The 288,358-nt window shown below is 36.8% G+C and overlaps 1 protein-coding gene across 1 annotated transcript; it reads right to left on the bottom strand.

Annotated features, from left to right (window-relative positions):
- Window positions 1–30,150: 30,150 nt before the first annotated feature.
- LOC112048665 (uncharacterized) lies at window positions 30,151–232,120 on the bottom strand. Its single transcript, XM_052888672.1, has 4 exons — window positions 232,081–232,120; window positions 147,317–147,355; window positions 37,750–39,258; window positions 30,151–31,425 (listed from the first exon to the last, which is right to left on the bottom strand). Exons 3-4 carry the CDS (start codon window positions 39,182–39,184, stop codon window positions 30,617–30,619), a joined length of 2,244 nt encoding a protein of 747 aa, XP_052744632.1. The 5' UTR covers window positions 39,185–39,258; window positions 147,317–147,355; window positions 232,081–232,120; the 3' UTR covers window positions 30,151–30,616.
- Window positions 232,121–288,358: the final 56,238 nt, after the last annotated feature.

A 288,358-nucleotide genomic window follows, 5' to 3' on the forward strand; every position in this document is an offset into this window, starting at 1 on the left:
TGATTACCATATGATGTGCAAGCCAAGCAAGTGACAGCTCGCCACGAAATCGAGAAATTTACACACAAGCACACAAGAGGGCAGTATCGTTATCAACAAATATTTTAAAACGCTAAATGTATCTTCTAGCCGTTGTGATTATAGATGTTTGATACAGTACTAGTACAGTAATGAGCAAAAATAGGTAAACTCAGTGGAAATTTTATAACTTTTAAAGTAAAGTTTTATAAACCTATTATTACTGTTATTATAATCTATTGCTATTTATCATAATGGAGGAAGTTTTAATTGCACTCCGTAAGATCCAAAAAGACCTCGATGAACAAAAAAAGGAAATAACTAAGAATGGGGAAAAAGTAACCGAACAAGTAACTGAAAATATAATTAAAATATTGGATGACAAGTTCAAATCATGGGAAGAAAATCAGGCAGATCTTAAAAGAAAAATGGAAAACCAAGAACAAAGATTACAATTACTCGAAAAACAAGCTAGGCAAAGAAATGTGGTTTTCTTTGGCATAGAGGAAAATGAAAAATCATACTCAAATTTGGTTAACATTGTTATAAATTTTATTGATAAATATTGGTCAATAAATTTGAATTACAATGATATTCAATCAGCAAGAAGAATAGGTAAAAAAACAGACAAACCAAGACCATTAATAATTACATTTACGACACTAGGTTTGAAAATTGATATCATAAAACAGAAGCGAATGTTAAAAGATACATCTTATTATATAAAGGAAGACTACCCTCAATATGTCATAGAAAAACGAAAAGAACTCCAAGAACAAGTAAAAATAGAGTACGAAAAAGGAAATAAAGCCATTATTAAGTACGATAAACTAGTAATATTTAAAAATAACGCAGATATAGAAAAACCACCTGAAAAAAGAAAAAGGAACACCTCTATATCACCACCAAGTAGTTCAAGCTTACATAATATGCCACGCAACAATCAACCACCAAAGAAAAACAAGTATTTACCTACACATGCCACCCCATTAAGGTCGTCTAGTTTTTCTGAAGGTGCAGTAAAGCCGGGCATACTCAACTTTCTAGTAAACAAAAATGGCAAAAACCAGGTAGATGAGAACAATAAAAACAAAATTCAGATCTAGCAATCAACAGTACCTCTCTCAGAAAATAATTACAAAAATCAGACAAAAAACACATCACATCATCTTCCAAGCCGGCTGGTCACCGAGGAAGAGTACGACTACAACCCTCCAAAGATACTATCATCAGATCAACTTAAAATATTTGAAAGAGAAAATAATCAGCTCTACATATTAACCTACAATGTTAGAACTCTTTCGTCTTATGATAAAATATTAGAAATGGAAAATGCATTAGCGCACATAAAATACGATATAATAGGCTTATCAGAAGTTCGGCGCGTCGGAAATGCCATAGAAGAATACCCAAAATTTATTCTTTGCTATACTGGTAAAACACAAGGGAAATTCGGAGTTGGATTTATAATACAAAAGCATCTTAAACAATACATGGAAAGCTATGTAGGTATGTCTGAACGGGTTGCTATGTTAAATTTAAAAATATCAGAAAAAAAGTTTACAATCATACAAGTATACGCCCCAACAGAAGCAGCAGACGAAGAAGAGATAAACACTTTCTATGAAACCGTGTATGAAGCAATTGACAAGGCATACAAAGATTTAATTTTGATGGGGGACTTCAATGCTAAAATTGGTATGCCACAAAAAGATGAACTCTTAGTAATGAAACAGTACGGGTACGGAACAAGAAACGAAAGAGGACAAAGACTCGTTGATTTCGCCATCCAAAATAAGCTAGCTATTGTTAATACTTTTTACAAGAAAAAAGCAAAAAGGAGGTGGACTTGGCGATCCCCAAACGGAAAACATAAAAATGAAATAGACTTCATACTATCAAATTTCCCTGACTTATTTCAAGACATAGAGACTCTAAGTGTAAATTTTGCATCAGACCATAGACCGCTTAGAGCCAAAAAATCTCTCGCTAAGCAAATAAAAAGAAGAACTAGATTTGTTAATAAGAAAAAAAGTGCACTTAAAAACGAAGTAGAAATAGAAATATATAAAGAAAATTTAAAAACCCAATTATCTCAACTCAACATAGAGCCAGTAGAGTCTGTACAAGAATATCACGACAAACTTATAAATTATATTACAAATAGTCTACAAATTGCAGGAACTTCCAACTCGACAAAGACTCGTCGTGCACTCACAGATAATACTGTAAGACTTCTAAAACGACGACAAGAACTACAAAGAACCAAAAACAAAACACGATCAATGAAAAATGAACTCAAAGCACTATACAAATTAATAAGTAAATATATAAAAAGAGACTACAAGCTCTATAGATTTAATACAATTCAAAAATATCTAGAACAACAAGGAAGTCTGAAAAAGAGCTATAAATAACTTTTAACAAGTAAGACATGGATCAATAGTTTGAAAGACTCCGGGGAAATGGCTTACAGTCGAAAAGACATTATAAACATAGCAACTAGTTTTTACAAAAAAATATATAGTGATCTAACTAACGAAACTAGAGACACTAACCGTCTGAGAATTGCTACGGAGGTTGAGAAACTCTACATAAAACCAATAGAGTCCTCGGAACTTATAGAGACAATAAAGAGACTGAAAACAGACAAAAGCCCAGGAACAGATAATATCACGAATGAGGCCATAAAAACAGCTTGCTTTATACTAGCTGAACCATTAACAACCCTATTTAATTTGATATTCGAAACTGGTGTCACACCTTCTCAATGGTCGGAATCGGACATTATATTATTATACAAGAAAGGAGACCCAAATGACATCAGCAACTACCGGCCTATAAGTCTTTTGCCATGTATATATAAACTTTTCTCTACAATAATAAACCAAAGAATAAATCCAACGCTAGAACGAAATCAACCAATTGAACAAGCTGGTTTTAGAAAGAGTTTTTCAACTATCGATCACATACATACATTAGAGCTGATAATTGAAAAATACCAGGAACAACAGAGGCCGCTCTACATTACATTTATTGACTACCAAAAAGCCTTTGATACAGTTTCACACGAAAGTATATGGGAGACTCTAAGAAGCCAAAAAGTAGAACCAAAATACATAGAAATTTGAGTATTTCTATACATATATATAGAAATAGCTCAAGTAGAGTCAAACTAGAAACTGTAGGCCCGAGCTTTCCAGTCAAGAGAGGACTGAGACAAGGCGACCCCTTATCCCCAAAAATTTTTATTGCAATATTAGAATCTGTCATAAGTAAATTAGACTGGAAAAATCGTGGTTTATACATCCAGGGCAATTATCTAAGCCACTTGAGATTTGCAGACGACCTGGTATTGTTGTCCGAAACATACACGCAACTACAATATATGTTAGACACTTTACACACGGCAAGTAGACAAGTGGGCTTAGAGATGAATATTAACAAAACCAAGGTTATGACTAACTACACTAAGTCAAATATAACAATTGAGAATAATCCATTAGAATATGTAGACCAATATATATACTTGGGTAAACAAATTGGTTTCAACAGAGATAGCAATGAACAAGAGGTAGAGCGAAGAGTCAAAAGCACTTGGAAAAAATACTGGGGTTACAAGGAGGTTTTTAAAAGCGAAATGCCCATTAAATTAAAGAAAAAGGTATTGGATTCATGCCTTATACCCAGCTTAACATATGCGTGCCAAACATGGAAGTTTACAAATAAAATAAAAAATAAACTAACTACATGTCAACGTGGAATGGAACGCAGTATGCTTAACATTAAAAAAATACAAAAAATAAATCACACTAAATTAAGATCTGCGATCAAATCTATAGATGCTGTAACACACAGCCAAAAATTAAAATGGAAATGGGCTGGGCATGTAGCCAGACTCAAAGACAAAAGATGGACCAAAACCGTGACATCATGGAAAGGTCCAGCGGGCAAACGCTACAGAGGTAGACCATACTCTAGATGGGACGATGATATTAAAAAAATTGCAGGCCCACAATGGCTTCAAATCGCTATAGACCGGGAAAAATGGAAATCTTTGGAGGAGGCCTTTACCTGAGGGGGGTTCCAGCAAAATATAGTTTTTTTAAATAAATACCATAGATTAGTTACATATTAATTTTTAAAAGTAGGTAATTCTCACAAAATTGTATATGTATGTTTGTACTGGAAATAAAAGGCTTTTTTATTTTTTTTATTTTATTTTATTTTATAGAGGCACATTTCTTCTCTCACTTGAGCCTTGTTACTGATTCAATAACGTTTAATACGACGTACGAATAATATTACGTTTAAATGACAAAATTATTATTGTTATGTGTTTCCGATTATTAAATTATGTTTAAATGTTGCACTTCGGTGTAATAACTTCCATTAATGTAACATTATAAGCTCGGGTTAACTTGTAAATCGATTAACAACATTTTCTCATTGAGAGCCTCGTTGCTGTTTGACGCATCGATCGTAAATCCTTAGATGGGCCCCAAAATGTCGCGGAATTGTCATTGGTTCCGCACATTGAGTACGTCATCACTCGTAACACACTTCTCTATACTCATGTTGTGGCTTGTATTTTTACACTTCCAAAATGAACACGAAGGCATAATTCAGAGATTAAAATAAGATATAACAGTAAAAAAAATTTAATTCTACGTCCGCTCACAGCATGCGCTTGTTACGTACTAAGATAAGATGTGCGTGCACGTCTTTTGGTAATGGCTTAAAATTGAGCGTTCTCTAGCAAGGAGGGGCCCATCTAACGATTTATATCATTGGTTTGGCGCACAGATCAAATACCGGATTAATGAAAGTTCAAGAACTAAATTAACTGTAGAGTAACACGTTTCTTGCGGAAGTTCTTGAAGTAATCATTGCCTATTTTAAAGACTCACTTATCACCATAGGAGCATTTTTGATGTTAAGTTATAAAGATTTTCGTTTGTTTAATGAACTTCTTGTGTAATAATTATTTAATTAAATAAAGTGGATGTAACATCACTAACCTTACCATAAAGCTAACCATTGGACAGCAGTCGGTACCTGACTGGAGACAGTATATTATTGCTTGGCAAGTTCGTATGCGGGCGACGGGGGGAAGGACTGCGCGGGTATGAAGTCGTGCGTCCGGGGCTACCCTCCTCCCGTCCCGCGCGAACCATCGGAAGGGTTACGAACGAATTTGTCAAACTATATACTATCACTTATATTCACAAACACAATCTACGAGTACAGTCAAGCAAATATTACATTCAAATTGAATATTGAGTAACAAATGAAAATACAGAAACGACGTATTGAAACAAGCGAGATCATAATAAATCACTCAGATTTATCATTGCGCGGAAAATGACAAAATAAAGATATTATTTTTATCGACGAAATATGCACCGTATGTATGCATTTTATCCCGTAAGAATACGGGGACAAAATGTCGCATATGACATTCACAAATAACGTGGTTTTCTAGAATTTTCATAAACAGTTCAGTAGATCCAGAGATTACCCCTAAGACACCACAATTTTTACCCTAAAGTATATTAGTATAGATCATCAGTATTAGTCTGAACGGCTGTTAAAACAGGCTAATACTGATAAAGAAGAAGAAAGAAAGAAATATCTTTATTTTTAGGTATTGCCACACATTACAATATTAAATTCTAAATAGCTTATAGCTAGAGCAAAAAAAGAGAAAGCCCTGCAATATGTGGCATAACCTAGAAAAAGGCCCCAACTCAGCATTTTGCTACATACTTCCTATACAAAAAAAAGTATGCAGCACTGATTTTCAGTTAGGACCCAGTTCAGGTGCCGCCACGTACAACGTTCAACATACTATGTAAACCAACTGATCAGTTCAGTAGATCTCTAGATTAAGTAGTAAGCTACTTAAATACTTAGCCAAGTCATAATCCTTCGGTGACGCTGCTGAGGTCCTAGTAAGGAGCCTAAGGCACTTACACAATCAGAAAAAAATCGGCCAAGCCGTGTTTATAGGAGCAGCAAGATGAGCTCTGAGATGAGATCAAGCTATATATCTCATGTATATTTTTTATTTTAGAAGCGTTCTAATAGCGATTGCAGAGATAACCCGATATCTAGCCATGTTAAACATGAGATTAACATTTTTTTTTAGCTTTTGACTACAATCTCACCTGATGGTAAGTGATGATGCAGTCTAAGATGGAAGCGGGCTAACTTGTTAGGAGGAGGATGAAAATCCCTTTCGATTTCTACACGGCATCGTACCGGAACGCTAAATCGCTGGGCGGTACGTCTTTGCCGGTAGGGTGGTAACTAGCCACGGCCCCACCAGCCAGAACTGCACTAATTAAGAAAATCTCAAACTGCCCAGCCGGGGATAGAACTCAGGACCTCCGTTTTGTAAATCCACCGCGCATACCCCTGCGCCACATGGCTAGAGTGACTGGTGATAAGCGTCGATAGTTGTACTAATTGGCAAACAAAAGTCGAAATTAAAACGAAAATGTTGAAGAGCCCTGTTTCATCTCCCAGTGGATGGGGTGGGAGTACAATACAAAGCGCAACATAAAACCCGAGCCCCTGAGGACCTCGTTACATTGGATACAGATGGGCTTCGGCCGATGGATTGTTGCTACAAAAAGAATTATTGAGATGTACGAAACGCGAAATAGCTTCACTACCTTATTTTAGAGAAATAGTTAAAGGTCATATTTAACAGCCCATTTAAACGGCCAACATTCCTTACTCTTTATAGAAGAGAGGATATTGTAACGTTTGTAATGGTAAATAAAATTACGGATGCTTGACGATTATATTATTTAATAGGATAGGTACGTGTACAGACTTTAGGACATGACAGTAGACAATAGACAAGACAATTTGACAGACAGGTAACATAACATTGACATTGACAATTACACAGACTATAAATATTATTAATGTACGTAACAGATATGAAGCTTAGTTCCACCACACTGCTTCAATTTGTAGTGGCGGGCTTAGGGTGATATGTTTCTATCTACTATCAATATATATATATATATATATATATATATATATATATTTTTTTTTTTTTTTTTTTTTTTTTTTTTTTTTTTTTTTTTTTCATCATTTACAAGATAGCCCTTGACTACAATCTCGTCTGATGGCAGGGTAGGATGAAAATCAATACCTTTCTGTTTCTACACGTCATCGTATCGGAACGCTAAATCGCTTGGTAGCCACGGGCGAAGCAAACTAGCCAGACCTGGACCGATTAAGAAAAACTCAAACAGTCCAGCTAGGGATCGAACCCACGGCACGTCACGAACGCCACGGAGGCCGTCAAATAATGATAATAACCGGGCAGCGTAGACACCGTCACGCTGCCTGTCCCGTTAGTGATTTTGTGCAATAATGTTTTGTGTTGTAATTGTTGTTTTCATAAATTGTTTGGTGTGGGCATGGAGAACACGTCGGATTTTATAGGGATTCCTTAAACCTACCTCAAGTGTTTCCTCTTCCACAAAATAATGGTACAATCACTGCCGCTATTACCCGTCACGTAACACACGTCAAACAAAAAAAACAAGATTACCTACCTTATTACGTCGGTCATCAAAAATGTATCTTGAAACGCGAATCTAACAGCTCACTCAAATCAGGAGTAGGCCGTATAGTATCAAAAAGAATTTTTAAAATCGCTCTATAAATGGCGGAATTATCGCTGGACATACATAAAAAAAAAAACATACATACAGCCGAACGTAGAACCTCCTCCTTTTAGGAAGTCGGTTAAAAATACCGCCTTGTCCCAATAGGCCTCATTACACAGTACCGGTCTATTTCGGGATCTCGAAAACGAGTAAGATAAATTTATCCAGTCGTTAGAAAATTTTGCTACGCGACAGAAATAAATCGGATGTATTTACGAGTATATGGAGATGTTAGTAAATTTTTGTTAAAGTAAATATACGTCTTTAGACGGCCATGAGTTATTAATTATCATCATTATCAGCCGATGGAACTCAACAAGACAGGCCTCTTGTAATGGATCCCATACAAAAAAGTCTCGAGCCGCCAGCATCCAGCGTCATTGTCATTGGTCCACCTAGTGTAAGCCAACTAACAAATTGTTTTCCGGTGCAGTGTTGCCATACCAGTACCATCTATTGGCTGTTTGACAACAACGCTCGTTCCATTGTCCGCTGTGTGACTCTGAGCCTTCTTATGAGGCCCATAGTTAGCGACCAAGTCTCGAAACCATAGGTCATCACTGGCAACACGCACTATTCGAAGACGTTCGTCTTCAGGCACTGAGGAATATCGGACGAAAAGATGTCGCGAAGTTTCCCGAACGCAGCCCAGGCAAGTTGGTTTCGGCGGTTCACCTCTTTCTCGAAATTGGACCTACCTAACTGGATCATATGTCCCAGGTATATGTATTCGTCTACAATTTCGTGTGCAGCGTTCTCAATTATAACTGGGTGGAGCGAAACACTTCAGCTATAATTGTATACAATGCAATGTCCGACAATGACACTGAGCTATTTCAGTGACTGGTTCTTCTGCGAATGTCCTAACTTTGGTTCAATCACGCAGAGATACTTCAAGCTACATCGCCTATTGGATACCTCTGAGATGTTCTAAGAGGCCCATAGTTAGCGACCAAGTCCCGGATCCGTAGGTCATCACTGACAACACGCAAGACTTTCGTCTTCAGACACTGACAAATTATGTACGAAATATGTCACGGAGTTCCCGCATGCTGCTAAGGCGAATTAGATTCGGCGGTTTACCTTTTTCTCGAAATTAGTCCAATCTGACTGGACCATTTGTATCATATTATGTTATCGAAAAAATAGTAACAAAAACAAATAGTATAATACTGAGACATTCTCATGTTCAATGAGAAGCGGAACATCCGAATCTCACCTTGTTATATTTTATTCACTGTATAGTGGAAGCGGATTTACGGCGATACTCACTAAAAGCTCCAGGAAGTCGAGACAAAAAGAGGATTTTGTGTGAAAAACTAATAAAAATTTATCAACTGCCTGAAAAAAGTATTGTTCAGCATAAACCAAAGGCTGTGCTTGTCGCGATAAACTCATAAACGGCTGAGTTCAATTTCATGCAGTTTTCACCAACAGATAGAGTTATTTATCAGGAAAGTTTAGGTATGTAATTTTGCCAAGATTTCGTGTCAATCGTTTGAAATATCACACTAATATTATAAAGGCGAAAGTTTATGTGTAAGTGTGAAAGTGTGTAAGTATGATTGTTCCTCTTTTACGCTGCGGCTACTGAAGCAATTTGGCTGAAATTTGAAATGGAAATAGATTTTACTTTAGATTAACACATAGGCTACTTTTCATCCCGGAAAAATCCATGGTTCCACGAGATTTGTGAAAAACTGAATTCCACGCCGACGAAGTCGCGGGCGTCCGCTAGTAATTGATAAAAGTGTTACAAAATGTTAAGATGTCTGGGAGTTTCACAAACCCTTGATACAACATAATACTGAACATTTTGAAACACCCCCAATTTGATTGTCATGAAATTATTAATTACACTCTCGATCAAGTCATCAATATTATATATTATATATATATAATATATATATATAATATATATATATAATATATAACATCAAGATATCAGTATATCAATATTCTCTTTCAGTGCGCTTTCATTTGAGACCCCACTCCGGTATATTTGCAGACATTCGGTTATTCTTCCCCACTTTCACCCCCACAACTTTTAAACTTGTTAACAACAACGCATCACACATGCCGAAACAGGGTTAAGAGCGAATATTGTATTTATAGACTAAAGGACGCCCTCGACTTCGGCCGCGTGGAATTCAAGTTTCCACAAATTCCACTGGAACCATGGATTTTTCCGGGATGAAAAGTAGCCTATATATTAATCCAGAGTAAAATCTATTTCCATTCCAAATTTCAGCCAAATCACTTCAGTAGCCACAGCGTAAAAGAGAAACAAACATACTTACACACTTTCACACTTACACACAAACTTTCGCCTTTATTATATTAGTGTGATAGTGTGATGTGATGCTACTATGCTACACAAATAAAAAAAAAACATTTTCTTTGTAAGCATAAGTGGAAATTTTGGAGAGAGGTGCGGAGTGTCAAAATATTAGTGGATCGTATTTCCTCCCATGTTTTTCTCGCGATTCGTGGAATTTTCTACGGAAGGAGGAAAATCCGCCGCTCACATAGTAATATTTTATTTACTGCTAAGGAATTAGGGTAACATTTATGGCGGTCGTGAAGGGAAAACTCTTAAAAGAAAGGTAACCCACAAAGAAGGTTTATAGTGCTTAAACTTTTTTTTTAATCAAACCAGATCTTATGTTAGTAGGATCGGCATAAGCCAAAAACATATTTTATCACTATTATATTAAAACGTAGTCACCCACCAAGTATTTTATATTTAACTATATTTAACCCACGACTTCGTCCGCGCTTAGACCTCCTTAATCCGGCCCTCACGCAAAATCCGTTCTTAGTGGATGTCTACTACCTATGAACTACCTCCCTGCCAAATTTTATGAATGACCTTTCGCATTTATATATTAAGATATCCGTTCATCTCACTCTGATAAACCCAAACGAATTTTATTAAGATATAGATTGGCTCATCATCTCTACGGATGGACGTCCACTGCAGGACAAAGGCCTTTAGTAGGGACTTCCAATCATCACGATCCTGAGCCGCCTGCATCCAGCGAATCCCTACGACTCGCTTGATGTCGTCAGTCCTCATGGTGGGGGGTCGACCAGCACCTTCAATCCAGCACCTAGGGACCCCAACGTCTATCGGCTCTTCGAACTATATGGCCCACCCATTGCCGCTTCAGCTTCGTGTTTCGTTTAGTTAAGTTTGATGATTTTGGTCCCTCTGCGGATCTCCTCATTTTTGAATCGATCACGCAGAGATACTCCGAGCATAGCTCGTTCCATCAGACTGGTTTATGTCAATAAAATTTAGACTTTATTTGGGTATTAAAGTATGGTTTAAGACAAAAATGCGTTAGACGATAGATACAATTTTGTATTTGCTCTGTAAACAAACGAGGGTTCTTTCTTTATAAAACACGATATAAAGTAAAACGGGTTTTTATACCCATCAATACTTGTAACTCTTTCTCATAAATCATAGAGGTATTACAACGTGAAGGTAGAAAAATGTTTAGGTTTTTAATATGGGTTCTAACATCGATATAAATCGTTAGATGGGCCCCTACATATTAAAGAACGCACAATGTTATGTCATTACTCAAAGACGTGCACGCACATCTTATTTTAGTACGCAACGAGCGCATGCTTAGTGGACGTGGACTTAAAAAAATATTTTACTGTTTTTTCTTGTTTAACCCCTTAATTATGCCTTCGTGTTCATTCTGAAAATATAAAAACACAAGCCGCAACACGAATAAAGAGGAAAGGTGCTACTTTCCATGGGTAAGTATTTGAGAAATAAATAACAATTTCGCGACGCTTTGGGGCCCATCTAACGGTCTACGATCGATGGGTTCTAAGTGGTTTCAAAAAACTATATTTATTTGGTACTTTAGAACGCTTTTTTCATTAAATTACAAGTTGAAGACCTCATTTAATGTTAAGTGACGATAATATCTAAGATTGTAGCATGCTAACTTTTTTTTTTAAAGAATATTTGCCATATCTTTTTAAATATGAGGAATATTCCCATTCCCCTCCAACTAGTCGGGAACGACTATATTAGGAGTGGGTACGACAATATACCAACGAGGCGGGGATCGAACCACCACCCCTCCGTGATAAGTTCGACCGCTCTTACCGTTGAGCTATTAAGGCTATACACTTGGAAGAGGTTTATTCTACCCGTACTCCTGATGGTTACTACGCGGTATCGTACCGGAACGCTAAATCATTTGGTGATAGTAGGTCTTTGTTGGAAGGGTCTAGTACTAGATCAGACATGTGCCAATTTAGAAAATATACGATGCTAAAATAACCCTTCCTGGATTGAGGTATTCCCAGCTCTGGTCAAAAACGTGTAACTATACAGGCTGATGGGGAGTATATCCCATAACTCTGGGATTATATTCTTTACCGAAAATGAATTGAAAATGTTCAAGACACATGTGTTGTAAAATTAATGTTTTTGGAGTAAATAATATTACTCTAAAAAGATCTTAAAATGTGTCCCTTAAAGACATCCTTATAATTATAACGTAGCCAAGTTTTACGTATTTTAAAATGCAAGGATAGATAAAGGCGTGTGTTACATGGATAATCGGAATTATTTGAATTACTTTGTATGAAAACGTAATATTTTTTAATTTTTTATTTAAAAAATTTTAGATATGCAGTTCGGCTCCTATAGGTGGACTTGTCAACACCTTGAAGTAATGGGAAATACTCCTGAGCATCCTGTATATTTATATAAATATATTTAATGTCATGCACCTTTCCGCTCTTTCTTCGCAAGTCCTCTTATCAGGGGTTGCCTGGTAGAGATTACTTATAGTAATAAGGCCGCCTTTGCATGCTATATTTAAATTATTATTTTTTTGTGTGCATTTCTTCATTGTGTGTGTTAAATATTGTGTATTATTTCTTCTTCTCTGGTCAAAAACGTGTAACTATAGACAAAGAAATGTAATTAATAAAATAAATGGTATATTTTATTTTTATATTAGAACTCCATTAGCTTCTTATAACGAGCATTCATTAACAACCCATCAAGCATGTGATGCGATTGCAAATGGCGTCAGTGTGCATAGAACATGATGGATATGCCCCATCACTCATTACGTGTATGTTTACACACTCACACTCTTTTTTTTCACCCCCATAGCTTCGCACCCCATAAAGTAATAAAGTACATTAATTAACTCCCAGTGATAACTGCGAGCCGTGATAGCCCAGTGGATATGACCTCTGCCTCCGATTCCGGAGAACGTAGGTTCGAATCTGATGCGGGGCATGCACTTCCAACTTTTTAGTTAAGTGCATTTTGAGAAATTAAATATCACATACAGACGGTGAAGGAGAAACATAGTAAGGAAACCTACATATCTAATAACCACATAAGTCCGAAACCACATAGACTAACCACTAGACCAATCAGTCAGGCAGTACATCATCATCATTATTATCAACCCATATTGCTCATTGCTGAGCACGAGTCTCCTTTTAGAATGAGAGAGGTTAAGCCACTGGCCCAATGCGGATTGGCAGATTTCACACACGTGGAGAATTAAGAAAATTCTCTGGTATGCAGGTTTTCCCACGATGTTTTTCTTCACCGTTTGAGACACGTGATATTTAATTTCTTAAAATGCACACAACTGAAAAGTTAAAGGTGCATGCTCCGGACCGAATCCGTAACCACACCCTCCGGAATAGTAGGCAGAGGTCATATCCACTATCCACTACAGATTAAATTTGTTACATAAAACAACACAATAATGGTAAATCATCAAATCAAATCATGTTAAGCTAATTGCACATTGTTCTTTTATTTTTTTTACGTTGAATGAAGGATGGATGGATGTCCCAATTTTGTAATAATGTAAAAATACTATCGACCTGCTTATAAATTATAAATAATAAAGTCCTTTGAAAAGCAATCCAGAATAATTATGTTTCTACAAATACCATAAAAAATCTTTTTACGTATTTACCTAAACCGTCAGTCTAGTTTTTATAAGCTCCGAACACGTAGTGAAGCTAGAATAAGTCTATCTAGATAATTTAAGAAGTTGTATAAGATTCCGGGAGGCAATCTTTATGAATGATGGACCCATTCATCAAACTCAACCGTCTCTGCGCCCGGGACGATGTATCATTTATCTTTATACCTCCCAAAGCCAAAATAATAACACCTCTTTATTTAATATTATCTCAGGTGCTGACGAAAACTGATAGTATCCCTATTTATATCCAGGTATGTCTCAGTTATTTTTAGCTGATACGTAAATACATTGAAAATTCGTTTATTCCAAGTAGGTTTCGTTTACAAGTACTTTTGAATGTTACTTTTGTAGGTTATGTTTTTCCGGTGAAGGTATTAAGTACATTATTACAAGTGCAGTAAGTTGAAAATTACAGAACAGGCGATATTGTAGCTCGAGCCAAAGGCGAGAGCTATAGTAAGGAAGCAGAGGCTATAATTATCAAAGCGCACGTATGTCATACGACGTTTCATAATACATTTGCGAGGAAACACACTTTGAACACACTTTCTGAAAATGAATGACCTTTGCCTGTTTTCAATAATATGACATTTTGATACGCTTGCACGCACAGATAGCGAAGTGCGTGTGTTTTTTTTGGCAAATGCAACAAAACCAGCCAGAAATACTATAGTATGCGCATTATCATCTCCGTCGTCCGGTCATAAAAGTCAAAAAAGATAGGAATGTGCAGCGCGCCTACGGCTACCTGCGCACGTGCTAATGATGAGTCAATAATGATTTGGACGATTCTGATTGGTCGGTTTCTAATGTAATTGCATTGCGTATTTTTTTTGCTATAAATGTGTTTACTGCAATTAAATAAATACATTCATGTGTTACTCGTTGCGCACTATGGATACTAATATATAATAAATTTGGCAGAAGACGAAGATTCTGATGATGAAGACTCAGATGAAGATTAATTTTATTTAGTTAATAATTATATAATATGAAATATGTATTATATTAAATCAAATATTGTTAATTTTTTTAATTTTGTGAACAAGATACGATAATAAACTTTACTTATCGATAATATGTCTTTCATTGTTACACCCTTCACTAGACGGCTCCATAAGACCCATAAGTGCAAGCGAGATAGATATAGAGAAATGATTTATGGCCCTAAGACTCAGTTGTTAATGCTATTAGTATAATAAAGTAAATGTGACGTCACCAACATACTTGATGTACTAAACGTCAAACGTTTGTAAGGGATTTGTTATAGTGACATCATGAAACAATATATAGACCATCATGGCCGACTGACGTTTTGGCTCATAATGTAAAAACATAATATTTAAAAACTAAAATATTCATGTAGGTAATCACGTCCCAAAAAAATATGAAAAAGTTTTTTTTATACCTAGTAGAACGATGAACTATTTAAGAACCTTTAAAAAAGTGTCAACTAGCTTATTGTTGAATATGGAGGAGCATTAACACTTAATGTTTCCCGCAAGTCTAGATATATCTGCTCCGAACAGAAATTTTTCATGCACACGCGCGGACGTCAGTTTCCTCCATTTTCGCAAACACGTTCCAAATCGAAGCAAACAAATGACTACATCCTGAAAAGAAACAGAAGAGAATCGAAAACTTTTTGCACTTTTTGCTATTAGATATCTGAACTTTCGTACCAAGAAGTATTTCTTACTACTTCATAAACACCCCTCGTATCAGAGTATAGACTCATCTGTTTAAGGGAATAAAATATTCAAATCTCCTAGATAGACAGGTTTCATCTTGTATATCCCATATTCGTCGTTATCAACCTATATTCGGCTCACTACTGAGCTCGAGTCTCCTCTCAGAATGAGAGGGGTTAGGGCAATAGTCCACCACGCTGGCCCAATGCGGATTGGCAGACTTCACACACAATTAAGAAATTCTCTGGTATGCAGGTTTCCTCAAGATGTTTTCCTTCACCGATTGAGACACGTGATATTTAATTTCTTAAAATGCACACAACCGAAAAGTTAGAGGTGTATGCCTCGGGTCGTTTTCGAACCTACATCTTCCGGAAACGGAGGCAGAGGTCATATCCACTGGGCTATCACGGACTCATATCCCATATCCCATATTCGAAAATCTCTAAAAATATTAAATACGCAGGCAAAGTCGCCGGTAGTCGAAATATAATAACATTTAAATTCAATATTGTTTAACTATAAACGAAACAAATTGATACATTCGTAATTAAACCCATATTTGTTAACTCCGAATGCAATTTACTCGTCTAATATTTATTTCGAATTAATAGTTATTTACTCGTTTACCGATATAACGATGTGTGTATAGGTGTTCATAATAAAGTCACTTATACATTTACTAGAATTAGAGCATTTCAAAAACATGTTTTACTACTCAATATAAAACATCAATCCTTATCACAAAACTATTCATTTCTACAGGTCGTTCGGTAATGTTCATTACCATATGGGTATGTAATGAAATGACATTTCATCATTTTAAATTTGCCGCGCTTCGCGCGTCTATGAATTGTCCGTGGATGTCGATCGAGGTGACGCGTAATGTAATGGCGGAGAATATAACATTGTTTTGTGCATTTTTAAAGTTAAAAACCTTATAGAAAGAATATTATTGAGGATTCGATATTAGTGTACTTTTAAATGTCGTTTCTTTGGTATTTCAGGTGAGTTATAGGCCATGATTGTTGTAATAGTGTACCTAAATTATTGTATTTGACCTGAATAAAACTAAACTTTGGTATTTCAGAGAAACAATTTTTGGTTCATTTTGAATATCCTCATCAATCCACCTTATTATAGGTACAATGGTTTATTTTTTAATTTTTAAATAGTTCCATGTTATTGGCTACAAAATACAGGCAGACAAATCTAGGAGGCCATACAAAAATCGAGGATGACCTCCCCGATTTTTGTATTGACCTAACTCCAATTAGATATTTATTTACCAAATAAAAAAATGTATTGTATGCCACTGCACGTAATTAGCGATTGTAGCACTCTATGTGCTAGGCCCCGTAACATAACAGTGGCATAAATAACTATTCTAATATCATTGTCAGCCTTTAGTTTGATAATCAACTAAAGAATAAGACCTCATCCGTTTAAGAGAGGTGGTTGGAGCTTAGACCCACTAAGCTGCTTTAATACGAGTTGGCAGAGTTGGTTGGAGTGCACTACATAGATGCAAAAATGCTCTGCATACCCTGAGGACTCATTACGAATCTATACTGGAGAAATAATTTAGATAGAACAGAGATTTAAGTTTCCTCATGATGTTTTTCCATCACAGTTTGAGACACGTGATGATTTAATTTCTAATTCATATAAATATAATTAAAATTATACCTTAATTAAAATTCTTGTGAACTCCACTGGTGCTAGGTGGAAACATAAGTTTGTCAAAATAAAAAAAAATATATAATCTAAGATCCGTATTAGAAACGACCTTCACCCATCGGTTTATTGGATGAAAAGTATTTTATATCAAATTTAGTACGTTAAAATATATTGCGAGTCCCGGATCGGATTCGAACCTACGCCCTCTGAAACGATGACAGGGGTCATATCCACTGGGCTATCACGGCTCACGTGAAATTAATTATTGTCAAATACACCTTCGGTTAACGCCTATTCTATTAGGTAATTAATTTGAGTACCGAAATTACACATACCTATAGCAATTGGCTATTTTGTTGATGACATATTTGTTAATGGATTATTTATAGAACAATAATCTAATTACTGGTCCGTTGGTACAACAGATTTTTGATAACATGGTCCTGGGTTCGAATCTGAGCTTTTATTTAAAAGAATTTATTTTAGAAATATGGAACTTTTTTTCCCAAAAAAGGAGAATGGCGAGATTGCATGTACTTTGGGACTAGCTGATAGAAGTAGCGTACATAATGTAAACTTATTAATAGTTGTTTATCATGATTAAATTAAGAAAAAAATAATTGGTAAGCAGTCTCGATAAGCAGGGAGAAAAAAGATATACCTTAAATTAGTAGGCACCCTTTCTACTCATAAATTTTAAAAACACCGCCGCTACATACAACTTCGTGGTTGCTTCATAAATACGACAAGGCAGACTTTTTTTTGTTATTAAAATTCACATTTTTCCTTTCTCAATATTTTTTTTACAGACATCTCATACAATAATAGTTTTAATTAATATAAATGTATGAGTGTACGAGACTTCAGAGTGTGACTCCCACTTTGGCCAACCTCCTTTCAGTAAAAGTTATCAATATAAGTGGGAAATTTGTAGTCTTACACACCCGTGATCCGTCATGCTGTTTGTCATGTCATGTGTTTGGTGTCACAGACAGTCATATAATATATTTGATAGGATGTACTGTTTGTGACACTAAACATATTTTCTTCCTTTCTTAATATATAATTCTTAAAAATACTCTATAATAAAAGGTATTGTAAAAAATGGGGGTATTTTGACAACAATCGGTGTAAAAGCTATCACGCCGGAGGCCCACAGGGCTCCCGCTCCATATTTTGCATAATTTCCGAGAGTCAAGTTTCCCCACATTTAAAATTCAAATATTAATAACTCAGCGCCAAATGTGACGGGTCGCGGCTTCGAATCCAATTAACGAGGAATGCCTTCCAAGAGTTTAATATCTGTTGTAAATTGATTTAACGCAACTTGGGAACCACGGTCTTAATGTCGCCCGGATTGAATAATTTCGAAAGATTACGAAAATGGAAATTTATACCATCCGCGCCTCGATTGTTTGTAAAGAAGGTATCATGTATAAGCCTTGGGCCCCGAAACACATTGATAAGACTGATAAGACATTTAGATACTCCGTTAGGTGTTTCACTTTACTAAAAACTTGCAGACGCCCCGCAGTTTTACCCGCCTAGAACCAGTTTTCATTGAAATACAGGGACTATAATAGCCTAAGTCACTCACAAATAATGTGGCTTTCTAGTGGTAAAATAATTTTTTAAATCGATTAAGTAGATCCAGATATGACCCCTCACTAACTTTAGATCTTTATCATATTACAGACTATCACCAGTCAACATAAAAACATTTTATAATTTGGAATTTGAGGTACGTGATAGCCCAGTGGATATGACCTCTGCCTCCGATTCCGGAGGGTGGTGGGTTTGAATCCGGTCCGGGGCATGCACCTCCAACTGTTCAGTTGCGTGCATTTAAAAAAAAAAAAATATCACGTGTCTCAAACGGTGAAGGAAAACATCGTAAGAAGATTCTCTGGTATGTAGGTTTACCAGAGAATCTTCTTAGTTCTCTGCGTGTCTCTGCGAAGTCTGCCAATGGACCAGCGTGGTGGACTATTGCCTCAACCCCTCTCATTCTGAGAGGAGACTCGAGCTCAGCAGTGAGCCGAATATGGGTTGATAACGATAATTTGGAAAAGAAAGTGTATAGTCGGAGGATTAATTCCAGTCAGTAAAATGATAAGTGAAACTGTCACTGAAATGTTATTTTACTAGTTAATGACATTTCAGTGACAGTTGCACTTATCATTTTATTGACTGGAATTAATAATCGTACCGTATCGTGGGTTCGAAACCGGTCCGCGGCATGCACCTCCAACTTTTCAGTTGTGTGCGTTTTAAGAAATTAAATATCACGTGTCTCAAACGGTGAAGGAAAAACATCGTGAGGAAACCTGCACACCAGAGATTTTTCTTAATTCTCTGCGTGTGTGAAGTCTGCCAATCCGCATTGGGCCAGCGTGGTGGACTAATGGCCTAATCCCTCTCATTCTCAGAGGAGACTCGAGTGCAGCAGTGAGCCGAATATGGGTTGATAATGATGAATAATCGTACTATAGACAATTTTTATTTTAAACTTGGCTCACGTTTTGCCTGCAGTTTGGTACATCCAAATTAATTAACTAAAATCACTTCGCGAGAACCCCGCTTTGAAAGAGTCAGTAATACAGAAAATACGAAGGTAAACTCAAAGTCTGATTGCAAAAAGTTTTGTGTAAAATTTTCATTTAGAAAACGTAATATTTCTCATAACTACCCACTTCGAATATTTCTTTAAACAAATCCTCAAAATCGCAAACTTTTTGCGCAGACAGCCGTAAAAACTTAGCGAGGGAAGAAATTTTCAGAGATTTATTTACTTTTCGAACCGTTAAGGTTAATATCTCTCTGGAGACTTTTTGTTTTGAAACTTTTTGTCGTGTGCCTTCGGGCATGTAACTAAGTACTGTGAATTTACGACTACCTCTGACAAACTAAACCGCGCCTCATTGGTTAGCGGTTAACTTTACAGTTTTAACTGGTGGGAAACTTACTACCTTACCGACAAATACGTACCGCCAAGCGATTTAGCGTTCTGGTACTATGTCGTGTAGAAACCGAAAGGGATGTGGATTTTCATCCTCCTCCTAACAAGTTGGCCCGCTTCCATCTTAGATTGCATCATCACTTACAAAGTGAGATTGCAGTCAAGGGCTCATCATCATCATCATCATCATCATATCAGCCGATGGACGTCCACTGCAGGACATAGGCCTTTTGTAGAGACTTCCAAACATCACGATACTGAGCCACCTGCATCCAGCGAATCCCTGCGACTCGCTTGATGTCGTCAGTCCACCTGGAGGTTTCCACCGAATTGAAGGCTTTCTCATAGTCCACAAACGCTAAGCATAGTGGCTGATTATACTCGTGAGTCTTCTCTTCTGTTTGAGTTCTGTATAACCTGCCCAAGGGGGTCATGCCAAGTCAAGGGCTAACTTATAAAAAAAAATGTGCAGTTTTAACTGTACAATTTTTTTTAAAGTTCATTAATTCAAATATACAGTTCTAGTAGGCTAGTAGGTATAGTATAAAAAGTATTTTTAGGACGCACCGAAGTTCTTCATCACAAAAGTTAGAAACTTTGTATGTAAAAGCTTTTATGCTCAGAAATTAATTTTGTAAAACGTTCAAATTATATTTTAATGACTGTTGTACACTTTCGGTGACCCGGCACTTTCAAAGTTCTAGTAATTACCTTGCATGATCCGTTCGCTTGGAAACTTCCCATTGCGTTCGTCACCTAAGTTTTCTGAAATCACTTTTACCTTTTTTACCGACTTCCTTCTTAACCACTTTAAAAAAAAATGTAAATTTTCTGCATTTTACTGTAGAACATTTTATAAAGAAAAGCTTACCTGGTCGTTATTTTTAGGTACCTATTCGTATTTGAGGCAAACCGAAAATTAGTCCTCTTCTGTAACTTAATACAAAACTGGAGACTTGGCCGGGTAGTAGTGGAGCTAAAGCAATCCTTTATGTACAAAGTAAGGATTTTTTTACCTTTAAATTGAATATTTAAAGGGTAAAAATATAAATAAACCAGTGAATCCCACATAGGTACCCGGACGCACTGGACGTATGATACTGCGCTGTTCTGAACGATGGAAAACGGTATAGTCCAGTGCAAATCTATCGCTATAACTGGATTCCCTCATTTTGCATTTATAATGCCTAATTTCACCGGATTTGTAACTAACATTGACATGACAAATTCTAGATAATTTTGTAATTTCTAAACAATCACGGCATAAACTCACGTAAAACAGGTTTACCACCATCTTTATTAGTATTACTCCTGTAATTAGCGCTATGGAATTACATGTAACTATGGGACCTTGTAATTTTAGTTGCGTGACTTTTTTTTAAATTAGTAGGTAATACTTACTCAATTTGATCGGAATATTTTTTGTAGTCATCTACTATATAAAAATAAGTCGGGTTTTCCTTCCTGGCGCTATAACTCCAGAAAGCACGAACCGATTTCCACGGTTTTGCATTCGTTGGAAAGGTCTCAGGCTCCGTGAGGTTTATAGCAAAGAAAATTCAGGAAAATTTTCAACGTAAGGTAGAGGTAGGGTAGGGTACGGGTAGGGTACGGGTAGGGTACGGGTAGGGTACGGGTAGGGTAGGGGTAGGGGTAGGGTAGGGTAGGGGTAGGGTAGAGGTAGGGTAGGGGTAGGTTAGGGGTAGGGTAGGGGTAGGGTAGGGGTAGGATAGGGTAGGGTAGGGGTATGGTAGGGGTAGGGTAGGGGTAGAGTAGGGGTAGGGTAGGGGTAGTTGAAAGTTTACATCGAGTTTCACGCGGACGAAGTCGCGGGCGTCCGCTAGTACTGTATATGTCATTGACTATTTGATCACTATAATTATACCTACTCGAAATTATATTAAATAAGTCTAGTAGTTATAGATTTTTAGGTACGTAGTTTTAATATTATTATAAAACTTTATAAAATTGAATGAATTAAAGGTTCTGAGTCTAGTAGTTAGTTCTTCAGACCCCAACAACTGCTCACCCCCAGGTCAGAATTTGTATGTAAGCTAGGATGATTCAGCAAAATATCATTAACAACCCATTTACGACTCACTGTTGAGCACAAGTCTCCTGTCAGAGTGAGTCAGAGTGGCTCAATGCGGATTGGCAAACTTCACACACGTAGAGAATTGAGAAAATTCTCAGGTATGCAGGTATCCTCACGATGTTTTTCCTTCACTATTGACACGTGATATTTAATTTCTTAAAATGCATATAACTGGAAAGTTGGAGTTGCATGCCCCGGACCGGATTCGAACCTACGCCTGTTAAATCGACGGCAGAGGTCACCAAAATATCAGCTCGATGCATAAGACTCGATAGAGCCATGCTAGAAGGATATCATTGATCATGAAGATAGACAAAATTGAAGGCTTTGCAATACCGTCCCAATTGCTTGTCTGTCGGTCTCTTACCGGATATACCTACTTTACTGAGTGTGCGCAGGAACTTCACCATCTTGTTCCTTGCCCTTTAGGTATACCACAGAACACCAAGACGCCGCGAACGGTGGCATCATTACCAACTTCCTTTTTCCTTCCCGAACGGCCCTCTAAGCCGAGGTCCGAGTGCTGTTAATTTTATGGAAGCCCAATGTTTTATAAAATTAAACGAGGTATAGATTAACCATCTAACTTATAAGTAGGTATTATTTCAATAAAAAAACGCTGTAATATATTTCAAATGGTATTTTTATTAATATTACAATATTACATCGGTAATTAATCATTTCACTCCATACTATTGGTCCATCCAACAAAACACACACCACCATCCATTATAATGTACAATTACAAATTAAATATTGTTGATTATTAATATAAAGCTGGGTGTCCACAATGTTCACGAATCATCAATCGAACGCAAGGAACAGTGAAAGTATTAGTATTTTAAAGCGCCATTTTGAAAAATATCATTGTACAGTTTTTGTTGTGTAAATTTGGTGTTTTAATGCACGCCATTGACGATCAATTATTCTCACGTTTCTGCAGCACCCACGACTATAACCGATCGTGTATTGTTCGCTGCATAACGGCTCGACTTATGAAACGTCTTCGCTGCCGTTTGCGTTGCAGAAACGTGAGAATAATTGACCGTCAATAGCTGACATAAAAGTGATACAATTACTGGCTACGCACTAAAGGACAAAAATGATAATATTATTTTTTTTTTTTATCTATTATTCCGTTCGTTAGCGTGTTACGTTACCACAGACAAACAAATTTACAGAATACATGGTAAACTAAAAGCATTTTTATTTGCTTCTGAGGTTAAACAGATATTGCTATCAAAATAACAGAACTAAAGCAGCAAAATGCTCGTATGAAGCGATCTATATGAATATTTTAACAAAACATATTCCAAAACTTCTTTTCATAACTTACAGATGCACGAATTCGAATACAGTGGACATTCAGCTTAACATCATAAAATTACAATTAAAATATTTGTGAGGTCAACCAACCATCCTAAGGCTTAGTGCACATAGGTGTAAAAAAAAATAAAAAAAATGTTATATTTACTAAAACCAATTTCAATGATGATTCAACATGTCATAATTTAATCAATATGAAAAAAATCAAGAGTTCTTCTGTTTCCCCGCTAGAATTCATACAACTCATATACAGTAATTTATTTAAAAATACTATTTTTTTTAATAATTAAACATTAATTGACCTCACAGTGCAGTAAAATATAAATATACAATAATAATGATTTTAATTAATTAATTTTATTTAAGATTTTATTTACATTTGTACAATTAACAACACAAGTAATATTTATTTGTAGTCGATATAAGCGATTACTTTAAACGGTTCAACAACGTTGACATTGATGCTTTTATAATTGCGTTCTTACTGTTAAAAAAGCGCTATAAAACAAAGCTTAATGGGGTAGTACTCCAGCCGGGGTTATTTCACCCACATCAAAGGAATAAAAAAATTAACAGGCGGAAAGTTCATTTTAGAACTCAAAAATAACGTTCAAGTTTCATTCATCAAATCATAAACTATGACTGCTAAGTAAGTAGTCATTGTTTAAAACAACCAGTAAAGTGGTTATTGTTTAAAACAATAATTAATAATTTAGGTTACGTTACCACATAAGCTAATATGAACCGTAAAATGTGTCTAAAAACACTCATAAGCGGCATTATATTTTTCGTAAACAGCATACGTTGAAAACGTACTTTTGTAAATGCCAGGATGTTTCAATAAAGGCGTAAGTTTTTAACGCAACCGTTAATCCATAATGTGCTCAAGGCTTAAGGATAACTTCGCAACGGTTATTTCTGGATCCGATTCGAATTCGAGAATTCTCGATGTGAAGTAGCCATGGTGATAATTGTATAAAGTGCTCTAGATCTGAATTTTGTTTTCCGAATCCGAAAATACCCCCAACTTGAAGCGTTACTCACGGACCGAAATATCAACAATATTACTCAGACCTTTCTATTTAGATTCATACGTTCAAAGCTAACGCCGTAGACGTAGAAGTCTATAGACAAGATGATTGGCGTGCCGTAATCAAATAATTACTAGTAAGCGCAGTGTTGGCCGACCCCCCACCAGGTGGACTGACGACATCAAGCGAGTCGCAGGGATTCGCTGGATGCAGGCGGCTCAGTATCGTGATGTTTGGAAGTCCCTACAAAAGGCCTATGTCCTGGAGTGGACGTCCATCGGCTGATATGATGATGATGATGATGATGAATCAAATAATTTATACAATTTCGAAATCCCAAAATACGACACGGACTTTGATCATGAAGTATATATATAACCTATAGTTCAAAATCAAAATTAATAAGCTAAGTTTATAAGCACTTCTGAAGGGTCAAATTTGATTATTTCATATTTGTACAGGGTGGTGTACACATGTGTATGTAACACAGGCTCTAACATTTTTTACATTAACTTTTCAGGATTTTAAAGTTAGCTTAAAATATATGTTGAATTTTACATATTAAGTTGGTTAAAATTTGCAACAAATTGAAGATTATCTTTTTTTTACAGAGATTGCGATAGATGCAATCTGTCTGTCTATATACTTCTCTGTCCACGGCTTGCGCACTGCATTCGATCTGTATCTAGTGTAACGAGTGGTGACAGCCAGCCATAAGTAATACAAGCAGTGAATCATTTATTTACTTTGCTGTTCTCTGCCAAAAAAAACTGCTGAATCGGCCAAGCAGCAACGCTACTTAGATTTGACAACAAATTTTCTATTTACGAGTACACTTCTCTCTGCAAACGGAAAGTAAAATAAATAAGTAAGTAGTAAGTAAAGTATCGTATAGAAAATCATAATACGTAGAGAGTATGCAGTAGTAGAGATACGTTGTGGTGGTTGTTGTTTCTATGACCGTTTTTCCTCTAAAAGTATTAAAAAATTCACTCGAAAAAGCCTCATTCGTCGGTTGTTTGGGGAGAATAACAAAATAAATAAATTTTTCATTATTTAAAACGAACGTTTGCAAAATAACGGTGTCTTTTATTCAATTATACATCTATTATTTTTAATACTTTTACGGGACTAAAATGTCATCATAGTAGGTATTATTATGTTTTCTCTATACATTAGATGTTCTATAAGATGATAATATAAATAAATAAATGTATGTCTAATATTTTCACTTTAGACTTCAAATATATTTAAAGTCTGTAATCATAATATATTTATTTTACTAATAAAATTATTTTTCATTATTATTTTGCTTGAAACATTGATAATATTATATTTTTTTAATTTATTCAACTGTAAATAAATAATAATCATTAATGGATCAACGAATTAATTACGAGTACTTGAAATATTTCCAAATAATTTTTAGATAAATCAGTGAATGACTTTTGGTACTACTGACTTAAAATTTTCTCTATTTGTATATGTTTAGTCACCTTACTTAATGAGTTAATAATAAAACAAAAAAAAAATATATAAAATCAAAAAATTTTAGTCCGAGTGTTTGTCTTTTTGTGAAAACTAATGTCGCTCTCTGTTTTGATGCTTTGCGACAAGAGATAGATAGCGTAATAAATTTTTTAATCGAGGCAAAATGCCGTATTTGTCGAAAAAATGTTTTTTTACCTTCACGTGATCGTCCGACTGCTAGTTAGACTAGAATAGCTAGTTTATTTATTTAAAGCACACCAACAATACACATATCAAACATTAAAAAACAAAACAATATGCTAGTAAACACAACAAACATTTTCCGCCGTGATAATTGCAATTTAAATTAAAAAAAAATAATGATTGATCTATTCCGCTAGATGTGCCTTTTTATATGAAACCTTTCAATTTATTGACGGCAATGGGATTAATCAAGGCCTGTATTGTTACATTAATAATGCAATTCATTATTATTTAAGCACCAACATTGGAGTCATAATAATCATTATGGCTTTATTAATTCCAATAATTTAATTAATTAAGTCTTTTATACAATATACAATCTAACAACTGGAATGATTGCTATAAGGCAGAGACTACACTATTGTAATACTGATGTAGGAAAATTGCTAAACTAACGTGTGTCGGTCAGTCGGCAAATCTTACTAATTTAGTTTACTATGCCAAGTATATGATTAAGAACCCCGCGTGGATTTGAAAATGGTAGAGCATATTAGAGCAATAATCAAATAAGATTAGCCATTTTTCGTTTTAGTATTACGGAAAACGATGATAGCTTTGTTTCTAAAAACACACACACCCATTCGGTTAATAATTTAAATAATATTCTTGGATTCTAAGTTCATAACTAAAGCTATATAGTGTAGTCCCACCTTTATAATACCTCTTTTTAGTATAGTTATAGATAATGAAATATTTTTGATATAGTAGAAAAAATGTTGCTTTATTTTTGCTATATTACAATTATTTAAAATATTGTCATAATATCAATATAACATAAAATTAGATTTAAGTTTAGCTAGTATTATTACATTAGTATAATGATCATCATCATCATCATCATCATATCAGCCGATGGACGTCCACTGCAGGACATAGGCCTTTTGTAGGGACTTCCAAACATCACGATACTGAGCCGCCTGCATCCAGCGAATCCCTGCGACTCGCTTGATGTCGTCAGTCCACCTGGTGGGGGGTCGGCCAACACTGCGCTTACTAGTGCGGGGTCGCCATTCCAGCACTTTGGGACCCCAACGTCCATCGGCTCTTCGAACTATGTGCCCCGCCCATTGCCACTTCAGCTTCGCAACTCGTTGAGCTATGTCGGTGACTTTGGTTCTTCTGCGGATCTCCTCATTTCTGATTCGATCACGCAGAGATACTCCTAACATAGCTCGTTCCATCGCCCTCTGTGTGACTCTAAGCCTTCTTATGAGGCCCATAGTTAGCGACCAAGTCTCGGAACCATAGGTCATCACTGGCAACACGCACTGTTCGAAGACTTTTGTCTTCAGGCACTGAGGAATTTCGGACGAAAAGATGTCGCGAAGCTTCCCGAATGCAGCCCAGCCGAGTTGGATTCGACGGTTCACCTCTTTCTCGAAATTGGACCTACCTAACTGGATCATATGTCCTAGGTATATGTATTCGTCTACAATTTCGAGTGCAGCGTTCTCAACTATAACTGGGTGGAGCGATACATGAGCATTACACATTATTTTTGTTTTGCCCATGTTCATTTTCAGGCCCACCTGTTGAGAAACGCTGCTGAGGTCATTGAGCATGGTACTAAGGTCATCCAGAGTCTGTGCCATGATGACTACATCATCCGCGAACCGCAGTTGAGTGATGTACTCGCCATTGATGTTGATGCCAAGTCCGCTCCAGTCCAGAAGGGGTGTAAGGGGGAGGCTAGTACCAGTCAGTCTCCCCAACTGCCAACCTCACCTGCTCGTGGTGCACCCTGCAGATGGACCGACGAGGCTCTGGCGACCGACGAATGGCGGTATATCCATTCCCACAGGCTAGATTACGAAATGCCTCAGGCCGGTGTCGGGCAGCAGCGACACCGGCGCGAGTAATCTAGCACTGCGCTGACCAACCCGCATGCCCAGCGTGGTCAGTACTGGGCAAAACTTTGTATGGACGGCAAAAACAAAACACAGCCCCTAGTCCCCGGCAGCCCCGCTATTCCTGGCTCTGGCAGCGGTTATGGTAACGGCGGGGCAAGGGGTGTTAAGAATCTCCGGCAGAGATTCCGCTGCCAACCCCGACGACTAGACCTGGCAACATACAACGCACGCACTTTGAGGTCCGACGAAAAGGTCATCGAGCTGGAAGAAGTTATGAGCAAGTTGCACTGGGATATCATAGGATTGTCTGAAGTCCGAAGAGAGGGGGAGGGCTCGATAATCCTTGAATCCGGCAACATGCTCTACTACCGGGAGGGCGACCAACAGTCCCAGGGTGGTGTCGGATTTATCGTTCACAAGTCCCTCGTGAACAATGTTGTAAAAGTCGAGAGTGTGTCGAGCAGGGTAGCGTTCCTGGTCCTCCGAATTACCAAACGGTATTCGTTGAAGGTTATACAGGTTTACGCACCGACCTCGACACATCCCGACGAGGAGGTAGAGGTATTGTATGAGGATATTTCTAAAGCCATACATGCCTCAAACTCTTATTACAATGTTGTGATGGGGGATTTTAACGCAAAGCTGGGCGAACGTAGCGGTTCAGAGTTGAAAGTGGGACGATTTGGATATGGGCAACGGAACGATAGGGGCCAAATGTTGGCTGACTTCATGGAGAAGGAGGGCCTCTTTATGATGAACTCCTTCTTCAAGAAGCCACCACACAGGAAATGGACCTGGATGAGCCCCGATGGTTCCACGAAAAACGAGATCGACTTCATCTTGTCTACCAGACGGCAAATATTCAACGATGTTTCTGTGATCCATAGGGTGAAAACCGGTAGCGATCACCGAATGGTTAGAGGCACGTTGAATATCAACATTCAGCTGGAACGGTATCGACTGGTGAAGTCTACGCTCCGACCTACTCGTGCCCATATTCAAAACCCCGAGTCCTTTCAACTAGAACTGCAGAACCGCTTTGATTGCCTAGCAAATTGCGAAACTGTGGACGATCTGAACAACAGGTTCGTGGAAACTGTCCATTCCGTTGGGTCTAAGTTCTATAAGACCCACCGTGCGAAAAGAACCAAAAAGTTCTCGGACCAAACACTTAAACTCATGGAAGAGAGGCAAGAAATGAGATTACAGTCTTCAGCAGATGCGTCAAAATACCGACAAATCAGTAGACAGATCTCTAAGTCGCAAACCAGCGACTTGCGAAATTTCAATACCGAGCGTATTAAAAATGCGATTGAAAATAATCGAGGCTCGAAAGTTTTCGCCAGAGATCTGTCTATTGGACAGAGGCAGCTGACGCGTTTGAAGACCGAACACGGTAATCTAATTTCTTCCAAGCCCGAGTTATTAAGTGAGGTCGAGAAGTTCTATGGACAGCTATACACGACTACTCAGCAGCCTGTTGCCAATTTGGCTAAAGACCCCAGAGCCAAGTTGACCCGACACTATACCGAAGATATCCCGGACGTCAGCCTATACGAGATTAGTGTGGCTCTCAAACACCTGAAGAACAATAAGGCGCCAGGTGAGGACGGAATCACAGCAGAACTCCTGAAAGCGGGTGGAAAACCGATACTTAAAGTCCTTCAGCGATTGTTCAATTCCGTCATTCACGAGGGCACGACGCCTGAGGCGTGGCATAGGAGCGTGGTGGTTCTGTTCTTCAAAAAAGGTGACAACACCTTGCTGAAGAATTACAGACCCATCTCGCTGCTAAGCCATGTTTACAAATTGTTCTCGAGAGTCATTACGAATCGTCTCGCTAATAGGTTTGACGACTTCCAGCCTCCCGAACAAGCCGGTTTCCGAAAAGGCTTTAGTACCATAGACCACATCCATACGCTGCGGCAGGTTATACAGAAGACTCACGAGTATAACCAGCCACTTTGCTTAGCGTTTGTGGACTATGAGAAAGCCTTCGATTCGGTGGAAACCTGGGCTGTGCTAAGGTCATTGCAGAGATGCCGAATTGATTACAGGTATATCCAAGCGTTGAAGTATAATGATAGTCTGATGTAAATAAATCAAGTTAACTATTTTTTTAATTTCTATGGACAACTCATAAAGCTGATTGCACATTATTAAACAAACTGCATGTCCCCGCAATTAAAAAGATATCTAAATTAATAACATAAATATATCTAGTGCTGCGCTTAAATCTAATATAAATAATTAAAATCATATTTTATGTCATAAAATTAATTTTTACTATGCATAATAAAATATATTAGAACAGGAAAAATATCGTAATGGATAAAGTTTCGGACGCAAGCCCTTCTAGTGCTATAATAATATTTCTTTACAGTAATAAATTTCAGCGTCAATAAATTAAAAAGGCTGATGCGGTTCGCGTAGTTTAGTTCAGTTGTAATATGCAATCAGCATTATATATTTGTTAAACGTCACCAATATAAATATTGTAATATTATTATTACATTAAATATTATTTATAATAAAATTTTTACACTTGAGTTGCGTTCTCAATAGTATTCATAAAAGGTTCCTTTATGGGGATGTCCCCAGAATTCCGCTTCCTCGGTTTGGGAACAGGGTTAGTAATCCGGGGCTTAGTAACACTGTACCCAACTTTCAAATCCCTCGAACTCAAAAGACTTTCGTTCTCAGTCAGCGTTACTTTCAAAGGTCGATGTTCGGAAGACTTTTTATGACCGTTCGACATCGCTTGCAGCATTAGAAGCTGGTTGTGTATGTTTGGGGAACTTAAGCTGTTTCTTGGTATCGTTGCGTGGGGGGTCCCCGGCGCTGGCGATGGGGCTGGTTCAATATCATCAGAGTTATCTAAACACCCCAACTTATTAACTGGACCCAAATCCATTTCGCTTTTATTGAGACTGTAATAGTTATTGTGACCAAAAAGCTTCATATTGAAGTTGTCGTAATAAGGTATTACTCCGTTAAGGGTTGAAAACACTTGGGGTTTTAGACTATTTTCCGTGTAACTCAACCTCGGTCTCCTTGGTAAGGTTACGTAACCTTTTGTGGTTAATTGGATTTCTTGGTAATTCTGTAGTCTATTGTATAAGGATGTGTTTATGGATGCGATGCCATAAGTTGGTGATTTTGGACTGTCTAGTTTGTGGGATGCTTGGGGCATGTCCACTGCTGGTGACACTTGGGTAGTTGCTCTAAGCGGGAAAGACAATAAGTCTGGTGGATACGCTTGAGAATCTTGCGAGAGGCGATCTAGAAGTAACTCTTTTGACATCTTTGGTTGTTCCTTCTCTGGACGGCTGTGGTCTTCATTTGATGCTGTAACAAAAAAAAACCTTGTTTTATCCACAAAATAAAGTAAATTATTATTTTTAAGGGACTCCTACTAATTATGAATATAATGTATGTGAAATTTTATGTGTTCATATTGTGTCTAAATTTAAATTCACGCGCGGCTAAATCAATTTGGATGAATCGTTTTTTTATAAATTGTTATAAGTGTTTTTTACGCTAATGACCAGATATTATGCAGTATTCTTAATTAGTACATCTAAATTTAACTTAACTAATAATAACGTAACTTATTTTGTAACGGGTTTGTTAAATTAAATAGAAAGGAATTTACGCGCCTAAGGCACAGACGTCTGGTAGTAGTAAATAATTTTAAAAAAGCAGACAGCATTAAAATTCTTTTTAATTTTAGTTATTAATTAACTGTGTGTTCTAACATAGTTATAAGTAAAAATAAAAATGTAGCACAAAACCCAAGGCTACATAAAATTAATACTGGCCTTCAAGGCCATGAAACCTTATTTTATGACGGCTGAAAGTTTATCAGATTTAGACAATTAGCAAGGTCATAGAAACATCCATCCAGAGCCGTGATAGCCCAGTGGATATGACCTCTGCCTCCGATTCCGGAGGGTGGGTTCAAATCCTGTCCGGAGCATGCACCTCCAACTTTTCAGTTGTGTGCATTTTAGGAAATTAAATATCACGTGTCTCAGACATTGAAGGAAAACATCATGAGGAAACCTGCATTCCAGAGAATTTTGTTAATTATCTGCGTGTGTGAAGTCTGCCAATCCGCATTGGGCCAGCGTGGTGGACTATTGGCCGAACCCCTCTCATTCTGAGAGGAGATTCGAGCTCAGCAGTGAGCCGAATATGGGTTGATAATGATAGAAACATCCATAATGTTATCTGTAAAAATGAATGACTTATTTGATATTTCTAATATTATCAAACCCAGTAACACGTGTTACAGAGTTATAGAATATTTCCTAAGTATTATAATAAAAAAACATCGGATGTATAACAGATGTAAACAATTTCAATTTAGAGAATAGCTCCGCCGCAACCACGAAATTTTGGTAGATCGTTTTACATTTAATACTCTTGATGTTAATAATTATCGCAGAGATGTTTATTTTCATTTAGACCTCCTCCAAACCCCAATTTGGGTTTCATCAAAGTTATTCTTAAATGAACTCCTAAAGTACCTCAAAACAAGGCGCAGAAGTAACAAATTACGTTCAAAACAAAGTGACTGAAAACAATTTCAGGAACCTTAAATTCTTCAAGCGTAGATTGAACAAAAATTTTCAGTGTTCCAATGAGCAACACAATTTGAGAGAAGTCTTGTCTTTGACATGCGGTAAAACACTAGCTAAAATGTAATTGGATATTACTAGCTTTGCCCTGGGACTTATTCTGCGTAGATCCGACTCCGAATATTAAAATAAAAAATATTCAATAGGAGATATAATGTGATACTTCGGACTATATTATTATTTTATCTCTGTGCTCTTGCAATTCATTTGCATGAAATTTGGTTAATTTAAAGCGACAAATCACTACGTCCGGGTTCAATGAAGTAAAGCTTACAGTGTCCCAAGCTAAGTTTATTCTATTATAAATCACACTTCAGAGATTAACGTAAATTCTATGAAATAACACCTAAGGAAAAATAATAACTTACATTAATTGTGATTAAATTAAAATAGTCTTAGATTTGAGAAAAAAATATTTCCAAAGAAAATTAAATTTAGAGATAGCGTTTCAGCCATTTTTCTATTTCACTATTAGGAGATTTTGGCTTATGTTATGTCATGTTCGTATCAGACCCAATGGTCACATGCTTTGTTCGAAGATGACAAAGAGTAAAGCAGCTCTCTAGGGAGGGGAGACACCTCCGCGATCCGTCGCAGACAAAACTAATTTCCAACTCTTTGATATTTTGCAAAATTTGGCACAGTTCTCGCCGTAACTCCAATCGAGCCTTGGCACAAAGGAGCGGAGACTCGTTAATTTTTTATGGTCCAAGGCACGGCAACTACAAAAGAATGTTTGCATGAAAATAGTCGCCTGTCTGCCGAAGTAATTTATGAGGAGGGATGTCGTGTTGCAGGTGAGGTAACTTTACTTTGAGGAGACTAAAGGAATACTACGAGTTTACCCGTGTTTTAATTCTCCTCATCAGAATGTGCCTTCTGAACCCCAATATAAAAAGGCCATCTCAAAAATTCTGCAAAATAATAAATATCCGAGTAGTAATAGTCCTAATCTTTAATTTATTTTTTTGTTTACATATTGTATTTTATTTAATTTAGTATTATTATAATTTTTTTTCTCATAATTGTGTTTTGTTGTGTTTTAATTATTATTGTTATTATTTTCTGTAATTTTGTTTGATTTTGTTTGTGTATTTTGTGATGCCAATATTTTTGTATGTGTATTAGTGAATAGTATTGTTGTTTACATGTTTAAACTATTTAAAGGTTTATTTTAGATTTAAGAAATATTATGTAAATGTTATCTATCCCTGAGAAATAAAATAAGATTTTATATTCCCTAACTTTTCGAATCAGAAATGAGGAGATCCGCAGAAGAACCATAATCACCAACATAGCTCAACTAGCCACGAAGTTGAAGTGGTAATGGGCGGAGTATATCGAAGAGCCGATGGACGTTGGGGTCACAAGGTATTGGAATGGCGACCCCGCACAGAAAGCCCAGTGTTGATCGACCTCTCACCAGGTGGACTGACGACATCAAGCGAGTCGCAGGTATTCGCTGGATGCAGGCGGCTCAGTATCGTGATGTTTTAAAGTCCCTACAAAAGGCCTATGTCTTGCAGTGGACGTCCATCGGTTGACATGATATCCGCTAACTATTGTAATTTAGGAATTGACGTTTTCTAAATTGGATCATATTTTAAAATAGGCTCTTACTAACTAAATACTTTATGAAGCCACAGGTGGAGGCAAACAATACTTTCGTACCTACCGGACAAAGAACGATCTACCAAAACTATATTTGTTACCGCAACATACAGTATTTAGTTAGAATTTAATATAGATATTGTGATGAAGCAGTCAGGTTTTTGTTTTTAAAATATTTTTTTTTATAGTATATATATGTATATATATATTATAGTCTAGTATATATTATAGTATAAAGTATATATATACTATCTTTAAGTATACCAAATAGAGTGTCTATTTGGTATACATATAGGCGAGTCAAAGAATACATAAAACAAGCATATGCAGGAAGTCCTCAGAAACAGGTCCGATTTTGATGTTTTTAAAGTCTTGTTTTTTATGTTATTTAAAATTTTGTATAATAAATAATTGAACAAAAAAAAATCATCTAAATCGGAACTGTTTCTGAGAAGGTCGAGGAAATATGCTCTATTGATTCCATTAATAGTGACATTATGATTTTGAACTTCGTGAGACCCGTTCGCATTTTTGCAAAAATATTTTATGTTTTATTGTATGAATAGAATTATATTTACAGAACTTAATTAAATTAAATTTAGAACAGATATTTATCTGAGTCAGAGAGGTTCGACATTACAAATTGCGTTATGTAGAACAGTGAATTGTAAAATTAAATATCAAAAGTTGTTTAATTTATTTACAGAATGTCTCTGAGCCGGTGCCAGGCAATTACCCGCACAACCCCCCCCCCCCCCCCCTACAACTTTGTAATCAAATCAAACTAACTTTGCGAGACTATTACAAGTATTTGTAACTTGAAAACGTTGTTAAATTTTGTTTTGAAAAAATACTGACAAAGGGGAGGAAAAGTTTCTGTTATTTGTTCGTTAACGATGATGGATTTAATTAGCAACTTTTTATTTATAGTCGCTTAAGTTTTATTACAAGTACAGCTTATGTTACAATTACTGACTTGGGGAGAGAAGAAAAAGCATATTTCTTTTTTATCTAACGAATTGAAGAAATTGACGAGTAGATTAAAAACTTATTGTTTGTAATTATACTTTAGGAAACTTAATTTAAAGAGACTTTATTTACAAATATATATGTACCTAAATGTAAATGAATTCAGGTTCCTAATTAACAATTTTCATATTTTAATTTTTTCGTTTTTAGTTTTATTTTGGGACTAGCTGCGCGGGTTCACCCGCTTGGTTACCGTTATACGGGGATAATATATAGCCCATAGCCTTCCTCGATAAATAGGCTATCTAACACTGAAAGATATTTTTAAATCGGACCAGTAGTTCCTGAGATTAGCGCGTTCAATTAAACAAACAAACTCTTCAGCTTTATAATATCAGATTTTTCAAACGTTCTAAATGTTACTTTTTAGATGAGCATGAGTCTCCTCTCAGAATGAGAGGGGTTAGGCTAAATGTGCACCATGCTGGACCAATGAGGTTTGTCAGACTTCATACACGTAGAAAATTAAAAAACTCTCAGGTATGCAGGTTTCCTCACTCCTTCACCGTTTGAGACACGTTGTATTAAATTTCTAAAAATGCATACAACTGAGAAGTTGGAGGTGCATGCCCCGGACTGGATTCGAACCCACACCTTCCGCTATCGGAGGCAGGGTTCATATCCACTGGGCTAGCTTTCTGGAGTATCTTAACGATTAAAAATCTCCCACTTCACAAACACAGAAGAACATTGTAATCATGCAAGTAGAAGGCAATTCCTGCATAAAACAGAAAGTAAGGAATAAGGAATCGAAGGCCATTAAAGCTAACTAGTTCCGCGCGGAAAACTAACTGAAGTTATTACCTTACTTAGATTACATTGCGACTGAGTATTCGCTTGCAGTTGCTTGCCGTATTATGTTTTTTTTGTTTTTATTGCTTTGGTGGTTAGGCGGCTTAGCTATCAAATGAGACTAAGATTGGAGTCCCGGATCTGGGAAGCGAGAAAGCAAGCCAGTCACTATCATTTACCGTCAATACTTCAATCATACTTCAGCCACCCAGAATTCACCCAGATCCCTAAGCAGGCTATAGAGTTTGAGTTTGTCTTTTGTGTTTTTTTTTGTGTTTTTGTGTATCTATATATATATAGGTACACATAATATTAAATTTACATATGTATGACATATAAATAAATACTTCAAAAAATATAATTTTAAATCAACGACAAATAATGTTGTTTCAAACGAAACTTAAAAAAGGCAAGTGAACTACTGACCCGGACCAAAGACGGCAAACTATTCCACATTTTTGACCATTTTGTTCCAAGATTGTATGTGAAGAAAAAGTTTATTCGTTCAAGACACTGAATCCCACACAAACGAAGCCGCGGGCGTCGGCAAGCTTAAACAAACTTAGTTAAAAAAAAATATTTCGCACAAATAACCATTTGACCAAGATTCCATTTCAAAGACTCTGATATTCTATTAGCTACCCGTTTTAGGCGATGAAAAATAAGATTTACGGCTGAGAGAAATGTTTAACTCGAAGCTTTCAGCAAACTTGTATACCTACTTTTTAATTTCACTGAGCAACAAAAATGTTTATGGCTATATTCCAACTTTTATCTTATATTTTAATATGAATAGTTCTTTACTAATAATATAAAAAGGAAATATATGTTTGTTTTTTGTTTGAATTGGATAGGCTCTGAGACTACTGAACTGATTTGAAAAAATTCTTTCACTGTTGGGAAGATACACTGTCCCTGAGTGCTATAAGCTATATTTTATCCTCATATTCATACGGTAACAAGGACCACGCGAGTGAAACTGCGCGGCGTTTCCGTGCCGTATATGGGCTTAATAGCATAATTATTTAAAACTAGCAGAACCTCGTGGTTTCACTTCCGTAGTTCCCTTTCCTGTGGGAATACGGAGATAAAATATAGCCTATGTTACCCCCTGATAATGTAGCTTTCTATTAGTGAAAGAAATTTTTAAATCGGTCTATTAGTTTTTGAGTTTATTGGTTACATACAAAACAACAATCGACAGAACAAAAAAATGCTTATTGTTAATATCGAATGCACGTATTCGCTATAGCTTGGTCAATTCGTTGATGACACTCCTATTATATGCAGGTGACGGGGAGGGAAGGACTGCGTGGGTGTGAAGTCGTACGCGAGGAGGAAGAGGCTGGAAGTGGGATGCATCGGTTGTGGGCTTATGTATCATCGCTACCCGCTTCGCAACCCCCGCGGATCACCGGGAGTGTTAAGAACAAATTTGCCAAGCTATAGCAATCATACCCTACACATTAATCTATGAAGAGGTTATTACCTACTTTTCTCATGGGATTAGAAAAATACCTACGTGGAGTAAGTCGAAAGGGACCTAGCTTTGTGGGCTATCAATTTTACTTAACAACAAAAACGTGTAACAACTCACCTAAAACGGAGTCATTATCCAGTAAAGTCTTGTTAAGCTCCGACATTTCTGTACCAGCGGAAAGGGCCGGCGCTTCGTACTTCCTAGGAGGCTTAGTTACGGGATTAACATCCATCTTGCAGCCTTTTTCGGGTTCAGAAGCTACTGAGCCTTCTATTAACGCTTCCCCGTTAGATGAGCGAGTGTCCGTCTTGATCAGTCTTTTCAATTCCGTATTCTGAGTCGTGAAGTAGCAAACGGCAAACACCGCTCCAATTATAATTACAATCGAGGTCAAACATCCCACTAAAATGGCAAAGGAATCAGCATCCATACCAGCTATAGTGCCAGATCCTCCGTATTTAGATAGAACGAGTGTTAAAGTTTTCTCATCTCTACCTCCAGGGTTCTCAGCAACACAAGTATAGTTCCCTCTATCGCTATACCTAGTGTGGAGAACTGTCAAGTTTACATACCTAATCAAATCCATAGTATTCTCAGTAACTGTATACCGTATTTCACCGAACGACCTCGGCTCGATTGTTTTCCCGTTAAACCTCCAAACAACTTCTGGTGTCGGATTTCCGACTACTTTACAAATTAGAGTCACGTTTTCCTCATAACTTTTGATAGTTGAGTCTGGAAGGGGTTCCAATATAGTAGGCCGGCAAGCGAAGTTTGAAGAGTCTAATTCGTTCCAAAGTTTGGAGCGTACCGAGGCTGGTTCGGCGCACGAGGTGGGTGGCGTATACAAGTTATGGCTGATCACCCAATCCCGGAACGTTTGTAAGTTGCAATCGCATCTCCACGGATTGTTGTGCAGATCCAATCCCGACAAGTTTCTGAGCGCCATCAAAGTTTCCGGTTTCATGTGACTCAAATTGTTTCCGTCTATTCTCAATATCTTTAACTGGGGTAAGTTTACAAACGATTTTGTCGCTATTCTCACGATTCGGTTATTGCTCAGTTCGACTTTCTGGAGGTATTTCAAGTTGCGGAATAAGCCGTCCTCTAGCTTATCGACTAAATTGTTGCTCAAGTTGATCAATCTCAATTTCTCCGTTCCCTTGAACGTTTCTGGATGGAGATGTCTTATTTTGTTTTTGGATAGGTCCAGTTCTATCATGATGGCTAGAGTTATGAATGCCGCTTTGTGAATAACTTCAATATTACACTCTCTGAGGAAGAGTTTCTTGAGGTTGCTTAAGCCGACTCGTTTGAAAGCTTCCTGGTGTAATTGTTGGAGGTTATTGTTTGATAGGTCGAGTATTTGGATGTCGCTGCTGAGGTTACCTGGTATGACCCTCAGACTGGAGTTGGCACAGATTGCAGCTTTGTTCCCGGATTGCCACCTGCAGTCACAAGGGCGTTGGCATTCCGTGGTGAAGTCAGCTGCAATTGTGGTCACGAATATGAGTAAGACATTCAGCCATGTCTGCCAACATTTGTGAGCCATTTTGCTATAATGTTGGTCATTTCTTCGTCTTGTTGCATTCCTGACTGGTGATCTTCACTGGACGCATAAGTGTTCTGAAACAAACAGAAAAATATGTGAACAAATTGATAGAGTAGATAGAATAGAGTAGTTGACTCATATCAAATTTAATAAAAACAATATTAATTTCGCATAGTACATGGAATAAGGGTCCGATATATATCGATATTAATTAATAAAAGGTAAGGATTTCAAAACTAAAAATCATGTATTTTTCCAAATTTTCCAAACGCGCTGTCATCCATTTAGTGACGTCACAATGTAACTTGATGTACTAAGCGTCAAACGCTGCTTTTGTGAGGGATTTGTTATAGTGACGCCATGAAATAGTTGACAATCGATTAACTCTCCCCTCCTCCGCTCGTGTTGTTCTCCCTGCCTAGCCAAATTTGGAAAAATCCTATTAGAGCAGCTTTGGATACCCGTTCTAATATAGACCTTGCTGCAGTTCTAGAAAGGCTAAGGTCTTTAAACAAGTTATAGAGAGATTATGCTGGTAATCCTCTCGCACCTAACTAAAATGTTCATGTGATCACGTCTCAAAAAAATGTGATTTTATTTTCAACCAAGTAATAAATGAATCATTTAAAATAGTGTCAACTATCCTATTGATGTAGTCTTTAAGTCTTTGATTTTTCCAATTTTGTCTAAAATCAAATGAAAATAGAAAATACGAAGCACAATAAATGGAATGGAAAATACGAACATTCTTCTCTATACTTTTTCCAATAAACATTCAACAATTTTGTTACAATATCAAATTCAGTAAAATAATTTACGAGAAAATATTTCGAAGAAAATAAACTTCATATTTTTAAGTTACGACGATACATTAACTTAAAAGATGCTGCATCATAGGTAAGATAAGATATTGAATTTCTATTTGAGTTGAGGAATTCTCCGAGGAACTGGAAAATATATTACAACAGTATGCAGTTTAAATATCATACTCTTAAGTTATTAAACTTTTTAAAAATTAAGACTTTGTGTTAAATAAAATAATAATTAAAATACGTTATATTATTTGCAAACGATCTTTTAATAACTTTTTCGTATTCAATATAATTCGTTTAATAATGAAATATGAATTTTTATAATGAAATATTAAAAAGGATGGACGTGGGTTAGTTGTAAATTGCATTGTATGGGGACAGTTAAGTTAGTTAACACTGTTTCAGAGATTACAATGAACAGACTGACGTATATATAAGCACTTATCAACACATATTATTATATATAAAAATGTGTCTGTCTGTGATTTCAAAATATCTGTGTTATTTTATTATATTAAAGGCTGTTTGATATTTATACAATATAATAATCCGGAATATAATAATCTTTGGAACGGCTGAATGGATTTTAATGGGACTTTCAACTAAACATGTATGAGGATATCGTGCAACATATAGGCTGAAGGCTCCTTTTTATCCCGTAAAAATCCATGGTTTCCACGGTATTTGTGAAAAACTGAACCTCACACGCACGAAGTCGCGGGCGTCCGCTAGTATACAATATAATGTTGTAATATACTTTCACATTTATAATATAAAACCCCCAAAAAGCACTCGTATCTAACATTTAAGACGATAAAAAAGTCTTCATCCGGTATGATAGCTTCTTTTGAGTCCAAATGCTCGCTCATTCGGGATAAGCGCTTAAGGAAATTTACTTTTGTAAGCGATCGCTCAACTAAGCGCCCCGAGCGAACTTTGAAGCGAATTTTTAGTAATATCTTCTTGAAACTTTGTAAAGTAAAACATTTTCATTCGAAATTGGCGCCCCAATGATACGGATTCTTGGAAAAGTTTCAAGGATCTATAGAATGGACGCCGTGGAATGATCCCGAAAGATTCTGCCTTTTATTTTATATCCTAAGGCCATGCCCTTGAATACTTGACGGCCTCCGTGGTGCAGTGGTATGCGCGGTGGATTTACAAGACGGAAATCCTGGGTTCGATCCCCGGCTGGGCCGATTGAGGTTTTCTTAATTGGTCCAAGTCTGGCTGGTGGGAGGCTTCGGCCGTGGCTAGTTACCACCCTACCGACAAAGATGTACCGCCAAGCGATTTAGCGTTCCGCTACGATGTCGTGTAGAAACCAAAAGGGGTGTGGATTTTCATCTTCCTCCTAACAAGTTAGCCCACTTCCATCTTAGACTGAATCATCACTTACCATCAGGTGAGATTGTAGTCAAGGGCTAACTTGTAAAGAATAAAAGAAAAAAAAACAAAAAACTTTAAAAAACAATACCGTTCTCAGACATCTGCGGATACATAAGTCTAATTTACAATTGAATTATTTAAATTAAAAAAGTACTTCTAGCGTACTACTGTACATTTGCGTTTAAGTAAATTTTTTCATTCACATGTGACAGTAAAAATAGAAATAAGCTTCGTGGTTATCAACCCATATTCGGCTTACTGCTGAGCTCGAGTCTCTTCTCAGAATGTAGGTTTAGGTGGTAAGTCGTTACCAACCGTTAAGCAAAGCCAAAATTAGACTAATACTGAAACAATTCAGAAAATATTAAATTTTACATTAACTTTAATTGGGAATCGTAGCCAGACCTTTTGTGGTAAACCGTAAAACTGCACAAGAGAGGCTCTTCACTACAGAACAAGATGTTTCCTTTTCAATGATCAGTAGAAAAGATACAAAAACATCAAAAGAACCCTTTTTTTGGATGTGAAAGTAATCCATTCGTAAAAAGAGCTTTCAATGTGATGACAAATCAGTAGGGCTGAGATAAAAACCACATTGCCCTTCGCGCAGTCATCTCTTCACTGGCGGCGTAGGGTGGCCATGAGTTATGGGATTGGAAAATTTTATAATAATTATGTCATCTTTAGAGTCAATATTTTGGCTATGAATAATTTTTTTTTTCACTAACCGACTACAAAAAAGGAGGAGGTTTCTTAATTCGACGCGCATGTTTTTTTTTAATATTTGTAACCTCTATCGTAGTTTATTAACCAATTTTGAAAATTCTCTTTTTTTGGTTGAAACAGTATACTTCCAGATTGGTTCTATTTAATTTTCATGAAAATCATTTTAATTTTCTGTTCAAATCAAAATTACTGAAATAAACGTAAAAAATGGCCATACTGTGGCACTGTCGGTCACTATTATGCTAGGACACACTAATCGGTTTGAAGGCGGTACCAAAAATGAACTTTACAATCCTATTTGGTGCGAACTTATTTTCACTTTTTAGATTACCATATCTTTGAAGTCGGTTTAATTTTTTTATTAAAAATATTCTTTTTAATAACAATCTCTGCTTGTGACTGCGATAGCACCTAATATTTAGTGACAATGCAGTCTAAGTATTTCTCGAAAGGGGTATTTCCCGAAGAGTGGAAAATAGCATTGGTAAGCCCAATATATAAAGCTGGCCCCAAAGACAAGCCTGAAAACTATCGACCCATATCATTGCTTGGAACCTTCTCCAAATTGATGGAAAAAATAGTTAACAAGAGACTTAGAGTCTCATAACATACTATCAGGGAGGCAATTTGGGTTTAGGCATAATAAATCTGCGGAGGATGCTGTCCGTCTTCTAACATCTACTGTATCTGCCCATCTCGACCAGCAAAAAGGTTGCATAGGTTTATTCCTGGACTTGGCAAAGGCCTTTGATACTGTGTCCATCCCGGTTTTACTAAGAAAACTCGAATGCAACAGTATAAGAGGCATACCACTTGAGTGGTTTAAAAGTTACTTAACCAACAGAAAGCAGTGTACAAAAATATCTAATTTAAAAAGTGACGTGCAAAGTATCAATTTTGGTGTACCTCAAGGTAGCATAATCGGACCGACGCTATTTATATTATATATTAACGATATACACAGTATACCACTCAAGAACGCTGACATCATCTGTTACGCCGATGATACTGCCTTACTATTCCATGGTATAACTTGGGAAGAAACTTATCGAAATGCACAGTCGGGAATATCTGCTTTATCGAATTGGCTTAGCCACAATTTACTGACGCTGAATATAGACAAAACAAAATGCCTGTGGTTTCATAAAACTGCAGCTTCCGCTCCCAAAAAACGAAACAATGGCCTTAAGATCCACAGTTGTGGCGTAACAAATGCAAAACGCCACATAACGGCTCAGTGTGCTTGTGATGAAATTGGTCAGGTCGACGTCATTAAATATCTTGGGATCCAGATCGATAATAAGCTCTCCTTCAGACCACACATTGCTTTCCTTTCTAAACGAGTCAGAAAAATCATCGGTATAATGAAAAAAATACGCGATATAGCGAACGCGTCAACCCTAACATTAGTATACACTTCATTATGCCAGTCGCTTCTTAACTATTGCATTCTATCTTGGGGAAGTGCAGCAAAGACAATTTTAATAGATCTAGAGAGAGCTCAACGATCAGTATTAAAAGTAATGCTAAAAAAACCATACAAATATTCAACCGCACTACTACATAAAGATAGTGGGGTGCTTACAGTTCGTCAACTCTTTATATTAAAAGCAGCTTTGTCAAAACATAGACAATTGCTACAATCCCCAAATGTAAAAAAGGTATTTGGAAAAAGAATAGTCAAGGTCAATCTCCCAATTGTGAAAACTGAGTTCGCTCGACGATTCACACCATATGTCGATGCAAAAGTCTACAACTTTGTTGCAAGGTCCTGTGATCTTTGCAACCTCTCAGTAAATCAGGCAAGTCTAACAATAACTAATTGGTTAAAAAGTTTAACTTATACAGACACTGAAGAATTACTCAATGCAAATATGAAATAAGCTAAAATAATTGTGTACACCATCTAATGTTTCTGCTTACTGTTTTACTTTACTTTTCTTTTTTGTAATGTTTTTCTTTTTGTAATGTAGTCCTATTTATTGTAATTTTTGTAATTAGTCCTAGTCCAACGGAAAGCATTAGAAAATCCTACCTGGTCTCCACGATACAGATCAATCTAGTGTGGAGACCACAGGCAATGTTATGGTTTTTTGTATATTTTTTTTTGGTGAATAAAGATTTTATTTATTTATTTATTTATTTAAGTTTTCTATCTAGTGGGCTTACTTGGAAGAGCAAGATACAAGATTTATTCTACTTATACCTCTGATGGTTTCTACATGGCATCATGCCGGAACACTAAATAGCTTAAATACCTACATCTGTGCCCATGGGCTGGTTAAATAGCCAAATTCATAAATTAATCCGAGCTAGGAATCGAACCCAGGACCTTTTTTTTAAAACTACAGTATTACCAACTACGCCAGAGAGGTTGTCGGCTAGTGACATCTGACATTGACCAAAATTATCTTGGATATTAAGTCAAAATAATGAGTGTTTTCGAAATTAAGTAGATGTTCAAATCCGGTAAATACTTGGATTATTATCGATTGAAATTCAGCAAAAGAAATTATCGAATAAACTGGGCGCTTCATAAACTTTGTATTTTTGAAAAAATATATTAATATTTATTTTAAAAATATAATAAAACATCGTAATATTATAATCGAATTGATAGAATTATCTTTATTGAACAGGTTGTTCACTCAAAAACACTCAACTCAAGGCCTAAGACCAAGTTGCCCTAATCAAATTCATGAATCGAAATCATTGAGGCGTGTTCAGGGAACAGATAAAGTAGATTAATCCTTGTAGCGTAGGAGGGTGTGGGCAAATTTGAGGGGGGTCTACGCAAAGCTGATAAAATACTCATATTGTGTTTAATATACTATGTAATAGCACATGGGCTATATTTTAATCTGGTATTCTCACGAAAATAAAATCTACGCAAGTAAAATCGCGGGGAACAGTTAGTTCTATCTGATTGTATTGTTTCTCAAAAGAACTGTTTAGGATATTTAAAAATAGACAAACAAATACCGTTCCATTTTTTTTCAAGATAACCTTATTATTCACGGGCATTATTATATAAAGTGTGCGCTTTCTCCTGGTACTTACTCTCTCGGCTCCATATATACTAATATTATAAAGCTGAAGAGTTAGTTTGTTTGATTGAACGCGCTAATCTCAGGAACTAGTGGTCCGATTTGAAAAATTCTTACTGTGTTAGATAGCCTATTTATCGAGGAAGGCGATATATTATCCCCGTATTACTACGGGAACGGAAACCACGCGGATATAACCGCGCGGCGTCAGATAGTAATAATATATTATCCATACATTAACTTTACTTCTGTAAAATTGTTGTCTAGATCCGTTTAGTAGTTGTTGAATGAAAGGGTAACTAACATCCATTTTCAAACTTTTTAATATTCGTAGCATGGCTGTAGCAGCGAGCATAAAATGCATACAATGATGTAAAAACTTGTGTCCGTTTAACAATCACCCCTTTAAAAAATCCACTCCCTCTCGTAACATTAAGGTCATAGCGTGAGGGGGGTTCGAAATTTACAAAATACAGCATAATTTATCATGGGTCTTTAGCAAACAATTGGTTTGATTTTCGGCAAATTGTCTACGATGAATCATCAATCACGCCCGCAAACAGACGCTGCGTAGATTGCCTGCGACGCACAAGGAATATTGAACTTAATATTATAATACATACTTTATATTAAAATAAATTTCGGATGAAATTCCTCATCAGTGCCTGAAGACAAAAGTCTTCGAACAGTGCGTGTTGCCAGTGATGACCTATGGTTCCGAGACTTGGTCGCTAACTATGGGCCTCATAAGAAGACTCAGAGTCACACAGCGGGCGATGGAACGAGCTATGTTAGGAGTATCTCTGCGTGATCGAATCAGAAATTAGGAGATCCTCAGAATATTTATACTTTCGAAATTGTTTCAGGTCTGCTTTGGTAGAAACCATCAGAGATGGTACGAGTAGAATAAAATATCTTCCAAGTGTCTACTAGGGAAATATGCAATTTCAATGAACAGAGTTGTGATCACTGAGGACTAAATAATCATTCAATAAAAAAGCTATATTAATTTATTATGAAACACGCCTACAACTCACGACAGTGTTCTAAAAAAGCTAAAGTTATAATCTATATTAATCATCATCAAGTGTCATCATCATCATCATCGTCATCTTCATCGTAAACTATCGTTGGTTATAGCATATTACAGTGACTTATAATATAATTTCCCCAACACAACATATTTTGTGGTCACCCTACAAAATCGTCTGTTATGGAGGAACGTGTCCCTTGAAAAAATCATTTCGGTGTACGCAGCGTGTAATGTCTCCCTACGTTCCGTAGAAGTGTTTGCGAGTTACCGTCATAATTTTATTTTCAATATTCCACACGAGGCTGTGGGCTTTCGTGGGTGAAGCTTCACAAGGGACTACTTTCTTTGCGAACGGAAAAATACACGGCTTGTGTTACATAAAGGTATGGGAGTTGTATAACTGACACGATTTATTTTTAGCTGTGTTTTCAGTTTGTAGTCGTTACGTAATAAGTATACATTGCTGATTCATCTCAATACGAGGTATCGTTGGTCTAATGGTTTTTTTTAAATGCAAATAGGCTCGCATAAAGTGTAGATACAGTCTAAGATGGGTCACGCTTGCCTAGAAGGTGCCTATTCAATCTTGTTTTGAAGATACCCAAGTTATAAGATTCAGGAAACACAGACTTGGTAACTTGTTCGTTACGTTACTGCTAAAAAGGGTTCAAATCATTGTCAAGAATGATAAACTTAATAATTGTGTATAGTCCGGGGCCCGTAAAACATTTTTTTACAACTGATTACTATCAAGTTAATTTTTCGTGAGTAGAAGAAGAAGAAGAAGAAATATACTTTATTGAACATTAAAAGAAAAATAAACAATAACTTATAATAACACTTACAAACTAATGTACAAATGGCGGTCTTATCGCTAAAGAGCGATCTCTTCCAGATAACCACTGTGGAAGAAAAAAAAAAACGTAAGCACCGATTCGGGTATACACACACAAAAAATAATACAAAGTTAAGTAATTTAAATACATAAATAATATGCATATGAGTAGCTTCATCTCCAACCTTTTTATTTACGAAAATTCTTGATACTGGTAGCTAACTAAGTTTCCAGGAAATAAAAATTTCTGAGCGTCGGAACAAGATAATGTACCACACAATTTGTAGGACATTGTGGCTGTTATGTTGTATAACTATTAATTAAGCAACAGTTAAAAAAACTTGTTAACAAGCTGGGAGGAGGGTAGTTTACCAAAAGTTGTTACTAACCAGATGTTTTTTACTGTTTATTTAGAAAATAAGTACATAAAGTATAAAATTAAAAAAAATAAATAATATAATTCAAGAAGTTTTAAAAATTCTACTCCTATAGAGTTAAAAATAGTTGAAAAGTTGTCTTATAATGTAAAAAAAGTTTGCAAGTTAGGTTTTGAAAAGTGGATCAATAAAATAATCGATTTTGATAATTTCACTCCATTCATGGGTTGAAACTTTTTCATGTTTCTGTCATTATTCAAGTAATAATCACGGTAGGTTTGTAAGTACGTAAGTATTTTAATGATAACCAATATCATTTAAATGTAAAATTTAAAAAATATAAAAGCGTAAACTTATTTTTTTCGCCGACAAAGTTCCGCTAACAAATTATAAGGCTTTAAGCATTGACAAACAAAATCTTAGCAATAACATCGAACTGAAGCTTTCATTAAGCAAACGAACGGAGCGGGTTAGGTATCGCCGTTATCGGTAAATAAGCGTAATTCCGCCGTCGGCGTCACGTACCGCAGCGGGCGATAAAACGGAGGCAATTTCGCAAAACACCGCGCTAATCCATTCATTGCGGTAAAAGACGATATGAGGAGCGATGGGGCGGACACTGACATAAGCGGAAGCGGATTTAATTATAATATTATCTTCTCTGTAAGCCTAGGATACGAAATTTTTTTAGAGAAGATTTGGCTGGGAGGCTTCGGTCGTGGCTAGTTACCACCCTACCGACAAAGAAGTACCGCCAAGCGATTTAGCGTTCCGGTACGATGTATATCGTGGTGAGATTTATAACGTGGTGCGGGGCCTATACAGATCAAATTTCAGTTTTCATCTGCATTTTCATATCTGAACTCCTATAGTGGCTATGCTTTTGTGGCACTTTCAGTCGCTTTGTTGTTTCAACATTTAAGCGCAATACAATCAATGCAATCAATTGACGGCCTCCGTGGCGCAGTGGTATGCGCGGTGGATTTACAAGACAGAGGTCCTGGGTTCGATCCCCGGCTGGGCAGATTAAGATTTTCTTAATTTGTCCAGGTCTGGCTGGTGGGAGTCTTCGGCTGTGGCTAGTTACCACCCTACCGGCAAAGACGTACCGCCAAGCGATTTAGCGTTCCGGTACGATGCCGTGTAGAAACCGAAAGGGGTGTGGATTTTCATCCTCCTCCTAACAAGTTAGCCCGCTTCCATCTTAGACTGCATCATCACTTACCATCAGGTGAGATTGTAGTCAAGGGAATGTCATGTAAAGAATAACAAAAAAATATATCGCTTTGAGCCACATTGTCCACCGCAAGGATATGAAACTAAACTTCATTATTGTCCCATGGTTACTTAGTTTGGCTAAGCATAATTCTCGGGTCAGATCACCAAAAAATAAGTTACTTGAAGTAGGGTAGCGTCTCGTAAAGCACGTAGAGACAGTAATGTGTGCTTAAAACACTGAATGTAAAACTTTAACTTTTAAGCTTAAACTCTGTTGGATCGTGTCTGTGTCTAAAAGAAAGATGGAACAGAGATTGCATCAATGGATTTCTCACACGTTTATGCACTATAATATCAATACTATAATCTTGTGTTTGTGTTATTTTTAGATTGTATTTGTGTAAATGCTGCAACAGTCACTGGTGGACCAAATAAATAAATAAATAAATACGACGGTTAATCTCAAGTAGGAAAGATAAAAAGATCTTTATTTTTTAGTTATACCACATATCACATTATTAAAATCTAAATTATATTATGGGTTAACTGTCCACTCAAAGTGTGGAGCACCAAGAGAACAGTTCTTGTCAGAAATTCTGTTCGGAGAACTACTATTACTAGTTAAAAGTAAATTGAAAAAAATATAAATTCCGCTAACGCTCCCGCTCCCGCGATCACTGTGATCCCAATAACCTAATAGCGCTTAATTTATTGAAGTAAGCCACGAATATACCGCCTTTTTTCTTGCTTGTTAATCTATGATATGGGATCTGAAATATATCTGGCTTATACACGCGGTAAATGGTTCCATTTTATTATTTTATTGTTTGATGTAATATAAGCTTTTATTTATGACGCAATGCATTTGAATATATTCATTTCAAGTATGTGTGGCCAGAGAGAGTGGATATGACCTCTGTTTTCTATTCGGAGGGCGTCGATTCGAATCCGCATTCGGCATGCACCTCCAACTTTTCATTATATGTGCATTTTAACCGCTCTGATTCTGAGAGGACACTCGTGCTTAACAGTAAGCCGAATATGGGTTGTTGTAAATGATAATGATGTGTGACTTGTATCTTAGAACTTGGCTTCTGATTATGAGATCTTGCGTTTGAACCCTAGGCCGTGCTATGAAACATGACAAGTAACCTAACTAGGCAGTTTAAAATAAGTAAATATTCAAACATGTACTTTAATTTACAATTAAATATTTATAATATAATTTAAAAGATTAGCTTAATAAAACATTTTGGTATGAAACCGTGAATAGGTAAAATTCAAATTTTATCTATTCACGTTACTTACATCCTTATTTGGGTCACAAGAATTGATTTGAGTACCAAATTTCAATTGGATTGGTCCGGTAAGTTCGGAAAAAACAGACAGACATTAAAATGTGCGCGAGTGATATTATAAGGGTTTCGTTTTTTTAACCGACTTCAAAAAGGAGGAGGTTCTCAATTCGGTCGGTATTTTTTTTTTTTTTTTATGTATGTACACCGATTACTCAAAGACGCTTAGACCGATTTCAAAAATTCTTTTTTTTTACTACGTACGTTTGGAACCGTAAAAAAGTATGAAAAAAATTTCCATGAAGAATATTTTTTTTTTACTAAAAGAAGAGGATTTGGTTTTTATTTGCGATATTTTAGTAAAGTATTACTAAAATATCGCAAATAAAAACCAAATCCTCACCGAAATAGATCTAGTTCAGATAAATAAGTTTTTATAACTATATTATTTATTGTAACTAAAAAGCGAAAAATAACATTATAATATTTTCTACCTTCTGTTCAGTTTCCAAGCCGGTGATGTATTAACCAAGGCGTATCATAAATATTACAGTTACTCAGACATTATTTTATTTTAAGCATTAGAATCTGTGATCAATAAATCACCCCTATTTTCCTACCCTTAGGGTAGAATTTTTTTTCTTCTTAAGAAAACTTCGAGATACCCTTTCCAATAAAAAGAAATATTAAAATCGCTGAGAAGTTATGCGTGGTCATACATTAAAAATACAATATATAATAAACAGGTCCGCAAAGATATTTTTTACCTCCTCCGTTTTTTCGTCGATTGAGACTAATACAGATACACACAAATTAATACGTCAAATTTTGCGCGATTCTCTAAAGAAATTTGAAAAGAAAAAGCTACATAACCTTATAGTACCTACGTACAACGGCCAACCCTAGTGACCAAGTGCGGAAAAGGAAAAAAGAACCTTATAGTTATTGTTATGGAAAATTTATAAACATATTACATGGTCGTTACCAATTTATTATTATTATCTTACAAAAACATTGCCTTATTATCTTTCCTAATTAAGGACGACCGCAAAAAATATACAAAAGAACTTTCAATGGAAGAAAAATCAAAATATTAATAATGAAAATTACATTCTATGTAGTACCGGGAAAATCTTTTCACCCTAATTATAAAAAGTGACGTAAAGATTGACTTAAATTGAATAAGGTCGGTGTAATTCACTTTTTAATATAATGCAAATACATTTTATTTGTTATTTTTTTAATGATCTAGGGAATTTCAAAATATCATCTAAAATTGATACGATTACAATAGAATGTAAATCTATAATAGCTAAATCTTCCTCATTTTATAAGAAAAACTGTAAGTTTGTTAGCCCATGCCAAGGGTAATACCCATGCCTTCGGTAATATCCATACCTTTTTTTATTCCTTACAAGTTAGCCCTTGACTACAATCTCACCTGATGGTGCAATCTAACCTAACCGATCCCAAGACCTCCATCTTGTTAATCCACCGCGCATACTGCGCCATGGAGGCCTTAGGTAATACCCATGCCTTAAGTAATACCCATACTATAGGTAAGAATGATAATTGACTATGAAGTTTAGACCGTGGAAATTTTTGCAGGTAATAATTAAGTATATTTATCACTAGCAGACGCCCGCAAGTTCGTCCGCATGGAATTCAGTTTTTCACAAATCCCGCGGGAACCATGGATTTTTCCGGGATGAAAAGTAGCCCGTATGTTAATCCAGAGTAAAATCTATTTCCATTCCAAATTTCAGCCAAATTGCTTCAGTAGTAGCGGCGTTAAATAGTAACAAACATCCAAACATACGTCCATACAAACTTTCGCGTTTATAATATTAGTAGGAGTAGGATAAGCGGATAAACATACGTTTTCATACGTGTACATTTTACACGTAACACGTAATGTGTTATGAAAAACGGAAATTTATCGTTACTCTTAAACAAAAGCGGCCATTAAAACTCCATTACGTTATTTAAAACGCAGGCTCCTACATGAGGAAACATATTTCTTTGCGCCCGACACCCCAAGTGATATATTGGCTTTTACCGGCGGGCGTTTTTTATATGAAAAGCGAAAGAAACTACATACGCGGCCGCACTTTATTATTTCTTGACAGGAAAAACACCAAGAATACGCAATTTAGATATAATCGCTTTTTATAAAGCTGTTGTAATGCTTACTCTGCAGAACACTTAGGATGGGAGTTTCGTTTTAGGATTCCGTATCTCAGAACAAAAAACGGAATAAAAAACATCTTATTTTTGTCACTGATATTTACAAAATTAGAAATAGCTTGAACAGAATCGAAGAGATTGTAAAACATAGCGGTTTTTCATCACGATAAAGCCAAAAATCGATAGTCATTCAGCAAATTTAAAGATAACTTGGTTGGGGAGTATTGAAGCATTCACCATGTACCTAGCCCTGACTTTAAACTCTCGTTAAGTTGTACATCAAAAACGTTTGATATTGGACTTATGAATGCTTACATATTTTGTAGAAAACAAACAAAATGGCAGGTTTAAATAATATTTTCAAATGTACCTAAATACCTAATAAAATTTTATATGAAAAAACCCATGCTTTCCCGAGATTTGCGAAAACTGATGATTTTGATGATATGAATATTTGTTACCATTTCACGCCTCGACTACTTAACCGAATTAGCTGAAATTTGGTATTAAGATATATTATAGCCTAGATTAACACATAGGCTACTTTTTATCCCGGAAAAATCCATGGTTCCTGAGGGATTTGTTAAAAACTAAATTCCATGGGCGTCCGCTAGTAATTTCATAAAGGTACACTTTCCTTTCAGTTCATGAATTCAGAATTCTACTGTGCGACACCTCAAAGTACGGATGGGACAAAAACATGACCCGATTTTCATTGGATTTCCCGTCAGTGGTTTTTGGGAAGTTCGCAACCCGAACGCTCCATAAATCACCTCGAGTCGAACATCGTAAATACGTCACCTGACAATTACTTGACTCGCTAAAACAAATCCTTTCCGTTCCGAGGTGGTTTTTGGAGGATTTATGGAGCGCCTGGGGAATTCTTGCATACGTTGCGTCGTTTCCGGGAAGAGAGGCGTTTTTTTATTACGCTTATTGCTTCACTTGTAACGATGTAAGTAAGAAATTCCAAAAAAAATTGTCACGTGACTTAAATTCAATATGGCGGACGTCCAAGATAGCGGACATGCTATTTAAAATGCACCCCCATGATATAGGTATCTAATGAATGCGTTTGCTGTCAGGAATACAAAAAAAAACTCCATTTGTGATTTTTGGTCTGTGATTTTTAGTTTTTTAAACAATTATATTTTTTGTGAGAAAGTTTGTCTTGGAAAGTACCGCTTATCATGTTTATTATTTAAACTAATGTAGTTGATTTTATGCTTACAGTAAAATTTATGATTTTTATATAGCAATAACCTATAATTATGATAGAAAATATTACCTATACGTAATAAGTAATAGAATAAAAATTGCAAGTAATTTTATACGAATTAACGCATAATATCGAATTAGAGTACAAATTAGCTGACAGCAACACGAGTCGCTGTAATTATAGCTAGACGTAGCCTACCACTTACAAAAACAATTTTCTTTTAGAGTTTCTCTTATAAAAGGATTTTTTTTCTATATTTTTTACAAGTTAAAAGTAAATCTTTAGAAAAATCGTCGAGTCTTCAATTTAGCTAGAACAACGACTTTTGCTCAAAACAATATTGTTTATCAAAAGGAGAGAACGTTAATTACAAGAAAACCTTCTGTCACAAAAACTAGATTTTTACTATTGAATGAGTTTTCATTACAACAAAATAAAAAAAAAAAACAATTAAAAAAACACGTCCAAATCGCAAAACTTTATTGTAAACTATATTGGACTAAGAGTCTGCGATAGCCTGTCACACCTCATTTAAAGATAGCTGAAAGTTTTGAGAGCCGTGATAGCCCATGATAGCCCAGTGGATATGACCTCTGCCTCCGATTCCGGAAGGTGTGGGTCCGAATCCGGTCCGGGGCATGCACCTCCAACTTTTCACTTGTGTCCATTTTAAGAAATTAAATATCACGTGTCTCAAAAAACATCGTGAGGAAACCTGCATATCGACAAAAGTAATAGACCTTTTGCCGTATGCGTGAGAAAAAGGGAAGCCAGTGGCGTCGTAACACGTTACGTTACGCGGTGCGCGGTTACGTTAAGAAGTTGTCACTTCATATTTAAAGAGATAACTACTTAATGGAGGGTACTATAAGTTGTCTGTGCTTCAAAACAACTATGTTTTCTCTAGAGCTTATAATTATTTACAAGATACTAAAACACAATCAAGCTTTTTAAAATTTTTGTATGTCTGTTTGCCCGGGCTTATCTCTGGCACGATTTTAATAGTGTTTCACTGGTAGTTAGGGGAGATTATTAAACAATTTTATCCCAAAAATTCATGTTTCTGTCATGGATTTGTAAAAACGGGTAGTTTATCATAATATATTCACAATATTCGAATGTGCGGAACCTTAGAAGCACGTAAGCTCAGTACCTACTCTATAACTAAAAAAAAACAATGTAATGCGGTTTTCTAGTAATACTTGATATATTTACGGTCCGGTCCAACTCCGGGTCGGGTCTGGGCGAACCCTGATTTATGAACCCAACGGTTCCGCGGTGCGCCCATACAATGAATTGTTAATGGATGCTTTTAGTAAGGGAAATAAAAACTATTGGAAATAGACAATGTCAAGTCATAAAAAGTAGGCTTTTTTAACGTTACTTGCAAAATATGTAAGAAACTTTTTACGTCGGGTGACGCGGTGGTTTTGACATAGGTATGTCAATGAGGATAATCTATTGATTGGATCATCATCATCATCATTATCAACCCATATACGGCTCACTGCTGAGCTCGAGTCTCTTCTAAGAATGAGAGGGGTTAGGCCAATAGTCCACCACGCTGGCCCAATGCGGATTGGCAGACTTCACACACGCAGAGAATTATGAAAATTCTCTGGTATGCAGGTTTCCTCACGATGTTGTTCCTTCACCGTTTTGAGACACGTGATATTTAATTTCTTAAAATGCACATAACTGAAAAAGTTGGAGGTGCATGCCCCGGACCGGATTCGAACCCACACTCTCCGGGATCGGAGGCAGAGGTCATCCAGTGGGCTATTGATGGGATGGTTTGAATATATTGATTTTTATGATACATTCGAGTAAATAAGATCAATGTTAACTAATTTATACATAAAAAGCAAATATTGTCTGGATATTTGCAAAATAAATAAGATTATAAATTTTCAAAATATATTAAAAATCTATTATCGTAATTTGATCATACAGTTTTAGCTTCCTTACTTTAAATGTGATATTTTAATTATATGAACTATAAACATAAACGCACAAATAAAAAAGATATTAGTAATTTTGCTTGAACCCGCATTAAAATCTAACGGTCATAATGTATCTACGACGTCATTAATTCGTACCATTTTGTATGGGGCGTTTTGCAGGAATCCGTAGCAGCGTCGCAAATCTGACCCTTTAAATCCCTGTAGCTCCGGAAGTAATGATCGCAGATACCCTGTTACTTTACAAAATTGCTTTACTATTAGCATACTCTTAATATACCTACTTACATTTTAAAAAACTGTCATTATCCCTATTTATTACTGTATTTGTTCTAGTTACACATTAATCAAATAAGCATCTTTAAAGAAGAGCGACAAATAAAGTATAGAACTTTAACCCACATATAAATAGTAAGTTTGGAGCATGTATTATCATCATTATATTGCTGTACTTTAGTAGGTTAAAAACACTTTTAATACCTCTATAGAACTTTATGGATTTACATTAATTCAACTCTAAAATGTAGCCTTCTCGGCCCTATTGTTGTTAAAGTAATTCTTTATGGGTTCAGATTTCCTTTTCCTGTGGAATCCTCAAATAAGTATGTATCCTCAAAGTAGACATAATATTTATGTCGGTGTGTAACTCAAAATGTTTTTGTTAAATCAACACATTCTTTTTGAATCGTCAATGTAGGTATAGGTATTACAGTCTAAATCTGAATGAAAAAGAAATTACGTACTCCCTGCGTGGGTAAAATAAATACAATTACACGTAACATGTAATTTGTATTGTGCCCTTTGATGTCGCAATATTACAGACGTGATCCAATTGATAGGATCCCTTTTATTTGAGTTTTGCAATTTGTTTAATATTATATTTGTATGAGATAAAAGCCAATTTCGTCTTTGACAGTTCAACATAGTATTGTATGTAAAACCCTTTCTAATATTTCAAGGGATCAGTGCTGACCACGTACATATTATAACGTAACTTATTAGAACTCAGAAAACTTCAGTAGTTGATAAAGAGATGGTGGTTCGATCCCCCGCTGGACTACGGGTAGTATTACCATTCATTAATTTTTGTTATTGTGGAGGGGAGGTATCAGCGTTGGTATAAATAGGAGGGTATTTGATGACTTGACCTCAGTTGTTTGTTAGGCAGCATGGACACCGTCACGCTGCCAGTCGCGTTGGTGATTTTGTTCAGTAATGTTTTGTTTAAATTATTAATAATGTTTTGTGTTGTAGTTATTGATCATAAATTGTTTAGTTTAGGCAAAGAGAACATCTCGTGTAGGGAAGGTAATCGTTTATGTATTCTAAAGGGATCCCATAACCCTACTCCCTTGACCTGCTCAGGGTGTTTCCTCTACCCGTAACATCACAGTAGCGTCTTAACACAGGCTTCTCCTACTAGTTGTAGAGGAACAGGAATAATTGTCATATTTAAAAATATGGCTAACTTTTTTTTTAAAAATGTTGTCAAGTTTTAAGTTTTTAGTTTATGAGGATAGCTAATTTTGTACCTAAAAACAACTGTACAACTTTTGGGCTTTTTGCTTGGTCCGTCAATTAGTGTTATAAAAATCTCGGATAACTAGAGTTTCGGACCTAAATACATCCTAACTTTACGCGGACGAAGTTGCCGGCATCAATAAGTATTAAGTATACTTTAACAGACATATGGTAGAACGGACATATGATCCAGTTAGGTAGGTCCAATTTCGAGACAGAGGTGAACCGCCGAATTCGGCTGGCCTGCATTCGGGAAACATCGCGACATCTTTTCGTCCTCCTTCCTCAGTGCCTGATGACAAAGTCTTCGAACAGTGCCTTTTGCCAGTGATGATCTATGATTCCGAGACTTGGTCGCTAACTATGGGCCTCATAAGAAGGCTCAGAATCACACAGCGGGAGTGGAGCGAGCTACGTAAGGAGTTTCTGCGTGATCAGAAATGAGGATATTCGCAGAAGAACCAAAGTCACCGACATAGCTCAACCAACGAGTTGCGAAGCTGAAGTGGCAATGGGCGGGGAACATAGTTCGCCGAATGAACCGATGGACGTTGGGTTCCCAAGGTGCTGGAATGGCGACATCAAGCGAGTCGCAGGTATTCGCTGGATGCAGGTGGCTCAGTATCGTAATGTTTGGAAGTCCCTACAAAAGGCCTATGTCCTGCAGTGGACGTCCATCGGCTGATATGATGATGATGATACATTAACAGATTACAAAATTAATTCAGTACATAACAATAGTTGTCGATGTTATAGAATGGTAGCAATGCGGCTAGTTATACTCATTTCGTAATTAATAATGTACGCGACATTACCAGCTCACAGCGCGTGGATTAACATGGTAAATTAATGTAATAGATTTTAATATAATAGATACTCATGTACTAAATTGTTACATATTATTTAACAAACCCGCCGATCGTAATAGCCCTGTGGATATTCAAATTCAATTCAATTTAAAATTCACTTATTTCAGTTACTTTACAAGCACTTTAGAAAGGTCAATTTATGTTGTGATTTAATGGTGGTAATTTAAAGTCGAAAATTTAAAATGAAAGTTACGAGGGTTCCAAATGCGCCTCGGTCCGAGAAGAGCCTAAAACAAACGCGGCCCAGGTTTATTTTTTTTTGTTTATCGATTTGGATGGCGTAAGTTGGAATCCGGGACATTCACCTCCAAATTTCAGTTATGTGCATTTTAAGAAATTAAATATTAAGAGTCTCAAACGGTAAAGAAAAACACCCTGTATAGATATAGTTAGTTTAACCTCTCATACATATTATCCATTACAGAATACATCAAATTACATATAATTAATAATGGATATCTCCGCTATCAGCACATTAGTTTCCGCAGCGTAATAGATGTTGACAATCGAATTGATGCCCAATGGCGTTAAAGGCTCCAGCTGATTGCTTAACAGTTATTAATTATACGCAATAACACGATTAATTGTTAAATATTGCTCTGATTTGAACTGTTAGAATGGAATGTTAATTTACTTTTATCAACATCATCATCATTTCAATGGACGTCCACTGCAGGACATAGACCTTTTGTAGGGACTTCCAAACATCACGATCTTGAGCCACCTGCATCCAGCGAATCCCTGGGACTCGCTCGCTGGGACTTGATTTCGTCAGTCCACCTGGTCAGGGGACGACCAACACTGCGCTTTCTATTGAGGGGTCGCCATTCCAGTACTTGTGGACTCGGTTCAACTTTAACCTCGTCATTGCTTTCCACCAGGCATAGCAAATAGTGGTATTTACGTTGTTTATAAAACCAGGAATTTAATTATTTTTAGATATGCCTATTTATTGCACAACAGACTATAATGTAACAAATGTTAAATGTTACCCAGCTAGCTCATTATTAAAACAAATAACATACAATAAAGAAAGAAAGAAAAACATTTAGAATAAACTTAGTGTTAAATAAAGGGTGTCTCATTACATTCAAACATCCGTTCCAAATGTAGTCACAGTAAATTCAAAATGCATTCAACAAAGCTGATTGCATTCACCTGACACTTCTCGGGCGGAATTCAAAATTATTGTCTTCTGAATTACACGGCGAAACGTGTGACGTTTTAGGGTCTATACACACTTATCCGTATAATTCGTTAGAGTAAAGTTTGTACGTTTTACGTATTAGCATAATACTTACTCATCTTAAGAAGTAAGAGCGTTAATAACGCAAATTGACAGACATTGTCCGACTGTTTAACGTAAATGATGAACATAAAAACAAAAATTTTATTGTTACTAACAGTGATTTAGATTTTAATATTTGGATTAAACTAAAATTTTCAGAAATTATTTCTGTGCTCATTTTGTACATTAGTTTTATTTGGTACTAGTCCTACTATACTACTAATATTATAAACGCGAAAGTTTGTATGGATGTTTGGATGTTTGTTATTTTAAAACACCGCTACTGCTGAAGCGATTTAGCTGAAGTTTGGAATGGAAATGGATTTTACTTTGAATTAACACATAGGCTTTTTATCCCGAATTTATCCATGGTTTCCCGAGATTTGTGAAAACTTATGATTTTAATGATATGAATGTTTGTTACTCTTTCACGCCTAAACTACTGAACCGAATTAGCTGAAATTTGGTAATAAGATATATTATAGCCTGGATTAACACATAGACTACTTTTTATTCCGGAAAAATTCATGGGAATTCATTTCAAAAATCCCAAGGGATTTGTGAAAAACTAAATTACACGCGGACGAAGTCGCGGGCGTCCGCTAGTTCATTATAGTTCATAGGATTAGAACAGAGATTGTAAGTACAGAACCTATTGCTTTAAGTTTTATTTTTCTATTAGCAATGTTAATTTTGTTTAACACGGCAACAACTTTTAAACTTCCTCATTAAAATTTTATCTAGCCGACCTCATCGCCGAAAGGTCTTGATTCAATTTCTGCCTGCTTATCTATTAACGTACTCAGTCCCGTATCCCGTACTCAGTTCCAGCAAAATAGTGCCACGCATTTTTTTTTTAAATAAATAAATATACTTAAACAATACACATAGTGCGAACAAGTGTGATATATCCCTCTGACCCATCACACTGTCGCGTTAGAGGCCGTCAACGTCACTTTCAGTCACTAAATCTCGCTGCATACAGTTTGGCTGCGCGGTGCAACAACATTATGTCCCCGTCAACTTTGTGAATTATGTTTCACGGTTCCTGCAGGTGACAGACCATCGGATGCGCATTTGTTATTCTTGCAATTGGAATATGAGTGGTTCTGGGGTGATTGTGAGTATATTCGGAAGTACGAATATGTAGCAATGACTTTAAGGTATTATTTTCATACGTCGTCATCAACCCATATTCGGCTCACTGCTGAGCTCGAGTCTCCTCTCAGAATGAGGGGTAAGGCCATTAGAGCAGTAATAGCCCAGTGGATATGACCTCTGCTTCCGATTCATTTTAAGAAATGAAATTTCACGTGTCTCAAACGGTGAAGGAAAAACATCTTGAAGAAACCTGCATACCAGAGAATTTTCTTTATTCTCTGCGTGTGTGAAGTCTGCCAATCCGCAATGGACTAGCTATCGGCCTAACCCCTCTCATTCTGAGAGGAGACTCGGAGCTCAGCAGTGAGCCAAATATGGGTTACAAAATAAACTAAATTGAAATCGCTTTATCCGTTTGGTGACAGACTGACAGACAGACAGACATATCAAACTTATAACTACCCTCTTATTACTTTAGGGGTTATAAAAAGAATTTCACGCGTAAGAAGTAACGGGCGTTCACTAGTGTTTAAATAATATCTTTTATGCTCATTGTCTTATAACAATATTCATTTCACCCTTAAGCGAAATGAATATAAAACGTAAAATTCAAAACAAAAGCTGTCAATGTCTCTTCCAGCCGGTTTAACTCTAAGCGTCACAACTCTGCCCAGAGACGTATAAAAGTACAAAGTACAAAACAATCTATTGTTCAAATTTTTCACCACGTCGCGTTGTACCAGTTTCAGAAAGTTTCAAGAAAATTTCTTTTTAAAAAGCGCAAAAACTTTGCCTTTTTTACGAAGATTTTTAAGCTTGCTAACTTGTAACCAGTTGTTTTAAATATTATTTGCTAGTTTTTGCTACACTCTACATTAGTGGAGGACACTAGATTTTTAATTAGGGTAGGTACTGTATGTATTTGTAATGAGTCCTTAAGGTAGACAGTGCAGTCTTGCATGTATAAAGTGCACCAATATTCCAAGTGTTGTTAAAGTAAAGTAAAGCGATTTTTTCTAGCAACAACTTCAAATAATGATCTAAGATGCCATGTAAGCTGGTCTTTAAATTTTAATACTCGATTAGTGCCAGGTCAGGACTATAATGCGATGGATGCAATCAGAACTTCCCAACCGGAGCTTCTAGTCTTTGCCATACCATATTTTTGGAATATTAAACCATCAACCTTTTTTTTATTACAAAACTAGCGGACGCCCGCGACTTCGTACGCGTGAAATTTGAACCATGGATTTTTCTGGGATGCAAAGTAGCCTATGTGTTAATCTAGAGTAAAATCTATTCCCATTCTAAATTTCAGCCAAATCAGTTCAGTAGTTGCAGCATTAAAAACACTTTGAAGACGAACAACACAGTCTTGCGGAGAGAGAAATCATAAGAACTTTTCGATTTAATTATATTTTCGTTGTGTACGTATTATAGAACTTTGATGTGTGATAAAAACAATTGACAAATGATTTCACGCTATTTTTTTTTATTACTAAGAAGGTTGCAACGTTTCAAAAAATATAACTTTTAAAGTTCCGATTAGCTAGAAGTGCAAATCTTTTAGTGTGCCTCATGGATAGTATAAAGTATTAATACAATCTTTATCGTGTAAGCCGATGGTTGAAGGTTGATCTTATCTGAGATCCTCTACTAATCTTTGTTCAAAACTCAGTGGTCTGAAAAAATCTGGTGAAAAACTTACCACTTAATGTTTCAAATAAACCGACCCTCAAAATGTTTGTAAGCGAAACCAAAACAACATTTTTCACTTAAAACACAAAAGGTATCATGAATAAGAGTAAATCTATTTAACAAATACCTATTTGTCTCTACGCTCCGCTTTGACCCTAAAGTACGAACTTTCCCGAACCGCAATCAAAGTTTCGTCGAAAAGTGCTTCCGGTCTAAACTATTTGTGCGAGTGACCGCCTCAAACGAGACCACTATAACTTACTCGCAACTTCGGGATAACAGCCAAATATGGGCTCTAGGCCATTGTGTTATGTTCAACACGAACTTTTAGAATGTTTTATTTTTTCTAGAAGTTAGAACATGGTTGTTTATCTCGTCTATTATTAAATCTCCAGTTGTGACTCTATAACTTACTCGCAATTTCGGTATAACAGCCAAATATGGGCTCTAGGCCATTGTGTTATGTTCAACACAAACTTTTAGAATGTTTTATTTTTTCTAAAAGTTAGAACTTGGTTGTTTATCTCATTTATTATAAAGTGAAAGCTTTAGTTGGGGGTACTATAACTTACTCGCAACTTCGGGATAAGAGCCAAATATGGGCTTTAGGCCATTGTGTTATGTTCAACACGAACTTTTAGAATATTTAATTTTTTCTAGAAGTTAGAACTTGATTGTATATCTCATCTATTATTTGTTACGTGAAAGTTTCAGTTGTCGCTACAATTTACAACTTACTAGAAACGTCGGGATTCGTGTCGACTCGTGATTTCAACCTCAATTGGGGCTACTATAACTTAGGGATCAGCTTAATATGAACTCTCCAATGTGTCACGTTCAACGCGTACTTAAAATGTTTAAGGTATTTTTTTCTAGAAGTTAGATCTTTGTTGTGATCTCAGCCTTAATTGGGGCTACTATAACTTACACTTAACTTCGGGATAGCAGGTAAATATGGGCTCTAAAGCATTGTTTTATTTTCAAGTAAACATAGTAAGTAGTTTTGTAAAGCGCTATTTTTTTCAAATAGTTAAAACTTGACTGCAATTTCATTGCTTGTTAAGTTATGTAACACACTAAATGGCATTGATTGACTTAAGTTTAGTAAAAGTTGGCAAAACAACTACCTGTTTATCTACCTGATGGCAGTTAATATAATTGTGGACAGTTAATGACATCAACATTTCAACAACATCTCAAATCAGGTACTTATGTCTTTTTGTGTTAAGTAAGTCTTAGGTACCATTTCCCAAACACAACAACAGCATGATTAATTTGAAAACAATTAAATATAATCCTACAAAGTTCATGACTTATAGCGTTATATAACAAACTAGCGGACGCCCGCGACTTCGTCTGCGTAAAATTCGATGTCAATTTTACTACTACCCCCTAACCTAACCTAACCTACCCTACCCCTACCATACCCCTACCCTATCACTACCCCAACCCTACCACTGCCCCGACCCTACCCCTACCCTACCCCTACCTTACCTATACCCTACCCCAATCCTACCCGTACCCTCCCCGTACCCTATCCCTTTCCTACCACTATACCACCCGTACCCCTATCTCACGCCTATCCTACCCCTACCCTGCCACTTCCCTATCCTACCCGTACCTCTACCCTACCACTACCCTACCTCTACCCCGACCCTACCACTACCCTAAACCCGGCCCTAAACCTACCCTACCCCTATACTACCCCTACGCTTCCCTACCCGTACCCTAACCTACCCTGTAACTTCTCTATCTTACTCCTACCCTTAGCAAAATTGGTCCAGTCCTTCGAGAGTGGTGGTATGACCAAGAGAAATAGAGACTTCTATGCTAATAATATAAAGAGGTAAAGTTCGTGTGGTTGTAGGAGGTAATCTCTGGATCTACTGGACCGATTTGGAAAATTGTTTTACCAATAGAAAGCTACGTTATTTGCGAGTGTCCAAGGCTATGTTTGATCCCCATATTCACACGGGAACGGGAACTACGTAAATGAAAGCGCCGGGCGTCATATAGTGGAATTTCTGCATCTTTTAGAAATTTTGTATTATCTCCGAAACTATTTAAGTAATTAACATACTGTAAAGGGCAAATCTTATCTCCATAATACCCTTGTGATTATTAAATAATTTATTTTAATAAGGATTAAAATTTAGTTGTATAAATAATGACGTAAACCTAAGTATATAAAATTAATAATTTTTAAAACACAAAAGGCCTTTTTTCTTCTATATATCAGCTAATACATAGAAGATAGATATATGGTGTCGCGGACTTTTTTGTAGAACTTTTAAAGATACATAAAGTCTCCATATATTAATTTCAATTTTACACAATAGTTAAGGCAGCGCATGCGAATAAGTCTGTATAAGAGGATTTTCAGTCCGACCTGTATGACAAAAACTGTGATAACTCGGCTAATATATATGATACCAATATAAAATATAACCTATAGCACTCCCCGATAATGTAGCATTCTACTGGTGAAAGAATTTTTAAAATCGGACCAGTAGTTCCGAAGATTACCCCATTTAAAAAATGTGACAAACTTACAAACTTTACCTCTTTATAATATTAGTATAGACTACGTATGTATATCTTTTACAAAATTAAGTTAACACAAAACACTATAATTACACTTACTAAGTTTTAATTAATTTATATACACAACAATCGAAATAATACCATTAAACGAAATAATAACTAATTACACGAAATACGTATGACGAAAGTCGAAAGTCGAAACGAAACGAATAAAATAAAATTACAAATTATTTATTTGAATTTGAATTTTGAAGTTTAAACCTGCTTACCTGAACCTGGTCCTGAACCTAAACAAAGAAAGTACGACGTATCTAAACTATAAATATAAATTAAAACTTAAAGTATGTCTCTAATCTCTATTTCTAAATCTAAAAAGCAAATACGTAAATAGACAGACTACAGAGTCAGAGAAACAGTACCTAGCTAACTTTAACTGTACCTACGTGGTACGTGCCTAGAAGTAGAACATAATCACTAACAATTAACATCGACTTGCCAAAATCTAAGTAAATTTTTCACCACAAACACCAATGTATGAACAATCAATTTCGATCATCATGTAGTCGGCATAAATCTCCCTAGCGCCGTACAAAAATATGGTGTTTTTGCTCAACGCCATCTATTGGTAAATGGATAAAACGCCTACATAGAGTTTAGTAACCAAAAATGCTGATCCCTATAAAATACGTAGAAACCTATAGAGGAAGGTTCAACTTAATTTGGCGGTTGGCGCTTAAACATAAGCGGCATTCCGCCTTTTAGAAATTTTGTATTATCTCCGAAACTATTTAACTAATTAACATACTATAAAGGGCAAATCTTATCTCCATAACATCCTTGTGATTATTAAATAATTTATTTTGATAAGGATTTAAGTTAAGTTGTATAAATAATGATGCAAACCTAAGTATATAAAATTAATAATTTTTAAAACACAAAAGGTACTATATCTGCTAATGTATAGAAGATAGGTATATGGTGTCGCGGACTTTTTTGTAGAACTTTTAAAGATACATAAAGTCTCCATACATTAATTTCAATTTTACATAATGGTTAAGGCAGCGCATGCGAATAAGTCTGCCTAAGAGGATTTTCGGTCCGACCTGTATGACAAAAACTGTGATAACTCGGCTAATATATATGATACCAATATAAAATATAGCCTATAGCACTCCCCGATAATGTAGCATTCTACTGGTGAAAGAATTTTTAAAATCGGACCAGTAGTTCCGAAGATTACCCCATTTAAAAAATGTGACAAACTTACAAACTTACAAACTTTACCTCTTTATAATATTAGTATAGATTTAGTTTGTCAAGACGCAAGTGCGCATTTAAGGTCGACCGGTAAAGGCTTTATAGATAGAAAACTTCTTAAAAATGCGTTCCAAATGTTATCCCGGCCTTGTTTCAAGGACCGGGTGTCAAATGAGGGCACTATTATTTAACTGGGATCTAGGATACGGGTCGCCTGGACCAGGGGATTTGTCTGTGAATCTGGGTAACAAATGATGATTGTGTCATCGTACATTACCATAAGCATCCGCTGCGGCATAATAACAATAATAATAATAATTGCCTTTATTCAGATCAAAAACTTAGCCTAATAACAATGTTTTAAAATAAACTTAATATTTATAACTTATTCATACGTAAAATAATAATTAGCTTATTCTAGTATTTGTAATTTGTTTAATTTTTGATGATCTGTTTGCCAATTGGCACAGGCCTCCTTCAACCTTTTCCATTCACACCTGTCGTGAGCTACCCTGTTCCACATCACTCCAGCCACTTGTCTGATGTCGTCATCCCATCTTTTCTGCGGTCTGCCTCTTTTTCTTTTACAATCTCTGGGATATCACCTTGACACTTTCTTACTCCATTTGTCATGGCCTTACATCATGTGCCCTGCCCATTTGCATTTCAGTCTTCTAATTTTTAGTGTTACACCTATTATTTTAGTTTTATTTCTTATGAAACTGATTAGATCCGCTGCCCGAAACCGAAACTAATAACTGATCGACGCAAGAACTAGACGAAATATGTCTTAGTACTACTAAACAAATGTGTTAAGACTTATGTGCCAGTAGTTTTATCAGTAGCTTTTTACCGGAGCCACAGAAAACATATGTACAAGTACAGAAGATTCACTCCGCAACGTCATTAAAATAAATAGCGACTCTCGCTACGACACAATACGGTGCAATTCAGTTCGAACTAAATAATTAGCCTTCTGTTTTATTTACCTACCTTATCTTTATTACATCTATTCAAACAACGTTAGGGTTGTTTTCAAGTACAAAATACTAATACTAGATTTAACACGCGGCTATGTTCGCGTACTTTGTTGATAAAATAAAAAAGTAGTGCGTGTGTGATAGATTGGACTAACATTACGTAATGCAGTAAAAATCAAATAGGAATTTTATAATGTTTGGCCTACTCTACGAAGATATGCCTTCAACATACGTTACTGTGTATTTTGTTTAAGAAACTAAACTTAGTTAATAATGATTAGTACAAGTAGTATGTAGTACATGGGAATGATATATGGAATCTGATACGACGCGAACTAAAAAATTGTCTAGGAGCAGCCACATAAAATCACAATGTCGTATAACGCAGACTATCTTTAGTATTATTTAGAAATATGTAAACCAAATTTCATCCAAATCGCTTCAGTAGTTATGCCGCAAAAATGTAAGAGACAAACAGAAATACTTACTTTTGCATTTTAAATATTATGTATGGAGGGAAGCTGTTTATACTTCATTAAAATAGTCTTACAAACGGATTGTTTAGGAAATTAAAATTAAAAAAATTATCATGTCGGGTAGGCTTGGTTTACAACGTTTCAAAACGAGAAATCGATCTGTTTGCTATAACTTTACTACCAGTTCGTAAGACAGATACCAGAAAAACCACAATATGTGATAAGTATTATCGTTCACAATATTTTTACTTTAGCCGTGATTCATAAAAGTGAAATTAAAATAAAATTCGGTATACACTTATAAATTGTATTTGAAGGAAGCTTATTATAAATTTATATGAATAATAGTTTAAACTATTTGAATAGGACAGTTGACTCATATCAAAAAAAATTAAAAAATTATATACTTCTCTGCGGTTAAAATGTTTCTTCAAATTTATCGCATGCGGTGTGTGTAGCAATGTGCGATTATCTCTGGAGCGTGTATAAATCACCTCCAGGACTTTTGTGACCGGTAATTTGTTAGGTAAAAGCAATACGTTTAGCTCGAGGTGAACACATGAGAGAGGTGAAACCTCCGAGGAATGCTTTTCTTTGTTTTAGTTAACAATGGTTGTTTTATCTTCGGTTTATCCCAATAAACAAATATGTGCTTAAATGATTGCAATTGAAAAAAAGCGTCTATTAAGTTAAAAAAGTTTCGTTTTGTGTACTTCTTATTATTTCAAAATAATTTGTATGTAAGAACGACGAGGAATAAAAACATTTACCATCAGAGAAAAGAGAGAAATTCTGGTTTTTGTATGAACCATCTATACTAATATTATATTATTAACTTTATCTATTTAAATAATAAATAATAAATAATAACTAATTATTTCAAAAGAAATCTATACTAATAAAAAGCTGAAGAGTTTGTTTGTTTGGTTGAACGCGCTAATCTCAGGAAATACTGGTCCGATTTGAAAAACTCTTACAGTGTTAAATAGCCCATTTATCGAGGAAGGCTATAAGCTATATGTATATTATTCCCATATTCTTACGAGAACGGGAAACACGCGGGTGTTACCGCGCGAAAATAATCATCATTATCAGCCAATTTAACAGCATACTACAGGGCCAGGCCTTTCTCCTTAGGAAGAGAAGTTATGAATCTTACAGTGGAATTCATAGACGTTGCAGGGGCACACCCAGGGGACCATTTATTCGCTGAATGTCGAATTCTCATACACATAGAGTTTAAATTCGACACTCAGCGGGGCGCCCCCCCACAACGTCTATTCATTTACACTTTCGCTCCGGCACTGATTGTTCTGTACTTTCCTCTAGTGCAGTACGAGGTCCATCGACCTCGTAACGCTTGCACGCGCTAGATGTACGAGGTCAATTGACCTCGTACCGCAGCGAACGTGTTATCAGCCACTATCAGATGCAACACCATCTTCCCAACTCCGGGCTGATAATTTCAACTCAATAATTTTTAGAAAAAAAGGAAATCTCAGTATTTATAATTCAGACCCAGGATTCAAACCGAAGACCACATAGGCAAACTAGTTCTTGATTTAAAGTTACTAATTAAGTGCTAGAGTCCCACATCTTCGCTAATAACGATGCGAACCGTTATGTGTTACGGAAGTAGGTACAGCAAGGGCGCGTTTGTAAACAAAAGTATCGTGTAACAAGAATCGATTTCCACGGAAGCCTGATACTAACCTTGGCGTCTATTATATCCAGTTACTGATATCTGTTTGTTTGTTTTGTTATTAGCTTTAACCTGCGAGGTCGTGATAGCCCTGTGGACATGTCCTCAGCCTCCGATTCCGGAGGGTGTGGGTTCGAATACGGAATGGAATGCACCTCTAACTTTTCAGTTGTTTGCATTTTAAGAAATTAAATATCACGTGTCTCAACGGTGAAGGAAAAACATCGTGAGTGAACCTGCATACTAGATAATTTTCACAATTTTATGCGTGTGTGAAGTCTGCCAATCCGCATTGGGCCAGCGTGGTGGACTATTGGCCTAACCCCTCTGAGAGGAGACACGAGCAGTGAGCCGAATATGGGTTGATAATGATGATGATGATGATGATAACCTGCGACTTCATTTAAACTTTATTTACTTGTATGACTAGCTGGTGCCGCGCGGTTTCACTCGTGTAGTTCCCGTTCCCGTAGGAATACGGGATAATATAGGTAAAGCCTATAGCCTTCTTTGATAAATGGGCTATTAATTTAAATTTATTTTTTTTAAATCGAATTAGTAGTTCCTGAGATTAGCGCGTTCAAACAAACAAACTTTTCAGCTTTATAATATAGGTCAGGGCGACTAAGCTGCGGTTTTTGATTTTTTTTTTATTTTATATTTTTAGAAAACCTGTTAAAGTATTTTTGATCACACGCCTCCGAATGGACTTGACCGATTTTAATGATTTTTTTTGGCTATTTGGTAGGTTTCAGAATAGGTTGTAGGTACCTAAGGTATTTTACCTGTATGGTAGGAACACATTTGCTAGGGTTAAATAAAACAAGTAGACGAGGATAAATATAGTCAAATGTTACTCGGTGAGGATACAGCTTTCTAATTGTTAAAGAGTTTTAATATATCTTATAAGTAGTTATAAACCAACCAAAAACATTTTTTTTACATCTTACTCGTACTTTCTATTGCTCTAGTGTCCATTTGTAATAACACCGGTTCGAAAGTATATCACAAAGCATCTCAGCATTCCTTTGTTGCATTTAATCCGTATTCGGTTCCACTTTCAAAGGCTTTGGCTGAACAAAATGGCGCTTAAAAACATGCATACGCTCTGAAAGAGAATGAATGGTACTCTCGCAGGCAATTTATCCATCGAGAGAGAGTTGATATTATATAAAATGTTCATTTGTATCAAAATACTGGACCAATTGGTCAAATTAATATGCAATATCCAATAAGGCTGTATCTATTAATGCGTCGTTTAATTTTCTATGCTTATCTTTTATTGCATTTTTGTAATTATTATGCCAAAAGTTAACTAATCATGAAGATAAAACTTTAATGGTATTGAGCATAGGTCGTGAGGTGCCTCAATACTAAGTAGGTATATGGTGACTACGAAAATGTTTTCTCGTACTATCCCGAAGATAATTCAAAGTTATAACAAACCCGTTGTCTATCGTTGTCTATCGTACTTACTTATAATAGACGCGTGTGCTGAAAAAAATCATTTATTCTATAACAATTTGCGGATCCAGCAGATGGCTCATCTGATGGTGTCTAATAATTATACCTAGGCCTATAAATAGCGTAACATTTGGCAAAGTATGCGAGAAATATGACCAAGAAGTGCTGCTCAGCTTTGTATAAAATCACATTGTATAAAATGGCATCGCTTATTCGATGGTTTAGGTCAGATAACACTATGTCATCTCTCTACCGTGTCGTTCAATGCGCACTCGTCACTCAAAAATCTTTTATGCAAACTTCGTTTCGGCCGAAATTCTGTATGCTCAAGCTTTAACTGTAGCATCCCGTGAAATATGCCGGATGAGTTGACTTTTCGCCATCAACGGAACGTACTGCCTAATGGAAACATACGGTATGTATAGGCATACGTACGTGCTATACGTAAATGGTATAAAACCCATATGAAAACAGTAGCGTGTAGTAAATTTTACGCTATTTCAATTTGGTATCATCGTCATCATTATCAGCCTATTTTAATAGGCCAAGGCCTCTTTTAAAATACAAGGTTATGTAGAGCGAAGAGCCGTGGATATGACCTCTGCCTTCAATTCGGAGGACATAGTTTTGAATCCGGTCCGGAACATGCACCTCCTGCTTATCAGTTATGTGCATTTTAATAATCAAATGCACTAAAAATCTCTATAATAAATAAATCTATAATAACTCTATAAAAAATCTGATAGAAGAATCATGGTCAACAGTGAGCCGAATATGGGTTGTTAATGATGTCAATGATGAGGTAGATGAGGAAACTTAGACGCTTAAAGTAGTATAACTTGGCAAAATCGTTGATGACATTTCCATGATATGCGGGCGACGGGGGAAGGACTGCACGGGTATGAAGTCGTTTGTTACGAACGAATTTGCCAATCTATAGTACAAGTTTTTGTGATAGGTCGTCCGGAGAAGTATGTGTAGTAAGCCGTGCTTATATTCTGCCGCCAAATAACATTGCTATTATAATAATAATTTATATAACAAAATAGTGCTAGTCGATCGGTCAATGCACCGTGCAATAATTGTTGATATCACTTCTCCACATGACGAGAATCTGGTTAAAGCTGGAAAGAAAAAGTATCAAAATACTTGGACCTTGCTCACGAGCACTTGCACAAAAGCGAGAGGCCGCCCAGCTGCTAGATGGGCAGGTGAAATAGAAACGTCCACGGGATTGAAATGATAAGCTGCGATAAAAGATAAGCATAGATGGGATAACGTTGGCAGAGGCTTTTACCCTTAGGGAGTCCATATAAAAACTTAAATTTAAAAAAAAAAGTATTTAATAAGAAAACAAATTTATTTTAGAAATCTATACAAATATTTTATTGCTGAAGAGTTTGTTTGATTGAACGCGCTAATCTCAGGAACTACTGGTCCGATTTGAAAAATTCTTTCAGTGTTAGATAGCCCATTTATCGAGGAAGACTATAGGCTATATATTATCTCCGTATTCTTACGTAACAGGAACCACGTGGGTATAAGATTGTGTTAGTTTCAATTGGTTTATTATGGAAATTAAATAAAGTTTTATTATTATTCAGTTATTCCTTCCGAATTGTAATGTACTATGCAACTATAGGACACAACGTGCAAACATAAATTTCGAGTCGCAAAAGTAAGTACTAGATGAAGTGCAAATTCAACGATTGGGACGGATTCAAAGTTTCAAGCTCGACTTGAAAACGTCTCTCGCGGAGAGTTCGGAGAGAACTGGTCTTTGTTACTACATAAATGGTTTAACTTCTTACACTTTTGGTAGTTTGGACCAAGTGTTATCTGTTGCTGGCGGTTTAGAGGGAGTTACAGCAACTACAAAAGTACTTTTGAAGTTAGCGTAGAAGACGTATGTAACCGCTACAAAGTTTGGTAGTTTGAAGAATTGTGGAATGATTTTTCTTAAATAATGGTCAAATTTTGAGATTGTAGTCAATGATAATTTTATATTATAGATCGGTTATCGCCGCAAAAAGTGATCCGACATTGAGTTGACTATAAATTTCCTCATTTGAGAGCCTCATTTTTCACGAGCTAGTAACACATCTAACGTATATAATATAATTGATTGTAGTAAATAAATAATTTTCTTTATGATAACATGCTAGTAATTAAACATCAACCATTAAATGGTTGATCGTGACCTCACCAAATCTTAGATGATATTCTTACCTATGGTCTCAGATATAGGCACCTTCTATGCTTATTGAATATTATTTTAAAAAATTAGCTATATATCCAAGTCATGAGCTATGCTCGGAGTTTCTCTGCGTGATCGAATCAGAAATGAGGAGATCTGCAGAAGAACCAAAGTCGCCGACATAGCTCAAAGAGTCGCGAAGCTGAAGTGGCAATGGACGGGACACATAGCTCGAAGAGCCGGTGGACATTGATGTCCCAAGGTGTTGGAATGGTCCCGCACTGCAAAACGCAGTCTTGATCGACTCTCCACCAGGTGGACTGACATCAAGTGAGTCGTAGGGATTCGCTGGATGTAGGTGGCTCAGGATTGTGATGATTGGAAGGCCTATATCCTGCAGTGGACGTCCATCGGCTGATATGATGATGATAAGAATCAGAAAACACTGAATTGAGAAGGGTATTTAAGAACCAAGCCGTGCGTATAAGAAAAGAATCAGCAAAGCGTTTTGTGCGAGTCCTAGGGTCCTCCATCAATAAAAATGTCTTGCAGGCTATTAGAACTTTACAAGGTCAAGTCCTACGCATAAGGTCATATTATATGAGTAAATAAAATGTGAGAAAGATCGTCAGAACAAACCAAATTCACATAAAAAACCGTTGCTACATATATCCGTTTAGTGTCGTAATCGTAAAAAGGCGTATTTAATCCTGATTGAAGCTTCAAAAACGAATAAAAAGCCTCCCGTTTTTATAACTATAATCAGTGTTTTATGATGAAAATTTTTACGATCCAGCTAAGATTTCGCTCTCGAGATTTGAAGGGAATGATTTAATTGGATTCCTTTCAGAAATTGAATTACAGTTATGATACTGGGGTATTCCGAATTTAATAATATTTAGGAAGTGTTGAATACGTTATAGCCAATACATTCCGTGGAATGCGTTTGAGTTTTTATTGTCTGGAAAAATCAATGATATTAGAGATACTAGAGACGGAGCACTAGCTCAACAAAACTGTGTGAATACAGACAAATGTAGAAATATGACTCAATTTCATTTAGTCGCTTATTAAACAACGAACGGTATTTAAACAAATAACACCTAAATATTGTCTACAATGTCGAGTTGTGTGTTAAGGAAGTATAAAAACTTTACTACGGGGGACAGACTACATTCCACTTCTGATAACGGAGAAGCCGTAGCCTCAGAGCAGGTTCTAAGCTTTACGTGTCAAGGATGCCAGATACACAAAGTAACACTATCAATCATCACCGAATCGATCATTTAACTTACTAATACAGTTTTACCCTCTAACTACAATATTGATCAAGTACAGCGCTAATACTATCAGATGTAAACAAAGATTAACTATAACTATCATAGGGCAGGTAGTCAAGCACGAGCGGATCTCAGACTAGCTACTGATGGTAGTTGGGTTAAAGGGCCCCTTTACGACTCGTCAATGCTCCCCATCTCCGCTCGCTTTGGCTCCCAGCTAAGTAACTAACAATGCAATACTAACCGGACTGGACAATAACTCACTCACTATATTCACTGACTCACTACTTCTACATCTCTATCACTATTTCACTATGCTTAACAAATGGAAGACGACTATCCATCTCAAAGACGCGATTACAACTCAAATGCTCAACTAGCAGACTACAGTGGGGGCAGGGTACCTCTGTATTTGTCAAACGTACCGGCCACGCGCCAAATTGGACGCAATGCTGAATGGATGAGAGTCACGTTATCAACCTTTTATAGTCTTCTAATTTAAACAGTAAATAATTAAATCCCAATTACATGAAAACCTGATTCTATCATCACATTTATTAGATTAGATTTTGCTAACCGATCTAATAACTCACTCTTTTTCTTATTTTTTCTTATTTGACTGAGGTAGCATATAACTTTTGAATATATGTGAGAGAACGGTTTTACTATAAAGAAATCACAGTAGGTACGTAGGTATTTCTAGTCCCCCAGTTATTATTATAACACGCACGGCCTCTTGACCCGCCGTCTACGCCGACCTGGAAAGCGTACTCTAAGTTCGCCTCCACTCGAGATTTCTACTGTAAACTTTTTTAATTAACTCCCAGTATTTATTACTTAGCCTTAAAGAATGACAAAAACTGGAGTAGTACGAGATCCGATTTATTTAGATTTAATCTCATCAAGTTTCTTAGTTAAATAAATCATATAAAGAATCAAATTATTTCACCGCCTTTAGTTGCCTCGACTGGTGAAAGAAGGGCTGGCTCATTTTTTGCGCAAAGGATCAACCTGGCTATCCAGCGCGGAAATGCAGCCAGTATTCTTGCCACCTTTCCACGTGGGCATGATTTGTATAGTTATTAGGATAATTTAGCTCAAGTTCCTTATTTCTTTGTCAATAAAAAAATATATCAAATTCTTTTATTACAAGTAGATTTCTTTCAAGCGAATGAAATGGTAACATTTCTATCTCTAACAGGGAAATCGGATTCTACTTAAAATAGCAGGTAAGAAGCTGCTACCTACGAAGGTAGATAATTAGAAAAATTTAAATAAAAAAAATGAGGAGGTAATTTGGCATTGAAATAGCCATTTCAGCAATTTCACGTTGTAAGAAACCAAACCAGCACTTCTGAAAATCTGTCATATTTTTTTAACATTTATATGTTTACCTCTTAGATTATAAAACGACTAGCTGACGCAGCGCGGTTTCACCCGCGTGTTTTCCGGTCCCGTATGAATACGGGGAATACTTATAAATTATTGCCTTCTTTGAGAAATGGGCTATCTAACACTGAAAGAATTTTTCAAATCGGACCAGTAGTTCCTGAGATTAAAGCGTTCAATCAAATAAACAAACTCTTCAGCTTTATAATATTAGTATAGATTAGACATCTCTCTTTCGCCGTGATGGGTCATATGTAAAATAAAGACAATTATCTTGCAACACGCCAAGGCCTACAGAAAACAGTTTATTTTGATTTCAGTCCAACACAAAGGGCTTCAGTTATGTACTGAAAATTCCTAGGAAGAAAGAAGCTCCCAACACAGTACTAGAAACTAGGATATAGATCCGTAACCACCTATGCTCAACTCATATCACTTGATCAACAAGTCGCTGCCTTGTTGATCAACTGTGTTTGTGTCAATGAGTTGTTGTTTAGTAGTTTTTGAGATCATCGCGAATATACAAACATACCTGGATGTTTACAAAACTACTTTTTTGAAGTTAATTAAAAATCGAACTGACGATCTAATCTGTGGCAGGCAAACAGTTTATTTTGATTTCAGTATATTTTTAACATTCCATTTCCGTTACCTCTGTCTAGACTGTTCCGAATAAGGGCGGAATTATATTTGTCTGACGTGTCGTGTCGTGACGCTCATCAGTATCATACATTTTGCAAGGCAACGTTTACACTTATGTGTTGTGACATGTCGTGATAGCTTCTGATGTGTCGCATATAAAATGTATGATACCGATTCTGTTCTGATGCGTCTCGACAGGACTCGTCAGACAAATATAATGGGGATGATGACTAGGTTTGAATATATTTATTTTTATGATTTATTCGGGTAAATTACGTTAATTTTAACTTATTTATACATAAAATCAAAGATTGTCTGGATATTTGAAAAATAAATAAGATTATAAAATTACTATTAGCATACTCTTAATTTATATACAACTAGCGGACACCCGCGACTTTGTCCGCGTGGAATTTAGTTTTTCACAAATCCCTCGGGAACCATGGATTTTTCCGGGATAAAAAGGAGCCTATGTGTTAATCCAGGCTATAATATATCTTTATACCAAAATTCTGTTAATTTGGTTCAGTAGTCGAGGCGTGAAAGAGTAACAAACATTCATATCATCAAAATCATCAGTTTTCGCAAATCTCGGGAAACCATCGATTTTTTCGGGATAAAAAGTAGCCTATGTGTCAATCCAGAGTAAAATCTATTTCTATTCCAAGTTTCAGCCAAATCGCTTCAGTAGTAGCGGCGTTAAAGATTAACAAACATCCAAACATCCAAACGTATACATCCAAACATCCATACAGACTTTCGCGTTTATAATATTAGTAGGAAGGATAGGATTTAAAAAACTGTCATAATCCCTATTCCGCCTTAATTGAACAGTTAATTCATAAAATGCCTAACAGTTAACACAAATAGTTTCAAATGTGTTTATATACTCACACAACTACACAGCCGCTGGCATTCGTTTGTGCTGCCGTGTACCCGTCAATCAAGGAATATTGCCGGTTCTGTGTTTTGTACAGTTAGTTTGCGTGTGGTTTTATTGAATTAGGTGCGTGTATTTTTACAATATTTCTTTCTTTCGTGTGAGTTGGTCTTTGCATGGATTATATTTACAGAAGTAAAATTCAGTTTTTCAAAAATCTCGCAGGTGTAATGGATTTTCCACTTTTTTTCCGGTTAAAAAGTAGCCTATGTATTGCTCAATAACCGCTTTATCTTCCATAAAATCGGTTCAGCTGTTCCAGAAATTCAATCGTAAGATACGAGAACAAACATACAGATAGACAAAAAAAAATCCTTTGTGTTTATTTTACGAATAAAAAAACTCTAAACACTTCAAACACACAGTTACTTTGAAGTCACAGACATACACTTCAATTTTATTAAATCTTTGTATGGATTCGGATTTCTATCATCAGACCACCATTATAATGTCAAGATAATGATGATCCTACTATTATTATAAACGCGAAGGTTTGTATGGATGTCTGTTTGGATGTTTGTTATTCTTTAACGCTGCTACTACTGAACCGATTTGGCTGAAATTTGAAATGGAAATAGATCATACTCTGGATTTCTAGATCATTCTCTTCCCGAGGGATTTTCGAAAACTAAATTTCGGAAGAAGTCGCGGGCGTCCGCTAGTAATAAGAACATAATTATGTAAGTAAATTAAAAGAATTACCATAACCTGACGTATTAAAAGTGCTTGTAAAACTAAGTCTTATTTAAATAAAGGAACTTTTACCGATTCAATGCTAATATTTCACTTCTTCGCGTACTTTGTGTTTCTATGAAAAAACGGAAATAAAATATAATCAATTGTTACTCGATGATAATACAGCTTTCCATTTGTAAAAGAATTTTTAAAATCAGTTTCGTTGTTTAGGTGTAAAAGCGTATCAAAATCATATTCGCATATCCCAATTAAATCATGATGTTATAAATAACATTAGTTGGGATTATGTTTAACCCTCAGGATAGTTTAACTCAATAATATCCTTTTAATCTATCTAGTTAACAGTTTTAGTTGAAACCGCACAAAATTTCTGCATTAATTGGCATTAATTCGTCTTAATTAAACGTCTGGAGGTTAATTCCAGACCGCAGCGAAGTTATAATTACGGAAGATTTTCCAAAATTCACTCTCTCGGCGTAAGAGGCGAGGAAACTTGAAGATCTCGACATTAAGATATCTAACTTCACACGAATGCTCGTAAGATTATTTAATAAACTCTTTGTAACGATGTGGTAATCAACAGAGATGTTCTGGGTTCGATTCCCATTAGTCAATCAGTCTCAACATCCTCATTATCATCCGATGGACGTCCACTGCTGGACAAATGACATAGGCCCCTTACATGGACGTCCGAGCACAACGGTCTCGAGCCGCCAGCATCCAGCGGCTCCCTGCAACCCGCATGATGTCCTTGGAAGTAGGGGGTCGATGCGGGGTCGCCATTCCAGCGCCTTCAACCCTGCTCATTGTCACTTCAACTTCGCGACTCGCTGAGATTCGTCAGTGCCTTTGTTCGTCTGCGGATCTTTTTATTCGTCAGTCTAGGATTTCATAATTTCTAAATTGGCTTAAGTCTGGTCTGGAAATAGGCATCGGCCATGGCTATTTAGTCCCTTATAGGCAAAGACGTACCGCCAGCGATTAAACGTTCCGGTACGATGTCGCGTAGAGACCGTTAGAGATAAGGGTATAGAATAAACTTGTACCTCTTCCAAGTAAGCCCGCTTTCATCTTATGGTAGGCGTCCATTGAATCACATTGTACGTATCGGATGCATCGCATCAATAGGATTTACGGTTATAATACGTTTGACGCGATCCGTACGATGCACAGTGAACGCACTTATATGACTTTCTATACAAAGAATACTAAAATCCGTTCATCTGTAGAGTGTGAAGGGTAATACCTAGATGGCATCACCAAAATAAACATATGAAGACGCCCAATCCTTCAAGGTCATTGATATTATCAGCCTTAACGCTAAACGTAAAAACATGTTAGCGGAGAACATTTTATTTCCCGTTCCGAGAGTCGTCTTAAATTCATTGTCCACAGAGATGCCAGTATCACGTCGAGAGATGCCTGTCAGAGGCAATGTTTTCTTCCTTTTCTTGCTGTTCCAGATGACTTTTAACCCACATTTTAGCAATTGCTTTGAATTTTTTTACATCAGAAAAGGGTGTGTAACTTAACTACTTACCGACGCGGTTTCAACCGCTTAGTTCCTGTTCCCGCGAGAACATGGGGATACATAGATAGTCGGAATTGTTTGAATTACTTTTCGGTTCGGTTCCTAAGAGTTCCTAAGAGTAAGATAAGTGGTCTCGCCTACACCTTGAATGTATGGAATATACTGCGGAGCATCCTGTATAGATCCTGTTTTACTGATTCTGTTTAACGTACGCGTGGTTCCCGTTCCCGTAGGAATACGGGGATAATATATAGTCTATAGATTTCCTCAATAAATGGGCTATCTAACACTGATAAAATTTTTCAAATCGGTCCAGTAGTTCCTGAGATTAGCGCGTTCAATCAAACAAACAAACTCATCAGCTTTATAATAGTAGTATAGATGCTTTAAAATCACATTTTTACTCCATAAAATAGACGATTCCACACTAGTTTTGTGATACAAAAAAGATTTTCCGAGGTGAAAAATATTATATTTTAATATTCTGTACATTGGTAGTCGGTTTTAATTAAGCAGATAACTTTGGTTCATCTGGTTTATGATAAAATTAAAACTATGTAATGTGAGTTTCACGTGGCCTTGTATTAAAACGTTCTCAATTTTATTTCACATTTTCTCTACTTGTCGGCCATTTTGCTTTGACATTCGTTAGTAGAAATTAAAATTTTAATTTTCTGCAGCAGACATATTTTTTATAAATATAAAAATTGAAAATATTAACAGTAATTATCATTTGATAATTTAGTATTATAACAGTAGTGATTTTTATACTTGGAAAGTGATTTTTTTTTTAATTTTTGTGGCTAAAACATATTGACGTTTTTAAATGAAAATTTAATTAGTTTTCGTTAGATTAGATAATTTTATTTTTAATTAACCTCAGTGATTTGATTTGTATATTTTTTCAGTGTTTTACTACTTTTGATTTTTTTTTATTTTTGTATTATTGTACGCTTAAACGAAAACTAAACAATACTAACCATAATAACCAAGTTTTATTTTCACAAACAGTCGCCATATCAAAAAGGTTCCGTTACACTCTCCGACGGTTCCTGAATGTCATCTTGATTGGACCCGGCTAAACCGATTTTATTGGGACTTTCACTGGTAGATAGAGGAGGTTTTGGAGCAACATAAAGGTCACTTTTTATCCCGAATAAATACATAGTTCCCGCGGGACTTGTGTAAAACAGTATTTCATACGCACCGTCGCAGGCGACCGCTAGTCCTTAAGACTTTATATTCACAAGGTAATCTTTTTAACCGACTTCAAAAAGGAGGATCTCAAGTAGACCGGTAGGTAATTTTTCATTATGTATGTAAAATAAATTAATACAATACCGGCTTAGAACCGTCTTCAAACTGATCAGCAGGTAGAACAATATTATGATGTTATTTTTCGCTTTTTAGTTTAGTGGGTTCGTTTTTAGGTATGAAGCCGGTTGTATGTTTTTTATTAAAATTTTATGTATAAGTACCTACTCATCATTATTCAAAGAGCTGTGATAGCCCAGTGGATATGACATCTGCCTCCGATCCCGGAAGGTGTGGGTTCGAATCCAGTCAGGGGCATGCACCTCCAACTTTTTCAGTTGTGTGCATTTTAAGAAATTAAATATCACGTGTCTCAAAACGATGAAGGAAAAACATCGTGAGGAAACCTGCATACCAGAGAATTTTATAATTCTCTGCGTGTGTGAAGTCTGCCAATCCGCATTGGGCAAGCGTGGTGGAATATTGGCCTAACCCCTCTCATTCTGAGAAGAGAGCAATGAGAGCGAGCTCAGCAGTGAGCCCAATATGGGTTGATAATGATGATGATTATTATTTACAAATCATTTGTATATCATTAACGAAATTTATAAAGGGGATTTGTATTTATTATGTCGCGACTAGTAATGCGATTTTTCACCGAAAACCCCGGCATTATCTCGTAAATCCGGCACAAAGTATTATTATGCCATAAACAAGCGGGACTTTCGACTAAGCTGTTTTTAATGAAATTTTACTTTACACGGCCACGTTGGAAGATAATATTTGTGCGGTTTCGTGGAAAAAGGTTTTATAGACCTTTCAAACGGGAGTAAATGTTATGGTGTTGTAATTTATTTGTTTGAGTAGAGCTACAAAAATGTTTGGACCGTTTTTAGAGTTCCCTGCCTCAAAAAATACCATGCATCAATTGACTTTTCGTCTTTGTTTATTTTTTGCGAGCGGGTTTTGTCACAAAGAACTATGTGTATGTACTACTCGTGCGGTATAACTTGACACCTGAGTGCCTAGTGGGAGTTTTCAATATTTTCATACTGTTACTATCACGTTGACGTAAAACGCAATTTATATGGAATTGAAACAGTTGTGCAGTAGTGCCACTAGATGGCGCTGTTTCAATTCCTTAGAAATTCGCGTTTACGTTACGTGACAGTAACAGTATCAAACTGCCTCTGGTTGTTTAGTAGTGTTTGGTCAGGTGTCACGTTCACGCGCACGAGTCATACTATGACTATTGGAATGTCTGTCTGTCAATAATATTTTTTCTAGGAACGCGTTGGGGACATCCAGAGAGCCCCGTGATGCTGGCATCTCAAACCGTGGTATTTAGAAGACCATGAAAGAATACCCATGTCCAGCAGTGGACGTCTATCGGCTGGTGATACTGAAAACTGAATCATCATTATCATCATGATAATGAAAACTGTGAAAGGTGCGCAACCGAGGAGCAGCAGGCCGCGGCTTACGCGACCGGCCCCTGTTGGCGGCAGCGCATGGTGAAAGGTACGCAGAATAGGTTGTGCACAAAAACGTAACGCTGTCATTCGTTCATCGAATTTAACTGCTCATATTTTGATCATACCAGGGGCTATATATGATAGCCGTGATTCATAATCACGTATAAAATCTTCTAATATATAAAATTCTCGTGTCACAGTTTTCGTTGCCATATTCCTCCGAAACGGCTTGACCGATTTTGATGACATTTTTTGTGCATATTCAGTAGGTCTGAGAATCGGCCAACATCTATTTTTCAAACCCCTAAATCCTAGGGTAGGGTAGTGGTAGGGTAGGGGTATGGTATAGGGATAGGGTAGGGGTAGGGTATTGGTAGGGTAGGGGTAGGGTAAGGGTAGGGGTAGGAGTAGGGTAGTGTAAGGTAGGGATAGGGAAGAAGTGCAAATAAATAAATTAATAAGTCAAAGCGAAGCTTGAGCGGGTCCGCTAGTAACAAATAATATGTGATAGATACTTCTTTTATTTTTATTTAAGTTAATATCTTAAGAACTCTTTAGAATTTGAAACTGCATAAGCTCTTTAGAGCAACACAATTCCACACTTTAAAATTAGCGCTAATGTAAGCAAAACAGAGTTTCCTCAGACGCTGAGAATTTACCTTCGCGCCAAGGAGTTTCGTTCTCAACTTTATTATGATCGACAGTACGGGGAAATTGGTTTAAGGCGTTTCATATATACGTGAGGGAAGTTTGCTCAACTACGTAAATTCGCGGTAAAAGTGCTTAGGGTGCATCCACACTTTGACTTCGTAGCGCAGTGGTATGCGTGGTGGATTTACAAGACGGAGGTCCTGTGTTAGATACCCGGCTGGGCCGTTTGAGATTTTTTTATTGGTCCAGGTCTGTTTGGTGGGTGGCTTCGGCCGTGGCTAGTTACCACCCTACCGGGAAAGACGTACTGTCAAGCGATTTAGCGAGGTCGTGGAGAATTGTAGTCAAGGGATAACCTTTTTTTATTATTCTTAACAAGTTAGCCCTTGACTACAATCTCACCTAATGCTAAGTGATGATGCAATCTAAGATGGAAGCGGGCTAACTTGTTAGGATGAACCTTTCGGTTCGGTTCGGCGGTACGTCTTTGTCGGTAGGGTGGTAACTAGCCACGGCCAAAGCCCCACCAGCCAGACCTGGGCCAATTAAGAAAAACTCAATCAGTACAACCGGGAAACGAACCCAGGACCTCCGTCTTGTATTTCCACTGCGCATACCACTGCGCCACGGAGGCCGTCAAAATCTATACAAAGAAGATAAAAGTAGAATTTAATTCTATTGATAGGTAATAAGTACTTACTAACGAAGTACCTATTCTGAAAGCCATCAAAAAGATCAGGCTTGAATCTTGGATTATTTTTTTTATTCTATCTCCTAAATTATTGAGCATCAAAAATTCAATTATATATTATAAAACCTCAAACTATTTAATCTCCTTAACCGAAAATAGCTACAACAAAGATGCCGTCAGACAATATGAAACAGTGACCTCCTTTCGCAGAAAAAAACACCCAACTCTTTTATTACGTGAAAGGATAAGCCAATTATTTTTTATTAAATTGTCACGCCGTCTCCATCCACAGAGAACCTCAGGCCGTGAGACAGGAATACCTAACTTGATCCCTGCACAATACTTTATTGTACCTACCCTATTGTAATGTGGGGCGACCTACCCGTATATTTGATCCTTACATATTATGTTGAGCTATAAGAAAGGAGTCTTATTTTTAATCTACTTTTAGCAGACTCGGAAAAGGTTTACAAACAATAAGAAAACTAATGTCGAACTAAGGTGACTCACAATATTTAGAAAGACAACTTAATCAACAAATCAAACAGTAGCCAAGATAAGACCCTAGAATGGCAGAGAATGACCTTGAGTGGAGTCACGCACTAGTGAACGTTGTGTGTAGGGTTAAGGGCACCCTTGACAGTTAACCAATACCACTTCTCCACTCAAGCCACTTCGCCTATCCCAAGTAACCCATAAAGAATTTGGACGGCTCGAACGCTACGAGTATACTGAAGCTGACCGCACGACGAGCGCCTTATATCGCAAGTAATTCACGCCAACCGATCGGAACCCCTCTCTAACTCCACACTCTTTACGGAAACAAGTCGTGCCACCTGACGTCATATTCGAACTACTATTTCCTACACTACACTAATATTATAAAGAGGTAAAGTTTGTGTCGTTATTTGGGGACAATATCTGGATCTATTGAACCGATTTTGAAAATTTTTTTACTAATAAAAAATCCACGTTATTTGTGAGTGTTTATATTTTATGCCGATATTCTCATGTGAAACCGGATCTACGATTGTTTAACCGCAGGGCGTCTGCTAGTAATATGATTTTTCGTTTTTTTTTTATATAGTAATATGATAAACAGGAAATATTTGTATTTTAGTATGTAACAAATAAACTCAAAACTAATGGACCGATTTAAAAAATCTTGTACAAAGTTACGTTATCAGGGAATAACATAGGCTATATTTTATATACGTATTCCCACGGTAATGAAAATTAGTAATTTGGCCCTGAAAACTTTATAAACAAATAAAGTTACTGTCGCATTGATATATGTATAGATACATATAATTATGATTTCCACTTTTTTACCCGCTTTTTGCATGGCCCCACATCTGTGTTCTATATTCAAACGAGTTGCTCCAATGAACAATTTCCAGCAACGAGTACGCTAGCTTCTAAATTGTAATCTAAAAGATCCTAAGTGTTATAACCGTTTGCTTTTACTTTTTTTTATCAGATATCTAGTTACAAAATAAATTACATATAATTAGTAAAACTTGGAACTAATGCCTAATTCGAACCGTTTATTTAGGTTAAAAGATAAAAATATAAATAAATTGTATCATTGGATTACTAACATAATAAAAGCCTTATGAAAAAATAAATCTGAATGATTGTTATTCTAGTAAAATCAAAAAGTTAACTTAGTTAAAAATATCAGTTAAGTTAATATTTTTTTAATTACATCTTTTTTAGACGTGATTAAAAAAATATTTTTTCATATTTATTTGACAATACGAGCCAAAACGCTGTCGGATGGTCGACATTTCAACTGTTTTATGACGTCACATTAACTAGTTTGACAAAATATTAATTAGTAATTAGTATGTATTACAAATACAAAAGTGTATACAAGTAACATTGTGACGTCACAAAATGGACGACAGAGTTTTTCACGTCTGGAAAATTTAAAAATACATGATTTATAAGTTTTATAAGAAATTTATCTTACATTAATAACAGGATTTTAAATATATTTTTTTTATTGAGACGAATACAATAAGGAACTTAAGCTAACTTATCCTAATAACTATACAAATCATGCCCACGAGGAATGTTGGCAAGATAACATTAAGATCGATATATTTCGAACCCTTATTCCATGACCTTCCATGTTCCATAACTCACTACACGAAATTAGTATTACTAAACATAGATAGATAGTAGATACATAACCTCTGGTTGCATGGCCACAGTTCGCCATAGAAAATGTGGACAACAATTTCTCGTTTCATGGCCCCTTTCAATCGGTTTTCTATTTCCAAGCCAGTAGCGAGGCTGTAGTGGGACTGCAGTCGGACGCTAAGAGTGCAATTGCCGCCTCCCATTATTTGATATCGACTTGATATGTCCGCGTCGTGTGCTTTTATTTGCTGTCCTTTGTAGAGGACAAGCAGACGTCTGTGAATTTGCACGCTTGGAATTTGGGCTTTTATTAGGATACCTATGTTTTTCTTTAATCAGTCTTTGTGAGGGGTTTTAAGAAATCTATATTAATATTATAAAGCTGAAGAGTTTGTTTGATTAAACGCGCTATTCTCAGGAACTACTGGTCCGATTTCAAAAATTCTTTCAGTGTTAGATAGCCCATTTATTGTGGAAGACTATAGGCTATATTTTATTCGTATGCCTACGGGAACGGGAATCACGCGGGAGAAACCGCGCAGCGTCTACTAGTAATTAGATATAATACGAGACATGGCATAAGAAAAATATACCCATATTACGTGTTATTTATTTGGGATATGCTAAATTATAGAACACATTCACATTGTCATATTGCACATAGGTTGCCTAGTTAAATTGCGGCCGAATAGTACTAAATTATTATTTTTAATTTACTACGATTTGACCTCAAAAAAAAAAAGAAGGTGGTTCGAAATTGCCTGTGGCGTTATCGGTCAATATTCTAGAGCAGAGTAAAACAGAAAAATAAAAAAAAATCAACAAAAAAAATTAACAGACTTTAAAGATGCATTACTAAGTATATGTCATTTTTATTGATTGGTTTAAAGGTGGAGCCTAAAAAACAAAATGAACTTAAATAGCCTATTTGGCATAGCACTAAACACTAACATATCAATATTTAAACGGTCTCTATCAAAGGGTTCCCACGAAACTAAAGGATCTTATCCGGTTTCATGCACTTCATACATGCAAAAAAGCATTGTTTACGATGAGAAATTATATCAGAACTATATTATAGTAAGAATTTTCTACAGTGGAAAATTCTCATTCAATGCAGCTCCGCAATAATACCTACCCCAGCTGAAAACATTATGCATGCTCAACTGCTCATTACCCAAACTAGGTCTCAAACCCACAACTTTGTGATAAAAAGCCACATAATAACCACAAGGTTAACGAGGCAATTGAAATAATCTGATAATGATAAATTAACTATTAAGTTATAATCCACTCTGTATAGATCGTTCTGTAATATCCCACTAACCCAATAACACAGGCGGCATACATTATAACAATTGCATATTGTATGAGCTGATAATACCCCCGTATGACATAGTTTCACGGCTCAATAGAGACGACTGCTATCGACAAGTGCTCCGTATCGTAATATCGTAAATACATCGAATCACATTAAAGGGTAAGCTTTAAAAAGTAGGTATAATGTTTTATCAATACAACTAGCGGACGCCCGTGACTTCGTCTTCGTCTGTTAGTTTTTCACAAATCTCTCAAGAACCATGGATTTTTCCGGGATAAAAAGTAGTATGTGTTAATCCATGCTATAATATATCTTAATACCAAATTTCAGCTAATTCGGTTCAGTAGTCGAGGCGTGAAAGAGTAAAAAACATTCTTATCATCAAAATCATTAGTTTTCGCAAATCTCGGGAAACTATGGATTTTTTCGGGATAAAATAGCCTATGTGTTAATCCAGAGTAAAATCTATTTCCATTCCAAATTTCAGCCAAATCGCTTCAGTAGTAGCAGCGTTATAGAGTAACAAACATCCAAACAAACATACATCCAAACATCTATACAAACTTTCACGTTTATAACATTAGTACGATACTAATAAAAATCTACTCACGAAATGATCAGGATATTTATATTACCTATTCCCCTCCAACTAGTCGGAAAAGACTGTCAGGAGTGGGTACGACAATAGACCCACGTAGCGGGGATCGAACCAGCACCGGTGATGAGTCGGGCTCCTTTACCGCTGAGCTCTCGAGGTTATCTTTACATACTGAATCGATTTGAAAATTATTTTACCACTAGAAAGCCACGTCATTTGTTAGTGTCACAAACTATGTTTTATCCCCGTATTCCCACGGGAACGGGAACTACTCGGGTGAAACCGCGTGGCGTCTGCTAACTTAATAATTCTTACAGGAGCACAAAAATACCCTTATTCTATTTAAAAAGAACTTTTATTAAAATCAGCTTCCGAATAAATGTTTATGAAGGTTTTTGATTAATATTATTCAAACAAATTAAATTATTCGCCGCTTGAAGCAGACGACCTTGATATTAATTTGTAGGTCGATTTCCCTCCGTTTGGTCGTTACATAATTCCTCGACATTACTAATCTTACAAACAACCTTAGCAAGGACGAAGGGTTATTTTTTGTAGTGTTCAAAGAGAAATGCGTTCATGAATACAGTAGCTCTTACGTACCTACGTACGTTTCGTAAAAGTGCCGCGAATACAAAAACTGGGAATATGGAATGGTAATATAGGATTATTGGGAATACGTTCGTTCGCATCGAAATCGGACTTGTAGTGTTGATTATGTACAGACGAATTTTTACTGCAGCGCCCCCTGGTGAGTTGTCATCATAACACATATTTAAGGACATGCATTTCACAAGAACATGCACCAATCAAACCTAAGCCTGTCACTCAATGCTAATAACAGCAACACAGTGTCACACCGTGTGACAGGCTGTGATTGCCCAGTGGCAGGCTGTGATAGCCCATGGATATGACCTCTGCCTCTGTCTCCGGAAGTTTTGGGATTGAATCCAGTCCGGGGCATGCATCTCCAACTTTTCAGTTGTGTGTATTTTAAGAAATTAAATAATACCTACGTGTCTCAAATGAAAGAATGAAAGAAAAACATCGTGAGGAAACCTGCATATCAGAGAATTTTGTTAATTCACTGCGTGTGAGAAGTCTGCCAATTCGCATTGGGCCAGCGTTGGGAACTATTGGCGTAACCCCTCTCATTCTGAGAGAAGACTCGAGCTCATATGGGCTGATAATGAATGAATCTACCAAAATAGGTTCTAGAGCAAGTACAAATTTAACATCACGGGCTCCAATATTTACTAATCTATACTAATATTATAAAGCTGAAGAGTTTTTTTGTTGTGGTTTTGCTTACATGGCGTGCGCTGCAAAAAATGTTGATGTTAGAATATAATATTGTACTACAACTTTGCAGAACATATCATTTTCTACAAGAAATATTGGAACAGCATATATCTATCTTCTATATTTTAGCTGATAGAGTACCTTTTGTACTTTAATAAATTATTTAAATCATATACTAAGGTATACGTCATTATTTACACAACTAAACTTTAATCCTTATCAAAATAAATTACTTAATAATCAGGAGGATATTATAGAGATAAGATTTGCCTTATTATACTTTAATAAACTTGCAAAAATATAAATTGAAGGGTGTGAAATAGGAGTTGAAATTTAAATTTTCACGCGGACGAAGTCGCGGGAGTCTGCTAGTACCATAAAAGTTTAGATGATCATTCGCGCATAATATAGTCGTATATGCATAGCTATGAAGTTACAATGGACGGAATGATTTTGACTGTCGTTCAATGCATAAATCTGTTACATCTGAATTTATTGACCAACTGTCAGCCCTCTGGATATTCTATTCCTATTCAGATTAACATGTCAGGGCTTGATTGATATGTTTGATTGTAGACTGTGATTTTGAATATATCATCAACGTCATTAAAGACAAGGTCTTTATATGGTCTTTGTCGATAAAGCATTAGCTCTTAGCAATGTCTGAACAGCTATTCTCTTAGCGATGTTTTGTATAACTCGCAAATGCGAGTTTCGTATTCACCGCTATCTTTCTCATTTTATAGTATCGTGTTAAAAAGAGAGGTGAATTTGAAACTCATATTTGCGAGTTATAAAAATATCGTTACTGAATATCCTAGCTGTTCTGTGGTCGATACAGAGGACTTAAACAAAATAATGGGAAAGCTCAGTGGAACAGCCGAAAAATCGATTATTTCAAAATCAAAAAAATCAAAATCAAAAATCATTTATTTCAAGTAGGCTCAGTTTACAAGCACTTTTGACACGTCAGTTTTCATTTTATTTATTTATTAAAAAAAAATTGCTATATCTTTTAAATATGACCGATATTCCAATTCCCCTCCAACTAGACGGAAAACACTGTATTAGGAGTGGGTACGACAATAGTCTAAAGAACGGGGATCGAACCACCACCCCTCGGTGATGAGTCCGACCGCTCTTACCGTTGAGCTAACGGGTCGGCTATTTAATGAATAAAAGAAGTTATTACAAGTTAATATAATTTGCAACTAAGACCGTTTTTGTTTTTTGGGATATTTGCCAAATTTCTTTAACCAAAATTCCCATTCCTCTCCAACTAGTCGGAAAAGACTGTTAGGAATATAAAACTGGAGTAACATCTCGGAGTTGTAGAGTCAACATCTCTTGAGGATGCTCCGCTTTCGGGGTGAAACGTACGCAGAGAGTATTTTGTCGGACCTGGGTGACGTTGTCGCATGGATTCGTCGGTTTTTCGCGGATAATAGCATAATAAATAAATTATTATATATTTATGATGAACTTCCGCAAAGTAACGCCTGCTTCTATCCAACACTGTGTTTGAACGAAAATCGGTGGATGGGGATCGAACCACGACCTCTCGGTGATGAGTCCGGCTCTTTTACCACTGAGCTATTGAGGCTATATCTCTGGATGTACTGAAGCTATTTTCAAACTACATTGTGGTCAAAATGCCGCAACCGTTTGCTAGTGAAACCTTTGTGCTGTTTTATGAAGTGTTTTAGACAGGTAAATTGTTGAACTACTGAAAGTAGCTTAGCCCAAATTGGTTTTTAGTCTTTTAACGAATTTTCCAACCAATATTTTATTAACCAATTTTTTAATAAAGAGGGTACAAAACACTATTAAAAATTTATAAAAAAAAAACCATATACCATATAAAAAAAAAACAACATAATCATAGGCCGACCCAAACCTCGAACCCCAGATCTCGTAATCACTGGACCATCGAGGCTATCAACTGACAAGTCACCTTTACTTCAAGGTTCCTTTATTTCATGCTAGATACGGATCTCTAAAAAGCTCTACATTCTACTACTTTTGTCAAAATTCACGAAATAAATCGCAAAGCGCCGGGCAATTTCTAACAAGTGAGATAATTAAGAGAAGTTTTAATCTGTTATACTTACTTACTTTAAAAATTTCAGTATTTCAACTTGCAACGAAATTTTGCAGTGGCTTGGCGAATAATTTATTACTACTAAGCAGAAACTATTTTAAATTTCTACACTGACTTTTATTTTTTAACACAAAAACGAGGGGTGTTACAAGTTTGCTCGGTATGTGCTTGTCTTTCTGTGTGTTTGTCTGCGGTGAATCAATAGGGATGCGGTTTTTTTATTTACATACTTGTTTTTAGGGGTGTTCTTATGGTTCAGCATTTAAAGACGGGTTTAATTGATGGAATAATAGTTATTATTTTTATGTTAAATATTCGATTTTGTTTTACATTTCTATGAAAGTTTTTGTTAATGTCGTCATCAACCCATATTCGGCTCACTGCTGAGCTCGAGTCTCCTCTCAGAATGAGAGGGGTTAGGCCAATAGTCCACCACGCTGGCCCAATGCGGATTGGCAGACTTCACACACGCAGAAAATTAAGATAATTCTCTGGTATGCAGGTTTCCTCACGATGTTTTCCTTCACCGATTGAGACACGTGATATTTATTTTCTTAAAATGCACACAACTGAAAAGTTGGAGGTGCATGCCCCGGACCGGATTCGAACCCACACCCTCCGGAATCGGAGGCATAGGTCATATTCACTGGGCTATCACAGCACTTTACAGTTGTTAATGAATGCGTTGAAAAGATTGAGTATCTTTTATCAGTATTGACCGATTACCACATTAGATCTAATGTTTTAAAAGAATATTTGTCGTTCCTTTAAAATATTACGTTGTTTTGCATCAATAACGGGTATGAAAAATATATGTTGGTCGATTTTCAGACCTACCCGCTATGCACACAAAATTTCATAAAAATCGGTCCAGCCGTTTTGGAGGAGTTTGATAGCAAACTATGACGTGACGGGTAGCAGCGACAATGATTGTACCATCATTTTGTCGCAGAGGAAACACCTCGAGCAGGTCTCAGGACTTGTGACCTTGGGGATCCCTTTTAACATGCCTACCCGATATGTTCTCCATGCCCACACTAAACAAATTATAATTAATTATAACAACATAAAACATTATCAATAATAACAACACAAAACAATATTGCACAAAACGACTAACGCGACTAGCAGCGTGACGGTGTTCACGCTGCATAACAATGAACTGTGCTCAAGTCATCATCAAATACCCTCTTATGTATACTGTTGCAACAACTTCATACAAATATTCTTTTTATAACAATATAAATAATTAATATCAATACCAATACGAAACTCCTAGTCGTAACAAAACACCGAAACACGAGATTTTTTTTATATTAGATGGATATAAAATCCATTCTTAATCATCGCAGCGTCGACATGGATTATATAATATCATGAATATTTTGCAAAATACCTAAATATTCCGCAAAGGAGGATAAAAAATCTCAAAATAACGGAAGCGCTTACATTTTATATGAAAACAAGGACGCGATAACGACCGGAATGAGAACAATATTTAGCCGCTTATAAAGTTATAAAAGAAATAACACGAAAATGGCGGTGTCACTTAGATAATGCAAAGCTTTTACGATCTTTGTTTTGAATAAATTATCATTTTTCCGGAAATTCTAATGTTGGTACTTTTGACAGAATCAAGCTCGATGGTTAATCCCATTTTTACTAAAACCAGCTACGCAAGAGAGTCAAAATATTTTTGTAGCAGTTTACGAGCCTTATTCGCCGACCTTGAAAACTTTTATTGGGTGGCCAAAAAAAATTGCTGTTTAGAAAAAAAGAACAGAACTTTTGGAACCAGCATTAATTAGATAAATATATTTTTTTTTGTTTCGCTCCCTTGTCAACAAATTATTTAAAGACAATACAGTAAAAGTATTCAAAACAACCATTATTGGAAATAATGGAATTAAATTATTATCTGATGTAGCTGTCAATTTCATATAAATATATTGTCATATTGTCAATATGACACAAGTTAAAAAGAAACATTAAATCGTAGACAGAGAAGCATGAAACAAAACAATTCCTTAAATTGCCTTAAAAATTGTTTGGCCAGAAGTTTTTGAGGCAACCTACTAGCAATATCAGTGGGGACGACATGATAGCCTCTGCCTTCTAATACGGTGGGCGTAGGTTCGAATCCGGTCCGGGGCATGCACCTCCAACATTTCAGTTTTGTGCGTTTTAAAAACTTAAATATCACGTGCCTCAAACGGCAATGGAAAAACATAGTGAGAAAACCTGCATATCTGAGAATTTTCTTCTCTACGTCTGTGAAGTCTGCGTATTTGGCCAGCGTGGTGGACTAAGGCCTAACCCCTCTCGTACTGAGATGAGACTCGTGCGCAACAGTGAGCCAAATATGTTAATGATGACGACTCGCAATATATTTTTGAACGTACTAAATTATTTATAAAATACTTTTCATCCATTAAACAGGTGGGTGAAGTTCGTTACTAATACGAATCTTAGACCACTAATTAGAAGCGATTACAAAAGATCGAAATCTTTTAAGTGATGCTGCAAGCTAAGATGGTACGTTCCAGTGGCGAAGGATGGCATTTAGATGAAGGTAAGCCGTCCCAAAGAAAAGGAAATTCATCTATCGTGATACAAACTCCGATTTCTCAAATATCTAGATACTGTACAACAATGCATAAGACGAAATTTTATAAACATTCTTTCGTTGTGCAAGCCGTTAAGTTATGGAATGCTCTCCCTTTAAACATACGGCAATCAAAGACACTGGACATTTTTAAAAATGCCGTAAAGTCTCATTATCTGGTGCAGTAAAGACGATCTGTATTATTTCTTTTCAATATAAGGTATTTATTAGTATATTTTGATATGTATTTTACTCATTATTGTAGGTAATATTTGTGTAATATTGTTTATGTATTAGGATGTAAATTATTTGTATGTATGTGTATTACTAATACTATGGTTATTTTTGTTTTACGCCACCTGCTGATGTCCTTAAGTTTTCCTAAACCGAAGGTTGCCTGGAAGAAATCGCTACTTAGCGATAAGGCCGCCTTTTGTATGCTGATCTCTTCCTAATTTGTTTTTTATTTCACTTGTTTTTGTCTTTGTGGTGTGCAAATAAAGTATATTTATTTATTTAACAATAAATATGCATGGATTTTTAAAGGTAATCCGGTGGGAATCAGCTTGCGTGAACTCTTCTCCGCTGGTACGTTCTCAGATTGCATCATCACATATGAGATCACGATAAAACGCTTACTCGGCATAAAAAACATATAACTGTATAAAGCTTCTTTGAATAAAACTGTATAAAATATAAAAGTACCCTTAAAACATTATGACTTATTACTTTTGTAAATTTGAGAAGATAAATTCTACGCAGGCTTTCAACGGTTGGGGGACATAATATTTTTCGCAAAATATTTTCACGTTATATGAAACTTGTTAAGCGTGGCATCTTTATTTTGTGGCTGGAAAACGCTGAAAAAGAAATATGGGTGCTCGTTGAATATATTTTATACTGAAAATATCATGAAATAATCTCAGATTCTTTACACAGTTTAGCTTTTTTTTATTTTCCATGAAAACGTTGGAACGGTGTTATTTAAAAATAAATATCAGACTTTTCATATAAAATCCTTATAAAATGTATTGAATATTAAAAAAATATTGAACAAGCCTTTTAGTCAGTACAAGACTAGGCGCTGTGAGGTAGAGAGTTTACATAAACTGAGGACTGCATTAACAGTCCATTGATCTATTATTTTGTTATACTCTACCCCTTTTGGTGTCGAGTATGTATGTACATATCAAATGCTTTGCATCCAATGATGTTAGAAGAAAAAGAGGTAGGTAGGTTTCACAAAAATTATTTCAGCGGCGTAGTCATGTGCGGCGACTGAGCCGACTGAGGTTTGCTAATTAGCATAGTTTTATCGTGCGGTCCACGTATAAGCTATCTACCTCTTTCTTCTTCTTACATCCTTGTTTGCATCAGTTTTATTAAGTTTTAAATTGCTTGTTTTATTATGAACATCCAATTTTTTATCTTAACGTCACACTAATAGCTAATATATTTAAAATAATACTAGAAAATTAAAAACAAGCGTTTTTAAAACATGTATCACTCTGAAACTACCGGATGATTTCAATTGAAACTTGACACGATTTGAATTTATACTACGAAGAAGAACTGTCAAATTGTTAACAAAATGCGGGCCTTGGTTTATGTAAAATCACTACCTCACAGCCAAAGTCAAGTCAAAGTCAAAATTCATTTATTTCAATTAGGCTTAGTTTACAAGCACTTTTGAAAGGTCAAGATTATGTCATAATTTAATTTAATTTAATGCTGGTAATAGCGTCCTGTCTATACGGACTTAACTACAATTCGTGCACTATAGCATGGTGCAGGTGACAATTTATTTCACTCTTGAAAGTTTGTCGCGATTCACCGTATTGGTACGTATTATAACGTCATAAGGCAACATACACATAGATTAGACATTAATATTAAAAATGTAATCAGGGTCATGAAAATTGTCCCAGTGCCATCTCTATCGTCTCACACGCAATGAGTTAGCCATATTTCCGGTTGTGCTGCAATTGGTTGATATTTGTCGTTAAGAGAATTATCTCTCCATGAGACATGTCGCTGGTTGCATGATAAGCCTACATATCCAAAACACGTGTTCGGTAAGCTCCGCTAAGCGTTAATTAAATTGTTTATAAACTAACTCCTCCAACTAGCGATGCATAATCTCATGCACCCGTCCCAGCTAGATAGATAAAGATGCCGGGCTTAAGTTTCGTATTCCTTGCGAATATTTCGTGGAAACTGCATAACTTATGCAACCGCCGTGTTATTATTATTTAAAATTAATATTCGACCAACAGCTAAGAAGCTTTCGCCTGACTGTTGTATCAAAGGCATCAAGTTACGCATAAATTCTCTTTCTACAATCGCTATCGCTTTGAAAACAGCAAATGTATGAGAATGACGTATTTGATCGATAAGTTGAATACGTGACTTATCGATAACGACTGCATTTATTAGTTTTTGAAGCGTCAGCGTTTTTAGGAAGAGAATTTGTAATATGGCTAGAGGCTTGATGGACGTTGGGGTCTCAAGGTGGTGGATTGGCGGCCCGCACCAGAAAGTGCAGTGTTGGTTGGCCCACCAAATGGACTGACGATTTCAAGCAAATCGCAGGGATTCACTGGATGCAGTGGACGTCCATCGGCTGACATGATGATGATGATGATGATGGCTAGAGGCTTAAGTCAGTAGCTAATTCTTGAGTTGGCACTTATTGTGAGCAGGTTCCTCTCTCTATAGCCCTGACCACCAGTTGCTTGGGCGCTCAAAAGCCTCGGAACTAAGGGGATGAATGTACTAACCGCGCGCGACTTCGTCCACGTGGAATTCAGTTTTTTACAATTCTGCAAGAAACGTGGATTTTTCCGGGATAAAATGTATTGCTATGGTTTAATCCAGAGTAATATCTATTTGCTTTCTACGAACTTAGAACGAATTTGAACAAATTTATACGGTAATCGAACTGATTTTATACGGTAGATAAAATCAGTTTGATGCGATGCGTCCGATACGTACGATTCGGATCAGTGGACGCCTGCCATTAGACACTATCGTCACTTAGGAAAACAAATACGGGAAACGTGTGTATGCGGCCAGCCCAAGATGATCTCGGCTTGCGACTTGTCAGTGAATAGTTATAAAACATTGTATCCACTGACCAAAGTTTTAAAGTTTCAAATATGCAACGAAATTTTACGTCTACGGCAAAAAATAACTCGGAAAACGGTCGAATCTCAAAATCGAGAACAAATCAAATTCCGCGAGACAAAACCGGCGAGTCCTTTGATGTCGCCGCGGCAAGATACTCGGAAATCAATTTGGGTGGAAAATGGGTGGAAATCGAAAATTTAGAGCGACAACATCGCAAACGAGTTTTCGCAACTCGAGACTTTTGTGCGGCGACTTTCCATCTTCGGTTTTTGTGATTTTTTTTTGTATCTGTGAAGGTGCGGTCATACCATCTAGGTCACAGAGGGTTTTTTGACGTGATAACGTCTTATATAATTCGATGAAGCCGGCTGCACATTCAAAAAAGATGACGTCATGCGTCGTTCCCTCGCTCTAGGGTTGCCAGCTTTTTTTATATGAAATAAAGTAAAATCTGGTCTATGAAGATTATTAAACAGTATTTTAGAAAAACGAACATTTTCTTTTGAAAAATGCAACATTTCCATCAGTATTTTCTTATATTCACGTTCAACTATCGTGAGTAAACCGATTTTACAGATAACCGATTTTTTTAACCAACTTTAAGAGTAAACTACCTTTTAGTTCAGTGGTTATTGTGTGGGCTTGGATCACAAGGTCCTGGGGTTGAGTTCTGGGTCGGGCTTTGAAATACAACTTTTCTTTCTTCTAAAAAAATCAGGATAAACTCTCAGTCCAAAGTTGGAAAAACAGTGGTGTTATACCCCAGTGCCTCGGAGAGTACTATAGGCTTTCGGTCCTGGTTGTAATCATCTCATAGTGATCGTTAAACAGTCAATCATTATTAACCAATAATCATTATTTTGACGGCCTCTTGTGGCGCTGTGGTATGCGCGATGTGTGGTAAGCGATTTAGAGTTCCAGTACGATGTCATGTAGAAACCGAAAGGGGTGTGGATTTTCATCCTCCTCCTAACAAGTTAGCCCGCTTCCATCTTATACTGCATCATCACTTACCATCAGGTGAGATTGTAGTCAAAGGCTAACTTGTAAATAATAAAATAATAAAAAAAACCCTGAATTCACCAACCCTCACTGAAGCAGCATGGTGGATCTAAACTGTATAATTTTAAATGCACTATTTTAAGGTAGGTTTGTAGTGGACTATTAAAATAGGGTAAAAATTATCAGCAAACTTAACCTCAAGTGTGAACGCTCTCTTACTTTGGACAAATTTATGTTTACTTATATATTCCAAGTTAAATATTTGGAGGCAAATGTTTTATATTTGTTGTAGAAGGCTTTAGATACACGGGAGAAGTTCCCCTTACACACATATTATCACTTGAAGTATCAAGGATGAAGCCTTTTGAAGCTATCTTTTTTTTATTTGATCTAACATTTGACTGCAATCAAATTTCTTCTTTAAGTTTAGAAGCATTTTGGAAACTACTGAAGCAGATATATAACTATATCTATAACTAAATAAATAAATACCTATGGTTCATAAGGTGTAGTTCATTTTACTGTTTGTCAGCTCATGCTCCTACCATAGGTACTGTAGTCAATTATGGAGTTTGGACCGTGCTGGCTTTGGCAGGTAGCAGGTTTTAAGGATCCAGACCCTCAACCGTCTAAGTATAAAGTATAGTTTTTTTTTTTATTTTTATCACCATAATATGAGTGAGGTAGCTTTGAAAATTACGCAACACAAGAAAGCTATCGACGACAAACTGAGTTTGTACTCGCTTATATATTAATACATACAAGAAAATCTTTAAAGTACATTTTTCTGTTACATCTACTAAATAAATATAGTTAAATACACAAGTAAATTACTCTACTAAATATAGAACTACCCTTAAGCATAAGAAACATGTTTAAGAAGTAATAAATTGCACGAGTGGATTTTAACATTCAAGGCTTAAAGCGGCCCGAGCCTCGCAAGGTGGCTGGATGATAGAAAATTTATAAAGCAACAAACAAGATTTCCCTCCGAACTCGAACTAGTACATCTTCCTGAGAGATTCTGTAAGAGGATTGTTTTAAAGTTTTGTATTTTATGATTTCCTTACTGAATGTTGTTTTGCTTAAAAGAGGAGTTGATTTTCCTTAAAACTCTCAGTAGCAAATGAAAGGACTGGATAGCGTATTATAGTAAGGGAGCCCGGTGTGCTATATTTGCAGTTACTAAAGCATCTTGAGGACCGGTTAGATTTGGTAGGTAAAATAATAGGAAGAATAAATGTTTATATACCTTTTTCGTTTACAGCGGTGGGGGAAAACTACAGACTTAAAAGACAAATTTTATTACTTCGGCTATTACTGAAATCGCCAGAAAATATTAGCGATTAATTGGGGGATTATTTCCTTCGAAATAGAAAAAAAATAACTGCGCTCGTGGTTTGAGAACCGAAATACAAGGGTATTATTTTGAAACTTTGGAACTTTTCCATTCCCCAACGTTACACTCAAATCGATAGATTTTCGAAATGCACATCTTTTAGCTATTAACTAACCCACTTTATTCTTATCTGACATGCTAGTTGAGTATTTCTGAAGTTAGTTTTTTTTTGTTGCCCTAATCTTACTCACCAATGTGAAGGGCTTATACTTGGTGGTAGTACCGAACAACGTGCAAGGTATACTCTCTTATGTTCATCTACCGCACTCGTGTAACTCCATAAATCCCCTCTTCAGCTCTCCTACTATTAAGTTGTAGACAGGGACATTGTCATTATATTCTTTCTGCTAAGTAAAACATAAATTCATGACCACAATGCTCAAAAATTGTGAATGATAAGTATATGGTCGGATGAGGAATACTTTGTTAAATAAAAACAAAAACACAAGCTAAAAGCCGATTATTAGATAATAGATTTCAGACATCTAAAAATCAAGTGATAAACTTGTAATTAAAAAAAATGCACACATTATTCGTGAGTGCCTTAGGATATGTTTTATCTCTTCGTTTGAGTTTAGAAACTATGCAGGGGGTCGGCTAGTTTGAACTAAACAAATTTGTATTGATTTGATTTTTACTACAGAAACCTAGAGCTAGGAGCAGTGGCAGAAGGCTTCGAACAATGATGAACAGAAGAGAGGAAAGGAAGGAGACAGAACAAAAGAGAGAGAGAGAGTAAAAGAAAACAGACAGAACAAAAGAGAGTGAAAAAAAGTAACAGGAAGGTCAGCGCGCTGATCACGGAGTACACGGGAGTTTATTTTTAGTCCGTACAAGCCGGACATGCCCTGGCGACTAGCCGGCAGAAGTCTGGAGGGATTTCTTTTCCTCCCCGACAAAAAAAAAAGAAAAAAGGTAGGTACCGAATTTGTAAAAAAAAATTAACCGTATAGAATAGAAGTGCTGATGCTTAAGAGCAAATCACTTGATCAAACTGTTACCGAGATCTCGTTGGGCTTAGCCTTACGAAAGCTGTCACTAAAAGCACTTGAGAGGTGATTAAACCGGACGCATTCAATCAGAGAAATCCGTATCAATCGGCCAAAAATAGTCGCCCACTAAAAGCCCTACTGCCGATTAGAGTGTCGATTAAGTTCCTTTTGTCCAACGTAGGGTTGTGCCAAATCAATAAATCAATATCGAGTTATTTTTGTCAACTTATTTTGACTGCCAACCACATACACCTATAACAGTGAGAATATGGAGCTTATACCCATCAATCCAATGTGGGCTAGCAGGCTTATTATAAAATTACTCTTGTAATGATTACTATCAGATGCTTATGATATAAACGGGACCGAAGGCTTAACGTGCTTTTCGTCGTTCTTCTAACTAAAAGTTTCATGAAAGGAAGAAAAACCCAGTTTTTCACAGCTCGACTCGGGACTCTAACCCAGGTTTTTGATCTGGAGCCACATACGCTAACAAGTGGACCAATGAGCAGAGACCAAATTATATTATATTATCATTAGATCTCTCGCTTTTTTTCTCTCTCTTTTTGGGGCGTATGGGCGTACTTTTGCCACTCTTCATCGTTTGACAGCATGCCAGTGATAAGGTTGCCTATAATATTCCATAATATGAATAAGCAACGCATAAGCAAAATTTCTGTTTGATTGACAACAGAAATTAAACCAATGTAAAACTGTTATAATTATTTAATAAATGACACTAATTTGGACTTCGTAAACGGTTCATTAATTAAATCTGCGGCCAGCAATGTATGAAAAATGGTTGGTATTATTTTCACAACATTGACAACCCTACACAAAGTACAACGGGACGCACAAATTGTTTCAGCAGCAATTCTTTTTGACTATTTCCTTAGAATCCATTTAACATTAGCGCTCTCGTGAAACTCGGAAAGTCCACTTTTTATTCAAAAACATTTACTTAAATAAACTTCCTCCAGAGGTAAATTAAATGTCGTCAAATATTTGTACATGTTCACAGCGGAAATTCGTAGCAGGTTCGTGAGGGAGCGTATATTTGGGCAAATATTTGTTGCATATTTCTCTGGGTGGATTCAAATTTGTTGTAGTGTCTTGCGCAAATAATTTTGTATACGTATGAGTACTTTATACTCGTACTTCATACAAGTCTACTCTACTAGTATTAAGTAAGTCTAGTCATAGTCTGTTGACGGAAGTAGTAGTAAGGGAGCCTAAAACGGGATTTTTGGATTTATTTGAGCACGGCAGATGAACATATAGGACTTTGCCGTTGTCAAGTACCTCCACAAAGAATGAACCCTCGATATAAATACGTTTAGGGCGTCTAAATAAACTACACAAATACATCAATAAGGCTAAGGTGGGTTTGTTATTAGCTAAAAATTAAGAATATTCTCTTTTTTAAATCAGTTAATTTTAGTCGAGTTTTGGATTTACAAACTGTGTCTATAGATTTATAAATTGACCACATATAAACGGGCTTTGAAGTTTAAAAAGTTACGATCTAAGTGTTCGCAATATACTGGTACCGCCAATACAATATCCAGCGCATGTTATTGGTACATCGATACCGGTTAGATTCCCTCGGGAAATTCCTATATAGACCGGGATACAGGATCGTTGTTCAGCCGGTTTACTGATCCGACTAGGCATCTAGCGCTGCAATAAAACAGCCAATATCCAGTACCTTAAAGGTTTTATTAACTTGCTCTGAATGACAATTTTAAGCTTTTTTTTGATTTGTAAGGGGTGTTTCGAAATAGTAGAAGAGCCGATGAGGGGATTTAGGATGTACTCAAGCGCGGTAGCATAAGTGATATCATGTATGTTGTTAAGTACTTCCAAGTATAGGTCCTTAATATTAGTGGGTATTTGGGGCTATATTTACCTACATTTAAAATTTCTCAGTGTTTAAAGACGAAAGTTTTTGAACGATAGCAATGTCCGTTTCCCGTAGATACGTCGCCTAACTCTACCAATATTATAAAGATGGAATGTTTGTGGTTATTATAGGGGTAACCTCTGGATCTACTGAACCGATTAACGAAAAACATTTTTTACCACTAGAAAGCCGCGTTATTTGAAACGGTAACTACCGCGGGAGAAAACGCCGCAGCTTTCTCACTGCGAAATTGCAACGTAGCAACGCACTAATAGGGTATCGATATAAGAAACATTTAAGCGAAATCTTGCTAAATAGCCGTTTCAATAGCGATATAATTCCTGCGTAGACATATGGAAATTGATGGAGCATTAATACGTCAGTAATTTGGAGCCCCATCTATTATTGTTCGGTCGCTGACACCTCCCAAGTGTGGAATGATTCATGGCTTCGCGACCGCTGACTTACACCATTGATTGATTGGCGCGCTGTTACAGTTCGCCGGTGTTAGATGACGTCACCTTGACATATGTCCAACCTCATTATCAGTAACTTTAATGAGACTATAGACCTAAGAATCCTATCAAGAAATAATAAGATTACTTTGCGTACATATCTTACAAATGCTTGTAGGACATAGGCCTTTTGTAGGGATATCCAAACATCACGATACTGAGCCATCTGCATGGTCGCTAACTATAGGCCTCATAAGAAAACTCAGAGTCACACAACGGGCGACGGAACGAGCTATGCTAGGAGTATCTCTGCGTGATCGAATCAGATCAGACATGAGGAGATTCGCAGAAGAACTAAAGTCACCGACATAGCTCAACGTGTTACGAAGCTGAAGTGGCAATGAGCGGAGCACATAGTTTGAAGAGCCGATGGCCGTTGGTGTCCCAAGGTGCTGGAATGGTGACCCCGCACTAGTGTTGGTTGACCCCTCCAGGTGGACTGACGACATCAAGCGATTCTCTGGATGCTTTACTAATATTATTTAGATAATGGTGATAATTCCCACAGTCGTAGAAATTCGCTGGATGCAGGCGGCTCAGGATCGTGATGTTTGGAAGTCCCTACAAAAGGCCTGTCTTGCAGTGGACGTGGTGGATATGATGATGATGATGATGATGAATGAAGATAATAAAATATATAAACAACTGGCAAAAGATAAAAGCTTTCTGGGCAAGTTGGTGGTATCACTATACAGTACACTTTTCTGAAGAACGAGGTTGAACATACCGCTCGAGGCACTCCTACCAAAGCACGATAGCCCGCCAAAGAGAATATTGTATACATTTTATGAATCTGGAGCGACATATTCTTCCAAATTTAAAACTTCCGTAACTCCAAGGTTAAATGTCCGGACATACATCCGAGAGAATCAGGGTTCAATTCCCGTCTGAGGGACTATTTTGGTACTCATACTTAACAACAGTTGACAGTGGGTCATATTAATTGATGACCTAGACTCGAACCCACATAATATTTAACGATGTTAACTACTACTCGACCATTGAGGAACAATTATATAAAACTAGCGGACGCCCGCGACTTCGTCCGCAGTGAAAAACTAAAAAACTGTAACTCTAAAAATGATGGAATTTCAATACAAATTTTCAACACCTTCTATTTATGCTTTGCTCCAAGTCCCATTTACCATTAAAAGAAAAATTCATCTTGAACGGTTTAGCCGTTTAGCCGTGTAAAGGTAACAGACAAATAGACAAACTTACTCGCATTTATAATATTAATTAATAATTATTATTTATAATTTATAGATTTATCGATTGTAAAGTCAAAGTCTAAGTTAAAAATAATTTATTTCAATTAAGCTTAGTCTACACCCACTTTCGAAAAGTCAGGTAACAAAATTATTAGACAATGGTAATGATAATAATCGAAAACTTAAAATTAAAGTTCGAGAAGAGCCCGCAACAAACTCAGCAGGGAAAATATAGTAAGTAGCATATTAAAAACTAAACACATTAAAACTAAACTGAATAAACCACAATATCAAGTTTCAAGTTCGAGAACAGTTCAATAGTTCCTAAAATTAGTTTCTGTTTCAAACAACCAATGTAAAACAATGTCCGCTTCCTACTAGTAAATATAACGATATATAACATACACGTATATTAATAAACACCAACCAATTCTCGCTACGTTCATGATTTTTTTTTGTAAAAAAAGTATTTTATTAAATAATTTGTTGTGTTTCCTGAGAAAGGACACTCGTATAAGTTTTAACGCGAGAAATATCTCCAGCAAAAGTTATTTGTGTATTTTAAAATAGGCAATGTTTTACGGAATCAAAATATCTCAGCTGAACTTAGAACGTTTAGCCTCAAATACCTGTAACTAACCCTTCTAACGAAGGTTATAAGCATGGTAAGAACTACCCCAGACTAGCTAATAAAGACACATCTACCGAAAGTAATATAGAATATTAGGCTACATAACGACCATTATCGAAATTCTTTTGACAAAGTTACAACATTAAGTTAAGCTAGCGTGTTCTGGGCGCGCGTCGCAAGCAGATATTGGAGCATAAATTCCGCCTGAATACATTATTACACGCGTTCTACGTACTCCGCCGCGTTCTATCATTGGAATGTACTTTGGGTTAGTTTGAATATGTTTTATATTAGTTAGCTTTTGTTTCTTTTTTACTAGTTTTTTGGTATTATTTGACTACTCCTGTTCGTATTTATAATACACGTATCTTTGTGTCAGTAAGATTATAACCTCCTCTCCTAATCGGACAGTGTTGGCAAGTCATTCTTTCCATTAAGGTGTTATTTATTGTTTTTTAGTCACACAATAAATAAATAATTAAAGAAAACTTACATATAACTTAGTCTACAAAAATGGACATTAAAAGGCTACATAACAACCATCATCGCAATTCTTTTGACAAAGTTACAACATTAAGTTAAGCTAGCATGTTCTGGGCGCGCGTCGCAAGCAGATATTGGAGCATAAACTCCGCCTGAATACATTATTACACGCGTTCTACGTACTCCGCCGCGTTCTATCATTGGAATGTACTTTGGGTTAGTTTGAATATGTTTTATATAGGTTAGCTTTTGTTTCTTTTTTACTAGTTTTTCATGTTATTTGACTACCCCTGTTCGTATTTATGATACACATACCATGGGTAAGATTCCTCTTGAACGCTAAATTTCAACCTCTTCTTTTGCTCATCAGACTGTTTGGCAAGTCATGTTATTTTTTAATGAAACAATAAGATAGTGAAAGAAAAGTGTCACTAAGGCTACAGGCTGGTTAAGCGTGAGCCCAAAAGTTGGAAACACGTCATTGTTATATTTATTTTAAGCAACCCTTCAGCCCCCCCACTTTCCCCCAACTAATTGTGATCATTTTGGAGGGGGCGGGGGTTAAATGAAGGCCCATTAAGGCACACATGCCCAAAGAGGCAATTAAAAATCTTCACCACTATTCATTTATGACAAAACTCGACCAAGGATATCGCATCAGGCCAACGAAGCAGATCATTATAATTATAATGAACAAGACTCATTTTATTAGGCTCTCCATTCAATCAATCAACAGGGCAGATAATATTGACGCGTATCTATAAATCATGTCAGCGTGGAATATGTCGGCGCCGTAATAAAATGAATGGCCCCGCAGTAATCAGTGACGCGGCTTTATCTTAAATGGACTGAGGGAATGATGATGGCTTCCCTTTCAACGGATGAGCCCGTGTATAGAATAACTTCCTATATACAGCAAGATTGCAGATGAAGTAAGTTGGTATATTAGGCAAGATTGTAGATGAAATAAAATGGTATATAAGCTAAGATTCAGAATGAAAGAAGGTTTTATATCTTATAGTAGTAGGTACATAGGATTTGTATTATTATAGACGTGATAGCCTAGTGGATGTAACCTCTACCTTCGATTCGGAGGGCGTAGGTTCGAATCCGATCCTGAGCATATCGGCTACTTTTCAGTCATGTTATTAATTTTTAGAAATTAAATACCACGTGTTTCAAACGGTGAAGGAAAAACATCGTCGTGAGGGACAAAAGTGTGAGAGACAAAAACACCGCAAAATTATTAAGCGTTCCGGTACGATGTCGTGTAGAAACCAGAAGGAGTGTGGAGTTTCATCCTCCTCCTAACAAGTTAGCCCGCTTCCATCTTAAACTGCATCATCACTTACCATCAGGTGAGATTGTAGTCAAGGGCTAACATGTAAAGAATGAAAAAAAAAATAGTGTACCTTTATTTGTAACTCCCTTGCATCGCAACTACAGAACATATTTAGCTAAAATTTGTATTGAAATGACGAATAATAGATTACTTTTTATCCCAACGAAATACAAGATTTGTGAAAATTAAATTTTATGCGAACAAAGACGCGGGCTTTGGCTTGTAATTAATAAAATACACTAGGCATAGTGTTGTTTTAATTAAATTGATGTTTCCGTGAAACGTAGGCCGCCGTCGCATTTATGAGCTGCCATTTTTTCTGCAAAGTAACACTACGTAAATGAAAAGTGGGTAATTACCAAATGGCTTCTCTGTTCTATGTACAGGATTGTATGAGTTCTATGTACAACTTGCTGTTGCCTTGGTGTATATGCCGCGATATGTAACTGAATCTATGTCGAATAAGTAATAACTTTTCGTCGTCCTCCTAACAAGTTAGCCCGCTTCCATCTTTGATTGCATCATCACTTACCATCAGATGATATTGTAGTCAGGGGCTAACTTGTAAAGAATAAAAAAAATAGTAATAGTCGCCGCATCTGTTTATTTATTCATAATAACCTCAAGGACTACTAAATGGATTTTGATGCGGTTTTCGCCAATAGATAGTGATTTGTGAAAATTTATTTTCGTATATTTATCGCAAAATGACGATACTTGTCTGAATCTGTCTTGTTTAATTGAGTTTTTTGTGGGCACTTCCCGGATCTAGGCACATTTGGAACCATCGTTTAATTTTAAGTTTTCGACTAATTGTCACCATATAATACCATTACCTGACGATTCAAAAGTGCATGTAAACTAAGCCTAAATTGAAATAAATGAATTTTAAATTTGCTTAATATGAGGTATAACAAAACAATCTACGATTGGATATTCGTCTGTCGTCAATAAAATCCCTCTTTGCCAACAGATAAAACCATATCAAAACAAAAACACGGTATTAAAACTCGCTCCCATTTTGTTTGTTAGTTAAAAAATTATCTTACAAAATATTAAAGTATAAAAACATTAGTCTTCACAAACTTAAAAGCAATGCATAATCCGTCCCGAGCAGCGAAACCAACAGAGATTCCAAGATTACCAAGTTTCGTAATATCTCGCTCAGCTATTTTGCAAAGTTGTTACAAAGTGCAAAATATAGATACTTGTAGTGCAAAGTTTGAGCATTATTTAAAAATTGGAACTAATTTTGATGGCTAATTAATGTTACATTACAAAATGGCAGGAAGAAATACATAGAAAAAGAGTGTGAGAAAATTAAAACACTAACCTTATTTTTAATTAGGACTAAAACGGGGAGGTTTTGATCTGACTGGTGGGAGGCTTTGGCCGTGATTAGTTACCACCCTACCAGCAAAGACGAACCGCCAAACGATTTTGCCTTCCGGTACGATGGTGCGTAGAACCCATCGGAGTATGGGTGGAATAAACTTGTGCCTCTTCCAAATGAGCCTACTTCCATCTTGAGCTCACATTCGATCACTTGAGATCACTTAACTTCAGGCGTGATCGCAGTCAGAATCTAACTTGTCAAAGAATAAAAAAGAGAACGAGAAAGGGCAGAAAGTTATGTTGACAACGTTAGTTATCTCTTGGCTTCTTAGGACTATGATTATGGTTTTTATAATGTAAAATAATCACATAACTTGATGTGATATCAAGCATGCTAACATATAGCGATTGGCATTTCCCCTGAGAGTACTTTGTTTGCGTGATTACGACGAAGTGAGTTTGCTTTCAATCTACAACACAATCGGTTCAATAAAACAAATAAATGTACCCAGAGGTTTACGAGCATGATTAATTCGCTTCCTGTTATGAAATAAATTTTTATTGGAAAAAACGTCTTTGAGGACTGTATTTAAAGTACTGTTACACATGCTGTAAAATGTAACTTAGTGATGCATTAACTCAAGCCGATTAAATCATAAACTTTTAGGATTTTCAGACAGTTCTTTCCCGTGGTTCTTTCAGAAACGGCTTTAATTAATGCCTTCGTACCGCCTTCAAAGTTTTTTTTTTTATTCTTTACAAGTTAGCCCTTAACTACAATCTCATCTGATGATAAGTGATGATGCAGTCTAAGATGGAAGCGGGCTAACTTGTTAGGCGGAGGATGAAAATCCACACCTCTTTTCGGTTTCTACACGACATCATACCGGAACGCTAAATCGCTTGGCGGTACGTCTTTGTCGGTAGGGTGGTATCTAGCCACGGCCGAAGCCTCCCACCGGCTAGACCTGGACCAATTAAGAAAATCTCAATCGACCCAGCCGGGGATCGAACCCAGGACCTCCGTTTTGTAAATCCACCGCGCATACCACTGCGCCACGGAGGCCGTCAAAGTGATCGAAGGTAGCAGATACGATGTTATTTTTCACTTTTTAGTTTATTTTTGTGATTTTGAAGTCGGTTGAATTTTTTTGTTAAAAATATTTTATTTATATTTCTACTGGCTATCATTCAATCAGATGCCAGTCATTTAACTTCGCGGTAACTTTTTGAAGAACACGGTTATAAGAATATAAGAATATAAACTCTGACATCACGCAATTTTATTCAACATTTAATAATAGTACATTGTTTCATTACTAATAATGAAATGCTATGCACAAACAGACTTTTAATTATAGTTAAAACATTCTACACAAAAATCAAATAAATAGAAAAACTTCAAGCAAATAATACAACTTTAGTCTGTCCAACCTCAATCGTATTCCACCGATAAAAAACAATTAAATTCCGTTCGACAGACGGACGGACGTCAATCCAAATCAGTGAGTAAGTACTCAAAGTCGTAGTGGGCTTGAAACATTTTTTATTTATTAATTGATCAATTATTCAGAACAATAGACTTGGCTGCTTTCAGTGCTATCTGAAATCAATAGCCTCCATTTAGCTTATGATTTCCTAGTACTAATAATACTGTCTTCTCAACTAAATTTTACTCACAGTAGAAGAGTGAGTTAGAAGAAATGGCCAAGTGCAAGTCGCATTTGGGCAACAAGGGTTCCGTACAGTTACTTAATTACGTATTCTAAATAAAATGGCTGGTGGGAGGCTTCGACCGTGGCTAGTTACCATCCTACCGGCAAAGACGCACCGCTAAGCGATTAAGCGTTCCGATGTCGTGTAGAAACCGAAAGGGGTGTGGATTTTCATCCTACTCCTAACAAATTTGCCCGCTTCGATCTTAGATTCAATCATTACCATCCAGTTACCATCAGGTGAGATTGTAGTCAAGGTACAAGTTAGCAATTGTAAAGAATAAAAAGACCATCTTTTCATGATTCTAATACGAATGTATAATTAAATTATAAGGTTGTTATTAGACTCATTTACTTGCCTACTTTAATATGTCAGAACGTACGAACGAAAGTATGTTTTTCAATAAATTTCGAAATATACATTTTTTGGCGGCACGTATATTTTTATACGTTAACTTACAATTTCATTTTTTTCACAGCTTCAAGGCAATGTAGAATTGTAGGTCTAATGAGTACTTGGTTTAAATTTCACACTTGACACCTCCATGCGTTTCCGAGGTAAAGTCTCTCGACATACAGACGTACAGACAGGCAGAAAGCGTTTGAGAGTTTGAGATACGGAACCCCAAAAAAATAAAACCTAAGCGTGTAAGTAACACGCTTAGGTTTTATTTTTTTAATAGCAGTTGTTGCAGCTAAATACTCGCCTGTCCTAAAAAAAAGTAGTTAGTCCATTCGTTTTGAAAATTGGCTATTAACAAAAAAATGTACACAAAACGGTACAATAACTCAATATGTCACAACTCGTGTCGACACCTCAATTATTTTTAATGGATGTTTTATGAAAAAAATGTGTGTTCTTCGAAATATTACAATTCAATTTATTATGATAAGCCGCTTACATCCCACGCGCTTTGGGGAAATATTGTGTCGCTTTATTTCTTATAAACTCGATGAGCCGACATGATCTTTTGAAAGAAAATTCTTATTTGATTTTAATACTGCAAATAAATCTGAAAATAAATTAAAAAGCTTTCATTGGAATATGACTAAAGCCTTTGTCATCAAACCTTGGAGGTTTTATAAAAGACTAGCCAACGCCCCGCGGTTTTACACGCTTCTGTGAGAATTTGGGCATAAAATAATGGCCTAACCCCTCTCGTTCTGAGAGGAGACTCGAGCTCAGCAGTGAGCCGAATATGGGTTGATAATGGCGATGATGATACTTTGTGTTTTTCTTTAATTTCTTCTATGCTATTCATAAGCTTGTACCTGAATGACAACTTATACTACCGATCTTATTTGGATTTTTTGTTTTTTTTACCCTTGATTATAATCTCACCTGATGGTAAATGATGATGCAATCTAAGATGGAAGCGGGTTAACTTTTTAGGAGGAGGATGCAAATCCACACCTCTTTCGGTTTCTACACGACATCGTACCGGAACGCAAAATCGCTTGTCGGTACGTTTTTGTCGGTAGTGTGGTAACTAGCCACGGCCAAAGCCCACCAGCCAGACCTGGACCAATTAAGAAAACTTCAATCGGCCCAGCCGGGGAGCAAACCCAGGACCTCCGTCTAGTAAGTCTTCCGCGCATGCCACTGCGCCACCGAGACGGTCAAGCTTGATAACCTGCATTGAAGAAGCGTGGTGGGTTTAAGCTCCATATATCTTCTATAGAAAGGCAGACAATTCTGGGCCTGTAGCCATATGACACGTCGATTCTCTTTCTACGAACGCTGACGCTTCGAAAAGTAATAAAATGTATGGGAATGAACGTGCGTATTAGAGAGACAATCGACTCTTTGGTTCTTTGGTGGGTCTGATAATAATGTCAGATAATTTCAGAAATAATATATCTAATATTATAAAGATTTGTTTGTTTGTTTGTTAGTTTGCATTGTATAGGCTCCGAAACTACTGAACCGATTTGAAAAAAAAATATGTTTTCCTGTTAAGAAGCTACACATTCTCCGGATGCTATAGGCTTTATTTTATTCCCGTATTTCTACGGGAACGGGAACTACGCGGGTGAAACCGCGTTACGTCTGCTAGTATCTAATAAAATATCTCTATTCCTGTTAGTCAAAATATTTTATTCAATAATTATTTCCAAAGGCTATCTGATATAAATTTATTTTAAATCTGGAATATTCCAGTAGTTATTACGTTAATGCTAGCATTCAATAAACAAAATGGTTTGGTCTGGATAAATAATTATATGAATCGAATCAAGTGTCACAATTCGTTTCGACTGCCATGTTTCTGTCAATCAAGTAAAATTACGAATATTTGATCTGCCAAGTGGAAATTAATTAAAATAAACGTTTTACTAAATAAATTAGAATTAAAATAAACCATATTAAAAAAATTCTATTGTTACTTTAATAGTCCACTCATCATCATCATCATATCAGCCGATGGACGTCCACTGCAGGACATAGGCCTTTTGTAGGGACTTCCAAACATCACGATACTGAGCCGCCTGCATCCAGCGAATCCCTGCGACTCGCTTGATGTCGTCAGTCCACCTGGTGGGGGGTGGGCCAACGTTTAGTCTACTACGATACCCGAATCAGGATTGGCAGACTTCACACACGTAGAGAATTAATAAAATGCAGGTTTCCTCGCAAATTCCTTCACCGTTTGAGACACGTGATATTTAATTTCTTAAAATGCACACAACTGAAAACATGGAGGTGCATTTGACCGGACTTGGTGGCCCGAGACCGGATTCGAGACTATATCAGTTTTACTAGATTTGCTAAACTAATCTTTCTTTTTGTTTTTACCAATTCCATTTTATTTTTTGTATTATATAGTATATTCAAATAGTAGTTGTAGAATGTTTCCTTTTCTTGTTACTGTAAAATGTATTTTTTTTCTTATGTAAACTGATTTAATGTAATCGTTAATTTATTTTAATATTACGGAAATGTGCATGCCGTGTCTACCTTCATTTGATTGTGCAGAGCCTTGTGTTTGTTTTTTTTTTAGATTGTATTTGTGTAAATGCTCCAACAGAAACTGGTGGACCAAATAAATAAATCATTGGGCTATCACAGCTTGTATATTTATAAGACTAGTTGACGTTGCGTGGTTTTACCCGAGCGGTTCCCGTTCCCGTAGGAAACTAGGATAATATATAGCCTTTAACGATAAATGGGCTATCTAACACTGAAATAATTTTTCAAATCGGACCGGTAGTTCCTGAGATTAGCGCGTTCAATTAAACAAACAAACTTTAGCTTTATAATATTAGTATAGATATTCAAAATAAAAAAAAAATCTAATACCAAATTTTGTGAAATATTTTAGGCAGTGTATCTCACAAATGCTCTAGATATACGTACAAACAATCACACATACATAAAAACATTTATTTTCGGGAAAATTCGGTTTAATAGATAAAAAGAAAACACGTTTCAATAATTATATTTGTCATGTGAAACTGAATTTCATCTGAATACGTTGGCGTAGCGGAACGTAGCACTTCTTATGATTACCGTAGCAACTGCGCTACGCTGCAATTATATGCTACGGAAATTGTGTTTCTGTACAATGGTAATAATAATAATTGCTACGGAAATGACTTTGACTGTACAGTTAAATATTATAACTGTACTTAATATTGTATTATAAAGCTGAAGGGTATGTTTAGTAGCACACTCTAATATCAGGAAGTATTAGTTCGAACTGAAAAAAATTGTTGAAAAGTATAAAGTAATTCCCGTAAGAATACGGGGATAATATATAGCCTATAGACTTCATCGATAAATGGGCTGCCTAGCACTCAAGCAATTCTTAAAATCATACCAGTAGTTTTGAGATTAGCGCTTTCAAACAAACAAACTATTTAGCTTTATAATATTAGTATAGATTAAAATATACTTGCATACAGAAGAGACAGACTTATAAAAACTATTTTTTTTATTATTAAAAAAATAATGAATTGTTTCTTTTTATTCAGCGACTAGTTAGCCTTTTTACCTGAAGATAAGTGACAATGCAGTCTCAAATGTAAAAGACAATGCAGTCTCAAATGGAAGCAAGCTAATTTCGACCAGCTAAAAATTTATTCCACCCATGCCTGTGACGGTTTCTGCACGGTATCGAACAGGAGCGCTAAATCGCGTGGCGGTACGTCTTTGCCGGTAGGGTAGTAACTAGACATGGCCGAAGTCTACCACCAGACCAGACCTGAGCTAATTTAGAAAATATAAAAAAATCCTAAACTGAACCAAGCTTGGAATCGAACCCAAAGCCTAAGAAGATTGTTGAGAACCACAGTGTTACCAACTACGTTTAAACGCCATCAAATTAATACATAAAATGCTAAATAAAAAAAAATTATTAGTGAACTAAATAACAACTACATAACATACTTTGGTTAAATGTTATTAAAATACATCAAAGAAAACGTGTGAGAAAATGTGTTCGACATTTTAAAAAGGTATTTTTTATTCAAACCGTTCCACGTAACACGGCATATAATGGAGCGAGAGTCAGAGACAGTCAGACCTACCTCATTTTAGGAAGACTGAACATTTCTTATGCTATGCTCCTACCATAGGTACGCTAGCTAATTATGGAACACTAGCGGACGCCCGCGATTTTGTCCGCGTGGAATTCAGTTTTTCACAAATCCTGAAGGAATCATGTAAATGATCCGAGATGAATCCGAGATGAAAAGTAGCCTACGAGTATGAGTTAATTCAGAGTAAAATCTATTTAAATTATAAACTTCAGCCGAATCGGTTCAGTTGTGCGGTTTTATGCACTAATTTAATGTTACGCTGGTTATATGTGTGATGAGTGGACTGTATTTATTTGTATTTTGTATGTATGTATGTATGTTTGCTGATTTCTGCCAAAACCAAACAAGTAATTTGTGATCCACACCAACCTTGCATCACTCGCCCCCAATGGCAGCACGGCAAGACCAAGGAGAGCCCGCGATTTGGAGTAGTTCTTTCTTGAGGAGGTAGGCACCCACAAACACACAAATTGTTCTTGCAAGAAAAACGTTTTCTTATAGTTAACGCGCGCACACGGTGCGAATTTGTTTTTTTAGGCACGGCCGAATGAAAGAAACACGCGTACAGGTACGACATGCACACAGCACGGCTGGATGATGCAATATAAGTGGCGAAGTAGTCCAAGATGGCGTCTTCCAGAGATGACGCTTGCATCAGTTGTCAAACCGACATCTGACATTGATTGACGATTGACACAATTCTGATGTGGTTTTTCTCAAACTACCTGCATGGTAATGGCAAGATCGAACATACCCCCCACCGAAATCAGCATGATGATTTCCCATAAATAAATGTAGGTAAGTATGTTGTATGAGAAAAATAAATAAAATGAAAATTATAAATGAGTAATAGTTTACGAAACTATATTGTTAGTGTAATTGTATAGTGTAAAATTAATCTTAATAACTACGAGTTACTGTTAAAAATTAAATTTAATATTAATTTGCATAAGGCAAAGGACAAATTTTATTTACCGGTCTTTTATAGACCCCGTTTTGTGTTCGAACGGTAACTACGCGAACTATTTTATCAACACCTGGATGCACTTCTTCTATTCTACCTAAAGGCCATTGCAATGGTTTACAAAGATTCGATTTAAGAAGAACTAGGTCACCTACGTTAACGTTAGGTTTTGAAGTGAACCATTTCTCTCTCTGTTGAAGAGTGTGGAGGTAGTCATCCGACCAACGCTTCCAGAAAGATTGCGTAATTTTTTGAATTGCTTGCCACCGAGACAGTCTGTTCAAAGGAACGTCCTCAACATCATATTCGGGGACAGCAAGAAGACTTTGACCTATTAGGAAATGTCCTGCGGTAAGTACGTCAAACTCATTCGGATTGTTGGACAACGAACACAATGGTCTAGAATTCATTATCGCTTCGATTTTACAAAATATTGTGGTAAGTTCTTCAAATGTAAGGATTCGGTTGCCAATTGTTCGATACAAATGATGTTTGGCTGATTTAATGCCAGCTTCCCAGAGACCTCCCATAGAAGCTGCGTTTGGCGGATTTAGACGCCATTCAATACTGCGCGACGCTAGTCCGTCAAAGATTTTACTATGGTTATTTTTATCTCGAAAGAAATTACCGATTTCCTTTAAATGCTTACCAGCTGCTAAAAAGTTACTTCCGCAATCAGTTTGCAAAGTCCGGCAAAGACCTTTGCGTGCCGTTAGGCGATCTAAGGCTGCCAAAAAGGTATCACATGACAGGTCTGTTATTACTTCCAGATGCACGGCTTTGGTAGTAAAACACACAAAAAGACAAAGGTAAGCCTTATAACCTTTAGCATTACGGCGCGGGCTTTCTTTTACCAAAAAGGGACCTCCTATATCGCAACCAATATGGTCAAATACTTTGCCAGGTTTTAACCGAGAAGCGGGTAACGTAGCCATTGAGGGCTGAATTATATTTGGATTAAATTTAAAACACTGAGCGCATTTTGATAACACTGAGCGAATAATGCTACGAGCATTTATTATCCAATAGGTTTTACATAAAATTCCTTGCAACGTGCGAGGACCTGAGTGTAAATACACTTTGTGAAAATATTCAATCAGTGAAGTTGTAGTTTTACATTTTTTAGGAAGCAGCAATGGATGTTTCGTACTGTATGGAAGGTCGGCTTGCGAAATCCTACCCCCCACCCTGAGAAAACCATTAGGATCAACGAAGGGTGAAAGTTTACGTAGTGAAGCTACGTATCCCTTTTTATTCAAGGTATCAATTTCGGTACTAAAATGATTACTTTGAATAACACGCACGATCGTGTCACGGCTTTGTTGTAGTTCATTAGAATTTAAATTACCGGAAATTCGATTTGAACTAGACTTTAGGTTATGTATGAACCGGTGGCACCAAGCTAGAACGCGTTGCAGTTTGTTAAATGAAGAAAATTTATCGAAGGTTTCCTCAAGATCGTTAAGTAAAACTTTATTTTCACTTGATACTAATGTGAATGTATCTACGTTGGACTTTAACTCAGGAATAGATTTTACATTTTTTACAAAAAATGTACTGGTGGGCCAGTCATTGGGATCGTTATACAACCACTCCTGTCCATGAAACCACGTATTCTGTACAATGAGAAGTTGGCTAGGCAGCGCGCCACGTGAGCACAGGTCTGCGGCATTATTTTCACTGCTTATGTGATACCAGCGGTTCGGTGGAATTACATCAATAATCTCACTGACCCTATTAGAGACAAAAGTCTTTAATTGATAAGGTGGCGTTTGTAGCCATGACAAAACGACACTTGAGTCGCTGAGAGCGACAATTGTATATTTAAAATCAGTTAGGTTTTTTATTATAAATTTCAAAACCTTGGCTAGCAGCACGGCTGCCATTAATTCAAGTCTTGGAATTGACAGTACAGGTTTTAGAGGAGCAACCTTTGATTTGCTGGTCAGTAATCGAACCTTAACCTCTCCGTCCGCTGTTAAACTGCGCAAGTAAACACAGGCGGCATATCCTTGTAATGAAGCATCACAAAAACCGATCAGTTGAACGTTAGAAAAGTTAGATATTAACAAATGACGCTCGATCCTTAAGTCCGCTAGGGTTGACAACTCGTTAATAAATCTATTCCATTTATCGTAAGTTTGTTGTGGAATTGTATCGTCCCAACCGAGCCCTAGTTTCCACAAATCTTGCATTATACATTTTGCAAGAAATGTACAGGGTGATATAAATCCGACTGGGTCATATACGCTCGCGAGTAATGTCAATACTGAACGTTTAGTAGACTTAATATCCGTTAAGTTGTAATTGAACGAAAAACAGTCAGCAGAAGGCAACCAAGTCAATCCTAAAACTTTTAATGAATTGGATAGTGAATCCTCTTCAAAATTAATTTTTGAAACTATTTCTAAATCTAGTTTCGATAGAAAATCTGGTCTATTACTAGTCCACTTTCTGAGATCAAAACCTCCACTCTTAAGAAGAGACATGAGCTCATCCTGTAACGTACAGGCTTCGGTGATTGTTTGGCACGACCATAACAAATCATCAACGTAAAATCCTTGCTTAAGCACAGCAGATGCGCGAGATTGCGGGTTGTCTGACGCGAGTTGATTCAAGGTGCGGACCGCGATGTACGGTGCGCTACGGAGTCCGTAGGTATTTGTTTTCAATTCGTACGTACGCACCGGATCCGACGGGTTTTCGCGCCAAAGAATATGCTGATATTTACGCTCTGTTGGGTCAATAAGAATTGCTCGATACATTTTAGATACGTCTGCAGTGAAGCATACGTCATAAAGTCTAAAATTCATAATTATTTTCAAAATATCTGCAAGTAATTTACGACCCGTTAAAAGGATATCATTTAAGCTAACTCGACTAGTAGTCGGAGCTGAGCCATTGAAGACAACCCTAAGAGGGGTTGTGCTGCTTGAAGGACGCAATACGCTATGATGAGATATAATATATTTGGAGGGTTCCGTACCCGTGTACAGTTCCATATGTCCTAATGATTCGTATTCACGCATAAAATCAACGTACGCACTTCTTAAATCAGGCGAACGCACGAATCGACGCTCCATTTGTTTAAGTCGGTTAAATGCTAAATCATATGAATCACCTAAAGGTTCATGTATAGGGTTGATCAAAAGAGGTGAAATATAGCGGCCCGTTTCATCGCGATAATGTTTTTCTACATATAGTTTTTCGGCAATTTCCTCAAGCGGACTCATGGGTGTCACGCACGGCGCTGACTCCACTTCCCAGAACGTCTTGAGAGTGTCATTGAGGAGATCATCCTGACTCGTGTACGACACGAGTGACGTTGTAGATTTAACATTATCCGAAGATGGAATCGTTAACTTTCCGGAGATAACGTATCCAAACACGCTGCTCAATGCGGCGGGTAAATCATTATTAATAATAATTTTATTTCCGTCATAAACGTAAGGAAAAATATCACCTGCTATAATTAAGTCTATTTGTGACCTTTTATAAAACTGAGGATCAGCTAAAATTAAATTATTATAATTATTTACTATATTTTGCGGGATTTCAAACGTAGGTAAATCAGAAGTAATTTTTGTTAACACTACGGCATCGATATTAAAACTGGGTGTATCAATATGACGCGGCTTTATAATAAATGACGTCATTCCTTGATTTTTTACATGTTCACCAGAGAGACCGAAAATATTTAAAGGACATTTACGTTGTGACAACCCTAAGCGCTGCACGCAACGTGTAGTTATAAAGTTTGTTTGAGCGCCCGAGTCAATCAGAACGCGGCACGGCTGAAACTCACCAAATCGGTCTTGTATACGGACAACCGCTGTTCCTAACACGACACTACGGTGTTCAGTCGCGCCTGCGTGGCAGCACGGCTGCACGTTCGACGCGGTGCTAGACGCTAGCGTAGTAGTGGGTTCGAGTCCCGACGGGTGCAATAAAAAATGATGAAGCTCAGAGCAAACTATACACCGGAATGAACTTGTACATTCATTTTCATTTGAATGCGTATTTTTTAAACAATTTTTACATAATTTTAATGCTATGGCACGCTTGATACGCTCAGCACTGGTCAGTTTACGAAACTGACTGCATCTGTATATCATGTGGTTTTCCCCGCAGTGTAAACAATTAATTTGTTTCGACGAAGACACATGAGAGAAATTTTTAAAAGAACTTTTATCAGATTTTACCTGTTTGACATTTTTCGGTTGAGATTTATTTTGAACAGGGGTTGTACTTGACCTTGAAACTGATTCACAATTATCCAACACTTTAATGTGATTATGGATAAACGACATCAAATTTTCAAAACTAGGAATCGAACCCTGATCCGTATGTTCTTCAAACGATTTTCGTGTATGTGGATCAAGAGCCTTTAATGCGATGTGAAACAAAATGAAACTACCTAAATTATCAATTTTTAATGCTTGAATAGCCTTATACGAATGATCAAAATGTTCTATAAATGTATTTAAATGTACGGAGGATTCTTTAGTTAACTGCGAAAAACTAAGCATTTTGTCCAGATATCTACTTACTATCAACCGAGGATTTTGGTACTTGCAAAGTAAACTATTCCAAACTACGTCATAATTCTGACCGGTAATCGGAACACTTTTAACGATATTTAACGCAGGACCCGTCGTACACGATAATAAATAATGAAATTTATCTATATTAGGTATATTCGCCTTATTATGAACCATTGAACAGAATGTTTCGTAAAAGGTAGCAAAATTTTCTATATCACCGTCAAAGCAAAATAGTTTTATTTCTGGAAGTTTCGTTCGAGACTCTGATAAAGAATTCTCGACCTTATTTTTATTGACATAAGGTTCACATGATGCAGCAACTAATTTTGATTTATAGTATAATTCGTCGAAGTTTTTTAAATCTGAATTACTTAAACGCGACGATTGATCGTTTTTCAGTTCTTGTTCGTAAATTTCAAATACAATATGTTCAAAGTTTGACCTTAAGTGGTCAATTTCTTTTACTCGTAATAAGAATAAATCTTTCATTTCATTGTCACTGATTGTTTTTGATAGATCGTACACCGCTTGCATTTGTTCAAAGCACCGTTCTTTCCGTTTTATTAGGACGGATAATGCAATCGGTGTATCAACCTGTTCCAGATCTTTTTTAGGTGGCATGATGAATGATTAATAAAAATTATGAAGTAAGATATAAAGTACCTACAACCGGGTCGAAGGCCAAAAAATTGTGCGGTTTTATGCACTAATTTAATGTTACGCTGGTTATATGTGTGATGAGTGGACTGTATTTATTTGTATTTTGTATGTATGTATGTATGTTTGCTGATTTCTGCCAAAACCAAACAAGTAATTTGTGATCCACACCAACCTTGCATCACTCGCCCCCAATGGCAGCACGGCAAGACCAAGGAGAGCCCGCGATTTGGAGTAGTTCTTTCTTGAGGAGGTAGGCACCCACAAACACACAAATTGTTCTTGCAAGAAAAACGTTTTCTTATAGTTAACGCGCGCACACGGTGCGAATTTGTTTTTTTTAGGCACGGCCGAATGAAAGAAACACGCGTACAGGTACGACATGCACACAGCACGGCTGGATGATGCAATATAAGTGGCGAAGTAGTCCAAGATGGCGTCTTCCAGAGATGACGCTTGCATCAGTTGTCAAACCGACATCTGACATTGATTGACGATTGACACAATTCTGATGTGGTTTTTCTCAAACTACCTGCATGGTAATGGCAAGATCGAACATCAGTAGTTGCGGCGTTAAAGAGTAACAAACATACAAATTTTCACGTTTATAAAATCAATACGGTAGCTAATTATGGAGTGGGATGGTTTCAAAAGAAAATATGTGTTAAGGGTCCAGACCCTCAAAACTACAAGAACAGCGTTTTTTTAATATTTTTCTCGGTATTTCATTATGAGAATTCTAGATACCAGCTCCCCTAGCAAAGTGGCACGTCGATTTTCTTTCTACATTCATTTTTCTAGTTTTCGAAACTTTTGCGATCGTAGAAAGAGAATCGACTTGCCACTTGGCTAGGGGGCAGTCACCAGTAGTTGAACATTCTCAGCATCTCTTCGAAAAGCACTTCCAAATTTTTTTTGTAAACTTAAAAGATTACTAGGAAAGAGTTGGTAACGTTCTAGACATGATTTCTCAAAATAATTGTAGAATATATAAAAAAAGACATCTTATACTTGCGATTGAGAATTCTTGAAACTTGCTACCTTTCAAAGCCTTCACGGCCCAAACTCCGTAACTGGCTATACTTACCTATAGTAGGAACATAGGCTGACGAACTATCGTCCTTCCTAAAATCAGGTATGTCCTCAGATCAATTAGAGAAAAGCTAGTCATCATCCCTATTGGTCTGAGGGTAAGTCTGACTGTCACAGGCTTTCAGTTTTTGGTATGCGGTACATTTCTGAAAATATATTTGGTGTAAATGAAGTAACTTATACTTTTGTAGAAAAAGAACATTTTCACTGCAGTGGAATATCTGAAGAGCATAAATTAAAGTAACAGAGTCAAATTGTCAGGAATTTTACACGGAAAAATAAACTTTATCATGTAGTATTATGATTTATTTTTGCTTAAAGCTATTAATGATATTACATATGTGTGCGTTTTTTTAAATGTAATCCAATCAGCAGGAAAGTTGCGAGTAAAATTGTTGACTGCATTGCACCTACTTACAAAACACTTTTTATTCTTTACAAGTTAGCCCTTGACTTCAATATCACCTGATGGTAAGTGATTATGTAGTCTTAGATGGAAGCGGGCTAACTTGTTAGGAGGAGGATGGAATCCACACCCCTTTCGGTTTCTACACGGCATCGTACCGGAATGCTAAATCGCTTGGCGGTACGTCTTTGCCGGTAGGGTGGTAACTAGCCACGGCCGAAACCTCCCACCAGCCAGACCTGGACCAATTAAAAAAATCTCAATCTGCCCAGCCGGGGATCGAACCCAGGACCTCCGATTTGTAAATCTACCGCGCATACCACTGCGCCACGGAGGCCGATGTGCTATTAGCAAAAGGTTTAGAACTCATCTATAATTTGTTGTTATATTTGTTAATATAATTTTAACTTTCACTTCTAACGTCGTTTTAAAGATAGGCGTACTTGCGTATTGCGTTGTTCGTAGAACTTCTACGAAGTTAGTAGCAATTCTACGAACTTCGTAGCATACAATATGCTACGATGCAATCATTAAATATTTTAGATGACATCACTACATACATACTATTATGTATTTAGCGATGTCATATATTTTTATAAATTTCGGAAAAATTAAAACGCTTTTATTAAAACGAGGCATTTAATTCGACTTTCATTTCAAACTAATAATTAAGATTGTAAGTTATGATGAACGTCGGAAAAAACCATTCGGAAATCATCAATTTTCCAAATTACTCCATCAACATTTTTAATTTATATAGCCTCAATAGCTTAACGGGAAGAGCGGTCGGACTTATCACCGAGGGGTGGTGGTTCGATCCCCGCCCCGTTGGTCTATTGCCGTAGCAACTCCTAAGACGGTCTTTCCCGACTAATTGGAGGAGAATAGGAATATTAGTCTTATTAAAAAAAATATGGCAAATAATCAAAACCTTACCGGTAATATTGAAATTGGACGATAATTATTAGGGTCGGTCTTAGTGCCCGCTTTATGGATAAGTGTCACTCTGGCTATTTTTAATAAGAAAAAGTCCTTCGGCGAAGTAACTATTAATACAGTCTGTCAATACATTTGCCATTAGTTTAAAAATACATTTGATGGCCTTTGTGGATATGCTATCAATTCCTGTGCTACTATTTGGGTCTAGGTTGCCAACAATTTTATGAATTTCTTCAACTTCACAGGGCATGAATGAAGTGAGTCTAGTATTAGTAGAGTCAAGAGTCGAACTAATGATAGAAAAGATTTTTTTTTTCAAATTTAATTTTCATCGGATATAGGACCTAGTGTAGTCATAAGATTAGGAGCAGAAGGTTTTGATTTAAAAAAAAATATGTTCTCCTTTGCTTTGGTTGTGTTTTAAATTAGAAGATTATCACATGTTGATAACATTATTTTTTGGTATCTATAAGCTCGAACGAAATACAAAACAATCGATTTACGCTTATCAGATTCAACTGAATTTGAGATTTAATGGAATTACTTGTTGATTGACGGAGACACGGCAGCTAAACAAATTATACCGCGCTTTGATATACGGCGCGTTTAAACCATTTTGTATATTGGGTGAGAATATTAATATATTAAATGCTTAAATATTCATGAAAATCTCGAATATTTTTAATGTATTTATTCACTTCAGCATAATTCTATAGCGAGCTGTAGAGCTGGTTTTCAGATGGAAAATGAATTGGAAGTAGGTATATCCGATGAAAAATCTTCTGACAACACTAAATGAAGCAAATATACAGTGTTTAGGAGCCGAACTGCATAACTATTTTTTTTTTAACTTTTCCTTTTTATGTTTTCATACAAAGTAAATTCAAATAATTCCGACTATCCATGTAACACACCTTTATTTATCCTTGCATTTTAAAATACGTAACGGTAGTGGTAAGACTGTCGATATTGACGAGATATTGCTACTGGCACTCCACCTAGTAAGCTACTTCATGATATTTTTAATGAATAAGTTCGGCTAGGTCATAATACAAGTTCATAAATATGGAACACAATTTAGGATCTTTTTACAAAAGAAATATAATTTTCTCCGAAAATATTAATTTTAGAACACATGTTCCTTAAACATTTTTAATAAATTTTCCTCGAAGGTTGTAGTCCTAGAGTTATGGAAAATACTCCCGAGTACCCTGTAGATTAACATAGAATTCAAAAAGTAATACATTTTGACTTTCCTTACATTATCTATTACCTATAATCTACATTACATAATTAAACATTAACTAAAGATTAATTTTCCATACAATTCCCCTATGATTGATAGGGGCGTACCAGTTCAAACAAATTGAAATCCATTCATTGTTGCGTTAACAGCTATTTACGAATTAACCGTCCAATTATTCAGGATGGAGCCGAATCGGCAAACCATAATGGGAACAGTGGGAAGTTAAAAATACCGCTTTGCGAAATCAATTGTAACAAATTGATTTATTCAACCTAAATCTAATATTTATTTTGTTTAGTTTTTTTGTTTTTTTTTATTTGTTGAGAAAGAATACAATAAGGAACTTAAGCTAACTTATCCTAATAGCTATACAAATCATGCCCACGTGGAATGGTGGTAAGAGCAAATAATCTACTTTTAAATGCCAAGAAAACTTAATGTATTGAGTTTTCATTGCCAAATGTAATAAAATTAGATAAGTCTATAATGATCGATGGTGAAACACTGGAAATGGAAAGTTCCACAGTTTTCCTGGGAGTGACCTTGGATTGTAAACTTCAGTGGGGTGCTCATATAATAATAATAATAATAATAATAATAATAATAATAATTTATTTATTCATCAGAAAGCAGGTTTACAAAGATTACTTAAATATAATAAGACCCTGATACTCTCTACCATAATAATTTGGTGTATGAAAAATTTAAATAGACTATGTATAATCCTAATTTAAAAGCAAACAAAAAAAAAGAAAACATATGTAATAGCTTATACAATTTAACATTTTAAGATTCAATGATTATGACAAATGTAACTCAAAACTACTGTGACAGATAAAATAAAATAATAGTCATAATATATACTGTCAAAATTATTAAACCTTGTTAAATTTAGTGCAAAGTCAAGTAATTATTACCAGTGAAATGTTAAAATGTCAATTAAAATTATGTCAAACACACATGTCAATTAAAATTGTGTCAAAATATTTATCATACGTCAAAAAAAAAAAAAAGAATATCATTAAAATTTGTAATTTAAATACTCATTTAAGTTATAGAAACATTTATCCATAAGCATTTTAGAAACCTTACTCTTGAAACTATTTACATTGTCAATCTTATAGATATCTGGTAGTTTGTTATATATTGAAATTGCACTACAATGTACACTCTTAGCGAACATGTCAAGCCTTTTTGGTGGCATTATTAGCTTATCTTTTCTTCTTCGCCTGACATCACTTAACTCATTGTAACTTTTAAAATATTTAGGATATCTTTTAACTAGTAATAATATTTCTAATATATACAAACAAGGCAGAGGGAGAACATTGAACCTTTTAAACAAAGGTCTACATGAGTCAAGCGTGTGCAAGCCACATAAGGCCCTCAAACAAGCCTTTTGCTTAACGAACACAGTGTTTATAAGTACGGAGTTTCCCCATAAGATTATTCCATACCTTAGCAGTGAAGAAACATATCCATTATATGCCAACAAAGCTGTTTTGTAACTGTTGGTTTGATATAATCTTCTAAGAACAAATACAAATCTATCCAACTTGGCGCATAATTGTTCGATGTGGGATTTCCAATTGCAATATTTATCAGTTATTATCCCCAAGAAAGTTGTAGTTTCTACTTCATTTATAGACGACCCTTTATAACTAATTTTGAAATTTGAGGATATGTTGTTATATGGCATATATTGAATAAATTTTGTTTTCTGCATGATGACTGACAAATTATTTCTGTCTAACCATTGGATAACTTTTGATAAAGCATCGTTACATTCAAACTCAATAGTTGATCTATCCTTGCCAGTAACGACAATATGCTGATGATACAATCATCAGCATATATAATGCATTTGTGTTTGATGACATTCGGGAGGTCATTTATATACAAAATAAATAATAAAGGACCTAGGATACTGCCTTGAGGAACACCATATGGATTTTGAATTTTAAAATTTGATCGGTATGTATTACATCGAAAATTATTTGTATTTAAAATTTCAACACATTGCATTCTATTGCTAAGGTAACTTTCCAACCACTGTAAACATTTTCCTCTAATACCATACTTTTCCAATTTATCTAGAAGCGTTTTATGACAAACTAGATCAAATGCTCTGGTCATATCTAGAAAGATACATACAACCGACTCCTTCGCATTAAGGTTCTCTGTGATAACTTTGTTAAGATTATAGCAGGCTAGTGTAGTACTGCAATTCTTTCTAAAGCCATATTGCTCATCTTTTAGTATGCTGCAGTGTGATATAAAACTAAATAGTTTATTGTGCATAATTTTTTCTAAAACTTTTGAGAGTACAGGTATTAGAGTTATAGGACGGTAGTTTTTTATATCACTTTTATCGTCTTTTTTGTATACTGGCTTTACAATTGACAACTTGAGTTTTTCTGGAAACACACCTTCCACAAAAGATAGATTTATAATATGCATAAGTGGCGGTGCCAAATAAGCAGCACAGCGTTTTAGAAGTCTAGTATTTAAGTTGTCATATCCCGTTGAGTTCGTCATATTTAGTCCTAAAATTGTTTTATATACATCGTCTATGTTTGTTGGCGTCAGATACAGTGTTTTATGATTACTATTTATGTCACAAGTCAAATTTTGTTTATAATCAACATCATTAGATTTATTGCTAATGTCCAGAAAGAAGTTATTAAATACTTCTGTAATTATACTTGGGGTGGAATAAGTAATGCCCTGATATTTAACATTACTTATTTCTCTATTCGATATTTTAGATTGAAAACTGTTATTAATTATATCCCAAAACGCTTTGGACTTATTCTTAGATCTCGCTATAAACTTTTTATTAGTAATTGCTTGTGATTTTTCAATACAACTTTTAAGTAGTCGCGAATATTTCATATACTTTGTTTGATTTATATGTTTATTGTCAGGTGATTGTAAAAATTTCAAATATAGACGACGCTTATTTATACAGCACCTTTTTATACCCTTAGATAGCCATCTGTTTTTAATTTCTTTGTTTACAATTTTAACATTAATTTCAGGAAAGCACAGTGCATGAAAAAGAGTCAAAAGTCCGTGTAGTTGGCTAAAAGCTTTGTTTGTCTCATCCTGCTCGTACACCTCCTGAAATGATAACGCTGATATGCATTGCACAAATTTATTAATATTATCTTTTGAAAAATCTCGTTTAGTCTCAAACCAAGTCATTTTGTTACGAGGAGGATGAGAAGTTTCCTTACTACATTTTAAAGTTATTGACTGTGCCGTTTCATAGTCTGACAATGCAAGATAATGAATACCTGACTTTATATCCACAATGTTAGATACTATCAGATCAATACAGGACAGTTTTCTAGTGGGCTTTAGAATGTGGTTAGTGAGATTATGGCTAGTCAATATTGATTGTAACCTATCAGAACACTTGTTTTTGACCAACATATTTATATTCCAGTCACCACAAAGGACAAGTGGTTTCTTTGAGTTTGGATTTAGTCTATGTAACAATAGTTCCAATTTTTCATAAAATAAGTTAATATCGGATGTAGGTGTCCTGTATATGCAGACAACAGTGAGATTTATTGATATAATTTTAACAGCACAGTATTCAAAATGAATTTCTATCGGTTTTATAATTTTGTATAGGTCAGAGAGAGTTTTATATTCTAAATGTTTTTTTAACAATATACATGTCCCACCTCGTTTCTGTGTAGATCTAGTAAAATGTGAAGCAACAACATAGTTATTTATTTTCAAGTTTGACTCGGAACCTCGTTTGATAAAAGTTTCGGTTAGGCATATAATGTCAATGCTATTGAGAATTTTGTTCGTGATGAGATATTCTAACGTTATATCAAATAACGTTATATAGAAAAACTGTCTGGTAAACTTAGCTCAGCGGCATTTGCAGTGAGAAAAATAAGACAGTTCACTGATGTTGATACAGCTAGGCTTGTTTATTTTGCGTACTTTCACAGCGTAATGTCTTACGGTATTTTATTGTGGGGCAAGGCTGCTGATATACAATCTATATTTGTACTTCAAAAAAGAGCAATTCGAGCAATATATCAATTAAAATCACGCGAGTCCCTTCGTCAAAAGTTTAAAGAAATAGGTATACTAACAGTAGCCTGTCAATATATATATAACAGTATAGTCTATGTAAGACAAAATATTAATTTGTACAAACGAAAAGGAGATTTAAACCCACGTCTTACTAGACACGGGCATAAGTTAGTTATTTCTGCATATCGTCTCCAAAGAGTAAACAAATCTTTTGTAGGTTTGGGTGTACTCTTCTATAACAAGATCCCCAAGACTGTGATGGACCTGCCAATGCATAGCTTTAAGCAATGTGTTAAAAACATTTACTTAGTCGAGGTTACTACAACATTGATGAGTTCCTTAAAGATAAAAGCGCTTGGAGGCCATTGGATCAGCTTCCACCTTCACACAGGAAATAAAACTATAAGAAATTGTAATTGTTATCAATTGTAAATTATAATACTGTATGACTTTTCAAAAGAGCAACTGTTGAGTTTCTTGCCGGTATCTTCTCAGCAGAACCTGCCTTCCGAACCGGTGGTAGAATCTTTACAAATAGTCAACTGACGTGTCAAAAGTGCTTGTAAACTGAGCCTACTTGAAATAAATGATTTTTGATTTTTTATTTTTTTTGATTTGAACACTGGCTGCATTTCCGCGCTGGACAGCCAGGCTAAACCTTTGCCCAAAAAATGACCAGTTGAGGCAACTAACCGCGGTGAAATGATTCGGTAAAATTTTTTGGCACTGCGACTCCATGGCCCAAATGAAAATGTTGAGTTATTGAAATCAAATCAAATTAATCTTTTTATAAAATATTCTTGTTGCCTTTGTTTAAACAAAATATTTACAAAGTATTTTAATCACTCTTCACACAAGCATTTTAAAGCTTTTTGTTATCAATATCAACTGGTACACATCGGTTAAAATTTATGAATATAAATTTAAAGCCCTTGTAAATGCTGCCTATTTCATTCAAAACGGTTAAGCCATTCAAAAGTTATGAAAATGTCACATACATACATACATTACATACAAACAACCATACACACAGTCAGACACTTTCGTAAAAAAAGTCCGGTTTGCTTCCTACGGCCTCACTAAAAACGTCTTGATCGGATGAAAATTCGCATTAAAGAAAACGGAGCGAAATTACTTCCATAATACTAATTAGCTACGTAGAGCTACTGCTACTATTTCAAAAATTCTTTCAGTGTTAGATAGCCCACTCATCAAGGAAGGTTTTTTTTAATTCTTTACAAGTTAGCCCTTGATAGATTAGATTATTAGACTACAATCTCACCTGATGATAAGTAATGATGCAGTCTAAGATGGAAGCGGGCTAACTTGTTTTGAGGAGGATGAAAATCCACACCCCTTTTCGGTTACTACACGACATCGTACCGGAACGCTTGGCGGTACGTCTTTGTCGGTAGGGTGGTAACTAGCCACGGCGGAAGCCTTCCACCAGCCAATATATTATCCCCGTAATCCTAAGGGAACGGGAACCACGCGGGTGAAACCGCGCGGAGTCAGCTAGTTGCGAATATAAACCATACAAAGAGCGACACACACAAAGAGAAGGAATATCACAAATAAACATGTACGTAATAAATTCAATAAAGCCGCACCAACTAACTACAAAAACACGGAGCCGACAATATTCCTTGATTGACGGGAACACGGCACAAACGAACGGCAGCGTCCGGTAGATTGAGAGCCTGCGAGTGCCACACTTTCGTGATTTTTTATTAGCTAAAAATTTCTCAGGCCATACTCCTACCAGTGATATGGGCGTATTTACGTACACTTCTCTGATTGTTGTATATTTGTATAGTATTATGTTTTATATTTGTCTATTTTTTATATTATTGAATTTGATTAATTTAAACTTATTTTGTGGTTGTTCATTACGAATATTATTTTAATATTCGAAATTAAAAATACCACATTATCGAAATTAAAATCTCGTCGTTTTATCGTGGTATGTACCAGTATAAATAATATTCATTATTGAATTTTGCCTAGAGACGCTCCGCACGTTTCGATACTCGATACTAGTGGAGACTCCCCTCCTCAAGTGTTTGTAAAATAAATATATTGTAACTATGTAAAAAAAATAAACAAGATAATTAAATTCGTAAATCAATTAAAATTTGTATTGCACACAAAAAACGTAACGCTGTCATTCGTTCATCGAATTTTATTTATTTTAATTCTTTATTGCACACAAAAAAAATAAAGATACATAAAATAAAAAAAAAAATACAACAAAAACTTTTACTGCCCATATTGTTTTCATACAATATCATTCAATGAAAAATCGATTCTCAAGTAAACTCAGAAGAAAATTCATACATTTTTAGCTTCCTAATATGCAATATGATCAAGCGTTTGTAAAATTACAAAGATCTGGGTAGCACAGGCTTTTAGTCCAAATGCCCACAAACATTTGAAACCATTTGTGTTCAGCATTTTACGAATTAACTGTTCAATTATTCAGCAGTCTAGACTGAAGTAACCGAAATGGAATGTTAAAAATATCGACCCCAAACAAAATAAACTGTTTTCCAAGCACGAATTAGTTCGTTACCTCGTTTATAACTCGTAGATATCAAAAAGCGGATCTGTATTCGACTCTCATGTATGTCTGTTTCGCATTTATATCAAAATCTAATGAAAAATGTAAAATAACATTAATACAATCAAAGCCGAGCCGTGATAGCCCAGTGGATGTGACCTCTGCCTCTGATTCGGAGGGTATGGTTTCAAATCCGGGCCGGGGCATGCACCTCCAACTTTACAGTTGTGTGCATTTTAAGAAATTAAATATTATGTGTCTCAAACGGTGAAGAAAAACATCGTGAGGAAACCTGAATACCAGAGATTTTTTTAATTCTCTATGTGTGTAAAGTCTGCCAATTTTTTTAAAACAAAAAAGTGGACAATTAGCCTAACCCCTATCATTCTGAGAGAAGACTCAAACACAGCAGTGAGCCGAATATGGGTTGATATGGGTAATCTTATTTACCCAAATGTATCATATTCATTTTCAATATATTCAAACCTAGTCATCATCCCCATTATTAGGTTCAATACGTCTATACTCGTACATACCCTAATAGCTGAGTAAAACTTAATCTAATGGTACAAATATTAATACTATTAAAATACGTTTAAATTTGAATTCTAACATAATACAGTAAGGACTATTATGGTGTGGTTGAGTGTTTGTACACTTTTGGACGTAGGTAACACAATTCGTAAGGTAGCGCCGGAATTTTAAAACAGTTCCGAATACTATTCGTTTGGGGGTAATTATTGAATTTATAATTCAGTTGTAACACTTACAGAACTACTACATTACGACCAGCATAGCATTCGATATATCGTGGTAAAAATCGATGTCAGCAAGGATCGATTTGACAACTTATTTATAACTAGCAGACGCCCGCGACGTCATACGTTAAGTTCTGTTTTTCCCATTCCCGCGGGAACCATGTATTTTCCCGGAATCAAAATTAGTCAATTATTGCTCCAGAAGCCCCTCTACAGGAAGATTTTTTTAGTACGGATATTTTTATATTTTGTTTATGCACAAAGAGATCTATCTAGATTTTGCATCTTATACGGAAGCCTGAATTTTTATAGCCATGTAACTATTTAAAAATTAAAAAAAAAACATTGTAACTGTGTTTACCCGTGTGTTAATGACCAATACAAAACGACATGTAATAATGATTAGCTTTATGATATGGTTTGGTATAATGGGAGTAGAAGAATTCTTTTACCACTAGAAAGTCACGTCATTTGTGAGTCTTATTCTCATGGGGACGAGAACTACGCAGGTGAAACCGCAGGGCGTCAGCTAGTAGAATAATAAATTAAGATATACTTTGTTACTTAACCAAGATATACATACATAAGTTGTGTTAAGCCGTTGAGCAAACTACCGGTACAGCGCATGTGGGTTTGTTAGCAATATATCTACCGAACCTAAGCTTATAAAACAAATATTGTATGAAGAACAGCTGCATTGTGTAACATAGACATACTCGTATATGATAGTAATATCTACTATAGCTGAAGCTGAAGTGGCAATGGGCGGGGCACATAGTGCGAAGAGCCGATGGACGTTGGGGTCCCAAAGTGCTGGAATGGCGACCCCGCACTAGTAAGCGCAGTGTTGGCCGACCCCCCACCAGGTGGACTGACGACATCAAGCGAGTCGCAGGGATTCGCTGGATGCAGGTGGCTCAGTATCGTGATGTTTGGAAGTCCCTACAAAAGGCCTATGTCCTGCAGTGGACGTCCATCGGCTGATATGATGATGATGATCTACTATAGTCGGATGATTAATTCCAGTCAATAAAATGACAAGTGCAACTGTCACTGAAATGTTATTATACTATACTACAACCTTTCTTGATGAGTGCTGTTTACCAACAAAGAAATAAGAAATGAAGGTTTTTTTTTTTTTTTATTCTAGACAAGTTAGCCCTTGACTACAATCTCACCTGATGGTAAGTGATGATGCAGTCTAAGATGGAAGCGGACTAACTTGTGTAGGAGGAGGATGAAAATCCACACTCCTTTGGTTTCTACACGACATCCTACCGGAACGCTAAATCGCTTGGCGGTACGTCTTTGCCGGTAGGGTGGTAACTAGCCACGGCCGAAGCCTCCCACCAGCCAAACCAGAGCCAATTAAGAAAATCTCAATCTGCCCAGCTGGGGATCGAACCCAGGGCCAGAAACCAAACCAAACCAGGAGTAGAAATTGCCTGTCATTTATAGCGTGTATATTTTAAATTATCTATGGTTTGTTTATTAAATGTTTTATAAAATATATTAACCATATCTAATTGTTCTTAAGCTTATTAATCAAATTTATTTTCATTAATTTATGAACAAGTTAATTTTAACCCGAGTTTGAAAATTTAAAATTTGAAATATTTCTCTCTCCTCTCAGAATGAGAGCGGTCAGGCCAATAGTCCACCACGCTGACAGATTTCACACACGCAGACAATTAAGAAAATTTCCTCACGATGATTTTCCTTCACCGTTTGTGACACGTGATATTTAATTTCTTAAAATGCATACAAATGAAAAGTTGGAGGTGCATGCCCTGGACCGGATTCGAACCTAACCCCTCCGGAATCGGAGGCAGTGGTCATATCCACTGGGCTATCACGGCTCATATTGAGATATGGGTATAAAATCCAAGGGCTCATCAAAAGGATTTCAAAATAGTATATCATGGCCAAATTAAAAAAAAACCTACAATTAGAAAAACCTTATTTGTTAATTGCCATACAAAATACCTGAGGCAGGTTAGGCAGTCGGGTTTTTTTATTAAATTATTTAGATAGACAGATTCCAGGAAACAGTTAACCAGGAAATAGGTAACAATAATTTTATTTATTTTAACAAAAACACTTCATAAATCGTTTTGTCCGAAATCCAAGTACAATTGTACAAGGTATTTATTCTGTTCCCGAATACAGTACGGATTTAAAAAACATCGCATTTCGGCTTACAGGCGGCTTTAAAAGCTCGTTTTAAAACAAAAGTATGGCAGAGATAACAAATCAAAACTTTTTAAGGCTGGTACATAACTGTGGATAGCACTGAGTTATAACACCGTGTGATGTGTGCACTACGCTTATCTATACTAATTTTTATAAAGAGGTAATGTTTGTGTGTGGTTATTGTTGTGTGCGCTTATCTATACTTTTGACGGCCTCCGTGGCGCAGTGGACTTATAAGACGGAGGGTCCTGGGTTCAATCCCGGGCTGGAGTGATTGAGGTTTTCTTAATTGGTCCAGGTCTAGCTTTGGCCGTGGCTAGTTACCACCCTACCAACAAGGACGTACCGCCTAGCGATTTAGCGTTCCGGTACAACGTCGTGTAGAAACCGAAAGGGGTGTGGATTTTCATTCAACTTCTAACAAGTTCATCACTTATCAGGTGAGATTTTAGCCAAGGGCTAACTTGTAAATAATAAAAAAAAAATTAAAAACAAAACTTAATTTTCCAAATTTTAATAAAAATCAATATGGAAATGGAAAAATCAATCCATAATACAAATTCTTCATTTGCTTTAACTTGTCAAGAATATTAAAATATCTTATGTAGTTTCTGGACATGATTGTTTGCACATTTTTCTAGGATTTTTGAGTTAAGTAGCAGAAAAAGATAAGGGTTCATTTACACGACCAGCACGTTGCCAACGGCAGCTGGCAACTGCTATCGACGACATCAGTCGACGGCAGTCAACTGCAGTCGGCGACTGCAATCGACGGCAGTCAACTGCAATCGGCGACCACCGTCGACTGCAGTTGACTAAAGTTAACTTTCGTCGACTGCAGTCGACTGAGTCGTCGTTAGCAGTAGCTTCTCATGTAAATGAACCCTAAGAGGTAGAAAAGGTAGGAAGGCAGTAATTCCCCAGACGCGTTCTATCACCAAGAATAATACGAGTAAAACTACTACAAAATAGTCACTACAAGTTTTTGTACGTTTTCAGTTTTAAAATGGACTTAGAAAGCTGGAAACTAAAGTAAAAATCGATTAAACCTCGACGTCGTTATTCCACGCAGTGCGGGCTCGAAAAACTATACAAACATTTTAATTTTGCCCCCAAAATTCTTGAATTCACTAGATATTTCGTCAGTGAAGAATTTAACGCAAGTTTTCCGCGTTCAGCTTTAAAAACTCAAATGAAAAATTTTGAAAATTACTTATCACTCAAAATTATAACTACAATGACAAGATAGATGCCATATTGCCATATTAAAATATCTTGGTGAGTTCAATACCTAAATAAAGAAAGAGGCCTGGCAAAGTAATAGGTCATTAAAAATAGGCTGAGGATGACATTACGTTCCACGGTTTATGGTTTTTTTTTAGAATCTTACGTGATGATGCAAACTAAGATGGAAGCAAACTTGATAAAGATGCTTCCACCTTCACACAGGAAGTAAACCTATAAGAAATTGTAATGTTATCATCAATTGTAAATTATAATACTGTATGATTTTTTTTTAAAAAAGGAACTGTTGAGTTTCTTGCCAGTATCTTCTCAGCAGAACCTGCCTTCCGAACCGGTGGTAGAATCTTTACAAATAGTCAACTGACGTGTCAAAAGTGCTTGTAAACTGAGCCTACTTGAAATAAATGAATTTCGATTTTTTTTTAATCTTGTTAGGATGAAAATATACACCCATTTCGGATTCTATACGACATTATACCGGAACGCTAAATCGCTTGGCGGTATACTACTATAGATATAATATAATTAAAATAATTAAAATCATTTAATAAAAAAATTAACAAATGATTGCTAAAAAGTTTGTTTTTAGTTGAACGCACTTATCTCAAGAGTTATCATTCAAAAGGACCAATTTGTGGGTGTGATAGTCTACTTCAGTAATGGGCATTTTTTAACATAGGTCTTCTTTTTTTATTCTTTACAAGTTAGCCCTTCGCTTGGCTTGGCGGTACATCTTTGTCGGTAGGGTGGTAAGCCACGGCCGAAGCATCCCACCAGCCACTTTGTAAATCCACCGCTCATACCACTGCGCCACGGAGGCCATCAAAAAGGTCTAGCGTAGTGTAATAACCAGTGTAAGCTATAGCTAGCCTAAGCTATTTTTCGTCGGGGCTACAAACGTATTTCAAACAAAAGTAAAGGGGGTAACAATTAAAAAGAGACTGCAGCACTGCTGGTGCAGGCAGAGTGTGCATAGCAGTGAGTTATAGCGCACCGTTTACTCGCTTATGAATTTGTGTGTTTGAATACTTTATTGCAGAAGAGAAGTAAGAAGTTTATATGCTACTTACGCCCGCGACTTCGTCCGCGTGGAATTCAGTTTTTCACAAATTCCGCGGGAACCATGGATTTTTCCGGAATGCAAAGTAGCTTATGTGCTAAACCAGAGTAAAGTCTATTTCCATTTGAAATTTCAATCAAATCGTTTCAGTAGTTGCGGCGTTAAAGAGTAACAAACATCCAAACAAACATCCAATCAAACATCTATACAAACTTTCGCGTTTATAATATTAGTAAAGGATTTATTGCATTTGTACAGAATTTCTCCCATTTATTTCGTTGTCCCAGATCTAGGTGGGGACAAACCGAGGTATCTACCATGGATGACCGTTTCAGGGGGCTCAAAATCATGACAAAAAAAGCACGCTTGCAAAAAATCAAAAATGCTAGCAACTAACGATTGAAGATTGTGTTTTTATTGTCTGTTGTGTTTTTGTTATAATTTTCTATATTAAATATTAAGTCACGCAAAAATCAATTAGCTTAGGTTTAACTAAAAGGTGGGAACTTATTCTTCTACTTACATAAAGTTTATCTCATAAACGCTAAGAAGAGGGTAGAGTTCTTAGTTTCGACCCGATTAAAAAAAATCACAGTGCTATTACAAAAAAAATAAAAAAAAAAATAAACTTTTATAAATTAATCATCAGTCTGAGTAGTATTGAAAGAAAGAAACCCCATTTACTTCATATTTGTAACCTATGACCTCATGGTTAATAACCAAAGATGTCAACCACAAGAGGAACAAAGCTACCTTACTCTAGTTGAACCTTGAACTAGCTCAAGGGCAGCCGCAATTCGTAGTAGAAACGATATTAAACCAGCGGCGTGGAATAAGTGCAACTACAATAGAAGCCCAGTTATGAAATGTGAGAATTACACCAAGACGTAAAGCTTTGCTAGAAGCGACATAACAAGTATTTAAATAAACAGCTAAACTATAAAAATATTATGGACAACTTAAGTTACCGTCAAATATACACGAGGATAGGAGTGATCTGTGATCTTACTTAGTCCATAAACACTATCCTTCACGTATTAGGAAGATATTTTACAGAAGACACTCTCAAAACGTTTCTTTACCTAAATTGGGAATTACACAATGAAAAAATAAAAAACGAAAAGTGTTTTGAATGCATTCGGAATTGTTAACCATAAGCTCTCTTTAATAATAAGAAAAGAAGATTTATATATACCAATATATTGTAACAAATAACGCCAAAATTCTATTGAGTAGTTAAGGGAAAACTCCTAACTGTCATGAACAGCTACTATAAATAACGATTTCATTTTACTTATACGGCAGAAAAACTTTTCATCGTAAATAAAAATGCCTATAATATATTCTTATTGGCTTGTTATTTAGAAGCTACGATGCCAAAGACAAACACACAGGTACACAGATAGGCAGATCTTAACTATATCACACCTCTTTTATTTTGCTGTCAGGAGTTAATAAATACCAAGGCAGATATCGCAGAGGTCTGCATTCATGTCCCTTGGACGCGTTGAACCGTTTCGGTTCTTCGTACCTAATCCGCAAGTTATGGAATGCCCTTCCAGCTTCCGTTTTCCTTACCATCTACAACATGGGTATATTCAATTCAAAAGTGAATAGGCATCAAGCTGCAGCCAAGCGCTTGTCGTAAACGGGTTGACATCAAAAGCGGATTTAAAGGGAAAAACACTATTATTAAAAGAAAGTCTCTCAGGTCTAACAATTCCTACCAAGAATATTACCAATAAACCCTCGAATGGCAGATAATAAATTTAAGTGAAGTTCCGGACCTGTGACCGAAGGATGAAGGGTTAAAGACTTCTTTTAAAACTAGTTAACACTCTTCTTCTCCACTCAAGTCATTATCTCCGCCTATACCAAAATAATACATAAAGGATTATCCAACCAAAGGTGTGGACGGATCAAACGTCACAACAAGAATGAGCTAGGCCGCCTGAGCGGTTTACCGCTGCTCCCCATAACTCACGATACATTTCGTACTATCTTGGCTCATGACGACACGAGCTGACCTATGGAATGACTCACTCGCGCGGATACGCTCGTCTAGATAATTTAAAAAAAAAGTGTCACATCCAGCACGATTCTATCAACGTCCTCAAAACCCTGTTTATACTTGCAGCATTTTATCGAGGCTCGCTCTCGCCTTATTTTTTCAGTTTTCAGTCGTCGTTGGTTCCCAACTCCGGGTTTTAATGGATCTCCACGTACAATGCCACCACATGTACTCCGCTAATCCATCATATAGCTCTTATTGTTATACGTTTAAGAGCTACAATGGAATGCAGATTATGTTTATCTGATTATTTCGCTCGTTGTACACACTTTTGTGCAACGGAATGCGAACTGGGGCTTATTTATGTAATGAAGTTAGTTTAGGGATTTTGTAGTTTGTACAGTTTATTGTTTTTTTTTATTTTATTTTATATTTCTATAGAAGTTTTACTGGCAAAGTTTCAATCCTATTAATCTATACTTATAATAAAAGCGAAAGTCTGTTTTTATATTTACTGTTTTTGCACCGGTTTAATAAATTTAATGTTTCTTAAACAATTTTGAACAAAACATATATCCTAAAATACTGTTTTCGATTACATAAGTATAATTATGTGTATTCGAGATTTTCTTAAAATCGAAATATTGTTAAAGTGTGTTCTTGAATTGCCTAAGTTTCTAGGATAGAAATTTTCTATAAGAAATATATTATTATTATAAGTTAAATACTCCTAAGTTGTATTGTTACCTATTGAGATTAGATAAAGTAGAATATAAAACAGTTCTTAATTTAGTACTAAACCGTGTCTTTAATGTAATTATCTTCGTTATAAAATACACTCGAGTCGAGCAAATATACTGTGATATAATTATGCAAGTAATAATATAAAATTATATAATATAAGTATATTAAACCTAAATGCATTAAATTTTCAAATGAGAGGTAATAGTAAGTAATAATAGAGAGCTAAATTTATTAACAGTAGTTATAGTACTTTATAATACTCCATTATTTCTACACGTGTATTAATTAGAAAATTCATTAGTGTATTTGCATAATATATATAATTTTCTTCTGCTCTCATTCAAGTTTATTGAAACAAAGCTATTTTAATTCTCTTTTTTTATTCATAGTACATGTACATAGTAGTGATAATAGGGATGATGACAGTTTTTTAAATTGTATATAAATTAAGAGCATACTAATAGTAAAGCAATTTTATAAAAGGAACAGGGTATCTGCGATCATTACTTTCGGAGCTACAGGGTTTTAAAGAGTCAGTTTTGAGACGCTGCCGCGGATCCCTGAAAAACGCCCCATACAAAATGTCACGGACTAATGACGTAGTAGGCAATGTAATGATCGTTAGATTTGTTTGTGCGTTCAAACAAAATTACTAATATCTTTGTTATTTGTGCGTTTATGTTTATAGTTCATTTATTGAAAAATGTCACATTTTATGTAAGGAAGCTAAAACTGTATGAATTTTCATCTAATTACGATAAAATATTTTTAATAGATTTTGAAATTTTATAATCTCATTTATTTTGCAAATATCCAGACAATCTTTGCTTTTTATGTATAAATTAGTCAATATTGACCCTATTAACCCGAATGTATCATAAAAATCAATATATTCAAACCTAGTCATCATCCCCATTTAGGATTCTACATTTTCTAAATTATATCAGGTGTGTTAACCGTGTTTTTTTTAAACTGGAACATTATTTATTGCTCAAAGCAAAATTTGCAAAGACACGCAAAGAACATGTTAACACCGCTCTGTTCTTTGCATGTCTACCTGAGGCATAGTTATAATACAGAACATAATATAATGCTAAAGCTAATTTATAATTCTGTGGGTGTTAATGTAAGTGCCTGTGCCTGTGCCTGTAATAGTGTACTTACAGCAGTTCGTGATCTTATCTAGAACAATGATTAAAAGTATTTTCATAGTAGAGCAAAATTTTTATAAAAGTAACACTTTTAATCACTTTCAAAGATAAATATAAATCTTTGCCCATGCGTTACCGTGCATCGCTCAAAATGAAATATAATAAACAGTACTTTTTTCAGTATAATTTTGCAGTTATGACGTCCCAATTTCGTAAAAAACATAAATATCTTTATTGTTTGCCGTTTTAGTTTATACTCTCTACTACTGCTGCGTTATTACTAAATATTCGGCATAATATATTGTACGTTTCCTGTACCTGTAGTAAACAGTAATGTGTTAGCTCCTTATGTGGTAGTTAGCCCAGTGGACGTGATAGCCCAGTGAATATAACCTCTGCCTCCCATTCCGGAGGGTGTGGGTTTGAATCCAGTCCGGGGCATGCACCTCCAACTTTTCAGTTGTGTGCATTTTAAGAAGTTAAATATCACGTATAACAAACGGTGAAGGCAAAACATCAAAAAAAAAACATTTATTTCAATTAGGCAGTTTACAAGCACTTTTCAAAGATCAGGTATATGTCAAAATTGAATTTAATCTAATGGTGGTAATAATAGACGAAAATTAAAAATTAAAGTTACGAGGGTACATCGTGAGGAAACCTGCATAACAGAGAATTTTCTCAATTCTCTTCTTGTGTGAAATCTGCCAATCCACATTGGGCCAGCGTGATGGACTATTGGCCTAACCTCTCTCATTCTGAGAGGAGACTCGACCTTAGCAGTGAGCCGAATATGGGTTGATAATGCTAGCATCTTATGTAAGTAACTCACTTTTTCATATCTATATTATAGATATGAAAAAAGTGAGTATATATATTGTAAAGCTGAAGAGTTTGTTTGTTTGTTTGTTTGTTTGTTTGTTTGTTTGAACGCGCTAATCTCAGGATCTACTGGTCCGATTTGAAAAATTCTTTCAGTGTTAGATAGCCCATTTATCGAGGAAGGCTATAGGCTATATATTATCCCCGTATTCTTACGGGGACGAGAACCACGCGGGTGAAACCGCGAGGCGTCAGCTAGTACGAGTATATACAGCAATGCTGCTTGATACAAATACGTATAGATTTTGACAGCCTCCGTTACAAGACGGAGGTCCTGGGTTCGATCCCCTTCTGGGCAGATTGAGGTTTTCTTAATTGGTCCAGGTCTGGCTGTTGGGAGGCTTCGGCCGTGGCTAGTTACCACCCTACCGACAAAGACGTACCGCCAAGCGATTTAGCGTTCCGGTACGATGTCGTGTAGAAACCGAAAGTAGTGTGGATTTTCATCCTCCTCCTAACAAGTTAGCCCGCTTCCATCTTAGACTGCATCATCACTTACCATCAGGTGAGATTGTAGTCAAGGGCTTACTTGTAAAGAATAAAAAAAATAGCAGTAATACTTCCCGAGCACTGTCACAAACCTATAGAAAGGTAACCCATACTCCTACCACACTCCAACAAGGTCATATTAATGCTTGAACAATTTCACTCAAACAAATTAACATACCTTCCAAATTGTTGAAGCTTGACGCACCTTTATAATGAAAATCCGATCTGTACAGGGAATGCAAATCAGCTAACATGCTGCTAACTAGACCGGGGTGGGGTCTATTAAATATTAATTATTCAAATTATCCTTTGATGAGAGGTATCTTGCGTATAAATTTCGCCCCATGAGAATGTGGAGTCACGAATTCGCTATTTGAGAAATCAATTTTGTTGAATAGATATGAATAGGGTAGACCAGGTAATTTGCTAACTCGGTGGCTTTCAGAGAGCAAAATAAACTAACCTTTAACATTAAGTTAAGTAGTTGGTGGTGTTACAATTCCATGCCTTGGAGAGCAGTTTAAGCTACTGTTTCGTTCTTGGTTATTACCAACTGGTAATCTATACTAATATTATAAAGCTGAAGAGTTTGTTTGTTTGTTTGTTTGATTGAACGCGCTAATCTCAGAAACTACTAGTCCGATTTGAAAAATTCTTTCAGTGTTAAATAGCCGATTTATCGAGAAAGGCTATAGGCTTATAGGATATTTTATCCCCGTATTCCTACGGGAACGGGAACCACGCGAGTGAAACCGCGCGGTGTCAGCTAGTTTTATGATAAATTTACCAACGTATTTTGATGACGGTGCCAAGCCCGTGTGGTGTTGATTTTATTCGTTACTGAAAAAACAACATGAAAAACAAAAATAATGTCTGATAAATAAAAATCTTTACGATATGCCTTGAATAATAATCACTGGCTTGGCACCGACTTCAAAGTGATCAATAAGTAGATAATATTAAAAAAGGCATATAAGATATACCCATAAACAATACGTATGTACCTATTGAAAATGGTCATGTATAATACTAAGGAAACTTACATCAATTTCGTCGTGGACTTAGCAGGCTACTGCAAATTATAGTAAGGGAGCCGAAGAGGGGATTTTTGCAGTTACTCGAGCGCGGCAGATGAACCTATGGGTGTATACCTTGCACGTTGTTGATTACCTCCACCAAGTACGAGTCTTTAATATTGATAGGTACGTTTATGGCAAGCAAAAAAAAACTAACTTCAGAAATACTCAATTAACACGTCAGAGAGCCTAGTGGCAGTTTGATACTGTTACTGTCACGTAACGTAAACGCGAATTTCTAAGGAATTGAAACAGCGCCATCTAGTGGCACTACAGCACAACTGTCTCAATTCCATATAAATTTGCGTAAACGTCAACGTGATAGTAACAGTATGAAAATATTGAAAACTCCCACTAGGCTACTACACAGATTAAGATAAGATATGTGAGTTGATAGCTAAATGGTGTGAATTTCTAAAATCTGACAATTTGAGCGTAATGTAAAGGAATGGGGGGGGGGGGTTCCAAAGATACAAAATAAAACCCTTATATTTCTATTATTAAGCCGCGAGCGCAGTTAATTATTTACTTATTTTGAATTAAATAATCTCCTGAATAATCGCTCATGTTTTCTGAAAACCAAGTAATAAAACTTGTCTTAGTCTATAGTTTTTTTTCCCACCGCTGAAAGCGAAAAAGGTTGTTGTTATCAACAAATATACGGCTCACTGCTGAACTCGAGTCTCCTCTCAGAATGAGAGGGGTTAGGCCAAAGGTGCACCACGCTGACCCAATGCGGGTTGTCTTAGTCTATTGTTTTTTTTCCCACCGCTGAAAACGAAAAAGGTATATAACCATTTATTCTTTCTATAATCTAATCTACCAAATCGAATCGATCCCAACAGCGTTTTAGTAACTGCAAATTTTGCATCCCGGTCTCTTGTACTATTAGAAGATATAACTATAACATAAAATATACAAATTGCGAACAATCTAACGGAAACTAAACAGGGATTCCGAATCTCTGCACAGTTGGAATTTAGATGCACCGGACCGCAGTGCAATAGAAATTAATTAAAACTATGAACTCGATGTATCTCGGTCGCGTTTGTAGATAGTTCTAATGCGTTCTATGGCTTAGTTATTGTTTTAGTTCAACTGCACTGTAATGTAATGTATCTGCTTTGTGTTGATACAGAGAAATTATTGAATATAGCTGACGCCGCGCGGTTTCACTCGCGTGGTTCCCGTTTCCGTAGGCATATGGGGATAGTATATAGCCTATATCCTTCCTCGATAAATGGGCTATCTAACACTGAAAGAATTTTTGAAATCGGTACAGTAGTTCCTGAGATTAGCGCGTTCAATCAAACAAACAAACAAACTCTTCAGATTTATAAAATTATAGTATAGACTAGAGGAATTCAGTTTTTCACAAATCCCGCGGAACCATGGATTTTTCCAGGATTTTTCGTCCTGGAAAAATTCAGAGTAAAATCTATTTCCATTCCAAATTTCACCCAAATCGCTTCAGTAGCCGCATCGTAAAGGAGGAAGAAACATACTATTAGTTAGTGTAGTAAACTAATGTTAGTGTGATTTAGTATATAAATATAACTAAATAAAAGTGTCGGTCTGTGATTTCAAAATATATACGTTTTATTAAGTATTAATTATTTATACGATACAAAAACACCATCAAGCTTTTTAAAAAATAAAATCTGTCTGTCTCTCTGTCCAGGCTAATTTTAGTATCGGCTCGACCGACTTTAATGCGACTTCCACTGGAAGATAGAGGAGTTATTAAGTAACATAAATTGGCTATTTTTGTCCCGAGAAATAAATGGTTCTCGCGGAATTGGGCCAGCGTGGTGGATTAAGGCCTAACAATTGCACGTTGTAGAGTAAACATCTTCTGAGAGTATTTTGTCGGACCTGGGTGACGTTGTCGCAAGGGTTCGTCGGCTTTTCGTGGATAATAGCAAAATAAATAAATTATTATATATTCATGATGAACTTCCGCAAAGTAACGCCTGCTTCTATCCAACATTATCCTAAATCTTATTAATGAAATACTGATATTCTTTCAGCTTTTATATTACGATTCAGGTATGTCTGATAAAAAAAAACTAAATAACGTTGAATTGAAACACAGAACGAATCAAAGCATACCAGCTGCAAGTCTATATGAGTCCAAATAAATGTAAACTAAGCAGAAACTCCTGTATCTATTTACCTTGTTCTACCCGCATAGCTGGACTGCGAACAATACAAATTAGCTTAAGCTACGATGTCGATATATCCCCGGCTCAACTCGGATGCGAAGTAGTTTTGATGCATCCGCAGTGGTATCCTTTGTTTTTGTATCCGGTATTGGTATCTGGGAGCCTAGTGGGAGTTTTGAATATTTGAAAAACTGTTACTATCGCGAGAGACGTGATAGCCCAGTGGATATGACCTCTGCCTCCAATTCCGGAGGGTGTGGGTTCGAACCCGGTCCGGGGCATGCACCTCCAACATTTCAGTTGTGAGCATTTTAAGAAATTAAATATCACGTGTCTCAAACGGTGAAGGAAAACATCGTGAGGAAACCTGCATGCCAGAGAATTTCTTAATTATCTGTGTGAAGTCTGCTAATCCGCATTGGGCCAGCGTGGTGGACTATTGGCCTAACCCCTCTCATTCTGAGAAGAGACTCGAGCTCAGCAGTGAGCCGTATATGTGTTGATAACAACGACTATCGCGTTAACGTTAACGCGAATTTATATGGAATTGAAATAGTTGTGCAGAAGGGCCAATAGATGGCGCTGTTTCAATTCCTTAGAAATTTGCGTTTACGTCAACGCGATCGTCACAGTATCAAACTGTCACTAGACCCTCAGTATGTTGCAATTTATCTTTTTTAACCGACTTCAAAAAAAAGGAGGAGTTTCTCAATTTGACACGTATGTATTTTTTTGGTACCTCATAATTTCGTCATTTATTAACCAAACCAATTTTGAAAATTATTTTCTTGTTTGAAAGAGAGATAGAGAAAATAAAAGCCGTTTCTGAAAGAACCACGGGAAAGAACCGTCTGAAAATCCAAAAACTATGATTTAAAGTGCTTGAGGTAATACATCACTGTGTTGTGTGTGTGCACCGCCTTTATCGTGATGAGAAGGTAGCACATACGATGTTATTTTTCGCTTTTTATTTTATTTTACGATTTTGAAGTCGGTTGTATTTTTTGATTTGATTGCAGTTGTTCCAGTTGTCGCAATATATATTTTTTTTTATTTCAACACACCACACTCACGCACACGCATAGACATACAAAAAGTACAAAAGACAGTTATTTACAATTAATTTCAAGTTACTTATTGACTTTGATCTCACCTAATGCTAAGTCGTCACTTCCGTCTTAGACGTCGTCATGCAGATGGAAGCAGGCTTCCTTACTTACTTACTTGATAGAGATACAAGATTATTTTACCTATGCCTCTGAGGGCTTTTAGCGGCAATGTATCGCAACGCTAAATCGTTTGGCGGTACGTATTTTCCGGTAGAGTTCAATTTAGACGAATTTAGTAAATATAATTTGACCGAGCTAGAGCTGGAAATCAAACTGAGGAGTTTCTGTTGAGAACCAAAGCAGTGAAGCCCAGTGAAGTTGTCAAAAACCAGTGAGGTCGTCAAAAAATTTACCTAATTTGGCTGACATTTTTTTTTTCTGTGAAAAAAAAACTGTCAACCGATTCCCAGATCGAGCTTTTTCACTAAAGCCGCTTACTGTATCATTTTTAAATTGCTTAATAAAAGTACCAGGATTACTCGCGAAAATATTTGTATTCAAAATGGCGCCCATCGCATGAGCGGCTAGCTACAGATATCGGATGTTCCACGTATTCCAGTAACAGACCCATTGAGTGGACACACACAATGGCGTATATTCCATACACACGTGCTTTAACGCCTACCCACTGGATATTTGCTCGTGTAATTCTTGTTTCCCGCGAGGATGTGTACTGGAGATTTTATTTTGGACTTTATTTTTCAAAAATCCCATGGGAACTATGGATTTTTCCGGGGTAAAAATACGTAGCCTATGATCTGCTCTGAGGTTCCACTTATCATTGTATCAAAAATTATTTGAGTCAGATCAGCGGTTCAGCTTAAAAGACAGCAAAACAGATACTTATACAGACTTACTTTTGCATATTATAATATTAGTAAAGATTGAAATCTTCTGACTTCAGTTCATTATCGTCATCATCATATCAACCGATGGCCTTCCACTGCAGGACATAGGTATTTTGTAGGGACTACCAAACATCACGATTCTGAGCCGCCGGGAGGAGGGGGGTTCACCACGTACATTAGTTAGAATTGTAAAATTCGAACGGCCTCCATGGCGCAGTCCTGGGTTTTGGGAGACGTATCGCCAAGTGAATTTAGCGTTCCGATACGATGTCGTGTATAAACCGATATGGGTGTGGAATTTCATCCTACGCCTAACAAGTTAACCCATTTCCATCTTAGATTGCATCATCACTTACCATCAGTTGAGATTACAGTCAAAGGCTAACTTGTAAAGAACAAAAAAAATCGAGCTAAGAAATAGGTACCGAGTTTGTCTTTCGTCTATAATTTTTCGCTAAAAATACTCAAGCCAAAGTGGGAAAATTTCGACACTTTTATATGGTACTTTCCGTTGTCCTTTTGAACAAGTAGTACCATTTTATAAGTTACTTATGTAATGAAAATTCTGAAACTATGTATTTGTATTAAATTAAAATATAGTTGTTATATAGACTATATAAATGAAAAACTATCTGTGGGCAACCCGCACTAGTCCAATTTTTAAATAGTACAAAATGTTTTTTTTTAAATGATAAGTCAGATTTGACGTCACACACATTCAAGGCCAACGCGTTGATTCAATATATCTCTATTTTCCCCGTTTTTTACATTTTTTCCGCCGCTTTTCAAACTGGTAGCCCGCGAATGCAAATGCGGCAGCGCAAGTGGATTGGATGGCGACACGACGTTTGTGTTGCGTTTTCATTTGTCACGAATGTCTTTTCGGGTTTAGGAAAACGGGGAGAAAATGTAATTTCGTACGTCTGCGGTGAACTACGGTGCATTTTCATACAATGGCCGTTGAAAAGGCGCTTTCATGCTTAGAAAGTACAACACTCTTAGAAAATGGTGTTAGAGACTGCGACTTGGGTATTTTGAAGTAAAACATCTCATAGTAAATATGGGGAGAATAAACTTGTTTTAGCAGATTCAGAAGTGGGATTATAAAAATAAAAAAACCAATGTTGAACACAATTCACAATATTTGTCAGGACAACTCAATCAAGAAATCAAACTGTAACAAAAACAAGACCCCAGAATGGCAGAGAATACCTTAAGCAGTCCCAGAGCCTTGTGACTCCCGTTACAGGTTTAAAGGATCACTTCCGACTTGCCAACACTCACCATTCGCTGCTCAAGCTATTCTTCCTATCCCAAGTAATTAAAGAATTACAAAACAAGAAATTTGGACGGCTCGAACGCCACGAGAATACTAAAGCCGACCGTATGGAGAGTGCCTAATATTGCCAGGCTTTCCTGTCCGATCGCTACCCGTCTCTAACTCCCTACTCTTTACGTAAACAAGTCGCGTCACCTAGTGTCGGCACGAGCCAACACGAGATCAATCAACAAGTAAGCCCATTTCCAACTTAGACTGCATCGTCATTTAACATCAGATGAGATCGCAGTTAGTCAAGGACTAACTTGCCATTCACTCGCGCGTAATCACTCAGGAACGAAAATATGCGGGTAAAACTGCGACCCTTTGTCTTGTATAATATAGTTTGTATAATAACCAATTAATTAGATAAATGAACTTCAGAAAGTTACTTCATAAGCCTAGTAGGCCGACTGAATAAAATAAAACTAAAATGAAATATATACAAATATAATACAAAACCCTAATAATAATTATTTTATTATTAGGGTTTTGTATTATATTTTGTATTTTTGATAAAATGTTAAAAAAATTATAAATAAATAAATGAGAAAAAAAAATCGCAACATTGCGATTGCGACAAAAATTAAAACTCACCTTTTTATTTTTCATTGGAGTGTAATAACTTCATAGTTCCTGCAACAATAAATACATAAATATAAGAATATTGACGAACAAGTTCGCAGTTAAGTTAACTTAATAATATATTACGAAAATAATATAATCACCACACCATGCCAAACTCAAGCTAAACTATACCAAGTCACGTTTTCTGATAACTGGAAACTCAAACAATTGGTTTATACCCCGTAAATGGATCTCCAATAAGTAACACGCATCGAAGAAGACATCAAAAGATTACGATTTTTCTTTGATATTCAAATTGTATCTTGGAAAGAAGATTATTGTTATTTCCACAATAAAAGATATTTTGAAAATTAGTTAACTGATTTATTTTGTATTTTAAACCTTTTAAAATTTAAGGACTTCCAACCAGCCTGCACCCAGTGATTCTTGGCAACCCGCTTGATGTTCTCAGTCAGGGGTTGACAAATACTGCAATTTCGGTTCAAAGGTGTCATTTCACCACCATAGGACTCCAACATCTATCTTCTTATTATGTGCCCGGTCCATAATCACTTCAGCATTTTGAATTTATGGGCTCTGTTATTGACTTTTGTTTGTACTCATTTCTTATTCGATCACACAGATACTCAAAGCATAGCTCATAGCCCCACTAACTCTTCTTATAGGCCTATAGCCCTACCAATATCTACCTTATCTCCTTAATCTGTATTTCCTAGCAATACCAAAAAGTATTACATTAATGCATTCTAATGTAATTATATAAAGCTAACAAACTATATGGTCACATGGTCCAGTACCAGGCAAAGTTTTTCGTTGTCAGTCGCCCCTACAATCGGAAATCGTGAACTCTCGGATTGACAGTAACGAAATAGACAGTGAAATAGAGCCGATATCGAATCGGGAGCGCCCAAATTTCTCCCACAACCTAATAAAGTAAACTAGATAATGTTGTGTAAGTAATGACCTTCGATAAAGGTAATAATACAACTTACCTAATATTTATACAATGATATTTTAGTGTTATTTAACCATAGTTATTTAACAAAACAGATGCTCTATATATTTACTGTTATTTAACCATAGTTAAGTGACAAAACAGATGCTCTATATATTGATATTAAAAATGTTAATTCATTTTGAAACGGCTCTAAAAATATTATCCAGCTTACAGATTCTTTCATTCTTTTCATTCTTTCAAGAAATCATAAAATATAAATGCGAAAGGTCACTTATCACGAAATCCCGAAAACCGCTTAACAAAGATGAAATTTGGTAGGGAGGTAATTTATAGTTAGTAGACGTTTGCGATGAACGGATTTTGTGACAGGGTCAGATTACGTAAGGTATTTACGTAAGAAGATTGCCAATTACTACAGATGCAGCATACGTAAAACTGATTGCGTATTTTTAACAATGGTGCAGTTTACTGTATCATTAATAAGCAACACCATGTATATAAGGAGTATACATCATGGTGTCGGGTACAAGAGTAACACCTAGTTTGTTACGTATTTTAAGTACGGCAGTCCAGGAAAGTTTTCTCAGTTTCTGGAGGAATATTCAGTAAACGATGTATTGTAGAAGTCGCAAGTGCGAGTTTCTAATTCACCTGTATCTTTCTCTTTCTATAGTAGCGTGTAACTAGTTGACGCTGCCTTTACCCGCGTGGTTCCCGTTCCCGTAAGAATATGGGGATAATATAAGCCTATAGCCTTACTCGATAAATGGGCTATATAACACTAAAAGTCCTAATAAAATTAAATAGTAGTTCCTGAGATTAGCGCATTCAACCAAACAACCAAACAAACTCTTCAACTTTATAGATTAGTATAAATATAGATACAGAGTGAGATAGAGAAGAATTCGAGACTCGCACCTGCGAGTTAGATAAAAAATCGTTACAGAATAGCCCTCCTGATAATATCAATATTTTTCTTGTAGATCAAGAAGAGATTTTGACTTCAAGTTGTTACAATGTAGGTCATCTATACTTATAATAAATCTGTAGAGAGGTCAATTCTGTACATGAAATATATTTCCAAAATAACTATCAGGGGGTGATTAGTGATCGATACTGATGCCAAAAATGCAATCAGTAAAATTTTTGTCTGTCTGTCTGTCTGTCTGTCTGTCTGTCTGTCTGTCTGTCTGTATGTTCTTTATAGAAACAAAAACTACTGGACGGATTTTAACGAAACTTGGTACAATTATTCTACATACTCCTGGGCAGGTTATAGTATACTTTTCATTACGCTACCATCAATAGGAGCAGAGCAGTGAAGAGAAATGTTGAGAAAACGGGAGAAGTTACTCAATTTTTTAAGATTCCGTCGCGTGTACAGCCTTAATGGTTAAAGCTACATAGAAATCATGTATGACGGAAATGTTCTCCTTAAAATTATCTATAAAAACACAACAGCATATATATGTCTATCTTTTATGGTTGACTCACAATAACACGTGTAACTCCCGATAGCTTAGAAGTTCGGAGCTTTCTAATTATATTTGTCTACTCTTATGTTTATAACACTCATCAGTCATCTCTAATAAGAAAGTTAACATTATTACCTATTCAATAAAAAAAGAATCATAAAAATAGGTAAAGAAACACCAAAGTTATACATGAAATACGCTAAGCCATCGCGCGTGAATACTAATTCATGCTTTAAGGATTATTTTTGTTACCGCGGTTAACGGTTGCCGCGCTCGACGCGACTCGCGGTGGGAGGAATAAATAAAGTGCAGCCTTAATGAGTAGGGTAAGGTTAATGAGTAGGGTATGTTAGGGTAAGGTAGGGGTAGGGTAGGGGTAGTGTAGGGTAGAGGTAGTGCAGGGGTAGGGTAGGGTAGGGTAGGGGTAGGGTAGTGGTAGGGGTAGGGTTGGGATCGGGTAGGGTAGGATAGGAGTTCCTAGGGGGGGGATAGTTAGTTGAAAGTTTACAACGAGTTTCACGCGGACGAAGTCGCGGGCGTCCGCTAGTCAACCAATATAATGGTTGTACCTTTCCCAATACAGGAAGTAGGTCGCCATAGCCCAGTGTATCGCATTTAATTTATTATGTGGCAAAAGTGTCCCGTCACGCGCCCTAATAGCCTGCCCGGAATTAAGTCCGTTACAGGCCAGAAGAAAAACAGCCAATTTTCCCGAAAATATCCACCATTTTCCCGAATAAACGTTAGTTTACTGACTGACATTCGCCCCGATGGTGCCCTTTTTTTGTGGAATGATCGGTTTTGGCCATTTCCCAAATTCGTACAAAATATTGTTTTTTGGCAATGACTTCTCATAGTTAGTATTTCTTTTTTTATATGGCGTATGCATGTTCCGTCTTTATTAACTTAATAGTAAGCCATGATATCCCAGTGGATATGATCTGTGCCTATGATACGGAGGGCGTAAGTTCTTATCCGGTCCGCATCAAGCTCCTCGTCGTCATCAACCCATATTCGGCTCACTGCTGAGCTCGAGTCTCCTCTCAGAATGAGAAGGGTTAGGCCAATAGTCCACCACGCTGGCCCAATGCGGATTGGCAGACTTCACACACGCAGAGAATTAAGATAAGTCTCTGATATGCAGGTTTCCTCACGATGTTTTCCTTCACCGATTGAGACACGTGATATTTAATTTCTTAAAATGCACACAACTGAAAAGTTAGAGGTGCATGCCCCGGACCGGATTCGAACCCACACCCTCCGGTATCGGAGGCAGAGGTCATATCCACTGGGATATCACAGCTCTTTCTCATGCTCTCTACTTTTTTTATTCTCTACGTGAGTGAAGTCTGCCAATCCGCATTGGCTCAGCGTAGTCGACTATCAGCCTAACTCCTCACATTCTGAGAGGAGACTTGTGCTCAACAGTCGACCAAATGTGGGAATTATGATATTGAAAACTTGTTCAAAGCACATAGTATAAGTAATAATTTAACAATAACAGAAAAACTGGAGTCCCAAGGTGCTATAATGGCGACCCCGAACCGGATAACGCTTTGTTGATCTACCAGGTAGATCAACTATACTAAGCGATACTAAGTGTTTTTTTATTTATTTTATTTATAACAACTTTATTGCACAAAACAGAAAATAACAATAGAACACATACATTTTTAGGCAAAAGGCGACCTTATCACTAATAGCGATCTCTTCCAGGCAACCTAATCATAAATAATCTAAACATCCTGTCAGATGGGAAATGGCAATACAATAAATTATAAGTAATATTCACTAAATAATAATAACTGATATAATAAATAAATAAAAACACTATAATTAAATATTTCCATATTATAAAAATATATACTTTGTTTTTTTTTCTTTTTTATTCTTTAAAAGGTAGCCCTTGACTACAATTTCACCCGATGGTAAGTGATGATGTAATATAAGTTGGAAGCAGGCTAACTTGTTAGGAGGAGGATGAAAATCCACACCCCTTTAGGTTTCTACACAGCATCGTACCGGAAGGCTAAATCGCTTGGCAGTACTTCTTTGGCGGTAGGGTAATAACTAACCACGACTGAAAGCCTCCCACCAGTAAAGTAAAGTGTAATCCACAATCTCACTTAATTTGGCGCTACTGAAAAATCATAAAACCCTATAATTGGAAACATCATACATAATAGGTTGAGTCATTGTCATATTCATTTTGGCGAGCATTTTTTTGTGAGAATTCTTTACCCTTCATTTGGGCCCCCCAACTAATTTTGTTACAGGGCCCCTTTAAGGCACGCTACTCCACTGGCTCATCATTATCAACCCATGTTCGGCTCACTGCTGAGCTCAAGTCTCCTCTCAGAATGAGAGCGGTTAGGCCAAAAGTCCACCACGCTGGCCCAATGCGGATTGGCAGACTTCACAAGCATAGAATTACAAAAATTCTCTGGTATGCAGGTTTCCTCACGATGCACACAACTAAAAAGCTGGAGGTGCATGCCCCGGGCTTCGAACCCACACCCTCCGAATTCGGAGGCAGTATCCACTGGGTTATCACGGCTAGTACCGCTCACCACTGTTACGCTCAGAAATGACGGCATAGTGCTTAGAGTTACTTTCTGATAGGTTGAGTCACTGTCATATTCATTTTAGGCGAGCATTTTTTTGTGAGAATTCCTTACCCTTTATTTGTCCCCCCCCACCACCCCCTCAACTAATTTTGACACAGGGCACGCTACGCCACTGCCTACATGTATTCAATATATTAGTTTACAAGAGAAATCCTCGCTAGTATACAAGCCGCACGCAGAGTCCCGACGTCCGTCGTATATCAAGCCAGTGGAGTACGGTATGTCGGGCACGGAACACGCGTTACGAGGTAATCCCTGTATCCCAGTTCCCGGTAAAGCATTGTATGGCTTAATAGCTTGCGTGGAACAAAATACAGCCAAATGGAATACCTATATCGATACACTTTCCATTAACGACTGGGGGAATGATGGTTTTTATTATTTTTATTATTTACAAGTTAGCCCTTGAGTACAATCTCCCTGATGGTAAGTGATGCAAACTAAGATGGACGGGGGCCTCAGACCAACTATTGTATAGGACGCAGGTCCTATACAATAGTTACTCGCTAGGTGTTACTTTTCTGTCAAAGTATATGATCGACGATCTAATGCGATTTTAAAAGCTGTCCTTATAGAATCGATGTTAAATAGTTGTAATCGTGTTCGTTGGTTACAGAGCTCCGAAAAAATACCTTTTTGTGTAGTTGAATGGAGAAAAAAACGGACAAAAACTTCTAGTTTAGTATACAGTATATACTAAATCCAAGCTCGTTTTCCTCAGAAAATGACAATTTTGTTTGTGACTATGAGTGCGATACAGGTCCTTCTATAATTGGTCTGAGACGGGGGCTAACTTGTTAGGAGTAAAAAATCCACACCCCTTTCAGGTTCTACACGACATCGTACCGGAACGCTAAGTTGCTTGGCGATACGTTTTTGGCGGTAACTAGCAAAAATTCAAAAATTCAAAATCAATTGGGCTCTTTACAAGCACTTTTGAAAAGTCAAGTTGTGTCATAATTAAATCTAATGGTGGTAATAATATTCGTAAATTTAAAATTAAAGTTACGAGGGTTCCAAATGCGCCTTGGTCCGAGCCCACAACAAACTCAGCCAAGGTTTATTTATTTTGTTTAGCCACGGCCCAAGCCTCCCACTAGCCAGACCTGGATCAATTGAGAAAACCTCAATCAGCCCAGCCGGGGATCGAAACCAGGACCTCCGTCTTGTAAATCCACCGTGCAAATCACTGCGACACGGAGGCCGTCAGTTCTTTCCCGTGGTTTTTTCTGAAACGGCTGTAATACACCACAGGATTGACACCACCTTCAAAGTGATCAGAAGGTAGCACAATATTGTACGCTTTTTAGTGATTTTGAAGTCGGTTGAATTTTTTTGCTAAAATGATTTTATTGTGAGACAGCTCTGCTATAGGTTGATCATAACAATGATATTAGTGTATTGTTCAAAGAGTTCCATTAATTTTGTAAACCAATTATAACGAGCCAAGTTCTCGCGAGCTATTGTTTTCTCCTACTTATTAACTTGAATCAAAACAATATTCGAGTATTCGTTCAAAGTTGCAAGGTTTATGAGCAAAGTTAGTAGTTTTTAATTAAAATGCGTACGGCGAATAGGTCTCGAGCGCTAACGTAGTCGGGGCTAAAGAAAACGGGGGTAGGTTTGTTTTTTTTAATTAAAACACGGTTAGTTGTGTGCAGGAATACCATGGCTGCCTTAAGTAAAGGTTTAACAAAGGCTAATAGTGTAAATTTATTAGTTTCCATTAAGCAAAATGTTCATTTAGTTATTCTAATTGTAGTTATATTCATAGTTTTAGTGAGTATACAACTCAACCTCCTAATACTCTCTGTTATCCTAGTGTTATCGCCGTTTAGTGTTAGAAATAGTAGTCTGTGACGGATATGACGTCGCACGATCTCGTGTTGGGTGTTGGCTTCAGTATGCTCGTGGCGTTCGAACCGTCCACATCTATTGTTGAGTAATTCTTTATGGGTTACTTGGAATAGGCGGGGAGAGTGACTTGAGTGGAAAAGGGGAGTGTTTGATATCAGTAAAAGGCGCCTTTAACCCTACACACATCGTTCTCAAGTACGTGACTTCACTTAAGGTCATTCTTTGCCATTCTAGGGTCTTATTTTGGTTACAGTTTGATTTGTTAATTAAGTTGTCCTGACAAGTGTTGTGAATCATAACCTTTGTTCTACATTAGTTTTCTTATATTTGCAATCACCTTTTGAGTCCTATAATATCAGAAGTGCGATAAAGAACTTGTGCCCACAAAGTAAACAAAGATAACGAAGAAGTTTTAAACTACCCTAAATCAGGCCAATCGTTTTTCATTTAATTGTTAAATCTGGTATGAGAATAATTTTTCATAAAAAGAGGGTAATAAATTAATTGAGTAAAGTACACCGATGAGTTTTACATAACGGTAAAGTTAAATTCGAATATCAATAGTGTGTGAATCGTGATTCCAAATTTTAAGTATTGACGGTATAACTTTTGTATTGACGGTATTGACAGAAATTGTTTAGAAATTATGTTCCACGGTATTCTCGATGAAATTTTGCGTTTTAATATTATGACAAGACGCGAAATATTGCCGTATAGATTTTGTGTTAATAATTGCAACTTATAACTGTTTGAAATTTGTGAATTTTGGTTACCGTATTAAGTAACCCTACTGCCATTTTTCGATAAAAATGAGTCATACAGGACCTTACATACAATAGTGACTTGAACTATACATAACCCTAGATACACAAGGCCCATACACACTCATTCGATTAAAAATGAGTCATACACGACCTTCAATAGTGGTTTTGCACACGCTCAAGTTGTTAGTGTAAACGCAACTGCACCAGACACGGACGCGATCCAGGGACGGATGCGCCACCAGGATGGCCGAATGTTATCGCCGTTTAGTGTTAGAAATAGTAGTCTGTGACGGATATGACGTCACACGATCTCGTGTTGGGTGTTGGCTTCAGTATGCTCGTGGCGTTCGAACCGTCCTCATCTATTGTTGAGTAATTCTTTATGGGTTACTTGGAATAGGCGGGGAGAGTGACTTGAGTGGAAAAGGGGAGTGTTTGATATCAGTAAAAGGCGCCTTTAACCCTACACACATCGTTCTCAAGTACGTGATTTCACTCAAGGTCATTCTTTGCCATTCTAGGATTTTATTTTGGTTACAGTTTGATTTGTTAATTAAGTTGTCCTGACAAGTGTTGTGAATACATTAGTTTTCTTATATTTGCAATCACCTTTTGAGTCCTATAATACTAGTACTTGGCTTTTGCGTTACGTGAAGATTTCTGCCGACTCTACTGTATAAAAGAACTGTTTGGCTGATGGGGAGCTTCGGCCGTGGCTAGTTACCACCCTACCGACTTAGCGATTTAGCGTTCCGATACGATGTCATGTAGAAACCGAAAGGAGTGTGGATTTTCATCCTCCTCCTAACAAGTTAGCCCGCTTCCATCTTAGACTGCATAATCACTTACCATCAGGTGAGATTGTAGTCAAGGGCTTACTTGTAAAGAATAAAAAAAAAACTTCGCTCCCATAAATTAACACAAACATTCATACTTACAAGTATAAATCTCTAGTCATTTTACACCTAATAATAATTTTTATTAACTTGTTCTTAAATTAATGAAAACAAATCTAATTAATAAACTTAGAACAATTAGATATTGTTAATATATTTTGCATAACATTTTATAAACAAACAATACATAATTTAAAATAAATTAGTTATGAAATGATATGCGTTTTCTACCTTCATTTCTAAATTGTTTGTAAACAGTACTCATCAAGAAAGGTTGTAGTAAGTATAATTTTTGTTTTTGTAATTAAGATTCTGATTACTTAACGTTACTTGTAAGTATGAATGTTTGTGTTATATAATTTACGGAAACGAAGTTCTTTTATACAGTAGAGTCGGCAGAAATCTTCACGTAAGGCAAAAGTCAAGTACTAGGATAACAGAGAGTATTAGGAGGTTGATTGTAGCAAAGTTATCTAAAGCGAATGCAACTCAATCTGGCCGTAATAATCTTACGAAGGCTTTGCAGTTTGCATCGTGTTTCGTCGCTTCGTCCCCGATAGTTGGAGCTTTCGGCGCTACCTATTGATTAGCCGAGTCAAAGCCTTTCACGTGGATTGAAAGATTAACACGACACCTCTGTGCTTTGATACCGTGTGAAATATATTGCACCAGCAGACGTCTGCGGTTTCACTTGCGTAGTTCCCGTTCCCGTGGGAAAACGTGGATAAAACATAGGCTATGACACTCGTAAATAACGTGGCTTTCTATTGGTAAAGGAATTTTTAAAATCCAGAATATGCAGAGATTACCCCGTACAAATTTGCAAACTTTACCTCTTTTTAACATTATATTAATGTTATAAAGAGAGATAAAGTCTTTATTAAACCTTAACCTTAATTTTAGTTAACTTCTATAAAATTACAAAAAAGTTAGGTATCCCGGAATCGCGATCAATAAATAGCTAGAAATAACATAGATACTAAGTTGTACAAGAACATTCTTTGACCCACTTCACCTGCGGTACGAGTAACTTTTGACATTTTGATTTCATATTTATCCGAGTTACAGACGTACAGTTTTAACTGTACAGTTGAACTGTCTGTGTGTAGTGACCGTCAGTTTTTTCTTAATTTTGATTAGAATTTCGATTAAATAAAACTGTACATTTAAATCTGCGCAGTTAGATCTTTACATTTTTAAATGTACAGTTTCCAATTTAAACTGTACAGTTAAAAGTGCGCAGTTAAAACTGAAGGTCTGTAGCACTTATACAGATTTTCAAACGTACACACACCACTATTCTTTTTCATTCGATTATTCGCTTGGGTGTATTGAAAAACTCGATTGTTCTCTCCCACTTGCACATTCCATATTTTCTAAACGGCTGAAGCCCACCAACCCGCATTGCAGCAGCGTTATGAACAAAAGTTCCATATAAGAAAGTACTCGTATGCCCTGACAATGGGCCGTTAAAGTACGATAATGATGATGCGATACGCACACACGATCAAGTTACACTCATCCCTGACCTTTTGCCGTGCAATTACCTTTTACACACTCAATTGCTTTTCAGCAAGGGTCCTTGAAGTACGCAGCTATCTATACATTACTATGGCAGTTGGTGTTGAGTCATGAAGAGCATGGTTTGTGCCAACCACATTAACGCTATTAGTCGTTAAGAATAGGCTTGAGTGTGTTTTGTGTCCCATTCAGTTTTTTTTTATGCTTTACGATGACTATATTTTTCCCATAATGTCATTTATAAGCATTTTTAACCATGCCACATTCATTTTAAAAGTTGTTGTCCATACGTATAACAATCCTATTTTATGTTACACACCTGCAGCGTTAACGGCTTGATGTCCGATAAAACTGATCGTACGTTAGTCGCGATCGTCATGATATCCTGCACATCGCGACGACGATCGATCGAAACGATCAGTTTTATCGGTTAGGTTAGTCAGTTACAAAAGTATTCAGGCTCTTGCAGTGACAATTATTTAACATTATCATCTTGTTTGGTGACTCAGCCACTCCCATCTAATCAGACCAAGAGCCGTGATAGCCCAATGAATATGACTTCGATTCCGGAGGATGTATGTTCGAATCCGGTCCGGGGCATGCACCTCCAACTTTTCAGTTATGTGCATTTTAGAAATCAAATATCACGTCTATCAAACGGTGAAGAAAAAATATCGCAAGGAAACCTGCATACCAGAGAATTTTCGTAATCCTCTGCTTGTGTGAAGTCTGCCAATCCGTTCATCGTGGTGGACTATTTGACCTAACCCCCCTCATTCTGAGTCGAGCTTAGCAGTGAGCCGATTATGACTTGAATAACTTGGTTGATAATAATGAAGATGATGACAGGTCAAAAATAGTTAGTTTATATACTCTGAGGCACAATTATCCGCCCACTTTAATACGACGCGAGTATATTATAGTGGGTGGATTATTGTGTTTATTTCGAAGAGCTGAAGGAGCTGGAAAGCGCATTGCTGGTCAAACCTCCACTGGGTGGGCTGACGATATCAAGCGAGTTGCAGAAAGGCAGGCGGCTCAAAACCGTTTAGTTTGTAAGTCCTTAAAAGAGGCCTATGTTCATCAGTGGACGTCCATCGGCTGATAAAGATACAGGTAAAATACAATTTTCCTTTTTTTTCGAAGTTGGTTAAAAAGCTAACATTTTCAAGTCAACACATTTCTGTTTGTGTGCCCATTTTCAGATGAATGACCTCGAATATTGATAGGAGCCAATCCAATTGAAATAGCCTTACGCGTCTTAACGATTGAGTCCGATGGAGTGGAAGGCTTTGCTTGGATGTTGGTTATTGGACTGGTACTTTGGTAATTTAAAATAGCCTCAATAGCTCCGCAATTAGTAGGGCAGACTCATCACCGAGATAGTTCGACCCCCACGATGAAACCACGGGCATGTCTCTCAATAAGTTCAAAGTTTTTATTCAACGGAAGCTCGAAAAGTCTAGATACAGTGTTACATTATCAACCCATATCTGGCTCACTGCTGCTCGATTGTCCTCTTCAGAATGAGTGGGGTTAGGCCCACAGTCCACAACGCTGGCCCAATGTTGATTGTCAGACTTCACACATGCAGAAAATAAAGAAAATTCTCTGGTATGCAGGTTTTCTCACGATGTTTTCACCCCCTTCTATTTTTATTTTCTTGTCAAAAAGTACCCTAGTTTTGCTAAAAGGACCCATTTACTAATATACCAAAATTTATCTTGATCGCTTCAGCCATTTAGCCGAGAAAAGGTAACAGACAGTCAGACTTTCGCATTTATATTATTAGCGTAGATTGTAAACGTTGAGAATAACTGGCTAGTTTATCTACAATTAACTGTGTGACAGCCCAGTATATATGACCTCTGCCTCTGATTCCGGAGGGTGTGGGTTCGAATCCGGTCCGGGGCATGCACCTCCAACTTTTCAGTTGTGTACGTTTTAAGGAGACCTGCATAAAACATAATTTTCTTAATTATCTGCGTGTGTGTAGTCTGCCAATCCGCATTGAGCCAGCGTGGTAGACTTTTGGCCTAACTCCTCTCATTCTGAGAGGATACTTGAGCTCAGCAATGAGCCGAATATGTGTTGCTAACTGATACCTTATCTACAATACAAGGCCCCAATATGTTTTTTTTTTCTAAAACGAAGGGTTCAGGCATCTAGTAATTCATTCTTCTACCCCACATATACGAAAAAAGACAATATAAGGGAATGCTTTTAGTGATTTTTTGGGACGTGTCCAAAGCGACGGGTATCTAACAATGGGTGCGGCGCACAATGAGGCGAAATGCTCGAACGAAAAATGAAAATACTCCGCTCGAATATAATTTCTGCTACATATAAATTTTAATATACCAGTAGACTAAACACCTCTGTAGCGCAAAAGTCTCTATGACCTAGGTCGTGGGACTACTGCAGCCTTTCTCATTATATGTAGGAGAGAGAATTCAGAGCTTCGAGACCAATCCAACGCAGGTTAACGGGTGAAGGTCCGTTTATATCTACAGACACAGTGCGTCAAAGACAAGTAGCGTGGCAGACACCCACAGACACCGTCTATTCACACTGCCCAGCAGCTACTGCAGCACCACTTACCATCAGGTGAGATTGTCAAGGACCAACTTGTAAAGAATAAAAAAAAAGCCTTTATATAATAAAGTATGTCTAGCTACTGCAGGCGCACGTACTAATACAAACCTAACAATATAATTTACGCGCGTGATACAATAACCCACTCATTAAATAGTTACAATGAAATCCATATCAGCCATCTAATCAGATCGGCGCCACAATATATCTGTGAGCGGCACAAATTAATCCGAAACACAATCCCGGTAGTACAGTCCCCAAAGTGCACTTTTGGGTAAACCTCAATGGCCATTCGCCTGTAACCTCAAATGGTGATGAAGCGAGAGCGGACGCGATTTATATTCTTTCTTACAAGCAGACTTCAAAAAACTTCTTCTTCGACTTCGTTGTTTTTTTTTAAAGTTCGTTATTGGTAATACTTTCAGATTGGTCCCATTCAATTTTCATGAAAATTGGATCAGAAGGTAGGCTTTTGTGTCCTTGAAGTCGGTTTCATTTTTTTATTTTGACCTAGTAGACGCCCCGTAGTTTCAGTCACGAAGTTTAAGTAAAGGGTGCTCAGGATTATTGCCCGTAACTCTACGTTGTTTTCTTTAACAAAAATTAATTCAAAATGTTCAAGAAACAGTGTTCTAAAATGAATATTTTCGGATTAAATGATATTTATTTTGTAAATAGATTTCAAAAATATTATTACGTAGCCAAACTTATTCATTGATTAAAATGTAAGGATAGATAAAGACTTGTGTTACATATATAGTCGAAATTATTTGAATTACTTTGTATGAAAACATGATTTTTTTTTAGTTATGGAGTTCGGTTCTTATAGATGATCTCGTCAAAACCTTGAAGTTATGGGAAATACTCCCCAGCATTCTGTAAAATACTCAAAAATAACGTGGCTTTCCATTCGTATAAGAATTTTTAAAATAGGCTCAGTTGATCCAAAGATTAGCCACTACAACCCTACAAGATTCAATAATGTAAGGCATGAGATGAAAACCAAAAGCCGAAAACTCCTATTTTTACATTCGTTGTACTTTTGTCGATCGCGTTAAGAATGCTAACGTACTTACCTTGGGTCAAACCCCTGTAAACACCACTTGAAGATGTCACCGCTTTTTCTGTCAGTGTGGTCTCAACCCAACAACAATACTGTTCGCTGACCTTTCTTATTTACAAGAATAATTGGATGTTATAAAATGTCTATAAACTTTCCTTTTTTCCGCACCAATCTCGTTTGTGCGCCGCTTGACGTAGAAGTAATAACTTTGAACTTTATCGCTAATTCAATAAGGTACACCTTTGTTTTCTCAACTGTAAATACGTAGTTGGTAATTAGAATCTCGTGGATTTAGCTGTTTTAAACATCATTATTGATTTGGACGGTCTATTGCACAGGCTTCCTTTTCGAATAATCGATATTCATCGATGTCTAGCAGAAAAACATTGATGTATAATATCCATGTCTGAAGCATCAATACATAAACAGTATTAGCAATTGATTAAATGCATGTAATAGATATTTCTTCGTGATTTAATAAAAGCTGAATATTACCACAATTAAGTGCCTACGGAAGGTACTCATAGATACGATGCTCGATTGTTTGTTAGCTCAATTGTTTTCAAATTACAACAAAATCACTAACGCGACTGTTAGCGTGACGGTGTCTACGCAAGCAGTCGCGTTAGTGATTTTGTCCAATAATATTTTGTGTTATAATTATTGTTTATCATAAATTGTTTAGTACAGGCATGCAGAACATATAGCAAGGAAGGCGAGTGTTGATGTCTTCTAAAGGGTTACCTTAAACCTACTCCCAAGGTCACAAGTCCTGGGGCCTGCTCGAGGTGTTTCCTCTAGCACAAAATAATGGTACAATCACTGTCGCTGCTACCTGTCACATCACACTATCACATGTTAATAGTCAGGCTTGATTCAATATCCCACTATCCTACATCTACTAATATTATAAACGCGAAAGTTTGTATGGATGTTTGGATGTATGTTTGGTTGGATGTGTGTTACTCTTTAACGCCGCTACTACTGAAGCGATTTGGCTGAAATTTAAATTGGGAATAGATTTTACTCTGGACTAACACATAGGCTACTTTTTATCCTGAAAAAATCTATGGTTTAAAAATTGCGAAAACTGATGATTTTGATGATATGAATGTTTGTTATTCTTTCACGCCTCGACTACTGAACCGAATTAGCTTAAATTTGGTATTAAGATATATTATAGCCTGGATTAACACATAGGCTACTTTACTCCCAAGGGATTTGTGAAAAACTAAATTCCACGCGAACGAAATCGCGGGCGTCCGCTAGTAGAAAATATAACCCCTATGATGAGAGAGCTGGCAATCGAATCTACATTGCAGGTTAAAATAAAAAGCCCATCATATCATCAAAAAGCCTATCACAAGTCGTACATCTTCACAAACCGTTTACTAAAAGGGAGGATCTACTGAATGGCAGTTTAACCTTATTAACGTTCCAATTCACGCGTGAGTTTTATTACTTTTCGATCAATATAATGGTTGGATGAAAGGATTAGGTTAATCTATGGTAAAATTTTATATTACCTGCTGCTTATTGGTAATTCAAATTCAAATTTGTCTATTTCAAGTTGTTATTTATTTATTTATTAACAAGTTACCTAACGATTCAGGCTAAGATAGAAGTGGGTTTACTTCGAAGAGGTGCAAATTTATTCTACCCATATCTCTTATGGTTCAAACGCGGTATCGAACCGGAATGCTAAATTTGCTGTTGGGTGGTAACTAGGCACGAGCAATGCTACCAACCAGACCTGAGCAAATTCATGAAATACTAGCTGATGCCGCGCGGTTTCACCCGCATGATTTGAGTTCTCGTTAGAATACGGGATATATATAGCATATAGCCGTCCTCGATAAATGGGCTATCTAATACTGCAATAATTTTTCATATCAGACTAGTAGTTCCTGAAATTAGCGTGTTCAATCAATCAAACAAACAAACTCATCTTCAGCTTTATAACATTAATGTAAATAAAATATAGTTTATATTTAGCAATCTCGCTTTCTGGCTCGTGCACTAAAACACCTGGTATATGGGTATTTTCAACCCCTTGTATAACAATCTACAATATTCATTTTAAAGCCAATATAAAAAAATAATTAAAAACTAAATTATCCTAAAAATTAAGGCGCAGCTAAAAAGTACTTTACACACTTATTATTTTTAACGTTTACCTATTAAAGAGAGTACTAACAAAAATCCAATTTAACAGTGCAAGTCGCGTGTCGTACCGACAGCAAAAATGCAAACAGTCCCGCAAAGCTAATACAATGAAATGTACAATTACGGTCTTTTATCGGGTCCACACATTGTTCCGAGTCAATTACCTGCAATCGTCCGTTGCGAGGCAAAAATACCTATTCCACCTTTACACGCGACGGGTCGGCACGCCTATTGCTACAAGGTACCGTTGGGAAAAAAATCTATCATCTTAGGATGTCGGATATAATAATATAGAGCATAGAGAGTTATAAGAATGATATACATATACAATTATTTATTGACGTTAGTTTTAGAATTTAAACTATCGTGAGTATTATAGGACTCTAAAGGTGATTACAAATATAAGAAAACTAATGTCGAACAAAGGTTATGATTCACAACATTTGTCAGGACAACTTAATTAACAAATCAAACTGTAACCAAAATAAGACCCTAGAATGGCAGAGAATGACCTTGAGTGGAGTCACGTACTTGTGAACGATGTGTGTAGGGTTAAAGGACCTTTGACTGATATCAAACACTCCCCTTTTCCACTCAAGTCACTCTCCCCGCCTATCCCAAGTAACTCATAAAGAATTACACAACAAGAGATGTGGACGGCTCGAACGCCACGAGCACACTGAAGCCAACACGAGATCGAGCGACGTCATATCCGTCACAGACTACTATTTCTAACACTAAACGGCGATAACATGAGTGTTATTCATATTAATTGATTATGAAACACGGCTGAAACTCACGTGTCAGTCACTCAACTTAGGTCGGAGTATACTCCGCCCTAATATCACGTGAGTTTCAGCCGTGTTTCATAATCAATTGACGTTAGTTTTTAGATCTGTCACTCAAGAAAAGTGATAAGTGACCAATCGTAAAATTATCATTAGAGAAACAAGTTAAATTATATTCTTTTATTAATAGCGGACGCCCGCGACTTCGTCCGCGTGGAATTTAGTTTTTCACAAATCCCTCGGGAACCATGGATTTTTTCGGCATAAAAAGTTGCTGTGTTCATCCAGGTTATGGTATATGTCAATACCAAATTTCAGCTAATTCGGTTCAGTAGTCGAGGTGTGAAAGAGTAATCAACATTCATATCTTCAAAATCATCAGTTTTCTCAAATCTCGGTAAACCATGTATTTTTTCGGGATTAAAAGTAAAAAGCTTATGTGTTAATCCAGAGTAAAATCTATTTCCATTCCAAATTTCAGCCAAATCGCATCAAACAAACATCCAAACGTCCATACAAACTTTCGCGTTTATAATATTGACCTTATATCTTAAAGTGATTTTTTATGCTATCCGTACTTTCTTGCGGTTGAAGTTGCCGAGTTCTGCTTGCTCAGTCTATTGTTAATTCCTAAAGTCTACTCATATAGCAGGAAGATACTGTTCAAAGAACTAACTTCATTGAATATTAAACGAGGGAATCCAAGGAAAGTAATTGAGCATCGGTGAAAATTGTGTCTGGACACTGTACCTTTACGTTTGCCTTGAAAATAAGTTTGTACAACGAGATTTATTTAGTACTAGCTGACGCCACGCGGTTTCACCTGCGTGGTTCCCGTTCCCGTAGGATAATATATAGCCTATAGCCATTCTCGATAAATGGGCTATCTAACACTGAAAGATTTTTCAAATCGGAGCAGTAGTTCCTGAGATTAGCGCAAACAAACAAACAAACAAACAAACTCTTCTGCTTTATATATTAGTATAGATTTATACAGGATGCTCGGGAGTATTTCCCATAACTCTAGGGTGGTAGTGTGGGTTTTAGGAAAAGTTAATTAAAAATTTTAGGAGTAAAAATATTTTTTTTGTAAATAGATCTTAAATTGTGTCCCTTAAATCGCATCTATAAATACCTATCCAAACTTATTGATTGATAAATATCATGAAGTAGCTTACTAGTGAAATGCGGGGTACTAGTTGCGATACCTCGTCGATATCGACAGTCTTACCACTACGATTACGTATTTAAAATGCAAGGATAGATAAAGGCGTGTGTATCCTTGCAATCCTTGCATTTTAGATAGTCGAAATTATTTGAATAACTTTGTATAGAAACACAAAAAGTTTTTTTTTTTTTATTTGAAAAAAAATATTTATGTAGTAATTCGGCTGAGTTTGTTGTGGGCTCTTCTCGGACCAAGGCGCGTTTGGAACCCTCGTAACTTTAATTTTAAGTTTTCGAATAATTATTATCACCATTATCTTAAGTTTAATATTATTACCTGACGTTTCGAAAGAGCTTGTAAACTAAGCCTATTTGAAATAAATGAATTTTGACTTTGACTTTGACTTTCCTATAAGTGGACTTGTCAACATCTTGAAGTTACGGCAAATACTCCGCAACACCCTGTATAGGATTTTAATTATTTTAATCCTCGACATTAAAATGTTATGTTGGTGTTATCTGTAGGTACTTACATAATATAGATAAAATTTATTGTCTGTCTGTGATTTCAAGATAACTAACTTTTCTCAAATGCATAAAGTTATTTACACTACACCAAACCACAAACGACCCTTTTTAGAATTTTTGTGTCTGTCTTTCTGTTTGTCCCGATCTTTGAAAAGGCTGAACCTATTTTAACGGGACTTTGACTATTAGATAGAGGAGCATATGCAGCAACTTATAGGCTACTTTTTATTTTGAAAATCCATGATTCCCGCGGGATTTGTGACAAACGGAATTTCATCAGAAATAAAAAAATATGACAAACCTTACTTTCAACAGCATTTTTTTTTTAAATTCATTATCACCATCAGCGACCAACGATTTCAATTTAAATACGTAGTATTTATAATTGTCGGTTTCCCGTATATAATTATTTTTAATTATTTATCCAGTTTTCATCGTGCCTCAAAGGAGGCTATAGCCACAACCACCACAGCCATATTAATGAACCTCTAAATTGATTTCATGTAATTATTTCCTGCTGTGGATTACGTTCACAACATTTGCTCTAGACAAATGGAATGCTAATTGGGTACAGATTTGTTTGCGCCGACTATTTTGTAATTTTACAGTAAACGACGCCCTGTGGCTTCACCCGCGTAGTTCCCGTTCCTGTGGGAATACAGGGATAAAATATAGCCTATGACACTCACAAATAACGTGTTTTTCTAGTGGTAAAAGAATTTTCGAAATCGGTTCAGTAGATTCAGAGATTACAACACCACAAACTCTACCTCTTTCATCTAATATTACAGTTCGTGAGCTGTAGCATGGTGCACTTGAAAGTTGCCTTATGACTTCATAATACGTATTATTATCGTGAATCGAGGCAAGTTTCAACAGTGAAACGAACTGTCACCTGCACCATTCTACATCGCACGAACTGTAGTATACACTAGCTGACCACCCCCGCGGTTTCACTCGTGTTGTTTCGGTTCCCGTGGGAAAACGGGGACAAATATAGCTTACGATACTCAAAAACAATGATGTGGCTTTCTAGTGGTAAAAGAATTTTTCAAAATAATTTCATTAGATCCAGAGATTAGCTCTCACAAACTTACAAATACACACGCTGTCCAAATCTTACAATTATAAGATTTGCACCTTAACCAGGTCCAAATCTTATAGTTGCCTGCTTTGAGAGGTAGCTATTTTTTTGTTTAATTTGAGGGTGCTGTAAGCTTCTTAACACGTTCGCTGCGGTACCGATTTTTCGTTACGAGGTTTTTTGACCTCATACTAAAACTTTATGTGGTGTAGTACGAGGTCCGTCGACCTCGTAACTCTTGAAGATGCTAGACTTACGAGGTCAATTGACCTCGTACCGCAGCGAACGTGTTAATGGGATCTAAGTGGAGTCCCCGGGGTGTTGGGTGAAGAAGCATCGCCTGATGGGGCCCGAAGGCAGAAGCAGAAGATATGGACGGAACAACTCTCTAAAGGCTTCAAAGTTCAAGAAACCCTCAACCTGCTGATGTCCTTAAGTTTTCCTAAACCGAAGGTTGCCTGGAAGAAATCGCTACTTAGCGATAAGGCCGCCTTTTGTATGCTGATCTCTTCCTAATTTTGTTTTTTATTTCACTTGTTTTTGTCTTTGTGGTGTGCACACAAAGTACATTTATCTTATTTATCTTAACCGTCCAATAGTAAAGTATTTTTTTTTTCATTTATAGTAGTAGTACGAAACAGTCAAGTCGATAAAATACTTTATTGAAATATTGTATTAATAACTGATTACCTAGCTTGTTTATAAAAAATATATTTGAAAGAATAGTATCGCTTTCGGGGAATTTAGAAACTGGATCGAGTCTTTTTTAACCGACTTCCAAAAAGGAGGAGGTTCTACGTTCGGCTGTATGTATGTTTTTTTTTTTTATTCCTAGTATTCGTTAGTATAACAAGACTGAAAACGCTGTTAGGTTTGTACTTAATAAGGTTGCTCTAGTTCAGTGATTCCCAAAGTGGTCTATATCGACCCCTAGGGGTCTATGACAACCTGCAAGGGGTCTACGTCAGCGACAGGTTAAGACATATACTGATAATAGGTACCTATTTACTTACATCATACTATCTTATATCTTTATTATTAAAGCATCATATTCATCCTTCTCACTAAAAATATTGACTTATTGCTTATGTTATTTTATTTATAGTTTATTTTATGTTTATTTAATGTTAAGTATATTTTACATAACAGATACAAAATTAGATTTTGAGTAGTTTTAATTTAAATTCAATTAAAACATGTATAAATTAACATGTGATTTTATTTTAAATTAAGCTTACCAAATGCTGCTCACCCCAACTGTATTTTCCGATTGATCTCCTTTTCATGATGCTCATAAAGAACCTATATTGGTGAATGACTTTCATTTAGAATTGTACATATACTGCATACCTTAGTTAAGAACCTTGTGTACACCACTGATGAATACCTAAAATAAATAAACCAAACAAAGAAAAATACGCATAACGATAGACATTTCAGATCAAAAACCTTTTCAACACCACCTAACTCAATATCGGTCCTCCGAGCCGAATTCCTTTCCGATCCATTAAATTAAGCTAATGATCCATTCCCGCGTCGAAAGATGATTACCATACATTTACTGAAGCAGAAATGCATAATGTATTACCCAAAATGAAATGTACAATGCGTTCCTAAAATGTAACATTATAATATGAACTTTTTGAGTACAGCATACAATAAAGAGACGTGATCGGAGGGCGTATAGGTTCGAATCTGTGATAGCCCAGTGGATACCTCTGCCTCCGATTCCGGAGTGTGTTGGTTCGAATCCGGTCCGGGGCATGCACGTCAAACTTTTCAGTTGTGTGCATTAAAAAAAATTAAATAGCACTTGACTCGAACGGTGAAGGAAAAACATCGTGAGGAAACCTGCATACCAGGGAATTTTCTTAATTCTCTGCGTGAGTGAAGTCTGCCAATCCGCATTGGGCTAGCGTGGTGGACTTATGGCCTAACCCCTCTCATTCTGAGAGGAGACTCGAGCTCAGCAGTGAGCCGAATATGGGATGATAACGAACGTATGAATTATTATTATTATTATTAATAGGTTCGAATCCGGTCCGGGGCATGCACCTCTTTTGAGTTCTGTGCGTTTTAAGAAATTAAATATCACGTGTCTGAAACTGACAATAATTTAATCTAATGAGTTTGTAATCTATTTTGAAAATCACGTTAGAAGGCGACGTTATTTGCGAGTGTCTTAGGCTATGTTTTATTCCCGTAATTTTCACGGGAACGGGGACTACTCGAGTGTAACCACGGGGTGTTTGCTAGTCATAAATAAATAAGGTCTGTTATTCATCTATACTAATATTATAAAGAGGAATGATTTGATAGTTTGTTTGTTTGCATTGAATAGCCGAAACTACTGAACCTATTTGAAAAATTCTTTCACTGGAAAGCTCTCCGCGTGCTATAGGCTATATTTTATCCCCGTATTCCTACGGGAACGAGAACCACACGGGTAAAACCGCGTGGCATCTGCTAGTAAACAAATAAGGTCCTGATATTTAATTACATACTTAGATACCGCCAAGAGGTATTGAAAGGCATATCCCCGTGGATCAGATTAATATTCCAAAGGAAACCCTAACAAAGCAAATACCCGGATTAAGTAACGATAAACAGGGTATTCAGATTGTGTAGGAAAACCGGGTAAGGTTAACCGGATGTAAAGATCGCCTTTGAGATCGCTTTGATATACCTATTTAGTCCTGCAGACTAGTGTTTGCCTGCTACTTCATCTGGATATGATTTTAATTCCTCAAATAAATTTACTCAGCCGAGGTTACTACACTATTGATGAGTTCCTTCATGATAAAAATGCTTGGAGGTTGTTGGATCAGCTTCCACCTTCACACAGGAAGTAAAACTATAAGAAATTGTAATGTTGTCATCAATTGTAAATTATAATATTGTATGATTTTTTTGTTCAAAAGAGCAACTGTTGAGTTTCTTGCCGGTTTCTTCTCAGCAGAACCTGACTTCCGAACCGGTGGTAGAATCTTTACAAATAATCAACTGACGCGTCAAAAGTGCTTGTAAACTGAGCCTACTTGAAATAAATGAATTTTGAATTTTCCTTACAATAATGTGATAGTAGTTCCTCGTTGTGCCAGTGATTAGAATATGTGGTTTAGAAGCACGAAGTCCCAGGTTCGTGGCATGCGTCTGGTTGTAGAATATCTACTAAGCATTTCTTCTTTTCAACGAATTTTCATTACAAATTCTCATTCTGATAGTATTTATTATAAAATCTAACAGTATCAACCCTAGCCCGTATTAAAGCAGCATGGTGTGTCCAAGCTCCATATTCTCTCTCGTAAAAGGAGGGACTTTGACTTTGACTTTCTATACATATGCCGCTCAGCGGTTTATGTCATAGTCAAAGTCAAAATTTATTTATTTTAATTAGGCTTAATATGATTAGTTAATTGTATTTTGGAAAAACAGGAATAAATTATAGCCTATGTTACTCTCTGATAACGCTTTCCATTGGTAAAAGACATTTTAAAATCGGCAATGTCGTATAGCCTTATAACAAACAAACACCCTCACCTTCGCATTTATAGTAGGTATAATTAGCGGACGCCCGCAACTTCGTTCACCCTTATACCTCCTCTGTCCAGCCCTCTCGCAAAATCCGTTCTTAGCGGACGTCCATTAACTATGAACTACCTCCCTGCCAAATTTCAGCTTTATGCGTCAAGCAGTTTTCAAAATATCGTGATTTAACAAAACCTTTAATAGGGAGTAATATAGATAGAATATAGTCCATATTCGTTATCAACCCATATACGGCTCACTGCTGAGCTCGAGTCTCCTCTCAGAATGAGAGGGTTTAGGCCAATAGTCCACCACGCTGGCCCAATGCGGATTGGCAGACTTCACACACGCAGAGAATTAAGAAATTTTCTGGTGTGCAGGTTTCCTCACGATGTTTTCCTTCACCGTTTGAGACACGTGATATTTAATTTCTTAAAATGCACACAACTGAAAAGTTGGAGGTGCATGCCCCGGACCGGATTCGAACCCACACCCTCCGGAATCGGAGGCAAAGGTCATATCCACTGGGCTATCACGGTCCACTAGTCCATATTACTCCCTAATAAAGTAAAGCTTTTTATGGTTGAAACAATTTTGCAAATCGGTCGAGTTCAGCAGTGAGCCGAATGTGGGTTGATAATGACAGTGCTGCATACTTTTTTTTTTGGATAGGAAGTATGTAGCAAAATGCTGAGTTAGGGCCTTTTTCTAGGTTATGCCACATATTGCAGGGCGTTCTTCTTTTTTTGCTCTAGCTATAAGCTATATATTTAAAATTTATTATTGTAATGTGTGGCACTGCCTAAAAATAAAGATATTTCTTTCTTTCTTTCTTTCTTTCAATGATGATGATAATATTACTTTAGAAGTATGGATAGAATAGCATGTTTAGTTTCTGTCAGCCAGTATCTATACTGTTAAAGATACACAAACAGATCTCGAATAGAATACTTACCCCGTAGCGGAGAGCTAACAACGTCCCCCAGACGCCGCAACAGATTGTGTATGACATTAGCCAGATCGTTCAGTGTCAGACTGACTTCATCACTGTTTATTCTACACATCGCTCGCTGGAGAATTCACTAACATTAAAGTAACATAAGTATACGAAATTGAGATGCTTATTGACAACCCTTCGTGGATATCATACAGTTATGATATCCACGAAGGTTGATGATGGATATCATCCTACTAATATTATAAACGCGAAAGTTTTTATGGATGTTAGGTTGTATGTTTGGATGTTTGTTTGGATGTTTGTTACTCTTTAACGCCGCTACTAATTTGGAATGGAAATAGATTTTACTCTGGATTAACAGGCTACTTTTTATCCCAAAAACTGTTTCCCGAGATTTGCAAAAATTGATGATTTTGATGACATGAATAATGATTTTGTTACTTTTTTCACGCCTCGACTACTGAACCGAATTAGCTGAAATTTGGTATTGAGATATATTATAGCCCGGATTAACACATAGGATACTTTTTATGCCGAAAAAATCTATGTTCCCGAGGGATTTGTGAAAAACTAAATTCCACGCGGACGAAATCGCGGGCGTCCGCTAATACAATTATATTTCACAAAGGGTTGCCAGTAGGTACCGGTCGACATTTCGTTACAAAGAATCTCTAATCAATTTCATGTCATTTGAAAGGTTTTTCAAGTTATGTTTTCTCAATAGTAAAAAAATAGCAATTAAATGGTGCTTAATAGATACATGCTCAAAATTAACCAGGTATAAAACTAATATTTTATTGGTGAATTAAAGTTTTAACTTCTGTTTCCCTTTATTTCGCCGTTTAAAAATAATGCCTTTATTAAGTACATATAAGACGGCCTCCGTGGCGCAGTGGTTTGCGAGGTGGATTCACAAAACGGAGGTCCTGGGTTCGATCCCCGGCTGGGCAGATTGAGATTTTCTTAATTTGTCCAGGTCTGGCTGGTGGGAGGCTTCGGCCGTGGCTAGTTACCACCCTACCGGCAAAGACGTACCGCCAAGCGATTTAGCGTTCCGGTACGATGCCGTGTAGAAACCGAAAGGGGTGTGGATTTTCATCCTCCTCCTAACAAGTTAGCCTGCTTCCATCTTAGACTGCATCATCACTTACCATAAGGTGAGATTGTAGTCAAGGGCTAACTTGTAAGGAATAAAAAAAAAAAAAAATAAGAACATCGACATATATTGAGTTCAGTTTCACCATTAACAACTCATATTCGGCTCGATGTTGAGCACGAGTCTCCTGTTTGCATGAGAGGAGTCCACCACGTTGGCAAACTTCACACACCTAGAGAATTAAGAAAATTTTCAGATATGCAGGTTTCCTCGCGATCTTTTTCCTTCGCCGTTTGAGACACGTGATTTTTTAAAATGCACATAACTGAAAATTGGAGGTGCATGCCCCGGACCGGACCCTACGCCCGCCGAATCGAAGGCAGAGGTCATATCCACGTCTTGAGTTCAGTTTACCGGTCCATTAATGTAGGAAGGCTCATAGACTTCATAGAATTGGTTCATAGACTGAGGTTTGTCTGTTCTGTGCCATTGCAAGTTCAAATCAAATCAAATCAAAAATCATTTATTTCAAGTAGGCTCAGTTTGCAAGCACTTTCAAGTCTCAGTTTACAAGTTCTTAGTAAGATTTGGCTATCACAGTTTCCTGCTAATCAAAACAGTTTCGTCAATTTATTCCACTCAGTCTCCCAATATCCGGAAGCACTTACCAGTGGTCCGAGGCGATCTTAGCATCCAGCTAAGCTTGCACCGTTTCTCTGCTCAATAGAGTTGCGAGCGGCTTAATCTGCTCAAAGGGAAACGTGATACGGGTGTCTGTAAGACCTGTTTTCACTAAGGCATCAGTTATTACAATTTCCTTTTATCTGTTTATTAAACTAAACTCGAGAATAACTTACTTCTTTCCTAAATTGTACGTTTTGTATTGATTTGACTAAAGCCGGGTCCAGACGTGTGTAATCCACCGTGTAAAATAATGCTAATTCTACATATGGACAGCACTACGAGCGTCGAGCATTACATGTAACGCGTTCGGTTGATCCATCGGCAGTCGGTTTTTTGCGCGAACACAAAGGCGCTCGCAGTGTTCGCAACTGTTGGAAACTACTCTTGAAATAGATTCGCGACAATTCCTTTGTCGTCCACACTGTTGACACTAAATTATACATAATCTTATTTTACACGGTTCAATATTTGTTTAAATCCAATTGCTTCTATGGCATTGAAACTTCTAAATATATTTAAATGCGATTGCGCAATCTCATTGAAAGCTTCGATTGGCCAAACGCTTTTAATGTCATTGCTTCAGTTTGATAGAACCATGTATTCAATTTTATGTTTAAAGTATGTCAAAATTAAAATGTCACTAACAACGAAGTTGCCATGGAAACGAACGATGTCACGTCGTCCGATCTGTACAGATTTAACTGTACAATTTTTTGATTACGGTTTCGATTAGATAACTTTTAAATTTAGGAAGCTGTGCAGTAAAAACTGAAGGTCAAATAAAACTTGTCATCATCACCATCATCATATCAGCTGATGGACGTCCACTGCAGGGCATTGGCCTTTTGTAGGGACTTCCAAATATCACGATACTGAGCAGCCTGCGTCCAGCGAATCCCTGCGATTCGCTTGATGTCAGTCCACCTGGTGAGGTGTTGACCAACACTGCGCTTTCTAGGGCGGTATTAAGATTATTTCTTGTAATCCTAGGTTCAATAAAGGGTCTGTGGTCCACTCTTTAGCGGCAACGAGACTGTCTGAACCCTTTAATACGAGTACAGCCATTGTCTCACTAAATACATATTAATACAAGTTTTAATAGTTCGCTTGTGTTTTGTATACAGCGAGATAATTTTGATTTAAATAAAAGCCAGTCATCGGAGTGAATAATCTTTAAGATTCGTCACTAATTTAGCGCCCAAACGTGACTGTGACACACTGTTAGGAAGAACTACGAACAAGACCCACCTAATGGTGAATGGAAAAACATAGCCTATAAACTTAGCAGTCTATGATAGTCTATGTACCTAGTACAAATCATTCAAATTGCTTTGTTAAAATCCTGTTTTCTTTAACCTGAGGCGTAAATGAAAAGCCTGATGTTACTGTAACAACACCGGCAAATACGCCCTTCAGAGCGAACAACAAGCAACCACGAAATGCTACTTAGAGGCAGTAATAAGCATGGCGGTAGTACTTCCCTGGACGAGCTCGGTCATAAAAAGCTCTGTAGTGAAGTACATCACTAATCCATAGTGAATATTTTAATAGTGTCACATCCCTACGCTTAACTTGGCTATAAAAGGCTATAGATAGAACATGGCGCCCTCTCTCTTCGCCCGAGCCCCAGTAGCAATGAACCATCTTTTATCATAAATATAATACAAGCTCTACTTCAACAAAACTTTTACCAGGAATTTACTTACTCCATTTATGAATGTTATGGAAATCATCAACATCAGGTTGATGATTTCCATAAAATTCATAAATGGAGTGAGTAAATTATGCTCGTAAAAAAAACCTTTTCTGATCTGACTGCTACAAATACTTTAAATATTAATCAAAAGGGAGCAGAACAGTAATAAACGAATAGTAGGATTTTATTGCTACTAAATAAAAATATACCTAAATGAATTTCGCTGACTGAAAATCGTAATTGATTTTATCCACTTATAGCAATCCACATTGCTACCAAGAAAATGGTCTTTTTAAGTAAAACCACTCGATATTTCAAGCGTTTCCGTAATAAAGCGTCTCGATAGATAGACGGAGTACATAGTAATCCTATGAGGGTTCCGTATTTTCCCTTTTAAGGTACGGTGTCATCATTATCAACAACCCATATTCGGCTCACTGCTGAGCTCGAGTCTCAGAATGAGAGGGGTTAGGCCAATAGTCCACCACGCTGGCCCAATGTGGATTGGCAAACTTCATACACACAGAGAATTAATTTTTTGGTATGCAGGTTTCCTCACGATGTTTTTCCTTCACCGTTTCAGACACGTGATATTTAATTTGTTAAAATGCACATAACTTGTGTGTATGTTGTGTGCAACTGCCGGTCAGTGTAGAGAATTGGAGACAGAGGTCATATCACGGCTCTTCAATATATAAACATATAAAATGTTCACCAAACTTTAACACAATGTGTATTACAATACAGACAGACATCTAAAACGGGCGTCATTTATGTATTCCGTCTCATTTTTCGCACCAACGACTCCCTTTCCTTTTGATTTCCTTTATTATACGGCGAGGCGTACAGGACGAAGTTAGGGCGATCAAAAAGGGAAAATTTAATGGAAAATGTCATCTCCAAAATGTCTCTTGAACGCGTTTCCTCACTAGTTTAAGGGCATTATAGTCTGGCAAGTTCGTTAATGACACTTCCATGATATGCGGGCGACGGGGGGAAAGACTGCGCGGGTGTGAAATCGTGCGTGCGGGGAAGTGAGGTGCACAGGTGTGAGGTGGCTTTTTCGTTCATCGCTACACGCCCCTCGGCCCGCGCGGATCATCGTGAGTGTTACGAACGAAGTTGCCGAGCTATAGCTGACGCTCGCAACAGTATGAAAATTTTAGTATTTCGTTTCGTAGTTTATTTGACTTTGTACAGGTGTGTATGTAGGTGTACGATAACGAAATAAAAAGAAATAAAATAAGTTTATTCATTTTAGTGTCACAAACAGTACATCCTATCTTAGATAATATTATATGACTGTCTGTGACTCCAAACAGAAAGGGTTTACAGCTCAGCATTAGCCGTAATTGCAAAAAAGCAATGGCCGGCGCTGATTTTCAACTGAGACCTTTTATATTTACAAATTAAAATACTAAATACTTACAAATGAAAAGATAATATATTTATAAATGCCAACATACATTAATTAATATAACATACCCTGCTTGAAGTTAAAAATTATATATTTGTACATACGCATAGAAATATGACTACATAGTACATACCATAAGTATAGTTATAAATGTTTTTTGTATTACCTTTCTCGTTGTAATACCTTTCTCGCTATGAAAGAAAAAGACATATTGCTGACCAATAGCGGCAGAAATTAAATATCGCTGTCTCTTTCGTCCGACGTAACGAAAGAGAGAGCGATATTATTTACTTTTGATTGTATTGAATAGATAGAGACTCTAAACAATAGCTAGTTAGTATTTCAGTAATGTATGCAATTATTTTGCCGATTCGATTTCAGATAGCAATCGCATACCCTGTGCCAGCCATTAGCGATATATCAGACCCTCCTCTGTCCAATAAGAGATGCCGCACACATCTTATGTTACACTAGCTGACGCCGCGCGGTTTCACCCTCGTGGTTCACGTTCCCGTAGAAATACAGGGATAATATAACCTATAGCCTTCCTCGATAAATAGGCTATCTAACACTGAAAGAATTTTTCAAATCGGACCAGTACTTCCTGAGATTAGCGAGGTCAATCAAACAAACAAACAAACTCTACAGCTTTATAATATTAGTATAGATTTACAAGCACAGAACCGACATCGCTAAAATGTGGCTGGTGGAAGGCTAACTTGTAGAGAATATATATATATATTATGGACAATAATGGCGGATTGATGACGTTTTCAACGCAGTAGGCGGTTTGACGTTTGGTCTGGTCCGATTTCAAAAGTTCTTTTAGTGTTAGAAAGGCCATCGAGGAAGGCTATAGGCTATATACTATCCCCATATTCCTACGGGAACGGGAACCACGCGGGTGAAACCGTGCAGTGTTAACTGGTAGATAGAATATAATTCGTATTAAATCGTTCTGATCCCCTATACAGCTTAAACTCTATAAAAATATAAGCAAAAAGTAGCTTTAGCGACTACCCGCATATTTCGAGTTAAGTAGCAATGTGCGGCCAACCTTAAAGATGGGCATTAAGCATTCTGAAAGGGTTCCTTTTGGTTCTAAAGTTAATACAAACCTTCATTTGGAGACTTTTATACTGACTTCTTAAATAGATTATTCTTTGATGGGTAGTTGTTTTGTTTGTAGAATTTTTCCAAAAACTTTACTTTCAAATGAGATTCAATCTCACTATAAATACATAGAAAACCGCATTTTAAAAATTAATTTCGTTTACGTTTCAGTGGAGCAATAATGACTTTGTAAGAATCTAATAAATAAATATCAAAAAACTATGTTTATAGTAATAATTATTATGATATTTCTGCCACTAAAATTAACGCACCTATTCCGGATATTAGTCGGAATAAACAGAAATTGTTTTTTTTTATCAACCTTTGAAAATACACAAATGTGTAAAAAGCTATTATTTCCAATTACTTATATATTTAGAAACATTCATACTCCGTCCCAGAAATACCTTAATTAGGCACTGAAATAAGAAAGTTACACAGTGATTCATTTTAGATAATGAGGTAAGAAGATTACCACAGCAACTTAAATAACTCAATAGATAAACCGGAATTAGGTAAACATTCTCCCCTTATAAAATCTCTACCCACGCTATCCGTCTTTAATAGGCATTGACCTTTAGAACGCCTACGTACTCTTGAGTTTTTATTTGGGTCTAACACCTAGTGCCTATTTCGACCAATTCGGTCTTAGAAGACAATAGCGAAAAGTGTCGTCAGAACTCCCTAGAAAATATTGTATCCATTACTTGAACAATGTAAACGGACCTATCTAAGTAGTTTTAGAGCTAGTACACACTGAGCGTTAGTGTTGCGTTCGAAGAGCGTTTTTATTAACCGACTTCCAAAAACAGGTTCTACGTTCGGCGGTATGTATGTCCAGCGATATTTCAGTCATTTTAAAATCGATTTTGAAAATTCTGGTTTTGTTTGATAGTTTCTTGTTTTTGTTTTAATTAAAGCTATTTCTGAATCAACCACAGAAATTTTGTAATTTAAACGGATTGAATTAAAACATCACTGGCTTGGTACCGCCTTCAAACTGATCAGAAGGTAGCACATAGGTACGATGTTATTTTTTGCTTTTTAGTTTAGGTTTTTATGTTGGAAGTCGGTTGAATTTTTTTTATTATTTTTTTTTTTTACAAACAATAATCTACATTATATTAATTTGTATTGAGTACTTCGGTTTAAATATTCAACACCTCAACGGTAAAGGGGTAAAGGGGCCGGACTCATCACTAAGAGGTTCGTGGATCATCCTCGTGGTTGGATCCATGTCCGCTGGGCTGTTGTCGTACCTACTTTTCCGACTAGTTAATAAGAATATTGATCACAATCTATACTAATATTATAAAGCTAAAGAGTTTGTTTGTTTGATTGAACGCGCTAATCTCAGGAACTACTGGTCCGATTTGAAAAATTCTTTCAGTGTTAGATAGCCTATTTATCGAGGAAGGCTATAGGCTATATTTTATCTCCGTATTCTTAAGGAAAAGGGAACCACGCAGATGAAACAGCGCGGCATTAGCTAATATGTAAAATGTCGTTATCAACCCATATACGGCTCACTGCTGAGCTCGAGTCTCCTCTCAGAATGAGAGGGGTTAGGCCAATATTGTCCACCACGCTGGCCCAATGCGGATTGGCAGACTTCACACACGCGGAGATTTAAGAAATTCTCTGGCGTGCAGGGTCCCTCACGATGTTTTCCTTCACCGTTTGAGACACGTGATATTTAATTTCTCAAAATGCACACAACTGAAAAGTTCGAGGTGCATACCCCGAACCGGATTCAAACCCACACCCTTCGGAATTGGAGGCAGAGGTCATATCCATCGGGCTATCACGTCTCTACTCTAGTATGTAAAATGTATGGCAAATATTCCTTTAAAAAAACAATTACTCGTATCTTGAAAGGATCGTTATTCTAAACTAAGTGCATAAGTATTATTATACTTATAAATCTAAAACCACTATAATCATTAACAGTCTTTTTTAATAGCTCACGGTTTCCTTATAGAAAGGAATGTTTGGAGCTTAGACCCACTAAGCTACTACAATGCGCATTGGCAGGTTCAGTGTGATAATGTTTGACATTCCAGCGCTGTCGTAATAAAAAAACTATGTGGTAAAACGGGGATTTTCTTAAAAAAAATACTTAATATTTACCAGCCCGAAAAATAACTGTACTAACAACAATTTAATTTAAATAAGTATGGGAAAACATTAATTGTTACATTTTATTTACAAAATCGTATTCCTTGCAACCAGTTGTGTGTGCGAAACTGGTTACATTTACAAAATAGCCTCTATTAAGACGATTAAAAAACGCACGTTTCTAAGCCGCCTAACGTGTACAATACCTTACACTTAAGTAAAACCTTCACGACCACTCAATGCGAGTGCCAAAGCTATTATTTTTAAAAGTACTTATATCACCATTTCATAGAACTCTTGAATTTTTATGTAAGACTGACCACATATATACGTTTTATATTTAGACTATATATTTTACAAAATATCTTTTATTTTGGTAAAATATCGAGCTTATATAATTGATCTCAACATCACAGATAGAAGGAGATGTAAAAAGGGAATCAGGAAATGTGAGTTTTGGTTGGTCTGATAAAAAAACATTAACAATGATCATCATTAAAATATTCATCATCATCGTCATCATTATCAGCATTATTTTGCTGGTGGGAGGCTTCGGCCGTGGATAGTTACCACCCTACCTACAAAGACGTACCACCAAGCGACTTAGCGTTTCGTTACGATTTCATGTAAAAGCCGAAAGGGGTGTGGATTTTCATCCTTTTCCTAACAAGTTAGCCCGCTTCCATCTTAGATTGCATCATCAGGTGAGATTGTAATCAAGGGCTAACTTGTAAATAAAAAAAATACAAAGATCTTTTATACAACAATTTAGCTTAACGTTTGGTAGAAAAGCGGCCTTACATTTCACCAATGCCTATTGTTTCGCTTTGTTTCTCTCCAAATAATATAAAAATAGAAAGTCTTTCACTCAGTGTTTGTGTTCAAGAAAAGCAATATAATATGAAAGCAGTTTTATTTCTCATATGCCACTAGTACGATATTAACAATTGTTACACAAAGAGAATCTAGAAACGAATGAAAATGTGTACGATTTCCCTCAAGGTTAGAAAATAACAATTTACTCATCAATACATATAAGTAAAATTAGGGTGTCAGTTGATTTCAAGATAACTGTGTTTTCTTAAGTGCTTATAGTTATTTACACGATCATTATCATCATTATCAACCCATATTCAGCTCACTGCTGAGCTCGAGTCTCCTCTCAGAATTAAGAAAATTCTCTGGCAGGTTTCCTCACGATGTTTTCCTTCACCGTTTGAGACATGTGATATTTAATTTCTTAAAATGCACACAACAGATAAGTTGGACGTGCAAGGCCCGGAGCGGATTCGAACCCACACCCTCCAGAATCCGACGCAGAGGTCATATACACTGGGCACGGCACGGCACGATAATTAAACACAATCTAGCTTTTCTTTAAAATTTGCTTCTCTGTCTGTCAGTTTCTCCGGGCTAATCTCTGAAACGTCTGAACAGAGGAGGTTTTGAGCAATATTTAGGCTACTTTTGATCCCCGAAAATTACATGACCCGCGAGATTTATGAAAAACTGAATTTGACGTGTACGAAGTAGCGGGCGTTCTCTAGTTTTCATCAAATATCTTTTCTACTTTTTTACTTTTTAATGAAATAAATCACAAATGTTGGCTACTAAGAAATGTTTTCTCATACAAACAATGAATTCTCATTGCTCTTCTTTCCAATCTCCAGTAACACAACTATTGCATTGTTTGACTAAAACCTAAAGCCCCACATCCACGATGATACTTTTCATTAAGGCTTTGTGAAAATTTTGTTTATTTGTAAAAACTTTCAATCGTTCATATTTATTTATATATTGATCTTTTACTCTATTTATTATTAAGAGTAATTTTTTTCTTCAAAATAAAATAAAAATAAAAGTTCACTTTCACAATCGTAAAGTAAAAAATAAGAGGATTAAATAAAGATAATAAAAGAACAAACGAGTAAAGATGCACTTAAACGTGTAATTAAAATCGCTGCATCCTAGACAATATTAGTCTCTTTTTACAAATACCTAAAATAATGGACTACCAAAATTATTTTGTTTAATAAATAGTTATAGTCTGTGACAGAAATTGCTCAGTTTATTATTAAAAATAAAACAAAATTTCCACAAACTTCATGTTTCTCTGGACTCGTATGATGAATCATGAAATCGTGTAAAAATATTCACAATCATACACAATCACACACACACGGGTCTCAAAAATTTTTTTTTTACTAATAATATATAATCATCCAATTTTGAGGATAAATGAATTATATAATATTAGCGGACGACCGCGACTTCGTCCGCGTGGAATTTAATTTTTCACAAATCCCTCGGGAGCCATGGATTTTTCCGCGATAAAAAGTAGCATATGTGTTAATCCAGGCAATAATATATCTCAATACCAACTGATTCGGTTCAGTAGTTGAGGCGTGAAAGAGTAACAAACATTCATATCATCAAAATCTTCAGTTTTCGCAAATCTCGGGAATCGTGGATTTTTTCAGGAGCCTTTGCGTTAATTCAGAGTAAAATCTGTTTCCATTCCGAATTTCAGTAAAATCGCTTCAGTAATAGCGGCGTTAAAGAGTAACAAACTTCGAAACAAACACATCCAAATATCCATACAAACTTTTCAGTTTATAATATTAGTAGGATAGGATGTAATTGAAATCTTAAGAGTTTACATACAAGGAACTCGGTTGAGCAAATATAGCAAGCAATTGGCTCGATCGTGAGTGCAGCGCCTAAATTGCAAACGTCTATTTCATTTCTATGTGAAAATACTATTGTTGTATAACATACAACTTAGTGTTAGACGAACTTTTTGTTTAGTTTTCCTTATTACCTAGATTTTGTAGGTACTTAGACTTGAGTACTAACTTTTTATAAGAATAGTTGTCAGCAGAAAAAGCTGAAACCGGTAAGTGGCTCAAGTATGCCTCTCTGACAGAGAGTTACATATTTGTACCTTGTGCCGTGGAGACCCTTGGGCCATGGAGTCGCAGTGCCAAAAAATTTTTCCGTACCATTTCACCGCGGCTTGTTGCCTCGACTGGTGACAGAAGGGCTGGCTCATTTTTTGCGCAAAGGATCAGCCTGGCTGTCCAGCGCGGAAATGCAGCCAGTATTCTTGCCACCATTCCACGTGGGCATGATTTGTATAGTTATTAGGATAAGTTAGCTTAAGTTCCTTATTGTATTCTGTCAACTAGTAATTTAGAAAATGGTGTAATATACGAGTTTTATTTAATTGTCCTGACATAAGTTTAAATTATAACCTTTGTTCAACATTCATCATCATCATTATCAAGCCATATTCGTCTCACTGTTGCGCTTGAGTTTCCTCTCAGATTGAGAGGGGTTAGGCCAATAGCTGGCTCAATTCGGATTGGCAGACTTCACACATTGTAGAGAAAAGAAAATGTTCTGGTATGCAGGTTTCCTCACGATGTTTTTCCTTCACCGTTTGAGACACGTGATATTTAATTTCTTACAATATTGGTTTTCTTGTTTTGTTTTTAATCCACGTCTGAGTTTCTGCTAAATGTAGGTACATTTATACATTTACAATAGTAAAAAGCTTTATTAAATATTATTATTATTATTGTTATGTAGTTCTATAATACTAATAATGCAGACGTTACTATTATTATTATTAACAGCAGCCGTCTCGAGCCACCATTACAAAATTCTGCTGAATTAATATAAAGAGCTTTTATTACAGTAAATGTTTCTGTCATGTGCAGTAAAAGTTCTCTAATATTCGTTATTGTGACATATTTGTAAAGGATCTTTTTAATTGTTTTAATTTAACATTAAAAGCTTCTAATAGCCCGACTTTAATAAAATCTTTTACCAAACAATTTTTTTTTATTCTTCACATGTTAATCCTTGACTACAATCTCAGCTCATGGTAAGTGATGATGCAATCTAAGATGGAAGCGGGTTAACTTGTTAGGAGTACGATGAAAAGTCACACCCCTTTCGGTTTCTACACGACATTGTACCGGAACGGTAAATCGCTTAACGTTACGTCTTCGCGACTCGTTGAGCTATGTCGGTGACTTTGATTCTTCTGCAAATCTCCTTATTTCTGATTCGATCACGCAGAGCTACTTGTAGCAAGATCGTTCCATCGCCCGCTGTGGACTCTGAGTCCATGTATCTCATCATCATTATCAACCCATATTCGCCTCACTGCTGAGGTCGAGTCTCTTCTCAAATTGGTTGGGTTAGGCCAATAGTCCACCACGCTACCACCACGCCAATGCAGATTGGCAGACTTCACACACGCAGAGAATTAAGAAAATTCCCTAGTATGCAGGTTTCCGCACGAAGTTTTTCCTTCAACGTTTGAGACACGTGATATTTAATTTCTTAAAATGCACACAACTGAAAAGTTGGAGGTGCATGTCCTGGACCAGTTTTAAACACACATCCTCGGGAATCGGAGTCAGAGGTCATATCCACTGGGCTACCACGGCTATGACATATATCTAGTAAGTAATAATACATCATTGATCACATAGCACGCCAGGGCGTTGACCTGGATATATCTGGGTAGACATTTCATTTAGAATTTAACTTTAACAATTACAACTCCGAAGTTGTAGTAAAGTGAGTCAACGCTTTGAGGACAGTTTAATAATTCATGACCACTTCCCAGCTAAGAATTACTTACTCGAATGTTTAATGTCCCTTTCGTTCTTAGACACTGTTATTATACTATTTTACCGATTTTTTTTTATTCAATGACAAGGCAGACCTGCGTTCTCACTTGATGTTAAGTGACGATGCAATCTAACAGTGGAATTCATAGACGTTGTAAAGGCACCCCCAGGGGATCATCCAGCTGCTGAGTGTCGGATTCACCCTCTATTTGTTTGTTTAAAACTCAGTGGGGGAAGTTGAGAAAACTGATTTTCAGTTCCCAATATATCCCTAAATTTCAGGGGGCACATTAATTATCGAACTCACCGATGTCTGGAAACCTTGCAAAGAAATTATCTATTGGTGAAAGCCGCATGAAAATCCGTGTAGTAGATTTGTTTTATAACAATACGTATATTGTATCTATCTAATATTATACTCTATACTAATATTATAAATGCAAAAGTAAGTCTGTCTGTTTTGTTCCTTTTCACGGCTAAACGGCTGAACCGATCCAGATGAATTTTGGTATAATAGTAAATGGGACTTTGGAGCAAAATATAGAGTACTTTTTGACCCTAAAATAAAAGTAAAAGGGGCTCATGTGTGTCCAAAAAAGGTGGATTGTGGATTGAGAAAACTGATTTTCACTTCCCAATTTACATAAAAAAAGTTTCACTTTTCTCATCCTTATTACATGTAAACAATCGAAATTAAAAGTTACAAAGAGGGGCGTAAATTACAGCCAATTATAAAACTTTGCGCTTACAAAGTTACCTTGCCACGAGGTTTTTTCACAACAATTTTTTCCAACTGTGAGGCATGAGGCCTTGAACCTTTCATAATAAGTAACCCACATTGAATAGAAACGTGTCTCAAACGGTGAAGGAAATCATCGTGAGAAAACCTGCATACTAGAGAATTTCCTTAGTTCTCTGCGTGTGTGAAGTCTGCCAATCCGCAATGGGCCAGCGTGGTGGACTTTTGGCCTAACCCTTCTCATTCTAAGAAGACACTCAAGCCCAGCAGTGAGCCGAATATGGGTTGATAACGATGACAACGATTGAATAGAAAAAGTCATGAATTTACATAAATTAATTATGATATTTTTTGACTTTACACAATAATCATGCAAATTATTGATACTTTACGTTTGTTTGTCTAACTGAAACTCATATATTTTATTAACAAAAGAAAAAATAATTAGGAAATAGCAAATACATCGAAGAATAATACAAAAGGACACCAAATAATTCAAAACAAACTATTTTTGTATTGCCTCACTTTTCACCATGCATTCTGCCGTTAAGCAGGGTCTGTATTTCACAAAAACATTGTGAAACCTGCATACCAGATTATTTTCTTAATTCTCTGCGTGTGTGAAGTCTGCCAATCCGCATTGGGCCAGCGTGGTGGACTATTGGCCTAAACCCTCTCATTTTGAGAGGATATTCGAGCTCAGCAGTGAGCCAAATATGGGTAGATAATGATGATTGTAGTGTATTGTTAACATAAAATATTAAACATTTATGTATGTGAGGGTATGACAATAAATAATCAGTATTGAACTAGCAAGTGGCGTTTCATTACATGGTGGCAGCGGTGCGAGTTATTTAATTAGTTTTTAGAAGTTTGAGGCAGTGAATTATTGAAATAAGTGAAGATTTAACGTAAGTGACGTTAATGCAAGTTTGTATTACGGTAAAATGGAGCACGCTCGCCCACCGGCTGAGTTAAACATCGATGGCAGTCCAGCCGCGCGAGCGGACGCGTGGACAAAATGGTGGAAGCAATTCGAGATCTTTTTAAAAGCATCGGGGACGATTAAGGAACCACTAGATGTACAAGCCAGCTTGTTAGTGAATCTCATCGGGCCAGAGGGTTATGAGATATTTTCAACCTTCACGTATGGTAAAGAGGAAAGTGCAGAGGACGTGAAATGTCTTAAAAGTAAATTTGATACTCATTTTGGAACAAAGAAAACTAATGTTACAATGTTACGGTTTAAATTTTTTACGAGAAATCAATGCGAGGGTGAGCCGATAGGAAAATATGTTACCGCGCTCAGATTGCTCAGTCAAGATTGCAAGTTTGAGCATCTCACAGACGACTTAATCAAAGATCGCATAGTATGTGGCATTTCTAACAACGTCGTTCGGGATCGTCTACTGAGGACTGATGATCTAAATCTCACGAAGACTATGCAAATCTGTGAGGCCGATGAGATATCGAGGCATGAGAGTAAGCAAATAGAAGAGGCGAGTTCGAGCGTTCGTGTGGACGGAGTGGCCGGGCGCGGCCAGACCGGCCGGAGTCGGGACCGCGGCGGAGTGCCGGCGGCGAGGCGCGCGCGCGACTGGTGGCGCGGCGCCGCACCCGGACCTCGTGACCGCGAGCGCGGGGCCGCGCGCCAAGGGGCCCGCGCGTGTCAGCGTTGTGGTAGTGAGTTTTGTGAAGTGCAATGGTGTCCAGCGACTCACGCGACCTGTTACACCTGCAGGGGCAGGGGTCATTTTTCAAGGGTATGTAGAATGCCAGGGAAGAGGGTGCACAACCTAAGTGAGGGTATTGAATCGGAAGGGTCTGATGATGAACTAATCTTTGTGAATGTGATAGGTAACTGTGAAAGTGATAGGAAAAGGTCGAACGAATGGACAGATTTATTGGAGTTTGGTAATGGTAAGAAGTTAAAGTTTAAGTTAGATACCGGTTCGATGTTGAATATATTGTCTAAATTAGATTATTTGAATCTAGGTCTTAGTTACAAAAAATTGAGCCTTTACACTGGGCGAGTGCACTCCTATACCGGCAACATTGTGCCGATAATAGGACAATGTAACCTATCTGTTAAATATAAGGAAGTGTTTTATAATCTGAAGTTTGTTGTATGTAACATGCAATGTCAAAATATATTAGGATTGAGTGCTTGTGTAAAACTGGGCTTAATACAAAGAATAGATAACTTAGATATAGACAAAAGTTATTCAGAATTATTTTCGGGTATCGGGAAATTGCCTGGTATACATAGGATAGTTATAGATAAAACGGTGCAACCCAGTATATGTCCGTCGCGGAAAATACCACTAGGTCTCCGAGAGAAACTCCACAGTGAGTTGCAGCGCATGGAACAGCTGGGTGTAATTCGCAAGGTACAGCATCCAACAGAATGGGTAAACGCTATAGTAATAACAGCGAAGAAAAATGGGGATATACGCGTGTGTTTAGACCCGCGGCAGTTAAATCGCGCGATCCGGCGTGCGCACTTCACGTTACCCACGGTGACCGACCTCGCGGCGAGACTGCGCGGGGCGAGCTGCTTCAGCGTGCTCGACGCGCGCTGCGGCTTCTGGATGCTCCAGCTGGACGACGTTAGCGCGGACCTGTGCACGTTCAGCACCCCTCACGGCAGGTACCAGTTCTTGCGACTACCCTACGGGATAAGCTGTGCACCAGAAATATTCCACGCGAGAGTGCGTCAGCACCTGGAAGATCTGGAGGGAGTCGACTCATTCATAGACGACATCGTGGTCTGGGGTAAGACTCGGGAGGAACATGATCTACGATTGAATCGATTATTAGAAAGGGCGCGCGAAATAGCAATGAGATTTAATAAAGACAAATGTAAATTTGGGGTCAATGAGATAACGTATTTAGGACATATTTTCGATGAACGGGGCATGAGACCGGATGTTAACAAAGTTAAAGCTATTCTGGAAATGCCCGAGCCCAGTGATAGAAAATCATTAGAGCGGTTTTTAGGTATGATTAATTACCTTTCAAAATTTGTACCTAATTATTCACAGGCGGTGGCTTCGCTTAGAAGTTTACTTAAAAAAAATGCTGAATGGGTGTGGGACTCGGTGCATTCGGAGGCGGTGAAGTTATTAAAAACAAAAATTGCAACAGCGCCAGTGCTCGCATTGTATAGTACGGAGCTCCCGGTTGTACTTTCGGTGGACGCCAGCGCGGAGGCCCTCGGCGCGGTGTTACTGCAGTCGGGGCGCCCGGTCGAGTTCGCGTCCCTCACGCTCACTGACACGCAGCGTCGGTACGCACAAATAGAAAAAGAAATGTTAGCAATTGTGTTTGCGTGTGAACGGTTTCATCAATATATTTTAGGGCGACGCGACGTGACCATACAGAGTGACCATAAACCGCTAGAATCGATAGTTAAAAAATCGTTATCTTCCGTTCCGGCTAGATTACAGCGTATGATGCTTAGACTGCAGAGGTATGATTTTAAGGTCGTATATACTCCTGGAAAATATATGTATATTGCAGATACTTTATCTAGGGCCCCGTTACCGGAATGCATGTACGAAAAGTTAAATGAAAACATTGAAGCACAAACTTGTTTTATGATTAGTAATTTGCAGTTTAGTGATAAAAAATTGAGTTTAGTTAAAGAAAACGTAGCTAATGATGAAGAATGTCGAGACTTAGTGAAATATATAGTAAACGGTTGGCCTAAAAATAAATACGAAGTGAAAGTTAATCTTAGGATATTTTGGTCGTATCGTGAAAGTCTACAGTATGTAGATGGATTGATAATTAAGGATTATTTATTATATATACCGGCAGCACTACGGCGCGAGATGCTAGAAAGGATTCACGAGGGTCACCTAGGCATCGACCGCTGCAAGCGGCGCGCGCGCCAGGTGATGTTCTGGGTAGGCATGTCCCGCGACATCGAGCACGCCGTGCGCGCGTGCGCCACGTGCGAGCGGTACGCGCCCGCGCCGCGCCGGGAGCCGATGTTGCCGCACGCCATTCCCGACGTGCCGTGGCTCAAGGTAGGCTCAGATATATTTGAATATAGAAAAAAGAATTTCCTTATCCTAGTAGATTATTTTTCGAACTTCGTTGAAGTTAATGAATTGACGTCGGTAAATAGTAATTCTGTGATAAGGGCTATGAAGGAGCAATTTGCTAGATACGGAATTCCTAATGAATTGATCACAGATAATGCAACAGTTTACTGCTCGAAGGAATTTCAAACCTTTCTTAGTACATGGGATATTAAACACGTGACGTCTTCACCTTTGTATGCCCAGAGTAATGGTAAAAGTGAGCGCAGCGTCCGTACGGTAAAAAATTTAATAAAGAAAAGTTTCGATTCGGGAAAAGATTATTACATAGGATTATTAAACCTTAGGACTGCACCGCGGGAAAACATAGACTCCCCAGCGCAGATCCTTATGGGTAGGAGGTTAAATACGCGGTTGCCAACACATCATAAATTGTTTAATGATATTGTCGATCGCAAAAAGAATCACGATGCCGTGTTGGACCAACAACATAAACAAAAAATTTATTATGATAGTCGTGCTGCGAAACATCTTCGACCTCTGCGTGTTGACGATAAAGTGGTGATCATAGACGGTAAGAACCGAAAGAGCGCAAAAATTATTCAGCCGGCCGCGGAACCCAGGTCGTATATCGTAGAGGATCAAGTCAGACGTAGATATCGACGTAATCGGCGTCATTTAGTGTGTAGGCAAAATATAAAAGAGGGCCAAGAACAGTACGAGCGGGCGACAGACGGGAGCATGGGGGTGAAACTTCCGCACAGTTCGCTTACGTAAAATATTTTGTATGAAGTGCTGTCTTCCAGCGCTCACGGTACAAAAACTTAAGCGAAGTTTTCTCAGGCACAATATAGATGGCACGCATGAAGCACATTATTTGAGTTTTAAAATATGACAGTTTAGTTGTCTTTGAATTTTTTCTGTTGTTGCTATAGTGATGTTTATGTTATGTCAATAAAAAGTCAGCACACAATCGGGATCAGAGTTTAATTTAAAAAATGGTGACAGTGGTGAACGAAAAATATTAAAATAAGATGTAATCGGTACAAATAAGTGTTTATAATGGGTATTACTTGTGGATTTGGTGTGCATAGTGAATAATTAACCATGGAACATGATCGACCACCATCGGAATTATGCTCAGAAGGCGGCCCGGTGTGTCGCGAAACGGCGTGGCGAAAATGTCGCCAGCAATTTTACGAATTCTTAAAGGTGATCAGTGGTTATTTATAATCATAAACGTCAATATTCATAGTTGGTGCACTAATGTTATCAGGCTGCTGAAGTGCATTAAGATATTTTCATAATCACAAAAGAAAAAATAAATCGTTGAATAATAAGAATCTTCTTTTCTTTCTTTGATTAAAAATCCTTGAATATTTAAAGGATTATTGCAATTTGTTTTCCTTACTTCTATATATTTATAAAATTTGGCTATTTTAAATATTTGGGTACATTAGTATTATATAGTGAAATAGGTGATTTTGTAAATATTATGTTTATGTTAAATTTTTTTCATTAATAATTCTTATATAAGAATTAAGGAAAACAAACAGCAATAGTCATACAACTAAAATATAGATTGTACTCGTAGAGAGAACGCCATCTATGGGTAGCCAATAAATCTAATTAGAATGCGCCATCTAGTGATCAAGGTACATAACTTTTTTTAACCGAAATGAGAGTTGCGTATCTATCTCAATATATAATGTATCATCTATGGACGGGAGATTCGCTGAGGGCGATAAAACTGGAGCGAGTACAAGCGGTACCGGGGCGGTTAAATCTGAAACGGCTCCGACAAATATTCAAACTCGTGATGTGGATACTAGGTCTGCGGAACACTTCGGGGACTCGAAAGATGCTTCAATACATACGCGTCCGATGACTCGTACAAGGAGACAGGCTCGGTTGAATGCGCAAAATAAAAATACAGCCTGAATAGGTATTTATTTCAGTTGAGTTTACGCATCATGTAGGTATTTTATGTTTAGTTGCATGGTTTATTTATAGTAAGTACTAGAATTTCGGTCTGAAAAATATTAAAAAAAAAAAAAAAAAAATTAAAAATTAAAAATGTGAATGTAAAAGAGAATTATAGAAAATTGTAATCTGAATTATTATATTATATGCATGTAAAGAATTATTAAAATGAAATTGTATTGTTGTGTATGGGGTAAAAATATAAATATTGTATTTTTTTTTATCACTGTACCTATACTTATATTCCTAATCCTGGATTATGATTATAATAAGTATTGATTTAATAATGTTTAGATGTATTATGATTCCTTTTCTAGTAAACATTATTTCTTATAATGGAAGGAAAATAATTAATATGATATTGTAATTGTTGTAAATGAATAAATGTTTGTCTTTTATTGAAAAGGGGAAAGATGTAGTGTATTGTTAACATAAAATATTAAACATTTATGTATGTGAGGGTATGACAATAAATAATCAGTATTGAACTAGCAAGTGGCGTTTCATTACAATGATGATGAATATAAATAAAATCTATGTTTAGTGGAAAACAACCCTAAACAGGTAAATTAACATTTAACTAATGAAGCGTATTCAAACTTTTCTAATTCCTGTTGGTAATTATCCTGCGAAGTTAGCCCAAGTTAGCAACAGTAAGTAATTAATATTCATAAATAATCAAACGGGTATATATAAAGTTTTATATATAGGAAGCTTTTCAAGGTAGCCCCAGTAAAAGTGACCTTTATTCATTTCACTAGGGCGAGTTTACCTAATTACTTAAAAAATAACTGCGTGGATAGTACAGTGGTTAGATATCGGAACACAAGGTACTGGTTTCGAGCTTTGGGAATAAGAAATACAGAGAGTAGTACAGTATACGTAAAACTTCTCTGTCTCTTTTCAATATTTTGCGTCGTAGATCAAAAATTAAAAAGTCTTAAAAAAACACGTAACGTCTTGTATAACTCTTCTTCTTTTCTTTAGATGCCCATAGGTACTTCTTTTCAACGTAATAGTGACTGAAGATAACAAATATTTTTTCTATCTATACTAATAATATAAAGCTGAAAAGTTTGTTTGTTTGATTGAACGCGCTAATCTCAGGAACTACTGGTCCGATTTGAAAAAATCTTTCAATGTTAGATAGCCCATTTATCGAGGAAGGCTATAGGCTATTTATTACCCCGTATTCCTACGGAAACGGGAACCACGCGGATAAAATCGCGCGGCGTTAGCTAGTTAATTCTAAGACCTGAAAATTCGATTATACATTGTGAGAGCCATTTGTAAAAGATACTTAAACAGTGGTGACCTTGTCGGACAATTTTCAGGGGGCACATTTGTTATTGAACGCAACAAAGTCTGGAAGCCTTGCAAGGAATTCAATTGGTGAAAACCGCATGAGAATCCGTACAGTAGATTTTAAATTTGTTGTTATCGGACAGACAGGCGCGACTCACAATTATACGTATATACGTAATTAGACGTATATTGTATCTATATTATTATTATAAATGCAAAAGTAAGTCTGTCTGTCTTTTCACGGTTAAACGGCTGAACCGATCCAGATAAATTTTGGTATAATGGTAAATGGGACCTTGGAGCAAAACATAGGGTACTTTTTTATCCTTAAATAAAAATAAAAGAGGTGAAATAGCGGTTGAAAGTTTGTATGGAAAGTCCTTCATTTTTAGAGTTACAGTTTTGATAAATTTGTTTATAAATCATTAAAAAATTAGAAATATAATGTGATTTTTTAAATTGAACCCCTAAAAGTGGTGAAATAGGGGTTGAAAGTTGAAATTGATTTCCACGCGGACGAACTCGCGGGCGTCCGCTAGTAGATTTCTATATCGATCCAGACATAAACAAAGCTTGTAAGTAAATAAATATTATGTACTTATTAACAACACCATGTCCTAGTTTCAGCTTCGAATCTCCGACACTAATATGAAATTCTAAACACAGCTCATCCAAACATAGGTTTTATGTTAAAATTTTCATTAAAACAGCTTACATTATTCATGCCAAGCATCGCCGAGGTCTGGGACTAGTTTTAATAACAACTTCATATGTAGATCCAACTAATATTGTCAACTTATGACATTGCACTGCGAATGGAATACATTTGAATTTCGTTTATAGTCTGTTTCCCGACTCTTCATTTGCATATTTCTATTATTAAAACCAAGAATGTGTTAGCCAGACCTCTGCATTTTGTAAAATCTGTAAGTTTGTTAGTTCATACTACAAAGGTGAGTATGGGAAGCAACTATAGAGATTGGACAGTGGTTGATTTTTGGCAGTTAGCAGGTTTAGACCAAACCATAAACAATTAAAGTTTGTACCTACCTGTTGAAATTTGATTATTCCCAATTATCACTGTAAAAGCCAACATAACCATTCTAGGATAAGCGTTTTTATAGTCAGAAATAATCATTACACCCAGTGTCAAAGCAAAATTGCCCCCTTTTATCCCCATGAGAGTTTAATAATAGTTTAGGTTAGGTTAGGTCTGTGTTTACTCGTATATTAATTAATTAAAACCTTAAGTGAAAGCTTCTTAAGATGTTAATTAGAATGTGTAAGACCATTGACTGAAACAACTATTGGAACAATAACAGTTGACTCAACATTCCAAATGGCTGTAATCTCGTGAGCGAGCGAGTAATTTTTGTTTTTCCTCTTTAACCAGATTATCGTCATGTGGAACAGTGATATCAACAATTATTGTACGACGCACTGACCGATCGACTAGCACTACATCAGGTCTATTGGCAACAATATACCTGTCAGTGATAATCGTTCGGTCCCAGTATTATTACAATTAGTATGGGCTAAAGTTTGATAACGGTAGTTAAATCAACATATGGTTTCTATGGTTAAACTCAGAAATAATAAATCCACCGCACCAACCAGTTTCATAGCAAAATCGTCCCCTTTTATCCCCATGACAGTTTAATAATAGTTCAGTTTCAACTAATTTCTATGTTTGTAATCCCCAAACACCCTGTATAAAGTTTAACGTGCACATTTCATCCAGTATTCGTAACAAAACCGCACCCTATTACCCAGCTCCAGGTTTCCTACCCTCATTTATTTATGAATAGCGCCCGTTTGAGGTTGCGCTTACTGCTATGCCTTATTAAAAGGTTTTGTTGTTAACCGACTTTGAAAACGGGGTTTTTAGTTCGCATAATTTAACATATTGTAATATTACTTTTGCGTTTTTCTATACTTCTATATACCAAGTTTTGTTAATTATTTTATATATTTCATCGTGGTTGTAGACAAAATATTGTATGCCACTGCACGTAATTAGCGATTGTAGCACTTGTGCTACGATGGCCCCGATGACAGTGGCATAAATAATTAACATATCATGTCATTCCTATTGTAACATGTACAAATCAATAAGTCAACTTCCTCTTTAAAATCATTAAAAAATAAATAATAATTAATTTAAGGAAACAATGTCTTTTTATGGTTTCCTCGAATTTAAGGACGTAAGTACAGTACAAAACTCAATCAAAATGGCAATTAATATGATGGACTGCCAGCAATTAATGGCCGTAAAAAGGCCATAAAAGGGCTCCTTGAATGATTTTGAACGAATGAAATTGTCAATTTTCAGCAAATATCAATAAGTTTTATATTACCCGGTATTCAATTATTGTGGAAATTATAGAGATGAACTATATTAATTTACAAACTACAATGCTAAAGACAAACATACATATGTAGGGAAGACACGTCAAATTATATACTCTTCATTGTACGTAGTACCTTAAAATTTATAAAAATACCCATTTGAAAATGCAATCCAGGTACCTTACCTCCATTTTTGGGCTTAAATGACTTAATCAAATAGCAGACCCAGTCCAGCTTCGCTTTGACTTATGTGTAATTCTTCCCTATCCCTACACCACCCTACCCCCACCCTACCTCTACCCTACCCCTGAATTCATTTGTTACAAAAAAAATGTGATTGATTGATGTGTGTGAACGTTCGACCAATTTTGTACAAACTTTTATAAATTACTTAATTTGTTCGTATAAAGTCTAAACATTAGGTTGGCCCATTCTTGAGTTCTCACATTACAATAAAAAATGGCATTGATTTTTAACCGATTTCAAAAAAAGGAGGAGGGTCTCCATTCGACGCTTATGTTTTTGTTATCTCATAACTTCGTCACTCCTTAACCAATTTGGAAAATTCTTTTTGATTTAAAAGAGTATACTTTCAGATTGGTTCCATTTAATTTTCATTAAAATCGGTTCAGTTGTTTTGTGTTAAAATTAAAATAACGAAATTGCCCGTGCTGTGGCACGTCGTGTTCACTATACTAGGACACACTAAAAACAGAAAAATAAAATCTTCTTCCAAAAAAATTCAACCGACTTCAAAATCACGAAAATGTACTAAAAAGTGTAAAATCACATCAAAATCAATCAAACATCGTATTATTATATGTAATATTTTCGGGGTAAATAATATTTATTTTGTATATAGATCTTAAAATGTGTCCCTTAGCATCATTATAATTATGACGTAGTATTTTAAATTGCAAGGATAGAAAAGGCGTGTGTTAGTCGGAATTATTTGAATTACTTTGTATGAAAACATAAAAAGTTTTTATTTTTTAGTTGAAAACATCGGTTGTCTATAAAATCGGTTTACTGGCGATAGTTGAACGTAACAACATCATAAGAAAATAATGATGGAATGGATGTTGCATTTTTTAAAAGAAAATGTTCGGTTTAATCATCATAGACTATACTTTATTTACTTTATCTTTAGGTTGCCTGGAAGAGATCGCTTTTTAGCAATAAGGCCGCCTTGTGCATTTCTTTTTTTTTCATTATTTTTCTATATTGTATGTTTCTTTATGGTATACAATAAAGAGTATTTTCATTTTTCATTTTATTTCATGTAAAAAAAGCTGGTAACCCTAGAGCGAGGAAACGACGTATAACGTCATCTTTTTTCGAGTGTGCAGCCGGCTCCATCGAATTATAAGACGTTGTTACGTCAAAGATATTATTTATGCAGTTCGGCTCCTATAAGTGGACTCGTCAACACTTTGATATGGGAAATTCTCCCGAACAACCTGTATATATAGATAGTTCCAATAGTTGAGCTTCGTGTCGCGCCGATGTGTCATGTTGTCTGTTCGCGGTATTTTATGTGCAAAGGTCACAGGTTCGAATCGTAAACGGGCGAAGTTTCTTCGTATTGGTGACACTTCGTACCAACACAACACCATCTGTCTTTATTGGCTTTTGCTTTGACCTAAAAGTGGGGTTCACAATAAGGTATTGACTCATATCAAATTTATACTATTATGAAGCTCAAGAGTTTGTTTGATTGAACGCGCTAATCTCAGGATGGTGCGATTTGAAAAATTATTTCAGTGTTAGATAGCCTATTTATCGAGCAAGGCTATAGGCTATATATTATCCCCGTATTCTTACGGGAATGAGCATCCTGCGGGTGAAACCGCGCGGCGTCAGCTAGTTTAATATAAACAATATTAATTACGTATAGTACATGGAATATTAGTCCGAAATACTCGTATATCGATATTAATTGACAAAAATGATAAGAATTTCATAGAAAACTGAATTGAAAAATTACATATTTTTTACAATTTTTCATTTTGAACATAAGGGAGTACCTTGCATGTTGTTGAGTACCTTTATGGCAACCAAGAAAAAAACTAACTTCAGAAATACTCAAGCAGCACGTCAGATTAAGATATGATAGCTAAGAAGTGTGCATTTTGAAATCTGACGTTTTGAGCGTAACGTAATGGCATGGGAGGGTTCCAAAGTTACAAAATTAAACCCTTATATATCTGTTATCGAGCCACGAGCGCTCTTACGAACTTATTTTGAATGAAATAATCTCCTGAATAATCACTCATGTTTTCTGATGATGATGATTTCAGTAATTATAAGTAAAAATTGTCTTTGAAGTCCGTAGTGTTTTCCCCACCGCTGAAAGCGAAAAATGTATATAATCATTTATTCTTTCTATCTAATAATCATCTATTATCTAATTTAACATCTAATAAATAAATAAAATAAAAAAAAATCTACCAAATCTAATTGATTCTCATGACGCTTTAGTAACTGCATATTTAGCATCCCGGGCTCCCCCTACAATATAAAGTTGCTTGTAAAATCTAGGCTACAGTAATAATTACTATGTACACAGTATGTTAAACCCACCGAGAAAACGCTAGGACCAAGTATTTAGATCATGCCCAAAACACAATATAATATTCTGGCAGAATGTTGTAATTTAGCGGGGAATCTAGGCCATAGCTTATAACGATGTGTTAGGCTATGTTGTTACCAAATTAGAGTTGGGGCATGTTTATCTAGGAGCTTATACACTCCCTGCAAAGATATCTTGTGTTTAAGATGCTATAAGAACGGCGAAGGTAAAACATCGTGAAGAAACCTGCATACCAGAGAATTTTCTTAATTATCTGTGTGTGTGAAGTCTGCCAATCCGCATTGGACCAGCGTGGTAGAGGAGACACGGGCTCAGCAGTGAGCCGAATGTGGGCTGTTATTGAATAAATGATGAATAAATCTCAAAGGAATCTATAATATCTATACTAATATTATAAAGCTGAAGAGTTTGTTTGTTTGATTGATTGATTGAACGCGCTAATCTCAGGAACTACTGGTCCGATTTGTAACATTCTTTCAGTGTTAGATAGCCCATTTATCGAGGAAGGCTATAGGCTATATATAATTTCCATATTCCTACGGGAACGGGAACCACGCGGGTGAAACCGTGCGGCGTCAGCTAGTTGTATAATAAACGGAACACTCTTTTTTATTCTTTACAAGTTAGCCCTTGACTACAATCTCACCTGATGGTAAGTGATCCATTATAAGATGGAAGCGGGCAAATTGTTAGGAAGAGGATGAATATCTACACTCCTTTCGGTTTCTACACGACATCGTACCGGAACGCTAAATCGCATGGCAATAAGCCTCCCACCACCCAGATATAGACTAATTAAGAAAACCGCAATCGGCCCAGCCGGGGATCGAACCCAAGATCTCCGTCTTTAAAACTACCGCGCTACCACTGCGCCACATAGGCCGTCAAACTTATAAACATCAAATTATTAATCTATTTGTCCGTCTGTCTATCATAACAATTCCAACGATTGGCAGCCAAATATATTGAATTGAATGGCCCACGATGTATTAGGCTATATAATCAGAATAAATTGAATGGCCTACTTTTGGCATGGCGTTTTGTAACTAAGCCAATCTATACTAGTAATATTATAAAAAGGTAAATGTTGTGGTATTGTATCGGTAATCTCTGGATCTACTGAACCAATTTTGAAAATTATTTTACCAATAAAAAGCTACATTATTTGTAAGTGTCACAGAGTATATTCTACTCCCATATTTTTTTCACGGGAACGGGAACTACGCAGGTCAAACCGCGAGCTATCTACTAGTTTGAAATAAGCGGATTTGAATTTGAAATGATTGAATTCAAAATCCTGTCGTACATTTCATGTAATGCGAAACCGGAGATACTCGTATTATTCACGAGACAAAATGGCGGACAAAGCCTATTATTGGTTATACGAGTGTGTATGGACTCCTCACTCTGTACGGCCAATTTATCTTGGTTAATTTCCCGCGAGATGACGTTTATTAATGCTTTCCAATATTTTACACTTAAGGGTCAGCACACATTACAACTTGTAAAGGAATCGTATTTGATTTTTTGTTATTTCACCTCGCTATCAAACAGGCTCGACTAGGCGACGCTGCTTACGTGTCTCCATATGGTCCTAAAACTGGTGGCCCTTTTTGGGTAGGTATTGCATGCGAGTTGAAATCTGAAAGATGCTTGGAGGCCGTTGGATCATCATCTTCGCACAGGTCGAAGTAAAACTATAAGAAATTGTAATGTTGTCATCAATTGTAAATTATAATATTGTTTGATTTTTTTTTAAAGAGCACTTGTTGAATTTCTTGCCGGTTTCTTCAAATGTCAACGTCAAAGCAGTAAGCACGTCCTATAAGCGGCATTGCTTAGTCGTAGCCGAGTCGCTACCTCATTGACGGCGAGGCGGTTACGATCTCTTTCCGAGTTGATAGTGTGCTATGATTCTGAGCTATAAACAGTTCCGTAAGAGCATACTTGATAGATCTTAGCTTTTAACATGTCAAATACAGATTGAGTGCTAAAAAACACCGTTAAAGATCGAACAAAAGGAAAAAGAAGCGGAAAATTATTAAAAAACAAAAACAATTTTTCTGTATTTATGGTGAATATTTTACAGGTTTCATATTATAATAGCCGTGGGAATACAGAAAAATCAAAATTCAAACGACAAAAATTAATTTATTTTAATTAAGCTTAGTTAAATCAAAACCCAAAAATTAATTTATTTTAATTAAGTTTACAAGCACTTTCGAAACGTTACCGGTCTTTCAGGTATTATTATTATTACCTTTATAGGTAATGGTGATAATAATTACCTAGTCGAAAAATTTTATTTGAAATTAAGAGGGTTTCAAACGCGCCTTGGTCCGAGGAAGAGCCCTCTACAAACTCAGCCAGGGAATAAAGAATAGCCTATGATACTCACAAATAACGTGGCTTTTAGAAAAATAATTTTCAATAACTAAAGTCAATGGTTAGAATAGATCTAACCGTTAACCAAAACGAACTGGCGAAGTTAAAATCATCATTGTCAACCCATATTCGGCTCACTGTTAAGTTCGAGTCTCCTCTCAGAATGAAAAGGGTTAGGCCAATAGTCCACCACGCTGGCCCAATGCAGACTTCACAAACGCAGAGAATTAAGAAAATTCCCTGGTTTACAGGTTTCCTCACAATGTTTTTCCTACACGACACGTGATATTAAATTTCTTAAAAGTTGGAGGTGCATGCCCCGGACCGGATTCGAACCCACACCCTCCGGAATCGGAGGCAGAGGTCATATCCACTGGGCTATCACGCCTCTGTAGTAGTTAAAATACAGATAACAAAATAAACTAAGTAGTTATAATAAAAAGTATCTGTGTCAGACGTTTACTTTAAGTAGGTATAGTCAACCCACAGAATATAGAATGATACAGAATGAGTCTAAACAAGCTACAAGCAGCGCAGAAAGGACGGTGAAACCCATAAAAAAGACAAACGTCACGCGTCTCCTTGACATCCGCATATAGAAACTTTTTTCGTAATTTTTATTTCAAGATGTAACACTAACAATAAATGCCTATTGCTATCAGAATAAATACCTACAAAAAATACTCCATCTAATTTGTTCAGTTTTTGTGGACAATTCTTAGAATATTTAAAAGACGCCATTTTTCTTGAATAATATTGAAAATTACTGATGGGAAGCTTCGTGTCGTACTGACTCGAGAATGTATCCATTTTTGAATTTTGTATTTGGAATGGTTGCAACCCTGCCATGTTCCGTACTTACGCTCTATCTGCCTATTCTTTAATCTGTGAGTCTAGCAAAAGAGATTTTCTCTCACAGTTGCTACGAATTACTAACACTGTCTGGGGATTCATTTGCTGGTACATTGGCGCCCGCCAACATTGCAGCTTCTAATATTAGATATTATATTTGTCTCATTATTGTTCGTTTCATTAAAACTCTTTGTTTGCAATATCCTTCATATTGGATTTTCAGTTAATTAATATTTATTTTATCTGCTATCCTTTCTCTGTTTCATTTGATAAATAATTTTGTCTAGTCTCGTGTAGTAAAACTTAATTATAAAATTGCATTTATATAATTCACGAATAATAATACTAACAGACGCCCCGCGGTTTTGTCCGAGTAATTCCCGTTTGAAGACAGGGATGAAATTTAGCCTATGTTGTTTACTGATAATGTAGCTTTCCATTGGCAAAACAATTTTTAAATTCGAATCAGCGGTTTTCTCGTGATAGCGTAACGAACATTTTTAATGTGCACCTCATTTTTAAATATTGTCCTTAGAAATAATTTCCCTAGTCGCAAAAATCAATTATTAAGGGTAATTAATATTAAATATAGATCAAATATAGAACATTTCGTCAAAGGGTCTCTTTGACGAAATGTTCTATAAATATCAATAAATTTGTTATTATTTAATGATAAATAAAGTACTTAAGTACCTACTTACCCCTCTCATTCTGAGAGGAGACCCAACCCAAATTCAGCTTACTACTGAGTACGACTCCTCCTCTCAGGATGAGAGGGGTTAGGCCTTAGTGTACCACGCTGGCCAAATGCAGATTAGCAGACTTCACACACGTAGAAAATTAAAAAAAAATCTCAGGTATGCAGGTTTCCTCACGATGTTTTTCCTGCGCCGCCTTTAAGTTACTTACTAAAATTAATAACCTTTGAGTTTAGTTGTGAAATTAACAGTTTCCTTTTAGTTTTTAATTAATTCCTAGTGTTTATTGTTGTTTTTTTTTTCTTTCTTTCTCTGTTTTTAATTTTAAAGTTAAAAAATTAATTAATTTTTTAACTTTTTTTTAACACTTAATTTTTAATTATTAGTACGACCTACACTTTATGCATGGTGTGGCTACCTTTGAGTAAAGTTATATGTGTTTTTATACCCTAGTTATTAAGTTTTTTAATTCTGTATACATATAATTTTGTTGGTGGTCCAAATAATAAATAAATAAATAAAAAGCACATAACTGAAAAGTTGGAGGTGCATGTCCCGGACTGATTCGAACCTACACCCTCCGAATCGAAGGCAGATCATATCAACTGGAATATTACGTCACATTTCCATAATATAGGTATTATTTATTGAAGCTCTATCTCACGCCATAAAATGCAAAGGTATGCCACACACGCAAGCCACCGCCGTGAGACGTTATGTGTCTGTGAACGCTTCAAATTTTATATATGACCCCATAAAAATATGGGGTTATGGGGTTCTTTATCGCCAATATGCCTATTATACATAAATGTTACATTTAACCTTTTAACTGCATCAGTGGATCTGTTGTAAGATAACTCAGTTGCAGAATTTGAGAGACCAAAGTTCGAGTCACGGGTCAACAATTTTGTATATTCCATGTCAAATTAGTCCTTGACTGCAATTTCACCTGATGATAAGTGATAATTCAATCTTAGATGGAAGCGGGCTAATTTGTTAGGAGTAGGATGAAATCCACACTCCTTTCGGTTTCTACACGGCATCGTACCGGAACGCTAAATCAAATCAATAAAGTAGGATGGTAACTAGCCACGGCCGAAGCCTTCCACCAGCCAGACCTGGACCAATTAAGAAAACCTCAATCAGCCCAGCCGGGGTTTTTGTTTTTTTTTTATTCTTTAATCTCACCGGATCGAACCCCGTCTCCGTCTTGTAAATGCCAGACCTGGACCAATTAAGAAAACCTCAATCGGAGGTCGAACCCAGATCCTCCGTCGTGTAAATACGACGCACACCACGGAGGTCATCAAAAACTAACTTATCATGAATGGAGTTTACTCATTCAGATCGTCTATCTAAATAGGTGTATGTTGCCCCGCAGCATATACTATGTATGTCTCAATACTACGCGTGAAAAGTGAAAGGTGCGCAACCGAGGAGCAGCTGACCACGGCGTGCGCGCCCGCCCACTGTTGGCGGCAGCGCACGGTGAAAGGTGCGCACAAAAACGTAACGCTGTCATTCGTTCATCGAATTTTACTGCCCATATTTTTTTCATACCGGGGGCTATACAGGGTGATTCGGTCTTTAGTGCGGATATTTTTTTTCGTGGTTCTGTATCATTAATAGAATATAAATCTACAAACAGTTCGATACATTTTATGTAATTTTTTTTTTAATTTATGTCTCTAAAATAACAAAATAATGTACATATTATTACTAAACAAGATATATTCAGCTTAAAAGTGATCTGGTGACGTCCTTTAGGTATCAAACGAAAATAAAATAAACGCACAATAGGGTGACCCTAAAATTCTGTTCAAAAGTAAATAACTTTAGCTAACGATAATTTTGTTATTTTTGAGTTAAAAAAAAAAAGAAAAAATACGTGATCATTAAATTTTGTTTATGTACAAAATATAAAAATATCCGCACTAAAAAAAATTTCTTCCTGTATATGAAAAATCGATTCTTAAGGAGTAAACTCCAAAAAAGATGATAATCACGACTACGAAATAAGGGTTGAAAATATTTTATAAGCAACTGTTTCACAGAAATAGTTATAGGTAGTACAAAGTTACAGTAGGTAAGTATTGTACCGAAAATTCCGAGTGAAACAGTAACACAATTTAGCAAAACTAGCAAAGTGTGGAAGGCAATTAATTAACCCCGGTTCTTTCTATAAAATTGTTACTGCCTTAATTATTAGCGGCCTCAAAAATAATAGCCCGAGAGCTAACGTTTCTGTTTAGTGCTCTTACACTATGCGACTAAAACGACATTTTTTTTTCAGATCGTGGAATACCGTAAGCACCTGGTGGGACCTTAGTGACGTCACCGACGGTTTTGAGCGAGAACAGAAGCATCGCTAAAGATATAGAAGAAAAAAATTTAACCTAAAAGCCCATAGTTTCACTTGCGTCGTGGTTTCAAAAAACTTAACAATGTATTTTCAAATTACTCAGCAAAAGAGAATGGCAGCTAATCTATATATATAATACTAATATATAAAGCTGAAGAGTTTGTTTGATTGAACGCGCTAATCTCAGGAACTACTGTTCCTATTTGAAAAATTATTTTAGTGTTAGATATCCCATTTATAGAAGAAGGCTATTAGGCTATATATTATCCCCGTACTCCTATGAGAAAAGAACCACGCGGGTGAAACCGCACGGCGTCAGCTACTAAACCATAAAGCCACCTTTTGTACTCTACTTTTTGTTATTCCTATTTCACTTATGTTTTAATTATGGTGTACAATTACAAATAACGAGCAATAACAAATAACACATGCGTCTCGGGACGCTCGACAGAAGTGATAACATAAACCTGCTGCCGTATGCGTGAAAGAAAGGGAAGCCAGACAAAGTGGTGCCGTAACGCGTTACGGCACCACTTTGTCTCCGTGGCACAGTGGTATGCGCGGTGGATTTACGAAACGGAGGTCCTGGGTTCGACTCCCGGCTGGGCCGATTGAGGTTTTCTTAATTGGTCCAGGTCTGGCTGGTGGAAGACTTTTGCCGTGGCTAGTTACCACCCTACCGACAAAGACGTACCGCCAAGCGATTTAGCGTTCCGGTACGATGTCGTATAGAAACTGAAAGGAGTGTGGATTTTCATCCTCCTCCTAACAAGTTAGCCCACTTCCATCTTAGACTGCATCATCACTTACCATCAAGTGACATTGTAGTCAAGGGCTAACGTTACGAAGCAGTTTACACTCCCTTATAAAGTTATCACTTGAAAAAAATATCATGTTTCCAGTCGCCTGAAAAACACTGTTATAGATTCAACTATACAGATCTCTAGCAAAGGCCACAAAAATAAAAACACAGAAAGTTTTTTTAACGCGTAATACAACATCGTGTCGTGTCGTGTCGTTGTCATGTCGTATCGCACAGTATAAAACCCCGCTGGCCTGTCGTGCAACGTACGGGCGTTTTGTTGTAATTAGGGCGACCTCCAAAGCCAATTAAAATCGAGCGCAGGTGCGGCCGTGTGTGCACAGCCTTACAGACACTCGTTACTTAAGGCTTTTATGTGTTCCCACTGAGAGACTTTGCCAGGATGTTATGACGTAAGAGGATATAGATTGTGTGTGTTTGTGACGTCGTAAATTTGACATTAGAGCTGATTTTAGGAAGAAAGTCAACTGAAATTATATAGAATATCATCGTATGAATACATCAATATAAATGAAATTAATTATTTTATATCTATGTAATCTGATTTATGTATTAGTGTGTAATTATTTGAATGTATGTATTTTATTTTATTTGTCTACCTGCATTGTAAACGTGCAAACACACGAATGTTTGCATTTTCATACACCCAAGGTTGCATGAAATCGCTACGTAGCGATAAGACCGCCTTTTGTTTCCTACTTCTGAGCTATATTTTTTTTGTCTTATTATTTGTTTTTTTCTTATGTTGTGGTGTACAAATAAAGTATAAGTAAATAAAATTGAAGTACAGAATAAAATTGATACACTCGTAGTTCACACGATAATTATACACAAATCAATCTTCAGCTTCGCGACTCGCTGAGCTATATCAGTGACTTTGGTTCTACTTCTGCGGTTCTCCTCATTTCTGATTCGATCACGCAGAGAAATCCCAGGCATAGCTCGCGTGTTTTTCTGTACTTTGAGCTCGCCCCATCGTCCGCTGAGTGACTTTGAGCCTTTTTATGAGGGTCACAGTTAGCGACCAGGTTTCGGATCCGTAAATCATCACTGGCATCATCATCAATCCGTAAGTTCCTCAATGGCTGAAGACGAATGTCTTCGAACAGTGCGTGTTACTGTTCGAAGACTTTCGTCTTCAGGCATTGAGGAATTGTGGGCGAAAATATATCGCGGAGTTTCCCGAACGCTGCCCAACCGCATTGGATTCGGCGGTTTACCTCCTTCTCAAAATTGTAATAATAATAATAATTAATCGCCTTTTTCAACAAAGAAATCGATCAAAACTTTGTCGCAGTCACGAATGGACAGAACAAAAGGGCATTTGTGTGACATAAATTATAACCAAATAATATGAATTTCAGACAATATAGCATTATAGCAGGCGTCCACTGATCCGCATCGTACGTATCGGACGCGTCGCATCAAATGGATTTTTAATTTTACGTGACGACTTTCTATACAAAGAATACTAAAATCCGCTAGACGCCTAGCATTAAAAACATTTTCGTACTTTTTTTTAATTGACTAAAATATCTCGATAGATATTTACTCCGATGTAATGAAGCTCCTAATTGGTTATTTCAAAAAGACCAACAATATCACTTTTCCGTTAAAATGTTGCATATTTAAAATATTCCGCGTTGAATAATCATCGGGAAAGCGCGGAAAAATGAAATGCTGCGCTTTAAAAATTCCGTTTTGACAAGCACATTGTCTCCGCTCGCGATGGGTTATTGAAAGGCTAGTGTAGTTGCGTCCTGTAATATTCATGGAACGTATGGTACAAGGTATAAAAGACTAGCAGACTCCCGCGTCCGCAAGGAATTCAGTTTCAATTTTACAAATCCCGCGGGAACCATGGATTTTTCCGAGATGAAAGTATCTTATGTGTTAGTCCAGAGTAAAATCTATTTCCATTCCAAATTTCAGCCAAATTGCTTCAGTAGCTGCATCGTAAAGGAGGAACAAACTTACACACACACAAACTTTTGCCTTCATAATATTAGTGTGACTAGCAAGCTTCTTCGCTTGAAGCTAGACTGCAATCATGCTGGTTAGTAAGATTGTCTCCATATATGTAGCCTACAAGAAAATTTTCTTCAATATTGACTTGAATATAACCACGTTCTATGTGGCAGGGTAAAGCAAACGCCTTTCGATATCTTCACAAAGCGAATCAGCGACTAAAATTATTTGTTGCATGTTCAAGAGATATTTAGTAAATAAAGGTGAAGGCATCGCAGTCCTCTTGTACAAGGGTGGAAAATAATCTAAATAACAAAGTTTCTAAGCATACTAACACATAGGAGGCATGGGTATAAATTTAAATGTACATACAATCATACCCTTCAGACCGAAACATCTAAGAAAATCTCCTTCAAATAAACTTTACTACAAAAGACAAGCTTTAAATATAAATGCGAAAGGTCATCACGAAATCTCAACAACTGCTTGATGTACAAAATTCACTGAAATACTGAAGGGAAATAGTTTTTAGTTAATAGGTATCCATTAGGAACGGATTTTGCGATAGGGCCGGATTAAAGAGGTCTAAGAGCGGACGAAGTCACGGACGTCCTCTCGTATTATATATGAGGCTATCCTCTCCATTTAAATCAACGACATAATGTACCCGCCACTTTGATAGTAATTCAAACCACTTCGTCGTCATCAACCCATATTCGGCTCTCTGCTGAGCTCGAGTCTCCTCTCAGAATGAGAGGGATCAGGCCAATAGTCCACCACGCTGGCCCAATGCGGATTGGCAGACTTCACACACGCAGAGAATTAAGAAAATTCTCTGGTATGCAGGTTTCCTCACGATGTTTTCCTTCACCGATTGAGACACGTGATATTTAATTTCTTAAAATGCACATAACTGAAAAGTGTGAGGTGCATGCTCCGGACCGGATTCGAACCCACACCATCCGGAATCGGAGGCAGAGGTCATATCCACTGGCTATCACGGCTCTTTCAAACCACTTAAAACGCTTTATTTCACAACTTACACCACCGTATAACAAATATCAATCGAAATGTTACTTTATAAGCTCCGCTAGGATTGCAATGTGAGCGAAATATATGATGCGTGCAGCTCGCATTCTGTTGTACCTACGACAGTTGTACACCGATTTTATTACATTTTGTGTATGTGTTTGTATGTGTATATTGATTTGATGTAAAATTATATTTTTTTTTATTCTAGAACTATTTCCTATTTTAGAATGAAAAAAAATCATTCTCATACCTCAAGAACACGGTTTCTATCACGGTTTCACGGTATTCACGGTTTCGGTTCTTTAGCTTTTTAACCCTATCACTTCCAGTTACGCTCAAATTACTATTACAACACTACGAGTATAAATTTACCAGAAGAAAAACGAAAAACAAGAGTTGTCCTCGAGGGATATAAAAACAACCCTTGTTAGGTTCCATTTTATATATCAATAACATACCAATAACTTTTTTTTTTCCTACCCACATTCTGAAGAGTCAGACGTGTTTACGAGTGCTCCTTGTAAATAATTTTATTAAAACGTATAAACATAGTGTTCATTATATTCAAAGTGAAATCCATGAAAAAAATGAGATAACGAACAAAAGTCACAGTGAGAAGTTTTCATTTCAAGTGCTCAATCGTAAATATTGGAAATGGTTTTTGCACTGAAGAACACCGTTATAAGTGACAGATGTTAAATCATATTAGTTCATTATTTTAGTGTGATATAAAAATTGAGAAAGCAAAAAACAAACTGTTCTCTGTTGTTATCAATAATATCCAGTGTTAAATCATAAATATTCTAAACACAAAGTTCAAACATTACAATTGAAAATAAGTGATTAATAGTATACACGTATAACGCCATCTTACGAGGAGATAATTATTATTTTACAGTGTTTCAAAGTTTTAAAAAAAACTATTACAGATATCAAAAACACTGTGTAAAACTACTATTATTAATAATATCGAGTGGTAAATCATAAATCATAAACATTGAATCATACGGTTCAAAGGTCACTATTTAAATTAAGTGATTAATTTTGAAGTCAAAGTACGTCTAACGCCATCTTCCGGCGAGACGATGAACGTGGATTAGAAAAATCAATACGGATCGCTTTTTGGAGTATATTGCTAATCGTCCGCTAGCCTAGTGGCGCGTGCAGTCGAACTGAATGCCGTGCAATCTTACGGTACCCCAAGATCGAGCCCCGACCCAGGAGTTTTTTCCAACTTTACTACAAAATTTAATTTAATTTAAAACAATGCAGTGTAGCTTATGTAAAGGCCCATTAAAAAAAGGCTCATATGTACAATGCACGGGCTGCCAAGATAAATTTGATTTCATCTGTTTGGGAATTACGAATGATCAACAAAATTCATTATCGAAGGAATACTTTCTGTCCTGGATTTGCCCGACTTGTACTTCTGTAACACGTCGCAAAAAAATTCGAGATGATACCCCAATAAAAAGCAAGTCGTCTGCACCAAAAACAGAATTTTTGAATATGTCTTTAGACTTAAGTATGGATGCATCACAAACATCTCGGGATATTTCACAGCACGTAACTATTGATAATATTAGCACACTACTGGATCAGAAGTTGAATGCATCGTTCGCAACTTGTTTCGCCAAAATGAGAGAAACTTTAATGAGCGACATTAGGTCACAAATCAGCAATGAAGTCCGAACTGTTGTCTCATCTATTAAAGAAGATTTTGCCGTTACTACCAACTCTTTAAATAAAGAACAGAGCAATATAAGGGCCGATTTGGGAAAGTTGGAAAAGAGAATTGGAAATTTGTCCTCGTATATAAAGACGGAGTTGAACAGTGTACAGGCGGTTACTTCTGGGTTGAGATCGGAGTTTAACGAACTGATTGATGTAAAATCACTGGATAACTCACAGAACCTCACTTTGTTACAAAGTAGACAGGCACTCATCGAAAAGGACTTAGAAGATCTGAAAGTCGCCGTCCAGTTTTCATCTAGCCAGGTCGATGATTTCAAGAACAGTTTATCTTCAGTAAGTGGTACGTCTAAAACAATTGAACTGATTAAAGACGAGCTATCATCAACAAAAAATAAATTACAAGAACTGCAAAAGGAAGTAGACGACCGGCAGCAAAGGGATCGACTCCTCAATATTGAAATTGTTGGTGTCCCTGAATGCAAAAATGAAAATCTCCGAGACCTTCTTATCCAAACGTCACAATATATTGACATACCACTCACACCTTTTGATATAGATCACATTCACAGAGTGCAGCCGAGACAAAAACTAGATGGACGCCCTAGAGTCATTGTTTGCAAGTTACGATCAGCAACTGTCAAAAGTAATATTTTAGCTGGATTTAAAAAAACGCGTGGCCTAAACACGGGCAACATAGGAATTGAAGGACCAGCTATCAAAATTTATATACGCGAACACTTGACTTTTAAAAATAAGGAAATATACAAAGCAGCCCGTCTAGCTTGCGATCAAAAGGGTTTTAAATATTGCTGGATTAAGAACTGCAAAATATTTGTCAGGAAGAATGACAATTGCCCTTTTTTTCAAATAAGTGGAATGGAAGATATAAAGAAGATTTCTTGATAGAAACCTACTGTTTCATATATGCTTATACTTCGAATTTAGCTAATATGATTTTATGTTTAATCTTATCAAAATACAATACACTTATCTCACACACATGTCACACAATTCACATCTCACACACGTACATATTCATACGTACATTCACATCTCACACTCACATATCACACACATACATTTTCATACGTAACCACCCGTTAATGCAAATATTAAGTTTCCCAATCCTGACTTATAACTCAGTCAGTTATAATAACTACTGTGAATTTCAGTCCTTTCATATTAGTTTCGTTCATTTGGTTTCGTTCTACAGTGAGTTATTAATGGAATATCTATACTATATCATACTTTTTTTAGTTATATCAATATTATTTGTTACACTTATTAAAAATGGCTAATCAGGGACTAAAAATTTATTATCAGAATGTTCGTGGTTTGCGAACGAAAACAAATGATTTACAGAGGAATATATTACTCCACGATTTTGACGTTTTGGTTTTTACAGAGACTTGGTTAATTCCCAGTATTCATGACAGAGAGTTCTGCGATTTAAGATACGAAGTATTTAGATACGATAGGGACCTCGCAGCTACCAATAAAAAATCTGGGGGTGGAGTAATGATATGTGTCAAACGTAGTTTACACGCATTTTCTCTTGACCTAATTTCTCCTAATCGAGCTTTGGAGGTAGTAGCGATTACAATCCCCTCTGATTCTTTACACACTAATAGTAAACTTCATATTTTGGCAACTTACATTCCTGGCAACACAAATATTCAGCCGTGTTTGCTGGAGGACTTTTCATTAATAATCCATAAATTAAATACTAAAATAGAGAAGGACCATTTTTTGATTTTAGGTGATTTTAATATGCCCTTCATAAAGTGGTCCAATGAAGGTTCCTCCATTGCAAGTAATGCTCCACAAAATCTCCGAGAAATAGGCATGGAATTGGTACAGTATCTGAACTTTAAAGGTCTAAATCAACACTCGCTTTTCAAAAATCTTAACGGCAATACTTTGGATCTTATTTTTGCGAACTTTCCTGTTGAGATCTCGGTTTCAAGTTATCCTTTACTAAAGCAAGACGACTTTCACCCGGTTTTATTAATTAACGTAGCTTCTTTGACTATTAGAACTTTACCATCCGAACCTCGGGTGAAATTTAAATTTCATAAAGCCAATTATGATAGTATAAATAATTATCTCATGGCAATTCCGTGGCAAGAATGCCTATCTGAAGGATCTTTGGATGAAGCAGTCAATCGGTTTTATGAACACCTATATAAATGTATTTCTATGTTCGTACCTTTAACTATAACGAAGAAAAATGACACATATCCCAAATGGTATAATAAGTCTCTTATAAAAATTATTCGGGAAAAGTCTAAAATTCATAGACGCTGGAAAAAATACCAAGATCCTTTAGATTACCTAGAATTTTCCCGACTAAGGAAGAGAGAAAAGACGGTAGAATCAGAATGTTACACTAAATATATTAAACTTAATGAAGAATGCTTAAAAAAGGACGCAAAACAATTCTGGTCCTTCATTAAATCTAAGCGTAATACCACAAATCTACCTAGAAAATTAAAGTATGAAAATGCTGAGTCTATTACCAGTAAAGACCACGCCGAAGCGTTTAATAAGTTTTTCTACAATGTGTTCTCTCACCCACTAAATGAGTATCCTCTCTTAAAACTCATTCCCCCAGTTAACCTTTCTACTCCACACTCTCAGTCCCTCCACGTTGACGCTTATGACATAAGCGGTTTGATCATCAAGCTCGACACTTCTAAAAGCTCCGGGAGTGACAAAATACCGCCTTATTTTATAAACTCCGCGCGAAAGTCTCTTATTTCACCCTTGTTAATAATTTTTAATAGATCAATAAAGGAAGGGTACTTTCCAACTAAATGGAAAGAAGCTCATATTGTGCCGATATATAAAAAGGGTACCAAAAGCCTGGTTGAAAATTATCGTCCAGTTTCAATTTTGAATATATTTGGTAAATTGCTAGAAAAAATTATCTATAACACATTATATCCTATTTTAATTAATACGATCCCTACAGAACAACATGGTTTTATTAAAGGTCGTTCAACTTTAACAAACTTAACGTCATTTACAGAAGACATTTTAGTTTCTATGGATAAGGGCGTGCAGGTAGACGTGATCTACACAGATTTTGAGAAAGCTTTTGATCGTGTCGATCATACAATCCTGCTCAAGAAACTTGAATATTTGGGAATTCACGGAGACCTTCTGAGGTGGATTAAATCTTACTTGTCTAACCGCTCACAGGCCGTTGTAGTTGGTGGCAGTCGTTCTGATTTCTGTGAGATCCCGTCTGGTGTTCCACAGGGTTCTCATTTGGGACCACTATTTTATAATTTATATTTATATGACATTTATAGTTGCTTTCTTAATTCAAATTTTTTAATGTACGCCGATGACACAAAAATTTATTTAGAGATTAAAAATGTTAACGATTGTTTAAAGTTGCAACAAGACCTAAACCTACTTTCCCAGTACTATAAAGATAACAGAATACAAATCAATATCGGTAAATGTCAGCATATAACTTTCACTAGAAATAAAAATAGAGTGAATTTTAATTACAGTATCGATGGAAAGACAATCTCTAAGGTAGATAAAACGCGTGACTTAGGAGTTATACTAGATGACAAAATGTCTTTCAATGAGCATATTGATGTAATCACCACTAAAGCTTTCTCTATGCTGGGATTTGTATTAAGAACCTGCAAGCCTTTTCATAATATCAATACACTTAAAACTATTTATTTTGCATATGTCCGCAGCAATTTAGAATACTGTAGTAGTGTATGGTCACCATATTATATAAAGCCAAGGGAAGATATAGAGAGAATTCAACGTAAATTTATTAAACACTTAAATTTTCGTACACATACTGTTCCTCTAAATTACGATGACAACTGTGGCCATTATAAATTACAAACCTTAGGACAGAGAAGGCAAATTGCTGATATGTCACTGTTATATGATATAGTAAATGGGCATATTGATAGTCCTCACCTGTTATCAAAACTTAAATTAATAGCAGCTCCTACTCGACTCCGCCGAAAGACGTTATTCCAAGTGCCACATAAAAGGAAAGTCTTTACTAAGAACTCGGTAATGACCAGAGTTACAGATAGCTACAATAAGCTATACGCACAAATTGACATATTCCGGTATTCAAAAAAGACTTTTAAGCGACATCTAGCGGAAACTAAATAGTTAATTACTTAGCACACACTGTCTTCACACACACACACACGCACACGCACACACACACGCACACGAAACACACACAACACTCACACCACAGTCAATCACACACACACACACAATTTCTTATACCAACGTTCACTCGTACATACGTTTTAATGTGATTTTATTTTCTCTCTTTTTCTTTATTATTTCCTTTTCTTGAATGTATTCTCAGATTGTGTTTTTTATAAATTGTTATAACTATGGAAAATCTGTAATTGGCTGTATCATACAGGAAATATTGTATAATTGTATTCTTGGTAACGCTGTTGATTTTTCTTAAAAATAAATAAATAAATAAATAAAAATAAATAAACATCCCTTACTCAAATTCAGAAGTGGGATCGAATACAACAAAAATGAAGTTAGAAATGAATTTTGTTGAAATTTAAGAATCAGTGCTATATGCGCAAGGGACATCCAACTAGCTTTCAGAATCTAAGACATATTTATTATATCAATATCATACCTATAACATCTCAAGTAAAATTTTTACATCAATAAATTTCGCTTTAATTCAAGAAAAGTGTCGTTATCAATGTTTATATATATATATATAAATTACTCTTTAAATGTAGGATACATTTAATATTTCAATGGAATATAAATAACACCACATAAATCAGTCAATCAGAATAGAATACAAGTAAAATTAATATACAAATTAAATTCGCTGTAATTTAAGAATACAGAATATTCTCGAGGAACAAACCGGCCTTTCCAATGAACTATAGATTTTACATCAATAATATAACACCAAAAACATCCCTTTATATGAACGAATAAATGAAAATCAGAAGTGGGAACAAATACAAGTAAAATGAAATCAATTATGCTGGAATTCGTAAATAAGTATATAAATACTATTTAAATGTAGGATGACATCGAATTCAGAAGTGGGATCAAACACAAGTAATATTTGTATATTCATTTATCTAGTTTTACATTCATTTAGCTGTAAATCAAGAATACAGGCTATTTTCGAAAGACATAAAACCGACTTTCAGAATGCAGAATATATTTCACATACCAATAAATCCCTTACTCCGAATAGATCAAATTCAGAAGTGGGATCGAACACAACTAAAATGAATGTATAAATGAATTCCGGAATGTACGGAATACGCCGCCGGTGCCTTGAACCGTCGCGGTTCAAAAAGCAATGTTTGCTAACCGTCACATCCCGTGCCGCAGTCGAGATTGACTTTCATGAACTCGCCGAGTAAGTGATATGAACGAATAATAAACCGACGAGCACGTTTCACGAGCTGTGAATTTATACGAAATATGTTACGTAAGACATAAACTGGGGTTTATGTAAATGGATTTATACTCATTTACTGATGTTTCTGTAGTCGATATTATTAATAATGGCGCTCAGTAAATGTTGTCATCATTAGCAGCCTTTTAACGGCTACTGCTTGGCCAGCCCATTACGTAAGTTAGAGGCGTGATATTTAATAATTTCTTAAAATGCGCACAACTGAAAAATTGGAGGAGCATGCCCTAGACTGAATTCGAACCTTCATCCCGGAATCGGAGACAATGTTCTGCGAATCCGCAATGGGACAGCGTGGTGGACTATTGGCCTAACCCCTCTCATTCTGAGAGGAGACTCGAGCTCAGCAGTGAGCTGAATATGGGTTGATAATGAACGAACGTAAGTTAGCTACTAACCTAATAACAACCGCATTTTTCATATTCCGTAAAGTTAACAAAAATCACAATGTCAACTGAGCAATGTTATGTACCTTTTCAATGATAACCACTAAGGGTGGTCATATGGAGAAGAGAACATCTCCATATGACCACTGCCTCCTTTTTCTTTTTGCCTTCATTTTCTTCATTCTCTACGTGTGTGAAGTCTGCCAATCCACTTTGGGCCAGCGTGGTGGACAATTAGCCTAACCCTTCTCATTCTGAGAGGAAACCCGTGCTTATCAGTGAGCCGAATATGAGTTGTTATTGATCATGATGAATTATTTCTGTCTGTATGTTATTTTGAAGGCTTTGTTTAAAAAAATGTTACCAATAAAATAACAACAGTTCTTTATAAAAACATTTATCTACGTGTTGTTCGACAATGCAATTGTTTTCAGAGCCCACGCTTGCACTTATAAACTTACTCTATTTGTGAAATAAAACGGGTCAATTGTGTGTGGGACGAACATATCGAGGGTTCCGTATAATGAAACTAATTTAAGTTAAATATCAAGAACTGAAGTGCCTCGTTGTTCCAGTGGTTTTGGATCACGAGGTCATGGGTTCGAATCCTGGGTCAAACATTGAGATATTGGACGCTTGGTGGCACGTCTTTGCCGGTAGTTTTGTTGTATCTAGCCACGGCCGAAGCCTCCCACCAGCCAGACCTGGCCATTTAAGAAAACCTCAACCGGAGTCGAACCCAGGACCTCCGTCTTGTAAAACCACCGCGCATACGATTGCGCCACGGAGGCCGTCAAATTGAAGGAGAACGGAAATATTGGTCATATTTAAAAGATACCACTTAACAGCAAGTGACGCAGGCGGCTCACTTGTAATCAAATAACACGAATAGTTTAAAAAACACTTGATACCCATATAATAGGGATGCATTTCAAATAGCCTGTTCACCATCTTGGACATCCGCCATATTGGATTAAGTCACGTGACTATTTTTTTCGTATTCCTGACAGCATTCGTTTCATATCAATATCATAGGGGTGGGTTTCAAACTGCCAGTCCGCCATCTTGAGAAGGCCGCCATATTGGATTTGTAATGTCGTTCTTAGCTAGTCATTTATTTTCATAAGAACTCAGAGCGAGTGCAAAATTTCATCCTAATCGAAGATCAGGAAGTGGGTCAAATTAAGATTCTAAGATTTTCTTACATACATACAGTTACAAGTGAACAAAAGCGTAATTAACTAATTAATATAAAGGTCTTAAAATTAATCACTCTTATTTTGATTTCTTCGAGCATTTACAAAGGATTATATTAAAATTTTAATAAGATTAGAAAGCGATACCTACAACAGAGTCTTCTAGTTAATTGTTTCACAGAATACAAAATGACAGGCGACCCCAATTTATCTTAGATCTCGTATTGGTTAGGCCCACCGCACATTATTTATTGTAGACATGACTTATGTTCAACTTTCATCTCTAACTAAGCCGGTACCTAATAGGTATGATGACTTTGAATATATTGATTTTTATGACAGATTCGGGTAAATAAGGTCAATGTTGCTAATGAGAACCACCTGTAAATATATTTTAATCCTTACCTTACCTTACCTTAACAGCCGATAGACGTCCATATAGCTGGACATAGGCCTCTTTCATGGACCTCCAAGCACATCGGTCTCGAGCCGCCAGCATCCAGCAGCTCCCTGCAACCCGCTTGATTTCTACCTAGTGGGGGGTCGACCAACACTGCGCTTTCCAGCACCTTGGGACCCCAACGTCCATCGGCTCTTCGAACTATGTAAACCCATTGCCACTTAAGCTTCGTGACTCGCTGAGCAATGTCAGTGACTTTGGTACATCTGCGGATCTCCTCATTTCTGATTCGATCACGCAAAGTAACTCCAAGCATAACTCGCTCCATCGCGCGCTGAGTGACTATTTTTTAATAATAAATCTTTAATATTAAAATAAATTACAACTATAAAAATGTTTTTCAAAATTTGCCTTGACTTATATGGTAGTTATAGTTAGTTACTTATACTTACTTAACTTATACTTAATTATATACTTATTATGGTAGCTCATCACGCATGACGCAGCAGCATTTTCGCGCTGAATTGGGATTGAAATTCGTTGGAGCTGCCTACCCGAGGGTCGCATACAAAATCATGTTTTAAAATCCATCCCAATAACCATTGAACTATTCAAGCTTACATAGCAAACTGACGATGTAAACTCAGCGTTCCAGAGCATAACGAAGGTCTACCCCATATTGTACGTACAGAACGATGGTTTTGTTTGTTCTGTCAATATTTTGACCCAGTTACATGGTAGCCGCGGTGTATTGGAGGTACGCCGAGTTGTTATGGTTAGCCCGCTAGGTTGGTTTGACCGAAATTAATTTACGAAAATGTGTTGGTACTTATTTCGTTTGATCGCGGTAATTTTGTGTGTGAATTTTGAGAGAATAATAAATTTTGACTCAACCGTAGGCTACCTTTGCGTTGAATTCGACGTTTTTTATAAAGTTTTTTCCTTTGTTTGATTTTAATGAAATAAAGCTGAAACCAGTGAAAATTATGTAAAAACTCTGAACGGGAAAATTAGCCGAAGCCGAATTTTATAAATTGGTTGCTAACGTTCTGTTTAACTGTTTTTTTAAAGGCGTTCTATGTTTACTGTTTATATACGGTGAAAAACTGTCTGCATGTCTTAATTATTAATTTCACAGATAGTCCAGAAATATTAAAACTAGTGTGTTTTTAATTTCTTTCGCTAATAATTATGTTGAAAGTTTATTATATTGATTTTACATTTTTGATGAATTTACCAATTATGGTGTTCTGTATTAAACATTTGTGTCTGTTACTGTAATATTACACTGTGCGTTATGTATTTGTTTATTTGCGTATTTGTCAAATATTTGCCGAATAAGGTGTAATTACGTACACAAACAGGAATAGCCAAGTACAGAGTTCTCGTAACATGCTCATAGAGTAGGTACGTATTGTATCCGTGAGTGGACTTTGTGTTCATGCTATACATACATACGGACCTTAGACTAATAATCTATAGACCTGCAATCTATAATCTAATACTATAAAGCTAAAGAGTTTGTTTGTTTGAACGCGCTAATCTCAGAAACTACTGGTCCGCTTTGAAAAATTATTTCAGTGTTAGATAGTCCATTTATTGAGGAAGGATATAGGCTATATATTATCCCCGTATTCCTATGGGAACGGGAACCACGCGGGTGAAACCGTGCAGCGTCAGCTAGTTCCTTATATTTTTTTACTACAAACGAAAGCCACTTCTGTGACTATGTGAGCGTAAGAGCTAAGTTAAACTAATTACACACACTCGTTTAATTTTTAACCGACTTCAAAAAAGGAGGAGGTTATCAATTCGTCGGAATCTTTTTATAGAACTATAGTTCGGACAAAATCGGGGCGAGATGCTATAGTGACTCAAAAATACATGAATTTATAAAACTTATAAAAGGCTTTCAAGGAGTTTCTGTTGAGTGTTATAAATTACGATTCACCTGTTAAGCGGTCGACAACTCAACCCTTTATTTATATACCTACTTAATTTAGAAAGGGTTTCAGTGTAGCATTAAGGTTTCAGACATTTGTTACGGGAAATTGTCACCAGAGATCTCGCTTTTACTTAAAACAGGGTCACAAGGGCTGTTACTTTTTTTTAATTAACGATAAGTTAACCCTTCACTGCAATGTCAAGTAATGTTAAAATAAAAGTTAAAACAGTCCAGTAAAACATTAAAACCATCCCGCATGTCCCGCATTTTCTACCACGTATAGTTTAGTCGTATACCGAAACTTGACAGGTAGGTATCGTATACCTACCGATTAAACTTTACACGCCCCCCCCCCCTTTCTATTAACAAAAAGTCCCGCATTCAATTTTCAGAAAGTTGGCCGCCTTATGATAAAAGACCACCTAAGATACGTGGCCTAATTAACAGAGCTACAGATTATGTGCTACAATCTCACCTGATGGTGAGTGATGATGCAATCTTATATGGAAGCGGGCTAACTTGTTAGGAGAGTGAAAATCCACACCCCTTTCGGTTTCTACACGACATGGTATCGTATGCCTTTGTTGGTAGGGTGGTAACTAGCCACAGCCGAAAGCAGTCAAACCTGGACTAATTAAGAAAACCTCAATAGGCCCTGTCGGGGATCTAACCCAGGACCTCCGTCTTGTAAATCCATCGCGCATACCTCTGCGCCAAGCAGGCCGTCTGCGTTATAACTAATATTAGTAACCCGCATAGTTCCCGTGCGTATACTCTTTGAAGATTTTGGTACTTTTGCTAAATTAAGAACCATAAAGGTTCCGTGCGTTTGTATGTCTGTCAGATTTTTTAAAATCGGTCTAGTAGTTTTTGAGTGAACTCGTAACAAACAAATAAATCAAATCTTACCTCAATAAAATATCAAATGGTACCAGCTACCTTAACCCCATGAATCTGCATTGGGGCAAGGTAGGTCTTTCTCCAAATCTTTGCTAATTTACTATAAGTACCGTCAATAAAAAAGTCTAACTTTGCTGCTGAATGATTGAAAAAAAACATGCCGATGTTATTTTTTTATATGTATAGATCAATATTAGCCATGTTTTTCAAAAGACGAGTGAAAAGCTTGTACTATCAGTGAGTATAAAAATTGTTTAACGAACCCTATACTTTTGGCTTTAGTCCAATTTACCTGGAAGCTATTGAAACTACAATCTATAAATTATAAAGAATATTTTAAAGAAAAAACATTTTCTTTGCGTGTATGTCTGTATGCAGTGAATAGGCTCTGAAACTACTGAACCTATTTGAAAAATTCTTTCACTGTGAATCCGTCGTATACTAGTCATTATCATCATTATTAACAACCCATATTCAGCTTACTTTTGAGCGCGAATCTCCTCTCAGAATGATAGGGGATAGGCTATTAGTCCACCACGCTAACCCAATGCAGATTGGCAGACTTCACACACGTAGAGAATTCAGAAAATTCTGTGGTATGTGTGCTCGTGGCGTTCGAGCCGTCCACATCTCTTGTTGTGTAATTCTTTATGGGTTACTTGGATAGGCGGGGAGAGTGACTTGAGTTGAAAAGGGGAGTGTTTGTTAACAGTCAAAGGTACCTTTAACCCTACACAGAACGTTCACAAGTGCGTTACTTCACTTCTTTCTCTGCCATTCTAGGGTCTTATTTTGGTTACAGTTTGATTTGTTAATATAGTTGTCCTGACAAACGTTGTGAATCACAACCTTTGTTCGACATTAGCTTTCTTATTTTTGTAATAACTTCAGAGTCTCCTAAAAAAATAAAACCTTTGTTCGACTCTAGTTTTCTAATTTTTGTAATCACTTCTGAGTCTCCTAAAAAAATACTCATCCAATTTAGGGTTGGTTAAAAAATAACACACAAGCAAGAGCGCGGTAAATCATAAAAGTTCGTCAAAATTTAGTTGACGTCCAAAAAAGCGAGGTGAGGCGAACATCAGCCAGTGCTGTGGACGTGATAGTGCGTTAAAAATTCACCAAGTTTTTGTCCCACACCGCATTGTTGGTCACACAATCTCGCTGCTCCATTTTTTTCGCCCGCAAAAATTCTGCTACACTGTTTATTTATTTCGCGATAAAAATGTAAATCGGGCCGCGTCCCGTAATTATACTTAGTGTCACGCTGCCGTGATACGGTGTCACGGTGTCACTTCTGCGGTAATAAACAGTTTTAGATCAGATTTAACGCCGTAAATTTGTTTTGTGCTCAGCCTCTCTCGTTGAAGGTTTTTTAATGGAATGTGTAGATTAGGATTCAAATAAATCCGAAACTTTATTTTGGAACGAGCTGACGCCGCGTGGTTTCCGTCCCCGTAAGAATACGGGGATAATAAATAGCCAATAGCTAGTACAGTAATCCCCATGAGCCCCATCGATAAATGGGCTATCTAACACTAAAAATTTTTCAAATCGGAGCAGTAGTTTCTGAGATTACCGCGTTCAATCAAATAAACAAATAAAGTCTTCATTTTTATAACATTAATGTAGATAAAATTAAGCGTATAATATTAATCAACTATATACTATCTCCATTTAAAATTTTCCCCAAACGGGTGCGATGGTTGCAACGAAAACGAGTAACAAACATACAAACTTTCACCATTATAATATTAGGTACTATAAATATTCCAACACTTAAATATCCCAAATTCAACAACACCACTTTATCCCAAACAGACAGTCTCCATAACATCCAGTGACTCGAAAAAAAAAACATTTCACGTAATTCGCAACAGTGTTTATTTATTTCGCGGTAAAAATGGAAAACAGGCCGCGCTTCGTAATTAGCCGGTGTCACGGCGAATAGATAGCGTCCCGTGTCACGTCAACGGTAATACCTGTACAACTTTGTTGACAATTTTATTACACGCCTCTGTGCGATAATTTGCAAAAACAGCGCGGGTATTGTTTTGAAAACAGATACTCGTGCCTATTATCATAATGGATAAACATGCGTGTGTCTGCACGAGTGAATCATTCGATCGGTCGGCTCGTATCGTCACGAGCCGAGATAGTACGAAGTGTTCCGTGAGGTAGATGGAGTAGGGGAAGACTGGTCGGGCGGCCTAGCTCTAAGCCCAAACTTGTCGTGACGTTTGGTCCTTTATACCCATTGTTAGATAATCCTTCATGGATTTGTTTGAGAAAGGCGGGGAGAAAGTCTTGAGTGAAGAAGAGGACTGTTAACTAGTTATAAAAGACGTTTTTAACCCTACATACTTCAGTCACAAATCCGGGACTTCGCCCAATGTTATTCTTTTCTACTCGAGGGTAACATTCTCAGTGGGAATTATTAGACCTGATTAATGAGGTTCCCATTCAATAATCGTGTTTTGCTTTTTAAATCCGCTTCTGATATCAAACCGTTTTTTCGACACGTGCAAACACTTATATACTCACAGATAAAGTAGCTTTCTACGGGTACAAGATTTTTCAAAAACGGTTTAGTAGATCCAGAAATTACAATATCACAAATAAAAATTGTCAGTCTACTTTTAACGGCCTACTTCAGGGAAAGACACTACTTATAGAAGAGGTGATATGAAGTTTACGTTTTGCGTATGTGTGTTGACCCACCAAGCTGTTCCAATGTGGGCTGGCGGGCTTAGAGTTAATGTTAAATTAATTAACGTCCACAACAGATTTCCTTTTATACTTTAGTTAGCCCTTGACAATAATTTTGATGATAAGGCTAAATTGTTATGAGGATTATAATCCACACCCCTTTCGGTTTCTACACGTCATCGTACCGGAACGCTACATCGTTTGGTGGTACGTCTTTTGTATCGTGTTATCCGATACACGGGGATGTAACATGACCAATATCCCAACCCCAGAATGAGAATTTTAGCTGAAGATTAACAATCCGAATATTATGATGTCTAAGAGGAACTCCCTAAGGCATAAACTCGTCCAAACAGCATGGCTTAGTAAATCCCGCGCCTTGACGTTTGCTTCCGTAAACTGACGTTTGGGGCCTGACTTCCTTTCCTCGATAAATTAAGCTGTCTTGCAATAGGCTGGGATTAGACACTGGCAAGTTACATGAAACACTGTCTATTGTAAGTGTGTAACTGAGATTGTGTTACTTATATCTGACAGATGTTATCTGTACGCCTAACATGCGGCCAATGAGAAATTAACAAATGTCAACAAATAGCGGCGCAACGATGGGGAAGAAAGGGATGGGACTGGGACAACTCCGCCGCTATTGATCGTTATTTTGTTTATTTATCTTAACGTGATCGTATGCTAGGCCTAGGAAATTGGTTTATATTATAATTCATGACATAAACGATTTTAAAAATATATTTAATGGAAATGGATAAGTAAAAGTTTAATGTTATAATTACCTATAATGTCAAGTGTTCTGTACAATCAGTTACATCATTTATAATTTAAGATCGGCTGCATCTATGACTTGCTAGATTCGTTTCCACCCCGAAAAGCTAGATAACTATTAAAAAATCTAAAATATGAAAAAAAAAACTTAGTGCGAGTTGAACTCGCGTTAAAAGGGATCCGTACGATGTTACCTAAAATATCAGGGCTCATAAACAATTCCTAAATAGCAATCCAAATTCAATACAGAAAATACTGTCGTAGGAGTGGGTAAGACTTTAGTGCAACTGGCGGGGATCGAACCTACGACCTCTCGGTGATGTGTCCGGTCTCATCATCATCATCATCATCATCTTATCAGCCGATGTACGTCCACTGCAGGACATAGGCCTTTTGTAGGGACTTCCAAACATCACGATACTGAGCCACCTACATCCAGCGAATCCCTGCGACTCGCTTGATGTCGTCAGTCCACCTGGTGGAGGGTCGACCAATACTGCGCTTACTAGTGCGAGGTCGCCATTCCAGCATTTTGGGACTCCAACGTCCTTCGGCTCTTCGAACTATGTGCGCCGCCCATTGCCACTTAAGCTTCGCAACTCGTCCGGTCTATTTACTTTGATTTGATTTGATTTACCGTTGGGATATAGAAGCTTCGATATATCTATTATCTATACTAATATTATAAAGAGGTAAAGTTTGTAAGTTTGTAAGTTTGTAAGTTTGTAACAATTTTTTTAAATGGGGTAATCTTCGCAACTACTGGTCCGATTTTAAAACTTCTTTCACCAGTAGAATGCTACGTTATCGGGGAGTGCTATAGGCTATATTTTATATTTCTATCATATATAACTACTGAGATATCGCGGGTTTTCTCTTACAGGTCAGACCGAAAAACTTACTTATTCGCATGCGCTGCCTCAACCATTGCGTATAACTGAAATAAATGTATGGAGGCTTTTTGAACCTTTAAAAGTTCTACAAAAAAGTCCGCGACACCATATATCTATCTTTTATATTTTAGCAGATATAGTACCTTTAGTACTTTAATAAATTATTTAAATTTTAAACTAAGGTTTACGTCATTATTTACACAACTTAACTTAAATCCTTATCAAAATAAATGATTTAATAATCACAAGGATATTATAGAGATAAGATTTGCCCTTTACAGTATGTTAATTAGTTATATAGTTTCGGAGATAACACAAAATTTCTGAAAGTCGCAGAAATGCCGCTATATGACGCCCCGCGGTTTCAATTACGTGGTTCCCGTTCCCGTATGAATATGAGGACCAAACATAGCCTATGACACTCGCAAATAATGTAGCTTTCTATTGGTAAAAGAATTTTCCAAATCGGTCCAGTAGATCCAGAGATTAACCCCGACAACCACACACACTTCACCTCTTTATAGTATTAGCATAGAAGTCGCTTGGGAAATTATAGTCTTTTGGTCATTGCACCACGCACAAAAGGCTGGACCAATTTTGCTGAGGGTAGGGATAGGATAGAGGTAGGGTAGGGGTAATTTAGGGAAGGTGTAGGGTAGGGTAGGGTACGGATAAGGTAGGGGTAGTGTAGGGTAGGGGCAAGGTAGAGGTAGGTGAAGGATATGGAACGTATAGGGTAGGGGAGGAGTAGGATAGGGGTAGGATAGGGTAGGGGTAGGGTACGGGTAGGGTAGCGTTAGGGTAGGGATAAGGTAGGGGTAGGGAAGGGTTAGGGTTAGCGGTAGGGTAGGAGTAAGGCAGGGATAGGGTAGGGGTAGATTAGGGGTAGGGTAGGATAGGGTATGGATAGGTTACGGTTAGGGTTAGGGTAGGGTAAGGTGGGGGGAGGAAAGGGTTAGCGTTAGCGGTAGGGTTTTTTTTTATATTCTTTATTCTTTACAAGTTAGTCCTTGACTACAATCTCACTTGATGGTAAGTGATGATGCAGTCTAAGATGGAAGCGGGTAAAACTTGTTAGGATGAGGATGAAAATCCACACCCCTTTCGGTTTCTACACGGCATCGTACCGGAACGCTAAATCGCTTGGCGGTACGTCTTTGCCGGTAGGGTGGTAACTAGCCACGGCTGAAGCCTCCCATCAGCCGAAAGGGGGTAGGAGTAAGGTAGGGGTAGGGTAGGGTAGGGTAGGGTTGGGTAGGTTTACGAGCAGGGTAAGGTAGAGGTAGAGAAGTTTACATCAATTTTTACGCGGACGAAGTCGCGGGCGTCCGCTAGTATGATATATATCTATCGATGCTTTCAGTTACATACAGCATTATGGAAGGAAAGCATTAATAATTGTACCTGAAAGGTGATGTTAGTTGAAAACTTATCCTAGCTTCACAGAGTTTTGAGTTACTTTTGAGTTGCCTGGGTGAGCTTGCGTCGCCGTAAGTCTACAAAAGGCGGCTCAACTGTTGGTCTCAACTTTCGCTCTCTAATTAGCCGTGCCCGAGTTAATAGCTCATTAGAAGTTCCCTTTAAAGTTTGCCGACTATACCCTGCGTGTGGCGAGTTAAAGGCTTCATTCATGGGTCGCGCACGATGGCTCGTTTTTGAACGATGATCATATGACACAAACTTTTTGTATATTTGGACAGAATTTTTTTGGGTAGATTTTAATGGGACTTTCAGTCCGCATCCGCTAGTATCTACAAAAGTCATTGTGTTAGCGAATAACTAACTCATCAGATAATACGGCTGGTTGTGCATATTTGATAGAAGTTTATTTTGTCTATGCTCGATTAATCGTTGTTCTAGTCGATAAAGCAACGTTCCGCTTACAAAACTACGTTTTTAATCTATTTTTTGAAACAGTAACTGCATTCACACTACACAATTCGAGTCCATTTCCATATTTGATAGTGATGTATCACTTGGTTTTTATTCGATTAAGCTTGACTTTTTTTATTCTATGATTTATCCCTTGACTACGTTCTCACCTGATGCGGTCTTGGAAAAAGTACAAGTTCTACTCATACTTCTGACAGTTTCCCCATGGCACGTACCGAAACGCTAAATCACTTGGCAATACGTCTTTGCCCGTAATGCCCGCGCAGTAGCCATGGCCGATGCCTACCAATGACCAGAATTGAGCTAATTAAAAAAAAAATTAAATCCTAAACAGATCCGAGCTAGATCGAACCCAGGACATCTCTGTTGTTGTCTGACAGCTGCGAAAGAGATGTCGTTAGAACTGTAATCGAGAGTCATACTCGATTCTGCAACCTTTACACCGTATAACAAAGAACGCCCTATTTCAAACGTCTACGTCAAAAACCCTACGTGTTGAAGCGTGTTGAATGGACGACTTTATACACGGCTCACGCATACTGCTCCTTTTAGAAACGACAAGTTTACATGCCACATACGAGTACGAGAACATTTCTATGTTCGACAGAAAAAGAACGTTATACAGCAATTTACTCAGTAAATATTCGAATAATTATCGATCTAGTCGAACTATTGTCAACCGAATAAAAATTTCTAACCAAAAATGGGTTGTTGTAGTTTTTATAAACAACTAATAGACCCCATGCGGTTTCATCCACCTAATTCCCGTTCCCGTAAATATACGGGTATAAAATATAGCCCAAGATGTTCGTTAGGATGAAATGTAGGATTAAATTTCATTAAATTAAATAAGATTTTTGGATTGGACCTGATAAGTCGAATAATTATAGCAAGGAAATCGAATAAACCTTCACTTTCGTTGCAAAAGTACGACAAACAGTGCGATATTTTAACTCCGCTCTACAATATGTCCTTTTTTCATTATTATGTGGTACACCTATCGCTGACGCATGCTAGCATTTTTTGACAAAACTTAATAGATTAGTATATATCTAGGTACGACAAACAGTGCGATATTTTAACTCCACTCGACAATATGTCTTTTTCTCACTATAATGTGGTATACCTATCGCTGACGCATGCTAGCATTCCTTGACAATGATCCGTTGTCGAAAAAACACACAACGAAGCAGTTAAAATATTACAGAAAATAGATTAGTATAATATATCTAAAAAGTCCGACTACACGAGTCGACAATCGTGTCACATCACTAGTAAGAACTGGGTGCCCTCATTACATACATAAATACATCGAGATTGTACCGAGCCTATGTCTGTGTAAACGACATTCCTTTGAATACGTTTTCTTTATTCTGAGTGATGTACATTCTGTTAGAAGTTACACTGATTTTACGATGCTTTGAAACATCTCAGTAAACATTCGCTTCGGAGTTGTTTCAGAATAATGAGACGTTGGATTGTCTATGGGATTGATTTATTTTTTACACGCATTATCCCGCGATTTCAGCTGTATAATTTCCGTTCCTGTGAAAATACGGGCATAAAATAGAGGTTATATCAGTCGCTGATAATGTAGCCTTCTATTGGTGATAATGTAGCCTTCTATTGGTGTCATTATGTTATATATTTATAATATTAATTGTGATTTTTTTACTTTTTACATAGGAACACTGCTACCTAAAATAAGTTAGACGATCCAATTATAAAATTAGCTAGCTAACTAGCCTACGCCCTGCGTAGTTTCCGTTTCCGTTAGAATAAAACTGTCCTGTTAAGTCCTGTGACACTCACAAATAAAATGGCTTTCTAGTGCTGAAAGAATTTTCAAAATCAGTATATCCAGATAATACCCCCTACAACAACACCACATACTTCACTACACTACATCTTTATAACATTAGTAATTATAAAAATAAATTACCTGACCTAAAAATCGAACCTATAGGATCCTATAGGTATATGTAAAACAACTAACAAGGCACTCCCAACTACACCAAAGAGGTCAAATTTTCATGTTACTCACACAAGAATATGAATTTTTATGCGTCCTATTCGATTTTTAAAACTGGCGTCAATTTGTCTATGGCTCTATAACTGAACAACTGCATGCTCATCGATCTTTGCCTGTGGGACAAATTGGGGGGAAAATATCTACGAGTCAAATTTGACAGCTGACAAGTTGTACGTATGTGTGTGATGAAACTTTTGCATTTTCCTACTAATACAATATTATAAACGCAAAAGTTTGTATGGATGTTTGAATGTTGGTATGTTTGGATGTTTGTTACTCTTTAACGCCGCAACTACTGAACCGAATCGCCTGAAATTTGGAATGGAAATAGATTTTACTCTGGATTAACACATAGGCTACTTTTTATCCCAAAAAATCTATTGATCCCACGGGATTTGTGAAAAAGTAAATTCCATACGGACGAAGTCGCGGGCTTCCGCTAGTATATAAATAATAAATAAATAAATAAATATACTTAAACAATACACATCACTATCTAGCCCCAAAGTAAGCATACATAGTAGCTTGTGTTATGGGTACTAAGATAGTTGATATTATAATATTAATATACATTTATTTACTACATATAAATACTTATATAATGTATAAATACACAAAGACACTGGAAAACACCCATGCTCATCACACAAATATTTTCCAGTTGTGGGAATCGAACCCACGGCCGTGGATGCAGAAAGCAGGGTCACTACCCACTGCGCCACGCGGCCGTCATAAATCAATAAATACAGTAGTCCATTCAAAAGTTAGATTCCTTGGAAAATTATAAGGCAGTCTTTTTTTGTTTCATCGTGGAGGGATTCATCATTTTTTGGGACCTAACCCTTAAGCATTAGCCACTATATTGGAAACGGGAGTAGAAATCGTTTTTTCGCTCTAACGACCAACATATACAACTCACAAAAAATATACCTATAAAAACATGTCGGAAACTTCTCTACAGTTTCATTTGTATATTTTTTTAACGTAGAATAAAAAAAATAATAAAAGTTGTGAACCAAAAACCGTACCAATAATACCAAAAATTGTTCGGGCGAAATCTTCAGCAATAAATGAATTATTCGTAGAAGAGACATTTAGGACGAACTTCCATTACCTACGTCGTTCATTAGGTATATGTAGTCAACGGGTAAGTTTCATCTACTGTTTTATATATCATTAACACTCGACTCACTGTTGAGCACAAGTCTCCTCTCAGAATAAGGGGTTAAGCTAACAAATCACAGACTTCACACACGCAGAGAATTAAGAAAATTCTCAGGTATGCAGGTTTCTTCACGATTTTATTCCTTCACCGTTTGAATCACGTGGTATTTAATTTCTTAAAATGCACTTAACTGAAAAGTTAGAGGTGCATGCCCAAATCGAATGCAGATGTCATAATATCCACTAGGCTATCACGGCTCTCGGTTTTTTATATACCTATAACATCATCATCATCATCATATCAGCCGATGGACGTCCACTGCAGGACATAGGCCTTTTGTAGGGACTTCCGAACATCACGATACTGAGCCACCTGCATCCAGCGAATCCCTGCGACTCGCTTGATATCGTCAGTCCACCTGGTGGGGGATCGACCAACACATCACTTTCTAATGCGGAGTCGCTGTTCCAGCACCTTGGGACCCCAACGTCCATCGGCTCTTCGAACTGTGTGCCCCGCTCATTGCCACTTCAGCTTCGCGACACGTTGAGCTATGTCGGTGACTTTGATTCTTCTGCGGATTTCTTAATTCCTTATTCGATCACGCAGAGATACTCCTAGCTCGTTCCATCGCCCGCTTTGTGACTCTGATCTTTCTTACCCAACAACTGTACAATACCAAACTCAAACATCCTTTTGGACTTTGGTTCTTCTGCGGATCTCCTCATTTCAGATTCGATCGTGCAAAGATACTCCTAGCATGACATAAAATGTAACATAGCCGCGAGTGACACGCACTAAGTCGTTCGTTCAACTCCCGCCACATCTTGTAACAAATACGAGATCAAAGAGCTGCATGAAATTCAAACGCCGCCGCGTCAAAGCCTTCGCATTGCTGAGGCTCACTGACACGAGTTTACACACACGTATGTGTGGAGCACCTAAATAACAACGCGTTTAGTATCTAACTGTGTTTAGATATATGCTGCTCTCAGAATACTAGAAGCACTGCTTTATCTATCCCGCACGAGTCCCAAAGCTTAAAGAAATAGGTATACTAACAGTAGCCTGTCAATATATATATAACAGCATAATCTATGTAAGACAAAATATTAATTTGTACAAACGAAAAGGACATTTAAATCCACGTCTTACTAAACATAAGTTAGTTATTTCTACATATCGTCTCCAAAGAGTAAAAAAATGTTAATCTTCTCTCTGTCTTCTATAACAAGATCCCCAAGACTGTGATGGACCTGCCAATGTATAGCTTTAAGCAATGTGTTAAAAAAACGTTTACTTAGTAGAGGTTACTACACCATCGATGAGTTCCTCAATGATAAAGATGCTTGGATCAGCTTCCACCTTCACACAGGAAGTAAAACTTTAAGAAATTGTAATGTTGTCATCAATTGTATATTATAATATTGTATGATTTTTTTAAAAGAGCAACAGCTGTAGAGTTTCTTGCCGGTTTCTTCTCAGCAGAATCTGCCTTTCGAACCGGTGGTAGAATCTTTACAAATAGTCAACTGACGTATCAAAAGTGCTTGTAAACTGAGCCTACTTGAAATAAATGAATTTTGAATTTTGAATCCATACTATGAGCCGTGATAGCCCAGTGGATATGACCTCTGCCTCCGATTCCGGAGGGTGTGGTTTCGAATCCGGTCCGGGGCATGCACCGACTTTTCAGTTGTGTGCATTTTAATAAATTAAATATCACGTGTCTCTAACGATGAAGGAAAAAATCGTGAGGAAACCTGCATATATTTAGTTTATATTATATCACTTTGTAACGCTTTTTCATAAATTCCTACTCAACCAAATGAAATATTTATTAATAATTTCATTACTTAACATTTTATTACAGTTTTGTTTCAAAATTTTTATCAACCCCATCAGAAACGTTGGTTAATAGTTAGTTTGGTCGAGTTGCATGCTCTTTGTGGTTCTGGCACTTTGTTTCACACGTTTGCGTTACGTGACATTTTCCCCAGTTTCATTGCACCGTAAGCCACAAAGTCAATGCCGTGAAAGAACTTCATTCCAAAAAAAATACACTGCGGTGGGAAGCTAAACATCCTTAAACCTTACCTTATCAGCAGATAGACGTCCACTGCTGGTTATGCCTCTTGCATGGACCGCCAGCATCCAGCGACTCCCTGCAACCCGCTTGATATCCTCGGTCTACCTAGTGGGGCGTCGACCAACACTGCGCTTTCCGGTGCGAGGTCACCATTCCAGTACCTTGCGACCCCAACGTCCATCGGCTCTTCGAACTATGTGCCCCGCCCATTGCCACTTCACCTGATATAATACAGTGGACAAAGCAATGCAATATTCCATAAATGACCACGCTGGGTTGGTCATTCGCAGTCTTAGACTTCTCACACCGGTGTCGCTGCTGCCCGACACCGGTCTGTGGTACTTGTGAAGAGCCAAATCCGAATGGTTGTACCGCCATTAGTCGGTCGCCAGAGCCTCATCGGTCCATCTGCAGGGTGCAACACGAGCAGGTGACAGTTGGGGAGGCTGACTGGTACTAACCTCTCCCTTACACCCTAGTTAAACATACGCCTACAAAAACACACACCAAATTCGGAAAAACAAATGAAATTAGCTTACATTGTCAACCTGTCAATACACATCTCCCGTGACACGCACAAACTGACGTAAGTGATAATCTCGCCCAATCCCTCGCGCGTTGGCAGATTTGTCAGATTTTGACAAAGCCGGGCTTAGCATAGCTAATAAATAAAATGTTGTTTGCGGGAAAAAATGTACAAGTATTCTAAATGTGAGTTTTGGCGGGAAAGTCGTAGGAATCACAAGTATTTCACGTTTTATTGTCATTGATTTGCTACATTTTAGAGTTTTATTGCTTAAATTACTCATTTTCTATAATATAGTTCTGTAAATTGAACACACTTGTACACCAAACACAAGTGAAGTGAAGGTTGAGCTAAAGTGGTTTGAGTGATAATTTCTACTTTCTCGGAGAACTTTATTAGAAGTTTTGGAATAAAAATATAGTGCCTTTAAATACTTAATGAAAACATTAACAAACGCACTACTTGCCCCTACAATATTCGAAAGCTCCCCTCTATTTCTCCAGGATCATCAGATCCTGACATGATTACTATGGGACCAATTGGAAAACAAACCATTTCAAACGATAAAATGATTTTTCGAATCTGTACAGGCGTCTTCGAGTAATCGGTGAACATACATAAAAAAAAGATTCCGACGAATTGTTAACCTCCTTCTTTTTTTAAAGTCGGTTAAAAATACACATATTTAAGAAATACTAAAGTGTCAAAAATAAAGCTTAAAAACTAATGAATGAGTAAATATTGTGTTATTAAGTACCTACATGAGAATATAAATACTTTATACGATATAATATTTAAGCTTAGTACTTACTCATAAGATAAGTGCTTCTTTGTTAACAATCAGTTAATGGTATCTGTAACAATAGAAATAATTTAAGTTAATAGTTTAAACTAAAATTCTAATAAAACTCTGCTACTATCTAACAGTTTTATTATTTTGTCAATATCTTGAAATATCTATATCTATACTCTATACTTAACATATAAAGCTGAAGAGTTTGTTTGTTTGGTTAATTGAACGCGCTTATCTCAGAAATTACTGGTCTGATTTGATAAATTCTTTCAGTGTTAGATAGCCCATTTATCGAGGAAGGCTATAGGCTATACATTATCCCCGTTTTCCTACGGAAACGGGAACCACGCGGGTAAAACCGCGCGGCTTCAGCTAGTGTGACCAATATTTCCATTTCCGTCTAAAAGTCTGTGTAACCAGTGAAGGCGACAGTAGTACCTACAATGGCAAGGTATTAAACAGTAGCAAGATTTAATTTTGTGTTAAATACATAAAACAGACCCCAGAATAAACGTTTTAATTTTGTTTATTCGATCATCAATAACAAAAAATGTATTTTTACGAGTTTCGGTTATTAGGAGTGTAAGTTTCGCTCTGGATCATATAATATTATTATTGTCAGTAGATTAATTATGTCAAAAGGTTTCAACTCCGTAGATAGCGTTCAAGTGGAAATAAAGGGATAAAAGTAAGCCAATGTGCTATTCTAGATTAAAGACTCTGTGCCAGATTTGTTTCCAGATCCATTCATAATGAAACAAGTTTGCGCTTGATGCTCGCTCACATCATATATTGCATTCTCAATTACTTCACAATTACAAATTTGTAAAAGTAAAGAGCCCATAGCGAATAGCGAATCTGAAGTGGCAATGGGCAGGCCACATAGTTCGAAGAGACGATGGACGTTGGGTTACAAGATGCTGGAATGGCGACCCCGCACCGCAAAGCGCAGTGTTGGTCGACCCCTACTAGTTGTACCTAGGATATCAAGTGGGTTGCAGGGAGCCGCTGGATGCTGGCGGTTCGAGACCATTGTACTTAGAAGTCCAAGCAAGAAGCCAGCAGTGGACGTCCATCGGCTGATAATGAGGAAGAATCAAGAAAAGGAGACTTCGGAAGGGCATTTTAGAGCTGCTAAGCTCTGGATTGCCCATTTAAAGTCTGTTGTATGATAAAAGATTTGTATGGGACATCAAAGACATGGGGATGTGTGTTGGCTTTTGGATTGTAAAATGATGAAGGAAAGACGAGGTCGAATACTAAGAACACTCTGCAACAAAGTAATTCGGTATCTCGACAATGGCCTTCCAACATCCGTAGATCTCCCCGAACCTGTCTGAAGTCTGTATCGTGAGGCGTTACCTCGTGAATAATAATGTTGTCTGTCATTGCGTATTCATTACAAGACGAGACCGCAGCGCCTGAACCTCGTGATAGTGTTTCGTGACTTTAATTAGCTTTCGTCAACGTACCTGACGAGACGTTGTGAAATGACGTCTGTAACTGTCACAACTGACATTGCTGCATCCTTACTAATCCTTGAGGGAGTGAATTGGATCACTGATTAGAGTACCGTTTTTCTGTCATTACAGCTTCGCAGTTTGTGTGCCATCATCATGATTGATAACCTATATTCGGTTGACTGTTGAGCACTCTTCTCAGAATGAGACAAGTTAGGTAAGGCCTTAGTTCACCACGCTGGCCCAATGGGGATTGGCAGACTTCATACACGAGAATTAAGAAAACTCTCAGGTATGCAGATTTCCTTACAATGTTTTTCCGTCACCGTTTAAGACAAATGACTATCCTAGCACAGTCGTCGAACAAACCATTGAGAGCGGCTTTGACAACGTCATATAGCCAGTAATCTAGTATTTTTTTATATAATAATTTACCCTTGTAGGGACTAAGTGCCCAAATATAGTCAATTAACGCGCTCTCTGTCAACTGTCTACTGTAAAACGCTTGTCTGCATCATCTTCATCATCATATTAGCCGATGGACGTCCACTGCAGGACATTCTTTTGTAGGGACTTCGAAACATCATGATCCTGAACCGCCTGCATCCAGCAAATCCCTGCGTCTCGCTTGATATCGTCAATCCACCTGGTGTGGTGTCGACCAACACTGCGCTTACTAGTGCGGGATCGCCATTCCAGCACTTTGGGACCCTCAACGTTCATCGGCTCTTCGAACTATGTGCTCCGCCCATTGCCACTTCAGCTTCGCGACTCGTTGAGTTATGTCGGTGACATTAGTTCTTCTGCGGATCTCTTAATTCCTGATTCATCGCGCAGAGATACTCCTAGCATAGCTCATTCCATCCACTGTACATCTTACCAAATTCAAACATGCAAATCCTAACAGACTTCCAAAAGTAGAATACTAAAACAGTCAGGGCAAACGAAACTTCAATTTAATGAAAAATACCATCACGTTTTCCATCAAATTTTAGAGATCCGTGCACGCGTGTGGAATAACAAAAGTCCAGCACAAATGTTCCATGGGACAGCTGACAGTCCATGTGAGTAATAGAAGTATTTACCCCGGGAATTGAATTCACTACCCTCGAGCGAATCCCTTATGATAATGACGTTACCTTGGATTTGCATACGTAGCCGAGAGGAAAGATAAACGAAGTCTTTTTGCGTGTTTGGTTAATAAAGGATCGGTCTTTTGGACCTTTTGTTGTAAAGGCTTTATTTGTGTAGTAAGTGTTCTCCTTTACCCCTCTTAGCCATTCCTTTTTTCTTGAATTTATTTAAATATTATCATTAACAACCCATATTTAGCTCACAAATAGTCTACCAATTTTTAGCTTTCTACCTTGAAGATTGCGGAGTGCTCCATACAAACTATCATCCCCCATTTAAGGGAAGTGGGGAGTTAGAAAGCGACAAAAAGTAGCTATGTCACTCACCATCCTTTCAACTATCAACACATAAAAAATCACGTCAATTCGTCGCTCCGATTTGCCGTGAAAGACGGACACACACTTTCACATTTATAATATTAGTAATAATAATTAATTAAGTTCCTTATGAATTTGCTATTGTTAATTAATGCTTAACACTTACGACATACCTACCTAATACATACAACTGTAGTAGTGTTGCGTTTTCTGAAAGCTCATAAAGGCTGTATGTAAGACAATGTAAGAGAAAAAACACTAAAATGGCGGAAACATGCATACGATGCCCCGAGCAAACTAAGCCGCGGAATATAAAAGGAAAACTAGAATTCTTGGTCATACACTTGAATAGCAACAGAAAGTACGCTATTGTGAAACAAATGCAAATGGTGTCTTTTCCACACATTTCTAGACAGTTTAAAAAATACCTAATTAATACTAAAATTCTGATTATTACTTGCTCAATTATAGTAACTACTTATAGCTTGGCTAGTTCGTTGATGACACTCCCATGATATGCGGGCGCGGGGGGAAAGTCCTGCGCGGGTGTGAAGTCGAGCGCGCGGGGCTTCGCTACCCGGGAACGGGAACCATCGGGAGTGTTATCTTTGAGGACTCTGCAATGTGAGGACTCTGTTTGTTTTTAAATGTCATTCAAAATACATTAACTAAATCTAATGTTCTTTTATTAATCAATTTTATTTATTGTTTTATTTTATCAATCAAATTTAATTTCATAATTTAAGAACAAGTTAATTATAATATTATTATAAGGTGTGATTTGGGGGTGGAAATGAGGGTATAAATACCCTAGTTTTAATGTTTGTTGGTAAACAGTGCACATCGAGTATAGCTCAAGTATAAAAACCAAAAACGCAAATATCACGTAAACATTTTGAAAATAAGGTTATACATTTAAAGCTCGATCCTATTTCAGATTTCAATTCTTTGTTTGCGCAACAGCCGGCGGAATACGTCCATGTTTCTATTTTGAGTGTGACTCGCACGGAATAGTTTCCCTTTTCAATTACGGAAATAACTGCGTTTTAGGAAGCTTGTTTCGTTTTTTTAGGGTTCTGTACCTCAAAAAGAAAAGTTGCCTGTCTATCGGTGTTCTACAAAATATATTTTGGGCAGTGCACTCAGGAATTGCGAGCACGGCAGGAACGACATCAAGCGAGTCGCAGGGATTCGCTGGATGCAGGTGGCTCAATATCGCGATGTCTGGAAGTCCCTACAAAAAGCCTATGTCCTGCAGTGGACGTCCATCGGCTTATATGATAATGATGACTCAGGAATTGTTCTATCTTGTGCCACATTCGCCGTTCTACCACAAGACTAGGCAACGCAGAGATCGGCACGTCGTCGATATTCCTCAGACGCGTACTAAGCGGTTTAATTTCTCTTTCTATATACGCACTGCAAAGATGTGGAATGCTCTTCCAGCTTCAGTTTTTTCCACCACCTACAATATGGGTATCTTCAAGTGAAGCAACCCATATTGTAGCCAATTGGCAAGCGCGTTCCACCATAGGTTGCAATATCGCTTACCATCAGGTGTGATTGCAGCCAATTCCGTTATTTTCTTTTTTTTATATAAGCAAGCGCTTATATAAAAAAAAGAAAATAACGGAATTGTTATAGGTGTCTAAAGACACTATCCATCTGTCAGTCTATCTGTCTGTTTGTCTGTCAGTCTGTCTGGTAATACCCTTTATCTCAGGAATGCGTATTTATCGAGCTAAAAATAAAACCACATATTCAGTTTCACAGTCCGTTGAAGCTGTTCATTTATATCGCCCGTGTGTAGTGTCAGTAGTATCTGTACAGTTTTTTTTAGATTAGAACCTACAGTTAAAACGATACCTACCTGGAGTTTTGATTGTAGGCACAGTTTAATATAATCGATTATGCCGCAAAAACGTACCTATATTTCGTTTGTCAGTTAACTAAGAACTATTGAATTTGTCAAGTACCTAATAGCGTTTACACTATAGGTGGTTTACAATATAGGTAAAATCTGAAACTATTCATTTGTAACAAAATCATACAAAATTGTTCATTTAATGTTTTTACTTTTTACTATTTCCCCGCCTAAAAAGACTTGGTCCTTATACGACCCTAGTCACATCCTACGGGTACCTCAAACAGTTGTAAAACATCGTAATAAAATGGTCAACCAAAATAGCTGGAAAATGTAACCCAACAAAGGTTCCTACGAATACAAACGACATTCAGACCTTTTCGAATGTCGAGTGTGTTCGGTCCGAGAGACCGAGGCTCCATTATTTATGCACGGTCGTGTCAATTACTAGATTTGTTGGGCCTATTTTGGGATTGTTGAACTGAACTTTGGAATACACAATCGATTTCGAATAAACATTGAGCTTGAGGTTATATGTTTTGAACTGAAAACATCTTTAGACTTAGGTTAGGTTAGGCTTTAGGTTTGAGAAAAAAGCACTCGACCTAATTGACAGTCAAATATATCCACTCATGCATGAAGGTTTTTGTATATTGTAGAGGCTTGCGCTTGACCACAATATTTTATTTTATTCTCTACAAGTTATCCTTTGACTAAAATCTCACCTAATAGTAACTGATCAGGCAATCTAAGATAGAAGCGGGCTAACTTGGTAGGAGTAGAATGAAAATCCACACCCCTTTCGGTTTCTACACGAAATCGTACATATCGGAACGCTAAATCTTGTTTAAACAAGACGTCACATACCTGCATACCAGATAATTTAGAAAATTCTCAGGTATGCAGGTTTCCCCACGATGATTTCCCTTCATCATTTAATACACGCGATATCTAAATTCATAAAATGCACTCTACTGAAAAGTTGGAAGTGCCTGCCCCGGACCAGATTCAAACCTACACCGTCCGGAATCGGAGGTAGAGGTCATATTTACTGGGCTATCACGGCTCTCTATAAAGTTTGTGTAAGATCCAAAATACGCTCCGAATGTGAAACCTTAAACTTTATGAATAAGTCCACAGAGGTAATAAAAATACAAATAACAAAAAATAGATAAGAGCATCAAAAAATTGTCAAAGAATATAAATATAAAGAATTAAAAAGAAAGTACACAGCAGATAAAAAACATCCGGATCGCTTTAATGCTAATTTCGCTTTGGGGAATACAAATCTGAAGTCGCGGGAGGTTGATTAAAAACGAAATTGTTTTATTATTCCGAGGATTTGCTAAGCTTTATTTTACACAAAAAATAAATTAATTTGATACCGTTTGCTAGCTTACTAATAATGCTGGATTCTACGAATATTTTTACCGTGAAAGTTTGCGAGGATTCCCGGAAAAACTACTGGTTGTGTTTTAGTGAATATTTCCTGATATATTTTTTTTATATCCATATTACATACGTAACCCCAGTAATTTGTAGCACCAGAGTTTATATTATTTCAATACTAGTGGACACCCGCGTCTTAGACCTCTTTAATTCGGCCCTCTCGCAAAATCAGTTCGGACTATATATCTATAAACTACCTCCCTGCCAAATTTCATCTTTGTATGTAAGCAGTTTTTAAGATTTCCTTTTGAATGACTTTTCGCATTTATATATTAAGATGTACCTCACTCTTAGATTTTTATAAATAACACTAAAATATTTGAGTAAATCTGCCCTTATATAAAGGCCTTTTTTCTTAAGGGAGATGGGGTATCAAGCTTAACCAATCACGCAGCTTCAATGTGGGTGAGTGGGCTTAATGTTAAGTTTTTTGTTGTTTTCACACAAATAATTGAAGAAAATAGAATATTTAATACGTACACAAAATTTATTTTTTAAGTAAAGAGTTTCTTGTTTTGTTTGTACCTATATAGATGGATAAAAATGTCTTACAACATTTATTTATCTGTAGATAAGATTCCGGACATAAACATAGGATATTTTTACCACAGAAATCAAACGGTTCCCGCGGGAGTTTGAATACCTAAATCGAGGCAAAGGTTGCAGGATGTCTGCGATAGTCTAATATAAAACGGAAAAATATTCACCTGTCATCTACGTACGTACGAAATAAAGTGATTTTGTTTTTTCAATCTATGTCTTATTTCATCTATGCCTTTTCTTTCTGACTATTCTTTTTAACTGGGTAATAGCATTTGCAACGAGTAGCAAATAAAACAATTTTGTTTTATAAGAAATTAGCTTGCGCTTGACCACGATCTCACCTGATGGTAAGTATACGAGTAGATGTGGCCTACGGTGAAACGCGATTACCCAGAAAATGCCTATTCACTCTCATCTTAAAGATGCCCAGATTGTAAGAATTAGGAAATACTAACTTCGGGAGAGAGTTCTGTAGCTATGTATAGCATCCTAGCCATGCCTATAAGAAACAAAGTAGCAAATTGCTTCGTGCAAGTTCGATTCAGGGCATATGTAAAAAAATAATAGTATAGTTTCAAAACTGAAGGTATTATTAAACAAATGTTTCTTGCAATATTTTTTTTTTCTTTTTAAGTAAACTATATCAAGAAAATGTTACAAAATCTGCAAAAGGAGAAAATAAAAATATGCGAGAGATTATTATACGAGATTTAAAACAATATTCCTCCCAGAGTCAAACACGGTGTAGCCATAAACAAGCATCACGTGCCGTGTCTGTTGTCTTTCCATAGTTTATGACACAAACGCCTTCTGGTTTTCTTTTATTGCGAGTCGACTGTAAATTTTACGTGTTTCGGTGCGCTGCTGTCTGACTTAATTTCTTTCTTCTACTTAGCAGTATACAGGATACTTTTTAACACTTATATAGTCAAATACAAGAACGTAATACATTTTGTAATAACGGCGTTAGTTAGGGATCCGTAGAACATTTTTTACTATCAAGTTAACTTTTCGTCAGTAGTTCTTGATGAAACGATCAACTCTTTTATTTACGAAAATTCTTGATTCTGGCAGCTAACCAGAAAATGAAAATTTGTGAGCGTCGGAACCGATATAATTTTTTCATTTTAAATATATTCCATATATACTTATTAACTCGCCAATAACGAACTATGACGTGATAGCCCAGTGGATATCACCTCTGCCTTTGATTTGGAGGGCGGAGGTTCGAATCCGGTCCGGTCCGGACATCCAAATTTTAATTATGTGCATTTTAAGAAATTAAATATCGCGTTTCTTAAACGGTGAAGGAAAAACATCGAGAGAAAACCTGAGCATTTTCTTAATTCTCTACATGTGTGAAGTCTGCTAATCCGCATTATGTCAGCGTGGTGGATAACCTAACCTAACCTAACCTCTCTCATTCTGAGTGGAGAAACGTGCTCAACAGTGAGCCGAGTACGGGTTGTCAATGATGAATATCATACGAAATCTAACTTTTAAAAGACAAACAATATTATAACCTCAGAGCCATAGTTCCCAACTAATTTCGGAGCCAACTTTCGGTCAGCGGTATTGCTGACAGAAAGTCGGCCGCCGTAACCCAAAACCCAAAACTAACTGCCAACTAAGTAACTGTGTTCAACTTAACAAGCCCTGTGTTGAAATTCATAAGATGTAAACTAGAAGCTAGAACTCTGCCCCACTTGGTTTTATGCGATGAATACTAAATATGAGGCGGTCTATTGGGCAATGCAGTTGCAATCGGAATCACATTCGTTTTATGTCAGAGACTTCAAACGGTTTCCACCGAAGCTAATATCCTGGAGAAGATTAACGTCCGTCATCGTCCGTAACGATCCTGACTATGACATAATCTAACAACAATGCTTCCCAGGTAACACAAACACAAGCTACACAGCGTCTTCGCCGGCAAAGACGAGGTCACCGATATCTGACGTCACCCAGACGTGGGCTTTTTAACTCACGATTGCGGGGGCGCCCGGACTGATACACTCACGGCAAAACACCCTTCACAAACGGCTCTCTAAGCCGAAGTCCGAGTCTCAGAGACGCTCTTAAAGAGTGGTTCCGCCCATCCACACTGCTTCTGTCTTCGAAGCCCATCAGGCAATGCTTCTGCACTCGCCCTAACCCACTGAGGTTCCATTAAGCAGCCTAAACAATCAGAAAAAAAAGCATGATTTCTCATATTAAACCGAGTAAAACAAAACAATTCAGCTTATAATTAGATGCGGGTCTGGAACCTACTTTGAAACTTGCTACCTCCCATAGCCATCACGAACCAAACTCCATATCTAGCCATGGAAGCATCAGCCACTGACAGGGCCTAACAAATTTTCAGTTATCTATATTTCTATACTAATATTATAAGCAGGTAAAGTTTTATGATGTAAGGGATAATCTCTGGATCTACTGAACTGATTTTGAAAATTCATTTAACACTAGAAAGCCACTTGTCATAGGGAACACAGGACACGGGAACCCATGAAACCGTGAGGCCAATGTAAAATGAAAAATAAATAAATGTAAAATGAAAAATAAATTTATGTTGCAGTTTTCTTCGAAACAACGAAAAATCTCTCTGCAACGCCACATTATTTCGACAACACCAGAATATTCACAAGAAATTGCGACAACAAGGTTGGTTCATTTGCAAAATTGTAACATAGTCGAGTTTTGAGAACACAATTGCTTTTTCGAACGAACGAGAACTTCATATCCATAGATGTTAGTCAGTAATTTGAGGACAGAGAATTCAGTAATCATACCATAGGAATGACGACTTATGAAAGAGAAAAATACAGCCTCTTTTTTAAAAGTCAGTCAAAAAATAAAACCATCCCTAAATAGGTAGATATTTGAAAGGGGAATTAAAAGCGTATCGCAGATTTGGGGATTTAAAAAGAGATAAAACGACGACGAAAGCTTTTATTTTCCGTTTCCTAAGCCCCTCGGTTCCTGGGCACTTGTTGTTCACGCACTATACCCGAAAAACGCTACGGTTTTTAAACGTTGTATTAAAACGCATCAAATATTGATTACTAGCACAGCTCTGCGGATTCACCTGCGTAGTTCCCATTCCTGTGAGAAAACGGGAATTGAATACAGCTTATGACAGTCGCAAATAACGTAGCTTTCTAGTGGTAAAAAGAATTTAAATCCTTTCAGTATATCCGAAGATTATCCCCACATACTTTACCTTTTTTTCCTAATATTTGTATAGATATAGATGACCTTCTAGACAAGCGCGTTCTACCTTACTTCACGTCTACACTTATCATCAGAAGAGATTTTGTTCAAGCGCGAGCCTATTCCATATAAAAAAAATACTAAATAACCCTCTCGATCATTATTCACGCTTTATTAACAGTTACAACATACCTTATTGATTCATTTACCAAACTGTTCAAGTACTTAACATTTAGAGTCCTAGATTGTTCTGTATTCTTACTTTGGCCTAATATTTAATGAATAAAGAAATCAATCAATATAGGGATGGAGTTATTTTTTACACAGCCACTTTCAAACTTTTTTTGTGTAAACTTTTGCAATCTTTAGGGGTGTCCTTGTAAAAATGCCTTTAATAAAACGTTGTATATTGTTAACATGAACTTTTTCATGCTCTAATAGGCGTCTATAGGCATCATTTTATCAATAATACTAATCAAAATTAAACCACGGGTTTTAATTAAACGCCGCGTTTCGCCAGGACAGTGCGTGCAGGCTAAACCGCTTATATCTTTGAATGTCGGATTATTTTGCGGTCACTTGATCTACATTATTAAGGCGATGTCAGCGGACGGAATTATTTCCTTTTTCAACTTAAATGAATACCCCAGAGAGAGATAGAAGACAAGACGCCTGTACGCTAAGTTACGTTTTTATGGAAATATAGCTGACGCGGCGCGGTTTTACCCGCGTGGTTCTCGTTCCCGTTGGAGAACGGGAATTGTTACGTACATTAATAATATTTATAGTCTGTGTAACTGTCAATGTCAATGTTATGTTACTTGTCTGTCTAATTGTCTTGTCTCTTGTCTACTGTCATGTCCTAAAGTCTGTACACGTATCTATCCTATTAAATAATATAATCGTCAAGCATCCGTGGTCTTATTTACCATTACAAACGTTACAGGAATAATATATATCCTTCATCGATAAATGGGCTATCTAATACTGAAAGAATCTTTCAAATCGGACCAGTAGTTCCTGAGTTTAGCGCGTTCAATCAAACAAACAAACAAACTCTTCAGCTTTATATATTAGTATACAAAAGTTGGGCCAAATACAAGTATGGTATGGTCATTTAAATACTGAAAAGAAGTTTAGCCTTATAGCGTCACAATATATTTTTTTGTTTGTTTTTTAGTTTTTAATACTATAAAATTAATAATAACCAGTGCACAGTTAAATTAAACATCGATGATGTTGCAATATGGTTAAGCTTAATTTCAATATGTATTTTGTAGAATAATAAATAAAACAAATTAAATAATGCGTCTCTGCTATGCTTTTACCAATAAACCGTAGGCTACGAGTAGCAACCAATCACAGATATTATATTTAAAAAAAAGCGTTTGGTTTGCTAATGCTCATTCAAATAATTTTTTTTTTAATTTTTGTGGCGCACGTACAGACCGACAAACACCACTCTAAATAGTCAGGATAGTTTTACTGGACCTCAAAACATCGAGATTCGATGAAAACTCGATTTTCGAAACACAGGGTGTATTTTTTTATTACTAGCGTTGAGTTATAAAAATTATAATTACGTACGAGTTTATAAGTAAACCTAGGTATTTTAAGCTCGACGTGCTAAAATAAAGCAAAGTTTACACAACTCATCCTAATAAAAAAAAAACTTTTTCTTAGGGGGTCTAACCTCTATATAACTTCTGCTATCTTAGTACTTACATTGCAGCATTAGCGTTGCGTTCCAATTGCTACTGGTTCAGTGTAAGCCGCATAAAAGACTTTGTTCCAAAAAATTTAAAATTTTGGAAAACCGGTCATGAAATTATTAATTACACTCTCGATCAAGTCATCATCAATATTCTCTTTCAATACGCTTTCATTTGAGACCCCACTTTAGTATACTTGCAGGCATTTGGTTATTCTTCCCCACTGTCAACCCCCAGAACTATGTTTAATAGATCTGGCGGTTGAAAGTGGGGAAGAATCTCAACTGATTTTCATCTTACCTAAGAACACTTGCCTGTAAATCACCTTTCATACAATAAACCTAAATTGAAATCGCTTTATCCGTCCGGGAGCTATGGTACCACAGACAGACAGACAGACACATCAAACTTATAACACCCCTCTTTTTGCATCGGGGGTTAAGAATTAAAGAGAACGTATATTGTAGAAGCTAAATTCCTAAATTCGACATATTATAGGACTCAAAGGTGATTACAAATATAAGAAAACTAATGTCGAACAAAGGTTATGATTCACAACACTTGTCAGGACAACTTAATTAACAAATCAAACTGTAACCAAATTGAGACCCTAGAATTGCAGAGAATGACCTTGAGTGAAGTTACGTACTTGTGAACGACGTGTGTAGGGTTAAAGGTACCTTTGATAGTCGACTAACACTCCCCTTTTCCACTCAAGTCACTCTCCCCGCCTATCCCAAGTAACCCATAAAGAATTACACAACAAAAGATGTGGACGGCCCGAACGCCTCGAGCACACTGAAGCAAACACGAGATCGGACGACGTCATATCCGTCACAGACTACTATTTCCTACACTATTTATTAAAAACATGTAAATTTAAAAGCGGCGATAACATAATTCATAATTCTTTATTTGCAAATTGTTAAATACAGATCTTGATATAATAAATGTTGGCATACAATTTGCTACAAAATAGCATGCAAATTAAAAAAAAAAATAATCTTATAACTAAATTACATTGTCTATAATTATTGAAATTTACTTAATGACTATGATGTTAAAATTATTAATTTATTATTATGCCCGTTATACGTTAATTATTATTGTTTGTCAGTTAAATAGTCTTTGATAGTGTAATACCGTTTATTTAACAATAGATCTTTGATTTTAATTTTAAATAAAGCAACACTTAAATTTCTATCAGCTAACAGACATAGCTAAAATAAAACACATCCTTACAAATGAACAAAACATGAATGAGTACGCATCCTTATAATTTATTTGCGTTGGAAAAACACCACAGTTTGATTGTGTAATGAATAAAAAAGTTCCCGATGTAGGTCAGCGGCACAAAATGGCGGCGTAGCTGAGGTGTAAGCCCGAAATAATTACTTACGTACGCTGTGAAATTAAAACGATATTACAATAGCACCATCAGGGATTGTTATATTATGGTATTTAATTTCTCCATTCCAATTACGGTGCAAAAATATGAGGGTAGTGTGTTTTTTATTGAATACTAGCCAACACCACGCAATTTCACTCGCGTAGTTCCCGTTAACGTAAGAATATGGGAATATAAAATATATTTATGACATGTATAGATAACGTGGCTTTTTATTGGTCAAAGAATTTTTAAAATCAGTTTAGTAGATCTAGATTACCCCCTACAATACCACAAACTTTAAAGCTACTGTTACACATGCTCATTTCAAGCCCGAAAGCATGCTACTATTGAGCAGTTGCTACTTATTAGCATGTATATCGCAACATCGCAAATAATGAGCATGCTTATTTTGAGCTAGCTCAAGAATCAACAGTCGTGCGATTTATGCGCATGCTACTTCCTGCGCGGGTGGAAGGAGGTGCTTTTGCCGCCAACGCCTCTTCTACCAGCTTCCTTTACCTTCAAGATGAGCTGTAGAAGCTCGTATCTCTCGTATCGTAGCACGTGCCCTAGATACGCGACTTTTCTCGTCTTGACGGTTTGCAAAAGTTCACGCTTCTGATTGACGCGTCGCAGAACTTCGGCATTCGTCACTTTGTCAGCTTATAGCCAGCATGCGTCTAAACGCCCATATATCGAACGCTTCTATACGATGTTCTTTTTTATAGTCCAGGCTTCACATCCGTATAAATGTATGGGCCAGATGTAACAACGCATTATAAAAATAAATATTATTGACGGCCTCCGTGGCGCAGTGGTATATGCGGTGTATTTACAAAACGGAGGTACTGGGTTCGATCCCCGGCTGGACCGATTGAGACTTTTTTAATTGGTGCAGGTCTGGCTGGTAGGAGGCTTCGGCCGTGGCTAGTTACCTCCCTACCGACAAAGAAGTACCGCCAAGCGATTAAGTGTTCCGGTTACAAGTTCCCCCGTTTCCATCTTAGACTGCATCATCACTTACCATCAGGAGAAATTGCAGTCAAGGGCTAACTTGTAAAGAATTAAAAAAAAATCTATTCATTTACATAAACTTGACCTTGAAATACTTGAACTGTACTTTGATATTATTCTTGATGGTCATAAGCTTCATAATACCTACTGATTCCATTTAGTATTATGCCTAACCAAAGTTTACTGTAAAATTTCATTGTTTTGAAAGGTATCTGACTGCCCTTCAATCATCTCCATTAGAGAGTTAAAATTAAACTAACTTGGAGCTAAAATAAACTTTAGGTTGTATAAATATTTTAATTGTATTTACAACTCGGGTCTTTATTCGCGAACAAAATGAAAAGCTCGTTTAACCGACTTCAAATGTGGAGGTTTTCAATTCGTATGTATGTAATACTATCAGCATTCTATTCATAGCCCTGTGGATATGACCTCTGCCTCCGATTCCGGGGGGTGTAGGTTCGAATCCGGGGCATGCACCTCCAACTTTTCAGTTGTGTGCATTTTAAGAAATTAAATATCACTTGTCTCAAACAGTGAAGGAAAACATCGTGAGGAAACCTGCATACTAGAGAATTATCTTAATTTTCTGCGTTAGTGAAGTCTGCCAATCTGCATTGGGCCAGCGTGGTAAACTATTAGCCTAACTCCTTTTCTTCAAAGAGGAGACTCAAGCTCAGCAGTGAGCCGAATATGGGTTTATAACGAATACATTAAATTATGTATGTTTGTATGGTTCACAAACTTCTCGATTCCATCGGCTCTTCGCACTATGTGGCCTGTTGCCACTTCAGCTGCGCGACTCGCTGAGCGGTATCAGTGACCTGAGCCATAGAAAGTATAAATTCTTAAATTTATTTGAACTGGGAATCGAACCCAGGACCTCTTTGTTAAGAACCTTAGCCAACTGCATCAAAGAGGTCGTCAAAACAACCTTCACGCATACAGTTACAGGAGATCGATTCTTGTTCTTTATACTCGTCGATGTAATATTCGCCTATAACAAGTTATAATACAATTTGAACTTTACTTTTATGGGATGCCAAAAATAAAATGTCAATAAACGACGTTGCCATGGAAACGAGCCATGTCCCATAACTATACAGAATGCAGGGGCGTCTAGTCTCCTCATATAATAAAAAGGGCGGGAAAAATATTTCATCTCAATAATAATCCCGCAATCAACATAACAATAGTGTCACAGATGTATTGTGCGGATATTGGCGCTGAGATGGACGCCGCCAGCTTCATATCACGGGAATCTCGAGATATAAACTTGTATCCTATTAGCGATACACACGGACGTGTAGAAACGCGAATATATACTATACGTATTGAAAAATGCCGAGCTAATCTCACGCCGCAGGAATAATCATCCCCGCTATCATCATCACCAATAAGTGCCTTCATCCAACTGAAGTTTGGCGTCTCTTCCGGTCTTTTGGCCAATATTTATGTTCACTTGGTCCTCACTCTTTGACATCATGTATCCACTTTATTCGCTGTCTTCCTGGAGCACGTTTTTCGGGTATCTTACCTGCTAGGATCAACCTAGGAAACTCATAGATGGATCCTTTTGCAGATGCCCGAAAAATACTATTAATATATGTCTGGTTTAAACCACCAACACTTGACAGAAAAGTTTACAGAGTATTTTATACCGCGCGCCTAATACCTATCTACGGAATCGACTTCCATCTTCGACAGTCCCCACATGATTTGGGTATATTCAAAAGAGGAATACGTACCTAGAATTCCGGCAATGCATCTTTTTACGAAAAAAGCGTAAAATATAAGGAAAGGTAAATAAAAGATTCATCAAAGTTTAAAAAAATGTAAATTGGCTAAAATATAACGATGACGGGATGTCACCAAATTTCTCATGCACAGAAGCAAAAAAACGAACCTAAGATACATTAGAAGCTACTGTTTGGTTAATGAAATTCTCAACTATATAGGTGCTTGGAAAAAATTATAATGGCATCCATCGTCTTTTTCAATAAAATCAGCCTTTAGAGTCACTAAAATAGACAAACTTTGCGTTTTAAAGTATTGAAACTAAGCTTATTTAAAGGACTAAACTAATGAATTTGCTTGAAGATTTATTTTTAAACAAAATATGCTGAAATTTTGCATAAAAAATCCAGAAACCCAGCGAGCGTGTTTCCCATTATTTAACCTAAAAAGCTCGTTGTCCGCAACGGCAGTGTGTCACGCATAAAAATCGTTGTTATGAGAAAAAAGTTCCACACGTAGAGCCTTTTTGCGGAGGCCGCATTTGTTTTTCTTTTCCCAAGTTCCGCATAAAATAAGTGCGGGCGCGCTCGTTTTGAAATTTTCCGCCCGGTTTCAACTATTTTAGAACACGACAACGTGATGTGTTTGAGAATTTACTCACTCTATAAATTCCTCTACAGAGTTTTAAGAGTGTGGATTCGATATGCTGTAAAGAAGTTTGTAGCTGTATTACTGCTTCGATGATGATATTATAAATTATAATGGTTTAAATGTACGATTTCGTATAGAAACCGAAAGATTCGCGATAAGAGAGGTAATCTTTCCTCTCTTATCGCGCTGGATGCAGGCGGCTCAGTATCGTGATGATTGAAAGTCCCTACAAAAGGTCCATGTCCTGCAGTGGATGTCCATCGGCAGAAGATATTGATGATTGCACATCGCTACATCAATAGCATTAGTAGAAAGTCTAAAGTACCATTTTTTGCCTCTAATTTTTACATTATATTTATCGACATGCCAGCACTGCCGTCTTAAACTGGGCTGGGGACATAAGAATTAGGGTCCCTTTTGGAAAATAAAAAATGCTAATTACGAGTATTTTAATTTTTTGACTAAGCCTGACCATTTATTATAGGTATCCAAAATCAAATACAGTATGATATAATATGTCACTATTGAAATTAGAATACTGATGTTAGCTAAAAATAGAACATTTTTTATATTTTTAGAATATCCACAACCAATTTTTCGTCCATCATTGCAATGTTTCCATTTGGGAACTTTTTTAAATAATCAAATTCAATAATTGGATAAGTGCGAGTCGGATTAACCCACTAAAGGTTATCATAAAAAAAGAAATATTAATTAAATTCAGTAAAAACAACTCAAAATCTACATAATGCACTTTATCTAACATATCCAAATCAATTTAGAGATTCATTCATTCGAATCAACACCAATTTATTAACAAGTGAAACCATGAACGAAAACTAATAGCTTCTAATTGGGACGCTGTGTTTTTACTGAAAAATACTGCTGATTTAAAAGCAATACCGAACGAAATTTTATATTCGTGAGTACCAAATTTTAGAAATTGTTTTTACTAACAATAAAAGCTATATTAATAAAAACTGATAGTGACTTATTTATTTATTTTGCTGCTATCCGCGAAAAATCAACGAATCCAAATGACGACGTCTCCCAGATACGACAAAAAATCCTTTTTGTCGAGCGTGTGCGATAATACCAAATTCGATAATTATTTTATTTGATAAATTTGTTATTATCTGGAAACGTTTGTTATCGAAAGAAAGATGCGTCGATCATTAGAAAAGTTGGATTTTTATATTACCTACACTAAGTTAAACTTTCATTTTATTCATCAATATCATCATCATCACCCATATTCGGCTCGCTGCTGAGCTCGAATCACCTCTCAGAACGAGAGGGGTCAGGCCAATAGTCTACCACGCTGGCCCAATGCGGATTGGCAGACTTGACACACGCAGAGAATTAAGAAAATTCTCTGGTATGCAGGTTTCCTCACGATGTTTTCCTTCACCGTTTAAGACACGTGATATTTAATTTCTTAAAATGCACACAACTGAAAAGTTGGAAGTGCATGCCCCGGGCCGGATTCGAACCCTTACCCTCATACGGTCATAGACACTGAGCTATGACGCCTCACATATTATCAATAATGTTAACCGTATTATATGTAGCATAGCGCATAGCTGCGTAGCGCAGTGTTGGCCGACCCCCCACCAGGTGGACTGACGACATCAAGCGAGTCTCAGGAATTCGCTGGATGCAGGTGGCTCAGTATCGTGATGTTGGAAGTCCCTACAAAAGGCCTATGTCCTGCAGTGGTCGACCATCGGTGATATGACGATGATGATGTATTATATGTATAGCGGTCTCTTTAAACAATGGAAGTTCGAGTGAAAATAACAAAAAAAAAAGACCATAAATACATCGTGATGATTAAATTTCACTGCTACGCTAAAACATATCGTTCTGATAACACTGACAAACGTTATTTTAAGGCTGTTACAAAATTCATTTAATAATTAACTCCACGTGAAAATGACAAGGGTCACCATTCTCGACGAGGCACATTCGTTTTTAAATAAATTATTCGGAGTGGACTATTTCATTTTACTTCTGTTAATTATTTGGAGGTTTATTTTACCCTGGAGTAATCATTTGGGTAGATTACAGAATAATGAAATGACAGGGAACATGTCCCGGGTAGACTCGGGTAGGGCAGTGAATTTCATAATTATGACCCTAGTAAAAGATTCATGAACCTATTGAAAGACTCATGATCCTAATAAAGTTTTGGTATTCTAGTAATAGATTCATGGCCCTAGTGCAAAATTCATGGCCCTAGTAAAAGATCCATAACCCTATTGAAAGACTCATGATCCTAATAAAGGTTTGGTATTCTAGTAACAGATTCATGGATCTAGTGCAAGATTCATGAACTTAATAAAATATTCATGACCCTATTGAAGACTAATGATCCTAATAAAGGTTCGGCATTCTAGTAACTGATTTATGGCGCTAGTGCAAAATTCATGACCCTAGTAAAAGATACGTAACCCTTTTGAACGACTCTTGATTCTGATAATTTGGTATTCTAGTAACTGATTTATGGCCCTAGTGCAAGATTAATAACCTTAGTAAAAAAAACCATGACCTAATTGAAAGACTATAGTAAAGGTTTAGAATTCTAGTAAATGATGCATGACTCTATTGAAATATTCAAGACCCTATCGAAAGATGCATGAACCTAGTGAAAATTGACATGACCCTAATAAAAAACTAATGATCCTTAAAAAGGTTTGGAATTCTAGAAAATATTCATGACCCTAGTGAAAGTTAATATGATATAATTTCAAAAAATAGGTAAGGCACTGATTGTTTTGAAAAATAAATAAAAAACTTTAAATTGGAATGCGTTTATTTTTTTATTGAGTTGCGAATAGAACGAGGTTTGAAGACATGGGACATCCTTTACGGTGTAATACCTTTGCCTCTTTCTCATGTGAAAAAAATAAAATTAAAAAGCGAGGATTTTAAAAACAATTGGCGTGAATAATACATTTGATTTTTTTTAGAAATTCATTGTCAATTTGTGACCGTAACTTACATACTTTTCAACAATAATTGTTATTATTGTCTTCATCTAGTGAGAATGGTGATCCTAATTTGGAGATGGATGAAATTTTCAATCTGTTACCATCAAAGTCGAGACGCATTTACTTAAATAGGTACTTACCTACGAAAAATTTTATAAGTGGATAAAACAACAACGAATGGATTCACTTACGAAAGGAGTTTTTTAAACTATTATCTCCCACGTTTATCTTACATACCTACTTATTATTCGTCTTCACAGTAGTCGGAAATTATATTACTGGGTAAAAGCATCTCCCTTAATATCCAAAATTGTAGACTTTGTACATTTAATTTTCAATTAAAATAAATCATTGAATATTGTACTAAACTATTTTATTTTCTCGCAATCGTAGTGAAAAGCAGAGTGTAACACGTGGGGCTAAGCCCATTATAAACTCGGTTTCTATTTAGGCGGCCCTCGCCTTCGTCTCGGGCCCTAAAAATACCTTGTATATAATGGGTCTTTTTAGCCCCTTGTATAACAATCTACTATTTCTTTATATGTAAGAGACAGGTCATTAGACCACGATATTCGGTAGCCTGGAATATAATCCCTTGGATTACTGAGGAAACAATCCAGGTAAAACCTCCATTGTGCAAAGAACGCGTTCATTTCACCCTTCACCCTAAAGAATTCCGCCCTAAATGTACGACAATGGGATAATTCCGTTTGTTCGTTGTCAGCTGCTGTCTCATTTAATTGTTTGAAGGAAATTGTTTGAAAAATTATTACCCAGGGTGGTATATTTTAATTCCATTTGGATTGTTTTGATGTGAAACACATATACGGGTCTCAGATTAGGAAAGTGAGTTGTAAAAGGCTACTTATAGCGTCTTTCTTACTTTTAATCCATTTGTTTTAGAAATGAGTTTGCTTAGAAGATGTCTTTATAAGGTCTAAGGGATTTAATTTTAAAAATATAAACACCGGAACGGCGTTCCATGATTTTTCTTTAAGAAAAAAGTTTGAAGAAAAAACATATTATATTCGTAGTACAATGATTATGAAATATGTAAAATAATATTTCAGAATTGATGGCGGAGTTGTACTAAATATTTGATACTATGGTATGGTATGGTATTAGTCTTAACTTCAATGAGTATTTTATAGAAGGACTAGTAGACGTCACGCGGTTTCACCTGCGTGGTTCCCATTCCCATAGGAATACGGGGATTATATATAACCAATAGCCTTCCTCGATAAATGGGCTATCTAACATACTACCAGTAGTTCCTGAGATTAGCGCGTTCAACAAAACAAACTAACTCTTCAGCTTTATAATATTAGTATAGATAAATAAATAAATGAAATAATGAAATAAATAAATATGATGATAGTTAACAAAATAGTTATGGGCTTATACTTTCGGAACTTTTATTTTATATTTACGACATTAAAAATGAAATCTATATCAATAAAGTACTTATATTTGAATATGATTAAATTCTGAGCAATTGCTAGGCCCAATTTCAGGGAAAAATAACTTTCCCACTCGCCTAAAATTTTTTCTGTAACTTTTTTGAAAAAATAAGCTTTTTATTACATAGCCCGAGTCCTGGACTCGAACTATGAACTTTGTGGTCCTAATCAACATAGCGACATCCAAACCCCTTTCTAATACCACACATATATTATCAAGATATGTAATTTAACCATACAAAGCGATGTGGGGAACGGATTCCAAAGTTCCCTTCTCAGTCAAAGTCTACGCACAAACTTGTTGAGATTATGATTATTTGAAGTTCGCACACTTCAGCTATATTTCACTTGGAGGACCTTTGATTTGACCCTGTAAATCTACTGTTAGGGTGAGGTTTCATTACCGAGCGGTTAGCGCTATTCTGTAATCTGTTAATCCAGAGTAAAATCTATTTTCATTCCAAATTTCAGCCAAATCGCCGCAAAATTGACAAAGTTTCATACAAACATTTACCCCCTATTTTATCCCCATGGCGGATGCCTACGTCATAACATCTACCTGCATGCCAAATTTCAGCCCGATCCGTCCAGTGGTTTGGGCTGTGCGTTGATAAATCACTATGTCAGTCAGTCACCTTTGAGTTTTATATATTTACATAATTTATCAATAGTCCACTTTACGACCCGATCTCTCTTCTCACGGGAGAGGTGATGTAGAGAACTTCGCTGCTCCAAACAGGTTAACAAATTTTTACTGAAAATTTCACAGAAGAAGAAAAAGCTGTTTGATAACCGAGCAAGCGAGCAAGGATTCGATCCAACCACAGACAAACATTATAACCCATAAGCCACAATTACTAACCATTGGAATACCAAAACAATTTAATGGTGTGGACGATTTCACCATCTTCTATTTTCTGATAGCTTATTCACAAGTAATAAGTTTTGTCTTTGCCCAATGGTAAACTACTACTTACTACTACTGTCGCATAATTTCGAAATAAACGCATTTTTCTTTCTTTCTTTCTTTCTTTACTACTACACTACTACAGTAAGAAAGTTACAAAACTTACAGTATAATAAAGGTCGAGAAACCTTAAACTTAATTTTATCTCTACTCGCTTTCCGCTGTACCGTGACCCCACAGAAAGGGCTGGTTCAGGTATTAACTAAATCCAGCAGGTTTAGGCAAGGGCATTAAATCAGTACATTCTCAATAGTAAATTTATTCGCGGTCCGAAACTAGGATTAAACGCCTATTCAGCTAAAAGCTAACTAACTTCTTCTGTTATTTTGCATACATCGTTAAATCATAAATCATTTAGGTATCATAAGTTGCTTTTCAATGTTTTAACTCATTAATCGGAACTAAAACACCGGCTTATTAACATCGATCTATACTAATATTACAAAGAAGTACCTAAGGTTTAAAAATTTGAATGTAACAAATTTGTCCCAAAACTACTGAACCGATTTTGAAATTTCTCCCACCAATAAGAAGCTACATTATCACCGAGTAATATAGGCTATATTTTATCCCCGTACTCCCACAGGAACGGGAACTACACGCGTGAAACCGCGAGCGTCCGCTAGCATTACATGTAACATTTAGTAAAAGACATTGAATTCTTGATATAGGCTATCAAGTGCGACAGCGAGGTCGAGGGAGGCTCGTTTGGGCACTGTTACATCGAACAAGAAATATTTCATTTAGAGAGCGGAATTTGTGTCATCAACTTGTAATGCTTTTGGGTCTCCTTAAGGGCCAGCGCATACCGACAGATATATTTTTTTTATATGGAATAAGCTCGCGCTTGAACACTTTTTCAACCTGATGGTAAGAGTAGATGTGACCTAAAGTGAAACGCGCTTACTTAGAAAACGCTTTACTTCTTATTCACTCCATCCTAATATATAAATGTGAAAGGTCATTCATCACGAAATCTCGAAAACCGCTTAATGTACAAAGCTGAAATTTGGCAGAGAGGTAGTTTATAGTAAGTAGGTATCCACTAAGAACGAATTTTGCGATAGGACTTTCTTAAGGAGATCTAAGGGCGGACGAAATTGCGGGCGTCCGCTAGTTACTATACATATCCTCTATATTTAGCCCCATAGATCAATGTGCAAACTGTAAAAAATATTTCATAATTTGATAAGTTTCGAATTGCAACTCTCTTATATTTAGTGCAGTGACGAAATAGATGATGAATTCTAAATTTCCTCTAACAGTATTAACTTACTTTTACTCACTTAACTTTGATCTCACTTAATGTTGTGTGTGTAACACATAAGTTTATGATAGTACACTAGTTTGAACATTTATAGAATGCTATACGAGTTACTTGCTGTTACGGTGGTAATGTTGCCAAGGCGAATTACTAGACTAGATTAATTTTAATGAATGCACGATTGAAGATGTTTATACTCTTTTATTTTGTACTTTATACACTTAGATGTAAATTCATTCCCCTCGTTACCATTCCGCCCGTCGGCGTTTACCCTTACAGTTTCATTTTTCCACTGACTTCCAAATAAAAGGGTTTAAATAGAATACCCAGCTAAGTTTTTTATGGGTTTCTTAGATAAAGGCACGGTCGGGCATATTGACAATACAAAATTACTCATTTAGGACCGCAATTTATAAAAATAGTGATATTACAAAACTTGTTATTCTTATCATCATCCTCATCATCATTATCAGCCGATGGACGTCCACTACCGTACATAGGCCTCTTGCTCAGACCAATTATTGTATAGGACCTGCCTCGCTAGACGTTACTTTTCTGTCAAAGTATATGATCAACGATCTAATGCGATTACAAAAACTGTCTCTATAGAATCGACGTTAAATAGTTGTAATCGCGTTCGTCGAAAGAGCTCTGTAAAAATACCTTTTTGTGTAATTGAATTGTGTAAAAAACGGGCAAAAACTTCTAGTTTAGTATAAGATTTATACCAAATCTAAGCTCGTTTTCCTCAGAAAATGACAGACAATTTTGTTCGTGAAAATAAGTGCGATACAGGACCTTCTATAATTGGTCTGAGGCCTCTTGCATGGACTTTCGAGCACAACAAGCTCGAGCCGCCAGCATCCAGAGGCTCCCAGCTTGATGTCCTAAGTCCATAACCATTTAGTGGGGGTCGACCAACATTGCGCTCTCCGGTGCGGGGTCGCCATTCTAGCACCTTGGGACCCCAACGTCTTCGGCTCTTCGAACTATTGACGCTTGACTACATTGATGCGTACTGGAACATTTAGGTACAATTTAATGTCGTTATTTTAAATCCATATTTTGTTATTAATTTACTGTAAAGAACGCCCGCAACTACGTCCGCGTAAATATCTGTTTTTCTGAATCGTTATCAACCCATATACGCCTCACTGCTGAGCTCGAGTCTCCTCTCAGAATGAGAGGGGTTAGGCCAATAGTCCACCATGTTGGCCCAATGCAGATTGGCAGACTTCACACACGCAGAGAATTAAGAAATTCTCTGGTGTGCAGGTTTCCTCACGATGTTTTCCTTCACCGTTTGAGACACGTGATATTTAATTTTTTAAAAATGCACACAACTGAAAAGTGGGTTCGAATCCGGTCCGGGGCATGCACCTGCATGCCCCGGACCGGATTCGAACCCACACCCTCCGAAATCGGGGCCGAGGACATATCCATTGGGCTATCACGGCTCTTATAACTACTAACTTTTTCTTCCATCTTATATTTTTAAAACAACACCCATATTTTGTTTCAAATTTCAGTTTACCTATGAAAATCGAATCATTTTAAAATCTTTATTAGTTATTCTTTGATTAGCGCGAACAAACAAAAATTTTCCAAATTGTTCTGTTACTATTACATTTTTTAAATTTCAAGTAAAGACTCAATATTTTCTACTCTTTTTTTATTCTTTACAAGTTAGCCCTTGACTACATTCTCACCTGAAGGTGGTAAGTGATGATGCAGTCTAAGATGGAAGCGGGCTAACTTGTTAGAAGAGGACGAAAATCCACACACCTTTTGGTTTCTACACGACATCGTACCGCTAAATCGCTTGGCGGTACGTCTTTGTCGGTAAGGTGGTAACTAGCCACGGTCAAAGCCTCCCAGCAGCCAAACCTGGATCAATTAAGTAAATCTCAATCGGTCCATCTGAGGATCGAACCCAGGACCTTCGTTTTGTAAATCCGCCGTGCATACCATTTTAGAATTCGCTGTTACAATTATCCAAGCATATGTAATTTATATTTTAAGAACTCTTTATTCTAGAGAAGTTAATTAATGAAATTTACCCACAATCACCCCTATATTTTTTTTCTTTTTCACCATGTATAATATTTGCACACTATTCATTTAGTTGAATATAGTAAAGAACAATAATTCTTGCAAATAAACGATATTATTATTATTATACATGCATTCTACTCTCACGCCCGGTACAAAATAAATATATATAAAAGCCAAAGGGAAAATAAATAAACTTACTTAAATACACAAAATAAATAAACTTAAATATATATTACATAAATACATATATGCACCGGGCGGAGGATTCACCCCGGCAGGGAGACCAAACGGCCGGGGGTCAGGGCGACAGGTGGAGAAACCGGCGGACTATCCTAGCCGAGTCCAGCAAGACCGCTTTTTGCATCTTGCTTGCGAGCGAACTGCCACGGAACCCCAGCCGCCTCAGATGGTGAGCGAGGCTGACTGGGATCAAACCGTTGGCAGATATGACGATGGGGATGATTTCAGTGGACTCCACATGCCACATGGCGGTAACCTCGTGAGCCAGATCTAGATATTTACGTTTTTTCTCTGTCTCAGCTCTCACAAGGTTCTCGTCATATGGAATTGTGATGTCCACTAAAAACACCCTCGACTGTGCCCGGTCCAACACCACGATGTCAGGCTTATTCGCAAGAATAGTCCTGTCCGTGATAATGGACCGGTCCCAATAGAGCCGGACTCCGTCGCGTTCAAGCACTGGCACCGGTGTGTACTTGTTTATTTATTTATTATTATTATTATTATTATTATTATTACCACTGCGCCACAGAGGCCGTCAAAACTCCCTTTACAAGGAAACCCAAAATGAGGGTACTTAAAGATTTTGTAAAGAAATACAGTACACGCTATTAAAGTGTACCCAACGTTACAACGGCTTCGGACAAATCATCTCTGGGTCCATTATTACTAGCCCTTTATGTGAGAAATTGGGTTTCTGAACAAGGCACTGTTAGCTCTGACCCTTTGAAGCCGTAAATAAGGAAAATCAACAACTCTCAACAGAAATGTAGGTTACTTCCCTTCCCTACATTTGTACAATTTTACATTAAACATATTTTGTACATCAGTGGACTACTAATTATCCTTGAGCCCAGCTAGCCTATTCTTAAATTACTATTATTATTAAAAGTCTTATTCCATTTGACTCAAAGTTTGAGTAAGTGATAGGTACCTATTTACGAAGGATCGGGCAAAATTATGAACGTACTAACGGAGGCTTCTTTTTATTCTTTACAAGTTAGCCCTTGACTACAATCTCACCTGATGGTAAGTGATGATGCAATCTAAGATGGAAACAGGCTAACTTCTTAAGATGAAAATCCACACCCCCGTTCGGTTTCTACACAACATCGTACCGGAACGCTAAATCGCTTGGCGATAAGTCTTTGTCGGTAGGGTGGTAACTAGCCACGGCCAAGGCCTCCCACCAGCCAGACCTGGACTAATTAAAAAAACCTCAATTGGCGCAGCCGGGGATCGAACCCAGGACCTTCGTCTTGTAAATCCACCGCGCAATCCACTGCACCACAGAGGCCGTCAAAAAGAGGCTTGTGACTCCATTCACGTAAAATTCTGTTTTATAGTCTGGCCCTGGCGTTTATGGGACTCATTTTAAGATCTATTTACAAAAAAATTATTTACTCTGAAAATATTCAAAATCCTTGGATCCCGAGGGATTTGTGATAAAGTCGCGGAAAAGTATAATCGTAAGTCTCTGAGTACCAATAAACATCTATCAGCAAAGCCCTATGACCAGTAAACTGTTCCTAATCAATTCGGCATTGAGGGAAACCGCTTAGCGATATTGTTCCACCATTTAGCGGCTTAAGAAATTAGCGCCCGCTACGTACCGCGGTAAGGCTTCCGTTGAAGCCCTAGTGGGGCAAGACACGGTTTTCAATCAAGACGGACATTCTCAGTCATTCACTAGGGCGTAACTTTACTTGTTACAAATGCAAAATTACATATTTATTTATTACTAGCGGACGCCCGCAACTTCGTCCGCGTGGAATTCAGTTTTTCACAAACCCCGCGGGAACCATGACTGGCTGTTTGAAATCCACCCCCATGGAATTAAATGAAAGGGTTTGCTGTCAGAAATACGAAAAAAATAGTCACGTGACTTAAATTCAAAATTTTTACTTTTTAGTGCGTGCTAAAAGCATGTTTTTTAGTTTTTTAAACTATTTAAAGTTATTTTATTGATTATTTGAAAACTGTCTGGCTTTTTTGTCATACCTACCATTAGTATTAAGTTTTGGCAAAACTAGTAAAAAATATTTCTTTAGTATTTTATTTGTTTCATGAAAGCATAGATAAACACGGTAAACGTAATACACTCCTCTTTTACATCGTCGGTATAAACTCATAGTAATCAAAAAGTATTTCAATTGATGTCAATTTGCGGATTGGTAAAATTCAATCCAATAATAATCACTAACAATATAACCCTGCAGACTTCTGAAAGGTTTTAAGGTTCATTTTCACCCGTTCCAAACAAAAAAAAGACAAAGAGGTTTTTTGTGTAAAAGAATTTAATTGCTAAGAGAACAATAGAACGGCATACCTCTTTGTAAATATTTTTGTGTATTTCCGAACACTTTGCAAACAAAAAGAAAACGCTGCCTTTTTTTTTCGTGCGCGATTTCTTTGGGAAAATAATGCAAGAAAAATATTTTCTAAGCTGATATCATAATCAGCCTATTGCATACTAACTCCGTTGTTACCTGAAAAGATATGACCTCTGCCTCCGATTCCGGAGGGTGTTTCGAATCCGGTCCGGGGCATGCACCTCCAACTTTTCAGTTGTGTGCATTTTAAGTAATTACATATCACGGGTCTCAAACGGTGAAGGAAATCCTCACATCGTGAGGAAACTTGCATACCAAAGAATTGTCTTAATTCTCTGCGTGTGTGAAGTCTGTCAATCCGCTTTGGGTCAGCGTGGTGGACTATTGGCCTAACCCCTCTCATTCTGAGAGGAGACAAGAACTCAGCAGTGAGCCGAATAGTGAAATTGCAGTGTGAAGAAAATCATTCTCACGTTGCATGTAGGAAAGGAAACCCAAATTTTTTTTTGTGCATTACTTATTGGATTAAAGTGCTAACTTAATCTACGGAACCCTACACTGCACTTTGCCCGACACGCACTTGGCCGGTGTTTATTTTTTCTCTTGCTTGTTATAATCTATACTAATATTATAAAGCTGAAGAGTTTGTTTGTTTGTTTGATTGAACGCGCTAATCTCAGGAACTACTGGTCCGATTTCAAAAATTCTTTCAGTATTAGATAGCCCATTTATCGAGAAAGGCTATAGGCTATATATTATTCCCATATTCTTACGGGAACGGGAACCACGCGAGTGTAACCGCGCGGCGTCAGCTAGTCTATCATAGTTTTGTGTACAATAAAAGATCATTTATCGATCCATTCCCATGAAATAAACTAAATAACTCGCTGTGTCAACGTAACTTCAAAAACCACAGCTAAATATCAGCCCCTAAATCACCGACACACAAGGGTATCTTCCGTAGGTCGTAAATTATTCAAAAAATTTCACCTTAATGTATGAAAATAAAAACGGACGGAGAGAAGTTCTGGCAAACATCGCCCGGAACGGAGACATCTGCATAAGTGCCATAAAAACCGAACACGTGGCCCCAAATGGGCGCTGTAGGCCTACTATGTGGTCCAAGTTACAAAATATCTATACTAATACATATTATAAAGCTGAAGAGTCTGTTTGTTTGTTTGATTGAACGCGCTAATCTCTGGAACTACTGGTCTGATTTGAAAATTCTTTCCGAGATAGCCCATTTATCGAGGAAGGCTATAGACTGTTCCCGTAGGAATACGGGGATAATATACATATTATCCCCGTATTCCTACGGGAACGAGAACCACGCAGGTGAAACCGCGCAGCGTCAGCTAGTAATCTAGTATAAAACTGTAACAGATGAAATTCTGTACATTAAAGATATTGAGTTTACTCTTTAAGAATCGATTTTTTATGTATACCCCCGGTATGAAAAAAATATGGGCAGTAAAATTCAATGAACGAATGACAGCGTTACGTTTTTGTGCGCACCTTTCACCATGCGCTGTTAGCGGGCGCGCACATCGCGGCCTGCTGCTCCTCGATTGCGTACCTTTCACTTTACAGGCGTAAGTATTGAGACGGTCACACTTTTTTGTTTTATTATTGGTCTGTCTGTCCGTATTTTTGTTGACCAGTCATCACGCTGAAACTACTAAAAGCATTAAAATGAAACTTAGATTTGAGACCATTATACGGAGGATATGGGATACTTTTCAGTCCAGTTATTATGTTATAAGATAATAATAAGGTAATTTAAAGACTAAAATTTAAAATTAAAGAGTGTTTCAAAAACCCACAACAAATTTAGCTAGAGCTTTTATTTGCGTGTCATAATTTTCCAATAATTTCTAGAAAAATTAAATTAGATATGGATCTGTTTATTAATTACGTCTTTAAAGAACTAAAAAGAAAATTTTGTAAAAAAAATGTTTCGAGGTGCCCTATATGCAAAGTGAGGATGAATTTTTTATCGTCTATGTCTATCCGATTTGTGGGGTATTGTTATCGGTATTTTTGTGCCATAAATAAGGGATTAAAGTGCTAACTAAATCTACAGAACCCTACAGTTTTTATTATTATAATATTAGTATAGAAGATAGATCCATATTTTTCACCATTAACAGTCAGCCAGTTCAGTAGGCAGTGTAAGAAAGATATCTATCTACCGTAAGTACCCATTCTAATATTTGTATGCCATGGTCGTACAAAAGGCTTTGAAAGCTCATGAATGGGACCATTTGCGTACTTCCGCTGTGGCCTTCGTGAAAAAGTTTTACACACGACGGAAACCGCAGCTGTGTTGTTCCAAGAGGTTTTGATATAAGGTGCTTTTTTTTTTTTGTAAAAACAAAACTAAGTTGGCGTTAAAAGCAGTGGCGTTACTATATCTCTTGGGGTCCGTAATTTTTTTTTAGTACTTTAATGTTTCATTGAACTTGAACTCAGGACCTCTGGGGACCTCAGGGCTTCATGCCAAGGCCTTGTATGACCGGGAACCCGTGGCAAATTTTTTGCCTTGCCATCCTATTGTTACACCACTTGTTAAAATTGTTAATAATCACGGTTCCAATTTGTTTTTTATATTATCTTCAACTTCCTTTCAGTAGCTACCAGTAAAAATAACAATCAGAGTCCTAAAAAATTTACCAGAAACCCTTAATTTTAACCGACTTCTAAAAAGGAGGTAGGTTCTAAGTTCGGCTGTATGTATGTTTTAACGATGTTTTTCGATATGTTGCGCATATCACTTTTTGTCTGTCCCTGTTCCTGTTTGTCTGGTGTAACCTGTGGAATCGATTTTAATAGAACTTTAATTGGAAGATAGAGGAAATTATAGAGCAGGGTTTTTCAAACTTTCGGCTCCACGAATCCCTGTTAAAATTTCCTAGTGACAGCGAACCCCTTACTAACTAATGACACCCCCCCCCTACCAAAGAAAAAATAAAATTGACTGTTGAAGAAAATAAGGTTTTTATTTGAATAAAAGGTAGCACGTAAAGTACCAAAAGAAATGTCTCCGTAATATTGTAATGGGTGTGCTTGTTTCTTCTCGCAAATGGATTCAATGTTAGGAGTAATTTTGGACAATTCGCAAATCTTGTCGCGATGTCGAATGGCAAAGCCCTAGGGGTTCGCGTACACCACTTTGAGAAACCTTGTTTTAGAGCAACACACAAGTATAGATTACTTTTGATCCCGGAAAACCCATGATGCCCGCGACATTTGTGAAAAACTGAATTTTCCGCTAGTTTTAAATATGTACTGAATTCAGTTTTTGAACGACGAAGCCATAATGTTTCACGTTGCTACATCATAATCCAGTGTACGAAAGCGTGAATCTTTTAGTCTATTTTCCGCAAATGAAGCATAAATTCGTTTTAGTCGTAATGAGCTTAATGACTAGCTGAACTAACTAACACCTGTACTTTCTTGTTTTTGAGAATTTTAATTAACAACTGAGTTTGTTTACCTTAATAGTGAATGAAAATTTAATTTTACTTTATGGTGCAGTTTTTTCATCTTGATTCATAAGCAGAAAGTTCTATATTAAAATCCTAACACAAACCATCCTCTAGACTTGCTTAAATCTGTCCCCCTAGCGAAATGGCACATCGATTTTCTTTCTACGATCGCTAACGCTTCGAAAATTAAAAAGATGTATGGGAATGATATTTGCTATCGACAGATCACGTGATCAAGATCTGTCATCCCCATACATTTTTCTAGTTTTCGAAACGTTAGCAATCGTAGAAAGAGAATCGACATGCAACTTGGCTAGGGGCGCTGGTCCGGTAGTAGGCTTCGGTCGGGACTAGTTACCAACAACAAAATCCTCATGTCAAGAGAAGCGTGCATTTGAAACCGGTCAAAGGTTTACAAATGAAAATTCAAGATCAATGTGAAATGTATTTCTTTCTTATTAAAGTATAGTTCTCATTATATTAAAAAAAAAATGTGTATTTCATAAAATTTTCTTTTAGCATTAATAAATATTTGTTCTTGGGCCATGGGACCATAACAGACAAAAAAAATACTATATCACCCAAAGTATCTTTACTCTGCCTAAAAATTGAAATGCTCCCGCTTTGGTAAGCAATGACGACGAACTTTTTGTGCAGGAAAAATGCCCGAGGTCCGTATGAGCTGTGTCAATCCATCGTAGGTGGATGTTGCTCGATTTTTTCAAACGTGGTGCCAAAGCGTCAAAGAGACCATATGCAAGTTTTGATGTTACACCGACTTTATGTTCACCACGTATAAAAGAAGAAAAGGTAAGCTAAAGTGTCAAATTTCGTTTACGCCACACGAAGGAGTGGCGTAAACGAACATACCTATAGTGCAACAGCACTTATGAAATCGCTGATTTTCGGTTGAACCAGGTAACACCACGAAAGTGCGTATTCAGATAGCGACATAAAACTAAACTAAAAGCATAAAACAAACTAAAAATTAAATAAGATATGGCAAATATTCTTTTTTTTTATAATAAAAAAATAAGAGATAAGGTCGGTCTGGCTATCGCAGGCTCTCGTTTTAAGACTTTATATTTACTGCGTGAAATGTATGACATTTACACTTGCAACTTTAGAGATAAGGTTTTAAGAGAGGTTGTATTTTCAGAGTATTTTACCTTAAACTTTAACCAAGATGAGAGTTTCTTGCCAAGTTTCATAATACTACTAATTGATGCGACAAACGTATAGTCCACCTGGTCTTGCATACTAAGCCAACTTCTAGCCAGTAACGTCATACCTTAGACCAGGGTTTCTCAAAGTTTCGGCTCCACGAACCCCTTCCAAGTGACAGCGAACCCCTAACTAACTAATGAAAAGAAAGAAATAAATTGACTGTTGAAGAGAATAAGGTCTTTTTTTTAATTGAATAAAAGGTAGCACATAAAGTACCAAAAGAAATGTCTTTGTAATATTAAGGTGATGGGTGTGCTTGTTTCTTTTCGCAAATAGATTCAAAGTTAGGAGTAATTTTGGAAAATTTTAACCTTACCTTACTGACACCAATTCATTCTGACTTACGTAAATCTTATCGCGAACCCCCTGCCGTCAAATAGCGAACCCCTAAGGGTTCGTGTACTCCACTTTGAGAAACCTTGCCTAATAACTTATACATAAAACGGCTTAGCAATCTTGCGACTATACACTATCTATGTGTTATAAATCTATGGGTCATATTTTTGAAACTTTAGAAAAGCTAAAACTGGATCGTGTGTTGGTCGATATGTGCCTGACACATGCCGATCGCATCACACGATCAGTTTTATCGGCTGTCAAGCCGTTAGCGCTACATCATGTGAGCCCATCGGATGGTGAGTGGCTAGCATTACAAACGGTGATTTACCATACTTACCTAATTCATAAAATACTTTCATCCAAAACTATTTAAGTTAGCAGTTTTTTACTCTTTTACGCCTATACCCAATGATGTTAAATACTGTTAGATGTGTTACTAGGTCATGAAAAATGAGGCGCTCAAAAAAGGAAATTTCCAAATTTCAATGTCAGTGGACATCTACGAAGGTTATTTAAACAAATAATACCTAAATATCGTCTACAATAACGAGTTGTGTGTTCATCAGGAAGTGTAAAATCTATATATACATAAATATATAATGGAATTAAAGGCAAAATTGTGCATGTGTGCGCTCAGTTTGTAGCCTATTATTCGGATCACCTTTTGCGGTGATTTTGTAGGGACGTAACCGATCTATAGTATAAAATTATCATTGCCTATACCACTAAACAAATTTTGAAGTAGAGGTAGAAAGAAAGAATTAGATAAAGTGTATTTTATACTAACGGCAAAACACATTACAAACAGAAACCTTATGAAATACAGGGAAATGGATCCATTAAAGCTATGCAAAGGTTTTGATACAATGTTTATAAATAAACGAAGTCCTATGAATAATTTCATAAACATACCATAATTGAAAGTTAATAGAAAAACTTTCTAATACACCTATAGTATTTTCTGTTTATTTGCAAATTAGATCCACCGTACGGTATAATTTTGTATAACGATCTAAGTTTTCGTATAATGCGCTGCCAAAAGTATACCTTTTACAAGGTGAAACGTGTTCCTAAAATAATATGGGGTGAGTTTTTGGCACCGATCACTGACAGGACTTCCTTCGTTATTAACCGGCTTCTAAAAAGTTTCTATTTAATTCATGGTTTTATAGACGAGATACCTTTGTAAAAAAAAACCAAGAATAGCTTTAATTGTTAGTTTGTTGTAACTTGTTAGGAGGAGGATGAAAATCCACAACCGTTTTCGGTTTCTAGACGACATCGTACCGGAACGCTAGATCGCTTAGCGGTGACTACGTCTTTGTCGGTAGTGTAGTAACGCCACGGCCGGAGCCTCCCACCAGCCAGACTTGGACCAATTACGAAAATCTCAATCGGCCCAGCCGGGGATCGAACCCAGGACCTCCGTTATGTAAATCCTATAACTTTCGTTGTTTAATAAGCGACTTAATGCAATTGAGACAATTATGCACATTTTTAATATATCGTTGTAGTTATCAGTAAAAATTGTCTGTCTCATAAAATCACCCTTATATACCACCCTTATTGTTGTTTACAGGAAAAATATTCACACCCGGTTGTTAGGGGCTGACAGAAAACTTCTCTAATTGTACGATAAACTTCCCGATTCCAAAGTGTATTATTTTCAAATGTCAAAAGTTCGATCGAATCAAATTTCTACGAAAACTGTGGAACGTGAATTAACAGAAACAGAAAGTTCTAGAACAATTGAATACAACGACCTCGAAGCAGAAGTTACGTGTGATTTGCCTTATAAATTGTATTTTTACTTGTATGTTCGGTTTCTATCTTTTAAATCTTTAACTCTTTCGAAATAATATTCAATCTCTCCCTAGAAACGCAACACTAATATAGGTAATAATGTCGGATTGGTGACGTTTTCAATGCAGTAGTCGATTTGACGTTTGCTGTCAATTGTCACGTCATAGTTGCTTTAAGGGCGCCATCTTGATAGAACTCAAATACTATATAATAAAAATGTGTTTAAAATTTATTTATTTCTTTTTATTTAGTTAGATTTATTCACTTATTTAGATTTTAATCCTTGTATTTTTTTTAATTTTAATGATACAGGGTACAATAGCGGACCTGAAATGGACCATCTCCTATATGACTATCGGGATTCGGGAGATTGTTTTACTTATAATTTTAACTTATTTTTAGAAATTTACATTTTCCAAATTGATTTCTAGGCTATAGGTAATTAACTACATACCAATGGAGTAACAATCTACAGCGTTTTAGAACTTTAAAAGTTATTAATCATTAATATCCCAGAACAGAAATTTCACCTTACGCTTGTAAAAAAAAACTTTCTATTGTTCACATGTGTTTATAATTTAATATTAAATTTATAAAGCATTCTGGTCAATTCAAATGCAATCATAACACAAGGGTATAAAGTTGAGATTATATTGGCACACGGAAGTTCTATTCATGGCCCCTCCGAGACCTCTCCAGACCCTTTGCAGACACATTGAAAAAGGGAAAATGGTTGTATGGTTACAGTATAATGTACTATACGTATTTTGATGCCTATTGTGTTGCTTTAGTATGAGATGGTGTTTAAATACCTTGTTGGCACACTGGTTAGCCTGTGTGGATTCACTCCATAAGGTTCTGGGTTCAGCTTTATAGGAAAAGTTTTAAGCTAATTAATTAAATTATAAGATTAGCATTGTTATAAAGGCGGCCTTACGGAGCGGCATAGTCCAAAATGGACTCAAAAAAAGGTTCTGGGTTCGAGACGTGAGTCGGGCAATGTAATATTGGGGTAGTTTCTTCGTAGAAATTCTAGTTAGAAGCCCAGAGTTTGGAAGTTTTTGATAGCAAATTTGATTATCACCCCTCGGAAAGCACGTATCCCCGGGGTTGAAAATGTGTAATTTTACTCCCCGTACCATGATCTTAGTCTCGGCTATTCTCAATAACATCTGTTAGTGATCGTTACACTCAAACGTCATCACACTATGCCCACCTACCCGCATTAAAACAACGTGTCTAGACGAAGATCCCCTTTCAAATAAGGGCGGCCTGACTTTACAGGGCCATTCAAATAAGTTGTTAAGTTGAATAAGTACAAGTATTGCCACATTGAAATTGTATGAAGTGCCTTATTAATCTACACTTCTATACTAATACTTCGGTATCAACCCATATTCGGCGCACTGCAGATCTCGAGTCTCCACTCAGAGTAAGAGGAATTAGGCCCATAGTGCACCACGCTGGCCCAATGCGGATTGGCAGACTTCACACACGCAGAGAATTAAGATAATTCTCTGCTATGCATGTTTCCTCACGATGTTTTCACCGTCTGAGACACGTGATATTTTTAATTTCTTAAAATGTACACAACTGAAAAGTTGGAGGTGCATGCCCCGGACCGTATTCGAACCAACACCCTCCGGAAACGGAGGCAGAGGTCATATCCACTGGGCTATCACGGCTCAACTACCTATACTATACTAATACTATAAAGAGGTAAAGTTATAGGTGGTTAGCTCTGGATCTACTGAACCAAATTAGATTCTTTTACCACCAGAAAGTCACGTTATTTGTGAGTGTCATAGGCTATATTTTACACAAACGAGAACTATTCGAGTAAAACCGCGGGGCGTCGTCTAGAAATTAATGTAAAACCAGGGAGTGAAACACTTCCTTGTTGATGTAACAGAAGGGAGAATTAGTTTCTATCAAAATATAACAGTGGATCACCCTTTAATCTTCGGTGTAGTGCGTGAATAAATTTACCATTGAAAACCTTCAAGCAAGGCTTTCGCTTTAAGCCTTTGGTTCACACTTAATGCCTTTGCCAACCCTTTTGCTTTGATGTTAATTTAAAACCGGAATAATTATCATGAATTAATTACTACCAACTATTTGGAGCTTACGACCCTCGATGGTCTAGAGATGAGCCTTCGTGGTTTCGGATATGGTCCTGGTATGAGTCTTGGGTCGGATTTTGAGACACTAGGAGATGCATTGCGGATTTACCCGCGTAGTTCCCGTTCCCGTGAGCCACAAATAAAGTGACTCTCTAGTAGTAAAAGAATTACCAAAATAGGTTCAGTAGATCCAGAAATTTTTTAGTCTACGTCATTTGACACGAAGTAAGAAAGTGACATAACTTAGGGTAGAAAGAAAGAAATAAAAAAAAATATTTTAAAATATACAATGTCCTGAGACTATCCGATACTTATAGAAGGTGGCGATACCGGCTCTTAAACTTTTAATTTAAACATTGTTTTTAGATGTCATAATACATTTATTTTGTGCCTGTTTTTGGTACCTAATTCCTTCTAAAAGGCTGGACCGATTTGGATTAAATTTGTGTAAACACAATTGGACCCGGAAAAGTACCTATAGCGGTAAGTACAAGGTATCTAGATGGGTCGTTACTGTCAACACAAACAAAGAAGATTTAGAATATTCATATTTCGAAGAGGTAAATGGGGAGTGATGTATACGAGTAAAGATCAAAGTAGTATTTTTAAATTTGGTTTGGTTGATTGTACGTATTAAGAAAGATACCTTAGATAAGTGTAAGAAAATAACATCGTTTTATAATCAAATTGTTTTACATTTATAACATACTGTACTGTACTTATATATTTCTTAACATGTTGTCACTAAAAATACTAAAATAAAAATATTTTAATAAAAAAATACAACCCACTTCAAAATCACAAAAATGTTTATACTAAGCTAAAAAGTGAAAAATACATCGTATGTGCTACCTGATCAGTATGAAGGCGGTATCAAATTTGTGATGTATTAATTCAAGCCGTTTAAACCTTAATAGAATCGTTTTTGTGATTTTCAAGTCGCTTATATTATTTTTACATTTCTCATGAACTCTGCTCTTTTCTGCATAATAGGTAAACCATGTATTTTTCTGTATCGCTGACAACGTTTGCATACATGATAATCAGTTGAATAAATTAAACCGTAACAAACAAAACCCAATTCGCTTTTATAATATTAGTTATGATAATATGAATGAATTCAAGATGGCCGCTTCGAAAAATAAATACTCATTTCAGATCAATAGCCTGAAATAGCCAGACCTAACTCATTTTATGAAAACTGAAGAGGGGAATGGCCGCACCGGTTAATAGAACATCGGCCCTATTTATACCCCTGTATAAAAGTATGGAGATGATAATGTATAAATAAGAATCTGGTTAAATAATCGGCCTAATAAAAATATGTTTCTTGATAAATACAACATTTTTGTATCACTATTCTTGTTCAAAACGTTCGCCGGTGTACCAAAGCGGACGTTTTAAATGTCATCATCACCATTATCAGCCGATAGACGTCCTCTGCTGGACATAGGCCTCTTGCATGGAGTGCCAAGCACAACGGTCTCGAGGTGCCAGCATTCAGCGGCTCCCTGCAACCCACTTAATATCTTCGGTCCACCTAGTAGGGTTTCGACCACCTGATGGGGTTTCCAGTGCGGGGTTACCATTCCAATAACTTGGGACCCCAACGTTCATCGGCTCAAACTATGTGACCCACCTGATGGGGTTTCCAGTGCAGAGTTACCATTCCAGTACGTTGGGACCCCAACATCCATCAGCTCAAACTACATGCGCTGCCCATTGCCACTTCAGCTTCACAACTCGCTGAGCTATATCGCAGTGACTTTGGTTCTTCTGCGGATCTCCTCATTTCTGATTCGATCTTGCAGAGAAACTCAAGTATAGTTCGCTCAATTGCTCAGCGTATTAGCGACCAGGTCTTGGAAAGTCGTATATACAAATGTAATGATTATACAAATGATAAAAAAGCTTGGAAATGAAATGCAATAAAGGACTGGTTACTTAATTTACAATATTATTTTATATGGTGATGATTTGTTGTAAACTCTTCCCTCGTAAATTTAATTTTAAGTTTTCGACTTTAATTTTTTCGATTTTAATAAAGCTTGTAAACTAAGCCTAATTGAAATAATTAATTTTTATTTTAGACTTTGACTTTATGGTAGGATTGTGGGTAGACAGACTATCAGCTCTCATTAAATGAGGTATGTCAGGCTCTTACTGACTCATAGTCCATAACAATGAACAGCGAAATAATTTGTTTCACAATTATTAATAAAAATATATAACCACATAAATTTAAATGTGTTTTAACAATGGGAATTAGGTCAGAATACTTGAGGCGTAAAATTATTTATGCATACATTTTCTCGGAAAAATGTGAAAATCTCGCACACATAACTATTGTCTTTTGTAAAGGACAAGATGCAGAAAATAAGAAAGCTTGGGTTGACGCGCGTGAAATTGTTTTCAAGAATGCAATGGAGAATGTTTTTGTACGACGGCATCACGACTGGGGAATAAAAGACATGGAGAATGTGGAATTTTCTCCACTCTCATGAGTCATAAACGTGTTATTCAATGTAATTTTATTTGTGGAATTAATACGAGACTGATGTGTTCTTGATGATTATAGAGGCTGTTATGACTTTCTCATTTCATCATCGTCTAAACATTGTAGGCACTTGTAGTCATTTGACGGACATTTGGTGCAATGGGTAGTGACCTGTGTGCCTAGCGGGAGTTTCATACTGTTACTATCGCTATGAATATTATTTAAACGGGTACATACCACGATAAAACGAAGAGATTTTTAATGTCTCGCAACTTCAGTCCTGTCGTGACCACGATCCATGCAACTGGGTCGAAATATCGACATTAAAAATCTCGTCGTTTTATCGTGGTATGTACCCGTTTAAATAATATTCATAATGTTACTATCGCGTTAACGTAAACGCGAATTTATAAGGAATTAAAACAGTTGTGTAGTAGTGGCACTAGATGGCGCTGTTTCAATTCCTTAGAAATTCGCGTTTACGATAACGCGATCGTCACAGTATCAAACTGCCACTAGGCCCTCTGCTTTCTGTAGGTTCTGCATAAGTATATTTATTTTATTTAAGAAAAAACTTTTTTGTGTGACTTTTTAAGAGGTTTTGTAAAAAGCGTTCCCCGATATTTTTAGTTAAGTTAGTTTTAAATTTAAAAAAATATTCCGAGCCCTTGCTCAGGATATTTTTGCAAATTTATCTATCTGATCTTAAATAGGCGGGTCTACACAGAGCGAGCAGCCTCGCGCCGTATATGACTCGCGAAATGGTCTCCGAATGAGCTCAGCCTCGGTAACATCAATGACATTGCAAACAGGTAAAACCTTCCTTGGCCCGAGCCAATTTATAAAATGTAAAAAATGTTTAAAATTTTAAAAATGTCTTTAAATATATTTTAGAATAAAGTAAAGCCGAGTTCTTAATTCAGCCCAGGACTCGAACACAAGATATTGTTATTTGAAGCCACGTAGTTTAGCTACTCGAACGACGCGGCAATTAATCAAAGATGGATGGGTAGTTAAATCATTATAAGTTACACATGATGGATTTATGCATTTTGTAATACAAACACAGTTCCAATGGAATAATGACTCGTAAGCAAATATTGAAGTACAGAAATAGTATTTAAACTGTAATTCATTGGCAACATTAACGCTGAACGAGTTTGCAATTCCGCTGCAATTAATAAGCTTAACTCAAAGCGTTCGTTCTATTTTGTTTTATGTCTCTTTATTACTGGACTGTCTTAGGCAACTAGCACACTAGACGACCAAAACTACGAACAGTGACATCAACCACTAGCTGGCGTTTTCCTTAATTTAGTACTTATTATCAACCCAATAAAATAAACATCAACTGAGAAATGTCGTATACCCTCATCATCATCATCATCAACCCATGCTGAGCTGGAGCCTCCTCTCATTCTGAGAGGAGACTCGAGCTCAGCAGTGAGCCGTATATGGGTTGATACGACGAATGAATTATCCAGCAGGTTAACTGAAGATACCATAAATTATTATCGCGCATTAAATTAGCGATAGCGATAGCGATAAAGCGCGAGAAAGAATTCCGAGACCGCCATACTTGAAATAGACGCTTATAATCATTAGCTCCTTATGTAACATGGTACTGCTTCTAAAAGACACAGTAAGCTGCACTATGACTAAGAAAACGGAATATATTTTATATATGCTGCACCCGTTGTAATAAGTAATTTCCAAGCACTTACGTAGTAGCTCATTTATGTAGCTTATTTTTCTCAGTGCTGCTAAGTGCAAATCGGACCGACTGGTCCTTGCGACCATGCTACGTATACATCACTTATTAGTTCTGCGAATACGCCCAGACAAGCCAGTATAACCTTTACAGAATAACAACTGCAGTAGCCCGACAATTGACCGGTTCACGACCGATCGTGGTAGTGGCCACAAATCTGGCCGCACACAAAATGTAGTTTTTGCGATCACAGCCAACGACATAGCTGCATAGTGTGTGATGTCCCTTAGTAAAAATTTAAAAAAGTGGTAGTAGTACACTTAATTTTTCAAAGATCAAAATTGATTCCTCCACACCGGGCGTCATCATAAAGGGGGCGACAAGAATGGCCTGTTTTTTCTCAGATGATGTGCAAGGAAGATGAAGTATATCCGAAAGAATAACACGATTTTTTTATTCATCTATCATAAAAATCTCAAACTATTGAACCGTCTAAAAATATTTATAGGACCGGACACTAATACATAAACACACACACATCGTTAAAATAGCCCTCTTTTTGCGTCGCAACTTCAGAACACTTTAGTCCAGTAAATTTTATTGAAACGGAAAATGTACACAAATCCGCGCGCATTCCCTCACAGATTTAACAGAACGTTTAACTGTTTATTTCTACAATCTCCGAACAAGTTTCGGCTTAAAGAGATTTGTTTTACTTTCCTAATGAGCTATTCGGATCCAAAGAAGAAGAAAAGCAACGCTGGAGTTTATTGCAATGCATTTATTTCGTGAGCTTATAGCCTTCAGTTTCTCTTTTGTAAACGGTTCATTACATCATCGCCTGTAAAAGTGATTCCTTCTTGTGATTTCTTACCGAAGCGTACAAGTTCCTTGACTAAAGGTGGTATTATTATTCATTATTTATGTTATTGCAGAGAGGCGGTATCAGTGTTGGTATAAATAAGAGGGTATTTGATGACTTGAGCTCAGTTGTTTGTTAGGCAGCGTAGCCACCGTCACGCTGCCAGGTCCATGTATTCCGGGGGCTCCTTATCACTGATATGGCTGATACGTAGGTAGCTACGCCCCTGTTTCTTTTTGCCGTTTCAAAAGTGCCTGTGAACTAAGCTTACTATCATCATCATCATCATATCAGCCGATGGACGTCCACTGCAGGACATTGGCCTTTTGTAGGGACTTCCAAACATCACGATCTTGAGCCGCCTGCATCCAGCGAATCCCTTCGACTCGCTTGATGGTGTCAGTCCACCTGGTGAGGGGTCGACCAACACTGCGATTATTAGTGCGGGACCCTAACATCGGCTTCGAACTATGTGCCCCGCCCATTGCCACTTCACCTGATATAATACAGTGGACTAAATTCATCGCTTTATATGCAGTATCGTTACAAGTATGAATATTCCCTCACTAATTAGCTGGTTACATAAACATGTAACGGTGCTAGGAATGCAAAAATCTAGGTCTTTCAGCGCTGCGTTGCAAAGTGTTCTAAATTTAGCCTTCAATGGGTCGAATACTAAGTGCTTAGCTGTATAGTGGTACCTATTTACTACAGGTATTACAAGCCTATTTGGTAACAACCCAGGGCGGAAAAGGATTTTATGATATGTTAAAAAGTGATTTTCAGATAACATGGGTACGGTGTCAGTTGCCTTATGACGTAGTTTTGACGGCCTCCGTGGCGCAGTGGTATGCGCGGTGGAATTACAAGACGGAGGTCCTGGGTTCGATCCCCGGCTGGGCACATTGAGATTTTCTTAATTTGTCCAGGTCTGGCTGGTGGGAGGCTTCGGCCGTGGCTAGTTACCACCCTACCGGCAAAGACGTACCGCCAAGCGATTTAGCGTTCCGGTACGATGCCGTGTAGAAACCGAAAGGGGTGTGGATTTTCATCCTCCTCCTAGCAAGTTAGCCCGCTTCCATCTTAGACTGCATCATCACTTACCATCAGGTGAGATTGTAGTCAAGGGCTAACTTGTAAAGAATAAAAAAAAGAAAAAAAAAATTATACTATAAGAAAGAAAAGAAAAGAAAGAAAGAAGAAATATCTTTATTTTTAGGTAGTGCCACATATTACAATAATAAATTCTAAATATACAGCTTATAGTTAGAACAATTAAAGAAGAACGCCTTGCAATATGTGGGATAACCTAGAAAAAGGCCCCAACTCAGCATTTTGCCACATATTTCCTATACAAATAAAGTATGCAACACTGATTAGGACCTAGTTCACACAACGCCCAAAGCCTCTCACCAGCCAGACCTAGACCAATTAAGAAAACCTTAAACCCAGCCGGGCCCAGGTTCAATCCACCGCGCATACCACTGCGCCATGGAGGCCATCAAAGGTTCTGTTTGTCCGGACTAAATATCTATAGAACGACTGAACCGATATTCACGGGCCTTTTACTGGAAGATGAAGAGGCTATGGAACAACATATCTACTTTTCTACCGAAAAAATCGATGTTCTATTAATAACTAGAGGACGCCCGTGACTTCGTCCGCGTGGAAATCAATGTAAACTTTCAACCCCTATTGCACCTCCTTCTGTATTTAGTTTAGGGTCAAAAAGTACCCTATGTTTTGCTCCAAGGTCCCATTTACCATTATACCAAAATTCATCTTGATCGCTTCAGCCGTTTGGCCGTGAAAAGAACAGAGGAACTGACAGACAGACAGACTTAATTTCGCATTTATAATATTACTAGCGGACGCCCGCGACTCCGTCCGCGTGGAATTCTTCTTTCACAAAGCCCACGGGAACCATGGATTTTTCCGGGATGAAAAGTAGCCTTTGTGTTAATGCACAGAAAAATCTATTTCCATTCCAAATTTCAGCCAAATCGCCTTAGTAGCTGCAGCGTAAGTAACAAACATACTTACACACTTACACACAAACTTTATAATATTAATGATAGTATAGATAAATAAATATGTTATTAAAGATTATAATCGACGTAAATTCACGCCATTGACCGTAAAAAATCGAAAATGTTAATTTCCTTTTTTTACGCCGCGATGACGACCATTAAAAAGCAATTATGCAGATATAATTTATGCTGTTTTAAAAGTTCACTGCTAATATCAAATGACTTGTGGGCTGTGGCAAGCCAAAACTTCACATTGCTAACAGTATGGGAGCCCGCGATGCTAAATTTGCAGTTACCAAAGCGTCATGGTACTGATTAGATTTGGTAGATTGTATGATTGGAAGAATAAATTGGTATAATATACTTTTCAACTACTTCGGCTTACTGAAATCGTCAGAAAATATTAGCAAGTTATTAAAATCCTTCAAAATAAGCCTCCCACCAGCCACATATTTACCATTTAAGAAAATCTTCCGCCCTGCCGGGGATCAAACCCCGGACCTTCTTCTTGAAAAATTGTAACTTTGAAACCCTCTTATTCCCTAACTTTAAATAAATGCACACCTTTTAGCTATCAACTATTATCCCCTACAGCCCTATCTTTCTAGCTATTTTTTTATTACCCTAAATTTATCCACAAATATTAAGGGCTCATACTTGGCGGAGGTACTCAACAACGTGCAAGGTATACTCCCTTATGTCCATCCCCTCTTCGGCTCCCCTATTTCAATATTTCAAAATAAAAGTCAGTGCAGTACGCCGAAATGAAAATAAATGAAAAACAAAAATAGTTCCAACATCGTTAACGCGATTGCCTTTTATTAAAAATTCCTTCGGTACGGTATCGTCGGTTTTATTTTAGCTCAGAAATAAAAACTTCAACGGATTTACACAGAGTTAATGCATACTTTAATGCGAAATTTATATTTTTTTCCAGGAATATTTCACTAACTGGAATGTTATTGGCAATATAAAACTTTACTACAGATCTGTAACTTCAGAGTTAAAATTATTTATTTTTAATTAATTTATTTATATGAACTGCCAAGTTACCCTCTACATATTATGATATTATACAGGGTCATCATCATTTCAGCCGATGGACGTCCACTGCAGGACATAAGCCTTTTGTAGGGACATCCAAACATCACGATACTGAGCCACCTGCATCCAGGGAATCCCTGCTTTTCGTTGAGCTATGTCGGTGACTTTGGTTCTTTTGCGGATCTCCTCATTTCTGATTCGATCACGCAGAGATACTCCTAACATAGCTCGTTCCATCGCCCTCTGTGTGACTCCGCGCCGTGATCGCCCGCTGACAACATTACAATTTCTTATAGTTTTACTTCCTGTGTGAAAGTGGAAGCTGATCCAATGGCCTCCAAGCACCTTTATCATTGAGGAACTCATCAATGGTGTAGTAACCTCGACTAAGTAAATGTTAAACACATTGCTTGAAGCTATGCATTGGCAGGTCCATCACAGTTTATTTAAATAAGACCTGTAGAAGTTTTTTCAGTTAACAAAACTACTAGTAGCTATTAAAATACTTGAAAAGTTAAAGCATAAATTAAGGCAGTCGAGCTGTAGATCATTACTGTCTTTAAGTTTACCAATTATTTGCCAAAGACAAGGGTCGCTGGGCCACGGCCTTCCTTGTAATTTGCGGCTGGCTACTTAAGTGAACACTAATGAACTGGGACGGTCATCTGACTGTCATTTGGTTGCGAATGGAGTTTCTTGTTCAAACGGATGAATGCTTATAATAGTTGTTGCAAGGCAAACTGTATTATACATTCTTCCTACTCCTCCGAAGGACCTTCTTTTATTAAAAAGTATGTAGAGAGAGTATGACGATCTAATGAGTCTTAAATTGACTTAAACCTAACCTCTGCCTTTGATTCAGAGAGCGTTGAATCCGGTCTGAAGCCGGATTTATATTTGTCTGACGTGTTGTGTCGTGACGAATCAGAACAGAATTGGTATCATACATTTTGTATGGTAACGTTTACAAAATGATGATACCGATTCTGTTCTTGTGCGTCACGACACGACACGTCAGACAAATGTAAACCCTCCTTGCGGCATGTCATTTCAAAGAAATTAAATATTACGCGTCTCAGACAATGAAGGAAAAACATAATGAAGAAACCTGCGTACCTGAGAATCTTCTTAATTCTCTAGGTGTGTGCGAGTATACGCATTTGGCCAGCGTAACCTAACCCGTCTCATTCTGATAGAAGACTCGTGACCAACAGTGAGCCGAATCATCATCATCATCATTATCAACCCACTTCGGCTCACTGCTGCGCTAAAGTCTCCTCTCAGAATAAGAGGGGTTCGGCCAATAGTCCACCACGCTGGCACAATGCGGATTGGCCGAATATGAGCCGTTAATGATGACACTGACCCAAGCTGAGACTCGAATCCAAGTCTCTGTTGAGAACCACACTAAAAACAACGTCAGTTAGATCGTCAAATACTATCAACTAAAATAAAAATATTTTTAGCTAACCAACCCGAAATTTCAAGGTAAATAAGTAAATAACTCTGTGGGCTCTTATTACAGATCAAGCAACCTGAAGCGAGTGTAAATCATGCGTACATTCTCAAGGGAAATAGACTCGAGATTGTGTAAGGTAAGGGAATCTCGACGTGTGGTGTAATTTACACAAAAACTATCCGAGGTCTGGGAGTAGCTTTAATAAGTAATTTGCGGTGAGACGGAAACTCTTGGAACCTTGACATTGTTTAAACTTAGTGACAAGGTAACAGAATATTACGTCTATAAGTTAAAGGGCGTGTCGTGCGTGTTGTAATGACCTAGTTCTATTACTTGGTCGCTAACTATGGGCCTCATAAAAAGGCTCAGTCACTCAGTGGGCGCTGAAACGAGCTATGTTAGGAATATCTCTGCGTGATCCAATCAGAAATGAGGGGATTCGCAGAAGAACCGAGTCATCGACATAGCTCAGCGAGGTGCGACGCTGAAGTGGCAAAGGGCGGGGCACATAGTCTGAAGAGCCGGTGGACGTTGGCGTCCCAAAGTGCTGGAATGGCGACTCCGCACTACAAAGCACACATCTACGTTTCTTGAAGAAAAAAAAACATTTTTTTATCACTCTTCATGCTCAATAAGTTCAAGTAACATTTAAAGCTGTATTATTTTTTTGGATTGTTGTTTCCGTTATCAAAAAGCTTAACAAACAATAATACGAACAAACTAACCAATTACAAGTCTTCAAAAAATGTCGTAAAACTCTGTCTACGATCATTGCCTGTGCCCGTTGGGGGCAAATGATTAATTAAAAATGTCCTAAAACATTGTAGCAAACTTTATTTAATAAAGTAATGATTTCGTTATTAAAGTATAATTATCAAGATTTTTTAGAGATAACTATATTGCCGGGTGGTTTGAGTAGGCCAGGGTCCGGGAAGGGAATCTCCTACTTCCCACTCATCAACCCCTCTCTCAACGCGCGCTGCGAGCAACCGCGCGCGCTGCCGCGTCGTAGTTTGAATCGTGCCGCGTTGCAAGAACCAGTTCACGACTAAGGGCCCCGTATGTTCGAAACTAGTCGGGCATACTCCACATAGTATCATGTGAGTTTTAGTCGTGTTTGAAAATAAATTAAAATAAATAATACACACGGTGGTTTAAATTCTAAAATCCTCGTGATCCGAAACCATAAGCTCACGAAATGTTATATGGATTAAGAGGTACTTTAGAACAGTTTGATTACATTCCATGTCAAGCAAAACCTTATCATGTCACCATTTTCTTGGAGTAATTGGAAAACTTTAGGGCAGTAATGGGCCACAGTTGAAATACTTCAATTTACTTTTGCGAACCCCCGAGCAGTGTCCAAATGTACCCACTTAGATCGTTCGATGAATAAAATATAATGGACTGAAAACCTGCGACGGCCTGACCTACCTCATTTGAAAGCTGAGAGTTCGTCAGCTCTTATTCCTACCATTGGTAAGTATGGTAGACAAAGGCTGTGGCTTTGAGTAGTAGCAGTTTTCAGACCCTAGTTGTTCACAAACAAAATATGATTTCTTTATATTTTGTACAGAAAATCACGTTCTACGTCGTAACATAGCAGGGTTTTTATGTACCGTCAAAGAACATAGCAGGATTGCCATGTACCGTTTTTTTGCATATTCTTCTCTATATAATAAGAAAAATTATGTCAACGTGTAAGGTTACACTAATATTTGAACAATAGAAAAAAATACGCTGTAGTCACCACGGTTCTAACTTCATAATTGCCTACCATACGTATCAATGAATGCATGGTAAGAAGCATGGGCGGAGAAACTAACTTCTGTTGTCGTCTTCTAACGCAGTCTTTCCAACTAATTGTGGAGGAAGGGGAATCTTGGTCATACTTTAAAAAAAAATGCAACCATTAATTTGTTTAAAGAAAAATGTCTGGGTATTGCAGGTTCTCTTTCTAAAAATGTAAGTCACAGTTTAAACGTTGTTAAAAGGAATTGACTATTAAAAGTTTACGTTAAAAGGGTAAAGTCGTTACAAGTTTGGTTCAGATATAAAACCTTTATAGTTTAGGTTAACGTCTATGTTAAAAGTACGATTTCTTCGTAAAACCTTCAGGATCAAATAATTTATTCAAATCCCTCTCACGAAACTGAGTTATTGCATTATATTATTAGTTAGTTAAACGAAAATTTATGTAGTAAATTTTATAGCATCTTGATAAGATTACTTATTATTTATTAAGTAACTAGCGGACGCCAGCGACTTCGTCCGCGTGGAATTTAGTTTTTCACAAATCTCTCGGAAACCATGGACATTTCCGGGATAAAGAAAAGCCTATGTGTTGATCCAGGCTATAATATATCTTAATACCAAATTTCAGCCAATTCGGTTCAGTAGTCGAGGCGTGAAAGAGTAACAAACATTCATATCATCAAAATCATCATTCTTCGCAAATCTCGGAAAACCATGGTTTTTCAGAATAAAAAGTAGCCTATGTGTTAATCCAGAGTAAAATCTATTTCCATTCTAAATTTAAGCCAAATCGCTTCAGTAGTAGCGGCGTTAAAGAGTAACAAACATCCAAACATCCATACAAACTTTCGCATTTATAATATTAGTAGGATAGCTGTGAGAGACGTAATAGCCCAGTGGATATACCTAAGCTCTGCTTTCGATTCGGGGGACGTGGGTTCAAATCCGGTCCGGGAATGCACCTACAACTTTTCAGTTATGTGCATTTTAAGAAATTAAATATTATTTGTCTCAGAAGTTGAAGGAAAAACATCGCCAAAAACCTGCATACCACTGAATTTTCTTAATTCTCTGCGTGTGTCAAGTCTGCCAATCCGCATTGGACCAGCGTGGTGGACTTTTGGCCTAATCTTTCTCATTCTGAGAGGAGACTCGAGCTCAACAGTGAGTCGAATATGGGTTAATAATGGAGTAATAGCTGTAAGCCCCGGTTTCACCCGCGAAGATCCTATTCCTGTAGGAAAATTGGAATAAAACTTTCTGTAGTGTACTCGTGCAGTGTTTTTTCTATCTTTATGCCAAATTTCATGCAAATCCGTTAAGTCATTGAGTTGTGGTTGAATAGGTAATCAAAATCTAATTCCTGAAACTTTCCAATTTTCTGCGCAATTTTGTTGAATTTTCGTTCCTCAAGAACCTTCTACAAAGTATAATAAAATACTATAGATGAATGAAGTCGGATGATACGTAAATAAATTCACAATAATTATTCTCACTATTAAATCTATACTAATATTATAAAGAGGTAAAGTTCATTATGTTGTAGAGGGTAATCTCTGCATCTACTGATTCAGATTTGAAGATTCCTTTACGACTACAAAGCCACGTTATTTGTGAATGTCATAGGCTATATTTTATCACGTAATCTCACGAGAACCGGAACTACGCGGCGTGTCGACCACAGCGTAAATAAATTCATAATTATTCTCACTATTAACTTGTTATTACTTGTTTTTTCGACCATGAGTTATTAATTTTTTACTGGTTTACAGTATACGGCAGCACATACAGTTTTAACAAGTTTAATTTCCAGAGCGAAACCCTCTCGAGATTAAATTACGGCCGGTTTTATATTTAAAATGTAAAATAATCTCGGCCGGCGGCGCTGGCTCTTGACCGGCTTTTGACCCTCGTAGGCCAAGAGACGGTGGATGAATCAACCGGCTTATTGAACCAGCAATATTTGTATCACAAATATTGGCAATATATACGCTATATTTACCGCTATATAAACCACCGGCCGGCTATATTGACGGCCTCCGTGGCGCAGTGGTATGCGCGGTGGATTTACAAGACGGAAGAGGTCCCGGGTTCGATTCCCAGCTGGGCCGATTAAGGTTTTCTTAATTGGTCCAGGTCTGGTTGGTAGGAGGCTTTGGTCGTGGCTAGTTACCACCCTACCGATAAAGACGTACCGCCAAGCGATTTAGCGTTCCGGTACCATGTCGTGTAGAAACCGAAAGGGATGTGGACTTCATCCTCCTTCTATCAAGTTAGCCCGCTTCCATCTTAGCATCGTCACTTACCATCAGGTGAGATTGTAATCAAGGGCTAACTTGTAAAGAATAAAAAAAACCGCGGGACGTCGGTTTATTTAAAATATTACCATATTAAAAAAACCGACGCACCGTGGTTTCACTAGTGTAGTTCTCGTTTCCGTGGAAATACTTGAATAAATATAGGGTATGACACTCATAAATAACGTGGCTTTCTAGTGGTAAAAGAATTTTCAAAATCGGTTAAGTACATCCAGTTATTATCCCCTACAACACTACAAACTTATCCTCTTAATAATAGTAGTATAGACTCACTAGTCTATTATTATTTAGAAGATAAGTTTGTAGGGTTGTCACACGAACGAACTATAATAATCCACAGTGTGCCTAGTGGGAGTTTTTAATATTTTCATACTGTTACTATCGCGTTGACGTAAACGCGAATTTATATGGAATTTAAACAGTTATGCAGGAATGCCACTAGATGGCGCTGTTCCACACTCCTACGGGAACGGGAACCACGCGGGTGAAACCGCGCAGCGTCTGCTTGTAGGCTATATTTTGTCCAAGTATTTCTACGAGAATTACGCGGGTGAAACTGCGTGGTTTCTGTTAGTATTTAGAATAGATATGACTGATATTTCCACTGTCTAACGGCACAACGCACGGACAAACTCAAAAAACTCGTACGAAAACGGGGATAATATATAGCCTATAGCCTTCCTCGATAAATAGGCTATATAACACTGAAAGAATTTTTCAAATCGGACCATTAGTTCCTGAGATTAGCGCGATCAAACAAACAAACTCTTCAGCTTTGTAATATTAGTATAGATATGATTTTTTTAATAACTTTCCTTCAATCCATTAATTTTAATAGTCTTGCTGACATAAATGGGTTTGGTAGCTTCGTTTATTTTAATTACCATTTGTGAATTTTAGTCACAAATTGGAATTGCTAGTGGTACATATGAGCTAGAAGTTTGCGATATATTATTAAATTTGGCTGTATTACACAAGACCTGTAGCTAAGTAATTTATTTATTATTTATTTATTTATACTTTATATGTACACCGCAAAATAAGAAAAAACAAATAATAAGACAGAAAAAGGATAGCACAGTAGGATACAAAAGGCGGCCTTATCGCTACGTAGCGATTTCTTCCAGGTAATACACAATAAAAAGTTTTTGATTTAACAACATACTAGTACCTCAATACTGCGATGGTTTATGGAGCAGCATTTTTTCTATTAAAGTTAACATAGTACACATGTCAGCTCGGGAAGGAACCAACCAGTATTATTTGTATGAAACTTACACAACACAACGCACACTAATCTAATCGTAACGAAAATATAAACGCCTCGCCTCAGGATCGCCCAGCCGACAACCCGCGGCGAGCAGCCCTACATTTTGTAAAGTTACAGCGCTGTGACATCGTTCGTCTCCATGGCAACTACATTGTTAGTGACGTTTTAATTTTGGCATCCTAAAGACATAAAGTTCAAATTTGAGAGGAATTAAGCGCGAAAAGTTCATCGACGAGAGTAAAATAGTGGAATCGGACCACAGCACATCGTTTAGCTTTAGCTCGATTTTACATCTATAATAACACTAAAGCCAAATTCGATGTAAAATGTTTATCAACAAACAAACTAAAAATGTCTGTAGAAAATTAATATAATTTCATACCTAATTTATTTAAAATTGTGTATTGTTTTTTTTTATAAAATATTATTCAAAAGAAATAAACTATATATATATATTTCATTGTTCTAAATTTATTAATCTTTATTGTCATTACTACTATTAGTATATTATTTATAAAATGGCTAGCTTTTAATACTCTTAATTTAAATTTATTTGTTGAGAAATATTCTACATATAATTTGACTTTTACTTGCTATCCATACTCGGACATACATTCGCCTCTTCGAACCAAGGCGTATGTATGTACCAGTATGAGACGGCGTGGCGAAAGACTATATGGTGACGATCCCTTTCCGAGTTCACAAGTGTGCTATTACCCTTAGTGTAGGTAGGTATCTCCAATATCTCGTAGTTTAATAGTAAGTAGCAGATGAACTAAATCAGATAGTTGAACCACTATCTCTAAGACTATAAGCGATCGTTTGCATTGACCCGTATCTTTAGTAGGCAACTTTGTAGTTTATAGGCTCCGGGAAGTTTTTATTTATAAGAACACTGTATTGACTCGGCTCAACTAACAAGAAAGCAATTTAGTATTCTGAGTTTAGCGTCCCGCCATGAATTTTAAATGTTATAAAGTTTATATTTCAAATTTAGATTTTAACCGATATTTTACCTGGTATTTTTCTATCTTCTTTATACCTAAGTCTAGGAAATGCTTTATGTTTTAACTAAAAAAGAAGGGTTATGATTTTAGCAGTCATAAATACTAATATATTATGCACTATTACTATTACTAATTAAATATCACGTGTCTCAATCGGTGAAGGAAAACATCGTGAGGAAACCTGCATACCAGAGAATTATCTTAATTCTCTGCGTGTGTGAAGTCTGCCAATCCGCATAGCGTGGTGGACTATTGGCCTTACCCCTCTCATTCTGAGAGGAGACTCGAGCTCTGCAGTGAGCCGAATATGGGTTGATGACGACGACTAATTACTTCATATACAATCCATACTTAATATTATAAATGTGAAAGTGTGTGTGTCTGTCAGTTTGTTTGTACGTCTTTCACGGCAGAACTGTCGAACTGTGTACTCTAAAATTACTGACTGATCAGAAAGAGATGCATTGTAAGAGCTCAGAGTGAACTGAATATGTGTTGATAATGATAAAAATGATAAATTAGCTAAAAATTTACTAAGTTATATTTTTGGTATTATCCGCGAAAAGCTGTGATGAACCCAAAATCCTCTACGGACGTTTACAAAAAAAAAATATATTGGTACCCTCCGAAACAAAGAACCTCACCTTTTTTGGAAGTGGTTAAAAACTAATAATAGCCCAGATATCTGGGTCAGTACTCTGGCCTCATTAACAAAAACCTTGCACTCTCCAGAACATTGGAAAACTATAATGAACCTAAGTCGTGGATTTCTGCTCTGAAAATTTTCTCATTAGAAATTATCAAGCGGCCATTGTTAAGCTGATAGCCCTTGGATGGACTACAGGCACGCTAGTCTTATTGTCTTCTTAAAACATTAAGTAGGTATATTTTTAACCGACTTCAAAAAAAGGAGGAAGTTCTCAATTCGAAGGACGTTTTTTTTTTAATGTTTGTTATCTCATTCATCATTTATTAACCAATTTTGATTTACAATTCTTTTGAGTATACTTCCTCTTTGTCCCCATTATATTTTCAAGAAAATCGGTTCAGTAATTTTTATGTTAAGAGTGTGCAATATGTAATTTGGTGGTTACAAATGGTTCTGGATCTCAGATTCTGGAAAAGTTAGGAGCCTGATATTATTTAAATGATATTTCAAAGTGTTAGCCTCGTTATGACTATACAAAATACACAATTTGTAAAACTTTTCTCAATAGTTTATTTTTTTGAAAAATCCATGTTTTGCTCACATTTTGCTTTCAATCTCAGGAAAAGCAAACTTATTTTCTTGAATTTTTGATTTGTATAGAAAATTAGGTATATATCTTGAACATGGCCATTTTGTTTTTCGTTATGTTGTTTAATTTACTTGCAATTAGGTAAAAATGGTTTTGGCGCTCACGTCATAAAATTTGCGTCGCGCGTCAATCGCTCCGTGCTTTTCACTCACGTGAAAGTCATAATTCGGCGTCTCGCTTGCGCTTCAAATTTTATCCATATCGTACCGACTCGCTGCGCGCTCTATAATGCGGATTGATAGAATTTACACACGCAAAGAATTACGAAAATTCTCTGGTATGCAGGTTTCCTCACGACGTTTTTCCTTCACCGTTTGAGACAGGTGATATTTAATTTCATAAAATGCACACAACTGAAAAGTTGGAGGTTCATGCCCCGAACCGGAATCGAACCCACACATCTCCGGAATCGGAGGCAGAGGTCATATCCACTGGGCTATCACGGCCCTGCCTACATTTACTCGACAGTAATACGTTATTAACTTTCAATCAGAGAACATATTCAGGGTATTTATATATTTCGGTGAACGAAACAAAATCTTTGCAGCAGTAATTAGGGGTTAAATAGGCTCATTAGGAAAAACCCCAACCGTTATTCTTAAAGAATCTGTTTATCTGTCTGTCTATGAAGACCCTCTCGGGAACGCGTGGAGGTTTCAAGTCACTTTGAAGCTGTGCTTCATTGCTTCAAGCACCTGATTAATTTCATGCAGTAGATATATAATTTTTGATTGATGACGAAATCGATTCAAAAAATCATAATCAAAAAACCCACACCCCTTTCGGTTCTACATCTTACCGGAACTTTTAATCGGTTGGCGATGTCATTGCCGGTAGGGTAGTAACTACCATGACGACTACAATCCCACCCGATGGTAAGTGATGATGCAATCTAAGAAGCGGGCTAACTTGTTAGGAGGAGTATGAAAATGCACACCCTTTTCGGTTTCTACACGACATCGTACCGGAACGCTAAATCGCTTGGCGGTACATCTTTGCTGGTAGGGTTGTTACTAGCATCGATCGAAGCCCTGGGCCAATTAAGAGAACCTCAATCGGCCCAGTCAGGGATCAAACCCAGGACCTCCGTCTTACAAATTCACCACGCACACCACTGCGGAAGCCGTCAAAATGAGTCTAAACTCTTCAACAAGGCAGCTCTGACGGCCTCCGTGGCGCAGTGGTATGCGCGGTAGATTTATAAGACGGAGGTCCTGGGTTCGATCTCCAGCTGTGCCGATTGAGGTTTTCTTAATTGGCCCAGGGCTTCGATCGATGCTAGTAACAACCCTACCAGCAAAGATGTACCGCCAAGCGATTTAGCGTTCCGGTACGATGTCGTGTAGAAACCGAAAAGGGTGTGCATTTTCATACTCCTCCTAACAAGTTAGCCCGCTTCTTAGATTGCATCATCACTTACCATCGGGTGGGATTGTAGTCAACAAACTAACTTGTAAAGAATTAAAAAAATAACAAAGACGAAATTCGAGGTAATTAAATATCACGTGTCTCAATCGGTGAAAGGAAAACATCGTGAGGAAACCTGCATTCCATCCACAAATCCAGAGAATTATATAAATTCTCTGGATGTGTGAAGTCTGCCAATCCGCATTGGGCCAGCGTGGTGGACTATTGGCCTTACCCCGCTCATTATGAGAGGAGACTCGAGCTCAGCAGTGAGCCGAATATGGGTTGATGACGTAATTCGAGGTAAAGAAAATAAAGCTCGTATGACTTTTAAGGGTCAAATTAGAAAGACTAATGAAGTGATAAATCTGCTAACCGCCCTGTGACCCCAATTTACGTCAAGCTATTATGTTTCTTTTGTATCCGTTAATTAGGAGTTGACGGGAGGCTCTTCTGTTAGTGTTGTTTGTCATATAATTAATGGAATAACAATATGTACTACTATTTTATATCAACGTCTTATACTAGCAGACGCCCGACGGTTTCGCCCGCATAATTCTCGTTCCCGTAAGAATACGGGGTTACAAACAGCTTATGATACTCTGTGAAGACTCTTTTGACGGCCTCCGTGACGCAGTGGTATGCGCGGATTTACAAGACGAAGGTCCTGGGTTCGATGCCCGACTAGGTTGATTGAGGTTTTCTTTATTGGTCCAGGTCTGGCTGGTGGGAGGCTTCGACCGTGGCTAGTTACCACCGCCAAACGATTTAGCGTTCCGGTACGATGTCGTGTAGAAAACGAAAGGAGTGTGGATTTCATCCTACTCCTAGCAAGTTAGCCAGCATCCATCTTAGATTG

The sequence above is a fragment of the Bicyclus anynana genome, chromosome 23 (assembly GCF_947172395.1).
Source record: "Bicyclus anynana chromosome 23, ilBicAnyn1.1, whole genome shotgun sequence".
NCBI lineage: Eukaryota > Metazoa > Arthropoda > Insecta > Lepidoptera > Nymphalidae > Bicyclus > Bicyclus anynana.

Bases quoted from the DNA above. Each gene is read 5' to 3' on its own strand.
- LOC112048665 (XM_052888672.1), bottom strand. From the start codon at position 39,184: ATGGCTCACAAATGTTGGCAGACATGGCTGAATGTCTTACTCATATTC. The intron at 31,426-37,749 runs GTGAGTTGTTAC...TTTTTGTTACAG, and splicing joins GGATAATGACTCCGTTTTAG to CATCAAATGAAGACCACAGC.